The sequence below is a fragment of the Pezoporus wallicus genome, unplaced genomic scaffold (genome assembly GCF_028554395.1).
Source record: "Pezoporus wallicus isolate ANWC-B61680 ecotype Strahan unplaced genomic scaffold, APGP_CSIRO_Pwel_v1 contig_8333, whole genome shotgun sequence".
NCBI lineage: Eukaryota > Metazoa > Chordata > Aves > Psittaciformes > Psittacidae > Pezoporus > Pezoporus wallicus.
In genome coordinates, this window is record NW_026637037.1 from 1,273,510 (window position 1) to 1,561,867 (window position 288,358).

A 288,358-nucleotide genomic window follows, 5' to 3' on the forward strand; every position below is an offset into this window, starting at 1 on the left:
CCCCTTTTGGCTGGCTGTGAAGGGCGTGGGGGGCTAGCACCATCCCGGCTTGGAAATGAGTACTCTGGAGGACAGCTGGTCCTGTGGAGGTGATGTTGGGCCTCAGTTAACTGAGGTCCTGAATGTTCTGAAAGGCTAAATATGTCAGTCCTTGCCTCACCGTGCAACCTGTTTGACACAAGCGTGCAGTTGTGTCCTCTGTTCTCTAACTCCATGCAGACGCATACATGAATCCTGTCAAACCTCACCTGTCATAAATCATAGAATCAGCTACTTTGGAAAAGACCTTTTTAAAGTCATGAGGTTCAACCTTTACAAGGTCCACCACTAAACCATGTCACCGAGGGCCTCAGCTCTGGGCCTCTCACTACAAGAGAGACATTGAGGTGCTGGAGCTGGGCCAGAGAAGAGCAACGGAGCTGGTGCAGGGCCTGGAGCACAAGTGTGATGGGGAACGGCTGAGGGACCTGGGGGGGGTCAGTCTGGAGAAGTTCAGAGAAGGCTCAGGGGGGACCTGATCGCTCCCTACAACTGCCTGCCAGGAGGTTGTAGTGAGGTGGGGTCGGTCTCTGCTCCCAAGACAACAAATAAGGTTCAAAGTTTCAGGGGCTTATACCTCACCTCTCCCATAAACCCGGAACATGTTAACCCTTTTCCTACGAGCTTACGTTGGAAAGGTGTGTCTTTTTCACAGGTAACAGGGAATCCATGTCTGACACAAGGTGTTTTTGAATCTCAGCCTGCAGCCTTTGCCACAGGCTCCCTGGCCTCTATGGTGTATGCATTACTCTTTCTCACAGTGCTGCCTTTCTAAGCACTTTAAGCTTGTGGAGCGGGGGTTTGCATGGTGTGTTCTCCCCTAATACTCAAGCTCTAGAGGGAGCTCTGTTCACACTCAGCTAATAGTGATTCATTCTGTGGGGAAGGTGGGAAGCAGCCTGTATGGTACAACCTATAATATAATTAAGGGGAACAGATGCATTTACAGTGTTAAGCTTACTCTTTTTTTTTTTTTTTTTTTTTTTTTGAGGCTGATTTGTACAATGTTTTGTACCTGGAAAATATAGGTAGGAGGCAAAGACTAACAGGGAAGTTTTGTATTTAATTGCCTTTAATATTCACGATTGACACATACTTACATGCAAGCAAGCAGTTCTGTCTCATAATGCAGAATAAATACATATAGACCGAATGACAATATCCATTTCAATCAGAAACTGCTTTAGAATTCCTATGGAGTGTTCCAGGGTGTAACTAAACCCTGCATTTTTTAATTATCAGCATACCTTTACTAAAATCCAGCCTTCTAATTTTCTTGCCTTGCTTTTGATTAAACTTCACTGTCTCTGTGCAGCTGTCTGTCAGCATTACATCAGTCAAAAAGCTTGCATGCTTTTAACTCTGTGTAGAGTACAAATCTTGTGTGACTAGATTTTCAAGATGGTGATCTTATAAGATCACAGTCGATTTCCAGAGGACTTTCCAAAGGGAAACATTATTCACTGTTTAAAGAAAATAGGTGCTTATAAAGAACTTTAAACTGTCTTTTGGCTCTAATTCCAGTTAATTTTCTTGGAGTTCTGTCACAAAAGATGGAAAGCAGATCAGTGGTGATTTACAGTTTTTATGGAGATGATCTCAATATCCCCTTCTCCTGCCTATCCTTCTCACTCTCACCTCTTCTGCTATGACCTCTCATACTTGATATAGGTGGGGAACCCTCCATACCCTGTCCAGACTAACCAGCTTGACCAGTATTTCCTTACTCCAATTTCCAGCAAGCTATTCCATTGTTCACTATCACTAGGCTTTTAGATGTGGCATGAGTGAAGGCGGTCACCAGTTTGAGTGGTGAGAAGCAGAGCCTGAGCAAAAGGATGTGCATGGATCGAGCAATCAAGCAGACCTTGGGGAGCATTGCATGGTTAGAGGAAATAGGGTAACTTTATCAAGCTAGCCATTCTAAGGGAAGGAAGTCGAGGGAAAATCTGAACACCAGGGGAAAGACAGCATACCCAGGGGACAGTGTAGCTAGATCAGATTGGCAGCAGAAGGGTGTGCTGGAGAAGGGAGAAGCACACAGGTGAGGAACTGCCGCTGTTGCTGCTGCCTCTGCTCTTCTTCTTTTTCACCAAGTCTCCGTTCAGATTGGATCAAAGAACAGGCTCAGCACTGCCTGACTCGCACCAACCAGTGCAGGAGAGGAGAGGAACCCCATGCTGCCTAACATGGGCTGATGCCTCTGAGCTGGATGTCTGCTTGGCAGCTAATGACTTAAGTGTGACATGCTGGTCGCATTTGCTGCCCACTTCACTGATATTTCAAAAGCTCATTTAAGATAGAAATTTTTCCCCTTATTTCAAATATATGTTGATGCATGCAGGCAGACATTGTGCTGACTTAGAGCTCTGGCAATTTCTCTAGAAATTTAGAATTTAGCTTCCATAGTGGAATGTCAAAATGTGGGCATCGACTCTGTACCTGACTCTGATTGAGTCATCTTCTGCTCATTTTACTGTCAGCAGAGAAAAACTTCATTCCTGAGGTGAAATCCATATTTTCCTATTATAGGCATTTAAAGTCAGATTAATCTATTTAAATATTGAAATAAATGTAACATTTCCATTTGATAGAGGCCAGGATCTTACTATGACTTTTTAGAATATGTGAGAGACATGCAAGAGCACAAGCCTGGCTGCATGCTTTAGGTTATAAGATGACCTCTCTCCTCTCTGTGACTTCTTCACTCTGGTGGACTCTGTGGAATCAAGCTTGTTCACCATCAGGAAGGTTTGTCAGATTACAAGCAGATTCTACACATTTTCTTTCTGTGAGAAGTATACCATGGAACCAACCCACACATTGATGATGGTAGAAGGGGAAAAGCCAAACTAACCCTGCAAAACTCCATTTCTTTGGAAAGAGATGCATGCATTTATTTTTATTGAGTGATCTGCCCGATTGCTAAACTGGTTACCTTCGTGCGAGCTACAAAATAGTTTCCTGCTTAGCAAATCAGTTTCAACATAGTGTTTTCTATACTATCATATATAATTGTTGACATAGAAGTGGAATGCCTCAGGCGACATCAGTGACAGATTGGTTCCCTTATGATGATAGTTTTGCAAGATTGTAAGTAAAATTTTGTAATGCTAGTGTTTTGAAAGTTTATAGGGCTATAAACCATCCATCTTTCCATGCTAATATAAAATCAATGATGTTATCATGCCCAGTAATGTGAATTTACTTGTGTGAGAAAGATCTGAAATCCCTGGGAGCTTTTTCCAAAGTGAAATTGTTCCTGTTCTTTCTCCTTTCATTTGGCTTTTTAGATCTTTGTTTAATTACTCTCAGTGAGCCATATGTTGTGTAATTAATTTACTTATATAATTAATTATAGTTAGTGAGATATAACAAGCTTAGGGAGCAATCTCTAACTTAGTACCCACTTCTATAAATATCTAAAAGTAGAATAATACAAAAATATCTGAAATAATATAAAAATATCTTAAAAATCAATATTTTATAAATTTATCTTGCAGCACTACTTTATCAAATATTGTATTATAAATGCATACACAGACTCACAAATACCCCTGTGTTCTAAACATTGTATTTTAGCCATACTATAATTAACATATTTGGTAAATGAAACCACTTTGTTTTGTAGAATATATTTGTATGTAGTGCTAGTAAATAGGCTGTGAAATTCAATAATATACACTGTGTCTACCTGGCATGGATCTTTGTTCTTTCAATCTTTTTCAGTTCCAACTAACTCTTAAAAAGGAAAAGGTTTTCAAAAGTCTTGAAATGAGAGCAAGTTTATGTCAACACTTTCTGCCTGTGCATGTAAATGCTTTAAAATCAATTAATTTAAATGATATACATCCCATGGGTTGCATTGCACTGATTTTTTACATAGGGTGGAAATGGTATTCACCCAGCTCTTCTATGGATATGCCAAAAGTCTGTGGTGAAGTCAGGACTGTACAGAGTCTTGATTTTATACTATTCTGCTCTTGTGTCATAATTACAGAATTATGATTCTCTTTTTGTAAGGAAAGAAAAAATCTGTATATGGAAAGTCTCTATGAAAGATAAAGGAAAACTATAGCAAATTAAGTTCAGTATGCAGATCCTTCATAACTCTGTAAAAGCTGAGTAATGTGTTTGTACTGATGTTCTGCACCAAGGTATGGAGGGTGGAATTGAGATCTAGTGCGAGAGTTCTCAAAAGTTAGTCCAGTCACTGAGCAGTTCTGCAGTGCACTCTGGTTATTGCTGAGCAATCTTTATAGCTGTTAAATAGCTGCATCTCACCTAATCATAGTGTGAATTGTAGGTGGTGATTGCACCAAAGGACATCAAGTCAGAGACTACAGAAAGAGCTTATATAAAAATTGCTGTATTGACAAATTTTGTATAACAGTATTTGTAATAAAGAGGATTTGTATAATGTAAAAGTGGTTAACATGTCCGCTTTTTGATGCACGGAAACTGAATCAGTGTAACTTTACTGACCCCTGTTGTAAGTGATGTAAGTAAACTAGTGTAATGGAGTGAAGAATCAACTTTTATACCTAAAAGTAGGTATGTTTATTCCTGTGAAGTCTCCACTCTAAAGAAAGTCCCTTGTGTAAGTTCCTTGTGCATCTCTGATTTTCTTATTACCTAAGCTACTATAAATAATTGTCTGATTCTAAAACTATCTTGTGATTTTATAAAGTGAAATCACATGTACAGTATGAATTTCTTGTTGACATTAGAACTCCTGAAGCAAATTATTGTATGGTTTTCTGATACCGTGCTATGAAAATTCATTTTGTTACCACATTAGTCATACACACATCCCCTCACTTGTCACACGGATACTTTAAAAGCAGACATTCACAAAAGAACAAATCTGGTGGGAGGTTTTGGGTCTGGATTGCCTGTGGAATCAGGTGTGGAGGCACCCGGGGGAGGGAGGCTTTGAGTAGCCACTTTCCTATTGCTTACCCTCGGAATGATGTGTGATGCATTTATTATGCTTTCCAAAATACTGTCTTGCAGCATTATCTCCTAAAAAGGAGTTAGACCTACAGGCTTGTGTATGTTTAATTTCTGTTATCTTCAGGGTGCCTTGGGGTAAATCAGGTTGTGTAAACGAAAATTTAAACTACTCTTTGCTTAGTTTGACACACAGAGGACTTCTCAGAAAGCGAGTGGCTATAGCAGTACTACATAGGTGTTAGGGGTGGTAACAGACTGGTGTGGTGCTGTACACAGCTGTGTTTATTTACTAGTGACACTCTCCTGCTCAAGGGTAATTCTTCATAGTAATAAATGGCACGGAAGCACAGCAGAAACTATGGAGATGGAGACACTAATTTGTATTGATCCCTTCTGTGCCTAGATGCTTTTGTCTAGGCAAACCAAACTGTTATGAGGTTGAATGGACTGTCTGACACTGTGGTGCTGTCTTTATTCCAGGTGTTCCACCACCCACTGTGAAGTAGCCTGTTAGAGTAATTCTTTACAACATAATTAGTAAGTAACAATAAAAGCTGTTTAAAAGGAAGCATGTACATGAGTGGTAGCATTTTTTTTCTTCATATTGAATCCAGTCTTGGTTCATGACTTTATAATTAAGTAACTGAAATGAATTTTACTAGACAGGTATTTATAACTTTTCAAAAAAATTATTTTCCTTCATCACCAATTGTTAACAAAGGCTGACTTCTTAACATGCAATGTGGCATGTATAGCTTCTCAGTGAAGGTCGTGATAACTCAAATTCAGCATTCTTTAAAACTACTTGGTGTAAGCATGCTTTGAAGGTTAGGCAATTAGATGTGTAAAATAAAGCAAGTTTGACTTTGAACAAATGTAGTCCCTAGGCTATCATTAAACCCATTCTGAGGAACTGTGAGGGAGAAAAAGATAAGCTGTACTCTGTTTAACTTGGCTGTTATAATGTTTAATCCTCTTATAATGCAGCTTTCTCTTTTGGAGTCGATACAACAAAAAACCATTCTGTACTAAAGCTAAAATGAAAGTTTCTTCAATATTCTGCATCTCTCTCTATTCTTTGACATTTGTTGATGCTGCCTTTATTGGTGGCTTGGGGGTGACTAGATTAAAGTTAGGTAGAAAAATGGATCAGCTTAGCTCCAGGAGAATAGTTCCGGATTTGGTAATTGGACAGAATTAGCCTGCTACACCGGTGTAACTCATCTCTTGTATAGCTCAGGAGACTGCATTCTGAAGTGATTTCTCCACTTCCCAAATCTGCTTATGTGTATCATACCCAAGGAGCTTATCAAACATAGGCTTGACTTTTAAAAGTGTGTCAGAAGTTCCCATTTAGCACTAGAGTATACAGAGAATTTTTTCCCTCCCATGTGCTTTGAATTACAGCATGTGCACCAATAGTCTTTGCTTCTCCACCTTCAGACGGCAGATTGCTATGTCCTTTCAGTCAGCTTTGTATTCCACCTCAGTACCACATTTTTCTCCTTCCTGAAGAGTACTAGTTAAGTAGTGTTGCACATGGCAGTTTGTATGTTACTATAGCTCACTGTAAGACATAGATTACCTCCTTGACTGGAGGCAGCCTTTAAAATGTGAGATTTCTGTACAGTAGGAAATGGCTGGTTTGTAATGATTGGCATGTGTCGATCACAGTACAGTCTTTATTTTGAATTTTCTATTAACTATTGCAGTTAATTTACTGAGCACATAGATAACTAATCACTGCAATTTAATATCGTGGAGTTTTTCTTTTGAATGAAGCATGCCAGTGGTACCTAGAATTGTATAAAATAGCAGTTAGTCTGTGTGATGAAAGAAAGGTGTTTGTATAGGGATTTTGAAAAGAAATAATGGTATATTGTTCCGAAAAATACAACTAAAGTAATACCTTATTCTTGAATAAAATCATAATGGAAAAAGCACTATCCAAACAGTACATGTGTCACCTATTAAACTTGGCATAATTGCTCACAATTAAATGAATAATTAAGTATCACCATAAAGTAACATTATTAGAAAAAAAGGGACACATTCATGTAAATCAGATGTAATATTTACTGAAATCAGTGTATTTGTGCCCCTAGTGTCAGATTTGACATTCGATTTAAACGAAACAAAGGAAATATTAAAAGACTGGAATGCCTCATGAAACACCACTGGTTACAGCTCAGAGTTCATTATCATGACAAGGAGGAGTGAATTTTACCTTCCAGACGCTGTAAGTGAGAGAGAGATTTTGAGTCTTGCTGTTCCCTGATGGCAGTATTCACAAAAGACTGGCAGAGATCTTATCACTTATTAGTTCTCTGCTATTTCAGGTTATTTGTCAACTAAAATCATAGAGGGATAAATATTTTGTCCCTGCCAAAAAAATTATGGAAAAGGAGGGACATGGCTATTGCTAATCAGCTTCTTAGATGTCCAGTATAGAGGCAAAGAAACATCCTAGGTTTGATCTAAGGAGAATGTCTGAAGTGGTTTCCTTGAATATCTATACACTGGTCTTTACACACATACTCATTTTGTCTTTGAATGTCATAAACAATTTAAACTCAGCCAGTTTAGGGACAAGATGATTACATCTTAAACTGGTATGAACTAAGGCACTACATTCCTGTGTGTGGAGCAATCCTGTAACAGTCAGCGCCCAAATGCATTCTTTCATCATATCAGGGGGCTAACAGAGTGCACTTCAACTGACTCGTGTGAATTGATGTGAGAGTTAGTAAAGAGTGAGGGGTGAGGAGAAACTTCCAGTAAGCAGTATTTAGCTAGAAAAGCTGTGTAGTTTGTAACAAAGTCCTGAATGTTGAACTCTGAATGTGTTAAGGATTTTAAAACAACAGTGTCTTTGTATTTTGTATTTTAATGCCTTAGGAGTCAAGTTAGGGTCTCTTGTAAAGCATAAATGGTGGCATTCTAAACTGTTAACTTTGATATGTAGCTGTTTGATTAGCTGTGTTTGCAGCTTTGTGAGTATATTTGAATGGAATGTAAAGTACAGAGAGGAAACATGTTCTTAAGTTGAATGTTTTCCTTAAAACAAAGAAAAACAACATGAATAACACTGGTCAGCCTGAGTTTCAAATGCTTTTGCTCATAAAGAATGTGTACTTTCAGATTATTCTGTTAATATGTAGAGATAGTCTATGTTTTCATGTTTGAAAAACTGATTTTATTAGAGTCCAATTATGATTTTCCTTTCCCATGATAACATGGGATAACATCAGATCAGTTTTTGTTTCCTGGTATCAGACCCCATCATCTAAACCACCCTGGAACGTACTGACTCCTGCTGAAAAACACAGGAACATCTTGGACTATGTATCTCTTCTACCTCCTAGTTTGGTTCCTTTTGATCTAAACGGTGTGGTTGGTATCTGATTGATACAACAATTTTAAATACACAGGGAAAAGCACCTTTCATATAAAGAGAAAATACTCCTTGTATGTGTAAGATATCTAAACAGTCAAACTCATCCCCAGTGAAGCTTCCAATTGCGAACTTAGTCTCCTCGGGACTTTGGTGAGCTAGTAGTATGTCTGCCGGCGGCAGGTCCCCAGGTTAGTGGAAAATGTGAAATACTACAACTTGGGTCTTCCAAATGATGCACATTTCATCATTTCAAAGGTTTTTATAAACTCTAAACTAACTTGAATTTGGACAAAAGTCAGAATTCTGCACTCTTTAAATAAGAGAATGTAGACTAAGATTGAAGAGAAATAAAAGGGCATGTTAAATTAAAGTTTTCTGCTCATTCTTGCCTGCAAAACACAGTCCTGTCCTCTCTTTGCACTTTTTCCCCCAGTCTTTCCTGGGTGGCAATAAACTTGGCAGAGTCCCTTTAGGTTTCTCAGAAGAAGCTTTGTTTTTAATCTCAGTTTGGAGAGTTTGCTCTTTTCTCTGCAGTCTCCCATTGCCTGCTTTTATTGCAGGCTCTTCCTTGCTGTGCCTCTCACTCATTCTTTTTCCCCCTTTTCAGCAGATATTGTGTTTATACAAGACACAATAAACTGCAAACAAACAAATGATACAGGAACTGTTGCGCCATTAGAACAGATTGCATTTCTGCAATAAAGATTCCTTTGTAAAAAGAATTCTAAAATTATCTCATATGCTACAGACCCTGAATTTTGTGCTTAATCGTTAATGTATATATACTTGCTTATCTTCCTGTGGGCCATGTGAACCAAAGACTTGTCAGTTCTTAAACAGGTACGTACCAAAATCAAATTACGTAAATTGTTGCCTAATAACTTCCAAAGACTTGGCGAAAGGCTTTCAGACTTTTCCAAGTTTATAAGGCAGGATCTTTGCACTCATGCTAATACTGGCACAAATACATCTAAAGTTCCCATTATAAAGTTAGGCACGACGTTGTGAAGAAAAAGGTTTTTTTCTACAGAATGTGATCACCTCAGGACAGTGTTATCTGTAGGATTATCTTGGGCACTGGTGAATGATGGAAGACACTAGTGAAATCAGCTGAGGTGTAGGTCATGCTCGTCTGAAGTCTAGCTTCCCACATGTCCACTCTGACTTGACATTCACTGTCCACCTGTGCCACTCAGCTTAACCTGCTTCAATAATGAATACTCTGACGTGGAATAAGAGCACACAGAAGGAGAAAAGCACAGATTTTCCAGATGCCTGCGCACAAACAGCCCTTACCATTTTCTACATCTGGGATTCATATCCTAGAGGAATTTGAGTTTGAATATTGCTTATAGGTACACAGTTGAACAAAGTGTTGATTGAGAATGAGTTTCTTCTGAACAGGCACAGAAGACATCCCTTCAAAAGAAAGGTCTAATCATCACCACAATTCAGAAGTTACAGTGAGCAGGACAAACTGACAAACTGGTGCATTCTCCTAAGGCTCCTAGTTACAGTTGGTGTTACTATGCAGTACTTCTGCATTTTCAAAATAGTTTCTAAATCACTATATAACAAATTATTTACTAGATCTAGCTAAAAACATAAGGATTTCAGAAACATGATGCTTATCAACTTCAGAAGTAAGCTTATGAATTTGTAAGTCCTCGAGTGGTGGATTTCATACTTACGTAATGAAGCCCAGTTCATTAAAGATATAGCAGCACTTGAGCGGATACAGGGCAAACTGTTTGAGAAGGTGGTTGAAAACAGGACTGCTTGACTTGTCTCTTCTAACTTCTCGGATACTCAATAAACCCAGTGTTCAAAGAGTATGCAAAATAAGTATAGTTTCCCCTGCTATTCAGTGCAACTGGTATTTGGTTTTCACTTCGGCTTTTGGCGAGAGGACATAAGAGGGAAGCAAACAGAAAAGATTATGTCTGATAATAAAGCATACTTACATTCACACACTATAGCTCATGCTGAATCACGTGATGTATGTCCAGCAGTTCATCTTGTTCAAGGTAGTTCCCATTTTCTAGTGCAAGTCCTATGTGCAGGGAAAAAACCTGACTGTTCAACTTGCATACTTTCTGCATAGGTGCCTTTGTGCTGATAAAGGTCAGGGTATACGTTGAGTATCAACAGAATAACAACTCCTTGCACTAGTAATACAATAGTTTTTGATAGACATGGAAAGATTTGAAAAGATGTAGCCAGATACATGTAGCTTGCCTTTTCTTGTGAATAATCTATAGCATTGATGCTGATCGTCTCTTACCAAATATTGCAAGACACTGAAAGCATATTAACAGTGCAGTGTGCTGATCAATTAGCTCTTTTTTTTTTTTCATAAACAGCCCTGATGGATTTTACTGAAATGATTTAGACAAAAAGAAGCATCTATTTCTAGATCATCTAATTCTGATCTGAAATATTCCTTTATTCTCTTGTTAACTTGGTTGGAGCTTTAAGAGCTTCAAAGTCTTCCAATTAAAACATAAGATCTGGTGAGGCAAACAGGCTCTTGAGCTGCATTTTTCAGATGTTTCACTCTCTCCTCTTATTGTTAGAAGCATTTTTGGTGGAGGCACCTCTTGACATTCAGCAGAGCTTTGAGCTGAGATTGTATAGCCTTGGAATTTTAAAATCTCAGGAGGAATTTGAACCCAAGGTGTTACTTTTTCAGCCACATAGTACTGCCAGGCAGAGAGTTATTCAATGGGGGAGGTGGAATTCCACTGAGAGAGGACAGAGCTGGCTGGATTTCACCTTCCAAACGCCATTGATACAGTCTTTGAACACTTACTGCTTATATCCAGACTCTGGATATCCACAAGTCTGGATATCCAGATTTGACTTGTGTCAAGCCCAAAACTACATTGCCAGAATCTGAAAGATTGTCTCTAATCCTTCTGTTCTTAAATATTTCAGAATACTCTAAGGAGCCCCAAACTCTTTAATAGTTTATTCTCTGTTACTTTGTCTAAAAAGACTGAATTAATTGGGAAGTCACATGTAGTAGTGTGCAAAATACACAACTGACAGTTTTGATTCTGTAAAGAGATTTTTGGGTTAAGTGTGTAGTGAGAATTTCCTCTTTCATTGCTTGTGCTAATTCCTAAACCTTCATATGATGGAGACTGTGACACTTCCATTTTCTAGGAAAGAAAGGAGGTAGCGCTAGAAACTGGAACATAGACACTTTCTGAATATTAATATGGGCTGCTTTGCCCATGAATTGACAAATGCATTGCTCAGTGATAAATTTCAAAAAAGAATCTAACAAAAAATACTACTCACAAAAGCTTTTTTGTACTACTTGGATGGAATCAAATACTCTGTTGGTCTTAGGCTTGATGGCGTAAAAGATGTTAGAGGTTGAAAGAAACTAGCAGAAGTACACAGGGAAACACATTTTCTTGCTGCCAGGAAAGAAACAGGACAGTCTGTTGTGCCTCTTTGGTTATTTTGCCAGGGCTCAGCATTGCCGACTCCCATTTGGGAAAGGCAGGCAGTGGACCAGCTTTTATTAGTCTCTTTCGCCATTGATGCTTTCTTTGCCACCCATAACTTATATTCATAATGTGTCCTAATTTAATTTGGAAAGAAAAGTCTGTTATGTAAAAAAGAACTCGGCAGGTAAAAATGCTGTTAAGTTAAACTGACTCTCTAGTGTCTATACTAGCTCTACATTTCACCTCAGTCAGTTGGCAAATAGGGCTTGTGTTCCACACATTTCCATAGTTGTTGCTCTGCAACCACTTTGCTTATTAGTTGTGTGTTTAATTGCTTTCACCCAGCTGGGATCTCCAGCTCCTTTCAGGTCTGTTCCACCAACCCTCCGAGTTCTCTCTGTCAGTACAGAAGTGGAAAATAACAGATACTCTTAATTAGCATGGAGATAGAATTAGCATTACATTATTTTTATATCCCTAACTCTATTTATCCTTCAGAACAATAGTTCCAGGTGGCAGGTTTTGCAATAATTTGCTTTCAGACATGGCGGTAATTAATACAGGAAAAACATGTCAAATATACATTAATTACATCTATTCTTCACTTGTTTTTTCCTGTGTAGCTTACTAGTGCCAGATAAGTGGACTGACCTATAACAGCAAGGCTGGAATATGCAGACAACTGCAGAGAAAGCCTTTGGCGAGGAAAGTTACAACAGGTCTACCAATAGTAGCAAAAGGTTCCAGCATAAATCCAGCTTCACAGTCAAAATATCTGTCCAGAGATTTAATTTTCTCTTCCTGACTTTTTTTTAATTGCAAAAACATACACTTGCGTTAGATATACCCAGAGACTCAGCTCCAGCTTTGGAAGTATTCCTGTCATTGCTTTGGAATTATGACACAAAATAAAGTGGCTTCTTTTGGTTTTGTCTTCTTGAAGATGAGTGACCCAATCCTTTACTAATTTCTCTTCAACAATGCTTTGAGAAGACAGACAGCAAACAAAAGCAAATTGCTTCTGTCCTACTTCAGGTTCAGAGATTTTCCTTCTACACTGCTAGCTAAATGCTGATGTGCGTACTACTGAGGCAGATCAAAAGGTATATTCCATTCATAAAGAAGCATAAATTTTCTCTAGATCTGAGAGAGCCTGTCAGAAGATCTTTCAGTTACAACCTACATTTATAATTTGAAGCTATGTGGTTTATAGCAAGTTTGAACCCAGGGAACTTGGAATTGAATTTTAAATCACCTAATTAATTTGCATTTCTTTGTAATCTTTATGTACTTATGCAACTCTATTAAAAGGACATATATGCTAATCTTGCTTACACTGGCTATATGACATCTTAAGCTTTATGGAATTAATTTGATGATGGAAAGGAGAAGAAAATCAGGTTCAAGTTATACAAGATTTAGACACACCTGTAGACCTGTATCTGTCAGCAACAGCATCTGCCTCATTAGCAGGCTTAAAACATACATAAATGGATTTTGTTTTCTTCTTAAGACCAGTACCTCTCTGCAAAGGAATCAGCAGTAATGATATTTTCTGACAGCCAGGTCCGTGGATACCACAACAATCAGGGTCTATACTCCCAACCTGTTAACCACTGTGAGGTGACAGGGTATGACCGTACAGCACAGACTGTGTTGCAGCCTTTCTAAGCCTCATGTCCTCTAGTGTGTGATGTGATAAAATGTACACATTCACCTATGCATTTTCACTTTTGCCACCACCAGTAAGGATGCACTGCTACCAGTAAAAGGGAAGGTCTCATTTATTATGGGCTTAACTATGAGTCTTCATTTACTTTGTGGTATAACCTGATCCAAAGACCAGCTCTTTTCCATTTCCCAAGTGGTTACTTATGTCAACATACATAGTAATGAGATATTGCTAGATGTCATTTTCAGTTTGACAGATGAGCTTTGTGCAGAATGTCCATTTCAAATGTTCTGATGTTGATAACTCTGAAATTCTGCAGCACATATTTTAATGTATTTAAAGAACCAAATGATCTTCCTTTATTGCTCTCAGACCAGCCAGTGCTACTAACCAGCATCAGAGCTGTGTGCTAGGGTTTTGTTTCAAAATTCTGCTGGTTTTGCTTTCCATTTGGTCTCTATTTGAGACCAGTTGAACTTCTTTTTGTGTGTTTTTTGGAGCAGAAATGTTGCCTGATGTGTTTCCTCATGTACAGCACTAGGTGGAAAGCGTATGAGAGAGCCAGATATAGGGATTTTGCAGAAGCAGAGGATATGACAGCAGAAAGAAGGAAGTTTGGAAGCACAGACTTTTCAGCACATTAAGACACCCTTTGTCATGTCCTAATGCAATGCTGGATCCTAATTTAAACTCATCTACACTAAAGGCCTATTACCATTACCTCTTGCAATCAACATGCTCTCAGGAACACAACTGCTTATGCAAACCATCTAAGTTTTGAATATGAAATTTGCAATTTTGATTCTGTACTGTCATACACCCACCTTTTAATGTGTAGATGGCCATACAAGATGTGAGGAATGGAAGAAACAGGCCTGGTTTTATTAGTGCTTTTATTATATTTGTGACAGTTGCTTATTTGCTGCATGATTTTTTCCTTCCTTCCTTTTACTTCTCTTTACAACTGCTCATCACATCCTTGTTCTCTTTTCTTCAAAAGGCAGTTTGAAAAAGACATAAAAGGAGCACTCCCCATGAATGACATTGTGATTTATAGTTATTTCAAGACACAAAAATTAACTGATATAATTGGAAGGCATGAATTCACAGGAGTATCTCCAACAGTGACATAATCCACATGTGGAATCAGTATTATTTAGCTGGGGACTTTCAGGAGTGAACTAGTCATTCGCCTGTGTTCAGCGCTGTGTATAAAACCAGGAGCTTTTGCCCCCATTGCTTGACTTCCGGTTTAATAAAGGTAAATTAAGAAATGCTTTTAGAGATGGAATTAAATAGATAGAAATAGAGATAAATCAGTGTATTTATCTCACTGCTTTTTGTCTTTCACTCTGCTCCAGACTGAAGCTCTGTTAACAGTGTAGTTAGCTCAGTGCCTTCAAAACCTGGGGAGCTGAGCTCATGAGTGAATAGTTCTGTACCTAAAATACATGGGATACAGGGAAAACAGCCATATTTCAGAAGTTCTTTTGCAAGGAATTCTTGGGTTTGAGACAAATTTTGGTTTTAAATCACTGGGCCAAGTCTATTAGTTTGTAAGGGCTTGAAAATCTATGTCTGATACAACTTGCAACACTCAACCCATTCATTCTGCAGTTATTACAAGAGAGAGTTTTGAAGAACAAACTGATTTAGTATACAAAGAACACAGCTAATACCATAATTGGGAATTTCCACTAACAAATTTGCCCTTATAAAAATAAAACATTAAACTGAGAAGCATGCAAGTAATTCATAAGTGTAAACAGCTCAAATAATTAATTCTTATATGTTTTTAATATTAACTACTTTTAATAAGATGAGATGACAACAGCAGACACTTTTGTGTCTTGGAAAATCCTCTTGGATTTTCCAGGAATCTTTTTTAAGGAATGGCATTCATACTGCACAAGCAGTTAAGAGAGCACCATGGTTGCAGACGGAACGGTGGATCTGACCAGTTGTTGCTGTCTTTACTCATTTTTCAGGAATGCGATTTCCTGATCTACAGTCTCACATTTATTTGGGATAAAAACTGGAAGCGAGCATTTCACACACAGGCAAGACAAGGACGCAAGTCAGAAAAGAGGTGAGGGCTTCGGTCAGCGAGCTCAGTGAGCTCTCCACCATCAACAGGGAGGCAGACACATGGGCTCCTTTAGACCAGCATGAGGTCTGTTGTTTCCTGCAGCCTGGTGAAAAAGATTGGCTCAGCATTAACTCCACAGAATCCCCCAGTTAGCAGCCTGCTTACCTGAACCTTGCTTAGGGATTATACCAAACTTTTCCACTGCATATGGGGTTGGACACTCACATTGAAAACATAATGAAGCTTATACAATACTCTTTTTTTTTCTTTTTCCTTTCTTATTCTGTTTTATACAACATTTCAGTCTGCTTTTGCTTCAGAGAGTATTTATTTTCCTCCAGATACACTTCTTGAATCCAAGCTTTTCTTTAAAGGATCAACTGGAGTAGGTTTTCAAAATTTCATCTAAATCTTTGCTTATAAAAGCCTATTTATATCTATAAAACTCTAATAGTGAGCCACTCACGAGCAAACACCTGATATGTATCACTCTGAGGCTCTAATTGTCAAAAGAGCTTTTCTGTAACACATCAAGACCACCTGGAAGAGTAGTAAGTCTCATTTGCTTTGCCAGTTAACACCTTTAAGAGTAAGAATGAGGATAATTTCCTTCCCTACTTCAGCAGTAATTCATAAAGGTGGGGAAAAAGGCAGGGACAGGAAGGCGTTTTTGTTTCTAAAAGACTTAACTCTCAGCTGGCAGTTTGCATTCTTTTCTTCTGCTACACATCTCCTCTGTCTTTGAAGTGACCAGACTAAAGGTTTGTAGCAATTTACTGTGCTTATGCTTCGATTTTATGGGATGTTACTAACTGGAATTTTGTAGCACTTGGGATCTGTATGTGGTTTCCAACACACTTTATGGCTGAATGTTTGCAGTCAGTATTTAGAACACATCCCTTTTCTTACTCTATTTTGATATTTTGAAGTTTCTAGTAGTAGGCAAGTAGTTACTGGAATTTTATGAACTTAGGTCATGTGTTGAGAAAGGTTTCTGTATGAAAAGGCTATAAAGAAGGCCTTCCTATTAGGAATTTAAATACCATTTCCACATTCCAGAGTTCTGATATACTCCTTACTCTTTCTTTCTGCTGTATTTGTTAACTCGTATCTTGAAATGTGGAATAATGTAACACTTAAATCTGGGGAAGAAGAATCTGGGATGATAGTTTCATGTCTCTTTGGGGCATGATTTTTATCAGAATCACTTTTCTGTAAGTGCTACCTCTTGTTTCCCTTCTCTCATTTGTTTCATGAGGAAGTTGATTGAAGTTTGTGTAGCTCCTTAGGCCTAGCTAGCTAAGGGAAGGGACAGCAGTGGGGGGCTTTTGCCTGGAGACTCCTTCTATGTAACCTGACTCTTCTTCACTATATTGCAAAAGAAAAGGTGTTGTTTTGTTTTTTTTTTGAGCAGAAAACTCATGCAGTGGCTGATGAATATCTTGACATTTTACAGCTTTTTAACCTTAAAGAAACCTTGCTGGCAGTCCTTGAAAAATGTTCCTTCTTCTGGGCTTGAGTTCAGGAGTAAGTGGTGAAACTGGTGAAACAATCTTTCTGGTAACTATAACTCATATTACAAAAGGCAAGTATTGCACTGTCACCTCAATAACACTGCCTGATACTCTTATATGAAGACTGCAATGCACAATGTATTTTGGCCTATTTAAGGGTGCACTGGCATCTCCATCAATTTCCTATAATTTCTGGACTGAAATTAGTAGCTTCCACAGTACATTTATGTGGATTTGGGGCTGTACATGGCATTTTCAGTTTCCTATGAGCTTTCACACAACAGATAAACCAAAATAATCTCTTCTAAGCATTTTCTCTCTGCCAGAGAGGCTTGAAACCTCTTTCTGTAAGAGAGCAAGTACCTGAAATGTTCAGAATGGGGAAGGTACAGGGGAGAGGAACTGTATAGAACAGGGGGATATTTAAATTGGTGAGATGTTATCTCTTCATAAAGAGAAATTCACCTGCAATTATAGAGCAAGACTCCCAATTCTTCTGTATTTGCAGATGGGTAATATTACACAGTGAGATGGACCTTGTGGTAGTTACTACATGATCAAGATTGTACAGCAATGCAACAAATAGGGTAAGATACTGAAAGTACAGTAAGTTAATAAAAGGAAAAATAATAAGCTAATTTGCCAATAGCTATTCCAATGGCTGAAGATTTGAACAGAGTACCCAATATACGCCTTCTGCTATGACTATTATTAGATCAAGAGGATACAAATCAATGAGGGTAGTAATGGCTTAATAAATACCTGTACAAGTGAATTAGACAAGAGGAGAATTCAGTCCAGCTCTGGATCTTACCTGCACTTTTCAATGACCAAACACTGTAATTTTAGACCGTCAGCTGAACTAAAAACCTCCTCAAATCAAACTTTTCCTTTTGTCTATTCCCCACAGTTTCATTTGTCTGCCTTTCACTTCAGCCAGAGGCTTAGGATTGCTCATCTTTCCTGTTGCAGACAAGGAGTGGGAAGCTGGACTTTGTTCTTGTATTGGCTGAATAAAAAGAGCTGTTGGGGCTTTAAATGAATGTTATCCTCATGTCCCTGTTTTAAACATTAATTTATAGATGCATTTCACAGGACAGTCTTCAGTTCCAATATATTTTAAAAAATGAAAACAATTCAACAAATGAACTAGGGCTGATAGCTACAGAAAATCAATTAATAATAAATCCAGTAATAACCCATAATTATTTACAGTCATTCTTTTTAAAGATTTGGATTAGAAGTCTGACTATTAATACCTGTGCAGTTGAATGCTCACCTCAGTTGTTTAAGTGCTTTTATGACTGGGTGGGATGGGAAGTAATAATAGAGAAAAGTATTGAGGCAAATTGAGGTTCTACTGCAGCTAAATCTGTGTGAATGTGTAGTAGAGTTATATACATCGATTTCATACATAAAATAACTCTCTAAGGGGACTTATTGTTTAGGTGAAGCATGATGAAATAAGGCTGTAAAAAGTTGTTCAGGTATTTGATTTGAATGTTTTCTTCTTTGTAGCAAATAACCTTTAAGACTGCACTGTGTATGTTTTATCACAAATCTACTTTTCTTTGAGCTCATTTACAATTCCTGTTTTACTGAAAATAAGGGTTTATTTCATCTGTAAACTACTTTTTCTTTCTTTTTTTCTTTTTATTTTTCTAGTCTAACTGACAACTAGAATGCTGGTTTGCATCTTTTGATGCATTTATCTCTGGTATCTTCATTATTATCAAATATCTTCATTTTTTTTGTGGTAGTCAGAGGATAAAACTTCTATTCTTGGTCCTTTAACTTTGCTCCCTGTTGATGTTTTATAAATCACTTTATCTGATTCATACCAGAATAACAAATGGTGTTTTCAATTAAGATGTTTAACAATGCAAACACCTTTCCGCAGAAAGGTTATTGCAAGCATGTGTGTGAGAAGCCACAGAAAGATGCTGAAGGCCTCTAGAAGTATGGTTTCCTTTGGGGAGGGAGAAGACGTGGAAAGCAAAGAACTAGGGAAATCAGAGGAGTTTGCACTGCAGCTACCTCTGATTTATAAGGAGCTTTAATATCTACACAACTTAAAAATGTACAGTTCCATCAATATTTATATTTTGAATAGCACACTGTAAGGACAGAGAAGTAGACTAATTGGCATGCCAAGCACAAGGATAAAAATGAGATCTGGAACTATTTCCATTGCTAGGATAAAGATAATGGATAAGGGCATTGATTACAATGTAAATGATTTTTTTTTTTTAATCAGATGTATTTTACTTATCACCATCACCCCTCAGGTATTTTTTTAATGCAGTCAAAGCTTGAGTTTTCTTCCCTCTGCAAAAGTATTTTCATTGCATTTATAATACTTTTCAAGCTTTATGTTCATCTATACCATACAAAACTGTGTATGGTCAAGATTACCTACAACATGAGAATAATGGCATGGCCCATGATTCCCATTTAGTTTTCTGTCATTGCAGAATGTACACGATTGCACAACATTCTTGGCTAAAAAATCCCAGAACATCTGGACCAAATACTCACCAGACTGTAAATATGTTCAGATCAGTGCCAGATAGACCAGGATGAATAGATCTTCTGCCAATAAAAGTATGCAGAGTTAGGAAAAGACTAAGAAGTGTTAAATTACCCTTTTCTAGGAACATTAAAAATCTGCTAAAGGAGATAACCAGTATGCCAACGGACGGTACAATCTATGTTTGACATTCTAGAACATAGGTTTATATCATAGATTTATCCTGCTTATTTCAGTTTTCTGTTGCAGATTGAAGTATATGCTTAATATGACCACTTAAATGAATTTTTATTTGCTAAAGCAGGACTTCTGACAGATGTGTAGTGGGAATTTAATTTAAATAGCTCAGAAGTTGTGCATCAATGTGAACTAAATTAGTCAGCCCCAGGATTTCTTATGGTAAGTAGTGAATTATTTGTTATATACTAGATATAGTAAATATTTGTCAAATTTAATACTCTTAAAGGAGTAGTCTGTCTGTAGGAGAGACTACGCTGTCACCAAAAGGTTCTGAAGAGTAACATTGCTAGCCTTTAGTACACAAAGGATTTCAATGGTAAAAGTTGGGCCTCTCTGAGGCCATGGATACCAGATTACATGTAAAAATCTTGCTGCTCAGATTGGCAAGGTTTTGTGCTAATCAGTTTACAGGTGCTGGCATGGATTAGGAAACCACTCCCTGGGCAAAGGAGGGAGAAGCTCTTTCAAGTTGGAGGCAAAAGAATAGCACTATAGGAAAAAAGCCTTCCAGGTCAGCTGTTTAGGTCATCTGCTGCCCCAAGAGTTGGCAAGACCAGCTGTTGCTGCTAATGCTCCTAATAAAGCTGCATAAATTCAGTGATTGCAATAGAAGATAAATGAGAGCACCAGTTGGTTTTGATTAGAGATGATACCCTTGATGTTTCAGCAGTTCAGTTGTGAAAACAGTTGTCCTGTGAGCCAGATGAAACAGGGTGAAGGGTGAGTAGGAAGCAGGACTTCTTCGGGGTTTTTTGTTTGCTTGGACTTTCTTGGTAGAAAGCCAGATGGAAGCTGTTCTTCTTCCCTGTCCCAAACAGGCTTCTAAGAGAAAAATCATTCCATGTTTGGTAATGGCTTGCCTGAGAATACTGCAGAAACTCAGAAGGAAGCTTGAATACACTTGATGGACTTGAAGTGTATACAAAAGGGACCTTAGCAGTTTAGACTTTCTAACTGATGGCAAGCCAGGTGAGTCAGTGGAATCCCATGGTCAGGTGTACTTTCCCCCTGTACTAATTTTTGCTTACTTTGAAAAGGGGCAGGAGTAATTCTTATTTCTTCAGTATCTGAAATGTGTTCTGCTTCATAATTAATAGAGTTATATCTAATAGTTATATCTAATGGCTAATTTGTAGAAGCACTGGATGTCCTGTAGCATAAGATACAGACAAAAGCTAGATGTCTAAACGATAAACTACATTAGTCTGCCCTAGAGATGTAATGTTACAGAAAAATATTAGCTTCAACACAGGCTAAAATCACTGCACTTGCACTAGGCAATATTCTGGTCTGTTAGGAGGCCAGCATATATTTTCCTATACTTGTCTTAACAATAACTGTGTGAAGTCATAGATTTTTCTCTAGCTTTCAGGTAGTACAGTCTATGTCTCAACAAAAACAGAATTGGTCCTGGCTGCAGGATTTCCTCAGGCTTCTACTTCAAATGCAAAGATCTTATTGTATTTACCCATTAATAATTTTCCTCAATTTCTCCTATTGTTGCTAGTACTTTCTTGAACATTTCCAAGTAATCCCACTACTATTGTAGGGATGTATTAGTTTTTAAGGGTCTTTTATGACTTTGTTTTTCTCTAGTCCTCACATAGTACTAAATTTTAACTCTGTCAGTTGTACCTTCTTGAGGATACCTGTTGTAGCTCCTGAAAGCTCTTTTTTTTTTACAAATGCAGTGTTCTGGGGGCCTTTGCGACTAAACTGTATCCTTAATAGGAAATAACGTCAATCAATATTGCATTTATGGTGTTCCTGATGACCTCTGATAAATCTGAATGTTATCTAGGCTAGCTTGCATCCTGAATGCCATTTGAAGTTCTAATCTTGGCATGTTGATTAGATTGAAGACAAAAAATTGTCATCACAATAAGAAAGACTATGTATTTGTAGTGAGTGAATCGCAGCCAGTTGATTCGAGTGGGATAACAGTAGGCTGAGGCCTAAGGAGCTGGCGATCATCTGAAACTAAATACTAAAGCAGGATGCCAAAAGAATGAGCTGGTACCTCACTGCTGTAACAAGACAAATAGACCAATAGGAAATGCTCTGCCTTAGTAAGGTAAGAGAAATTTTATTGACTTAATGTTAACGCCGGCTGGGATTCATAACCTCAGTGAGACACTTCTGGGTGTGTACTGTTATAATAAATACACATATTCCACTGAAGAGATTAAAAGCTCTTGGCACTGATAAAGAAAACCATCAAGATAGTATTTATTGCTTAATGACATTACTACCTTGCCCTCCAGTGAAAATTGCGACAGACTGTTATAACTATGGGTGGGTGCACAGAGAGTCTCGGTTCATGACTAGTGCAGCGACATGTCGCAAAGCATAGTGCAGGGACTCAAGAACACCTTTTTCTTCCAGTGAGCTCATACTAATGTATTCTAGACAGACAGACTAGGCCTTGCCAAATCCATGTGCCACAGCCCTCCTCAGCTTGGGGGCCAGGCTGAGAAATAAGGGCTAGTTTCACAGCAGCAAAAGGGCTATGCAGCTATCATAGATGGTGTAGTGGGAATTGCTTGATAAAATGCAGCTGAGTCACACCCTCAACACAGACCTCTGTAAATTGTACAGTCTGGCCCAGAATGTCTGGCTGCTGTTTGCCGACTTGAATTCATTCAACATTTTATTCCTTGGTGGCTGGTTTGCAATTGCTATAGCTGGTCATGTGTGTGCCCTTCCTCAGAATGGTGTTTCCATGGGGGAAAGATAAGGGTATATAATGACTTCAAAAGCCTATCTTCTGTGTGGTTTTCTTGTATGTCTTCTACTGGATTGTTAATTCAGATTAACCACAGTAGATAGAATTTAGCTACTTTCATAATGGTATGTAAATATAAGCAGTCCTACCTGCTTATATGCCAAATCATAGGGCTTTCATGGTCCCCAGCCTTTTATAGACATGGAGATTGACTAAGTGGGTTTTGTTGTTTGTTTGTAATACAACTTTCAGATTAGTCATGCAGCAAGTAAAAATGGAGTATCTAAGTGTCTCACCTATCATTAAGGTACTTGAGAGAGCCTCCTGGGGGGGTGGGGGTGTTATACTAATTACGAAGTTGACTGCTGAATCATTGGAATTACAGCAAGGGATGCTCAAAAGGGGTAATCTGAACTTATCCTGAAATACACTTCTGTGGCAACAGTCCAAACCTTATCCAGGCTAATCATAACAAAAAAAATGACTTAACATAATCATGCTGGTGATGTAGTTCTTAATTTGCACTGTTGCTTTTGTCTGAAGTACCTAGTGAATTACATCTTGTTTCAAGTATCTTCCTGTCAAAAGATTATTTGGTGTGGCCTAACTCTGATCATAGCTGCCAAAGTTCACTGTTAGTAATGCTTTAAAGACACGTACTGGAAGAAGTCTAATGAATAAGGTTTTATTTATACCACTTTTCTCTTGATTTTTGAATTTCATTTTAATCCTGCGTGTACTTTCCCTAAAAGGTTTGAAAAACGGGCAACAGTAACTATACTTGCTGTTACTGTAAGCTAGAGATGAATGTTCCTGTGATACTGGGATGTATGTCAAAAAAGCTGGAATATAGAGCTGAGGGAATTTTGACACCATCACATGTAATATTTTATAAAATAGTTAATTTCCTAGGAGCTTCTTCCTTTCTCCTACTATAGAAATGCTCTAAAGTATGATTACTCTAATAGCTACCCGATTCTTCCAAGAGTCAGCCTAAAAGTGCTGATAGTCACCTTGCAATCATTTGCTCTTGTGCTCAAATTTGATTTTAACCTGAATAGTTCTCATTTTTATTTTTCCTCTCTGCACTCATGTACAGAGATCATAGCTTGTGAGTCTCCCTGTATTACTTTAAATAAGGTAAGCTCTCTGATGTTGTTCTGCCAGATGGGATCTCTGTTCCCTTGGTCTACCTACTAGCTCCTTTTTGCACTAGTGGAACCTTCAGTTTTCCTTTTATTAATACAAGTAACCAGCATTTCTCCAGTAACCCAGATGAAGGCTTGCCCAAAGCCACTAATGGTTCTCTGCTGGAAATAACTCTTCTGATGGAACGTGGGTCACATATCTCTCACTGGGACTGGCAACAGCCTGATAGCCGCGGTGTCTGATCTGTAATTAGCGACTATCCCAGGGTTTTTTCATCCTCAAGTTTGTTTCCAATAAGCCCCTATGTTATAACAGAAGATTTTGGGGGGTTTGTGGTGCAGGAACCTCTGGGGTGGGTGGGTTGGTTGTTCGCTTTGTTGTGGTTTTGTTTTTTCCTTCCGTCTGCTCTAAAACCTTACAAAATGTTAAGGTATGTCTCCATTGCCAGTACTCGTCAACTTACCATTCTGTGTAGACACAGTGAGACTATTAACCAGGCTGACTTGCTAACTCTATTTAAAACTAAGTGAGAGATAGATTAGATTATTTTATGATATTTTTAAACTTGCTTGCCATTCAGTACAAACTTACATCAACAGTTTGGTGTCAAAAGCCAGTGTTTCTGATAAGGTAACTATAGCATAAAGAAAACAAAAGTGAGTGACCACTTACAATCTGATCTGGGTATCTTTAACAGCTGTTGAAATATGGTGGCTGCTTTGAGTGGAAATCATGAAGAATGAATATGTGTTGAGAATGAAGCGGAACAGGGAATATGAGTAACAGTACTGAATTTTCCTTTGTTAGGAGGATATTCACATGGCTTATCTTTACTCTTTTAACTTTAAATACTGAGGTTAGGGGTTCCAGTTTCACCTTGCTTATTTTCAGTCGGGAGACACAGGGCAGGTCTTGTTCTGAATGGCTTCAGAGTAGCCCAACTTAAATTTAATGGTTATATGGGGAGATGAAAGAGAGTAGCCTCACAGTTTAAGCTAAAGTTGTATGTTAATTAATCTAAATACGCACTTTGGTTCAACCCACTTGTTTGTACTGCAGTATTGACTTTATTTGTAATGTAAGGCAGGGCAGACCAGGGAGCGAGGTTATGGTTTCTCTTCAATGGGTGCAGTTCCACAAACTCAGCGAAACCTGAGGTGTATAGAAAAGTGTGCGACAAGGATTCATAGATTTGTTCTGAAGCTTTCGCTGTCAACATTCAAATACCTGTGTCCTTTATGAAATAGCTGAATTTTGTCTCATGCCAAGAACTTTATCAGGTAAGGGATAAAAAGATGCTATTGAGACATTCATTAGTTCCTGAAACTTTCTCAGCTACAGGAGAGAATATTCTATCCTTATCTTCTAGAATGTCCATAGCAGTTACCTGGAGAGCAGAGAGAAAGTAACTTGAAAAATTTGAAATTAAAATGGATTGATTCTTCCATCTTAGAAATTGTAGTTTGCAATCTGCACAGTAAGAACATTACAGCACTTCAGAAGGGAGAGAGCTGCAAGAGGTTTCAGGAAGCTGGCAGGATGCAGGGAAAACTGCTCTTGCCTTTTTTGTGCTGACACTTTGAGCTCGGGCCTTGTGCAGAGGAATTTGTTTAACTCTTTTGGGCACTGAGGAATACATACTAGAGGATGATTTCTTTAGTAATGCTGTCAACTGGCTTTAGTTACTATTATGAAAAGAACTGTGGTAGTACTTCCTAGAAGTATCTTTCAAGCTGTGTAAGTAGGCTCTTACTGCAAGATGCAGTCTGCTGTAAGGGCACTTGTTATGTGCTGGAGACTATACTGTAACTGGTATGCTTCATTGCTTAATGATGAGAAGACACAGAGAAGACATAAAATTTCCCTGACTCTTCACTTTTGGAATAGAGTAAGAAATGGGGCATAGTGGTGAAAAGTGAAGTACAAATGGGGCTTTGGATGTGACTATGCATGTTAAATGGTATTTCTAAGACTGAATGGGGTTAAGTGTGGCAAGTCACATGCAGCCACTCTCTAATGAGTACAGTGGGCACAGGGTAGAGGAGACAAAGCTGGAGGACTTGGCCACTGCCCAGAACACTACTCAGCTACCAAACCTGTGACCCTGAAGCTCACATTGGACAATGTTATTCTAGTGACCAGATGTGGCAAAGAGAGAGTTGTTCAAATACTTATATCACAAATATCAAGATTGTTTTGTTTAAATTCTCTACTGATCCTGGCAGGGGAAGGTTCACTCAGGTTAGTGTGTCTGTAATGCTCAGCAAGCTTTCTTCTGAAGCCTTACAAGTTCTTTTCCAAGTTGTTTTAAGGAATACGGAGGTGAATACATACAGTGACCTCATGACTTTCCAAGTGAAAACAGCAGCATTGCTGAGGCAGTACACTAATACTCAGATTTCTTTATTTAGAATTAGAAAATGCATTTACACTAGGTGTAAGAATTTATCTAGAAATACTAAGGCCATGATGATACTGCCTGTGAGCGCTGAGAATGCTTTGTCTGTGGTCAGCTTCCCAAGCCCAAACTGAAGAGATGAATTTACTTTCTTGGAATGGATAGACCAGCAAATGGTTTTACAGGGGTCACCAGGGCCATGGAGTTACATCTGTGAGCACGAGGGCTGTCTGGGTGACGCACAGCTTTCTAAATGGGGAAATTTGCACAATTTCCTGAGAAATGTACACACATGTTTTCATTGAAGGACCATTCTTCTATCAGTATTCTCTTCTATAAAAGCAATATGTATGAAAATGTTTTGAAATTGGGGGAATCTCACTGTTTGGTGACATCACACGATTCAAAAACCAACATAAAATCTCAAGCCATGGATGGTTATTTTTCAATATAGTTATCACCTTGATCCTCAGATGCACTAAATTCATGTTAATTCCATTATCTTGAGGAGTTCTGCAATTTCACAGGAGCTGAAAACTTAATCCAATATGTTAAAATGACCATTCGTTCTCTTTAGCCCTTTCCAGGCTCAACTGTTTCACATATTTGAAATTAATGAGGCTAATACGTAAAGTAAGAATATAAGGAAAAATACTAAAAGATGCTTAAATCCAAAAGCACTAAGCATTATAGTAAATAAGTCTATTTACCTGTGAGTAAATAGGTGGATATTAAACGGAGCAGTTCAGCTTAATTGTCTTAAGAACTTTTATCCTTCCACTGCATAAAAGATCTGTCCTATAAATATTTTAGAGTAAGGCATATATGATGTACAAATGCTGTGCAGAAAATATTTTGTTTAGTGGATAGTTTGGATTGAAGCCCAGGCTGACATGATACATAAATGGTGTGCAGAAACTTGCTGTGGCATTTTCCGTAGTCAATAGTTTAGTCAGAAAACCAAGCTGGGTCGGTAAAAAGGCAATGCCAGCCAAGCTCGGTTTTGTTTTCTCCCTGTTTCTCTGTGGGTCATGGTGAGGGTATTATCTTTATGTGAAGTTTGGAAAGTCTCTTTCAGGCTACAGGAATTCCCCTGGCTCACAAACACCCAGAATGCTGTGAACACCAGAGCACCAAAGCCAATTATCAGTTCTGTTTTCTGTCCTCTGGTCTTTCACAGAGCTGATCAGTTGTTGACATGTGGCACAGGCCCTTATAAGCATGCAGGATAGCCTCGTGAGTGGTGTCATGGTTTAAGGCCAGCCAGTAACTTGGAACCACACAGCTGCCTGCTCACTCTCCTTCTCCCCCTGCTCTTTGTGGGACGGGATGGAAAATGGAAAGAATGTAAATCCCACAGGTTGAGATAAGAACAGTCTGGTAACTAAACCAGACTACCACTACTACCACTAATAATGATAAGGGAGATAGCAAGGGGAAAGAATATAAAACTAAAAAGGGAAGGGGGAAAAAAACAAACAGTAAACACAAATGGTGCACAATACAACTGCTCACTGCCAGCTGATTGATACCCAGCCTGACCTGAGCAGTGATCTGCCCTTCTCTGACTCCCCCCAGTTTCTGCACTGGGCATGATGTGCTGTGTTATGGAACACCCCTTTGACTGGTTTGGGTCAGGTGTCCTATCTCTGCTTTCTCCTGGCTTCTTGTGCCCCTCCTCACTGGCAGAGCACGAGACTGAAAAGTCTTTGATCGAAGTAAACATTACTTAGCAACAACTAAAACACCAGTGTGTTATCAGCGTTGTTCTCAGACTGAAGCCAAAACTCATCACTGCACCACCTACGAACGAGGAAAAATAACTCTAACAGCTGAACCCAGGACAAGGGGTTTTGAGGAAGCATGCTCAAATGGGACCCCAGAGGACCATGCTATATCTCCTGCAGCTGAATGCTGCCTTTCATCCTTGAGTTTGTAACAATAATTTTGGCCTAGTTTTCTTCTGGGATCCTGAATCCTTCTAATACGCTAGGGGTTTCTTAGTTTCTATCACATCACTGTGACAGAACATGCATATATGTTCTGTGATGGAACAGATAGGAGTACACCAAGAAGCTAGGTTAGAGTTAGCTTGCACATCTCCAGCTGTTTGCTGGCTTTCTGTTTTGCTGCAAGAACCTAGAAGCTTGAGCATAAAGCAGTCAGCTGCAGGGACATTCTTGTTGCACAGAATAAATAGATTCATAAGAGATGCTTTTATTTGCAGATGTTAGAACTAGCTCAGTGCTGATCCTACAGTGAAGGTGCAGCTCTAGAACATCTTAAGCCAATGTAATTTAGTTCTGCTGCAGCCACATTTTGATACATATTTTGGCATGGGCATTTGTCTGATCTTTTAGGGGAACACTTTTGATGCTAAACTGCCAGAAAACTGATCACACAATATAATAGTTTTCTATTAGCTCAGCTCCTAGAGCATAGGTGAGATCATGGTAGCACCAACTTATAAAGTGGTGTGGTCCTGCACTAGAGGCACAATTAATGCTAGTGATTACAAGAGAAGTAATTGTAGTCCTTCCTTTCAATTAAAAAGCAAAAGGAAAAAGATTAAAGCAGTGTCTCCAGTCTCCTTTCTGGCTAGGCACATTAACTGGTTTGACTCATAGAATCAGAAAAATGATGACCTTTTCCAATTGTTTCACTTTATCTAATTACTCAACTCTCCCATTTGTTTTAAGTCACCCTCCAGTGTCACCTTTAGAAACAATATGCAGTAAAAATGGAGAGTTTAACTGTTTCTTTTTAGTGTAATAATAGAAATAGTGTAAGAACAGAATAATTTTAGACTAGAAAAATGTGCTTTCCTTAGTTCAGTAATAAACTCATTCAACCTGTTTACTTGTTGATGTGATGACCAAGAAAAAAAATCCTGCTAGCCTGAAAGAAACTTCCTACAGGAGAGGAGGTTCTCTCAGTTCTCCAGAGGCACTCTCGATGCCAACTAGTGTTTGGAAACTGAAGCTAGGCAACCTTAAGATCAGTAATAAGATGCAAATTTTCAATAGTCACTGCAAAGCAGAGCATTAGATATAAATACCATGATAGGTTTCATAATGCTGGAGGTTATTCACAAAGACAAAATGTCTTTATAAGGCAGACACTATTGCTCAGATATTCCTTTAAGTTGCAAGTTTGGAATCTCTAGGACTGGACTGGGATGTTTCCTCTGCAGAACAATGAGGAAATTTCTGCCTTACTCCTTAACTGACTTTAGTGTCACCTCTTAAATTAATCTCAGATGAAAGCAAAACTTTATGGCCATGCGTCTTTGCATCCTGTCTATGCATCTAATGAAACCTGTGTCATTTGGGCAAAGGTGCCACATGCCAATAAAAAAGCTTCACAGTTTACGGGTAAACCAGTCAAAATGCTGTAGAGGAGCAGATTGTGAAAACAACTTGTGCTGTTGAAAGCTTCAAGATAAATACTGAAATCTTGGAAATGTCATTTAGTAGTATCTATTTTACTCAGCAAGACTAAGCATGAAAGTCTTAGCTGTGAGCTAATAAGGCTCAACAAGTTAGTGAATGAGAGCTGTAATGCCCTACAGCATCCTAGCAGCAGAAAACATGGTCTAGGCTTTAATACCTCTCTTTCCTCATAGTTTACTGTCATTCTTCTCTAAATGGCAGTAATTTGTTCAGCCTTGGGCAGCCTCCATCCCACTAACCAAAGAGGAAAGACAAGACTAGGAATAATTTCTTTCCCCCAGCCTACAGGGGGAAGTTAAGGCCTGGTTATGGTTTGCCACCTTACCTCAGCTTACTTTTTCCCTGCGCTCTGGAACACGTCCCAGTCTGTGTTTCTGTGCCTGCTCACAGATGGGTACAGTTTGTTCCTTTTGCATAGCTGCTTCTCCTGAAAAGTCCTTGACCTCAAGTGGGTTTAGTTTACCCATTCAAATGACTTCATACCAGTTCATTTTTCAAGGGATTATACAGTCCAGTTACATTAGAAGTTGTTTGCTGTATCAGCTTTCCATACCGATGACTGATACAGGTATTGACATAGTAAATGCTAATCTTTTTGGCATGGTCAAGCTTCATGTCCTTAGTCAAATTCATTCTTTGTGTAACTGATTGTGAAAATCTCTACAGTGAATTTATCATAACATTCCTTCCCTGTTCACAATGAGCTCTTTCAATGGCTGAGTTCTTGCTGAAATTACTTCTCCTGGCTTTAACTGTTATGTGTGCTAGTATACCTCTGTTAAGATGAAGTGTGCTTCATCAGAGTGAGGGCAAACAGACCTAATTCGTTTATTCTTGTAGCCACAGTGCAATGAAAAACCAGAGAGAAAACCAATCCAAACCCCCAACCTATCAATGTATTATCAGCAAGCTTTTTCCATTATCTGCTGAGGATACAGAGCAGCACCAAGTCTCACAGCTCTCTCAGAGGCTCATCATACTGTTGGGGCTTTTCCTATGTGTAGTATTTTGTTTGGTTTTTGTTTTCTTCACTAACATCTAAATGCAGGGGCTGGATGCTCCTGTCTTGTGCTTCACTAGAAACATGCTTTACTAATTCCAGTTACTGGCATCTCTGGCAGTGTAACCTGAATAAAAGAATTAACAGAAGTAGCTGCTCATCTGATTTGGTCTGTAGATTGACTCCTTGCTAAAGAACAAGTAAATGAAGCAAATATATTGTAGAAAACTAGAGCAGGGGATCTCGCATGCATTCCTATAGGGACCCTTAAAAATATTTTCAGGTCAAAGTTATATGTGCGATATGGAAAACCCATATTCATTACTTTAATTGGAGGTAGGTGACTGTATGCTTTGGGAAAATGGAATAATTTTATGTATTTATTTAGGTATCCTCTCAATATTTTTGTGTTATTTTGCTGAATTTCGTATTCCTGAATCTTGCATGCCATGCAGTTGTTAATATACCATTCTAGTTCTAGACACCTTAAATTCATGCCATAATCTGCAGTTTACTGTGCAGTTAAACCACAAGGGACTGTATCATTGGAAATTCATTTTTTGATAGTTAGCTAGGATGCTAACCTAGTGTAAGACCAGCCCATCAACACAGCCTTTGCCAAAAAGAGATTGCTGAAGAGGCAAAAATATCTGACTGTTTTATTACCTAAACGATTTAACTCCTAAGAAATCTAATTTTGCCTAAATGCCTTGCCATGGGTGAATGTACATCCATGTATTGTAGCCTTAAGAAATGGCAGGTGACATCCAGTAGCATACAGGTACCAGACAAATTGATGCTTTGCAAAGTTTAGGAGAAGAATTAGCTTCAAATTCTCCTAATGTCTCTCGGTATACTCCCATGCCACTTTGTCTACATTAATGACAATCTACTGTCCAGCAGCAGAGACCTTGTAAGAAGGGTTTTGAGCTCTGCTATGAATAACTTTCAAGAAGATAAAACTTGTCATGATTATGTATCTAGAATATGCAGGTGAACTGTAGCACTACTTGGGCAAGCTGTAGAGTCTGGAGTTTGGGTCATTCCCAAAACCTGGCAGAACAGGAGGAGTTACCTAAATGGGATATTGAAGACTGGTTTATTTTGTATTCCTGTGATAAAATTTGCTGTACAAGGACAAGTCTCAAATGCTGGCAGTGTTAGCAGGGGACTAAATTTGGGTGTTAGCACTCCAGTTGTAAGCAAAAAAGTATTTTGTATATGGAGATTTAGAGAGTATTAGAATTTGGTTTAGAATTGGAGAGTGAACAAATCAATATATAGCAGGATTGAGTTTGGAGAACTGAACTCTCAGATCTTGAACAGAATTAATAATGGGGTGTTAGACATGTATGGTGTTTACATGTTCTAGGTGTACTTATTTCTGAGGCCGAAAGCTTTTAAACTGCTTCACTTCAGAAGTAAGATCTCAAAGAAAGTCAGTCCAAGTTGCTTCAGTGTAAAAATGGAATAAGATAAATTCTGACTTCAGAGTTCTAATAAAATGTGGTTGCATCCTTCTAACTAAAAGGAACATAAGCTAAAAACTCTCTGAAACTCAGATATGAATTCACATAAAAGATTTTTGACGCTCCTTTCCTGTAATACACTTCTTTAATGATCAGGAAATAAAGATACTTCCCTCTCTTTCTGCTCTGAGCTTACTTTTCAGTGCCAGAATTTCCATTCCTCATTTCCTCTTAGGCATCATCGCATCACGGAAGGAATGGTGAAAGACTAACTGCACAAAATGGCAGGAATTTATTATTAATACTGAAAACAATTTATTCATGTTCAAGTTTAAATGCAGTGGAATGGATCTTGAATATAGTTAAATCTGCCGCAGCTCAGAATTACTGGGCTACTGGTTCGTTAAGGGAAAGACAAGATGACTGTTCTCCAGGTGACTGAGACACACTTGGACTGTTACAGACTGTAGTGTTCTCTTTTTTTCAGTAAAGCATGCCACATCCTCATGGTTACAGAAACAGCAAGCTGCAATACTGAACTGTGCCAGCCGGAAGCGTGAGGAGGAACTGAGTCCTTCCCTCTACATTTGCTTTTTCCTTATACAACCTTAAAGGTGGGTTGTATATCATTAGGAGTGTATACTGTCAGAATATACAGATAATAAACCAGAGAAATGTGATTCTGTAATAATAGAAACCACTGCTCTGCTGGGCATAGGAGGCTAAAAAGAAGACTTGTAAACCAAGCTGTTGCTTCCTGTATCCTTGCAGGAGTGATGGCTAACTTCTCCTGATGACTCTCTCTTTTCATATTTTCTCCTACTGTTCCCTCTGGATTCTCAGGAAAACCCTTTTCACAGGAGTCTCCCAGTCTCTCACTTGCTGTTCCTCGCTTGCTGTCTCCCTCCTGGCTGCCCCAGGATGTATCCTAGGAGCTTTTTCAGTTGCTCTTAGGATGAAGTGCTTTCTTTTCCCAGGCAGAAAGGCAGCCATTCTTTATCTAGCCACAGGACTTGTTTAACAAAATGTACAATATGCCTCTCTGGGAGAATCCATTGAAACTTCTAATACATGCTGATGTTCTTCAGGGTTATTGGGCATCACAATTGGGAACTAAACTGGAAAAATGAGATGTCTGTGGACCAAGTGGTTCCTGAGAAACACAAAAAATTGGACAGAAAATAGTTCTGATGAATGCAGACCTGATTTCCTGTCAGGTGAAAGGTGAACTCGCAGCGTTAAGATGCCCTGGAAGCACTGGTAGCTTTCTGACAGTGGATGAAGGTTATGAATGAGCATGGTCAGTAGATGTTTCTGTGTTGGGGAGAAGGAAAGGGTGGGTGGAGGGTGAGGGAGAGGAACTGATTTTGCAGGTACTTGTTTTCAGGCATGGCTAGAATGCGAATAATGGAGCTTTCTTTGCAAAAGCATCCTGGAATAGAGAGGGTTTGGGGGGCTATAAAGTGGTCTTCCAAAATCTGGCATTACTATAAACTAGCAAGGCAAAACCCCTGAGCAGAGCAGTGAGAAGCAATGACTAACACCTCTGCCACTAAAGTTAAGGACTGGAATTTGGTCAGCCTGAAAGGTTAGAAGCCACTGGCTTTTCTTATACAAACTTCCATAAAATAACAATATCAGAGGAACCTATGGGGCAACTTGGGTATTTCACTGCATTTGAGGAAACGAGACGGCAGCTGAGGAAAAAAGCACATCTGAGACAACAGAGCAATGTGCAGTTGGATCCTCTAACACGAGGAGTCAAACTATTAAGATATATACCTCTTCTGTAAATTTCAGCCCTGATGCTGATGAGAACACACTGTTCAAAAATGAAGCTGGTATAGGGGCTTTACATTTTTCTGGACCTCTAAATTAAGACAGAAGGTGTTAAGACTGACTCCACTGGGTTTTTTTGGCTCACTTGAACCCTTGTCCTCAATGACTCTCAGTCTCAGATGCTGTAATAACAATCTCATGATCTTGTTTCCTCAAAGAAATTGAATAATTGATGAAGATACAGTTTTTATTTCTAATTTAGTATTTAAAGTTTTGGGCTTGAAATGCTTTAAAGGCAATGGTAGAGGACAGGAAGTGATGTGACACTAGAAAGGCCATGCTGATGATGGCAAAGCGCTGAACTGTTCAAACAGTCACAGAGTTGTTTTTTTTTTTCCCCATTGAAACACTGTCACATGAAAACTAATTTCCTGCTTTTCAGATTCCCAGTCAGGGATTGTCTCACTTACCAGTGGGTGCGTCTGCTGGCATGTAGAGACTGAACAGCTTTTTCCTCTGGAAATGAGGGTTGAGTGACTACACTCAATAGCATACAGTAGTAGTACGCAGCCATTTCATTTCTCCCATTGGCTGCCAGTGCTCCTCAAGAATGGCAGGAGACGTTATAGGATCTGTAGCTCTTCTGACAACAGAACTAGGGTAAAAAAGTTTACTTGGGTTTTTCTTCAACACATAATATCAAATAAGCTACGTGCTTCCCATGGGATTTGTACATAACCAGATAACTTTGCTAGAAATAAGCTAGGCATGTTCTTAACCAGTAGTGTTGCGGGGAACTGCAAAATATGTGCAAGGTATTTGAACTGCAAGATTAAATTTAAAAACATTTTAAGTACAAGCTCTTTCAGTAGTTAGATTTAGTCCCCCTATAACCCTGACATTCTAGAGGCTGCTTTGGGAACAAATCATTCCTATTAAGAGAGAAACTGAACAAGCTGAAAAATCAGGTAAGGATTTGTGTGTATGTATTTGTGCAGTAACTAGTATAGGGCTCTTACTGTTCTATAGCTACAAACTATATAAGTGAAAATAGTATAAATATGTACCTACAATATAAATACATACAAATAAAAATAAAGAAGTATGTGGCTAGAAGAACTTGCTGTCTGACCAGTTTGGCCAGGGGTGGGGTGGCCTATAAGGCATATAGGAGAGGAAACAGTAAAGCAGCACATGAATGCTTAGGAGAAGGATGAAATCCTACTAGGAGGTGAATCTACCCAAAAGGGGAGACAGTAAGGGAGAAAAAGAAACACTAAATCGAATGGAAGAGACTGAAAGGCAGAGGGAATGATCCCAGAACACAGAGACTAGAGGGGAGTAGAGAAATTGGAGTGAACAGCCCTAATCAGCAAAAGGGCTGATTCAGAATATGAGCTGTGAAAAGTGATTAAACATTGAGGGGGATTTGTGGACTCTGGCATATTTCTGTGCTCCATGTAAGCTCTACCCAAGTCTGGAAAACAAAGGGCACCACCTTCTTGCATCTCTTTTCTATAAATTGTGGTAGGAATAGTGCTTCCTTGCTCCACACTGTCTTACCCCTTCAGCTCTTTGCAATTGAGGCACCTTCTTACTTCTAGTCTGAAGGCACCCTGCTGAGGTCCTAGGGTTCACTGGGATACCTAGGTATTATGGTAATGCAAATAATAATAATAATAATAATGTAGAAATTATATATGGAGGGATAGCGTATGAACAGGTGAACCTATGTATGTAGATGGTATAGGCGAAGACATTTTTAGCTATCCGCCAGTTATTTCCAGTGAAAAGTTACCATGATCTTTCAGTAGATTTTGCCCCTTAAATGTAGGTGAAGCAACACTTTGGAGGAACTGAAAAATATACTTACATAGGAGCATGACAAAAGTATCCTAAAGCAATATGATTGGTGTAAAGTACATTTGTAGGTACAGGCTCTGTGACAGTAGTTATTTTCCCTTCTCTATTGTATCCATAGTTACTAATGCACACAGATAAGATCTATAAGCTATGTAGATGCTGGTTTAAATTTGGGGTTGCTCCCCTGGTTTGAAGGCCATCTTTACTCACATCATGCGGTTTGACTCTGACTAGAATACGAAGGCAGAAGTGCAGTAAACTTCTTTCTTAGGAACCTGTGACTGATTTATCACTCTAAAGTCTTTATTCTTTTCATTAATTGAAAAGCTAAAGACTCAAATCTCCCCTAACGAGCCAGAATAAGCTGTGTCACTGGAGACTACTGCTAGCTATTACTGTGTAGCATGTCTGTTTAAAACTCCACGTAACTTAATCCTTGCAAGACTTTTCCTTGTCATACATCTGCAGGTTTTGGATTACTGAACTTTTTATTTCTTCTAAATCATGCAAGAAAATCTCAGAATACTATACTGAAGGCCAATCCAGGGCAATCCCTTATAAGGCATTTCATACGAGTTCCAACATGTGTCACTGAAAAACATCTGTGAGTACACAGAGTGCTTTCCGCTGTTCATCAAGTGTGTGAGTCAAATCTGCAATGCCTGGGGAGAGGAGTTACCTCTGAAGTGCTATGAAATGAAACTGGATTTCAGGGAAACTAGTTTTCCTCTGAAAATGGAATGATTTCTCTGTCACTGCGAAGATCATTGAAATGGTATCTCACTGGTTTATTTGTAGCAAAAAATAGCACAACACGCAATTCAAACCAACGTTTCAACGTTGGCAAAATGTATTTGGATATTTTGTTATGTTACCTTTCTTATTTAGAAAAGGAAAGAAGAAATGTCTGAATTTGCCTAAAACTGAGGGTTTCGTTTAAACAAATTGAAACCAAAAAATGTTTAATACTATAATGGAAAATTCAGGTTTAGGCAACCAAAACTGCAACATGACTGACTTGGATTTTCTGCTTTTAATTGCAGACAAACCATTGTAAACTTTATAGTTTACAGGTGAACTTCTCTCCTTCCCTTCCCTGCCCCCACAGTGCATGGATTTGGGGAAAGGCAATTCCATGCCTGGGAATCAAATAGGTTCATTGCTTAAAATGGTACAAACTACCTCCCTCTTAAGGTGCTTGTAATTGAGAGCTTGATTCATCCATTAGTGTGGGGTCAGCTGCACAGTTGAGCTCACTGAGTACTTCCTCAAAAAATGTGGGGAATTTGAGACTGGAATTTAGGTTTGGGTCCCTTTCAAATTCATGATTCTTCTGAAAAGAGAGGAAGCAGTCAGGGTAAAAAGACTCTTTTGGAACTGAAATTCCCTGAAGCTAACGTTAGCCTTTTTTCAATTAGATCTTCAATGAATTTTAGACCAGGCCACTTCATGGCCTTTTGCATTTCTTTATGGCTTTCTGGTAAACCCACAATATAACAAAAGCATGATATCATCGGTGGCATGCTGAGAAGAATGAAATAAACACAGGATGAAAAGAGGCTCCTCTGCTGTTTCAGGAGCCATTGCCTTGGGAAGCTGACACCAAGAGCAGGGTGCTTTCTGCAGAGCTGAGTAATCATTGCTAACAGATTTTTGCAATAAAGAATACATGTGGCAAGTCTCAGAAAAAGGTTCCATGCACAAACAGCTGAAACTTTGACGGGGTAATTGTTACCAGCTCCTTCTACCATCTCTTCCCACACCAACTACTAAAAGCTCAACTTCTTTGTGGGAAATCAGGGCAGGAATTCCAAGATTTATTTCTTTATCTATCTATTTATATATTTTTTGGTACCTTGTATACTTATGTGTTTGTGAGTTTAACAGATGCAGTTTCAACCAGCTGTGTGCTCAAGCTATTGTTCCCTTGAGAAAGACTTTCCTGTGAAAAATGATGAATGCTGTTGGTTTAAAAAAAACCCCATACAAATTCAACTGAGTAGGAATTAGACTATTAATAGCTCTAGTGACTAAGCATATAGACTGCAATAGTCATACATGAAAGCAATCTTACCATGTGAGACCATCCAGCAAAGGAGAGCTAAGGCAGTTTTCAGTGCACATCTGTCAGCCATCAGATCATGCATATCCTCCCCAGAGCAGCTGCTTTTACAATAATCTCAGGCTGCTGCTGCTCAGAAATGAATATTATGGTATTAGAATGCTATCCACAGAGGACATTTTGTCTGTCTAGCAGCACAGAGCTTAAAGATGGGACTTTGAAAAACATTCACAACTGAGAGGATTTGCCTGTGTTCTTAAAGTTGATCACAAACCAGTGTTACAGGTTTATTCCTTGCATAATTCAATTGAAGTCAAGAGCTGTTGCAGCTTGTAATAGGTGTCTGTTAAGGATGGCCTATTAAAGATCAATAGAGCCTAAAAAATTGATTTTGGTTTTATAACATTGGAGGAGGACACAGAATGTGAGGTTCTCATTCCTTTCCCTTCATCTGACTAGGTTTTATTGGTTTAGCTTTTCAGTTTTAGTTGGATCTGTTAGATCTTGTTTTGAATAACTTGGTGGAATAAATCTTGTAAGAAAGAGATTGTTCCTTCTGTTTGTAAATGGGGCCTTATAAAAAGGTGACTAAGAATGGTCACTAATTCTCTATTAAACAGGTTTTCGCTAGAAAATAATTGGCAAAAACATATATCTTTTTAAGGGCTTTTCATATCATGCAGTAACTTGTTGCAAAGACTTGTCAGCTTCTTTTCTAACTCACTTGGCTTACAGAGCCCTGGCTCCATACCTGTAACATCATCTGTTTAGGGGTTGAAAGATTGCTGAGCTTTAGCAAGAAAGGTCTTAATGGTTTTAATTCCCAAGCATGAACTTCCTCCTTCAGGTGTTCTTCTAAGGATATCCTCATCCCTGGGACTCCAGACTTCTCTGTTTGTCTCTGCTTCAGAGGAATGAAAGATGGCAACTAACCCTGCACAGTAGTCTGCTCTGTTGTAAGGGCAGCTTGCACTCCCCAGGATTTCTTCTGGGTATTCTGTTTTAATTTGGTTCTTTGAGTGTCGTACTAGAAACGGCAGCAATGTCTGTCAAGTAGCAGTACTTAGCTCTTCAAAGTTAGGAGGGAAAGATAGCTCTTTCTACCTCATTTCTTTTCCTAATGTAGAAATGAAGCTGTAGATGAAGTTAAAATCCTACTCAGAGTCAGACAAAACCATATCATACAATAAACACTCGTGAGGAAAAGAAAAAGTGCTTTTATTCTGCTCCTTTCAAATAGTTCCATTTAAACAGTCTGTGGTACGTGTATGTGTGTATTTCTGTGTCTGCATGGATCATATGTGGGCAGTTTTTACTTTATCTTGGCTGAAAATTACTGGGAGATAATAACAGAATTTGTTATTCTAAAAGATTAACGTCATCATAGAGGGCAAAACATCAAAGTTGCTTCATAAAGATGTAACATTCCATGCGTTTTTGTTCTTTGCTTTTGGTGTGAGGAAAATCACACACACAAACCACTATCAGTAATCAAAATGTCACTATAAAGTGAAAAATTGCATTTAAGTGAAGTTATTCTGTGCTTCCATTTGATTTAAACAAATTGGATTATATGGTTTATCTGTGGTGACTTAAAATGAATCCAAGTCAGTCTGAGTAGAAATTACATTTTTCTAACTTTAAAAAACAAATTCTTGCTCTATTCCATTTATTGTAGGGTTGCTTGCTTTGTTTCCAAATATTTAAGTTTTAACCCAACAGTTGTCTTGGTTACTTGCATTTAGGTTTGTTTTTACTAGAACTGTGTTCTGTGCTGCACTTTATTTACTCCAGTTGACATGTCATGCCAGATGTGACTGTGCTTTTCCAAGCAGCTGCAAATGAATTTGGGGTGTGCCATCTCTAGTTTGTAGAACTATGCTGAGAAAAATCCACATAGCTCTAGGTCATACTAAAACACATACAAGGTGTGTTATCTTCAAATCCTCATCTCAGCCTACACTAGACACAGCCTAGATGTTAGACCCCAATAGCAGGATGATTATTGCACTAACCAAGTTGAATTACAAGGAATAGACCTTCAGTCTTTTGACCACATCTTATCCCTGTGCTAATTTCACATTGAATTTTTCTTTCATTTAAGACAATATGAAATCGTTGCCTAAATCTGACAGAACACATTCTTTAGTTGTCAGTTTTGCTCAGCTTCAGTGAGCTGTGGTAAGGGTTATGAATACATTTGAAGAGCAGAGCTATAACAATATCCAGACATGCAGTGTCAGCTGGGATGCTATGTCTATTGGTATTCAAGTACTATTAGAATCCTGTGTTCAAGAAAAGCTCAATGGTTTTCATTTGTCCAGGATTCATGTCACTGGGTTTACTTTCATTAATATTTTACACTTAATAAACTTTGTCAAGATGACTGCATCTTCATTTGAAATAGCAAGCTGATTGCTGGCAGGGTTTTGTATTGTATCATGTGTTCCCCTTGTATAATTCAGGTGCATTTAGCAGTTAATATCAGTCCAATTCTAGTTAAGTCTTTACTTGCTTTTTTGCCTTATCCTGGTTCTCTTTGTTCCATGTGTATGATTCTTTTCCTTGTGCAAGGCTATTAAAAACTAGTAAACCATTGAGAAAAGAATTGAATAGAGCATGGAGGGGTTTAAAAGAGCTACTGGAATAGAGAAAGAGTAGTGTTAAAAATCCAGGTGTAACAAAGCAGAATTGGCGATTGCTTCTGTAAAATGTGTGTCTTGTGCAAACTCAGCCCGTTTCAGGAAAAACCTCTCCTTGTCAGCACAGTTGGATTTGGTATGGAGTTGTGCTAGTAGTGCTTTCTAACAAGTTTTTGGGATACCCTTTTCCTGCAGTGCAATGGTGTAATGAGTGTTCAACTTGAGATTTAGTAGTGAGTTTGGTTTCAGTTTTTAACTCTTCATTCCAAATATGAGAGAAGAGCTAATGAAGGATTCTCGTGATATAGCTGCTGTTGGTATGAATTCATAGCCACAAATGTGCTGACCATACTCCGTTTCAACATCCTTTTCCAAGCTCTGCATTTTTCCCGTACCATCATACATTGCATAACAAGTGCTCTGAGCACATATGGAAATGCCAGAAATTGCCACACGTTAGGCAGATGAGGCACACTGGTAGTGCGTGCAAAGTTCCTTCCATACAGGAAAGAAGTAACAGATGCAGAAGAGCTTCAGCTGCCTGGGAAATAGCTGAGCAGCCTGGAGTTACCTACAGACCACCAGCATATAGCTAATAGCTCTTGAACACCTTCAGTTTATTAGCTGCAAAAGTCAATTCTCAGTTCAGGACTGAATCATGGCTTAGGTCTGGCCATGCTGCTAGGCAAAGACTTGATTAAAAAGTTAACATCTTTTCCCCTCCTTCCTCAAGGATCCTGTAGGTCTTTCTCTGTATTAGTAACCGAAGTTCAGTTACGTGGTACATTACTAAAAGAGCCCTGATCGGATGTTACAGAATGAGATGCAGGCAGGTATTATAGTAAAGTTCCTGTTTGCTATTTCTGTATAGTGAAACAGATCAGAACAGTAGGATGGAGTTTGTGTTTTAGCATGGGTGGAATTCTGTGTCTTGAAGCAGGAGGCAAAAAAGGGCAGGTACGAGAGTTTGCTTTTTGTTTCTTCCTTTGAAGGGTTGAAAAGGGCATCCACTTTGGTATCCATTTTGCAATGGAAAGGCCACAGTCTTTTGACCGAAGCCCTCTGGAATCTTTAAGCAGCTCTTTTAGACAGACATCAATCTTAAATGAAGTTAAAATCACCCGTATGTGGATTTCTATAGCACAGATCTTTTATACAAACACGTGTTTCTTTCCTTCTTATCGCATGAAATGGTGAAGAAGCTTTTATGACTAACCATCATATAGCAGTTTGTAATTATCATGTAGCAGTTTGCAAACAATATATTGAACAAAAGTGCACAACCCTTAGCAAAACTATGCCAAGGTTTCATACTAATGCTCTTTCTGGCCTGGGAGCAGTATTCCAAACAAAATACAGGCAACTCAGTTTTAGTAGGTATTCATTGGAAAAAGTTCCCAGTGTAGCACTGAACTCCACAGCCTATTCTATTGAAAAGTAATAGAATGCAAATAAAAACAGAAGAAATCCAGTAACTTTTACCTACAGTAATCACTTGTACATAGATCTTTCAAGAGATGCAAGTTTTACATTAGTGAGTTTATACTGCCCACACTACACACACATATGAAAGTGATAATTAGTTATGTCAGCCACTGAGAGGCAACCAAAATCCTACAAGAGTAGTAACACCATTCAGAAGCACCCATCTACAGAGTAAAAGCTAGAGTGCTAGGTATTTGGTTTGGTATCTTACCAAGTGTTTCTAGACAGGTTTTCTCTACACTGTAGCATACTCTGTACTTTCTTGTTCCTTGTACATTAGCAGATCAGCTAATGGTTTTGTGATCATTGAAACCATTCCAAAAATTTCCTCTCTTGCTTAAGAGGAGATTCCAGTGAAAAGCCTTTTACCTAAAATGGCTGTATCTTAATTCTTGATGAAAGGCAGTTCAATTCTTCAGGTGTTTTGTCTCTTCATGCCTGACTTGATACTTAGTGAAGTTGATGTGCAACTGCCCCGAAGTCTGCACATTCTGCAAGAGCTTTGCCCAAGAAGTGGTTGGTAGCGATCACCAAGATGTATCGCCTACCTGGAAATCAGAGTGGTTTCTAAAATACTGGTGGGACTCTTTGTAGCGCAAACAGGACACTCAACCTGTTGGGGGCCAGAACATGCAGTGAGGCACTCGCTGTTTACCAGTGGTCACAAAAAAATCATTCTTTCCTTCTAATATTTAATTAATTCAAGACATTGAATTAACACTGGTTTGGATTCTGCATCTACAAACAGAACAAACAGCTCCTCTGATCATATTCCCAGAGGAGCTCCAGTGTTTTGTTGGGCTGTCTTCCATAGAGCCATTCAAATGGTGAAAAGCTTTTCAGGCGCTTTCAATCCCTCTCCTGCCGTTGTGTTGGGGATTATCATCCCCAGGAAACCTCAGAATAAAGGAAGCTGATCAACCATCTGCAGAACAGCATGTACAAAACACAAGGCTCTCTGAACTTGGACAAAAGCTGTCTTGATACTGGAGAATGTCAGCCAGTTGCAGGGGGTTTGTGGGAGCACTCTGCTTCCCAAGATGTTTTTTCCAGAGCTTCCATACTACACTGCAGACTGAGGCTGCTTTTTTGTTGTTGTTGTTTTCCCCTCAAGTTCCTCTGGGCTTCAGCCACCTCCCTGCTGGCTCAGCACTGTTTTCCAGCAGGATATTGGCTAATGATCAACAAGTGAGGGTCAGGAGGAGGACAATATTTTTCCATGAGATGCTCCAAGACTGTTTTCAGGAGTCAGGCCCATACATCCCAGTCTTAGACCTATATTACTTGGTATCACAACTGCTTAGTAGCAACTATCTTCTCTTAATGAACATAGGCTAGAAATGTATGTTGTCACATAGACAGCCACATACCTGCACAGACATGATCTGGTGGATCTTCCATAGTGTCTGAAATACCTAATGAAATTACACAAAAAGGGCTCTTGTCACCTCCTGATCACAAGACACAACAGAAAAAAAACCTTTTTCTTCATTTATGTGCCTCTTGTGGCTGCTAGGTCTTCATGTTTCTTGACAGAACATAGAATGACCTAAGCCCAGCAGCCAAAAAAGGCTCAGCATTTACATTTGTCTCTCACAAGATGCATCCGTCTCCCAACTGGTACGCCAGTTCCATTTTCAAGTGATTTTTCATCAGTTATATTACCTGTTGTAGCTGAAACACAATTGTTAGTGGGACCAAGGTATGTCTCAAAGATACAGCAAAGTTCTTTTAGTTTACCTTGCTCTGTATCACTTTTGCCTCGGGATTCAGTCTCTACATACATGCAAATCCCTGAACTACCAGGTGACTGCTCAAGGCTGGATTTCTGGGATGTTTTCTGCCTACTTCACCACCACCAAGTTTTCTTACTCATGCCAGTGTTACCTAGATGGTCTTCACAGAGATCTGAAGTGCCTCACTGCCCTGCATCTCATATTCACTGTGTCATTTCCCAGAGTCATCTATTGGGGTGGCTCTTTCATCCCTTTTCAGTTATTGATCTCAGAAGTTTTTGCAGTGGCTTCCAAGTTACCTATATTCAATTTTTAAGAACATTCCTCTATTTCCCATAGCATCTCCTAGTGCCACAGCAGGGATTATTCACAGGATAAATTATTAATGGTTGCAGTTGTTGCTTTACCAGAGTGTGCTACAGAGATGGGTTCACTGCTCCTTCCCCTTCACCATATCTTCTGGAACCTCATCTTTCCATGGCTGAATTGTTCATGTTTACCATTACGTACAGGTAATTCACCCTAAGCAATGTTATTCTTGGCTCCAACAGAAAACCTTTCTTTAATTATTGCTTCTCAAATAAAGATGTGATTTGGCCCTCTGCATGAAAAAAGCAAACCAAAACAAGTTGTCTTAAGCCCTTTAACCAATCTGGGGTCGAGTAAGGAGAGAACAGGCCTCAGTGCCTGCCCCTCTAACCAGATTCTCTTGAACTGCTCCTACTAGGGGTGAAGGTGGCCATCCTCAAGGGCTAGCCAGTAGTCAGGAGTGTTTGTGTGCTACTCCTGTCAGAACAGGCCTCTCCATTTACTTAACTGCGTTTGGAGAGGTCCCACATGCCCTTATAGTTACAGTGCCCCAGATACTACTTCATCTGCAAAAGAAATCTCAGTTATTGATATACTTAATAGAGGCCATCACTGTATAAGCTTCTGTTTGCTAAAAACAGAGCTCCCATGTGTACAATAAAGGCAAATATGCAATAAAACCCAGCTATCTAGAAATAAGAAAAAGATGATGGCTGACTTGATCACATGGATACCAGCAGTCTACTATAACAGTCCCAGAAATCAAAAAGGGGCTTCTTTTTCAAGATAGAGTTCTCTTTGAGTGCAAAACTGTTTAATTAAACACTTTCTTGCATCACTTTAGAGCATAAAAATGAATAGAGTCAAAAATCTTTCCTTCCTTCCCAAATGATCAGTCTTAATGTTTATAGCTGTACACATCATTTTAATGGATAAATACCTAAACTATTCTTTCAAACCCAGAGAGGCCCTGATAATTTTACATTTCTTTTCATCAGTTTCAGTAAACCAGTTGTTACTTGTGTCAGTGTCTGTCAGATGAATTTCCAGTTGTGGAGCTGAGGGTGTGTTTGTAGCAGTACACGAAATGCACAGATTCACAGAGCTATTGAACACAGCTGGCATTCCTGGATTCCAACAGCTAGTTTTCAGTTTTCCCAGGACTTTCTACCTCCTCCTTGCAGAGTGGTTTGGCCACAATTTCTAATTGCATGAGTCAGATGTTCTTCTTTTTCCACAGCCTCCCACTTTGAGATCAATCTTTTCCAGATTTGTGGAGCAGAGAAATATAAAGCATTTAAAAACTGAGCTGAAAGATACTCAGTTTAAAAGCTAATAATATCTTAATCTCTGAAACCAGCCTGGCTTGTCTGGGAATTGAAAATGTACAACTACCACAAAGCAAGCACCAGGTATTTTTTTATTCTTTTTTTTTTTTTTTTATATCAAGGGATTTCCTTTCTCTAGAATGACTTTTAGTTTAAGAAACTTTCCAGTCATCCTCTTGGCATAGATTTTTAAGCCACAGATGAGCAACTTTTTCTATTCCCTAGCAAACAAAATTCACATTTAAACTCCAAACCTAACTCCAATAATTCCCTTGTGTTGAATGGACAGACCCGAGGAGCCAGCTGAGTAGGTTTCTTTTCCCACCCTAGCAAAAGGAAATACTTAATGACAGACAAATTATTATGGTAAAATGTGTTTCCGCTAACATGCGTAGTAAGTGTTTGGTTCAAATAAAGCTGAAAAAAAAGGTTTGATTCCTCCTTCTATTGGTAAAAGGTCCAAGGCTTGCTCTTTTCTTACAAACTCAGCTTCACTGAGTTTCCCTAACTTCTGTTAGTCCAATCACAACTGTGAGTAAGTAGACCCACTTAGTACCAGGAATGTGCTGCTTTATTGCAGCTTTATGGCAAACAGAAAACAGGTAAGTAACAAGGAGACAGTGCACAAGTAGAAATTATTCTGAGAACTAAGGGGCTTGGCATCCAGTGATGTATTTTTCAACTTCTTAAAATATGCTATCCAAATGCATAGGTAGGTGGACTGAAACTCAACTGCATGAAAAGAAGTGGGCTGGATTCTGTCCTATAATGCTTTTGTCTGTTCTGATGAGCTTTCATTGACCTTTACCAATCAGTTTTGCCATCAGTGTAGTCTATAAGGTTTTTTTTCTTAGCATCTGAGTTTTGCATGAGCACAATTCCTTTCTTTCTCTTGCATATCTACTTCTGACCACACTGGTTACTGCTGGGAAAAAAACCCAGAACAACCCAAAGTTGTTTTATGGGTTGTGTTGGAAATACTGTGCCATAATAAGAACACAGGAAGACAGGCAGTCTTGTATACTGGGTGAAAGAGTTTGCACAGCTTCTGCTGTCTTCTAAGCTATTGAGTCTTGATATTGATTTTTACTTGTTTCTTTGAAATAAAAGATTTCTCCACTTTGAAAAATATCAAAGAACTTACACATGGAAATGAAATGACTGAAAACTAATCAAACCTGCAGTTTCATGGCTGCAGACGAGTGGGGTCCTATGATGATGTGCAGAACTAGAGTAAGAAATGGCATTTGTAAGGTAGTGAAGGGACACCTAAAGCTCTACATTCAAACGCTGAAAAAGCAAGAGCTAGCAGTGGAGAGTGCAACATTGCCTCAGGAATCCAAGCCCCACCAACAGGCTAATGACATTCATCTATTAATTTCCAGCGTATTTATTTATTTTGAGACAAAGAGAGATGATTTTTTTAAAGTCAAAAGTAGGGCTGAAATCTTTCTAAGCTCAAAGGAACTTTGCTCTTAATGTTGGATTCATGTGTTGCCAGAATTCTGCCAGAGGCCTCCCACTCCCACAGACCCTACAGGAAGACCTTAAATTCTCTTCTTCCAGAGAATTCAGAAACAAATCTGGGAACAAAATCTATTGAAAATGTTGCAAAGTCTTTATACAGGAAAGTTTCTTACTTCTATTTATTTATTTGGCAATATGTATGAAGCAACCCTCTAACTCCCTTGATAAAGTAGCCTACCTTTATGTAACTAAATGAAATAAGAGGCCAAGACCAAGCAAGCTAAGACTCTGGTGTGTTCAGATATCTTAAGATATATGTTTTTAAGATAGGCTTGTATGTGAAACTTTAAGTCATAGGACAGTATAGCAACCTGGCTGTCATCTGATGTTGTTGCAGTGTGTAATGGGATGTACCATGGCAGACTTGGACTGAGCAGGTATAGCTGTGTCAATATTCAGCTTAGCCACACTACTAATAGGCTTGTGTGACAGGGCAGAAGGCACACAACCGGCCTCTTCCCAATGCTAGCAAACTCACCCAGAACCCATGTGTGAGGACAGACTCTGGTTCAGAGAGCCTGGATACACACTTTAATCATAAACACATGCTTACGTTTAAAATGCTACATAAGCAGAGCTATCAAAGTGTAAGCTGAACATGTGGATAAATATTTATACCTAATAGATACCGCTTGAGGAGAAGTCGATATCATTCCCACCAACAACCCTTTTGCAAAAAGCCCATGAAAAGAGTGATGCATTCAAAGTCAACCAGACTAAGCTTTCTCAGAGCAAATCTCTGATTCTGTAATATTTGCATTAGCAGAAACCTGCTGGGTGATTCCAAGTATTGCAGTACTGCATGAAGATAGACATCCTATAAGCAGTCAGGCTTTAGAATGTCTAGCAAATGGATAGCCTCAACCACTACCTGAAATAATACTCAGAAATGAACAAAAAGAAGAAATGCCAGGCATTCTTTAAGGCTTGCATCATCAGGCATGCAGACATCTTATGCTGTCATTACTAAGCCACATAGCTTAAAAATTACTTAGTAGCTTAGAAGAAGAGTACATGACAAATGACAGTCTTGATATTAAGATGCCATGTCTGTACAAAAGGTCAGTCTGTATTTGTAGTGCTGTTGGCCAAACTGAGTGTGTGGTAGCTGCTCTCTCATTTAGTAGTCTGTACCTTATTCTTTGTATAGACTCACAGGCTGGTTTGGGTTGGAAAGGACCTTAAGGTCACCCAGTTCCAACCCCTTGCCATGGGCAGGGACACTTCACACTAGACCATGTCCCCCAAGGCTCTGTCCAGCCTGGCCTTGAACACTGCTAGGGATGGGGCATCTACCGCTTCTCTGGGCACCCTGTGCCAGCACCTCAGTCCCCTCACAGTAAAGAACTTCTTCCTTAGATCTAACCTGAACTTCCCCTGGTTCAGTTTGAACCCATCACCCCTTGTCTTATCGCTGCAGTCCCTGATGAAGAGTCCTTCTCCAGCACCCTTGTAGCCCCTTCAGACACTGGAAGCTGCTCTGAGTTCTCCCCACAGCTTCTCTTCTCCAGGCTCAACAGACCCAACTTTCTTCAGTGCGTATTCTAGGCACTGAAGAGTTATGCACTATAATATTTGCTAATCACAAATATTCTTACTATGCTAACCTTTAACTTGCTTGTGCATGTGACCCAAGCCCGATTTTAATCAAGTTCGCAAAGATAACGCTTGTTCATCACAGTATTATTTTAGTTGTACTGTCTTATACCAGATTTGCATATGCTACAAAAAGGGATTAAACAGCCTCCTAAACCAGAGCCTTATGACTTCTGACCAACACCAGAACGGAAAGCACTGAAATTCCTTGAGAAACACTGTGCTTACATCATTTCTAGTGCAAATATGACAATCAGAAATTCTTTGTGGAGGATAATCCTTTTCATGAAGTCAGTATCACAGTGTTGAAATCTTGGTAGGTTCACAGAGTTCAAAAATACACCTAAATGCCTATTATGAATTTTAAACCAACCCTCAATTTTAACCTTTTGCGCTCTTGCTGCCTCTGAGCCCAAGCTAGTTACATTCAAGTAGTTGAGCACTGTAATGATTACTGATTGTATCCCATAAAGTACTGTTTTGTTGTGGTAGTGTGTATTATGAAACTATGAGACACATGGGTGTTTAGCATTCTTTTCCTACTACCAGACTCACTATCGTGGAATATGTGTTGATGTTTGTTCTTATATTTCAAGGTGTTTTGGAGAAAGCAAACCAAAGTAATGATACTAACAACATCTTTTCATCTGAGCAGCACCAGAAAGAGAAGGTGCAGATCTAGGTGATCTCGTCTTTCACTCTCAGATTAGAAAACTGCATCACAGAGAGTTAAGGGCCTTGCCCAAAGCCACCTACAAACTTTATCTGTCAGTTGTGCTGACAGCTCTGGTGCATTTGTTTGTATCTCTAAACACATATATCTTTATATTTGCTGTCAGGATAAGGAATATTTGCTGTGCTCAAATGTAGCTGTGAGAGCCATGATCTTTTCTCACAGTTTTGTAAGATTAATGTCCCATGAATTAATAATGCTATTTGACTGTAGTGACACCTCAAGGGAAATGGCGTAAAGGAATGTGCAAAACCTCTGGGTCAGTGGAGAAGAGATTGAAGTCAACAAATACAGGTTGATGTAGAGATTAGACAGTTTCAGATATATTCTATTTGTAGAAGATACAGTGGCTAAAGGTTAGATTACTTCAAAAGGCACTCTATTAAACTAGAAAAGCAATATTCTCTTATTGTCACAGCTGAACATATCCCAGCTTTATCTGCTTTTTAATATTCCAGTAGTGCAGATTTCACTGCAGTTCCTGATACATGTTAGAGAATTAATTGCATATTTTTATGTACTCCTCTCCAGGGTGTTTAGAGTTTATGGACTCAATAGCATACTGTCACAGCTTCCATATCTCAGTGCATATTTCTAGCTATGTTTAATTATGGAAATGTTTGACCAGCAAAAGAAATAAGACGTGGAAGATCACCTGCCTGTACAAATCCCTGTTGTTCACAGTAAGGGCCATTTCTGAGCTAAGTAAACTCTCTCCATTCTAGAGTCCTAACTATAACTGTTGAAGTCATGTCGATATTCATTTACAAACCTATGTGAACAGCATTATAACCCCTGACTTTCCTTTTGTTGTGTTTCAGCAACTTTGATAGGTATTTTGGATTCATGAGAAACGTAGAATTAAGACATGATAAACTTTTAGTAAAGCAGACAGAAAGCAGCTCCTTCCTTTTGATTTCACTGGTTTTCAGGTGTATTGTGTTTTCTTTATTTCTGAGTTGTTGCCAGTAGGCATTAAACTCTAAATTGCGTATGTAATGTAGGTTGGTTGTCCAATCTTTTATGTTTAGTATATTATCTTTAGATTCTATGACATGGGGACAGTAGCATTCAGCAATACAGTATTTTGTCATGTATATAGCAGTATGTATATCTATTTCTATAGGTGTACATGTACACGTCGCATACATCTACGTATGTGTAAATATATATGTACCTGCATAGTTAGCACCATGCAGGAAAAAAAGAGCTCAATTTCACATTATACATCTCCTTTCCAAGGGAAGAGTACTGCTCAGTGCTGAGGAATGCAGCAGTATCCTATTCATAGCCATTTCTGACACAGCATTTAGTATAACCGTACAGAGACATAACAAGCAAAAGAACTGGAAAATATTTGTATAATTCTGAAGTGCCAATAAAGCTGATGAAAAGCACAGCTGCCACAGACATTATGCAACATGTTAGTAGTAAGATCTTCTGTTTCTAGAGGATGTGGTCTGAAAGAATAACATATACTTTGGAAGAGAGAAGGATTTTTTCCAAGGGGTAGCATTACTCAGCAAGTTTCATGCATAGGAGTTAACTCGATTCTCTGGGGATTTTTGCTGTTCACTTTTACCTGGCTACAGGGAGTAAGTATATTCATATTTCCTTTTTTTTTTTAAACTGGAGAAAGGACGCAGTTTGGAGAAAGCAATATCACACCAACAGTAATGATACCACTTCACTTCTGAAGTTGAAAATAGTTCAGAAATATTATTTATCCTATGGCAGAGCAGATAATAAACACAACCTGGAGAAGGGGACAGGAGAGAATGGCACACTGTTCAATCACCTCTTTTTGCCACAAAATAATAGAGCATAACTATCTTACTATTGCAAGACACTTTTTGGCCTCTCAGAATTGTTGTTGCTACTTGACACAAATCACTGAAGACAACAACCCATCTTCTGCCAAGCAATTACAGGCAGGATCATGGGACAGAGCACGTTGCCACTTGCTCTGTGTGATTTCTTTCTCTTTCCTCTTTATCATCGCAGGGGCATAGAGCCAAGCTCTGGGCATTTTGACATTTCAGAGCCTCTCAGCTCTGCTGTTCCTTATTACCACCGCACCCCGATGGCCGCACCTATGCCTCTGCTGACCCAGGGCATCAGCATCTACTGGGGCAGGCAGCTGTCCCCTGAGACCCCCAGCCTCAGCGTGTGCCCATTCTTCAGAAGCACTGCCAAGGGCAGTCTTCTCCGTAGCCATACTAGGGTCTCGTTACATTTCTGGTCCATCCTGGTGGCCCTCATCAGCCTCAAGCCCCTCATCTCTGTACCTGTCCAACATGTGAAGTAGTGCCATGAGCAGCACCTCCTCATTATGCTCCAGGTTCATTCTCATGGTCCTCCCTTGCTCCAGATTTATTCTCATGGTCCTCCCTTGCCCCAGGTCTCACTCCTTCATGCTTGCCTTGCTCCTGGAAACCTGCCATGCTATCTGCCTTCTCACCACACCTTGTTCCCGTCGTCCTCCTAGCCCCTGAGCTTTATTCCACCATGTCTGCTCTGCCTCCAAAACAGCACTGGGGCCACAGCTCCTCAGTGCTGCCCTGCCTGTCTTGCTACCTCTCTCAGCCCAGGGCCCTGAAGCTCTGTGCTGCACCTCCACTGGCACCACACCTCATCCCAGTACTCCAGACTGTCTCCCATCTTCCCTCTCTCCACAAACTTCAGGCTCAGTCCCACTGTCCTATGTCATGACTGCTTGATGGCATGTCTAAAACTGAACACAGACACTGCCCAAACCTCACTAATTTGTGGGTTTGTTTTTTTTCTCTTCAGATAAATACTAGCTTCATGCTTTACTCAGTGAAGTAATCTAAATGTTAAGCCGGATAGGCATGGAATGAACTACAGGACAAAGTTTCAGGTATAATGACTTTCAGATGGTTCCCAGCATGGCAGGTTTTTGCACTGACTTGTTGTGGCTCACTTTGTAGCTGACTTCACATGATTAAGTGTTTTCTATATTGTACTTTTTATGGCCTGATCTTCTTAGCCTTAGACCAAGTCAACTGATAACTGTGATTATCATTATTCCTGAACTACAACTACTCTTAGTAGTAAAAAGTAAAGTACAAGAGATTTGTCTCTCTGAATTTCTTCTTGTCATTATGGCATTAAGTAAATTTGACATACGTCTGCATTGTTTCTTTGGTCTGCTTTAACAAATGAAAGTGTGAAGTCCCTTCTAGTTTCAGATTTGACATCATAACCAAAGGAGCTCTCAAATACTACCTAAGCACATACATTTGGGATCATCAAAAGAAAACAGAAACATCTTTGCTTCTGGCAATAGGGTCCCTGACTTTGACACAGATCAGAAGAAAGAAAAGCTCTGACTTCTCATCTTGCTGTGACACATCCCTGTGTTACTTTAAATCACTGTTGAAGATTGACAACGCAGTTATTAGGGTCTGAAATGCACTTCCAGTGGGGTCTGGATCCTTCCTAATAAATAGCTATAGTCCAAGTCTTACATCTCAAATGCAAATCCAGAGTTCCTTCAAAACTCTAAGACTCATCTGGCAGAGAGGATTTTCAGTGAAGTATCAGACTACACAGACTTAGAAATATGAATAGAGTTTTATTTTACAGAAACTAGGATTGAAACCTGGACTAGATTTCAATTTTACTTGTATTAGTTTGTTAGTGCACTGAGAACGGTTTCTCATTAACAGAAGTACTTTGAGCATTTAACTCTTGAGATACTTTGGCTGCAGAGGCTTATTAAAACAAAGTAGATCCATGTCAACCCACCCAGTAATGCAAAAATCAGGATGGGGAATGTATTGTATTTTCATCACAAGTGAAATACTGACCTTTTATGAGCAACATTACTTGCATATGGTTCCTCAAGCCTCGCTTCTCACAGTGTGTTCAGGTGACAGTGTCCTGCTAATGGCAAAGCCGACTGTGATCATTGTTAGTGTATGTCTGAAAAGAGGCTGCATCTGATGTTTGTTATTCCATCATGTCATACCAGCTCCTCCATCTGAAACATCTTCTATGCCTGATTAAGTTAGTTCAGGCAATGACTCGATTTTGTTATGACTTTTAAAGGGCTACATACATAATGTAGTATAAACATTTTGTATTTACTGCTAAGGGTTATTCCTCAAGTTGTTATTTTTGGCAGTCAGAATTTTTACAGAGGAATAAACACTTGCATTAAACTGAACAAGGCTTGACTCTGTACAGTATAAATGAAGGACAGTAAATGACATTTCTTGTTTCTAGTTTAATGGGTTTACTTTGTTTGCTTTTAATTTGAAGCCATGAATAGGAAAGACTGGAGTAGTTGTTTCCTAAAGAATATACATTGGAGATGGTTGTTAAGTAAATATTTTGTGGTGTTTAAAAGCCTTGAAGACACTGCATAGCTCCTTACTGCATTATTTAGTCTTACAGCCCAACTCACTTCAGACATTTTTTACAGTTTCCTAAACGATTTAACAACTAACTGACAGAGGGAGTAAGATGGTTACTGACAACACCAGGAATGGAATAGCATTGGAACAGGGAACAGTAGAATGGGAAAGAAAAAGATGACTAGGGTAATACTAGGGACCAGGACTATTGTGCCAGGATAATGACAGAACAGCGTTTTGGCTATCAAACATTTACCATGGGAAAACGTGGAAACTCTGATCAGATCACTTCAGTCAGAACTGGTCCAGGCTCAGATTTAGAGGAAATCCGGGATTTCTGGTGAAGAAGGAAGGGGGCATTTCACCGATTAAAGTCTTTGCTTCTCTGATTTCTGTGGCATCATTGGTACAAGACAATGGACCATATTATCTGTCTATCTTGAAGATACAGAATCCTCTTAAAGCCTTAGAACAGAACAAATAGCATGGCTACTTCAGGCAGTTCATGAAATGTATGTTCAGTTGGAATATCCAAAGCTACCAGACCTTGGACCAGACCCTGTGTTTTCAAAGCGCTATGGCTTAGAGGAGGTGGAGCATGAGGAATGGTTATCTGCTCCCTTCCAGAAAGGCAAAGTGAAGCGTGGAATATAATTTGAGGTCCCTTTTATGTCTCGGAGAGACCCTTGCAGCAGAGAAAACGTTTGTCTTTGTACTGTGCCCCATCAGTGCGTGGATGAGCATTGAATTTAGTCTAGATTGGTGTTCACAGCCTTTTCTGGTAAAGTGGCTGCTTGATGGCATTGAGGAGTACATATCCCACTACTATTTGGTATTTCAGAGGAAGATAAATAAGCTTATTGATTAAGAACAGTGTTACTGCTTTACAGTATCACATCTTAGCTGTTCTACACATATTAATGAAAAATGCAGAGGATATAGACATAACATGACTTTTGGGCCTGTGAGAGCTGTGGACAGCCTGTGTTTGCTAGGAAGCACTGACACAGCTCTGCCAACTCTGTGCACTGCTGTGAATATGGGAGGTGGACAGAGCAATAATCGTTTTGCTGTCATTTTGCGTATCGCTTTCTGATGTCTTGCTGACCTGCGGTGTCCCTGAGTAACAGGCTGGTTCCTGCTAGCCTACAGTTTAACCTGAAGAATAGGCATATACACAAGATTTGGTTCTGTTAGACTTAGTAAAGTGAGTATGTTTGTCCACTTCATCTCTCATGACAGCTGGTTTCAGTCAATTGTAACTCTTGTATACATTCCAGCCTGGCATTTCCAGAGTCATTTTCTGTCTGTCCAGTGGGCTGTAACAATAGGGCTATCCCAATTTAGACTACATGAGTCATGCAGGCTGCATCTGAACAGGCTATGTATGAGGGTGAGTCTGTCCCTCTACACCCATTTTTTCCTTTATCCACTTTTTGTTTGTTTTCTCTTTCCCAATTTTTGTGTAACAGGCTAAAAAAGATGAAGTAAACCACAAAAGGAGTATATTAGAAACAAAAAAAACCCAGATGTTGAATATTCTATTTTCTGTCCTCCTTACATTTCTTCTTTTCAGAAGAATGGAACCAAGTAATGAATCAAAGCTTTGATTGACAGTTTTGCATTGTCTGCTCCTCTGTCTGGTGTCTGTTCATATATCCATCCCCAGTTACTGCTGTTTCAGCTCTTTGTATTCATATTGAAGATTCACAATACTGTGACCTAACAATTTTCTATTTAGAAAATGATGCAAGGTAATATGCCTGTGTAGTGTGTGCTTGTGGTTACCAGCTGGTTTGCTACGCTGGGTTTCAGGAATGCCCTGTAATAATAAGTATCTGGCTACCTGTACCCTCACACTACCATTACTTTCAAGTTAAATGTATAGTCACAGCATACTTGAAAACAGGCATAAATCATAGAATCATAGAACAATTAGGGTTGGAAAGGACCTTAAGATCATCTAGTTCTAACCCTCCTGCTGTGGAACAGGATACATATCCCTGGAGAAAATAGTGGCAAGTCACAATAGGTTAGACATCAATGATTAGTTTTAATAGAGATTTAACTATCAGTTCTTTACCTATAGTTTTTAACTATGAATATAGTTTTATTTAACAGGCTCTGATATTATTTTGCTAGCACTGTTTATACAGAGACAAGGCAATTCTCAGTGTTACTAACTACATGCAGTGTACTGAAAATTACATGTTAATTTGTGCTGCTACCCATATACTATTCAGATTTTTATAAGCACAGGGCAAATAACGCATGTGTTTCCTCATGTTTGCATCTATTTTAAATGCAAGAACACTTGAGCATTTCAATTTACTAGCACAGAATGTGTATTATGAAACTGCCTGCTCAGTATTTGTTCCATATAAGTCAAAGAAAACATTGGTCAATCAGCTTCATTCTAGGAAGAAAAATTACACACAAAGTAACTACTATTCAGATGGTATCTCGGAAGCTATTATTTAATGATCTGTACTCTGAGACCACCAAAGACTGGATGACACTGGTAAATAGAAGTGTGACTAACTCAGAGTCTTTGAATCAACATACACAAACCCCAGAAAACTGGGACAACGACAAAGGTGTTTCTATCCTTGGAGAGGTTCAGGCATGAGGTGTAACAGCTCTCAGGAGACAATAATGAGATGTCAGGAAAGACAGCAAATAACCAGGGTTATCTTCTTTGTGTTTAGCACAATGCGCGATGACATATGAGAATCACATTGGATGCCTGCTTTTGGTTTTGTCCCCAAACCTTACTGTTCTTTTGTTTAATATTTTACAGTCTTGCTGAATGTTTCTGAATAGACAGACAGGATTTGGTCTGTTTCTATATTTTGCCATTGAAATAATGACTGGAAGTGAGAGTCATGAGATTTCTGAATTCATTTTATCTGCATCATAAGCAGAAAGACAGAATAGCAAGAGACTGTCTGTGAAGGCTTGCTGTCTACACACAGAATGCCTGTTTCCTCCCTGATGACCCAAATGCTTAATAGCATTGTCTGAGGCACATCTCTCCCTTTCCCTCTCCTTAACTTTTCTGTTGCAGAAGCTTTTGCTTCTGTCCTTGGAGCTGTTGAGACATTAGTTGTTTTGTTTTCTATGTGCCACCAAATGTTCTGTATTGCACTTATGTTTGCCACATAACATGTATTAATTGAATCTAAAGAAGAATGGACAACTACAGGGAAAGCAAAACTCCTTCAGCCAGTGTTAAAAAGCTACTTCACTCATCACAAGAGGGAAGGAAGTGATATTTGCACATGGTGATTTCTAAACGATAAAAACTTGCAACAAACAAGTATGAGCAATAAAGAACTTCCTCACAGTGACCAAATTACTGGTACTTCCAGAACTCTTTAGAGTTCTAGAGTACTGAGGTACCACTATTGTGTTCTCATGGAAAAGCCTGAAAAGCAAGCTGCAACATGAAAGACATGACTGGTGGCTTGATTGCCAATCATATTAACAGAAGAGCTTTAGAAATAAGGTACCAAGAAACATGCTCCCTTGTCCACACTGGCAGTTTACCATGTTTGGAAACTAAGTATCTTCATGCTTTTTTGCTTTTAAACTAAAGGCTTTAGGGCACTCCACAATAACAAGAACTGAAACATGGAGTACAGCTTGTTAATAAGCTGCAGTTTACGTAAGCTTGCAGCTACTCCCCACATATCTGATCAGGTTCCATTCAATAGGCTGCATCCAGCGCATGCATTGTTAAACCACTGCTGAAATGCTATTTATGTTGGACCCCAGCATTTTGTTTCATAACCCTCTTAGAAGAAGATAAGTAGTATAGACCACAGACCCTAAAACTGTTAGGGTAATAGCTGTTCTCTTCAAAGCATCGGATACATATGCATGTATATATACTGCTCTGGAACTGTGCCTTAGTGAAAAGGGCAATTGCAGAGTTCTGTGGAGAGATGTCATTTAAAACTATCAGGTTTAGGAATGATTTTCAAGGAAATTTGGCTCCAGCTGTGACTCCCAATGAGGTGAATGTTGAAGCTCTGCAAATAGCTGACTCCTGGGGGAGACCTATCACAGTTGAATGTTTTTATTCAGATTATATTGTCTAAAATAAGTATATTTGGGGTTGATGCCTATTTTCTTAGTACAATATTGAATTTTTTTTTAATATGTGAGCTGGAAGTAGGAAAACCGATGTACACTGGATGCTATTTTTAGAAGTTCAACAATCTAGTTACATGGGTAGTATCAAAGGTGTAACTTATAAGCAGTGTACACATTTCTCCTTACACCGAGTATGGGCCGTAGCAGACTGTAACCAGGCTAATATAATGAACAAAGCTCTTTATGGCAAAGATACCTTGCTTCTATACATAGATCCTAGAGTGCTTTATTAGAGGAGATGAATGCAACTGCTCCCAGGTTACCGAGCAAGAGGCAGCACGGAGGCATGGAGAGGTGAAGATGTTTGCATGACAGCAGTGGGTGAGGCACTGAAGAAGGGAGAAACTACTTAAAGGCCAGATCCCTACATATAACCCCCACATTTTTCCTGCAAGAATGAGCAAACAAATTACTATAAACCAAACTATCACTGTGAGTGCAAGATGCTGGTATGTCCTGATATGCTCCCAAATACTGTGTTCAACAACAGCAGCAAAACCACTACCTGACCTATGGATTTTTTGGGTTTAAAGACAAGCCAGAAACAGTGCAGAATCTCCTTTGCCTCTGAATTTCCTAGAATAGTAACATACACGAATTGAAAACCATTTTTGTTATGGCATGTTGTCTATTTTAAAGCAAAGTGCTGACAGAAAGCTGGCTACATCATTGACTGTTTTAGTCCATAACTTTGAGTTTACAGGTCAAAGGGTGAGGAGTTGTAAAGTGTATGAATAAGAGTTTGCATTATTAGCCCATAGCTGTTAGTTTTGTCTGACTCCTACAAATACCCTTACTGGTAGACAGGAAGGACCATGGGAATTCCCAGCCACATGCACATCCTTTGGGTGTTATACACTTTACTAGTTGGTGCTATCAGTAACATGTTGTGCAAACATGTTACGTGAACAGGAAACTGTTATACTGCCGTTGCTCAGATTAGTTCAAATTTTAGTCACTGGAAAGAGGGTCAACATTCTGTTTTCAAACTGCGTTTCCAGTATTAAACATGCAGTGATTGCTGCAAAATGTTGTTTCCTCAAATAGCTACTCAACGAAGATATTTTTACCTTCTGTCAAGTAGGGATTTTTATCTTATGTTACGTAATAGTTTACTCCACTATACTGATACAGAGTTAGTGGGGGAAATGTTGCTCTTGTAGGAACAGCTGGTAGAATACTCTTTTTTTATTGCTTGAATATTATCAATATTCAAGCAATTCAAACTGCAGTAGCTATACCACCACTTTACTGGTAATGTGATGGCCTAGGAATACTGTTGTTCTGCTGTTTAATCACAACAGATGAGTAGCACACTTTGATTTATGTTCAAAGATAAAACTAAATCAGTCCCGCAGCAATATCTAAATATTTATGTACATTTCTCTTTGTATGGGTCTCAACATCCACTACAAAAGTAATACTGTATCTCACTTTACCTAACACCACAAAATAACATTGCTTATAAACTGCATTGCGATTCTGTAATAAGCATTATGACCAGAGTAATGAGATGTTGTTACAGAAGCAGTGTTATTACTTGAAAAGAAGACTCAGAAGAATGCAGTTCTTGAATCTAGACTTCCAAACGGAACAAGAACAACCTTGGTGACAATCCTGCAAAATTAGTGAATATTGATCTTACTACTATTATAGGAAAACTGTTTATTATTTAACTTTAAATGATCAAGGGAAACACTGACACAAAGTGATTAAAAATTCTATGAAGCTATATTTTGATACCCGAAGTAGCAGAAGGCAAATGGATGGAGCCCTGAAACACAAAAGGGCTGGTATATGACAGGGAGCTGGGAGGCTTCTGTTTCTAGAATGCAGCTGCTCTGGCCAGCTGAACTTCATGCATTTGTGCAGGAGAACACCTTATGAGAAAGCTGATACATAACATGTAATAATAGTCTATGTCTTTTTGGATAATGGGGAAAATTAAAATGTAATGGAAGACTTAAGATTTGAGGGTTCCTCTCTCTGAAACTGTAGCATATAATGTTGTATTCCAGGAATTCTTAATAGTGTTTGAATTATTTCCCTAGCTATTCAACATTTAATGATGATTTGCAGAACTGGGCAGCTGTTCTTAGTAAATATTTCATCTGTAGGTTCTTATCCTGTAAATAGCTGTGCCTGTAAAGATGACTACACAAGTCCTGTGAGTTAGAACTACTCATCTGAGAGTTTCTCTCATGTGGCCTTGATGCTGATTCAGTATAACTTTAATGAAGATGAATAAACTGTTTACGTAAGTCATGTCATCGTATATTCTGTAACCCTGATTGCTGTTTCCACGGCTGCATTCCACTCACTGATCTTCTGCTCATGAGTAAGTGAGATGAAACTTGAATTGAGCAGGTAATTTGCCAGAAGTCTGGAAAAACATGAAGATAAACCAAAGGTAGTCTAAAGATAAATAATAGGCATTTCATTGGCCATTATCTGACTCAACATGACTTGATTTATGAAATGTGCTGTTTCAAACATCAGTGTTTATAGAGCAGATTGTTGATTCTTTGGCAGGGGAGCCTATTGGCACTAAGCAGAGTCATCTTTCCTCCTGCTATGAGCAGGATGACCAAAGTAAGATGTTCAGTATTCCCTTTTCAAGCAACAAAGGCACCATGCGTGGTTTTGAGTCTTTTTAGCATGCACTGCTGTGGAACTTTGGATGCTGTCCAGTTGTGTGAAATTATGCTGAAACATATTGTTGCACATAAAAGGCCTTATCCTGGAACTCCTAACTAAAGTAATGATTATTCTTATGTAATAGTCCACAGTGTGCAGTGAATACATCAAGTCTGCAAATAGCATAATAACTTGAGTAGATTCTCTTCTGGCTGTCTCTAGTGTGGTTGGGAGCATTAGGTTTGATGGTCTGATGTCTTCTCTATGTAAAAACTGTTATTTGTAAGAAGAAAAAACAGGAAAATATATGCTGCTATCCAAGCCTCACTCTGTACGATAAACATATAGACACATGAATCCATGAAATTAGTCTTCAGTAGCCACTAGAGGACCCAACTAGAGGAACCAGTGAAAAGCCGTGCTCAGAAAGTCCAAAACTAAAAGCATCACCAACACTGCACGTAAGGCACTTGGAAGGCCCTGTGAAGAATGTGATGCCCTCTAGAAGGGCTTGCCATGGGGAGTTCGTAACCCTTCATCCGTAGGCAAGAATCAGGGCTGACAAAGCTGCCTGAGAGTGACATCCTGTGGACGAATCTGCGCAGCAGCAGCTCCGGGAGCCCGTGCTGCACCTCTAACGGGGCCCGATGTCCAGTCTACAGCCCAAGCAGTCTGTCTGGTTGTTTTTCATTAGCAAACGTTCGGTAGCTGAAGCCACTAATGGAAATTGTCCTTACAAGAACTATACTGTCAATGAAGACTCTTGTGCTGGCACAAAAGACTTCCTTCTAGACCTTGTAATGAATAATGAATCTGTTGCTTACCTCAGTGTTAATAAAAACTACGCTGCCCTAGTCTCCAGACAATTAATGAAAACCTTTTAGTTTAATTAATGAAAACCTTTTAGTTTAATTAATGAAAACCTTTTAGTTTAATTAATTTAGACCTGAAACTAAATTTCCTTTAGTTCCTTTTCATCCAGAACTAGACCTGACTGAGTAGGTCGCAGATAACTTGTACAGGCTCCATGTGGTCCAGTTTGGATGCCTTTTGCTAGATGCCTCTTTGATTTGCGTTTATCCTGGGTTATTCTGCTTTCTTTGCTTCTCAAAAATGCCTTCCATCCTTCCTTCCATTTACATAATTTACCAAACAAGCCCTCCTTCTCCAGCCCTATAAATTCATATCTTTCACTTTTCATTTTCTCTGGAATTCAATCAGTTCCCTTCCCTGGCCGTTTTTGAGGGCTGTTGTGAAGAACAATACAATTACTTCTCTGTTCTCTATATCAACACATTGGCATGTCTTCTCTTTGGATTGAAGAGGGACATTAACAGTCCTGACCAACAGAAGTAGTTCCAGTTCAAGCTCTTTCATCTTATGCCACCCATGCCATGTATCAGTCAGAACACTGAGTAAGTGCCTTATAATTCTGACATTCCACGCTCTAGTGCTCTGTTTTGTCTGCATTGGTATATAAAGTACCATGCAATCCTGAATACTGATTCTCTTGCTCAATTCTGAACTTTGAAATGAGGCAGCTCTGAAGTTTATTATCAGAGTCAGCTCAGCAAACACACTCCAAACGCTTCCTTAGGGTCAGACTGTACTCCAGCTTGTGCATTGACAGGGATGAAATGGCTCTTTGGGCAGATCACTGCTTGCTCATGTAGGAAGTGGAACAAATTCACTTTGTGGCATTATACTCCTTCCTTGTATGATTCATACAGTTGGCAAATTGTGGGAAGGGTCGTCATTAGCAATAGTAAGCTGAAACTATAAAGCTGGGCTATAAGATGTGCATACTCTATTTTCCTAGGTCCCTTGGTAATCTACTAAATAATCAATATTCTGAAAAGAAAATAGAGCTTCTTAATACATTGGAGAGATCCAGAAGAAGGTAGGATCAGTGTTCAGTGGAAGCTAGAAATAAGTGGGTTATTAATTTGTTAGTAACTTGTTCAATTCAAGTGACTTCTAAGACTGCAAAGTGGAGCACCTCCAAAATAATCAAATGAATGAAATCAAAAAAATAATCAAAAAGAATGAAATACTGTTTCTTCTATCTTCTGTGCATTTTCATGATTATAGGGATATCAGAGTAGTAAATATTCCAGCTGCAAACTTATTATCACTGGGATTTTCTAGAAGAGCGAACAGAAAAGCTAATGTGGACACTAACTCAAGTCATGAAAAGGACTGGATTCCCTAGGTACATAGGACAGATATCTGCCAGCTGATTCAGTGGGATAACTGACAGCACTAGCGTATTGATCGTAAACCTGGCAGGGTGATTTGAGTTGTTAGTCAGGCCAGAATGTGATAGGGCACTTTCAAGTCAGCACTGTGGATGTTTGCTCACAGCAGAGGAAAGGTGATACTCCAGGTGTGAAAGGGAGTGGTAGCATACCTGGATTCCTTTGCTCATTCCCCACAGTCTTACTCTTTTATGTGCCTTCAGGATTTGTGCTATTGCTTGTTTAATCCCCACACCCCTTTTATGCTTCTCTGATCTACCCTCTTCTTCCCTGGCCAGTTGTACACCCCCCTGTACCAATCCTAACCTTTCTTAGCTCTCAGGTTTCTTCTTTGTTCAATCTTCACCTCCCTTTTCTAGCCACTTCCTCCTGGCTCTCAGTCTCATTCATACCGAGTTGTACCCTCCAGTCCTGCATGCTGTCCCTTGCCCAGTCCTCTGCCATACTCTGGCTTCTATTCCCTACTGTTGGAGTGTTCTGTTTCCTTTAGGACTTTTTTAAGCCAGTCTTGGCTTTCAGTCACTCACAGTTACTGTGGCTCACCAGAGCATAGTGGCCCACTGTGTCCAGCATCAAGTGAAGTGCTTTAATGATACTTCCTGATACTGACCTTTATGAATCCCCTAATCCTCCTCAGTGAGCTCCTGGGCCTTGCTTTCCTTATTAACCAAGGTATTCATTCTCAACTCTATGAAGCTGTTTAACAGCAACAGCCATTTCTCCTTTTGGCTTTCTTTATATTCATTTCAGGATCTCTGATCCAAATCATGCATAAGGATAGTATTACTGCTACCCTAATGGGGGATAGCACAATGTCTGCTTCTCTGATTTCATTCTCAGAAATGACTGAATAATTGATGTTGAAATTGCCCCAAGATCTTCAACACCTGCCAGGAGAAATTTGAGACTGAATGGTTCGAGTGAGGCAAAGACATAAACACCAGGTCTTGGAATGCAAATTGTTAGCAAACCTGACGAGCAGCTTGAACATAATAGGTGGCATTGTGTTCAGTCCCTGGGTGTTTCAGTTCAGGGTATTCCAAGTAACGCAGCTTCTATGGAGAACACTGCCTACTAGCTAAGTTATTCTACGTAAGCAAGATCATTTCAGATTCATTAATGGCAATTATGTTTAGCTGCACCTTCCCTAACTAGGCAGAAAACGTTTGCTTTTAGGTTGACTTTCTCAGTTGCTGTGTCCTGCTATTAAAGTAATTGGTCTCTGTTTCTTGTCTGACCCAGAAGGGGAGACAGATAAGGGTAGTCATCTCAATTAACCAGTCCAGCAAAGAACTGTCATGTTCTCATTTAAAACCTCCCTTTCCCAACCCACATTCCCACCCCAGTTTTAACCAGGGAAGTTTCTTGGTAAGAAAGTGGAGCTGTAAGTGCAGGCAACAAGAGGATTCATTCTCTGTGAACAAACCACAAACAAACAACTCATAAGAAATAATAAGAACCTTCATTAAAGCAGAATCTTGGAGTCGGGAAGCTTTTGTTTAGGACTGACTTTCTTCTATAGAATCTGAGTGACTTTGTGATAAACAATAAATCAAAACCAGAGGAAAATGCTCCTGAGTTTTCACTGCTGAAGTATTTCTGTTGCTGATGCTGATAAACATGTCTCAAAAAATCTCCTAAAACCTACAGGGAGTCTTGACAACGTACATGTCGATCTCCCTTCCTACGGTTGCCCCACTATAACAGCCCAAGCAGGTTGTATCGTTACTGTCTTAATTCACAATTAAATCGCCGTGAGTTCCTGAGTACTCCAGGATTGCAAAGTTTTCTTTCTTTTTGTCTTGAAAAGAAACATTACATACTTGAAAGAGCAGTGAAGGCTCATAAGTGAATGTGGACCCTTCTCATGCTAATCTTGCAGGAGTGGCTGTAGTTGGATACAGGACTTGGATGAAGCATAATATAAAATCAGCATCTTGTGCATGTAGACCAGGAGACTAAAGTCTCCAAGCTGGGCTTCTTACCAGGGAGAGTGAGCACAAGCCAGCACACACCTCTCTGACCAAGTCATTAGTGCTCTCATAAAAGAAAGAATTAATTAATGCAGTACCCTTTTCTCTAAAACTAATTTTTATCTCATTTCTATTTCAGGTTAAACTGAGTCAACCCTCCAAAATATCAGTTCTAAAACTCCCTACTCCCCACTTAGCGCTTCAACTACTGAGCTGTAGAACTAAGCTTCTTCCTGTCAAAGGGGTAAGACAAAGTTTAAAATTCATCTTGGCAATTTGGGCACTTGCAGAATTGGACGAGTAACAAGCAAGAAGTTTAGGTATTGCATTTTGGAGGTGGATGTTTAAATCCCTTATCTGAGCTGACCTTTGCTTCCTGGAGTTCTCTTCAACTGTAACATAAAAATTCCCATTTGAGAATCCTACCGTAAACCTCTCCTCCCCAATCTGAAACCCTGTGCTGGAACTAAGCAAGGAGCAGAACACCATCTAGTGATACATGAGAAAATTACTCATCTGTTACTAAACAACATAAATGTTTTATCTGATCATGTTTGAAAATCAGAAGACTACTATAATTAAAGTATTTCCTTTACAATTTAAGAAAACCCTATTCTAGTCCTGATTTAAGTGCTGCCAAGGATGCTGAGAGGTATCAAAGGGACTGTAGTTATAGGACAAGGGGTGATGGGTTCATACTTAAAGGGGAAGTTCAGGTTAGACCCAAGGGAGAAGTTCTTCCCTGTGAGGGTGCTGAGGCGCTGGCACAGGGTGCCCAGAGAAGCTGTGGCTGCCCCATCCCTGGCAGTGTTCATGGTCAGGTTGGACACAGGAGCTTGGAGCAACCTGCTCTAGTGGAAGGTGTCCCTGCTGTGGCAGGGGTTGGAGCTGGATGAGCTTTAAGGTCCCTTCCAACCCAAACCAGTCTGGGATTCTAAGTATCCGATAGCTTTTCCTAGGCTAATTGAAGGAATACAAGAATTCTGCTTGATAAAAGTAGGCCTTACTGCTGATTCTAGTGGTTTTCCATGAACTTCAGCTGCTTGGAATCTGGATTTTATTAAAAGTACTTGTTCCATTTCTTGTTTTCCTGTATTCACAATAAGAATGTAACATAAGGAGAATAAATGAAGAGAATAGTTCAAAAAGGGCCAGATCAACAGTGAAAACTCATTAGCACGATGACAGCAAGCCACCAAATCCTAATATCAGCCTTCATGGTTGGCATTGTTCTTTTAGAATTACTTTTCTTAATCAGTTATTAAAAGTTATTAATAACTGTGGGGTTTTTTTCAATATAATCAAAATACTGAACTGTTAGGGAAGAAAAGTTAAATTTCACATGGAGTTCTGCATTTGTATGTGAAAGTTCCTTTTTTCACATATTTTGAATGTGCACAAAGGGAAGGAAAAGTTATTTTCTGTTTAGGTTTTATAGACAGAAAATTACTTTTGTAACATCTGTTGAATTTTATTCCAATTTTCACACCCATTATGAAAACTCTCCACATATTGATGAAAAATGAGCACCTTTATTTCCAGTTAGCTTAGAAGGACCCTTGAATGCTCTAGAGAAAGGATTAATTCTCTTTTTTAAATCCCAGTTTCTGATACAATCCCTTTACTTCCATCTATGCTAGTTTGTCAGCACAGATTCATTCTGCGTTTTCACTTGAGAACTGGAATACATTTTATTTTCTAAGCAAAACCAACCTAATGCTCCGATTCCTGTACAAGACGGACCAGTTCTTAAACGGCTTTGCAAAACAGCTTCAATCTAAATCAGTTTATTGCAGTTGCAGATGTTGCATTGCTTCTCTAAGAGGACATTTTTCCCGTTGACTGTCACGCAGTAGTGCCCAGGGAGCGGAGGGGCCCCATCCCGCCTCTGTCCTTGAGCGCTGCCCGCTCCAGCCGCAGCCCTCCAGGCGGCTAACGAGGGAAATAAGCGTAGGGCAGGATGGCTCCGCCCGCGCTGCCGCCGAGTCCCGGCCGGTCGCTGGCGCTTGAGCTCCGGGGAGGGCAATGCCGAGGGACGGCTGCGGGCGGAGCGGAGAGGGGCTGGCGGCGGCAGGAGGAGCTGCCGGCGGTGCCACCGCCAGGCGCTGTGTTCTGCGCTAACGAGCGTGGCCCCGCTGCGCTCCAGGCTCGCCCGCAGCCCGGCGGCTAGGCCCCGGGGGCCGGAGCATGGAGCGGCGCTGGGGCCCGCAGCAGGTGAGCGCCGCGCTGCAGCGGCTGCCCGGGGCGGCAGCGGTGCCGTGCCTGGCCGGGCCGTGCGGGGCTGCTGCGCTGAACGCTACGGGCGAGCTGCGCCACTGTGGCGGCAGAGGGCTGGCCGGTGTTCAGCCTCTTTTAAGTGCTCGATCACAAACCTCAGCCTTTTGAAACCTGACCTTAACTTCACAGGAAGTTTGGGGGTTTTTCCTTTCTTTCTTTCTTTTTTTCCTTTCATTTTAGGATGCAGGAGATGGCGTTTCTGAACTGAGGGAATGGAGACCAGTGGTTTACAGAAAGTGTACGGACGCTCTGTGGTTGCTCCTCTTCTTTCTTTACTGGGCTGGTTTGGTAAGCACGCTCTTTTTCTGGAAGACAAATCAGCTCTAAAGTTAATGGGGTTCTGCACAGTGGTGTACTAAAGCTACACTGAAATTCTCTGGGCACAGGTGTTAGGGTCCCGGGATTGCGCTGAGATACAACTGACTACTGTGGTGGTGCAGTGCTTTATTGCAGTGTCTGCTACACACATTTTTAAGTTCTGCCCATGTGTTTTGGGTGCCAGTGTCTACACAGGGCTGAGTTACTTAGAATTCACTCTTCTGTAAATTGGTCCAGGATCTGACAGGGCTCTTATTTCTACTTACTCATTATAGCCTTGTTATCTTGCAGCACACGTCTGATATTACATCAAGTCACTATCTGTCCCGTGCTTGGAACAGCGTGCAACTTTTGGGAAGAGCCTTTGACTTCCTTAAGTGTGGGTGCTTTGTCTGAGGCTACTCAGGATTCTCGTGAATGTGCTAGTAATCAGTTTTCAATTCAAATCATAATAACTCTTTTTTAATAGAAGCTAATGCAGAAGAACACATACATATTTGGAATGCTGCATATGCAGAAGATGAACTTTGTTGGGCTTTTTTAACATGCTGTCTTATGCTTAGTGCTTTGATTGGTGGAGAGAATGGCAAAACTTAAACCTGTCAAATGGTGAGGATTTAGGATTTTGTTTCCTTTCGCTATTCTTGTTGTTCAGTTTCTTTGCAATGGCTTATTGCATACCCATATTTGTTTTCTTTTGTTTGATCTGTTTTGTAAAGGTGAATACATTTTTAGTGACACTGATTTGTTCACCTAGTGGAAAATTTGAAGCCGCATTAAATAACTCTGGGAATGCAAAGCACTGGCACATAGACACACCCCTCCAGCAGTCATACAGCTGCAGCTGCCTATTGCTTAATCCTTATGGCTTGTATCCAGCATTCTACCATTTAAAAATCATAATTCACATGTGTACAGTATTTGCCATCCTGATGGCAATTGACCTGTAAGAGCCATCTTTAGAATGACAGAATTGTCCTGAAAGCCTATTTCAGGTTGAGTTCCAATGCCAGCTCATTTCTCCTTTTTCCTCTGAGAACAAGTTAATTATTAACAAATATTTTGCTTGGCAAGTAAATTGGATCTGAAAATATTTTGTTATTGTAACAAAGATCACACCCACAGGTAGTGTTCAGCTTCAGTTGTAGAGTTTCTGCAAAGCTCTCCATATTGAGACAGCATTAATGTGCACCCATCATTTAAAAACAAGTAGTATTTGACTAGTTAGACTGCAAATATATAAGTGAAAATCAGACTACAGTGGGGACTAAGGAAGCAGGTACTTACACATTTGTGTATGAGACTCAGTTTTTGCCCAGGTCCCGTCTTTAGTCATGAGTGTTAAAAGCAGAATAACAAATAAAGGCTCTTAACCTTAACTAAGAAAGCAGTTGTGCTGATCTGGTGTGTGCACTCTGTCTCCAGCACAGCTGTTATTCAGCAATACCCATGGAAAGTAGTAGTGGTCAATGTGAGACTGAGAAGACATTCTGCTGCCAGCACTTGGCCGGTAGTCATAGTGTATTGTCGTTGGTGTGTGTGAAATGTGGTTTGCACCCCATGGGACAGAGGAGACAATTGAATCACTGTGTTCTTTAAGAGCTGGAGTGCTGTAAATAACCCCTTGGATACAGTTGTGCTGAGGCCTTCACCAACTTCCCAGAAGAATTACTGCTTCTTGGCACTTGGAAGGGTTCTTTAAAACAGAGATTTTCACCTTCAAGGGACATGTGAACAGGGTCTAAGCTGCATTCCTAGGCAAGGTGTCTTATATTGACTAACGGTCACTGCTGCTTGGCTAGGATCATTGCTTAGCTGCCCCTGGGGTATAAAGGGAGCTGATTAATTAGGGCTTTGACCTGAGAGCACAGCATCTAAAAGATCAGTGGAGTATCACCTGAGTGCACAGCATGGCTCTCTCCAGGTTTTTCACATGTGTTAAAGAAGGAACATTCCTGGAATTTCAGGTAACCTGCATTTTAATTATACTTAATGTGTTTAAAATATACTTCTGATTAAATACACCAGCAGCTGCAAGGGCTCATTTCAGTGGATATATTGCCCAGGTGTGTCTTGAAGGGCACCTGAACAACGAGCAGCAGTGAGCACATGTGAAAAATTACCAGTTGAATGACCTGGCCTAGGTGGGTAGAGGCAGTGTTTAGCATTTTACTACTGCTTCCCTATCACTTTTAATCAGGACCTCCTATTTTTCTTCTCCTGTGATATTTTCTGTAACTTATATACCTTCAAAAATAGATGAAGGAGAACTCTAAAGCAGTAATAAGGCTAAACTTGTCCATCTGACTTGTTCCAGCCTTGTGCAGAGGGGTGAATTGTAGATTTGACTGCTTGCATTTACAAGACCCAAATGCATAGGTTAAAAGGAGCATTTATTGAGGAGCTGTTGGAGCACGATTCCACCTAATTAAAACATATTTTAACAGATGTTTATAACTGGCTATGCTGTGATGGCTGGTGCTGCAGAAAGACTTGTGCTTGGATATGACAGTTTTGGGAACGTATGTGGTAGGAAGAACACTCCTGTAAAAGGGGCACCCCTTTCTGGACGGGACATGACTAATAAAAAGTAAGTAGACCAGATAATGTCAAAGGAAATCAAATGTTTGAGAACTTCATACAACATCCATCTAGTTGTCAATCATATACATATATGTGTATATGTATATATACACATGCTCATATATAAAGGAAAAAAAATGTTTGAAAATGCTACAAAATGGTGAGTGAAACTGAAAGGTTAAAATGTGCTACATTGTTATCCTTTACACTGCCTTCTTTTTATACTGAAACTTAAATAGGACTTAAGCCAAACCAGCAGTCATTCTATATGGCAAATCTTTGTACTTAGGGAAGTTGCATGTTGAAGTTCCCACTCATTCTGTCAACTCCCATGAACTAGTCCTTGTAGAATGGTACCCACCTTGGCAGTTTCTGATCCCATTCAAGAAAGTAAAATGAAGTATAAAAATGTAGCATGTTCTCAAATTGCTTCTTAACTTCTGACTTCCATTATATGTGGAAAAGGAGTTTCATTTCCTCTGTAGCGCTTTAAAAAGATGGAAAGAAAGCTCAGAATTTAAACCTATAAAAACCAGAGAGGTGTTTTGGGGTTTTTTTGTTTGTTTTTTCTTTTGAAAAGAGGATCTTTTTTTCTTTCTAGGTATGTGTTCTTTCTGAATTCATGCAACCTGGAAATGCAAAACCTCAAAATCAGTTCACTTTCCTTGTGCGTGTCTAGTTGTCCACAAGAGCAACTCAACTCTTTGGAAGATCTCCAGAGTTTTGCAAGGAATAATGGTGTGCAACAGGGTTTATGAATATCTTAGTGTACCTGTAGAATAGTTGAGCAGCTTTCACTTCGTTATTCTTATGTTTGCTACGCTAGGGAGTAATTTCTTGCTGTTAATTTCCTGAGCAGACCATGGCAACAATCTTGTTTCTGCTTTATTTCAAAGCCATCATTTCTAGAAATGACACAGCTCTCTCATGCAAATACAGTTGTTGATTAATTCCTGCACAATGCTGAGATTATGCAGCAGATAACTGGCTGCCAAGGATGAGCTGGTCTGGTCTGATGAGGGCACTGGGAGGTGAACAGAGCTATTTGAGAAACTTTGCCAATTGGTTCTTTTAAATGTAGCTCAAACTGCAGTGGAAATATTAATTCCAGAGATACATAAGTGGTTTTATCCCTTTAGACATCATATCCCAAAGTCTGCGAGATGGATAGGATGTCAGAAATAGCTATTGTGCAGAAGAGGCAGCTCGAGCTCATTCATGTCCAATGTGTAAATGAAATAACATTCATTTAGCTACAATGAATAACTGTAGCTATTGGGTTTAAATTGGGCGCCTAACCCTTATTCCATAGGGTATGCATAACCTACAGACATGAATGTGAGTGGCTATTTTTATTGATGGTCAGAATTCCACTCTTCTTTTGCTTTGTTATTATGTTTGGCAAGGATTGCTATTACAAGTGACAACATTTGTTTTCATTTCATTTTGGGGTAGTTTGCTATCATTTGTTACATACAGAAAACTTATACAACTGTGATATTCTATGACTATTTTCAGTGTAACTGAATATAATTGCATGAAATTCCATCTCCACACTTAAACTGCCTGCATGTTTATTTGGAGGGAGAGAGAAGTATTGCATTGTGAATGGCTTGAATGTATCCAGCCTTTTTTTCCCAGAAGCATTATATAATGGAGCAGAATATTATTAGCAGATTACCTGCTAATATTTAGCCTAGAGCCCAGAAAATGTTAAGTTTCTGGATAGACATATATTCTGTTCTAAACTGTGAGGGGCCTGGCTCTATTGTAGTTTCCTTCATTTTAGGTTTTTCTGTTATCTTAATGACTAAGAGCTTAGAGCTGAAGTATCACACTGTGGAATAAACAGTGTGCCTGTTTATGTATGGAAGATCCCTAAATGGTAACTAAAGTGAAGTCTAGAAGGGGAAAGGTTCCTCAGAGTTTGCTTTAGATTTACCTAATTCACTAGTTTGTTCTTTATACACCCACTGGAGTATCAGGGATGAATATGTCCTGCTAAGGGATCAAAGCAGAAATTGATAATGCTTAATGGATAATGTGTTTTTCTCTAAAGCTTTAACATACTAAGTTACCTTTCTGCCTTTCTCCCCTTCCTAGGTTCTTGTCTTTGCATTTACAACCTGAACATTTCCAGTTACACACTAAATCCAAAGGCAGTTGAGCTGTGTCCTACGCTGCCAGTTCCACCGAGGTGAGAATTACTGGGTACTTTCCAACACCCTGGATTTCAAACAGCTTCTTAAGGATTGTTATTTCCTCACATTTTGTGTCTGACTTAATATTGTACAGTCAGAATGGGTTTGCTTTATTTACTTTTGTACGTGTCCTTATGACTTCTCATGTGTGCCTGTGAACATGCCAGTGTCCCATCCCACAGAATGAACAAAGACTGCATTCCCCCATTCCTCTACCCTTTAGCTTTCCTCTCCAAATCAGGAGAAAAGCACTCCATACGAGGAGTGACTTGCACAGACTTTTGCTCTCCCCCTCAATGCCAAGGAAGAAGAGCTGTGGTCTTTGGCCTTGTTTATTACCCTGAACCCAGAAATTTCCATCAGGATCACATCATAGCCAGCTGGCTTGAAGCACGGGTCTGTCGATGGCACCGTCTTTAACATTTGGCATTTGTGAGTCAAAATCCTTAAAATCCATGATTTTAAATTCCACTGTGTCATGAAAGTGCAGCAAGGAACTGGAATCTTCATGTTTGCAGAGCTAAGTCATCTGCTCTGAACAAAAGAAAACAGAAAAAAATAGATGAAGAGAGCAGGAGTACTATTAGTGCTATTGCTTACATATAATAAGTAATATATAAACTGATATACTATGTATGTATTAGTATAGTACTATTTCTTAGTACAGGCAAAGCTGGTCAGAGAAGTTCTTAAGTGTTGATAGATAAACCGCTCCTTTTTAGGGATGAATATGTCTCTGTTGTAGTGCAGCATTGCCGAAGTGGGATAAAAAAAGTATATTTAAGAGGCTTGGCTGGCAATGCCAAAGACTTTTGTATGTAACTATTTGGTGGTGATAATTGTACCTTACAAATATTGGTTTGATGTTGCTTTTAGGATGCTTACATGTCAGAAAAACAATGCAGAGCGTTTGTGGTTTAGAATTATCTACAACATAGCTTACAGCTACGTTAGCGTGAGTTTTACATAAACACATGGGAGCAAAGCAGGTGAAGCCAACTAGAAAGGGCATAGGAGCTACATGCTGATGGGCATTGAGATAGTAATTTAGTTTTCCCCCAGGCTGTTCTTGAATGGATGTTCTGGTACACTGATACAGGCATGCTGCTGCTAGGAGTTATTTTGTAGATGAAACTACCCTGTGTAACAGACCAATGCCCAGTGCCTGCTTGTGTCAGACTGTGCAAGGTCTGCCAGGTTACAGATAACACTGACCAACTGCTGTACAACTGTACAACTGCTAAACTGTGTGGAGGATGCTGGTAGGGTACTGCAGAGGGCTTGAAAGAGAATGGTGGAGTGTATCCCTGTGCTTTGAAACTGTTTGTCCAGTGGTTAATATTTTTTTATCATCTTTGTTTTTAACATTCTAGTAAATCTTTTCCATTATTTAATCGCTGTGTTCCACAAAATCCAGAATGCTATTCCAAATATGCATCTGTCTTAATAAGCATGGTTAATGAAATGGATGTTTTTCACCGAATTCTGAGTGGAATCTTGGCAGGAAGAGATACTGTGATAGGACTGAGTGTCCTTGCACTAGGTAAGCTTATAAATAAGAAAAGACTAATGATATTCCATTGAAGTGTGAGGTTTCAAATGTTTCTATTAACTCTACGTGTTTAATTTCAAGGTGGTCTTCTTCATATTTTCTGGGCAGAGTTGTTTTTCTTAAAGTGTGGTTGTGTTTTATCAGGGAGCATTTGATAGACTGATGAAATCCAGCTCTATGAAATATCATTGTGTTTCTTGATATGCTCATTTCATTTCAGGGGACTGTAAGAAATTGTTGATAAAAAAATGGCATTAGTATGAAAATTTTAACTTCAGCCTTATCCAAATATTATAGAAGAGCTAATAATTCCCAAGGTGAAATGTATCAGTTCTAAGTTCACTATTAATAAGCTACAGGTAACTGTGTGTTTTAAACGTTAAAATAAAAAGGTTGCCAGCTTTATTAAATGCTGTTGCTTCTGAGACCCTTGTTTAAAAAGAAAAGATTCTGCAAGAACCTTAAGTGTATGTTTAAAGTAAAAGAGTTAGGTTGAATGTGTTGGAACACTTGTAATAAGCTCTCTTTGTATATTTTTCAGCCTTCTCTTTAATCCTAGTTTTAGCCTTCAGATTCATTCGGACAGTTCTGGTTCATACTTTGATTGCACTGGTTGTATTTGGGATGTTCTGTAAGTATCTTTATCTTTTAGCATATGCTTAGTTAAATGGATCATCTCACTAAACTGAAGGAGAAGCAGCTAAGCAAACAGCTATTCTCTGTCTCCATGGCATCCTCAGTAAACTTAAGCTTAGCACAGCCATTTCCAAGCAGAGCCCTGCTCACCTTTGGTGCCAAGGTCTGGCTGTGCCGTTCCAGCTGCTGAGTGTTGGGATGATAATGATGTCTGGATACATTTCTTTTGGGAGATGAATGCAGTTACTGTTTCACAGAAGTTCAGTGAAGTTTTACATTGCCTGGTTTAGAAACGGAGAGCTATAGGAATGTCATTCCATGAAAGTTAGTTTTGTATCTCCTCAGTGAAATGACATGCCTGAACTTCAGAATAACTGCAAGAAAACCAAACGTTCTGCTGTGGTTTTACCTGGGGCTAACAGACCGTTACATGTATTTTCTCTGTGGTGAGGAGGACAGGAGACTCTTGAAGGGAGGCCAGGCAGATACCAGCCTGCCAGCAGCAGTGTACTGCAGCCTGGGGTGTGCTGCCCGCCTTTACGCTGCTCTTGTTTGCTCAGTTGTCTCAGGTGTTCTCTGGTGGCTCTATTATGACTACAGGAATGATCCCAGCACTGAATTGGAAACAGAAAAGGAAAATGTAAAGTTTCTACTTGGATATGCTATCTTCTCAACAATAGTTACCGTAAGTAGCATTTTACCTTGATCAGTGCAGAGGCTGTAACTTGAAAACCTCAACTACAGTGCTTCTGCCACAGTAAAAATAATTCCTTGTTCCTTCAAATTTGGAAATGAAAATCAGTTATAAGATCTGCTTACGCTCATTTAAATACTTTTATACCTTCATTGTGAAATTTGTGTGTCAGAACCAGGCTCTGCCACACTTCAGACCTGTACAAACACTTCTAACAGTGGTGTAGGAATACAAGAATCCCAACAATTTGTCTTTTTGTTTCCTATAACAGGTTGTTTTGCTTTCTCTTACACTTGTATTAAGAAAGAGGCTTCAGTTCACCACACAGCTCTTTCGAATTGTTGGTAAAATCATTGGCAGAATTCCCTTCCTGCTGTTCCAGCCATTCTGGACCTTTGTGATTCTTGTTGTGTTCTGGGTATTTTGGGTTGCTGTACTACTCAGCCTAGGAACAGCAGGTAAGTATGTGCTTTCCGTGGTTTTGGATGAATGCTCTTTCTTAATTTACTTCTTAAATATGGGGCCTCCTGGTGTTCGTGTGCAAAATGAGGGTTGGCATTGTTACACAGCTCTGTTACTCTTCTTCTGTTTTGTTCTGTCATGAAGACAGAACTCTGTTTCTGCTCTGTAGTTCAGTGACAACTGCTATTACCATTTAGACTGGTACAGCAGTATTTGGATTAATCCAGAGCTTCTTGCAGTTGTAGGGAAGGTGCTCTGTATAAATAGTCCATCGATATGAAAGATCTGCCAGAACAGATTTTGAGTATAGAAGTGATGTTACTGAGGGACATACCAGTATAAGATCTGTCACTGATGGAGCCAGGGTAAGTTGGATGCTGTCTCTTGGCCCAGCATCACACCATCAGAGAGAAGTGGAGGTTCTTCCATGCAACATCACGCAAAGAAGCTCTGTGCAGCTCTGGGGATAACACCTCTTGCAGATATCAGCCTTTGTACCTAGGAAGCATTTTATGATTTGGTGGTTTGTTTTGTTTTTTTACTTCATTTTAAATTTCAGCCTTTCTGTAACTAAGCCCATTTGGCAAAACTGGCAGCATTCCTCACCTCCATGGATCAGGTACCTCACTCCTCTTCCATCACAACTGCTTCCGTCTCAGTCTCATCCTGTTAATTCTGGCTCTGTAGAAGACTCACTTCACTTGTAACATGGTAGTCTGTCTGCCTGAGGCCATGCTGGCGTTGCAAATCATTCAGCTGTTGCTTAGGCTAGGCTCGGATCTATTTCTGTCCAGATTTCATTGGAGAGTTATGCAGGTTTTCACGGGTCTCTGTTTCTGCTGCCTTTCCCCCAGCAGCTCATACCTGTCAGAAATGGCCGCTTGAAGCACTTGTCTGGCCAATAACCTGCTTCTCATGCAAAAGGGTCAGACCTAGCAAGGGCAAGTGTCCAACCTGTAGTCCTGTGACTTGTTCCTGGCTAATTAAATGGTCAATCAGATTCTCTTTACTTTAGGTGTCCTGGATATCCCTTCCCCACACTCCTCTGAGTTGGATTTTCCCTTTGCAGAGGCAGCATTATGTGCTAGCCACGGCTTTGTGTGGTTGTTAGCTTTCCTGCAAAACCTTCATCCCATTGATGCGCACACCAGCCAGGCTCCAGTAAGTTTTGCACTGGCCTCGTGGGGTACCATATCACAGGTTCACACCAGTCCTTTAGAGAAAGGAGCATCTCCTGAGCTATCAACCAACTGTTCATTTCAGGCATCTGCTTGAATCAGATGCAATTTAAGATAAACATTAACTCTAGTAAATCTGGGAGCAGGTAAATAAAATTAATTATAACACCCAGATTTGCTAAATATATCATTAAAAATAACTATTAGAGGAAGTATTCTGTTCTCGATGTTCAGCCCAGGTGGCCCATTACCCACAGGAAGATTCACTGGTACTTTTAATATGCACAGATAAGGATGGGAAGCTTGCCCTTGTTAAGTCTAAATTTGGAAAATGCCAGCTGTGTCTGTTGAATTTAACGTCTTTTGAAAATGCAGCAGTCATTAGAAGAGTAGAAATATTTTAGCTCATGTGACACAAACAGCTTGATGGTAAATGCAGGATGGGAAACTAGTCAGGTTATTTCCTGGATGCTTTTACAGACTTTGCAGGAAAGTAGTGACTTGCCCATTATATCTGAAAGCAAATTCCCCATGTATTCACAGGGAAATAAAACCCGATGAAAACTGCTCTTGAGAAGCTCTTTATGCTTTTTCCATGTTGTGCCATTTTTCTTTCCCTGGATATAGTCTTTGTTTCCTGCTAGATGTTTCCGTTCAACTTCTCTTTTTCCTTTCTTTCTCTGTCTGCTTGGAGAGTATTCAAACAGTTTATGACCTGCTGTGACATTCCTAGTGCAAGCACACGTCTCCTGACTCAAAGGTATTTGATTTTTGGTCTTTTCCCTAGTCTAATAGGAATGCTGATGTTTCCAGCAAGTTAGACAAACAGTACAGAAGAAGCATAATCATGCTGCACGGTAAATAATCTAAACCACTTCTAGGTTACCAATTTTAACCTAAGCATGATGCAGGTAGAAAAACACCACTCCACATACCCGATTATTGTTCTAGTTGAAATGCGATTCTATTGATTGTACCATTTGCATTTGTATCTATTCTTTTTGTTAAGCAGACAATGGTAAATCGTGGCTGTTGTTGCTCACCGGATGTACAATGAGTTCTTAGCAAAGTGCAGGGTCTGAGGTGTTTATGTAAATAACATGTAAATGACCTGCAGCAGCCTCCGTGCCCGCTAGATGCCGATACTGCAGTGTGGGCAAGCCTCTTCTCAGTCGGCTCAGTTGTTTACAGCAGTTCTGATTCCAGAGTAACAACAAAGGCAATTTTAGCCTTGTAATGATCTGCGGAGGTAGCAGGGGGAGTAGGATTGTTTTATCCAACCCTCAGCTTGAGAAGTTTTGTCGGGGTGACCCAGGAGGTGGGTGTAGGCAAAAGTTTGGAATTCCAGTCTCATACTCTACCTTGGATTTGTTTTGTAGTTCAAACCTGGGCAAGTGAATGGTAGATGAAATTTGGGATTGGGAATATTCCTTTAGATTGTATTTCAACTTTTAGACCCAAATATGAGTCCTCTAAAACACTGCATACTAAAGCAGCTCACAGTAAGGTAGCTCTTAGGGGGTTGTTTGGCTGTTCTAGGATGACTTGTGCTTAACACATCCTGTAAAAATAAATACATGTAGTACTGTATGGTTAATAGAAAAGAACAGCTTTGTATTTTTAGCTTGCTGCTGTGCTGCACCTGTTCTTAATGCTTGCCTTGAATCTTCCCTGTTTAGATAACATTTATAGCATCTCCACATCTTACAGCTCTGGAGCACATGATGCTTGCTTCAGCTGTGGTGCCCCTGATCTTTATGTGACCACACAGGCACCTTATTTACATCCCCTCCAAAAGTTAGTGTCACTGAGAGAAGACTTAATGGGAGCTATAGAAAACTATAGCTAACACTTGGAAGGGTACTTACACACATGACTGGCTTGAAACACATGGATAATCCTATTAGAATCAGTGGGACTACTTATGTATTTTAAGGTAAGCACCTGCTTAAGTACCTTGATAATTCAGAATCTGTAAGAGCAGCAGAGACTGAATGAGTTCCAGACCTAGAAAACTAGGAGAAATGCCAAGACTCCACAAGACTTGAGACAGCACAAACCGTGGTACCAGTTAGAACCATCATCTGGCTAGGAATGGAATTCAGCTGTACTTTGGAAAAGCTGATATGTCTTGGGGTTATTGAGTCTTTCTGTTTGCTAATCTGTGTGGCATTTCACTGCAGAACAAGTGGCCATGTGGCACAGCAAATGTCTTTCAACTTTCCAGCCTGCAGGAGCTGTGAAGTTCAATGGCATAAACACTATGCATGTCATGTAGGATGAGAAGGCGGTGTGAGATTTTTACGTAGTGAATGTGCATCCTACAGGCAAGCGAGCAATAGAACTGCCACATAAAGCTGTGCAGTAGCAAAACCAGGAATAAAAATGTATTTCTTGCAGGGTCCTTGACATTCCAGCTACAGTCAGCTAGCTTAGCTGTAAATACCACTACATGGAAAAAGGCTAAATAAAATAACACAATCAGTTCTGTTGAAGGAAGCATGAAGATTCAGTGTGTGATGCCAGAACCTTTCCTCACTTAGCAGTGGGAAGGGCATATCATATTCTCTTGTTAACAGGAACTGATAAACAGGCTCTCAGTATGTTCTGGTCAGTAGCTCTTTGTTTCTGGTAAGGAAATTGCTGGACTAGACTTCCTAGGAATTTTTGTCTCTTATAACAGCCTTATAACTGCAGGCATCAGCAAAACCTTGCAGCAGCAGTTGCCAAGAGAGAGCATAAGTGTGAAAGCATCAAAATGTAGTTAATGATACTGCATGTCCACACTACCTTTTGCATTGCTATGCCGCCCGACATCATGGCACAGCACTGGGCTGCAGAGTCAGGTGGAGAAACTCTTCTGAAGCCTGCTGCAAACACTTGTACCTGTTTGCAGTGTTAACAACACTTCTTGTGAAGCGTTTGCAGCAGGTCAGTGCTTGTACTGATCAGAAGTTTTCAGATTTGATGATTCAGCTGTAGTGACTAAAGTTCTTTACTGACTTCCTAATGTTATCACTGAAAGCATATAGTACATCAGAAAGAGTCATGACTCTTGACAAACCATATTTCAGCTCTTGGTTGAGAAAACATAGCTTGTGTGAACAGATAGATCACAGTGGAGTGATGAGGAAAATGGCATATACTTTTCTCAACAGGGTATCTAGGATAGCTTTAAAGTTTAGCTGTGCTACTAAGACTGACATATGAAAAGTAGCATTGCATGTAACTCTGTTGACACAGTCACGCATGCACGGTAGGTCCAGAAGACAGGGATTCAGTCACACAGATGTTTACACTGGTAAACAGGTTTCTGTGAAGTACCAAACCCAGTTTGCATACCTAGACAGCGAAGTGGTCAATGATAAACTCACAGCAGGGTATGCCTGATGTCTGTGCAGCAGAGCACATACATGCACGTGTGTAAGGCTGGTCAGGAAAGGCAAAGCTCAAGTTGTTACTGCAGGTGGTTATTTCAGTAGCTGGTACAAAGCAAACAGAATTCTGCAAGTCTTCATGACAAAACTATAGAAGCAAAGCCTGAAATGTGCCCTTTTTGGGAAAGGAATCTTCAGGTAGATTGTATGGTAGAAAATATGTTTAATTCTGCTACCAAATGGCATAATGACTTTGCATAAAAATGAGGATGTAGGAGACCTTTTGGCCTATCATTTGTGTAAGCTTCCTCATTAAGGGCTGTAGTCCGTGGTGAATGCGCATATTTGACACGTGCTGCAGGCAAACAGCTATCTAGAGCCTCAGGAAGAAGTCAGGGAGTTGGAAAATCCCTTGAATTCAGAATGGTATAGTGCATAGCTTATTTTAATGTAACAAAGTACATGAATCGGACCAGTGGCTTTTTCACACCATCATGTATCTTGGATTTCACAGGGTTAAAATACATTTGAATATAATGGAAGCAGCAATATTTCTGCGAATGACCAACTGTACAGCACTGTAAAGAGCTTGCTAGTTTAGCTAAAACTGATAACCTTTCAGGAAAGAAAGTAACTAGAACAGATGTCAGTGTTTGTGCACCTGTGTAGCATTTTTTGAACCTTTCAAAGCACTTTCAAATATTTTTGCAGTGGTACAATGAGCTAGATGAATATTTTTCATCATTTATAGACAAACAGACCTTGGTTCTGAAGACTTATAAAGCTTGGCTAAGCCTGAGTGTATTGCTGAACACAAATCTTTATTGTTTTCACTTTTAGCTCTTCTTGAGTATTATTATTGAGTATTATCAAAATAAAGGACAGAAATAAGTGAACCATATCATAGATAGCTTTACATCTGTGGTATTTTTGAACTTGAAAGTGATACGCTGTCCTGTGGGAGCATATAGAATCATAGATTCATCATTTACGTTGGAAAAGACCTTTAAGATCACTGAGTCCAACCATGAACCTAACCCTGCTAAGGCCACCAAATGAACACATGAATTATTAAATCTGAAGCTATAATGCTGTTCTAGCAGTAATAGACAACTTGATGTCTCACTTTATTTCTTTCATAGAGTTAGTTAAGAAACCACTCTCTTCCAGAGATGGTTTTCTTCTGTGGACAAGTTTATCTTTAAGGGTGATAGACTTAAGGCTTGGTAAACTAGAAAAAACAGCAGGTTGTGGACCTAGAAACCTTTCACTAGCAGTGACTGTCCTAATGCCCCTATCCCTCGCTAGACTTGAGGGTCAAGTGTTTTAAATAGGATTGCATAGAGCAAGGTCGGGTTGCCAAGTTATCTGAGTTATCCCCACCTTGGGTGAAAAGCCATCTATTGGATACGTAATAAATTCTGTGTTATTGACAGAAGTGGAGGCAATTTTTTTAGCTTTAATAAATGAATTTGTCAATATTCTTGAATATAGTAGTGCCACTGAAGCATATCCTACCTTTTTTTGGTTTGAGGGGTTTATGTGAGAGCCCACCTTTTTGTGCCTCTATTTTGCACCAAGATTGCAAGTCTAGAGAACAGAAAACTAGTTACCATGATTCTATTTGAATTACATTTTGCCTCTCTAACTTTCTTAGAATGGATAGAATTAAATAGCACCCGAATTTATGTTTTTATAATTCTGTTGAAGAAAAGTTAAGACAAAGGGTGTAGAAGCATGTCTATGCACTTCTTTTTTCCCTCCTTGTTTGGTGTGTTATAATAATACAGTGGTATGATCCCAACTCCAGGTACTGCACAGACTACTTCAGGAGGACAAGTGGAATACAGAGCTCTGTCTGGAATTTACTACATGGCATGGTATCTTTTCATTGGCCTGATCTGGACTAGTGAATTCATTCTTGCCTGTCAACAAATGACAATTGCTGGGGCAGTGGTTACTTATTACTTCAACAGGTAAGTGTAGAATCATCCCAGTATAGTTTGGGGGATTTTCCAGCATTACTTTCAATCTTGTTCTAGACAAAATAGTCTCAAACTGCAGCTTATGTCAATATCTCAGAATCCAGTTTAATAGAAAATAATGTTGCTCGTTACAAGATCTTGAGAAAGATTTTACAATGCATGAGGTATCATACAATCACAGAACGGTTGGGTTTGAAAAGACCTTAAAGTCATTCAATTCCAAGGCCCTGCCACAGGCAGGGACACCTTCCACTAGAGCAGGTTGCTCCAAGCCCCTGTGTCCAACCTGGCCTCCGACTTGGCCAGGGATGGGGCAGCCACAGCTTCTCTGGGCACCCTGTGCCAGCGCCTCAGCACCCTCACAGGGAAGAGCTTCTGCCTTAGATCTAACCTGAACTTCCCCTGTTTTAATTTAAAGTCCTTCTCTGGCATCCTTGTAGGCTTCCCTATCAATGAGATTTACCCCTACCACTGGAATTACTGGGCCAAACTGTGCCTTGATGCACACCAACAGAACTTGTTTGACTCTGCTGAAATTACTATTCAGAAGTCACAGGCTGCATTTGACCCTTTTCCAGGAGCATTGTCTCCAAATGGAGATGCAATAGATAGCTCCTCTGTAATTTCATGTATTTGCGGTCAGTTTGACCCCTTCCTAAGTGTTCATCCCTGCCCTGGGTTTCCATGTGGTCTGACTGACTGAATGTCTAGCCTGCTACTCTTTTTGCAGGCATTTTCAGTTAACTGTAAATGCTTTTAATACCATGGTTAAAAATAAAAAATTGTGTAAACTTCCTTGAATTTTATATTGCCCTGAAATGTAAATGTGGAGTGAATTAGGGGAAAAAAAAAAATCTGAGATACACTGTTGGTTTAGACTTGCAGTATGGTAAAATGAAATTGGTTTGGTTTCATGCACTGGATTGGTGCTATCCTGTCATTGGGAGGAAGATTTAAATCTCATGGCACTTTGATTTTTTTTTGACAATGAAGAGTAGTGTCCAGAAAACATTGCTTCTCGTAAGTACTTGATGAGCTCTCTCACCCTTATTGCTCTGTTCTTTGCCCAGTGAAGAGATTTTCTGATCAGTGAAAAACTCTGGCATTTTAAGGCGTTTCTCCATTTTGTATTAGAGGAATGCGGTGATAATCTCAATTTGCTGGATAATTAGCCCTTGAGGAAGGCGATGTGAGAGTTGGTTGGGAAGCCTGGCAGGAGAGGGTCTGGGGACCCTGGCACACTGGCTGCAGCTGCCTGGGACCGCAGGGCTTGGGCAGCTGGGAAAGGGAGGCTTTGGGCTCCCCAAAACCAAGGTAGCAGGTTTCTGTGATGGTCTCTAGAATGAATCCTCGGGTGCTTCAGTTGCTGATGGAAAGGCCTCCTGCTGAAAGGATTCCAAATGGTCTGTTCCGTTCCACCCAGCAGAGACAGCAGCACAGGCCTCACTTGCAGGAGTGACTCCGACAGTGAATCAGCTCCAGCCAAAGCAGCAGAGCTACAAGGGTCACTGCCCACTATTCATTTAAATGATGTTTTGTCATCCCATCCAGAAAACCAAGGCAGGGAAGTGTTTAAAGTGTATGAGGATCCTGTCTCTGCTAGGATTCTCTATGCAGCCAACAGCCATGCCGTGCAACTGGTACTGGTAGAAGAGTAGACAAACCCTAAAATGCTGCTTTTTCAAAGGTTGAAATCTGCAGAGTGGCACAGTCACAGAACTTGCATTTCTCATGTTATCTTTTTCTTACTGAAACTCTAAACTCAAATAGCTAGCATGGCTGTGGTTCTGTGGGTAATGGGCTGCTCTTTTCTAAACAAATGTATGTATCTCAATCTTCAGCAAATGATTCAGCTTTAGCAGCTGAACGCTGAGACACCAAGGGTTCATTTCAATTGGCTTGCTTGAGAAAGCACCGGGAAGAAAAGCAGCTTCACTGACTTACTGGGTTGTATGGTGCATGTTGGTATGATATGCCACCCAAATCCCCAACACAAAGATACTGTCCCAGTCTTCTTCCAGGGAAGCACCTATAGAAACCCCTGTGATGACATTTACTGCTCTGCTGGGCTCTTCCGCTTTCCAGCTATTTTTGACTGCTGCAGGGACTGGCCACAGAAGGTTCCTGCACCCAATTGTGTTGAAATAATCTTGCATATCTACTGTCAAGCCCTCCTCTTTCTTGCCAGGTGGCATGTACTGTGTTGAGAGAGTTGTGCTTGGAAGGTGAAATACAGTTTCTCTGTGCTGGTAATCCCTTTTCCTAGCCTTAAGGCTGTGAGCACAGATCTGCAGAGCAGTAAGGGAATGGGCAGAGGCTGCTTAGCAGCGAGAGCAGTCGTACCATCAAGGGCAAGGGTTATCTCAAGCTGTTCCAGCAATTCTGAGCTTGTCTTGCTGTGTGTTTTTAATGTATCCCCTGGGGCAGCATCATAAAGGCATGTCACAAGAGTTTGTTTATGATACCTCACAGGGAGGCTTTCTTCTTTGCTTGTAAGTCCTCCGAGGAAATGGCACTGCCTTTCCCTGCGGAAATCTCAGTCCGCAGCATGCACAGCAATGTGCTGCATGGCCAAGAGTTGCAAATGGGGAGGGCAGCGGTCGTTTTAGCTGGATTAGCTTTACAGGTAGCGTATGTTTGTGAGAAAACCACCACTGAAAATGGAGTTTGCCTTTTCCTTCAGATGAAACATGAATATATGAAAGATTTTATTCATTTAATAAAATGAAGAAATTTTTTTTGCATAATGATTGCTTTTGGTGACTTGTGAAAAGGGGTCAGTCTTTTAAAAAACCTTCGCTGTTAGTATTATGCCTTACATGAGGGTTTATTTTCATCTTAGGTATTATGTGTGCATATGTACCTTTTCAGTCAGATGAGGCTTTTCCCCTCTGGGTACTTGATCAATGTCACAGACATCACTGTCCTGTCCGTATCTAAAGCTTATTCAGTAACTCCAGTGCATGTCTGTCACTGCACAGGGTTGAAATTAAGGAAGTATGTAACACTTCTAAAGTATTTTACACTAAATCTCTCTTTAAGCAGTCTTTGAAACAGATGCAGCGCAATTGAAGAGAGCTGTAAGCCCAGCTCTGAAAGGGACAGGCTTTTAAAGAAATGCTTCTTGTTCTTTTTCATATATCTACATCTTTTGGATGTGTCAAGATGGCATTTTTTCTCCACACACAAAGAAGTGTTTTTAAGATGAAAGCTGAGATGCATGTGTGATGATTAGATTGAAGGGAATTGGATGTTAGAAAGATACTGAGAGTCACAGAGCTTACAAGAGAATCAAGACAATTGGCAGCACCAGAGAAAGAAAATTATTAAAAGCTGATGTGGTATTGGATCCAGGTTCACAGGATTTTGGAACAGTAGTGTGCTATGTAAATCAGACGATCCTGTGGTCACATAAAGTTGGAATGCCAAAGAGGAGAAGCAGTCTGTGGCCCTACTTAGTCTTGTAACCAGTTTTATCAGGCAGACCCCTGTTTTTTGTCCCTGATACCTTGTGTGCATGCAGTGGAGTCTATATGCACAGGATTCACAAGGAAAATCTTTGTCCTGGAAGCGCAACAAGAAACCTTGTCAGAAACCTGGTGAGAATACCTTTACTTGGAAAAGAAGGTGTGGAAGAGCATCCAAACATCTAGAAATGCATTTATACTTCAAATTTTGACATTCCTGCTCATTAGTGAGTCCTGTTAAAAATATCAGGTCCCTTCTTCATTTTTTTTCTTCAGTAGGAAGTAATTAGTAACATGAGAGTCCTCTCTCTATTTCTTACCATTGGTTAACATTCAACTGGCAGAAACCTAATCTTTTATATTCTGAGATCTGGCTGAGACTGTAATTTCTAAGATAGTATATGAGGGAAAAGGAAAGAATGGTATGATATGGATAGAATAACTTATCTATATTGCTATGTATGTGCTTCTAACACAGCAACCCCAACAAACCGGCTTATACAGTATAAAATTCCACTATCCCCCAAGCTGTTCCCCTAACCATAAGACCAAAAATAATAAATGCAGCAACTGCTTTCCTGGAATTTCCTATTTAAAATAATGTGGCATATTCAGATATTTAAATACAACTTTTTTGCTTGCAAAGTATTTAGTGTTTTGAATGAACTGCAGTGATACCTCCAGGATTCTTGTAGAACTGTGATACCTCTCTAGATACAGTGCGTATGATTGATATCCTTGTGGAGCTTTTTAGCCCCAACCAGTCACTTTCTTATCACTGCCTTTTTATTTCTTAGTTTATTGTGCAAACTATTAACCGTTCAAGATAACAGACGTTTTGAAGGAGTCACTGATGAAAATAAGGCATCTTCTTTGTGATACAAGGTTTGATCTTAACTGCTGAGCCAAGTTGCTGCTGGTCTGTTATCTATGTAAATTTCACAGGGTTCCGCCAGTTGCTGAAGAGTTGCTTTATAGAAGGGCTATTTATGACTGTTGATGGGGGGGAGGGGTTAATCTCCTCAAACAGCTTTTTATAGGTATTTATAGCATTAATCTAATTGATTCTTTTCTTACAGCATTTGAAAAAGGGTGGGGGAGTGGCTTGAAGTTCTTTTCCTGGTTTTTATGTACATTCTTAAGAGCTGTGTCATACTACTGTCTGTAAATGATTGACATTAAACTGACCTTTAGAACGGGACCAAGAATTCCCTCGGAAAACAAATCATGTTCAGTGAATAAGATATAATTATCTGAACAGTATTTAAAGCAAAAGTTGACCAAATTGCATCAATAAAAGCAGATATTAGATCTCAACTGTAGATATGAAAGCTTGTGCTATTTTTTCTAGTTGGTCTTTTATCTAAAGCAGAAAGAGCAGATTCATTCCTTCAGCCTAAGATCTTGCAGAAACAACAGTAAAATGAAAGACTGTGGAGAATAGAAGTGACAGAAAGCAGAGAGGGTTTCAAGGAAGTATTCTCAGATGGTGTTCACTTACTTCTGGTATTTTCCATTGTAGGCTTTTTCTAGATCTTTTTCCATTACTGAATATACCAAAAGAGTCATTGCTTAAGAATTAAACTAATCCAATAAAAGTTACACACTTGGCTGCTTTCCTTTGGACTAAGGTGAACATTTAGATGAAGTCAGTAAGAAAACTGGAGTTGTTGAAGTGCGAAAAGAGATACTGGCTTAGTTATTGAAATCTCCCAATCCTGAAAAGATACCATGTATATATCCTTCAGTTAAGCTTTTAAATCAAGTTAAAATTCTTTGGTTTTCTTTCTAGGAACAAGACTAACCCACCACCTCACCCAGTCCTGTCTTCCATATCAGTTCTTTTTTGCTATCACCTAGGAACTGCTGTAAAAGGCTCATTTCTCATCACAATACTGAGAATACCAAGGATTCTTCTCTTGTACTTTTATAATATCCTAAAACAGAAGGTAGGTGTGTATAAACCAGCTTTATTTAGTGTTTATATGTAAAGTTTTCTATGAATGATAAAGGAAAAAATTGGCAGAATGCTCTATTCAAAATTGTTTGCATTGTAAATTTTACAAAAACAAAGGTAAGGAAGAACTTTGTTGTTACATCTAAGATATCTACTAGAAAATATTTAATCTGCCTTGTAATAGGAGTTTGTAGAAAGAATGTATGAAATAAGAACTATTCCAGAGATTTGTGTAGGATCCAAACCACATCTTTTAAGGTATATAAAAAATAGAGCTGTGTTGGTTTGGTTGTGCTTGACTTCTTTGTCTTTCATGCATCTCCACATCTCTTACCTTCTGCTGGAAACATACCACTGCAGTTAGTTCTGACACTTTGGCAAGGAGAAAGAGCTGTCATGACTGCACAACTGTGATTTTAAAGGAAGATTTAGGCAACTCCCTGTGGCAGTGGATCAGAATTGGATGAGCTTTAAGGTCCCTTCCAGCACAAACCAATCTGGGATTCTATTGCATACAAGCTTTATGCCCATTCTTTTCTTTCTGTCCATTAAGGTACCAGTCATTTCAGAACTGTGAAGGTTTTTAGGTAAACAAAAAAGTTGAAGACTGTCAGTGTACTCCCTGATCGCTGTAAAGTGCTGTAAGGGTTACTGAATTGCCTGCCTGCTTTGCTCTCCAAACAGCTGTTAGCTCACAAAGCTGCTTGTGGCACTTACTTTCTTTTCTCAGAGATGAATCTCCTGTGCACAGGAAGAAAGAAGATATGCTCAGTTCATCAGTCATTAATACTACAGGGTGTGAATTAAAAACAGTTCCTGTAACTCAGAAGGAAATAGCTTGTGCCCAAATGAGTGCTTTATTGGAAGAGTCAGTCACCTGTAAGGCAAGTTTTCCTAAAATGGCAATTTTGAGTCTAATTCTGTGTCCGGTAACCAAACATTTCATTTTACTGCAGGAGAGTGCATGTGCCAAGTGCCTGTTCAAGTGCTGTTTCTGCTGCTTTTGGTGTCAGGAAAGTTGCTTAAGATACTTTAACCAGGTATGTTCTCACGTGTCTGTCACTCAACCATCTGTATACCTACAAGCTGTGTGTATATGCTAGCTATAGTTAGCATGACTAAAGCAACATCCAGTGTGTGCAAGCCAAAGTTTTCTGCTGGCCAACTAAACTAAACCTAAACTAAACTAGTCTTCAAGTGTAGATGGTACTTGTTGCAAAGAAACAGGGAATTCACAAACATGCAAGGTACAAGATTTTAGGAAACTGGTTATCACAGCCTGGGATAATCCTTTTAGAGGGCCACTTGCTACTTCTGTAGGGAAGAAGACAGTATTTTGTTGAGCTTTGCCTGACAGACTACTGAAATACAGAGATTTCCAGGTGGAAGGAATCAGTGAAGAAGTAAGAACCCTATCTGCAGATGTGTCATTAAACTAGACTCAGTATTTTCCACCTGAAAGTGGAAACTCCTGGCTGATTTCCATTATCAGTTTATCTGGGAATATGATCCATGATGAAAAAGAACATGTTCTCTTTTTTTGAGTGACATCTTTGTTTTGTTAGCAGTTTTGTTCCAAAAGAGGGTTTATTTGAAATGGATGATTTCTGAGTTTTTTAGATACTTAACTCGTACTTTTTCCTGATCCTTTTTATCCACATGTTTTCCAGCTCTGTGTACATCACTATACATAGTTAATTTTTCTCTTTGTCAGTCTCTCCCTTCATTATCTCTGGTGACTGTGGTATTCTTAATGTGAAAGGGAATCAGATATTCATGCTGATTCCTGACTCTGATTGTCATGTTTTTTGTTCTCATTGCTCAGGGTAGTAATGAAGTAAACAAGACAATGCTGATAAAGGATCTGACTTCTCCTCCGAAGGAGGTGCATAAATTAAGTTTAATCTTGGACCACTCTGAAGAGCAAGTTTTTCACTTAGTTCAGCCTAGATTAAATATTTGTGCAGTGAAATTTCAGGTTCTAGATGATGAATTTTCCAGGCTTAGCTTTTTTTAGGTAGATCTTATGGTCACTGACTGAGTGAGGAATCTTTGAGTTCCTTTTGATTCCAGGCTTTCCATTTGTAGTCACCCTTTCCCCTTAGCTTCCTGCCTTTCAAAGAGATCCAGCATCCTAGTATTTACTTTCTTCAGCTGTTGTATGCTATGTGTTTGTTAAAAGAAGAATTAATTACTGTAATGTTCTTCCTTTTGTTTCAGAAGGCTGTATGGTAGCTCTCATTCCCTTTAAAGATTTCCTGTTTCCTAGTCTATTGTAGGCAAGTTTCTGCTTTTATATGAGTCCTGGCTTTTAACCTAATGATCATAGTACTGTTTGCTGTTAGATACCTGTTTGTTGGAACATCTTTTTGGCAAGGATGATGGTGTTCCATGTACTCCAAATCCAGGGCAGTCTGGGTGAGGGTTAGAGGAGAAGAAAAATAAGAACACACTGCAAGATTTTAATAGGAGTTTTACCTGTCTGAAGGGGTAACATTGGTCTCAGATTATTGCATTTCATAGAGAAATTAATGTATCTGATGTACTGAAGTACTGAACTCATAACAGCTCTTATTGAGATCAGTGAGGGAGGCTACAGTCTTGAAATGTCACATGGCTTTTGAACATGGCCTTGAGGGTAGGACCTGGAAGGGGTTCAGAAATTGCTGGTACCGATGTTTCTACTATTTTGAAAGTATTTTTTAGTTCAGATTTTGCTTCTTGTGTGAGTTGAAATGACTCAAATGTGGAACAGCTGTTAGAAAAGTAGGTCCAAAACTTATTGTATGTGTTAACATTCCTTACTGTATTTTTACCTTTTATTCTATTACTTTCACTATAATAATAAGCATAAAATTACCTAAAACTCTTAACACCCCCCCCCAAAAAAAAAACAAAAGTTTTCCCCATCACTAATGCACTCTTTTCTTCAACCTGTTGTTATATTGCTTAGATGACATAAATTCTTTCTGCTCCTTCATTCACAAGTTTAATCAGGATTAAACAGAGCCCCTTGTTTTCCCTCTGGGAAGCTTGCAGATGAGAAACAGGTGCTGGAGGAAGTAACACTGCTGATGTAGCGCAAGCTTCTTTCTTCCCAAGTTCTCTGTTATGTTATCAAAGAGTACTTCTCAGGCTTTATGGATGGAAAGGTGCCATCTTTCAGGTGGGATTTAACAGCGACTTTGGTAGTTGCATGCATCCTTGAAGTGACTTGTTCTCTGCAGGCTCAGCTCAGTTTTGCTCAGCTCTCTGGAATTTAATGGGAACAGGGCCAAAAAGGTGCCTTGTCCTCTTTCCATCGTGACAAAGTGCTGTGTTAGATGCTGACCGTTGCCGTATTTCCAGTGGTGGTTGTTGGAAGTGAGGGGTAATGTAAACCCAGTGTCCTGTGCACATTGCAGTGTGGATAATTACAGTCTGTCTTCCTAAATTTCTCTTGGATTTGCAACTGGATCCTGTGCTAAACTGTGGTGTAGTGTTGCTATGTGCTATTAAACAGTTCACTCCTAAAGCTCTTCCATTTCAGTCATGGGCAAAGTGATTCATGTGTGTGTATAATCCATTAGTAACAATTGTAAAGCACTCTGGGCTCTATCTGGATGAGAAGTGCTTTGTGACTATAAAGTCATTATCCTTACTTGACAGTTCTGTTCGCCAACACTTGTCAGAATTACCACAGATTTTTCATCTGCTGGCTCTGATGGGTTCAGTATGTTCCAGATAAACAGAGCCTATCATCTCCAGAAAAATCTGGGAGATAGAAATTTTTCTTCCATAAAAAGAATATACTGTGTTTTTCATGTGGTTTGGGAGCTACAAGGTCTGTCTCCTGCTTTCTTAAATCGTACTGGTAGTCTTCTTATACATCAAAGTGCTCGCTGCTTTTTCCCCATTACAACCTTGTTGCAGTGACTTTTCCATCTATCTATTTCAGGATAGTTTTGCTTTCCTGTGTCTGCTCTGGGTTCATGTGCAGCCAGTTGGCAGTGAGCCTCTCTGAAGTGCAGCACATGGGTTTCTGAAGGAGCTGCTGAGCAGTTTGTGGTTCCTCTGTTTTCAACAGCGCGGTTACTTGCAGTGTAGCCTTCCATGCCCTGTGGTGGGCATTACTGCAGTCAGCAGTGTGTTACAGCCTGCATTTGCCAGTGCTGAGACACTGTCACTGAAAGCAAGCGACTGTCTAGTGTAAAAAACCAGAAGCAAGTCTATCTAATGGTCATATATCCCTGGCAATTGGCTTGGTCTTAAACTTTGGATGGAAGCCTATCAGGAGGTTGCAGTTAAATGCCTTGCAGAGAAGTGACCTAGATAAAACCACAATCCATGCATGCTAATGAAAGTACACTTCTCTGCACTGCCAAACACATTTATGCTTCACCCCGTCAAGTACTCCTTTTTCCTCCCAAAACCAATATTGCATTTTAATGTTACTGGCAAAATTGCTTCTAGATGTTAAGCTAAATTTTCAATCATCTTGAAAATCCAGTTGGCAAAAATGTTTAATCTTCAGTGAAATAATATTTGAAATACATTTGGTTTTCTTTTAGTGGCTTTATGCATTCAATAACAGGAAATAAATTTCCTTAGGTCTTTACTTGCTCTGTGGGCTAAACCCTGTAGCGGATAGAGATGAACACGGCTGACTAATTCTTGCTTTGGTACCTTTCTCTTCTCCCCTATCCCATTTTAAAAGAGAGAAAGAAAATAACATGCAGTGAAGCAAATGACCGACAATTCAGTGCGTTTGAGCAGAGCAATTTGTGAACAACTCTCTGGAAATTTTCAGTGCGATTTTATTTCGGAGCTCTCAGATGAGAACACTGTCACACTAACTGCAGAAGCCAATGTAAGCAGCTCCAGTAGTGATGTAATCATGATGCAATGGGCACTTCAAGTAGTATCCTTATGGTCCAAGCCCTGTGGTTGAAATGGAGCCCAGGTGTAGCAGTGCAGGAAAGGAACACCCAAGTGCCCTCTGCAGAGAAGGTTGTGTTGGTCCTTCCCACTGGGTAATAGCCATGGGAGGGAGTAGATGACACAGAGATTAGGAAGCAAAGTAAATTAAAGGACCACAGTGCAAATATAAGCTAGAATGGAAATAAAGGAAATTTGTGCTTCTTTGGTTGCTTGAAAAAAATTGGGAGGCTGTTGAAGGGTTTCTTACAGATGGTAATTAACCTAAGAATCAAAACTAACTGTGTCTGTATTAGCTGTGTGCTTGCTGGTTGAAGTGGGAGAGGAGAGTATTCTCCGTGTGTGTGTCAACCACAGGACAATAGCCATTAGTTAACAAGGCTGCAGAAAGGGCAGGTTCAGTCTTGGAAGGTATGAGATGAAATACTTGCACCAGAAAGAGGGGGATAAATGCCATTGTGCAAGCTGCTGGTTAGGTGATCAGGCTCATCTCACAGGGGAACTGGAATATCCTGGTGTGTCTACTTTAACAGATGAAGGGTAAGAGCGAGTTACCATCTATGAGTATATCAAGAAGAGAAACAGAAGGGAGGGGGAAGAGCCAAGACAAGGTCAGCGTTAGCAGGAGCAAACTGTTCATGAGTAAATGTTGTCTGGAAGTTGGAAGAAGGATCCTAGGGATCAGAGGTACAACTGTCTGGAGTAACTCCAAACATAAAGGTTGGGAGAGGGAAAAACCCTAAGCAGTTTAAAGAGGGAGCTTTGCACTTAAGACATTGTATAATGTGCTAACCTGAAATAGCCAGGGGCTGGAGTGGCTGAGAGTCCCTTCCAGTCTTGCATGTCCTGATCTCTTCAGTGAGGCCTCACAGGCCCATGTTGCTCTGATTCCCACCACTGTCTGAGGAACAAGCTGCAGCTTTCTCACTGGGTCGCTAACTGCTGTACAGCAGCCACAGAAACATCACTGCCTTTTGCTGCCACTGGATTTTGTTTCCTGAGGGGATTCCACTGGCAGCTGGGACACTTGCAAGCCAAGACACTGCTGGCTGGAGCTGACCAGGGCAGCCCCCAGGAGAGTGGGCAGCAACAAGATCAGGTCAGTCAGAAAATACCAACAGAGTAGGAAAAGCTGAAGTGGGGTACGACACCCTTCTTCCCCAAAGCCATTTTATTAAAACAAGTCCTAGAGCGGAGGGCTGAATTCAGTCATTACACAAAGTAGCAATTATTCTCAACAATTGGGGAACTCATGGCCTGGATCTAAGCCACAGTGCCTTTCTCATGAAACCAGCAGGTCAGTTTTTCCAAGACCCTGGACATTCTGTGTTGTGAGGCACAGAAGGATGTATTCTTTAAATAGAGGGGTTTTTGCATACTGTGGTATTTGGAAATATGTAAACATTCACATTCCTTATTTATTCATCCTGACACTGAGAAACTTGTGTCTAGTTCCCAGGCTCCCAGCTAGAGGAGGCTTGTGTTCTTCACAAAGGTGGTGATGCAGTACCAGCCTGCTGATGCGAGGGTAAAAACTGATCCTGGCCCACTGTCTCCCATGCTTTCTGATCAGTGGTGTGCTATCAGTGCCATTATTACTTGTTTGTCACTGCAGCAGAGACTACCATTGTAAAACATCAGTTCATTGAGCATAACAGGCAGGCTGAATCTCCATCCAGCTCAGTATCCCATCTCCCACAGTGGCTGTGAGTGAACTCTCAGGTAGAACAAGAGTATATTTCCCTATATATCTGTTTCCAGCCTAGGGACCACTTGATCTGAGTATGTTTTCTGTGTGTTTACTAACTCAGTGGATTCCTTTTCCCTGAACTCTCCCAGCCCCACTTGAGCTCATGTGTACTTACAGCAGCTAAAGCATCCTTTGTCCAACAGTTCACAGCTTACAGACTTACAGTGAGGAGAAATACCATCTGTTTTCAAATTTGGCTCTTACTGCTTCCTGCCCCTGCCTAGTCTTTGTGCTGGAAGAAGCAGTGAGCCATCTAACCCTTCCTACCCTCTCTGCATTTCTCATGATTTTGTAGCCTTCTTCCTGCATGCTCCTTCAGTCACCTCTTTTCCAGACAGAAGAGCCTGGTGTTCTCAGTTGTTCCCCAGACAGAAGACATTCCATACCTGTTGGATCATTCCTGCTGCCTTTCTCTCAAACATTTTCAAGTTCACTAAATCTTTTGCGCATGAGAAAAGGGAAGATGTTCTGTAGAAAACCACATCTAAATGACCTGTTTCTAAATAATAGCAGATTCTTAACTGACCATGGCCCACTGTCTTAGCCTTTGGAACTGTCTTTATTTTGAAAGGGATTAAGTTCTTGTGCATACCCTGCCACTGCAAAATTAATGGGATATCTAAGCTTCCTGGTCCAAAACCCAGAATGATTTGCAAATACTCATAACAGCTGTGTGTGTTAGATGTGCTCCGGTGGATGAGAAGTCATTTGAGCTCATTTCTGTGCAAGTTTCATGGAAACACACGTTTGCTTCGATGTCAGAGATGTATTTTGTTAGTGAGAATGTGTAGATTTCAGTGTGGCGGGATGGGACCAGGGTATGGGGTCTGCATGGGAACTGGCAGAAAAGTGGATGGAGAGACAGTCTAGGCCAAACAAGAAACCCTTCAACCTCAGGAAGGTATATTTTGCTCAGAGGTAGAGATCACTTGGTTTTAAGTCTTCACCCTGTACTAGTAACATTCTTGCTTCACCTGTGTCAGTGACTTGTAGTGTTCAGCAGTTCATTCCTTTCTGTCTGTTATTCCTTCTATAACGCTGGATTATTACCTGCCTGCTTTCTTGTGTAGATGTCATGACTAGCTGTTACTTCCATGATTTGTTGAAGTTGTAATTGTTATAAATGCCATTTTTTTTTTACCAATACACCAAACCCCTGTGCAGGTAGTACTCAGTCTCCAGTATTATTTTCAGTCTTCCCAAGATAACTATTCTAGTTAATAAATATCAGCAATTCTTTTCATTGCACATTCTTCGGATACCAAAGTGACTAATTCAAGAGTGCAAACAAATGGGTATTTATCTTACGTTTGGAAACAATGTTTGAACAAGTGCACGTGCATTTTCAGCATTCTTTTTCATTTTAAAAACAGGACTATTTATAGTGAATATAGAATCTCTGTTTCATTTATTGGCCAGACTTATAGTGACAGCACCAGATCGGGATCTGTTCTGTGAATTGAATTCATAAGGGACAGAAACAAACTTAGATAACCCTTTGCACCTTGTGTCTCAGCTCTGGGTCTATTAATGGAATGATGACACAGACTTAACTCCCCGCATGTTATAAAGGTGGGTCTATTCATGTGTCCCAGGGAAAAGGAGCAGTGTCAGGATAAATGGGAGTTAGCACAGAAAGCATTTTTTCCTATTTAGGAATGAAGTGAGCTTGCTTGTTTAAACAGATTTTTATGCAGATACTCAATGTGTTTCTGTAGAGTTCAGTGTAGTCTTCGATTTTTCTTAGAGTAGGCAATAAATCATGTTTTTAACTGACACTTCTTCCATCTATGGATGTAGTTACTACTGTGTAAGTACAATATATACAGGATATCACCCTTTAGTTCTACTCTTTTTTTGCTTACTATGAGAGAAAGAGAAAACCCCTTTGTCATATATAAAATAATATTCACAATAAAGAGACAAAGGATCTTAGACCGCATTTAATGTCTTTCTTTCTCTGTCTTAAGTTAATACTGCTTTGCTACACTACAGTATGTTCCAGAAATTGCTGTGGGGTAAAACTGACCTCTGCAGAAATAGATTTTCTCTGCCTTCAGATAGCTTATTTTAACTTCTAAGTAAGAAAACCAGGAAGTGTTTTGCAGTGGGCCATATAATTGACTTTCAGCAGACCAGTTATAGGTATTTTTTCACTTTCAGGTGAAGCAAAAGTAATCTAAGGAGCAAATACACGTTTGGGTATATAAATTCCTTCCAAACAGTAATCCATTGCACACTGTGGTTCTTACTGACTGTACTAATCTGGTTTTGAGGCATAATGCACCTTCTTATATTTTGAGTAAAGATAAACTGCTTGTGAGACTTGCCGGTGAGGATCAGCACATATTTCAGGTGTCTTGAATGGTGTTTTTCTCGGCTGATATTTTTGACACGGTTTCAGTCTTGTTGAGGAGTCCCATAAATGGGACGTATCTGTCAGGTTATGCACAACAACTGCTAAAATAATCCAGTCCATTGAGGTAAATATTCTGACCTCCCCACCCGTATTGGCAAGTTTCCACAAAGAGAAATCGTGTAAAATTCTCTAGTACATCAATAAACTGATGTCTGTTGAAATCTGTGTGTAGAACATAGCACTCCCTGGTCTGGTCCAGGATCCTTTAGCTGTTCTTTTCCAGTCATTTTCCAAATGAGTTTGTTTTATGGCTGCAGGCATAAGCTTGAATTTAAGTAGCATATGAATAGTTTGAAAGGGGCACATAGAAAAGCTTTTAAATCATCAATTTTTCAGTGACTTTACAGCTACATAACCTGATTGTTCCACCTCCATAGTTTGCCAGCAGTCTTGGTGATAGATTCATAGAAAACAAGCAAGTTTGGGTAGTGTGACTCCAGCTAAGTAAGTGTTTTGTGGTACTTGTATTCATTAACAAAAAATTAGGGTAGAGAACTTTGTATTATGCAAAATACTTTTACATTCATAAAGTCTCTATTTCCAAATAGAGTTTAAGGCTTTGCATGTTGCTTAAGTAATATCTAGTGCCTAAGAGTCTTCCCTTTCTCGCTGCGTCTTCTCTCATTTCAGCATGCATATACAACGACAGCTATAAATGGGACCAATTTTTGTACATCAGCAAAGGATGCTGTCTTTGTTTTGGCAAAGAATTCTGCTAAGCTTGCATCCATTAGCTGTTTTGGAGATTTTATCCTATTTCTAGGAAAGGTAAGAGTAACAGAAGTACTGTTCTGCAAGAATGAAGTGAAAAATCAGTAAATAAGGCTTATCTTTGTTAAAGTCAGTGTTGTTTATGCTGTAAAATGAGTTCAGGAGAGAAGATAACATTTAAGGAATTTAATCCTTTTCATAGTTTTTACAGAGTGATTTAGTTGGATCAGTATCCTTGGTGCCACTCCTACAGTTCTCATTAAAATGAGTCTTTGGTAATTACATAGTAGAAGATTGCCTCTGCCCTGTGGAATTGACATGAGGAATTGAACACAAAGTGTGACAAGTGCAGGATGCCAGAAACTGCAGAGCTATTTCCCAGATGAGATGTGCTGTCAAAATACTGGATTGGGGAGTTTGGGGGATTGGGGGTTTTATTAAGAAGCATTTCTCCATGATTAATGAGGCTGCATTTCTCTCTCACTGCCCTTTACAGGTGTTTGTTGTATGTTTTACTGTTTTTGGAGGATTGATGGCATTTAACTACCATCGGGAGTTGCAAGCATGGGTAGTTCCTCTGTTACTGGTTGGATTCTTTGCCTGCCTGATCTCCCACAGCTTTCTGTCTGTGTTTGAAGTGACAGCAGATGCCATCTTCCTTTGCTTTGCTATTGATATGGAAACAAATGATGGATCTGCAGAGAGGCCGTACTTTGTGGATCAGGAACTGCTGGTAAACCCAAGTGGTAACAGGAAAGACATTTGAGCCATTCTAAGCTTTGGGGGACTTTTTCTTTCCCCAGGACCTAGTAGTTTGAACCCACAACCCATGCTATTTCCTTTCCAACACCTTAGAACAGGATGGGCACAGGGATGCAAATCACAAGTGAATTTATAAAGTGAATTAAATGGCTCCCTCTGACTCCCGTGTGCTAGCTCTGATCTGCTGCCTTCTCTCAGATCATACCCTGTAAGTAATGGCTGAGTTTTCAGGCCTTAGTAGATATATGTTCAGTATATAATTGGTCATTAAAAACCATAAATAACTAGATGAGCTGGCTGCAGAGATCAGCCCATGGGGTGTTTTAAGATTAGATGTTTATGTTTGTTGTGACTTACTATAGCTGCTTGTTACCAGCAGCAGGTCAGGGGTCCATCCACATCCTATGAATGCTGTAGTTCTGAGCCGACTTCACACAAACTCGAGTTGCTCTGCTTCATAGCTATAGTTTCCTTTGCCAAAACAGCCTTCTGTCTCTTGATTAAATTCTTCTGCCTCTGGATTTGATTGTTCTGTGACTTTACCCTCATAATTCCTGTATTGTATCACAAGCATTTTCATGGGTAATCATTACATAGCTAAAAGCAATGGAGAGCTTTAGCTAGTATCTGAAACATTTGAATGTGTATGTGCCATCCCTTTCATATTAAGAGCATATCTGAAGATGCAGATGTTTTTTCCTTTCATGCTATGTTTGCCAATTCTGTCTTTTCCTTCATAAAGAAAGATCTTGGTGATTCATGACAAACAAACTCAGCAGCCAGAATAGCTTATACAATATGAATGTTCTGGAGGGATTTCTTCAGGACAGTGTTGGAAGAAGTGTTTTGTGGTTTTTTGGATGCTGCTGTTTAACTCCGTGTAATGTTCATAGAATTTTGTTGGAAACAAAACAAACCAACAAAAAGGCAGCCTAAAGATAGGCTTTAACCCTTTATACAGAAGCAAGCAGATGTGCTTTGGCTTTGATTCAGAACAGTGCTTAAGCACATATCCCGAATAGGAATATGTTACTGAATGGAAAACTCTGAAGCCTTGACCTCTATTCTTCTCCCTCTGTTTTGCCAAATGCTAAAATACTTCTTAAGCCAGTTCTCCTTCATGAAGCAAACAGAGGCTTTCCTCTCTCCACTTCCAAACTTTGTGGCAGTTTCTCTTTAACTCTGGTCTTAATTCCTTATAATTAGGCATGCCCTAGGGCCTCTGGTGAAGAGGGGATTTCCCCCAGGGGTAAGGATTCTTCCAGGCAGGATAGGCTGTGTAACCTTGTATGGGAAAAAACTGGGGGCAGCACATCCAAACTCCTTCTCATTATATGATCAAGAGTAAGTTTGCTCATATAGCGAAGAACTTTGAGTTTCCCAATGCATGAAGGCATTTCACTTGGGTCGTCCGTGTTACAGCTGGGTTACAAACATCTGGGGATGGGAGGCCCTCAGGGCAATATGTGGCAGTGGCAGAGAGCCAGGTGAGGGATTTCAGGCAGCCAGAGTCCTTGTTCCTGTAATAGATGTAACAGATTCTCTTGCTTAATCCTTCTCAGCTGCATTCATCACCCCTGATGCTCCTGCAGGGTCCCTCCTGGTATCACTCAGTGTCATCCAGCTAGGAACCAGCTATAGTTTCTTAGCCTGGGGCTAATTCTCTCCCTCAATCAGGTATTTTTATTTACATAATGGTTTGCATTCCCAAATGATCTCACCCTGTTTTTTGCTCGTAGACCTTTGTGAGTCAGAGTAACAAGTTAACAGACGAGCAAAAACACAGAAGACCTTTCCAGGATAATGAAGATGGGACAGAACTGCAACCTATGGTGAGAGAGGTGTGGGATATGTATTTACCTGCCAGCTAATCTGTTTGCCTTTATGTCCCAACAGGAACGGATGTAGGCTGTCATTTATCTCCCAATGTCTTACCATACCAACATGTTGTACCCAGTATCCTGTTTTTCCTCCTGTTGCTTTCCTTCCTCAGGAAACCTTCTGCTGGTGCAAAATGGATGGGTCAAGTATTTGTTCTCATCCTTCTGCCCATTCCTCAGTGTGCTCAGCAGAGGAAGAGAAAGATCTGATAATGGCAAAGGGGTGAGAGATAAGTGCTGGTCTGATAGTCCTCCACATGTCTGCTGTAGCAGTCAGAAGAGCAGTAGGCTGCTTGATTTCAGGCTAGAACTGCTCAAGTTCCAGAGATGTAAGATTAGAGCTTAGAGGCCTTTCCTTTCCACTTCCCCCCCCCCCCTTCCCCCCTTTTCTTTCTTTCCTCCTTGACTTTTTTTCTCCTTTCCTTTCCTGGCATGCCAGAAGGGAGTGTTCCCCTATACCCAGTCTTGGGGAAGTCCTGCAAATAAAGGCTCGCTGACATCTGAAAAACTATTGCAAATTGCCCAACCTGAGAAGCTGCCCCAGCAGGTTCACAATCTGGGCTGGTACTCCCCCAGCATCAGGGGGGCCAAGACAGGGCTGTTGGAGAAAGGCTCTGCAGCAACAGCTTCTCTGGCACCTGCACTTTCTGGACACTACCACCAGCATCTTCTGCCCCCTCCCTGCTTCTTACAGGAGTGTCACACATGCTGATGTTTCTTGAGCTGCCTTCAGCAAGTACCAGGCTATAACAAGCTCTCACACAATCTTGTGGGCATTTTGCTATAGGCAGATGGTTTATTCCTGCAGCGAGATATAGTTGTGCCTTATTTTTTCATTGTTTGGGTCTATTACTGCATTCTTCAGTAAATTTTTGCCAAGCAAAGAAGTTAGGGGGGTGGGGAACCATTCCCCAGGAGATGATTGTGGATTTGAGACACAAAAGAACCTTAATTGCTTTCCCAGTCTACTCTTATGACATTTAAATGCAGTAACAGGACTAGTGCTACACATGATTTGACTCCTTGTTCTCTCTTTGTAGACTTGAATGTGAAGTGCACCAAGAAGTACAGTGGCAGAGCAGCAACAGCAAAAACAATCAGAGCAAAAAAGATTCCCAATACCCCAGGACAACGTATTAGTTCTCTAAATCTCTGTTGTACCTTCTTCATTGGTAAAGTAAGTGACACGCAATCTGTATGAATAAAGCATTTTGTGTGTCAGCACAACTGTTTTTTATCAATACTTTTCTGATGGTCTGAAAGTTGTGGTGTGCCAGCTCACATGGAGCTTTTTCATGCTCTTCTGGGCACACTGGGCCAGTTGTTCCTGGATCAGTAAGCGTAGACATGTTTGTAGAGGCACTCTGAGCTGGCTGCTTCCTGATTTATTCTGTATGTCTGAACAGCTGGTGCAACTAAGTAAGGAACAATGCTGAGCTCATCAATGAAATGATCACTGATAGGAGTCCTCTGTAGACAAGATAATTAATGGCTGTGAGGTAGGTGTCTTTCTTTGAATTATACTCTTTTGGGAGTGTTTTTTACAAGTTAGTATCATAAACTACCCACTGGCTCCTCTCCATAAAGCAGGTGAGGAATAGTCCTTGTTTTTTGTAGATCAACAGCTCTTCCCTTTGCAACTGAAATGACGAAGCCAAAAACATTTGTATCTGGATTTAAAGCTTGACAAAGAAGTAGCAGATGAGCAGCGGCTGGAAAGAGATGAGAAGCTGTAGCAAATAATCATTTACAGAACTGACAGTTACAACATGGATGTGAAATACAGCATGGAGGCATGTAGTGAAGAGACTGTCAGGGCTCTAGTCAGAAGTGGGATGTGGAAAGTTACAACTTTGAGCTTTGTTTAAACTTTGTACCTGGACTGTGGTTCTAATACACTTCTGTGGGCTCCACATCATGCTGAGTGGGGGGTAGTTTTAGGTTTTATCCAGTGGCACCTGATTTCACTCTTCATTCAAAAGCTCCTTTGACTTTCTGAGGTGGGAAGATGACTCCAGGCAGGGAGTTCAGTCAAGTACACATCAATACAGGCAGTGAGACATCACTGCAGATAAATGATTCAAGCTGCCAAGGTGAACAGATTGATAAACTCTTGATTAGTCACAGCTTGGAAGTGATATATGGAAGAGCTCACTGATGGCCTGAATGGCAAAACTGTTTCAGCTAAATACTGTATCTGATCTGCTGCTGAAAGATTAGTTACACACTAGGGAATGCTAACAGATACTTACTTTTTATTCTTCACTTTACTTTTGTCTACTTTAATGAGCCACTTACTTAAAGATGAGGAATATGGGATAGATGATGAAAAGGGAAGGAAATAGGTTAATTACTTTCTGTCTGGCAGGTAAAGCCGATCATCTACTGGCTGTGACTCACTAACTCATTACTTAAAGCTCTACCCTTGGGTACTTCTGGCACTTGGCTTGTGGGTGCTGTGAAAACTGACAATCATGCTGAACAAGCAACAGCTCTCTAACTGCAAGGAAGCGTGAACATATGGTACTCCCAGCAGAGCAATATTGCTCTGCCGTAAGCCCCAGTAAGACTGGTTCCAAGTAGTAGTGTCTCTACAATGTATAAATCCTGTCTACCAGTTTACAGAGCATACTAGGTTTGCTTGGAATTTAAATCAGTTCTTATTCCACATTGTTGTTTTTTTTTTTTTCCTGTTTGTATTTGATCCTCACACTGTGTGTTTTGGCCCTTGACTCAGGAACTCTGGCAACGGGGATACAAGTATGTTGCTTTTTAAAGAAGAAAGGTACTGGAAAACTCCAATTAAGCTGTATTTGAGTGTGTTTCATTTAAGCAATGCTGTACAACCCGTAGTCCAGAAATTACAGCTGTGACAGTATGTTCTGAGTATACCTTATAATCAGATTTTGTACACAAGTACATACATAACATGGGTGCACATGGTTTAAAGCTAAGTTTTGGATTCAGAAAGAGAGGAGGGCATGATTCAAGCCTTCAGGAGAGACTCTACTTCACCCTTTTTGGAAGGGTGGAAATGGTATAGTTCAGGAAGAGCAGGTGTGAACAGGCATCCTGGCACTAGTTCTCTTGCCTCAAATGCAGGGCTTGGACCAGTGACCTCTAGATGTCCTTTCCCATTTAAATTCTGTGAAACAAATAAGCTTAAGTCTTATTAAACAAAGAGGTCAGTTGAAAGTCAGGTCACCACATCACACCCACAGATAACAGAAACTGATGGAACAAAGCAGAAACAACTTCTAGTCTTGAGGGAAGAATCCTTCACGAGTCCAGAACTTGAAAGTACGAAACATTTTATATGTGAATGTAAATTTAACCTGTACCTACTTTTAAAACACCTTCAACTTTCTTACAGAAGTTAGGATCAGCAACAGTGGCCCCCACTCCTGTTAAACCCAGCTCAGGTTAGTACAGCCCGTCTGCACTACGCAATGAGGAAGAAATCATTTTCCATATAAGAACAAAGCTCTGCTACTGGTAACTAAGGAACTGTGACTGCAGAGCAGCAGGCACAAAGACTGGGACATCTCTTTCCATACTCTAAAGCAAGAATGTTTTGAGTTCTCCAGGTCATAGTGTGAAGACTATAGGCTGAAGCAGAGGCAGCATTAACTATGTGCAGTTCCTCATCTGCCTTGAGAAAAAGGCAAGGGTTTAGTGAACAGTGAAGGATCTCTGGGTCGGTACAGGGGAAGTGAACCCAGCTGTAAAGGCGCTACATTCCTTTCCTGCGGAGTCACTGTCACTCGCTCCCAGGGGATTTTTACGAGGCTGTTGCATTAAATCCTGTGGAAAAGAAAGAACCCAACCTGTGACAGACAGCAGTTCTGCATTACCCTTCACATAGGCAAAGGTGATGCTGATTTGAGAATAATGTTGTGGCATCTAATCTTTAAGAGCAGCAGCATTAACAAATGAGACAGGATCTTCTACATACCTTTAAGAAAAAAATATTTATTTATAAAAATACACTGGAATCAGTTTGAGAAGTGTGGCAATAAATACAGTTCAAGGAAGAAAAAGCATTTCTACATGGATATATTATGGCACAATAAAAGGTAAGTGCACCATCAATCATGGGACTTTTGTTGGCTCAAGACTTTGTACAAGCTCCCTTTTTAGTAAGACAACTATTTCTAAGTTTGGTCAGTGTTGATAATGGAATGAATACACAATCACAAATGCACGCTTATGTCTAATGCAGGACTTACCATTAGCAAACAATACCTAAGAAACATAGTAATGATATTAAAATCACTAATGTGATGTCTTAGATTTAATTGGCAAAGACCACATTTAACTCTAAGCATGGAATTCTTTTCTCTCATCTGGAAAATAGAAAAGCTGTAAATATGTCAAATGAAGGCTTATTGTGGTAGGTAAATACCTGTTTGAGTAGAGATTGTAAAAATGCATAGCTCCTTATTAGACAACCTGGCTGTACAAGAGCACTCCCCCTTTCACAGTATTCCTTTTACTTCATATGCAGTTACTGTTTATGCTGTAGCCTATAACTGTTACAGCACTAAAGGCAACTAGACAGGGAAAGGGCAGAGAAAGGAAACAGGAATGTATGTAAGGCAGTATTTCTTCAGGTACATTAAAGTATAGTGTGTAGGAAAAGACAGGTAACAATTCCACAAGGCTAGTTTCGTTCTTACTGAATAAAATAAAGGACTAATACTGAACTTCTGATGCCAAGCTAATAATCAATGCCCTGGTCGCTGTACTGACCATGGTAATCTCTTTGATAGTCATCCTGGTACTCTCCGTGATAGTCATCTGGGTATTCTGCCTGATAATCGCTATCGCTGATTTCTGACCCGTTCGTTCCTGTTCCTTGGCTGCCGTTATGAATGACAGGCTCTGTTGGTGCAGCACAGTACTTGGGGTCATACACTTGCCGTCCAAGCCCATACACACTCATTCCCTTCTGTGAAGCCACTTTGTTGGTACCCATTTGTAATGAAATGGTTGCATTATCCACAGGTTGCAATATGTGCTTCTGATCGTAGATGTCTCTCCTGGTACCTGGCGCCAGCATACCAGCCTAATAAAACACGGTCAGAGAGGTTCAGTCAGAAGGTCAAGAGCTGCAATTACTACATTTATGATTACAACTAATACGCCTTACTGGAAGCACGAGAGTTCACTCATACGTAGGGCACAGAGTAAAGTCTTTGCAGAAAACTTCAGTTTGTTTTCCATTTTGGAAAGAGCATACTAAGTGTTTGGATTGGGGTAGCACCCAGGAAGCAGTGTCTTTTTTTGCCTGTGTCTAGTTAGTACTTGAAATGAAATTACTGTTTTCTTCTGGTATAGCAGCCAGGTGGGAATCCTAGAAGCATGAGGGTCGGTTTTACACTTCAAGACACTTAGCACAGAACACACTTGTTACTGATAAGAAATTCAAGTTCTTCAGTTACTGCATAAAAGCACAGCTGAAGTGTCCCCTCTCGCTGCTGCCAGTTAGACTCTGCTACTGCACACAACACAAACCCTCCCATCCCACCGAGGCCTCCCAGGTCGAGTGCTGTATCTGCTCTACAAGTGTTGCACACAGTCCTGCTTACCTGACTGGCTCCTTTGTTAGTGCCCATCTGTAGGCTAATTGTTGTCTGGTCAAAGGGCTTATCAGTTTGCATTTTTGGATCATAGAGGTGTCTTCTAGTTCCATAAGCAGTCATGCCTGCCTGGCTGGCACACTTGTTCGTGCCCATCTTTAGTGGGGGAAGGAAGAGGTGGATTTTTATTTGTACAGCAAGCCCAGTCAAAGGAAACAAAGCTGGTTGGTAACTGATGGCTGAGGAAGAAGCAATTACAGCGTATGCTTTCCTCGTGTAGCTTGACCACTACTTGTAATAAATTACCCTGTCCCCATACTGAGCTTCAAAAGCATACCAAAGGCAATTCAGTCACTGGCATTTGCCCAACTGCACTGCAATTAGGATGGACATATGCATCAAAATGCAACCGTTACCCTTGCCCTTGGCCAGTGATGATTCAACTGGACTGCCACAACTTCTCTACCACAAGCATTTTAAGATTTTATGCTAGTTATTTTGGGTTTTATAACTACTAAGGAAAGGGGAGAGGAAAAGTTTCTACCATATAAGGAGCTTTAGCTAGCCAAAGAATCCTTTAATACCACTTTAGAGGACAGAGAAGAAACTGCTAACATTAGCTGTCCCCTTCCTCCTTATCACTCTTACTGCAGATCTAAAATAGAAAACCTTCCAGGAAGTCACCTGAGCTTCTAAAGCCAATTAATGGCTTACAAAAGCTAGAAGCTCATACTTCCTTCCATGATAAGAATATGTTGTGATTCTGCAGCTGGTCTGGCATGAACAATAGGTCAGTTAATCAAAGCAAGAAAGCTGTTCTCAACTGTAACATATTAACTTGCAAGCTTGAATTTCAAACTTACCTGCAGGCCAATTACACTCTGCCCAGCCTTTAGTTTTCCTGCATCAAAACTTCGTGCTTGTTTCTCTGCATATTTGACACCAATATCAATTGTAGTATGAAAACCTTTAGTTTTTGCCTGTTTAAGGAGAGGGAAAATAAGAGTATTCAGTGTTTGGAGTGTATTTTCTGTCAGGATCTTACTGCCCTGACCCTGGGCTCTCAACTGATGCCACAAGCAGACTTATCTCAAATGAGACTCTGTTGTCAGGGGTGAGACAGCAGTCCCGGTGCCATCTGACAGTGGCACTCCAAAGCTACCCAAGCATCTTGTCAGAAGGATATTCTGCAGGGATTAGTGTTCTCCTGTGAGCCTTCCCATTTCTGTGTATGCACACACAGCTCCAGAGCAAGACCATGTGCAGTCAAGTCATCTGCGTAGGTGGCTCAGAGAAGGTGTGGCTGCTCCATCCCTGGCAGTGTTCAAGGCCAGGTTGGACACAGGGGCTTGGAGCAACCTGCTCTAGTGGAAGGTGTCCCCATCCATGGCAGGGGGTTGAAGCTGAATGAGTCTCTCCCAACCCATTCTATGATCTAGCCCCTCGTGACGGGCTGCATGCTGCTTTTCCTATTTACATGTCTGGTAAGGGTGCATCTGGACTGGCATGTGAATGTGTGGCAATTCCATGGGTACAAATACTTACCAAACCTGCTAGTGCCACCAAAGTAGTCTGTACTTGAGTCATATTTCCATTTTCAAAAAGATCATTTGCTTCAAAAATATCATGTGGCTTCATGCCGTAGACTTGGATGGCTTTGATAAAATTCCCAATGTTCTCCAGCTAAACAGAAACATAAAGCCAGTTTTCTACTCAGTGTTCAATTCAGAAACTAAGGAATTCTAAAGCTTTCTGGTGTTAGTTTAAGATTGACTAGTGGGAAGTCTTGTTTTAACATTGACTTCAGAAATCAATCTGAGCCTTTATCTAGCCTACTCTAATGAGTATCACATACTTGGTTAGACAAAAACAGCCTCAACTGTGTCCCTTCCAAGAGAAATCCTAATGGAAACTCTGCTTCAAACCGGAAAATCTGACATGCTGTCTGACTTCAGCAATTGATAATTCTGAGTAAAACAAAAACACAACTATGTGGATAGTAAGAATGTTTCACTTGGTTTGAAGGTATTATCTCGCTCACCTCCTGGAACACATTCAACTAAGCACTTTTAGCACTGTGCACCACAGAAACTGGAGGAACATATGGAGTACAAGGAGTAAGGACTGAATCCCACCTTTCCTTCTGAGGTCTTAAGAGGTATTAAAACTTGTTAAAAATATAGAAATCCTCCACCATATCTAATAGGATTCAATGCCAATAAAACCAAGAGGCTGACACAGCAGTATCAAGCTAATCCCAGCAGCCGTAAAGGCAGTCAGCTCTAACCAGCAACCTTCCAGTGCTTGTTCTAAATGCATGTTGCCTTTGATAATCCCTCAGCTAGGGGGATGTGCTGGGTAGAGCACTCAGAAGAAATCAAATCTGGATACACTGAAATAGTGTAGTCTGCACCATATTGTTTTCTGTTACACAACCATTTCTTCCGAGACTTCCCCTCCCAGTTGTGGTTTAATTCAGTATTTAACAGTTGGTTTGCGTTTGGTGGGGTTTTTTTTTGGTTTTTTTTTTTGGGGGTGTGTGTTTGTTTTAAACTTGGAAAAAGTCCTTGCTATACAGCTCTACGTTCTTCTTCCATCTGGAATTTCACCTAACGGCTACTACACACCTAACAGTAGCTACACTACTATTAAATATGCACTCAACTGCCATTTAGGAGCTATCTCAGCTGTATTTGTTTTCTGTTAAATGCTGTTAACGTATGCAGTGTCCTCAGCTGTTGCGTATGTATCATACAAAACTCAGTGCTATTAAGATTGAAGGTGTACCATATTCACAGCAGATTTGTTAATACAGAGCAAAAGAACTGAAGAACTGTTTGGGGGTTGGAGGTGTTAGAGGTGTAGTTTTGGGGGTTTTTTTTGGTTTACCTGGTGCCAATTTAGTTTTGATTGATTAATTTTCTTCACTGATCCTGGCTGCAGCTTATTTATAAGCCTGGGGAGGTGAAAAAAAGGGAAATGCTTAAACAATAAATATCATCCTTATACCATCTGTTGCAGGCATCATGTAGTATTTTCACTCATGCTTTATTAGTTGCATTAGTTTCATCAAAATGGTTAATTTCTTGGTTTATACCGAGTGTCTAGCTCAGATCTCAGCTCTCACAGACAGTGAGAATTTTTGTATGCCATTTGGTTATTACAGAAAGAGCTTCACTGTTAAATTTAGGAATATTTAAGAAATCTTTGCTGAAATATAAAGGAGATTTAAGTTTTCATTTATCCACAGCTGTCTCCCACCCTACCGTCAGCTATCTTTGACTATTGTTGTTGATGTGTTTGAAGGGGAGTCTTCAGAAAGTCCCTTCTTAGTTTCTCGAAAGTAGAAAACTGCTAAAGATATGGTTACTTTGATGCTTACTCGCATAAGATGATGCCATCTTTTAATCCCAGTTGAAAGTTTGCACCAATGCTCAGCCCAGTCACCTCTTCTATCCAGTTCCGCAGATCTTCTTCTATCTGAGGGTCATACTTCAGGGCAATCTGTAACACAAGCAGCCATAAAGTTACTTCACAAGGGAAAACTGCAACCACAAGAACTCTGAACTGCCATGCCAGCAGTACTGCTGCTCAGATTTAGATTTCTACAGGGGAACTTTCAGGTGATAGATTTGAAGTTCTTCATCTGAAGATTATCATGGGATGGGTATTTTCAGCTAGATTATACTTAATGGAGATGACCGAGTAAGTTTTCCCCTTGTTGCTACAACATTCAGAGTTCTCTTGCTGAGGATTCTGGGAGGTTTGTGTGTGGCTTTTTGAAACTCCAGCTTTGGTATGCCTGCTATTTCTCTTTTCTTTGGCCTTGCTGGAAGACTCTGATGGAATAAACTGTGATCTCATGTCTTTTAATTGAAAAGAGAGAAAACCTGCAATGGTCTTTGAAGTTAAGGCATTAAACAGAGGCCCAGAACTGTTAGCAAGATAATTTAAAAACTCCTTTTCCAGATGTTCAGACTGCACTACTCAATGTGTCAATCACTAGAAATCAATCCATGTGAATGGAACGCTTAAAACCAGTGAAGTTGAATGCTAGCAGCTAAGGTGGTCTGTGCTCTACTCTCTGCCCTTGTTTCTCTCCTCTGCAGACACTGCAAAGGAGCTCAAGCTTCCTTCAGCCTAAACCTGTTATTTTTGCAATGCTTTTCACTATTGGCAAGTAAGAATTCTATCCCTGAAAGCACTGCTACTTTGTCTGCAAACAAAACAAGTGATCTGAACCCAAGATTTTATGGCATAAAGAGCCTCCTCTAGTGCGGAGGTTGGCAATGCTTTTCCACCTTCGTAAGACGGGCAAAACCTGATAGGCAAGCACAGAACATGTAACTAATGGAAAACCAGCTCGGGTCCCATCAGCTGCTTACAAATTCCTACCAGAAACTCATGTAAAGCTGTTCACATTCAGATAAAAACATGTACATTTCAGAGTTTTTACATATAGTCGTAGACTTAAACCCAGAAAGGGCAGATTATTAGCAGCTATTTATACTGCAGGAGATTAGAATTCCAACCATTCTGAAGGACTTGGGTAGAGACAATTGCTACATCTTGGCTCGTGTTAGTAATCCCCAACTCCAAACTGACCAAACAGAAAATTACAGTATTCTGTTCTCTATTTTTCTGCTAAAGGGAACGGAAAATTCCAGTAACCCTGGCTTTACTTCAAAAACTTGCCTAAGTAATACTTATTTTCCTTAGACTATTTGTAATAGTGGTGCTGTAGTGCCTTACTTACAGATCAGGATAATGGGCTAACCCATTCCCTTACTCAGATCTTAATAAAGGTAAAAATGTTGTGCAATGTTCTGCACAAGATGACAAGTACCATATTCTTTATTTATAGTGATGGTGATGCCAGTAAAGGGTGGGCAGTCCCTTCACTGAGGGGCTACCAGAAAGGTTAACAACTTAAAACTGGTGTATGAGGAAGTTGGTTATCTTTCTCCTTGCTAACCTGGTGATTAGCTTACAAACTACTTTTCATGGCTATCTGTATTTCCTTATGTGATCCCAGCCTTAGTCTGTCTCCCCAGGAATATCTGCAGAACTTGATGAGCTAGTTCAGGGTTACAGCAGAGCAGCAGTCTTGGCCATAACTGAGTCAGTTGTTATTTTGCAAAAGAGAAAGGTGCCAAAGCATCCCTTTTAGACTGAACCATAGCATCACACTCTTCTTATGCATTAGAGAACCTACAGAGAGAGACCTTACAGAGCTTACCCACAACATCTTAAGTTGGGTGTACAGACAGGACATACAGTAAATAATGTTTTTCTGTACTCTAGTTCAAAAGAAGAGGATTTGTAGAAAGGCCAGAACCTGGTATGCTCTTACATTCCAGTTAGAAGACAGAAGACAATTTGGGCTGGTCATTTGTATGTTGGCAGTTCATATTACATTAAAATTGCTATTCTAACATGCATGTGGGTACAGTGACAGGGTTAAACCGATCTCTTCCACAATTCTTAGTTACAAATGTAATGTATGTTATGCTTTCTGGAAATTCAGGCAGTTTCTGGTTTGGTGCAGCTTAAAGAGCAGGCTCAGTCACAGCTGAGCCATCCTGCAGCTGGAATTGTTTTTCTGCAACTTTTTTACAGCTTCATTTATTTTTAAGTACTGGTAATCAGGTTTTTTGATTAAAAGAAAAGGAAATCAGATCTGTGATCACGCCACCAAAAGACACATTTAAAGATCAATCACCTCCCTCCCCATATTAAAAGAAGAGTAACTGTGGAAGCTAGTAGGAGTGAGAACCCTAAAGGCTTGTGCAAGTGTGCCTGGTTTAATCTTTCTTGGCAAGCATATAAAGGAAAAAAATGTCAAAGATTTCCCTCATTTGCTACTAAGTGCATTCCATAGGTGAGATTACAACTGAGCTGCATACTAACTTGCTGCCCCCATTGCTTGGGGAACGTACAAGTAATCAGATGGAATTTTATCCCTTCTGAAACATATTTACTTGATGTTGGAACACTTCACCATGTGTTCAAATCTTGAGCTTTTTAAGAAGGTTTTAATTGTCTCAGAGTATCACTACAGTGCTTATATAGAGACAGGAAACAGAAAATGCTTATAGATGTGCGGAAACTTGTCTTACTGTCACTAAAAGCATTGCTATTCAATGTGCTGGTTTTCAGAACTTCCTTCATTTCTGTACTGACTTAAATATGGTACACATTTTGTCCTGGCTTTTGAACTGGTGGGAAGTTAGGTTACAAATAGTGAGGAGTTGTGGTAGTTTCTTTGAGAGCTACACTTTGAAAAGCTACAGACATGGAAACTTCAGGGTTTGGATTTAAACATGTGACAAGAAGGGGTTAAACAGGGAGAGGGACAGGTCACGTACTACCAGAAGCCAGGCATTCTGCTTACTCTGGATTCTTGGCTCTTTTACTCCCTATGGCACAAGCAGAAGTTCTGTAAAACTGCTAGTGAATACTCCAGGTTTTCCACGTCTATCAGAGTTGCTCCAGTTTTCCTTTGATTAATTCAAAGGAAAGGGGCACTAGCTATGAGAGAGGGCTGGAAGTTTTGTCATAAATGAAAACGACTTAGGCTTTTTCCACTACTCCTAATCAATATGCTGATTAGTACTATTGATCTGATTAGTAGTATTAGATCTGATCCCTTTTTAAGCACTGAACCTTCATAGAAGACACTTAAATCTTCCAACTCCACTGCAAAAGAAAACACCGTCTACTAGAGATGAAAGCAGTAGCTGAGCAGCTTCATTCAAAGTATACATCATCCCTGCCATGACAAAAGCTGTTTTGGGACACTGCAGAAAAGATTCAATGGTAGCCATGGATATAAAGATGTTACAGAAGTTTAAAACAAGACAGCAGGAAGTCAACTGTTAATTCCTTTACTTTGTTCTGACAGATCTTGAGAGATACACAAAGTTGTAAATGCTACTCTTCTTGCTTCAGAGATGTAGATTTAAGTGTTAAAAACACATTTGAAAGGAAACTATAGTTTATACAAGTGGTCAAAAGTATTGGTGATCTCAGGTTGTGGGAGGAAACAAGTAGGTGTTACTTGCTATTAGAAGCTGATACGCATCCATTTATGACAATGTATGCCTCAGGCTAGAGTCCTTGTGATTAAACTTGATTCCTCTGGCAACCTCACACCCGGTTCTCCCAACTTATTCTGTTCAGGCAGAACTTTGCTGTTTGGGACCTCTTAACAGTGTAAAAACCCTCCCTCCATTTGTAGTACAAGAACAGCAGTCACCATTGTTTTTATCAAGTATATAGATTCCTGGACAGAAATGAAGTTTTGTTGGCCAACTTCAATTATCTGTGTCCCTTGAAGTTACTCAGTGTGCCTGTAGAATGTTAAGTTTGAGTGATGATGTTAACCAGCATTTCACACCATAAGTGATATCATATGGACTTTCAATTGTCCTTTCATACTAATCTTTTCCAAATTACACAGAACACACTATCCACCAAGGGCTATGCATATGCCAAATCTCCAGTTTAAGAGTTCAGCTGTCTGTATTGCTGCTACTCTGGAAAAATCCTGTAACAGTATCTCAAGGAAGCACTTAAGCACGCTGCACAGCTCTCTACAAGTCACTGGGACCAACAAGTCAAAAGGTTCAACAATAAAAGCATGTGCTTGTCAACGGGACCAAACAACTCTATCACAGAAACAGCATTTGTCAACAAAACCTGTTCTCCACAGGGAGAGATTTGGTGTGGACCACGTCCTCGCTTACAGTGACACAAAATACCTAACTCTGCAGTCAAAAAAGACCGAGAAAGCTTAAGAGCTGGAAACTCCAGCTCTTTAGGCCTGAAGTTGCAGAGTTTATGTTTTAAGCTGGAATTTGTTCCTTTGTCATCTTTTCAGTTTTTATGAATCCAGAATTATCTGAGTGAAACTGAATTTTTATGGTTTCAGTGGTAACTACGAAACGTTCTTTGCAATGAAGTAAGTACCACCCTCAGGAGTGATTGGTCTTGCAGAGGCCAAAGATACTAACACTAATATTTCTTTACTGCTTGCTTGGCACTAGTTTGCAATGAGACCTTTCTCCTTCCTTTTTTTAAGGCTTTATAGCGGCGTGAGTGAAGATGAAGGATCTTCTGCTTTCAAGGCAGGAGCTTGTGGAAGCGCTTATTCCTCAGAAGTGGGAATGACAGCAGACTATACAGCCAGTCCCAAATTATCCAGAATTCCAGCTCTTGGCACCTGAGTTCCCCATTCCATTCCTCACCTGCTGTTCTAGAACACAAAATCCAATCCAGTGACCCTTCATCAGAAGGACAAATTGAAATTCCCTCTTCACTTCATGTATGTTCAGCAAGCAGATGTCAGAGGAGGCATTATTTGTGCATGAGAAACCCAAAGGTAATGGGAATATAAAAACCCACATGAAAACCAAATGGGCAAAGTACTTCAAAAACTGAAAGCCACCATTAAGTATGTCCAGATACATGTGGTATCTGAACACATATTGTTTCGTGTCATTATGGGCTGTTGTATAGAAACTAGATGGAGCTAAATGATCCTACGGTCCTTTCCAACCCTAACCATTCTATAAAGGTAGAGAACACTCTGTGTTAACACTAATACTGAAAGGTCTCACTACATCCTACTGTGATACTGAGCACAGATTTTCCAGCTGTATCCATTTTGCTCAATATTCAAGACTATTTTCTGTTATGTGAAGCAGAATTGATAACTTGCCCACATCTCAGTGTTTTCTCTGTAAATCAAAACTTAGGCTACAACCTTTAAAGGAAGGATGGATATGCATCAGTCAAAAATCCCTGGCACCCTTCCCATGGGTACCAGTTTAAACTCTGTGAAGTAAGAACAGCTATGCCTCAAAGTTTCCAAGTCATTGTACAAGTGAGATACCTGTAGTCATGCATGCTGTTTGCTGCCAGATCAGCATGCTGGAAGAACTAAGTGTTCTACTCCCTGGCCGTCAGATCCGATTGTGTGACAGCTTCCAAACTAGTCCAGAAGCAAACACTACCATCTCTCCCTCGGAGTGAACCAACAACTTGCACACCTGCGCTTTGACTGAGTGCTGGTTCCCTCTCTCTCTGCAGCTCAACTACTGCAACACTCTTGCCCCTTCAAATCTGTTCTCACCGTTTTCCTCATGTTACTTGTTCTTATCATTTCTTGTCACAGTCACAGTTTTCTGGCTTCAAACTCCAGTTCTCCTTAGTCATCAGCTTTCACCTTCAACTGTAGCACCTTCTGGTCCTGCCACCATAAACTGTACTTCTTGATACTGAGTCCCTTCGCACCGTATCTTTAGTCTGCATATTGCTGAACAGTTTAAGTTTCTTTGCAGAACATGGTTTCGGTAATATTCACTCCCTATTATTTGAAAGCGTTTATGTTTGCATTTGAAAAAGCACTGGAATGTGAAGTTTCTCCTCAGCTAAGACACTGTTGATCCAACCCAATCTGTTGCATGAACAGCAAATCTGAAAACAATCTGGTTTTCCTAAGAGTAATCCAAGAAGCATCTCCTGAGATGACTTCTAATGTAACTCTGGTAGTTATCAAAGGCTAGATGGAGACTGCAAACAAACAGTAACATCAATGAGCACTGTACCTTGCTGTGTTTTTCTAATTTACTGCTACTACAGCAAGCCAGGAAATTACAGATTACTTCACATTTACTTATTTTTCTCCCCAGTAGAAAAGCTCTTAAAATACGTCATGTTACAAGGAAACTGCATCGTGACCCTCTGGTCCTCCCCCAAGGCCCAGTGGTGTTGATGAGTCTTCCAACTTTATCAAAAGAATGGGCAACATGAATTCAGCACAGAGAATGAACTGTAACAACCAGCTTCTGCTGTGCCCTGCTCTCCACTCTACACCCTCCCTTCCCAGGGGTATTTCTGACCAGTTCAAGTTCAGCAGGTGAGGCACAATGTTGATTATATTCCAGGAAACATCCCAAAATATTTTGGATACGGCCACCCAGGCAGGTTGTGCTTTAATCACATAGAGAGTTATAAAAAGAATATGATCTATAATTAAGGTGATATTAAAGAAAAAAAACAAATACTATAAACACACTAGAAAACATTTACTTAATTTTTACTATCCATCTTTTTAATGAAAATGCAGCTTATGTAAAATCAAGCCCTAAACCTGCTATGCTGAAGTTTATGATCAGTACAAAAGGAAAGACTACAGTTCAAGTAGAAAAGCCAGCCTAACTCTAAGGAAGAGGCTCTGATTAAACATGCTGTAAGAACTTCTAACCCAGTGTTTTTCAGCAATAAAGCATGAGCAGGAACCACAGTTTGCTGTTCTTTTACCTCGGGGGTGAGTCAGGGATGCAGATACATGCTCAGGCTACCACAAGGTAAGTTTTAGTCTCACTACTGTGCATACCTGAATTCAGTGCAGGTTTGAAATACACGAGCAGCAGTACGTGTGGGCAATGCTGTGTGGCAAGTGACACATGAGAGGTCCCAATCCTTGGTTATTTAAGGTTCCATTATTATTCTGTAGAACAAAATGCTCAGGTGCCAGGACTGCACTTTAACTTTGTTAATATGTTTTGTTCCAATTCTTTTCCATCCATTCAAAGACCAGTTCTTTACCTCTGATGGTTCATCTCACAGTTTTTGTTCTTTATTACAACCTGTTAGATTCTTTCAAAGACAATGTACCTTTCCGTATCACAAACATTCTCATACCATCATTCCATCGATGATAACGGATGCTATCAAGACAGACCATGGCAAAAAGGCAACAGTCTTTATCTTCTTAGAAACTTACTTGTGCTTTTTACTTCTTTGGAACATGATTAGTACAATGATGTCAAGAAAAATAAGTGAAGAACATTAGTCTTAGAACACTAGATATGTGTCTGAACTACATATGCTTTGTTGACTTAACACTGAATTGACTTTCAGGTGACTTCAACTGATCTCGCACACTGTTACGCAGTTAACCAAATCAGAGACAGCTCAGGTTGGTCAGGTGGTGGGAATCTCATCAGGAGCTGCGTTGCAGCTCCTGTTCCAGTGTTCTTCCACTTGGTGTGTACTGACCTGAGCTCTAACTTGTGCTTTGTCCATGCTCAACATGGGAAATGTTCTTGGGAGACCAAAGTCAGCAGCAAGGTAAGAGCTGGCTTGCACCATGGACATCTGAAGATAACCAATCCCTTCTCAAATGCATGTGCCTGTTATGCTTTATCTTTTGCTGGGAGGGCTTCTAGCATTTAGACAATTGATTATGGACAACAGAAAAATACTGTTCCATGAAGTTACTCTTATTCAAGCAAAGCCTAAGTAAACCTAACAAATACGCTAAGATGATGCCCTCTATCTATAAATAAGAGGCAGTATCAGTGGAAATACTGACAGGAAAGCAATGTAACAGGAGAGCTTTGTCAGCAGGAAAGCAAAATAAGGTTTTATGGTAGTATTTTAGAGTTTTACTCTTCCTACCTGTGCAAAGCAGGATAGAAAGACTTGTTTAGAATCCATCTATAATTCAGCCAGCTAGGGCTTGTAGCAGATCATATCCCACCTTCATGAAAGCATTTCAGAACAGCAAGGAGCTGCAGAAATAGTTTTTGTCCAAATTCAGGAAATGACTTGGCATTCAAATCCTGCACAAGCCACATACAACTTCAGTTCATCACACCCCTTAAGGATTACTCTGCAACCCAAAAGGATGTCTGCCTGAAGTCCCCAAGAAAAATCCTGTTTAGACCCCAGAAGCCCAGGTCAAGACTTGGAGAGGAAGCAGCAAAGGCACTGAAGGGTTAAAGTCCAGTGTCCAGGATCAGTGACTGGAGCAAGTTCAGACTCCCAAGGCTTAAAGCACGCTTGGGACTGGGTAAGGCAGCTTGGCCAGAGTCCCAGCAGGGCACTGGAGCATAGCTGTGACAGCAGCACTTCATGCCTCACTGCAGTGGTCTTCTCTTACTGCCAGCTCCTCCAGTGTGACCAATACCTTCATCCTCTGTAATTTATATGTCCAGAATCGTATCTGCTTCAGGTAAAAGATGGCTTTATATAAGCAACAGGAAGTTTAATTATGTCTCCCCTCCTAGTATCTACTAAATGAGGTTAAGTAGCTACTCCTTATGCACTGGGTTAAAGGAGGGGGGGGAGAGGGGAAGCAGAAAAAGGGGTTGTTGAGGGGTTTATTTTTGTTTTAAAGACACAACACAACAAAACCAAGCATCCAACCACCCACCTGAAGCAAGACAAAACTGTTTGTGAGAACACACTCTAATTCAATCCCACTAAATAGAAACAACACTGGTTACTCTGAGGCATGACTGCACAACCAAAAGTATTTACCCAAGAGAAAGCATTTGCTGCTGAACACAGCTCTAGCAGTTAATAGCTGCTCTCTGTAAGCATCTGATTCTAAACATTTTTAAGCCAAAGAGTCCCTCTTAAAGGGAAAAGAAGGATTTTCACATGATCTCACTTAGAAAAAATCTGTTTCAAATTGCCCTACGTGTCCTGGCCTCCAGCCCATTTTCACTGAAGGCCTTTCCTGTACAGTTCCATAGGGGATGGGAATCTACAAAGTTTGCCTTAAAAGGATGTGTCAGATGCACACTGCATATGGTGTTACGTCGTTACAGAAGCTACAACCTGGAGTACAAAGAAGTTTTTATCTTTTATTCTCCAAAGCAAATTTTGTTCAGCAAGAAAAAGCCTCCAAATATGTGTTCTTGCAGAAAAAGCTGATGTGAGGAGAAAAAAAAACAACTATCAGTGACTTGCCATTATCCCCCAATTCTGCCTGTACGCATCCAGCTCTCTCTTGAGGATACTGACTCAGCAATCAGGATATAATAGGTATTTTTCTCTACATTTTAAACTGTCTAACTCTGAAACCATACAAAAAGCACCTTCATTTGTACATTTCAAACAAGCATTACCGTAATGCAAATTAAACCTACTCTTTTCTGAGACTACTAATGTCATTTAATAGTCATGACTCTGACAGGCTCCGTTTGCTTTCTTCAGAGGTGTTCTGGCCATAGCAGGTATACTGTGACCTTGCACGTGAAGGATGCAAGACTTGATACTTATCCCCCAGCCTTAAATGTGAACCTCAGCGAGTTTTCTATCACCAGTTAAAGTTTTACTACATGTTTATTAATCCACCAAAACAATCCACCAACTGTGATACAGGAACGCAGATTCACTGCAAGTGCTTCCAGTGTGTACTGGAGAGGGACTCCTCATCAGGGACTGTAGTGATAGGACAAGGGGTGATGGGTTCAAACTGAAACAGGGGAAGTTCAGGTTAGATAAGGCAGAAGTTATTCCCTGTGAGGGTGCTGAGGTGCTGGCCCAGGGTGCCCAGAGAAGCTGTGGCTGCCCCATCCCTGGCAGTGTTCAAAGCCAGGCTGGACACAGAGGCTTGGGGCAACCTGCTCTAGTGTGAGGTGTCCCTGCCTGTGGCAGGGGTTGGAACTGGATGAGCTTTAAGGTCCTTCCAACCCAAACAAGTCCGGGATTTTGTGAAATCTGGGAGTGCAGACACAGTGTGCTCCCTAAGGTTAAACATCACACACAAGCCTACAGCAAACATCCTGGCTCTCAATTCACTTTTGGTGGCAGCAGCACCGGCAGTCTCTATCTGTGCTGTCCTCGTGCATGCACAGGAGCAGACTTGTCTGGTGCTCCACCTCTGCTTTGATGTTATGAGGCAGTGACAGCTGATCCCTGCCATGCCATGACATTCATCACCTTCCTCCTAGAGGAACAACGTGAGCCAAGAGACAGAACTGGGAATGACGCCCCTTATGCATATCGCACGGGGCTGCGATATGTGGCTCACAGTCTGAGAGCAGCTGTGCACTACTGCAAGGGACAGTTCTAGGACATGTGAAGACTCCAAAGACAACTGTTAACTTGGCAATGGCATGTCAACCATTGCTGGGGATTTAAACCAGTGCAAAGAAGACATCATTATCTCCTGTGGAAGTGCTTCACAGCTACAAGTGCCAGATGCCACGAGGGCAGCCACTATCACAGGTTTATTTCACCTCACCTACTTGGGGCTACCAACCAGTGACACTGATAGAGGGTATGTCTACCCAGTGGGCTCCCGAAGGCAAATCTTTGTCCACGGGCAATATGCAAGTGTGCAGAATGGGCAGTGCTTGGCTGACAGACAGGAGGAGGCTTTAAGCAGATGGCAGGGGTGTTAATAACCAAGTTGCTGGCAAGGGAAATGTTTCCATGTCACATTACTTGCTCCTGCTTATCATAAAAAGAGATTTATCATCTGTGTGGACCATCAACTCAATGCTGCAGATTTCATCACCATCAGTTTGTACCTATGTCAGTAGGGCTACTTATTACTGCCTTAGTATTAACACTTCTATTGAAGTAGCTGCAGAGTTGGAAATGAATTCAGGTGGCAACATGTTCTGAGGAGCACTGCCTGGCTTGGAAGTGGAGAGAAGAGTGTGGCAGGACCCAAGTTACTGAAGTTTAGCATTGTCTGTCACCACAGGGATGCTGTAAGTGAGCTGGAGAATTCCAGTCACTTGGTTGCTGATACATGTGAAATAAAACACATCGTAAGACTGACAAAACCCCTCAAGTTTTCACTGTTCTTATCACTAACGTGGTTCAAATGGTGCATGTTGTTATCGTGCCAAACATTCACTGACTGCAAGTGCAGCTGTGGAATTATTCAGCTGTCATTTATGGGTTTTGGACATAACTCAGTTATCAAAACTTTACCATTAAGAACTTTAATGCTGAATGCATTCTGTGCATCCAGTTGCTAGATTTCCTGACTAAACCTACAGCAGAAGTTTTCACTCAGTACTTAACTCATCCCTGTGTATTTCAGATAAAACACTGAAACTGACACTTGGCTAGTGAATATTAACTTCATGGTGTGTGCTAGTTGATCACAGCTCTTGAACTGAAGCAAACTGAAGTTGAATGCTTGGTGTGTAAAATCCTTCTGCCATTCCCTCTGTGAAGTTTCAGTGTATGTGTTTCTATTACAATACTTCTGACAACACCCCTGTGTTAGGTTGTTCATTTATTCTCCTTGCAACACACTGAACATCTGTATCATGCAAAAGGTGTCACACAGGCTAAGTTTATTTTAAACTTAACTTTTGGATTTAAGGCAGAACTTGGCTGCATAGCTTTTAAGGAAGGAATATCTTTGATTGACATCTATGAACAACACAATGGGAATGCAGAGATTCATGCTGTCAGTTATTGTCACAGAAGATATCCACTGGTTCTCTCAAAGCCTAAGTTTTCATTGCCTTCCTCCAATACAGGCTCCACTTTTATCACATCATTCAAACAACATTAACAGCAATTCACTTGATCAGAAGCAAACATTCTTACCTCAGGTTCATAAAACCTAGTAAGCAAACCTAAAGGTTTGGTAAAGGAAAACAATCTATGGGACGTATGGAAGCGTTAAATGAATCTGTATTGGGAACAGTTACATTTTAAGAAGGAAAAGGGGTATTACTACTGTTCTGAAAGGAGGCGTGAGGAAGAGGAAGGAGAGGGCCCAACTGCCAACTACAAGCAGCCAAACCTCGCTATTAAATCACTCATTTACAAACCTGACAGTGAATGATTCAAATCTGGTTCCCAGCTAAAATATTCACACCAGGAATTTCTGGATGAAGCCATTAGATCTGTTTGTTTGGCCTGTGGTGAGTGGGACCCAGAGCCAGAAGTGGCTCCTCGGCAGTGCCAGGAGGAACACAATGATCACACCTGGCCAGCATTATCCACCATAGGTTTCAGTTCTTTCTCATTCTGGGTATTTGCCCTTGAGAAGGAGAGCAGGAAATGTTGCAAAACAGGAGGGGTTTTGTTTACAGGCTTCATCTATCAACAGCCTCCAGTTTAAAACCTGGTTCCCTTCCTTTTCCTTATTGCCAGGACTTGGCCTTTCAGGGCAGCAGCTTCAGGACAGACCTCATTCACCTCAGGCCTTTAAAACGTTAGGGAAATGGCAGTGACCAGTGACAGCCTCCTGACAGAGACACAGCTCAGCAGGAAGGTCAGAGACTTAAGCCAGGACATAGCCAAATGCTGTGCGAAGTCCTTCTGCCCATCCTTCCTTTCACATGGAGACGGAACTGGCAACGCATCAAATGTGAGAGGCAGAAGATAAACGCCTGTCCCACACAAGCACCATTTCTACGGGAAGGGTGGAGTCACCAGGAAGCAGCTGAATGAACTGGAACCTCTCCTTCTCCTGCCGGCATTTTGCTTTGCTCCACACCTCATGCAGCAAGACAATGAAAGCAAAAGCTTCTGCTCATTTCTCACCGACCTCAGTTGTACCTCAGGGACAAAGAGAACACCAGCACGCAGCTTTAGCTACCTGAATCGCCATCTCAAACCACACAGACCTCATGCGCTGCAGAAACTCTCCCATTCTTTAGGGAGAAAAGGATTTACTGCTTGCAGAAGCAGCTACCCATTTCCACCATCTTCAAGGGCTCCACACAGAATATTTGTTTTGGATCAAGTATCATCTGTGATCTTGAGTAAACAGGGAATCGGCTTCAAAGGGATTACACCACTCTGACTACCTACACGTTTCTCATGCAGGCGAGTTCCCTTACAGCTGGGAACCGGCACACGGATGTCATCCCTCCTTTGCAGGACAAGGACAAGAAATCCAGCCCAGATCTTATCGGTGTGAACTGAGGTAGGAAGCAAACCAAGGAGGAGGAGCCTCAAAAGAACTAAACCAAGATTTTGATCTTAGCAATGTAATCTTGAGCATCAATTAAACCAAGTTCTGCTAAAGCACCATGACATGTTACATTCATCTGCTCCAATACCACAGCAAACAAAAGGTCTCTTGGAACAGCAATACAATGCCAAATGAGGAAACAACCAAACCAAAGGGGCTTTTCTTTCCAGCACAGCTAGGCTGTCGGGCAGCACAGCCATTAACACGTCTGTCTGCTGCAGCAGAAACACCACCTGGGGATTAGCGCTGCATGTTAGGTACAAGGGATCTAACACTGCCCAGCATTCCAGCAGGGAAGTGCCACCACTACTTACAAACATTGCACCAACACCACGTTCAAACCAAACCCAAGTCTAACAGAATAGTTTGCACAAAGGGCTTTAGAAAGTGTGATTAAAATCAGTACCAAAAACGAGCTGGAAACCAGATGATGGTCTTCAAGTATTTACAAGATGGAAGGAGCTGGAGAGAGGAAACCATGATCTCTACAGACATTATTCTCTGACCCTCAGCTATACAGAGAAACAGAAACGTAACTACACAAGAGTTAGCTGCAAGACATGAGACAAGAGGTATGCAGTGTACCATTTATAAAATAATTGCTTTGAAGTTTGAGCTCTTACAGCAGGAGCAGCATTCTCAAAGTTCAAAGCTTGTTTCATTGTTGGTTGCTTTTGTTTCTTTGCCTGGTTTGGTTCTGAGCCTTTTCCTAAAGTAGATGAGTTCGTCTCTGGTGCCTTTGAATTGTGCTGTTACGGCTCCGCTGCACTGACACTTCCAAGGACTGTATAAAGCTGCACAAGTAAACCTGTTCTGCCACACTACATCCACCCCTCTGCAACATTTGCTTTGAAGCAAGCAGGGAAGGTCAGTGAACAGCAGACACTCAGCATCATCAAGTAGAAGGCCCTTTGTATAAAGACGTGTAACACACCGGTCTGAAACCCTCTACTAATGCAAGGGCCGGAAACAGGTCCTCTCAGGAGGCTCTAAGGAAGGTGAGAACAATAAGGACTTTTCCCATCTTGTCCCCGTAGGCGGGATCACTGTTAAGCCTACAGGATTCTGTCGATGGTTTTTCAGGTAGAAGAGTCTGTATGTTCTTCCCAATTCACATGCAACAACACACATCATCTGTTTTACTGTCTGTCTCTTAGACTGTGACGGCGCAGATAGATCATCAAGTTTAGATGCTGGAAGGAATCGCTCTGGAAGACATTTGTTCCATAATGTCACCAAATTCTGGAGCAGAACCCCACAGGGAGCCAATAACGGGGAAAGAGGAATCTATTCTGGGAAGTTTCCAGGACACCAACTTCAGGCTTTCTGCATACATGACACTGTTTGAAGTGAACTACTCTCCTCCTTCCTCCCCTCCTACTCAGCCACAAGTAAAACGGGATTTGGGGATTTGCTGAAGCCTGAAGCCAGACAGGTGTGAAATAAGCAGTTATTAAATGCTACATTTAGAGTTTAAACCTGAGAATAAAGGCATAGAGAAACTTATTCCTACCTGTCTATCAGTGCCATTTTTACTGCAAAGGTTTCTCTTCTTACTGGGTATTTGTTCACTGCAGGGTTAACAGGCAGGACACTAGCACTAGCAGGGTCTGTTCCACACAGCGTGAGGAAAATCAGTGCAGCTCAGCAGAACAATGCACCAAAGATAAGGGACTGGAGCAGCTCCCGTATGGAGACGGGCTGAGAGCATTGGGGCTTGTTCAGCCTGGAGAAGAGAAGCTGTGTGGAGACCTCAGAGCAGCTTCCAGTGTCTGAAGGGGGCTACAAGAACGCTGGAGAGGGACTCTTCATCAGGGACTGCAGCGACAGGCCAAGGGGAATGGCTTTAACCTGCCAAAGTGAGACTGAGATGAGCTTTTAGGCAGAAGCTCTTCCCTGTGAGGGTGCTGAGGCGCTGGCACAGGGTGCCCAGAGAAGCTGTGGCTGCCCCATCCCTGGCAGTGTTCAAGGCCAGGTTGGACACAGGGGCTTGGAGCAACCTGCTCTAGTGTGAGGTGTCCCTGCCTGTGGCAGGGGTTGGAACTGGATGAGCTTTAAGGTCCCTACCGACCCGAACCAGTCTGTGCCGCTATGAGGCGCGCACCGCTCCGGCAGCAGGGGCTCGGTTCCTGCCCGGTTCGGTCCGCTCCGCTCTAACCCGCGGCGCGGTGACCGTGACAAACCCCCGCCGAGCGCCAAGGGCCGGGCCAAGCAGGGGCCCCGCAGCCGCCTTTGTGTGCCCGCGCGGGGCGGGCGGGGCGGGCAGACAATGCGTGGCCTGTGCGCGCCGCCGTGCCCATGATGTCATGCGGCTGGAATGCGCCGCGCGGGGGGCCGGGACGCGCCGCTCCGCTCCGCTCATCCTCTCCTCCCCGCTCACGCTCGGCTCGGCCCGGCCCGGCCCCAGCGGGAGGGGAGCGCTCGGACCCCCCGGGGCCCATTGGGACGTCGCGGAGCGAGGCTGCCCCCGCGGGCAGGTGCGGGACGAGGCGCGAGTGGCGGCGGCGCTGACACCTCTCTCGTCCCCGCCACCGCGGTGCCAGATCGCGCTCCCCGTGCCCCCCCGCCTCTTCCGCGGACAGGCAGAGACCCGGCTCGGAGCCGGAGGCAGAGAAGCCCCCGGTGCGTGCAGACAAAGCCCCGGTGCACTCGCGCGGGGCGGCCGGCCCGTACCTTGTTCTTGACCTCGGCAGAGAGCCCGTAGGAAGGCCCCTTGTTGAAGTGGGTCATGGCCGCGGTGTCACCGCTGCTCGCGGGGCGCTGCCGGCTCCGGGGGCTGAGGCACAGTCCGCCCGCGGCCGCCGAAAGTTCTCGTCCCTCCCTCGCGGCCCGGCCCCGCGCGCCAATCGGGCCGCGCGCCCCGCCCCGCCTCGCCTCGCCTCGCTCCGCCCCGGCCCGGCCCGGCCCGGCCCGGCCCGAAGCGCTTCGGGGGCGCGTCAGCGGTGAGGAATCCGCTGCGGCGGGGCCTGAGGGGCGGCCGGCGGCGGGGCAGGGCCGGAGGCGCCGCTGCGCTGTGTGCTGGGCTGAGCGGGGCGGGAGGTGCCGTTAAGAGCTTAGATCCGTAGGGAACTGGGTGGGAGATGGCGCGGAAGGGGAGGAAACGCGGTCTCTGGGCAGCGTGCGGCCTGTATGGAGTGTTGCTGCTGGGCAGCGTGCTGCAGACGGCTCTTCGTGACGGCTGGAGCGGTGGGACAAGGGGTGATGGGCTCACACTGACACAGGGGAGGTTCAGGTTGGAGGCAGCGGCGGGATCACAGCGGGTCCAGCCCGTTCCTGGCTGCGAGCACTGGGCCATGGGTGGCGGCCGCACGGGAAGCCAGAACAGATCCAACACTCGGCTCATTGAGGAGTGCTGGCCGAAACCACGGCACTGTGTGTCCGTGCGTGTTAGCATCGCCCTGGGCACACAGAGCAACCTTTCACATGCAGTTAAATCTTGACGGGTTTGAAGTTAATAACCAGAACCTGATCCCCTGCTCGGAGGTAAGGAGCAGCCTGTGGTACCCCCAGGAACAAGGGGCCCGTGCTCCCATCTGATAGCAGACATTGGATGGATGGAGTGGCTGCTCCTGACTCCAGCTGGAACCACCCCAGCTCTCTCCCAAGGCCTGTGGTGGCTGTAGTAGCCCCAGGGATCACAGGAGGTGGTTGTGTGGAGCCGAGCTGATGCACAGCACCACGGCAACCACTGCACAGCCGCTAACGAAACCAGCCGGGGCTGTTCCTAATTAAAGGAAACAGAACTGCCTGGATGGCCCGTTGGGAAAAGGAAACTGTGCAAGAGCAGCAGGAAGCTGAAGGATGGGGTGAGGGAAATGGCGGTTCATGTACACATCATGAAAGCTCGTTAGTTTTCAGGCATCCACGTTGGATAAACTCCTCTTTCCTGACCTCGGAGAATGGATGATTTCAGGCTAGATCCAACATCCTCCGAAGCCTTTGGAAATGTTTCCACTGACTTAAGGAAAGTTGGATCAGGACCTTACTTCTTAACGCTCTTGATCATACACAGTGGCTGGGGAAGTTGGAGCTGTTCACCATTGGTGTGCTTTTCTGAGCTCCACAAATCACGCTTCATCCACTTTTGCAGTGAAATGGCCCTGATTAGCAGCAGACAAAAGCAGGGCATTGCATTTTCTTGCTGGACAATCGGGTTTGAATTATCCTCAGATAAGTCATGGAGGGGTTATTTCTAGGGAGCACAAACACCGTTTGCTGGTTCTATGCTGATACTGAACATGCAGTAAAGAAGCTCCCAGTCTTTGGGGCTGATTGTTGGCATTTATTCTGTGATCGGTAACATGCTGACACCCTGTAGGGAAAGGCTGGATGAGGAATATTGGACTGCAGTTAAAAACACGTTCTGTTCTGCAACACAAAGCAAATGTGACCCAATCAGTGCAGTACAAAGCAGCTGGAGCACACCGGGCAATCTGGCTCATTGTGTGTAAATCCCTTCTCTTTGCCCTATTTTTCTGCATTGGTTATTACTAAAGCTGTTTGTATGGAAAGAGGATTTGTAGGAGAATTATTCCCCACCTGAAATGATAATCCTCTTTGTGCCATTGTAATAACTGCTTCAGCAACCACATGTAATATCATAAACATGTGCTGATGACTTCAGCTGGAAACGAAGGGGAAAAGAGCTCGGAAAAGACAACGTCTGTTTTCTTGGAAACACAGACCATAATCTCACACACGTTCTTGCACATGAGTTATTGTAAGCATATGTGTAGTCCCATTAAACTCCCCGAGCCTAAATTATCCCTTGTGTAATTCCACTGTAATCTGTAGAATTAATGTGGTTTGATGGAAAACTATCAAACAGGCATTGAGATTTCTGTGTTCTGCTCTGTGTCGGAGCCATCCTGGGCATTGATGATTGAAGACATGGTGAGTCCTACAAATGGAATTGGGACTAGCCATGTCTGAGATGGATCATCATCTCCTCCCTACCCATCTGATCCTGATAAAGGGCCTTGGTTTAATCAGCTGGCTCAGCTGAGGAGGAGCAGAATGATTTCCCTGAGGAATAGAGCAAATTTCTTTGGGAGAGCTAAACTCCATAGAGGAAGGTAATCTGCCAGGTAGAGCTCCAAAGTGTGATACATAAGGGAGGGAGGAAGGCTTTGCTGAGTGGGGTGGCTGGTCTGAGGGAGGGGAATGGGGTTCTGAACTGGGGAGGGTGGTGGTACCAGCCATAGGGTGAAGAAAAACACCCATGGGTGTGTTTTTGTGGGTGATTTTGCCTTGATGAATAGCTTTCTGGGTGGGAGCTACAGTGCTCAACAGAACTGGACTGCAGGAGGGAAGTGAAGTGAGGAGTTGTGCCAGCTTGGTACTAGTGAGGAGCAGGTCCTGCGCTGCCATCGATGGAGCTCACTGGCCTGCAGGTACCTGATGGGGAAGCTGCTGAAGAAAGCGCTTTCCAATAACCTGGTGCTTTGAGAAGGGGAAGGACACTCTGAGCTTTCTGATTATGTCCTCTTCTAAGGATCAAGGAGGGGAAGGACTAGTGAGCACTGACCTGGTGAGGCAAGGAGGAGGCTGTGCTGCTCGCTTCCGTGAGAGGCAAGGAACTAAGCCCTTCTGCAATCCTCCTGAACCTCGGGAGTCTTTTGCAGGCCATTCTGCCTCTCATCAGTGTGTTTTTTAGTGCTGGGGGTGTAACATGGCCTGTCCCAGGGTGCTGGTGACACTTGGTAATGCTTCAGCCTAATTAACTTATGTGTCTAAAGTTATTAGAACAGCTATAGGATGAATACAACTTGTGTCTCCAGTAAGACTTGCCTCTTCCCACTGGTTGCTGCCTGTTCAGACCAAATGTTAGAGCAGCGTGCAGCAGCCCTGTAGAAACTGCAAAGTAAGAACTCCAGAGAAGAGCCTTAGCAGTACCCAGAATTGTCCTTGGTCTTTCACTTGTTAGGATTCCTTTTAAATACTCAGTGTCCTAGGCAAGCTCGTGTAACATCTGTTGATACGTTACCTCCACGATCTGCTTAAACACTGCTGTGCTCATAGTGCTCATGAAATTGGAAGGTTTTGGGGTATGCAGCACTGCCCTTAGTATTTTAATTAAGCACGCCATGCTGTACGTGTGCTGTGTTGGTTCAGCTGCTTTAGCAGAGAATCATCCCATGAAAGATGCTTTTGCCTTGTAGAGCAATTATGGGTGCTTTGAGGTGTTTGTAGCCCACTCCTCTCTCCTCTGCACCAGACTACAGAAAGCAACGTTTCCTTGGCAGTCCTTAATTCTATCTTAAAGGCTGGGCTTAAAAATCAACATCTGGAAAACCAAGTGCATGGGCTTCTTACAGATACCACAGACTGAATCCTGGGGCCAAAGGCAGCCTCGGTGGAATTATCATCTGATATCTGTGCTCTGTGTTTTCCCTATAATGCTTGAGTCAGTTCCCTTTTATGGAGATGTCTTCAGAGATGCACACGATGCCAAAATGCTCACAGAATTGCACAGGACTGACCAAACCTAAAATGCTGCAGCAGAGAAAGGAAGAAACAGAGCCCCAGACCTCCTCTGAAAGGGGATGTGGTGGTGGAAGTCCCTGATTTGAGCAGCTTAAGCATCAGTGTTGGCAGTTTGAAGACTGGCAACATGATTTATTCTGGAGAAAGCCTCCCCTTTGTGTCTCATTTTGATGAACAGAAATGTTACTGACATTCATGATAAAATAACTTGCTGAAGTGGCTTATCTACATGTTTGGATCAAGAGAGATTAGGCTTTATGCAAAACAATATATTCAGATTGCTAAAATACCTCAGTGCTTGTTTCTTCATCAGTTCCAACACTGGTGTCTTCTTCTCCATCCTCTCACTGCAATCAAGGTTGTTCTGTTAGCTGGTGGTGGTAGCTGTTGATAAAAGTCAGACTTTGGTGCTTTTGTATTCTTATTTGAGATTCATGACCTTCCCTTAAGATGTGATTGTTGCAATTCTTAGCAGTGGGATATAGCTAGAGAATAGATGAATGCCAGTGGAAAAGTCTAAAAGCATAACTTGGGTGCAAGCTGATCAGTGTCGAGGGTCCTGCGTTGTCCTGTGTCCCTCCTGGCCCCCCTGACTCAGGGCAAGGCTTGCTGCTGGTATTGGTTTTTAACTTGCTAAAACCAGTCCACAAGCAGAAGGCAACAAAGGACTTCAGATTGCTTGCTGTGCAATCAAAATGCCTGACATACTTCACAGTTTTTTTTCCTCGTGCTTCCTAAGAGCAAGTGCTTGTAGCAGGTAGGTCACAGTCGTTTCTGCCTCCTCTTTGGCAGGCTTCACTTCTCTATCAGACCCAAGGCATTTGCAGTCTGAGTCACCAGCGTGCTCGTGCTGAAGTGCTTGATTCCATTTGTCACCAAGCTCAATATTAGCAGCCATCACTTTTATTCCACAGTGATGTTTACCTACAAGATAGCACAATACAGGAAGGAAATGCCTGTAGGGTCAGTGTGTGTTACTCAGACTGCTCCTCCTGAGGGAGATAAGACGTGGGCCTTCCTTCTTCTATGCTTGTGAAGGAAAAAACGCAACTCCGCCTTCAGAGCTCCACTTAAGGCAGAGCTTCGTATGCAAGTAACATGGCACTTTGTGCTCCTGTAAAAGAGAACACCAGAGCCCTTACAAATGGTGTCATTTTTCTTGTGCTTCTGATGGCCCATCTAATGCAAAAGGCCCTTGAAGCCTGAAACCTTCCTCATTTTTCTATTAAGCTTCATGAGTCAGTTCTCTGCTGTGATTCAGGGGGATCACCCTACCAGGGAATTAGAGGAAGGGAGAAATCAAGAACTTTGTGATACTTTATGCTTCCATAATTCCTGGTTTTTAGCCAGCACTTTAACTTTCCATATATATACATATAAAATATAATTTTCCACATACATATATTTTGAAGAGGCAATTTCTGGCTCTCCAGGATGTGGACAGAAGCTATTACAGTTACGATTTGGTTGATGCCTGCTCAGCATGATCTGAGATGGATTTTAACACTTTATCTCCCTCCCCAAATCCCAGATCTTGATTTGTGTGCCAGTTGAGCATGTTTTCCTTGCTTCACTTTGAGTGCAGCTCTTAACAGTGTCTGGACAAATTCATGTCTTTCAAGGAGTGCTGTGCTTAAGCAATTTTCTCTTCATCCTCCATCGTGTTCCCCAGTAATAACTTCAGAACACAATGGATTTAAATTAGTATGTGGTAACTTTTTTATGCAACTTCATGTTGCCTTATTCAAAAGTATTTATTTGAATACCAAATGCAAAATAAAACATACTGACACGTATGAATAAGGCGATGGGGTTTGCATTTTTGTTAACTTTGGCTCATTCTTCTTTGAACTTCCATGGTAAAGGTTTAGTTAGAAGTTCAGGTAATTTCAAGAGCAAAATAACACACAGCAAGTGATGTTCAGAGTGCTTTGTCGGGTTATTTGGGACTGAAATGGTGCAGAGGAGAGAAGGCTGCTGAGTGTTGCACATGATGAGTGACTAGCTGAGATACAGTGGCATTTAGCCAGAGGCTGGCTACCGCACTATGGAGACTCTGCTATTACAACAGTTAGGATCCCCAGTCTGTCTGAGTAAGAGAGGCTTCAAATCGTCTGTGTCACTGCTAATGTACTTCAGTAGATGTCACAGGATGTGATTCAGACTCGGGGGGGGGGGAGAAGGGAATTACAATAGCTGATGCTCAGATAAATGAGACTGTACCAGAATGCAGAATCCTGAGGTTTTGAGCCACTTTATCCCAGATCATTAATCTTGTCCATTTTATGCTCATATTGCATCCCACAAAACTTCAGGCATTCCAAAAGATGTTGAGTGTGGGGTTTTTTTCTTGGGGTGGTTTTGGGTTGGGTTTTGTTGGGGGGTTTTTGTGCTGTGGAGAAGTCTCCTTTCCTTTTTTCCCTTCCCTCCCAAACTGCATGATTTACTGTGTAAAGTAGTTATTTAAGGTTTAATGCAAGCAATACCCATTGTTTAAAACTCAGTGATACTAATATGATGTACTTGTGTGTGCTGGCTGTGCTTACCCAGTAGTACATGTTGTACTGGGGATGGTACTATCCTGTACCTGCAGTTCTCCCATGTGTCTTCTCTGTTGACACAGGTCCACAGTGGGGCCAAGCAAGAGCTGCATGCAAGTAGAAAGTACTGGTATTGTTAACACAAAGGAAGATTCTAGTTATGGAGGTTAGAAACTGTAACTAAACAGAGCCAACTTTATTTTCTATATGCCCTGTATAATAAACTTCAGAGGAAAAGCTTGGCAAATGGGTATGGTATCCTAGGAATATTCATTCTATCACAGTTCAGCATTACAGACCAGTAAATTGCTTCGTGGTTTATATTCTGAATCTTCAATAAACATGAAAAAGGGGGGCAAGAAGCAGTAATAATTTCCTTCCCTTCAGAATTATCTGTTCAGTCTTTTCAAAGCAGTACTCTACATGGAAGCACCTCTCTCTGTACTTCCTCAGCCTTCCTATTCCAACCCCATTCATGTTATTTAAGGAAGAGATAAGATGAAGATTTTCAGGCATTACCTCTAGTCTGGGATTAAATCAAGAACACACTCAGAATAGTGGCTGTGCTCTGGGATAACTACCTTTGCTTGTCAGTGGCCAACTTCTGTCTGCAAGTGAGAGAGGAGATCCTTACACCAATAATCCTATAATTACCTATTTGTATCTAACTACACTGCAAACCTGACTTGTGTACCCTTTGGCAGCCAGATCACTTCTTAAAGGAATCCTTACAAACATTAATGTAGATCTGTTAACGATACCACTGAAGTGCCTCTTTACAAATACTGCAGCATTACTGCAGCGTGCATATAAAAATCCCATTAACTGTGATTCCAGCTTGCTTCCTTTCACAAAGGGTTGCCTGCAAAAACCAGGCCCTGTTTACTGCTGCTGAATAGTGATTTCTGGACTTCATCTTGGCAGTGCATGTTGGGGAGATATCCTTTAAGCCACTGTGTTGGAGGTTAGGACATTCATTTCGGTGTCAGCTGCCATCCCAAGCTGGATCATAAATGAAAAGCAGTGGAGTTCAGTTGCGCTGTATAACAATAAAGCAGGAAACACTAATTGCCAAACTACTGGCAGCTGAAAGTAGACTTTACAGTAATGCTAACTGAGCAGATCTGGCAGTTGATATAACATTGCAAATAGCCACGCTGTCTTAAACCAAGTAGAGGGGGTTTTGATGTTAAGAACACACTGCACTAGTGCACAGAAGGGTCAGGATTATGCACAACCCTTCACTGCATGGTTTAAAATACTTCTTAAATGTTGACAGAAAAAGACAGACATACTGTAACTTTGTGTTATGGACTCCTTCAAAACATAGCTGCTGCATAGTGCAAGGACAGCTTCATCTCTTTGTGAGTATTCTCTTCCTCTCTTTCTGAAGTTTATACCAAATCTCTGAGTGTAAATCCAGTACCTTCCAAAAGTTCCTCCAATTGCATAGTCAGGAATACTTGATTCCTGTATGAAAACAAAACAACCCACAAAATCTCCCCCAAAATGCCCCCCCCCCCCCCCCCCAATCCCAAATAAGCCATGCAACCCCCAAATGAAACATTCTGAATGAAACAGCAGCAAAGATCTGGGAATAGAATCATAGATTCTACTATGAATCGTATTAGAATCATGGATTCTAACACTGGACTAGTGTCTGTGCTACTAATCATGAAGCATCCGTTTACAATAACTTGTTTAATATGCATAATGTCTGAATTGATAAAGTGCTGTAAGTTGTTTGAAACATGAAATGATCCTTGCAAAGCTCCTCCCCCCATTTTGGGCTGCTAAATATTATTACCGTCCCCATCTCTCTCTGGTTAGAGAATAACAAACATGTCAAACATCTTGTTTAGCTTTGTTCCTCAGCTATGAGCAGAGATAACACAAGGTATGTGTAAAACTGATGTTATGAATCAACAGATACATCTTTTTATAGATACACGCATGGTTAAAGCTTACCATTGGCACAGTTAAATGTGAAACTGCTCATTGCTGCCGAGTGCACAACCTAGCCACGGTCTATGTCAGGCTTTCACTAAGCACAGCTCACCCCTGCAAACTAGCAGGAGCAAAGTGGGATGGCCACGGCTACAGTGCTTGTATGCTTGTGTGTATTCCCAGTGTTTCCAGTTGTGAGGGCAGATGTTCTTTTAAAGAGGAAATAAAAGCAGTGTAAGAACAGCAGCTTGTATCTGCTGCAGTACTGTAACTCCAGAGCCTACCTTGCTGACTTTGTTTCAGGTCTGATCAGTACAGGGCAAGCCAGCACAAACATGATTTGAAGGGGAAATCAAGTACAGTGTGTGCAATGTGTTTGAGCAACCGTGAAGACATCGAGCAAAGGTCTGTAAAAAGCTTTCATTTCCATCATGAAGATGTAGGAGGCATGTCTCAGTGTCCTTAGAGAGAAATGGTGGCAGCAAGCCTTTAGTGCTCTTTGCCAAGGATTGAAGCGTGAGGCAAAAACATGTTCAACTGGATTGTGCCATGTGTAAACCAAGCAAATGTTTTGTGTAAATACTGCTGCTTAACTGTCTCTGAGACACTCTTCCATGTATCCTACTGTCTCTCCTGCCCCAGGAAAGCAGGCAGCTGCTTGGATGCGGTTTGTGATAGCACATTGGCTAAAGCACATGATAAGCTCATTTGGGAGTGAAAAAAGGATGGAAAAGATGGTCTTACCAGGTTGGTTTCTGCTCTGTGGCCCCTTACATACATGTAGGAGGAACCTTTTGCTTTACAGCATGATTTGCATTTCTATCTCTAAAATGGTCGTTGTTACAGAACAGCATCACTGTACTGGAATGGTCATGTGGTGGTGTAAGACATTATAATCAGTGGCTGAGAGTAGGCCAGTGTATTTAGCTTTCACATCACTCTGTTTAGCTTTCTTCTGGCATAACTTGAGAATAATCTTCTCAGCTGTTCTTATAAAGAGGCAACCTTCTCATATCATTGCTTTATGACAGTCCAACTGGCACTCCCTTTTATCTTTCCTTCCTCCTTTGCTCACATAAACCTGGTTTTTACTGTACATGCAATATTCTCCACTAGACAACAACCAGGTCAAAAGAGAAGTAACTCTGAATACTCACGTTCTGTCAACTAATGCGTAACTGGAGAAAATAACCTGATAACTAAAACTCACTTAGAATTTGGCTTCCAGGCTAGGACGTGAGGAAGGAATTTCTGGATGCCTTCTGTTCCCTTCTGAATCTTTGTCAGTGTTGATGATGGTATTTCCATGAAGTCGTATTTGTTTCCTTTAAGAATATGTTTCTTCCCTTTTTTTTCTTTCAATCTGTAACATACAACGTTTTCCTCTTTTGGAAATAGGGAAAAAAGAGGCAATATATTTCACTCCAAACATCCCTCATGTACATAGCCCAAATGTGTTTGCCTCAATGTCAATATTTAAGGAAAAAAACAAGACGCAGCAGAACCCAAGAATCTAAATCTAAGGAATCCAGCCAGCAATCCCAGAGTCTCTGGATAGACCCTGGGAGCACCAGGTTTTCAGTTCCATGCTGGGAGCAGGAAGAATGCAGTTTTCCCCTAGAACAATGACAGTTTGGTTGTACCCACCTACTAAAAACAAAAGATAAGAGCTACTCAATAACAAAATGCTGCTTTACTTCAGCTCCACCATGCTTTTGGAGAGAACCAGCAGTTATCTGAGATAATCTTTTAAAGGAAAAGTCAATCTTGTTAATAACAAGGCTTCCTTTAAGAGAATTCAAGCCAGGAACTCTTTCTTTTGGTGTTCTGTTCCCTGTGGTTGGGATGCAACGTTTTGTTGAAGGCTTTGGTCAGAGTTAGGCTGTTCCTGAGCTCTCCTGTTGATGCTGCTTCAACTTCACACACTTCTGGGTCATTTCTAACCCAAGTTTTCCCTTGCAAAGAGTAATCATAAACTGCTGGAAAGTAAGTGTCCGTAACTCAAGTTGGCACTTGAGCCAGTAACCAGTAGGGAAAACAGCAACAAATACAAGGAAATGGGTATAGTCCCACTCTCTCACTGATTATCCAGCTGAAAAATTACTTTGTATGTGCTATTTTAACTTGTGACCAAACAGAGTAAAGAATATGCTGTTGGGGGAACACAGGCAGAGATTCTCTTGGATTTGCTTCCCCAAAAGGCTGGCAGTGAAGTAGAGGGGGAAAAGTCTTCCCAAGTCCTTGAAAATTAGATTCCTCCACATCAGATGGCCTGGAGCAGATCAGCTTTTCAGAGCAGCCTCTTGTGAAGAAATCTACTGTTACCTTCAGAGCATTTCCAAGGGAGGTTACAAGTCTGAACAGGCAAGTGCTTTTCTGGAGTCATTGCCATGCAGGTGATGGGTGGAAGAAAGTCCCTGGGACTCTTCCCTGTTTAAAGGCAGACACAAAGTTTATGAACCCACAGTTTGAAAGCGCACCAAACCCCAAAATCCTGCCCTAGGCAGGGCTTTAAGGGAGGAACCGAGCAGCCAGCAATGTTTCCATCAAAGTATAAAATGAGAGCAGGACGGGCTACGTTCTTCTTTGCTCTGAACAGCAGCAGCGTGTGAACTAGGCACCGTTTGAGCCTTGGCTGTGTTTATGAGCAGTCCAGGAGCCTGCCTGGCTGCCAGGCCAGCGGGCTATTCAGGCACGAGATGTGGTGCATGAATGGATCCATTCATTGCCTTTCTCTTCATACGCTTCTCCAAGCCTTGGGGCATTGATCCTTTGCTGCTGTCCCTTCCCCGGAGCAGAGGAAGAGGCTGCCTCTGCCCTCATTCCCCTCTACTCTAGTTCCCTTGCAAAACAAGATTCAAAGCAAGATTCAGTGCAGAGAGCACTTATCTAAAATAAACTACTATTAGCCATAATAAAGTCCAGTGTATCTCAAATATACCAAACTATCTGCAACTGTGCAGAAAGTTCTGATAAGTAAGTCCTCACTTGAGATAGCCCTCACATCAGATTTACTTCAGCCAGGTCATTTTCAAGGACCCGAGCATGAACATGCACAGAGAGCCTTCCTCACACGGTCTTAACCTTTTAACTGCTCTTTAATCTCAGGCATAATCTAGGTTAAAAGCCACAGAAACTCCCTGAACTCACACGTGACCACATCAAGGCACTCCACTTCTGCTGAAGATTATTAAGCCTGTTGGGCAGGTTATGATGGCTGGCTTCCCCACAGGGCCTTGCAATGTCACGACAGTAATTTTCTCCCTCGTGTTTTCTGATGATTTCTGATGACTTCCTGCATAAAGCAGACTATTCCTCTCCTGACAGCAGGAACCACCATTCCTGTTCAGCTAAATTCCCTACCAGAATAGCTGCTGCAACGTTCCGACACCCGGCTGAGGAAAGGCTTCAGAGCGTGAGTCTGGTCCTGCGACAGTGAGGAGCTGCCATCAGCTTCACCACAGTCAGGCTGTAGAGCGATTCTACTCCTCTTCGAGCTTTTGGCTTTGTAGATGTGTCTGACACATATACATACACATACATTTGCTTTGTATATGTAGCCAGACACAGAGCCCTGTGTGTGTGTACAGATGACAGATGTGTTTATATTGCTTTATAGGTGGAACAGTGTGGAGCGTTACATTTTGCCAGATGAATGTGAAATGCTGAAGTAGACTTTCGCACACTTTGCTCCAACAAAGTTTGCACCTTTTAGAAGTGGTTCCAATGTACAGAATACCATTTTTCATGACGAAATCTGAAGTGCATATTTTACTGCTGAAGGGAAGGTGCTTAAAATGAGAAAACAGGATATAAAGTCAAATTCACTGTATCAGGAAAAGAGGAAAACGCTCTTCCTTCCCCTATTACTGACAGTAGTATGTTAGAGCCTGAACCAGTTCAGTTTTCTCAAGTGATGATTTGCTCCCTATGATGTAAACCTGCTAAGGATTTTTGCATGTTTGGTTTGAAGAAAGTACTTCTTAAATCACCTTTAAAGTACTGTGCCTGTAGCATGACACTTGTCACTTTTTTATCTACCTTAAGAAGTGAGCAATGGCTTCCAAAAGATGCACTACAGATTATAAGGGCTTTGACAAGCCCAGAGGAAAAATGACACTGGTTTAATGCTTTGGGGGTTTTGGAAGACTGTGGAGTACAAACTGTCATGAAGCCAACTTAATATAACTGTTTCCTTTATACTCTAAGGATTCACTAGGGACTTCACTGCTAGCATACAGGAAATAAAGGCTGTTGTGCCTGAACAAGACTTTGTTTCTTACAATTTAGAAGACTACATGACGTTTCCTTACAGGAAATGTTACATTCATGCGAATTCCCATATTTATTTGTAGACAAAAATTGCCATTCACATAGCAGGAAAACTAGATGAAAACAGACATGGCACAGACTTAAGGGCATTATGGGGTATTGGTGAACAGACCTACACGATGGCAAGGAAAACAACTACACAAAAACGTACTTAAATGTACTTAAATCTTTATTGTTGTCTCCTTCTCCAGCACCAGACTCATTTCTTAACAGGAATCCTTGAGAATAAATTACTACAGGAATTCATTACTTCAGTGAGGAGCTTGCAGAGTTTGTGTTAGGGAAAGCTTGTCTTCCATGGTTACACTATTCGACCAAGATATATTGACTTGGGATACTTTTCCTTTAGATCAGGCCACTGAACAATGAAATAATCTGAAAAGTAGTACAGAATCTTCCCAGAGAGGGATAAAGTTTCCACGCGGCAGATGCTCTCCACATACACAATGATTGCTCTCTTTATTCCTAGAAGCCCAAGGAGAAGAGCAGATATACAGACAGGAACACATGTTCCTGGTCCATTGCACAATACCTAAAAGAGATGAAACATGTTACACAAGTAAAACGTGAGTTTTTTCATAGGGTGAAGAATGAAGTGTGTGCTTTCATGTCACATTCCACTTACAAATCAAAATATTTCCAAGGATATCTGAAAGCACAAAAGGGGCATGTGAATATGAAGAAAAATGGGGGGAATGGGGCAAACAAAAGACATTATTTCAAAGTAGCTGCTGAAAAAGATCATCTTTCTTTACACGTTGAGGAGGAGAAGAGCTCTGAGAGGATGCAGTTAATCAGTTCATGTCTATGAAAGAAGCAGAAGACTCAGGCGTATACAGTTTAAACAGCTTCTAATCTCACTCAGAGCTTTGTGTTGTATCACTAATGAGATTTGTGCACCGCTTAGGGCCAAAGAAGTTTAATTAGTATTACTAAAGCTGGGATCTGGTTATAAACCTCTTGAACTTTGTCTTAAGTCAGTAAAACACACAGGAGTTCAGCAAAAATGTGCTGATGACTTAGGACCTTCATCAGAATCTACTGATGTGCATGACTGCATTTGTTTTGCTTTTAATAAACGCTGGGTTTAAACCACGACAACATAGGAACAAGCATACAGAGGGAAGGTGTTTCGGCAAATACATGTCACATCCTTGTAGCAGATGAGCTCAAATTCACTTAAAAATGTTAACAGTAACAGAAAGTGGTCTTCCAGTTCTAGACACTGGGAAACGGACACGCAGATTGCTTAAAAGCAGAAGGTTTGAAGCAGGGTATGTTAAGGCACTCTTCTTGGGTATCCAAACTGTTTTCAGGCAAGGAATTTCGTACTAAATTTAACTGCTACCATGTAATCAGTGCTTTGCTGCACAGCTGGGGGTTATGTAGAAAGAAAGCCTTCTTTTAGAAAATCATGACCCTATTGCTTGCCAAATTTGATTAATGTGCACTGATGTTGATTGTGCTACTGGTACTTGACTACTGATACCAAAATGAAGGCACGTTTAGGTATCTCTGTAATTGCATTTGTTACTCTAGTGTAAACATAGGCATAGGAATCACGTTGGAATGTTCTGTGTTTGCAGGCAAACCCCATCAGGGTCCCTGCTGCAGCATCTCTTTAGGCAAGTGCATAAGAAGCACCAAAACAGTCCAAAAAAGTGATTTACTACTGTTTTTTATTGGTGAGTTAAATATTCAATCTGACTCCTGATTTCAGATTAAATATTCAGCTTGAAGTGAACAGACAGAAATGTGCATTGCTGCTAAACAGAAACTCTTCTTTCCCTTTCCTGGAGCTACCTGGAGTACAAATACTGTTTCATCTTCATTGCTCCCCAAGCCCTTTTTCTGTTGCATTAGTCCTCTCCCCTGTCCTTTCCTAAGTATCTTTAATTTCAGTGTTCCTCTGTAGTCTGAGATGTATCCCACCCATCCTCTCTCCCCTGGTTTTCTTTGTGATCTCTGGTATTTGTTTTCCTCTCCATCCCTGTTCCCAGCCACTCTTCCACTGTCTGGACTCAGACAGCTCTGCACTCTTTCAGCTTCCATCTAGTCTGAAAGCTCAACCCACTGGTTTAAAGCAAGGAGAGAGTTTGACATCAGTCCCTTACTCTCCATAGTCTGACACAAAAACATACCAGTCACAGATATGAATTAGGTCAGGCAGACATCCTACATCCTCCTGAGCCCAGAAGCTGAAGTATTACATTCATGGTCTTTATCAAGCCACTGTGCCGTACACTTCATCCTACTTCCCCCTCTCTTTATTAAGCTTGGCTAGGGGCTCCAGCCTGTCTGGTATTTGGTATTCCTGTGTCTAAATGCACACACAGAGGTAAATGCTAGCAGGAATTCCAAACTAAGTAAAGTTTATGTAAATAAAGAATAGTAATTGGGTCTAGTTGTGACTCTATGTAGCTCTAAAGGCCACACGGAGTTGCTGTTACTACTTTGCTGACGTGCAGAACAGAAAAGCAATAATCAAAATTGAAATTATAATAAAACACCTTTACTAAATCAAGGTTCTGATATGATGCACTCAATTTATACCTTCTACTGACTGTTTATAACTTGTAAGTTGTTTCTCAGATCCCTTGGATTCATGGAAAAGTAACTGTACGCAAGAAAAAGAACCAGGAAAATTATGGACTAGGCACTCTAAAAAAACATGATCTGATCGTAACTCACATCCTCTGCTCTTTCCCCTTCCACACATACCAGTTGAAACAAGACAAACCGCACGGGACTCTATAGGACCTCTATATCCAAAATGCCCATTAAATACTCTGACTATAGGTGTTCCTATTTTAAAAAGTTTGGGTTTAGGAACTGTCCCCTGAAAAAGACTGGTACAAACTTGCTGAAGCCACCAGACAAATAGAACCCTATCTGAATTTGGGGTTGTGATCATTAAAAATTAACCTTCAGTTAACCTTCTGTGTGTGTCCAGAGACATGTCGTACCTAGAAAATGGTGCAGTTTGCTCACGTGCTGGAGTGGCAATTCCCCTCCAAAAATCTGGTCCGGCCAGTCCTACTTACTCCCTCTCACATTGTCAGCAGGAAGGGAGATCAGCATTCCTGCTGCTTGGAATACAGTATCATACAGTCATCAAGGGATACAGGGGAAAATCCTGAGACAAGAAGTGTGTACAACGTAAGATGAGGAACCTTTGTGGAATCTATAAGCTAGAAATGCTGCTGTTCAGTTCCTTCCAGTATACAAACTTGTCAATGATGGAAAGGAACTGAATCATCTACATTCACCCTTAAACACATAAAAGGAGATGAGCTGTCCTACTAGTGAATCTCAAAACACTGCTCAAAAGTACCTTTTGGAGGACTGGTGTTTTCCGCCTTGAAAAGACCAAAGCTTTTGTTTCTTCCCCTGCAGCAGAACACAAGTATCTCTCAGGGAATCATCAGTATACTGTGCAGAAAAAGCAAGCACCTATTGGGCAAGAAAGGACCAGGGCCTCTACAAGGTCAACCAGCTATTGAGGGTAAGCGTTTCCCAGTATCTATTTACTTTAGCTACAAGGCTGCCTGTAGAATATTTGCGTTGCATGAGATATGTCTCCACAGATCTCTAGTTTATTTGGTTCAGACTTCTGCAGTGAGGCAGCAGAAAGGGAAAGAAGGAGCCTCTGTGACCTTCTGAGCTGCCCAAGGATTTTCTTGGTCAACGGGCAACCTGACTTTGTTGCCAGCAAGCTGTAAGGAATCATTCCAGAAGGTAGTGTTGCAGATCTCTGCACCATTTGCATTCGCCTCCACTGCTAGGTCTAGGAACTAAATCCTGCATATTAAAATCCTCTACCAAGTCAGTGTAACCGCTTTTGAACAGTACAATAAAATGAAACAATCTGTATATTAATGGAGGTTTAAAAGTAAAGGATCAGAATACAACATTTATACTCGGTGACTCTCTAATTCCATATTAATCACTTTCCTATTAAAATGGAGTAATTGTTGCTTTTCTGTTTCAGATATTTTCTACCACTGTTGAAAGAAAACAAGCTAAGCCAGCAGTCTGGCGTACTGGGAACACTGGCACATGGCACAGCTGCTGATAAAAGCTGCTTTAGAGTTGGTGAATGCAGCTCTGTAGTAGAATGACATTTACCAGCTCAAACACTGAAAGCATAGCTCACAGCTTCACCGGGATTAAATGCCAGGCCACCAGTTGAAACAAAAATGAGTAAAGCAGAAAACATGCAGTTTTCCTCAGCAATATGTAAACATACATTTGCTGTGTATCTTTAATGAACAGATACTCGAGTCCTGCTTATGTTCCCAGATTACAACAACTGGAGGACAGCATCAGTTCCTCAAAACTTAGGAGAAAGTGGAAAACTCATGGGAGATTTGTTTTGCATAATAAACTGTCGGCACCTGCTCTTCTCCTTAATAAATTCCACAGGGATTGGCCTTTGCCACCTGGAGAAAAGCTACTCAGCTTTCTAGGGCTGGGGATGTTGATTAGTGTTGCTGTAGGGTGATGCATGCTTGAGAACTGAAGACTGCATTGCTTGCTGCCTATGGAGCTGTCTCTTGGAGTACGTTCAGAGGACACTCCTCAAGCTTCCTTAGTGCTGGTAATGCTTCCTTCCTCACAATGCTAAATAAGTGGAGGTAAGAATAAGGGACTAGATGGTAGTGATGGAGAACCACTAAAAGAGGCAAAGGCAAGCAGAATGGTACCAACAAGCTGGGTTAACTGCATCATCTTTGTATATCTAGACAAGAAAACAGAGCTACTTTTGACCACTGTTGCGAAAAAGCCCAATTAGGTATTTTCTGCTTCTCAGGAACAAAAGTGTGCCTGTAATTTATTAATAATTTTGTATTTTTGATGGCCTGCTCAAACTTGGCTTTTGTTGATGATAAATACTTCATTTCAATGGCTATTTAATATTTGGGAACAAAAAGGAACTGTTCAGCCTGTAGAGATACAAAAGCCAAGAAGACACCTCTGAGATTTGTCAGAAAAGTCAGATTTGAATAGCTCTTCCTGATATTTTAAGGAAGGCAAAGGGATAAAAAAAGAAGGCTGTATGGAAGAGAGGAAGTGGGAAACCAATCTGAACTCCAATTGAAAGGCCTCATTTAGAAACAAAAACCTGGACTCCTGTATTCATCAGGTAGGAGCTGGGGGTTTTGACACTGCAGGAGTTTCTTGTCTTTGATGATTTCAGAGTGCAATACCAAATGGGTTTGTTGATGTGTTTCTTGTTTTGCTGGGGGGATCTTGACTGTTTCTGTGGCATGAAAAGAGAGAATCTGCAAGGAATTAATTTGTATTCTGCTATGTAAATCACAGCATGTCATGAGCTCATCACGCTTTGCTTGGATTTCAGTATTATCTTACAACACACCGAGGTGAAGTATCCAGCTGAACATACATTCCCTTCCCCTACAGAAGCACTGAATGCTACCTACAAAGGCAGCTGTAATCTGGCTTCTTGGACTCAGCTGTTCCCATTTCCTACCTGTGATTCCCAAGGACCTGGTTCCACTGAGTGCTCAATGTAGCCTGAACAGCTCCCAGGCATTGCAGCCCTGCAGCTGTGGGACCCGCTTTCTTAATACTGGAGATGCTGTAACTGTCAAATCAAACTAACAAAAGCACCAGTGAACAAATACCAATTTTAGTTGTAAGTAGATTTACCTCATGAGCTCATGACCAAGATGCAAGTCTGGAGAGGTAAGAAACTGGGGTTGTACTCCCATTTCTGCTGTGGACTCACCATGGGATTTGGGGCATAGCACTTAACTTTCTCTAACATCAATGTTTTCTACTTTAGCACTGGGAAAACAATTTACTTATCACAGAGTGTGCATCAAAATTCCTGCATCTCCTTCTCAGTGAAGATCTCCAGGTATGGAGAGTACTGCTTTTATATTTGCATGCTGTTTGTTTCAGTATCATGTTCTGTGAGTAAGAGAAAATGTGCATGTTCTTTTCTTTTGAATAGATTTGGGGTTTTAAATATGCTCAGACATAGCAGGGCGTATCCATGAAGGAACAATTTCTGCTGCTAACTTCGATGACAGCTAAAGCCTGCATGGCAAATAGAGAGAAATGGTTATTTTTGCCATAAATGAGTAATTCTAAAAGGTTTCAAGAGATACATTTTTCATCCCCCAGGGAGGTACTGCAGTTAGGACAGAAGTAAGGTCTCTTCCAGGGAATATAAATTTATTTGCTACTCAGAAAAACAAGAGAATTCTGAGGATTTGGGAGAGGGATTTCTCCTTAGCTCCAATACTTGAGTATGTGGGAGGGAGTGTTCTTGTTAAAGCTTTTGCTAGTCTAGCTCTTTAGCATGTCTGAGAATTCAAGTTTTGAACCTCAAGGAATGCTAGCTTAGAATTGTTAATGGGTTTGATTTTTTTTCAAGGCTTAAAACCAAAAAGGGCAGGAACCTTTTCCAACAGTTCCTTATTACTGCAACTGGTGAGGAGAAAGAAGAATTTCAGGTTCTGTTCGAACAATATAAAGGTCATTAAATTACCTACTGCACCTTCTTCTTTTTGAAGAGTGAAAATCTTACCCAGTTCACTTCCCTCCACAAGCTGTATATAAAACCACGTAGAACTTCACACCCTCTTTGCTGTTTGAACTTCCCTGCAGAATACAGGCTGGGACAAAAAATACCTAGATGTGTAGTCTGATGTAAATGGGTAATTAAGGTAGAATTGATTTTATATCTGGGCACACTTTTATCCTCTACTGTCTAAATTACTTGACTCATCAGGAATGCAAGAAGATAGTGTTCTATAGCAACAGTTTGTGTTCAGGCTGGTCAGCAACTATCATCTGTAGCTTGTAGCATTGCCATGAAAACCTTTCTAGTACTCTTCTGTGTATCTTGTTGGCACAGTTCCCGTTGTTGCCATCATACAGTACACACAGCAAGTAAGGTGCTCTTCAAAACAAGCACAGACATGTGTGGTCCTACAGGCAGATTTCTTAACTAGGATAAATAAGATCAGTGAATGCCAGAACAGGAAAGAGAGAAGTGGAAGTGCAGGGACTTAAATCAGCACACTGCGCGGTTGGGTTTCTAATGTGCATTGCTTTACTTTGGAGTATTATTTTCATCATAGAATTAAATATGCTGGGAAGCATCACCAACTCTCTTGTTCCTGCAACTCTTATAAGCGTTCTCCTGAAGGAGAGGAAGACAAAAATCCTACCTCATGGATCTTCCTATGGGAGGAAAGGAGAGCTTCCACAAAGCTGCCCGGAAGTAGACTTAACAACAGGATTTAATTGCAACAGCACTAGGCATTGTCTCATCTGCCTTCTAGGTATTTAGTGGTCTGACCCAGTCTTACCATCCAAATGTCCTCAGGGGCAAGAGACAAGAGAAGAGGCCCAGCTGATGCGATTTGGATCAGCATCCATATACCAAGCAGTGAGGGGAAACTCCTAGTTTCTGTACTTCAGCATTGCTCAGGCTGTGCATCCGGCTGTTTGACACTTAAACAGCTCAGGTCTGGTTCTGAGTATGCCTGGGGGCTTTACTGATGAAAAGGAAGATAACCGGGTTCATTAAGAGCCTCAGAAGTTAGGCAACAATTTAGTGAAGAGAGAGAATCTAGATTTGGAAGCATAAAGAAACATGTAGGCTTGACTTATTTATATATTTGTTTTTGATGAAGCTAACCTTAGGCACCCTACTTAACTGCCCTGCATCTCAGATGAAAGGTGGCAGGTCTGTCATTGGGATTAAAAGGTTTTTGGAGTGGTAGTTTCCATCAGCACACTCCCCACCCTAGTTGCCAAATGTAAACTGAGAAACACAGAACCAATGTATTGAAAATAATGATAGGTATGAAAGTGATGCTAATGGTCAAGTCTTTAGGAATGTTAAGTGTTGGTTATTAAAACATTAAATTAACACCCACACTGTCAGTGGGACCAAGCAAACATCATGAGCTCTGCCAGAAGTTTGTGTCAAGAAATAGTGGCACCAGTGAGTCTTGTGATTAACTGTGGGTGGTGGATAGAAGCTTGGTTAAAAAAGGACAAGATTACCAAGGCAGATGCAGGCTAGAGAATAAACTAACTCCCTACCTGCATTACCATGGAGTGGGTTTCTGGTTTATTGCTGCTGATAAATTATTAGGAATTAAAGGAAATTTGTGTGGATGAAAAGGGTGGTCATAAACAAATTCAGTGAAATGCTTTTGCTATTGAATGAAATTGTAGATACAAGTACATCTGTAGCTACAGTCACTAGGTACTAAATAGTACTTTCAGCAAGCAGTTGTTCTAAGTGTCACCTTGGCTGAGTCTGAACCTGACTAAAGTGTCTTGGTCAGAGCACCATGAGAAGTGCCATAGAAACTTTTAGAGCCTATTTAAAAGTAATGGCTTATCTCCTGATACTAAAAAGTACTGCTTAGTATAGTAGCCTGCCTCTATTTGAAAGGAAAAATCAAGTCAAAAGACTGTTAAATATAATCATACATATTACTACTCATGGCCTAAAATGAGCCTTTAACTGCAAATCTCAATGTGTCTTTCATTAGTTAAGCATTCACTTAACTAGAGCTTGACTGCAGTATTTTAGGTTAGCTAAAATTGGTATTTTATATGTATGTAAACATCTTTGCGTCTACTGCTTAATCACTGCAGTTGATATAGTGAGAATCCACATCAAATACCTGAAATGTCTTCACAATGCAAAATCTAGAGGTATTAGCCATCTGTAGCTGACTGACAGCAGTGGCCTGGTTCAGTGGTCAGATATAGCAAGACTGTTTACTTCAAACCATGCTTTAAAAATGGAAATGTGACCAAGGTATTCATTAGGTTCACAACGAATCTGAGAGCTGATGAATTAAGTCTGAATAGTCTTTAGTTTAACCTCTGCTTAAATCTAAGCTCTCAGTTCTTCTTTACTGCTACTTCTGTCCTCCCTCTGAAATGCAGTGTCTACAGGCATGTCTAACTGGCAGTCACAGAAAGAGCAGAGCAGTAACCTAGCTTTAAACTAACCAATGTGGATAGCTTTAGATGTTTATCATATGTGTTCAGCAAAAGGTAATTTCGCATTGTGGCTGCAGGGTAGCTGTACACAGCATACAAGGTAGTAGAGAGGGGTGAGTAAGCCTCATATTTTCATTAACACTGAGAAGTTAAATTTCAATGACTTTTGTTTCCTTTTTAGACTACATGATTTGAATCACTGAAGGTTTTAAGCCAATGTTCTTACTCTTGCTTCTTTTGACCGTTTTGATCCTAGAAGAACAAGAGTAGATCAGACATATTGTCAATCTGGTCCAAAAGAATTATAAATAGTGGGGAAAGATTCAGCATACAAAAGAATGCACCAGATAGTCTTAATACTGCATTATAAAAGGTTCACTTGTTATGGAGTGAATAGAGGAAAAAATGCCACCACCCAGCTTTTGTAGCTTTCCACAAAGTTCTAATAAGAACTGTGATATAAGGGACAATAACTTACTATTTGTCCTAGTCATTTGTTAAAGTGCTATGAAATAAAGACATCTGTGGGCAGGGCATAAAGAATGGAAAAACTTAGCTAAAGGAAATAATGATCCTCTTTCATATAGCTTACTATGTGAACACTTCTGCACCAACTCTAGAAGCTTGTTGCAGTGAATTGAACCAGTCAGGGGACCAAGTGTGTGTGATGGGATGGGCAGGCATAGAAGAACTGGTAGGCTGCTGGAAGCATAATCAGCTGAGCAGGTTTCAGGCTTCTAGAAAGAAGTTTAAGGAGAGACTCACTCAGCTGACAGCTGGTGGGGAAGGAGACAGCAGAGCTTGTTGTACTTGCTGTGCAAATGTAAACTACTTACTATGGCCTTCCCACGGGAAGGAGGCCCTGTTCTGGAAGGACTGCCTTCTTTGCCTGATTTAACCCAGGTTTTCCCAAATAGCAGTGATCTGAAAAGGTCTGCTTATTTCAAGCTCTGCAGAGCACTAAGGCAGTAGGAACTGCTGAGAACTTTTCCCAAAAAAGCAAACTAAGTCTGGTCCTAGGGGTCCAGGATGTGCAGTCCACTAATGAGGGGAGCCTTCTACAGCATTTTGGCACAGTTCTAGGTGAAATTTCCTTATATTAAAGGAGAGCAAATCACGGATCAAATTATGGACATGCTGGTAAGGTGGGCTGATGCCAACCTTATGAAGTTTAACCATGACAAGTACAAGGTCCTACACCTGGGTCGGAGCAATCCCAGGCACAGCTGCAGGTTGAGCAGAGAAGAGATCCAGAGCAGCCCAAGGAGAAGGACTTGGGGGTGTTGGTCGATGAGAAAATGAACATGAGCCGGCTTCAGTGTGCGCTCACAGCCCAGAAAGCCAACCGTATCCTGGGCTGCATCAGAAGGAGCGTGACCAGCAGGTCAAAGGAGGTGATCCTGCCCCTCTACTCTGCTCTTGTGAGACCTCACCTGGAGTATTGTGTGCAGTTCTGGTGTCCTCAACATAAAAAGGACATGGAACTGTTGGAACAAGTCCAGAGGAGGACATGAGGATGATCAGGGAACTGGAGCACCTCCTGTATGAAGACAGGCTGAGGAAGTTGGGGCTGTTCAGCTTGGAGAAGAGAAGGCTGCGTGGAGACCTCATAGCAGCCTTCCGGTATCTGAAGGGGGCCTATAGGGATGCTGGGGAGGGACTCTTCATCAGGGATTGTAGTGACAGGACAAGGGCTGATGGGTTCACACTGAAACAGGGGAAGTTTAGATTGGATATAAGGAGGAAGTTCTTTACTATAAGGGTGGTGAGGCACTGGAATGGGTTGCCCAGGGAAGTTGTAAATGCTCCATCCCTGGTGTTCAAGGCCAGGTCGGACAGAGCCTTGGGTGACGCATTTTAGTGTGAGGTGTCTCTGCCCATGGCAGGGGGGTTGGAACTTGATGATCTTAAGGTCCTTTCCAACCCTAACTATTCTATGATTCTATTGTAGCTATCCATTTATAGCCCACTGTAGCCCATCTACTGCTAAAAACAAGGACTGGATACAATCTCTGTACGGCTTTCTGCTGCATGGTACCCACATGTTCTTTGTTTTCAGTTTGAATTTCAGGTGTGCAAGAATGACTGGAATAATCACGTTTTGTTAAATACAACCTAAGGACTAAGTCACCTGAAGATCTGGTTTCAGGGTTTGCAAGTCAGCCTAGAGACAATGATAACAGTTCTGTAAGCAGCAGAAGAACTGGAGATTGGTTTCCTCTACTTACTGACTTAATCCATATTATAGGAAGGCTGTAACATTAGTTTATTCCTTGGACATCAAACAGTCTGTGCAACATTCAGTAACTGTCTTTGTGAGAAATCTCTGTGTCTCGTCCTATTTTCTGTAACTAAATTGGTGTAATTTGTGTCTTTCCTTAGAAAGTAGGTCTTCTAACATCTTATTCTGGTTTTATGTTTCTTCTCAGCCTTTCAGTGAAAGCAGTAAAAGTCTTCTCTGACCAACTGTTTTCATGGTAGGAATTTGCAGTCTTTGAGGCTATGACTACCTATTAAATCTGTCTGCAATTGATGGGTTTAAAAGCTTTTCTGGGGAAAGGAAGGTGTAGGCAAAGTGTGCTGGCACAAGTCTTTCTTTCCTGGAATTTTAGGCCTTTGCATAGGAAGCCTATCTAAGGCTGCCCAGCATACACATGCCTGCAAACCACTGTAAACGCCTATATTTCTATAGTCCTTAGCTATACGAAAACAAGCTGATCATGACTTCTGACACCTTGTTATTTGGTTTAATATCTCTAAAGGGACTTAACTTGCAGAAAGCAGATGTCTGTAACTCGGAAATGGGCCTCTTGAAAATGATCTCAAACTGAACAACTACGCTTTTACATTTCTTTAAACTCCCTGTGGGCCCATTTCAAGTATGGTTCAAGTCCTGCAAGACAGCAGAGGTCTCCTGGAAGTTGCTCAGCTCTTTCTGAACTCACTATCTTGAAGAAGGTTTAGACGGAACTGATTTCTCATGCAAACTAAACTTAAGAAACTTTGCCAGAAGATCAGAGGGAGATACAAAGGGGGCACAGTGCTCATGTAAATAAGCACATATACAGTAACTCCTGTGCAGCTAGGTTTGCTGTTTCCCCTTTACAGCTCTTCTGGCTCCACAGATATGCTAGTTATGCCAGCCTAAGCCTATCTGTTCCACATCTTGCCTTTGTGCACGTAATGGTTTAGGGCTTTCTTTGCAGTACTTCTCTTGTCCTGCACTCCTTGAAAACTGCAACATTTTTGCTTTTCTCTAGCTTTTGGGTGTCTGGAGAAGGCTTCAAACCTGCACACATTTTTGACAAGCCTAAAAGCAAGTGTAAAGCTTTGGGAATCACTCACACATATAAATGACTTACAAGTCCCTCCTCCAGTTAAACAACAGTTGCTAAGACTGTAAATGTACAGTACCCATAAGCTTTACTGTTTAAAAATAGGAAGTTCTCAGCGTGATGTAATACTCTGCTTATTCTAAACTTGGCTGTTGACTTCTGTGCCAGAAATCATAGATGAGTCCTGTAAACACCAGCATTTGTCCCACCCTTTCTGTTTGTGTGTTTTTAACTATGAAGCATTGCATGTTGCCAAGAGTAGGGGGAGCTGCAATTCACCACAGACCTTTTCTTCTAAAGCCAATTCAATATTACCAGTTGCTTCAGATACCACACCGAATCTTTTCACCGATGATATGTGTCATTTTAATCCCTGAGTCCTGTTGCCACTTTTGGTAATAGATTAAGCTACACAGTGAGATTGAGATTTTGCCAGATTTTTTGCAATATTAAGTTAAAAAATATTGACAGTAACCAAAACCCAGTGATGTGAAAAAGTGATTTCTAAATATGATACTTGCATTTGCTCTAATGATGTCTGCTTCGTGTAAACACCCCTCTAGTATTCCCTCCCCTTACCCCCAGTTAAAATCACTGTGAAATGCATGGTATGCCACCTCCTCCCTCCCTCCCAACTTTATCTCCAGTCTTCAGAATAGGCTTGAAAAACAAGAACTGCAGAAAGCTGCTTCTGTTGTTCTGCATGCTAAACTGCTCTGAAGACTCCAGCAAGCAAATAGCTTTTGATCTGATAGGAACTGAAGCAGTACTACTGAAGCCAGTGACATCAAATTATACACAGCAGTTTCTCTCAACAGTCAAAGTATCACAAATACAAAGAGCCTCTTTAGGATTAGCCATACAGTTCACAGAAAGTTAAAACAAGTCTGCTTACAAATATCCTCTGTGGGTGTAACTATGCATACAGGTTGAGAAGTCCATGTAAGCACAAGAACCGAATCTGTATAGATTTCTGCCTGGATTTCATTACCATTTCAGGAGCAAGACAGCCAACAGGATTACCAGGCTTTCAGGCACAGTTTGTGCTGTTGCAATCCTGAAGAGATATTATCAAGAACCTGCAACCTGGTTTGTGTTAGCTCTTCCAGTATTAACAAGGGAGTGACAGTCTCTGACATTGCCTGCAGTCTTTGAGAGGGGAACTGGTATTTGCTACTCTAATTCACTGGCAGTGCAATGTGTTCTCTCTTGATATATTGCTGCTATAGCTCTCTCAGCTTTAATTTTACATTAAAAACATACTTTTCCTGTGAACTGTAAATCTAAGTATACATATGAGATACAGTCTTGATATTCCAAATGCTTCTATGATGCAGAATACCAAGTTCCCATTAAGTTTACTTTACCTACCAAATCTGGTTTCCGTCTGTACGTTAAAGGAAGGGAGTAAAGCATGGAATATAGCGTTGTTACCACAGAGGAGGTCCAAGACTGCCTAACCTCACGGCTTCTGGGAATGCGATCGAGGGTGAACTGAAAGAGAAGCATGATAAACTGAGCTGTTATTTTTCTAAGGCTGTTGTTGCTCCTTCTCTAGAGTTATTACATCTCTCTGTGACAACTTTTTGTTTTAAATCCAGTTTGGAAATGTTTGGCTATGAAACCTTTTCTCCGATGCCTTATTCAGTGTCGTGCTTAGCAATCGTGGCAGAAAGTAAAATGAAATACTAGATCTATCTATCTGGTTTTCAATCTCTTCTCGCATTCCTTTAAAACATTCCTAACTTGACAAACACAGCTAGAGCAGCTTCTCCCACAGTATGTTAACGTAGTGCCCCACCTCGTGGTCACTGAGACACAAATCTAGGTCTGATCCGAACACGGTGACTTGACTCTCTTTTGTCTATTTAAATTCCTTGTGGATTTACACAGCAGAAAACGTAACAACTTTTTTTAGCTAACGTCCAGTGCATACTATTAAAAATGTAACAGCAAATATCACTATCCATTAAATGAGGACTCAATGAGCAGTGAAAAGATAGGTAAGATCCATATTCAAATATTTGCATAAAGAAACAGGGAAGGATATCTTATCATGAAATAAAAAATAAGTTTAAGAAATAGCTTTCTTTGTTCTTTCCCTAGGAAAAAAGTAGAGATTATTCATTGTGTGTAAAACACATGTGTTTGTTTTTTTTTTTTTGTCTCAGAATGCTGTAGGCAGTTCACAGTAGTTGGGCCTCCTGCACTCTTTGCATATGGCTTTAATGTGGATGCAGAGGAACTGCACCTAAAAACTACTGCTATATCAGAAGGTAGTCCTGATACCAATGGAATGTGTGACTGTTTAAATGAAAGACAAATATAATGGCTGCAGTGCACTTGTTCGTTGATGTTGTCATAGTGTTTCTATGTGGACAATGGTCACCATCTCACTTCATGCAGAATATTACGTTAATTTGAAATGATCCTGTTTCATTGTGATCAGGTTCTTTAATTGCTGTGATACTGGAAGGCATTACCAGATGTTATGAACTGGTTGGTTTATGTTTTCTTTGCAGGTGCTGAAACTCTGATTGCATTAGTCTGACAACAGAATATGGAAAACCAAACATGCCCCCTGCTCCCCATTCCACAGTATTCTGGTTATCACTGCCTCTGCTTTTTAAAGCTTTGGAAGAGTTCAAGTGATAAAAGCAATGCCGTAAGTGGAGTTCAGACCCTTGCATAGTATTCAGTCCTGCAAGAAATAGGCATATGATAAGGTACTTTTAAGCAGATCAAGCTTTGGTGGCACTATTCAGATGCTCCTTTCACTATAAGAATGGTGTTAAACAGTATTTGCCAAGAAAACCTGATGTGATTTTCTTCATCATAGTTAAATACTGTTGTTTTGCAAGCATGCAAGGAAAAGTTGGTGGAAAACTGCCTCTGCCGTGAATTATCATAACATAACATGCTCAACTGAATATACTGAAATGCTTGCAAATAAACTGGGTTTATTTGTATCTTATGTAGTTTGTTTTCATGCTGAGGAACAAGATTTCATAGCACGATATAAAACTGAAAACACATGGTCAAACAAGCATATGTAAAGGTTAGTTACTCCTGTTGCCCATCTCAGATATAAGAAATGGGGGTATATGATCCAGTGAAGAATTCCATGTTGTCAGTCAGCAAGTAAGTTGTCTTTCTGCTGTTAGAGTAGGCCAGCAGGAGCTGAAGCAGGTTCTCTGTGCTGAGCATAGCAGGTTTCCTGACTAACAGCTCTGGGAGCATCCATGTAGAATAGTTGTGGTTACAGGCTAAGAGGGCAGCAAAGAACAAAGAGGCAAGTGACAGCAGGAGCAGAGCCTTTTCATAGGAGCCATTCTGGATTTTATGTTTTTTCCCAAGAGACTTAGTGGGTAGAGGTGCAACATTTTGTTTCTTGCAAGCAAGATGCTCATTCTGGCTTCCCTTCCTTCTCCCTAAATACTGTAGGTTTTACAACAGACCACAGATCAAAGAGAAGTATTTGATTTTCTCTTAGGTCATTACTATGTTTTTTTTCCAGTCCTTAGTTCTGTAAGGATTTAATTCCTTGACAAGATGAGGAAGGGAACGGGTTGAAGCTCTCAGACTTTTCCCTTTTGTTTATTCAAAGCTGCAGGAAGCTACTAACACATGATTTTGAAATGCTTGATGGTCTCCAGCATTCCCAGCGCTAAACCTCAAAAGCACATTCTGAAAGTTAGCAAATGTATGCTATAGCCATGTGGCCTTTACTTCCCAAAATTTGCCTTCCATTTCCACTCTAGATACTTTTGCTCAGTGGAAAAAAAAAAAATGGTCAAAGGAAAACGAGCATCTGTTATCCAGACAGCAGAATCAGATGCAGCCAAAAATGTTCCTCTGGCTTTTAATGCTGAAGGAAAATATAACGTGATCTGTTAGCAGTTGGAAGGGGTATGAAGGAAATTGCTTAGCACAACTAAGTGAACTAGTGGAAAACTGCATAATCTTTTAATAGTCAAAATATGTATTTTTAATATATTTAATAAGTAGGGTTGGACATTTTTCACATGAGTGTGAATGGCTGATCACCAAAACCAGATTCCTCTGAACAGGAAATACCTGTGGTCACTTTACTAAACTTTCATCCTTGTTGCACGATGAGAGAAGGAACTGCCATGTTCCATTTGAAACAAAGTCATACCACTGGATTCAGCTGCTTGTACTTCATCTTCCAAGGTAGGAAGTGGGGTAAACAAAGTTAAAAACGTTCTTCCTATGTGAGCCTTATTGCTCACCTAAGGCTTACATTAAAAGTTTTTTTTCTGCAAATCATTGGTACTACGTTTTGTCCCACAAGCACTGCTGAAGACAACATGCACCATATGAATTCAGTACCACATAAATAATTTACTGTGTGTTGTACTACTTGTTCGAAAGAACTAAGATTTCTGTAGTTCATTTCCATTGTACTTATTCCCATTTCTAAGCAAAAATATTAACTTTCTATTAGTTTCACTGGACATCAGATCACATTCCAAGTCACCACAGTTATACTGCTGTCTGTTAATCATACAGCAAACTAGCTCAAAGCAAGAACACATCTGATAAAAGAGATAAAGAGGATATTTTCATGATGTTTTCATCCTTTTTAGGAGTTCAGCGTTTGCTCAGGTCATCAACCAGAAAACTATCTGACATGAAGAGGTATTGTATACTTCTAAAGCATATGTAACTAAAGCTTGATTTTAAAACACACAAAAGTAATACAATTTCAATGGAGGTTTACTTAGAGAAAACATCTGTAGATACAATTTCTTTAAAAAGTACATTATGTCACTGAGGGAAATGCCAAACTAAACTTAAACAAAGTTAAAAAAAACCCACCGTATTCCTGCCCCAGTATTTTTATAGCTCCAAACAGCACTTAGCTAGCTGGTTTACAAGATTATAAGGTAGTTATTTCCAGCATGCTTTTCTTGTACAGCCACTTTCACTACAGTTATGTTTCCCCGTTGCTTTAAATGGGATTAACATGTTAACAGAAGGTAAAGACCATCTAAGAGAAAGTGAAAACTGGTAGCAAGAATGGCATTTGCTATTTTTAGGTGTATTTACTTCCATTTTCAGTATCTCTTTAGTACAGTATTAATCATGTTTGTTTAGTTCACTTTTAGAATGATACAAAGCAATATGTACAGAATGGCACCTTTAGCTGAACTTTAGTGCAAGTGATTCTCAATACCTAGAAAATCCAAAGCACTTGTTGGTATTAAAAATATCATTTTAAAGAATAATCTTGGAATTATCTTGAATTAGAATTACATGTTAAGATCATTTTACTGTACAAAAGCATCTTTAACAAGTTACCTGGGAAGTGGAGAACGTTTCAGCCCTTTTTTGTTCAAAGGAACGTATTTTAGATTCACTCATCGTGTCTGAGTCTGCAAAAACATAATGTCTGGGAGAGTATGACTCTGACAAACAGCTCAGTAGCCTCAGGATTTCTGTTGTGTGCCCGCCTGTAAAACAAAGTAAACTGCAGTTAGTATATGAGAAATGTTGTAACTTTCTTCAGCCGAGTGAGACACTTTTCCATTTAAAACTCATTAGTGCTACTATTATCAGTGACACTCCTCTGAGAGTAGAGGATTCAATTACAGGATGTTTGAGAGTGTTTAACATGAAGGCAGTTCAGCTCCCACTGAATCACAGAATCAGCCAGGTTGGAAAGACCTTTAAGATCATCATATCCAACCTTTACCCCAAGACTGTATTGATGGAAGTTTTTTAGTTAAATGGGATTGAAGCAGGATTCACAGAAGTATGGCATTTGTGTTCAATGTCCCGTCCTGCAAAAACACCTGGGCAGTTATACTGTAGTAGTCCATACTCAAAAGCCATACTATGGTGCAATGGTCAGAAATGAAGGTGGGCAGGATCCAGCTCAGAGCTGTGCCATGGAAGCATAACTCCCACTGACCCTACCCAGTGCTCAGTCCTATGACCTGCAAGAGCAGGGGCTGCACTACCCCAACTCATAACACTGAAATTAAGGAAGCAGCAAATTCACTCTGCAGCTAAGCCAGTATAAGAGCTGGCAGAAGAAACAGCCCAGCTCCAGCCAAATGCTTTAACCTTGAATGGGTGCCGACAACCTTCGCACTGCAAGGTCACTTTGTTTGGGTAGATAAAGTGTCATTGACCTGGGGAGAAGGGGAGGGTGTATTTATTGTGTTTGTAGGTTTTTGGAGCAGGGTGGTTTTTTGAGTTGGTTTTGGTCAGTTTTGTTTCCTGAACTGGAGCTCCAGGAGTGCCTGTAACAGTGGCAAAGGGAAAAATGTCTGTGTAGGTAAAGTGGAGCCATCCCATCTTTTGCCTGTTGGGCTGGATCAGCTTACCATCAAACTGCACCCCAAAGTATGTGCATAAGCTCTACTGGATGTGTTGGTTTTCACTCTGCTGGAAGTTGCAGACCAAAATAGTAAACTAAATGCATTCCTACTGCCTCCTGCTGCCCAGTGTCATTAACCTCCTACGAGATCTTTGCTATATAAGCCAAGCACTCTTGGCTGACAAACAGCTTACAAGCAGCTAGAGCTATGCTGCTGCATTAGACATGAGAGTTTGCCACCTTCCCACAGAAATTCATGCAGTATCTGCTAGGATTCTCTTGTGAGTGATGGTTTATTGAAGTTTCACAAGTTTTAATGCAATCATCTGAGCATTCACAGAACAGCAATGGGAAATTTTCATGGTAGTCTTATTTTGGGGGGGGCAAATTAATTGCCCTGTGGCTTTTGGGAGGTAACAAGGAGTAGACGTATGTGACTTCTTAGTGTGGGGTGACACACTTGGAAAACATTGGCAGACTCTCCCAAGTAAACCAGAGGAATGTGGCTTGGGTAAAATCATTGCAGAATGACAGGTATGTAGGGGATGTACTGATACTTGGAAAGCCTCCCCCTGAGTTGCCATCAATCACTTTCTGTCAGAAGACCAAGCAGCTGCACAGCTCTGTCTCACATCTGGTTTAGTCAGTACATTTGTCAGTGACTTGGGTGATACGCATGGGCCTTCTGAAGGGAAGGCTCAGAGACCCAACCAGCAGACATAAATACAGGCGAAAATGCTCCAAATAAAGGTGAAGCTTAACAGTTACTCAAATCAGGAGCTAAAGAACTGGAGAAGGCTGCATGGAGACCTCAGAGCAGCTTCCAGTGTCTGAAGGGGGCTACAAGGGTGCTGGGGAGGGACTCTTCATCAGGCTCTGTAGCGATAGGACAAGGGGTGATGGGTTCACACTGAAACAGGGGAAGTTCAGGTTAGATCTAAGGCAGAAGCTCTTCCCTGTGAGGGTGCTGAGGCGCTGGCACAGGGTGCCCAGAGAAGCTGTGGCTGCCCCATCCCTGGCAGTGTTCAAGGCCAGGTTCGACACAGGGGCTTGGAACACCCTGCTCTAGTGGAAGGTGTCCCTGCTGTGGCAGATGAGTTTTAACCTTTCCAACCCAAACCATTCTGCTCTTCTATAACATTCTATGACTCTGACAACCCCAAAGGCAGGCGGCGGCTCTGAGGGCACCCGACCGCCTGGGACAGCCGCCGTGAGGGAGTGAAGGACCTCCCATCAGCCCGGTAGCGGAACCCGCGACTACAGCTCCCGGCATGCACCAGGACACACTGCTGACCGCCTCCCTGGCTCCCGCTGCATCTCGGGAGTTGTAGTTCCTGGAGCCAGTTGCGGGCGCTCTGCCCCGGGACCCGCTTCCGCTACCGGTATCTCCTACTCACCGGAGCCGGCCACCACCAGGAGGCTGAAGGGAGGTGTTCGCCGGCTGCGGCGCCTCCTCGCCAGGAGCACCAAGGAGACCAGCAGTAAGGGGAGGAGGAGAAGGAAGGCGACAGACAGCGGGGGCTCCATGGCGCCGAGGCAGCCGTGCAGTCGCCCCGCCCAGTACCACCTCCCTCGTACGGCAGCCGGCGTGGCTCAGACCTCCTCAGAAACCGGCCTTCGCGGCTACAGCTGCTCGTCAGCCGCGTCCCGGGAGCTCTGAAAGGACACCAGCATCCTGGCCTGTATCAGCACCAATGCAGCAGCAGGGCCAGGGCAGTGATTGTCCCCCTGTACTGGGCACTGGTGGGGCCACACCTCGAATCCTGTATTCAGCTCTGGGCCCCTCACGACAAGAGAGACATTGAGGTGCTGGAGCGGGGCCAGAGAAGAGCAACGGAGCTGGTGCAGGGCCTGGAGCACAAGTGTGATGGGGAACGGCTGGGGGACCTGGGGGGGTCAGTCTGGAGAAGAGAAGGCTCAGGGGGGACCTGATCGCTCCCTACAACTGCCTGAGAGGAGGATGGAGCCAGGAGGGGCTGGGCTCTGCTCCCAAGGAACAAGGGATGGGACAAGAGGAAACGGCCTCAAGCTGCACCAGGGCAGGTTTAGATGGAGCTGAGGAACAATTCCTTCCCCAGAGGGTGCTCAGGCATTGGAACAGGCTGCCCAGGGCAGTGCTGGAGTCACCGTCCCTGCACCGTGGAGAGGAGGCCTCAGTGCCATGGGTTAGTGGTGGCCTTGGCAGTGTTAGGGTAAGAGTTGGACTGGATCAGCTGAAAGGTCTTTCCCATGTAGTGCATTCTGTGATGCTATAAATACTCCTGTGTTGGAGCTTGACCTGAAGGGTAAATAAGTACCACAGTGTTGCATGCTGAGCCACGCCTCTGGGCCCTGGTCTGCCCTTTCTACATGGGTTGCAGTCTGCTGAAAGAGATCTGATGCTTTAATTAATTTGTAAGTGCAGAAATAGAGGCTGAAGAAGCAGTCATGTGGCTACAACTGGCACGTACAGATTCCTGCAGGAATTGGCAAGCATGAGCAGCATAAACTTTACCCTGGTATGTATGCTTACATGCAACTATACATTGCTTACAGTAACACATAAAATGAAGACTGCTAATATTTCACTGTGTCTCGCTATTCTTGTTTCCATTCACTTCTAATGTTTTAGCTTTTTAGTTGAGTAAGAAGTATGGAATGATAGATCAGCACTCTTTTCCATCTCTGTCAGCAGCTGCTCTTTGTTGGGGGCATGGTGATGATTCAGCCATCAGACTAATCCCATACTTGTTTGCTAGAAAGAGTAAGATACTGCATTTTAGGACTAGGAAACAGTAGAGTTTGTTCATCATTGCCCTTAAATTGTCTGCTACAGACCAAGGCCCTCCTCTTCTGAACCAGGATCAGTGAACTCTATACCTTTTTGGAGTGGTTTGACGCTATTACTTTATGGGGTGACTTGTCAAGCATATGAAGCATGAGAGCTGTGCACTTGTACCTCAAGTGCACAAACACAATAGATCAGATGCAGTGCAATACTGCATCTGTCTGCTATGGTTTCTCTGGCTGTTTATTTTCATTCTGAACTAGTTGGGCTTTCTGTATCCCCACCAGCCTTGGAAGCTGAATGTTTCTTTCTCATTTTTAGCAGAAACTTCTGTCAGTGGTAGATTCCAATAGTTAGTGCATAATTTACAAGTTATCAATACACTTTTTAGCTACCCTTTGCCATCTTGGGGTTTGAAGTGAATCTTTCTACTTTATGTCTCGCAGTTCTACGGGTTAGGTTTTGTTTTTCTTCACACCAGTGCAACATATAATTTAGAGGTTATTTTAAGCAGAGACTATTAAAACCAGCGTTACTATGGTAAGGTCTGCCACCCAAATGAGTAACCTCACAAAAAGTACCTCACTGCTTAATCATCGTTGACACTTGGAAGCAACAAGGTTTTAATTAATAGTTTTGTTGATCATGCATAAATTCATTTTGCTTTCCACTTAATTAGCTACATAAAACTAAGAATTAGGGACAATAGAGATGCAAGTCTCTAAACTACAGAAGAAAGAGGAAGAAAGTACCACAGTCCTTTTTGAGAAAATAAACTATGTTAAAACAAGACAATAAGTTCTGTAGGAGTTTAAATACTATGTTTTCTGTGGTGATCTTACCCCTCTTGCAGCTTTTTCAGTGACAATAACATCACTGATGTAGAATGTATCCCAGGTAGCCACAGGGGGTGTAGCTAGCAATTGTATTATTAAAGGATTTTTTCCCCAAGGCTTTTTTGTATCTTACTTTGCACTTATTTTTCCTGCTGTAAGGAGTGTGAAAGAACTGCTTTGTATTAGGCATTTTATTCAGAGAAACAGCCCTGGAATGTCAGCAGCACAGAGTCATATACCCCTTCAACTGACTTCCTCCTTTTCATGTTAATTCTTCTGCATGCACATACTTCCCTTCTTATACAGAGTTCTTCTGCAAGGCTATTTGGTGGAAGTAATGAGAAACAGACCTAAAGCCAGTAAAGTTGGAAAGGTGTTTTTTTTTTGTTTCCCTAGGCTGGTCATTTAAAAACAAGAGGAACAATAAGAGTGATGCATACCTGCTTTTGGAGTAGAAATCTGAGGATTTGACAGTTCTTTGGGCACAAAGCAAAAGTCCTGACTTTCAAGGAGTCTAAAAACCTAACCAGCAAGTTTGCCTCATAAACTCATAGAACAAGTGCTGGAAGTGTTCTTACTCGTTGGGGATTTTGGTTGAATACGGAATATAGCTTTCAAGTAGTATCCAGAGCAGATTGCAAGGCTTGAGGGAGGAGTTTGGTGACACTGGTTAAAGTAACCATTTAAGAGTGAAGCAACAGCCTGCAACCTAGTCACCATAAAGTTCTGCAGGTATTTCTTTTCCCTTCCTGGAGATTAAGTAGAACCCATGAAGATCCCATTTACAGTATGACATTGCTAATCATGTCTTTTCTCAGTAGGACATAGATGTATTTGTGTTTTCTCCTCATGGCAAATCCACTCTCTTGTTCTGGACCAGGGAGGCTTCAGTCCAAGAACTGGAAGAGCCCTGAAGCAAGCAGGTTCTTTTCTACTCATTCAGCTGGGCTGCAAGCTTGGTGATTGATTCCTATCTGTCTATTCTTATCTATTCCTTGAGAATACCTTGCCTCAGCATCAGACATGCATGTGAAAGTTAGCATGAAAAAGAAGTTACTCTCCCAAAGTTTAGCGGATCATGGTCACATTAGCTAACTAACGTGAAGCAGGTGAAGTATAGGACTTCTGTGAGGAAGGCAGCGGCTAGTGCTGGATACCATTCTCCAGTCTGTGAAACTGGAATCATCAAATCAACCAGGCTGGGAAAGACCTTTCATCTCACCCAGTCCAACCGTTCCCAGCGCTGCCAAGGCCACCACTAACCCATGGCACTGAGGCCTTGTCTACATGGTGTGTGACCGCTGCCAGGAACAGTGACTCCAGCTCTGCCCTGGGCAGCCTGTTCCAATGCCTGAGCACCCTCTGGGGAAGGAATTGTTCCTCAGCTCCATCTAAAGCTGTCCTGGCACAGCTAGAGGCCGTTTCCTTTTGTCCTGCCCTTTTATTCCTTGGAAGCTGAGCCTAGCCCCCTCCTGTCTCCATCCTCCTTTCAGGTAGCTGTAGAAAGAAGTAATACTGCAAGTGAACATGTAACCTGTTTGGGAGGAAGCACTTGCCCTGAAAAGTCATTTGACAGAAAGTGATACAAGGGCAGTAATTATAAGGGCTGTCTTTGGTAACTGCTGCTAATGCAGGAAGTTAGCTTTGAACTTCTTTACTTGGAGGAGCAATAAACCATGCTTATTCTAAGTAATGGCTCACTGTTGTCCAAAAGAAAACCTTGAAACTCTTGAATAGGAAAAAAATAGGCTTTTATAAAATGGTGTAATTTTTTTTCATTTACTGCTTGTCAGACAGTGTTCCAAAGAAAAACGTGCTGCTATCCTTTTTATGTGAATATTCTCTGCAGAAGCTTGCTAGTACATCTGGTGCATGTCTCCTTTTGAAAGTTACACTGGTGAGTACTAAATTGAGCTGAGGAAAGCTTGCTTTCTTTGTGTTTCAGGTTCTGTTGGCTCCGACAGGAAAGGCTGCAATTGGAATATTAGCAAAAGTATTTTTTCCCTGAAATGAAATATAGCCAGCTTTGGCTATCCGATGACCATTCCCATTCTGAGATTCCACTCATAAGTAATCTAACTTTAACTGTTAAACAAGAGAGTCTTTCCATGCAACTGAAATACATTTTAGATTAATGATTTCTTAACTGGCATTGTGAATAATGGCTTTTTCTTTTCCTTCTAATTATGAATTCTCAAAGTAGATCGATGAACAAGAATGATTGTACTGTTGTTTTCTTAAATGAGGTCATTTTGCCTTGTTTTGGCTTAGAGTACAGCTTTACAAGCAGTTGCATTAGCACAACTGAAGGTAAACTACCGAAATGGTAGAAGGAGTTTAGTGAGGAAAAGGGCAGGAACCTCTTACTGAGGCTTTGCTACTGGAAAAATGGTAACGTGGAGCCGTTTGTCATGTTAAACCTCAGCCATGCATTAAATCTATCTAAATACTGTTCTTAGCAAATAGATTCATAGCAGAAGTGATTTGAAAAACAAGGTATGTTATAGAAGTAAACTTTTTTTCTGCAGAAAACACTTATTTTTATATGCTTCTGAGGTGTTCAGAAACATAAAGAGCAGTGATATGGTGCTCTTTGATTAGAGAAAACCGGAAGACTTCTGGGTTTCTAATGATTCCTCTTTAAAATGAGAAATTCAAGCTGCAAAAAGTCCTGCTGTTGGGCAGGAAAGGGATTTTTAATTAAATCAGTGGATTAGACCATTGGGAATCAACTGGGGACAGGGTGAAGCAGGCATCTGATACATGAGCTAATATATAAGATGCTGGCTGTTCTCACTTGATGGCAGAAATTAGGATGTTATCAGAGCCAGGCTGTGATGAAACGTGTCCCTTTTTTGCAGCAGTTACTTTCAAATACATTGGGCTAAGTGCAATTTTGCCTTCTTGTGACTCATTACAATTATAGGAATGGAATCTGATATAGTCCTGGTTTGTATTTGTAATCAATGACACCTGCAATATTTATGTCAGCATTATAGTTAGTGTTGTGCTTGCTGGTACAATGGCACATCTCATATATATTTAAAATGGCTGTCATTTGTTTAGATACAAAGACGCAGCATTTGCACGCAGTTAAACACTGCTTGTCCCAAACAGCCAAAAGGGTGGGATGAAATTCCCCAAATAATGAGATTTATTCTCTATTAAAAATGAATGCTTTCTCCCATTCACATTTGCCATTGCTTACACTTGAATTTCCACTGCTGAGCTGTGGTGTCTGACTGCCGCCAGACAGCAAAGCAGTTGTGAGTTTACACCAACTCAATAAATAAGGTAACCTTCCCTCCCACTATTGAAATAATTCCTTCTTTCTGGCAATGACAGGTTCTCTGTATGCAGTCTTTGGAAGTGGGAACGGAGGGAGGAGGCTGGGTCTAATGAATTAGAATCAAAGCAGCAATTTGTGAGGAAAATGTTCTTCTCTAACAGGCATGAGCCCCACTGCAAGCAGATGCTTCTTTAACCTGCCACATCTGACAGTGTGGCTAGGAAGCCCATTTCTGTAGCTTTGATGACATAAGACTTGGCAGTAGTTTGGGTGCCTTCTGAGTGACACAAGGTTTGGTAATTGTTTGGGTGCATTCTGAGTGTGATTTTATGAAGCAAGGGCACCAAAATTACATATTGTAACTTGCTGTAATTACTGGTTAGCATGCGCAGGGAGCAGTCCCTGTGACATACTGTAAGGTGATGTTCTTTGATCTCTTAAAAAAGCCAGGAGAAAGAGAGCACTGTCACATCTTCAAAGTCCTGAGTGACCTTGAGGTGCGTGGGTGCCTCTGGCCACTCACCCTGTAAAAATAAGGCCTTTCAATAAAAGTACTTCAAGAAATAGATTTGGATTCTGAGATTATCTTCCTGGAAATAGGTCTTTATGTCTGTTTATAATGTTTAGACAAAATTGGCAAGGAACTTGCGGGTTAGGATGTAGGTTCTCTGCATATTCACAGTTGCTTTTCAGGTGGGGTTTTCCTGAGCTTTCCAGGGGTCTGTGAGGAGGATGAGGAGAATTGCTGTCAGAAAACCAGCCCTTGCCTGGGCAGGGGGATAGCTTGGTCTCATTCATCAGCTTGTATCAGAGTGTACCTCTTCTCTCAGACTGAAAAACAGGTATTTGGGGGCTGCTGCTGTCAGTCACAGTTCTTCTTCCAGATTTCAGTATTCATCCCTCAGCATTCTTAGGCTTGAGAGAAAGGCCTCTCACCCTTCTACACTCTCTCCATCCTCTCCTCACGAGTGTACAAAATTCATCAGGACTGATACCTTCCAATACAAAGATAGGTTACTGACTTGAAAGTGAGGATGGTTTTCTGAGCTCTTGAAGTTTCTAAAGGTCTAGCATTGAATTATTTACATGCTGGCACTGGAAAGAACTGGTCATATTCAAAGAGAATACAACCAAAGAATCACAGAATGATTCGGGTTGGAAAGGACCTTAAGATCATCCAATTTCACCCCCCTGCCATGGGCAGAGATACCTTCCACTAGAGCAGGATGCTCCAAGCCCCTGTGTCCAACCTGGCCTTGAACGCTGCCAGGGATGGGGCAGCCACAGCTTCTCTGGGCACCCTGTGCCAGCACCTCAGCACCCTCACAGGGAAGAGCTTCTGCCTTAGATCTAACCTGAACTTCCCCTGTTTCAGTTTGAACCTGTCACCCCTTGTCCTGTTGCTACAGGTCCCTCTCTAGCATCCTTCAGACACTGGAAGCTGCTCTGAGGTCTCCACGCAGCTTCTCTTCTCCAGGCTCAACAGCCCCAGTGTTCTCAGCCTGTCTTCTGGTTTTGCTCTTCACTGTCTTTCATTTTCTTTTCCTCCTGCATTCCTCGTGTCTTCTCTTTATGAAGTTCCATTTAAAAATATGTCATTTGTTGACTAAGAGTTTTGGGCATGCTGCCAGGAACGGCTGTAGGTCTGGGGATCTGTAAAAGTAATGTTAAAGTCAATTGAATGTAATAACTCCACTAGCTCTGAATGGAGATAAATGGAATTCTTTGTAGAGTTTGTAAGGCTGGCTGAGTTGTCTCAGTATTTTAATTTCTGTATGTTTGTGTATCATTCTTGCAAGAAAAAATAGGAAAATTCTGAAATCTGAATGTAGTGCTTTTGTTTAGTTGGCAATAGGTACGATGTGAGTCCAGCTATAGCCAATGTAACTCGCCTTCTGCACTACATTTTACCAGTCTTTGATTATGTAAGAACATAAGGTTTAAAACCAGATACCCCTCCCATTTTTTGTCATCAACTGCAGGTGATGTGTAACAGGGTTCTCTCTATGCTTGACAGTATGGGCATGTTCTTGTATTACAGCTTAAACAAATGTTGGGAAATGAGACATCGTTTGCATTAGTTATTGTGAATGTAATGCATTGTTAAGGTGTCAAGAGAGTTGGTGGATTCCTTGTTGAGAATTAAATGGTGATAATGAGACGATTGCTTGGAGTTAATTTATGGTATTAATTATTTTGCTGGCTGATGATAAACATTACTGAAAATACAGTATTGTATTATATTACAGCTTCTGATTGCCTACTGCTGATCAAAGACAAATAAATACTACAAATAATTTCCAAACAGGGCTCTTACAAGTGCTTTGATAGTCTTTTTTGAATACTTCAAAGACAAACTATGTTGTCTTTTTGATTGTAGCTTTGTGTTTGAGGACTGGTACAATTTTAAACACAAGTAACTCTTACGTAGATAACAGTCAAGCCAAGAGCTTGTATAAGCCTCAATTATTATGGTATTTTAACAAATTAATTGAGAAACTGTTTGTAAGGTGAAGCGCAATCACCTTTAAAGAGCACTGTTCACACAAAGGCAAAAAGAAAAGGTTGTTCAAAGTGAAACTGAAGAGTTACTGCCCCAGACTTCTCCCTTTGCAGTGTACTTTTGTAGTTAAGAATCGGATCACGAGAAGCCTTCCACAGTGGTGATGGGGGGGATGAAGCGCTGTATTCTCATCCAGATTCACTTTCTTATTGCTGCAGCATGCAGGAATTCTTTGGGAAAGACACTGTGCAAAAGTCAGATGAAAAGACTGTCCCTGTTTTAAGGATATATATGTAGATTTTAAGGAAAGATAAATTATATGAGGTGCAGAACATTACCTGCTCCAGCACCTGGCTTCATATATTTATCTGTGGGATAACTTGCACACACGAGTTTGTTCAGATGCCCTGTATAAATAAGCATGTAATTGTCTTAATTCTGAACATGATGGACTAGCTGCGTGGTATGTCTGGCACATCCAGTGAGTCTGAGATGTCTAACACTCTGTGCATATGCCTGGAGTACAGAACACATCTGACTTACGCACTGCAGAACACAGCACTAGGCTAGAACATCTTGCTCTGCAGAGGTGCAGGTACTGTTGCCCAAGATATCTTGAATCTGGAAGTTCTCACTTTCAGTGGTGAGATTCCTGTTTCCACTGGGGCATAATATCCATATAGAAAAAGAAGACCTCACCAGAGGAACTCCAGATGTGTAAAAGCCATTATTCAGCAAATCAAACGCACAGCTGTTGAAACACTGGCTCTTTAAGCAGTCCCATTAGAATTATTACAGCAAATGTGTACAACATGTATAAATGTGCAATACTGGGGGGAAGAAAAGCAAACCAAAACACCACAACCAAGACATTGCAATTAGTGTCTGTTACAATGCAGTTTATTCACTTGGACAATATGTTTGGTACAATTCACAAAGAGACTTTTCAAACCCTTTGTTAATGTTTGCATGATACATTTTTATGGTGAAACGTTGTATATATCACATATACTATTAGGATTATTTTTGTATTTTCCTTATTTTTAATTATCCTTGGGTCTTATATTCAATATTTTTCTAATATTTGTAGACACTTGCGTAAGTCAATCAGAGCAAGCTTTGTTCATCAGCAAAAATGTGTATGGTGTTGAATAGTGTCACTGGAAGTGGAAACCTAAATAAATCCCCCACTTGGTCTGAAAGGCAAACTTTATTTCCGTGGTTTAGCACTGATGTATTTAAATGTACTGTTTATTCTGGTTTTGTATCTTTCTTAGCAGGACTGCTGTCTTGAATCACAGGTTTGGAAGTTACAGTACAGAGCACAGTTTCCTTCATCTGGCTGGACTTGCACAGAGGGGCGAAGTCTGTATCAAATAACAAGCAGATCAAGGCTTTAGAGAGAGGGGGAATCACTACACATGCTGTTGTCAATGGAGACTAAAACTCTACGTAAGATTCTATAATAGTGGCAACTCGAAATGTGCAAAAAATGACAGTATTAACAAGTATCACTGCTAAGAGCAGGGTCCTTGCTGTAAGACATTATTAGCAATAAAAGAAAATGAATAGTACATTCTGGGGCTACTAAAATGACAAAATTAGGACTTTGTAAGTTCCTAAGACTTACTTCATAATAGTATTCCTTTTAAAATAATGTATTACACCACATTACTATTTACTGCAAAATATGAAATAAAGAAGCTTTAAGGGACATGAATTTTAAAATCCTCTTGTTCTCTGAAGAAATATATAATTATGACAAGTATTATTGAGCACTGTATTTGAGAACTATGTGAAAAACAGTTCCTTGTTTTCTTAGTCAGGGTTTCTTGATGGATTTCAACAGTATTTGGAGATACATGATGTGAGTGTGCACCAGGTTTCACTGTTTCCTTGTGCCGCTAAGTCATTTTCCTGCTTTGTTTAATCAAGGCTTTCACAGATCAACAGAAGATGGAAAAAGCACTAAAACTGATAGAGAAATTCTTGCAAAACCTGAAAAAAATGACAGAGGAAACTATATTTTCAAGAAACTCCTTCACCTTTTCAGGCCTGTATGGCTGTCATTAAAACATCTTCATAAACCATTCTTTCCACCCTGTGGTGCATGCTGAAAGAGGCAAAGTTAAATGCTGTGCAGCTGCTATGGCCTGTGCCAAGGTTTAGACAGATCTAAGCAAGGCTTAGAAGCTATCTTTAGCATACAGATGAGTTATACTACCCCAAGCATGTGCACTGTCTTTTTACCTGGTGTGCTGCTCCTTAAAATAAGATGCTATCACATAAAATGAAATAGCACAAAATAGCAAATATCAAGGAGCACTGTTTTGGTCTCTACTTGAATTATGGTGATTTTAATTAACAGTATGAACATGTAAAAAAAAACCATTGCTTTCTGACCCTTTGCTTGTTGAATTGTTGGGAAATACTTTGTTGTTAGCACTGCTTGGCACCAATTTCATGCTTTTCAATTGTATGCCATTACAAAGTACATCTTCTTCCATTTTCTGCTGTTCTGACATCATCAAATTCTAGTCACTGCCCTGCTCCACACTGATCTTGTTGCTAAGAGCCTTGACTCTGACAAAGCAAAAGGAAATGTGCATGTGAAGAAAAGAATCTGGTATTATTTCATCAAGCTTCTTCCTGCTGTTTCTGGTATGCTCCATCTTGGAGATTAGGGAACTGAGAAGTCATGTTAACCTCAGAGCTCTCTGGTTTAAGCCTTTGGCAATGGAATGCTTTCTAGACCCTCAATTTGCTGGTCCCAAAGATACACCCAGGTGGAGCTTTGTTTACTAAAGAGCCAAGGACACATTTAACAAAGCTGCAGTCCTGCCTCTGTTATAGTCCTTTGTGCAAGCACTTTGACAGGAAAGAAAATGCATGGAGGAATGTCAGGTGGACAATGAAGGAAGTCACGGGAGGAAGAAAAGTGACAGGAAATGAAGAGGTGGTAAGAAAATAGACAATAAATGGGAAAGGGGTAAAACGGGAGACAGAATGACCTGGGAAAGAAAAACAGAGATGGAGTTCCTGCAAGTTCCATGGATCATATTCAGCACATCTGTCTTAATGCGGTTTGATGTCTTGTCATAACACTGACATAGTGCATCAGCATAGAAGTTTGTAATGCAGCAAAATAAACTCACAGTGTGCTGTTTTACAGGTCCTCAATAGCTGCTGGACAATTATAATCAGGCCTATAAAACCAATAGAGGGTGATGATGCAGGTGAGGTGTAACTAGATGAAAGAGACAGCGTGTGATAAGAGATAACTAGAGAAGACAGCAAAACTGGAAGGAAACTGAAGAAGGGAGACGGAGGTACAGGAAGGGTTAGTGACTAGATAGCTTCCCAGAAGCAAGCCTTTTTTCCATCAGTGAGAGTAGGTGCTGCTGGCAGAAATGCTATTTCAAATGGGGAGGTGACAGGAGCTAGGAAAACTAAACTCACTGACCTAAGATGAAAAAAAGGAGGGTGTGTTTAGAGGAAGTAAGCTACAGCAGGGCAAAGTGAAGGAATTGCTTAGTACACTGCTACCTAAAGATGGGACAGAATACGTTACAGTGACCTATGCTGGAAAGGTAATGCTCACATTCTGCAGCTCTCAATCTGAGCCGGTTTTACACAATATGCATCAACACACAAAATGGGTCTGCTGTTTGGCAAATGAAGCTAGCACTTTTCATTCAGAGAAGCATACAGCTCAGCAGCTGTTGAACACCCTGCATGTACCCAGTTAAACAAAAAAGCAAGCAGAGTCACTCTGTTTTTTCTATAGATATTTTTGGGTGAGGGAGGATGTTATAGAAATTGTTTCTTTTTTCCCCTTTTCCATTCACCATTTTCCTGCTATTTTTCAGCTTCCTTTTTTTGGCTAAGCCCAAATTTGGATCCTTTCTTTTCAGTCTCCTCTCTTCAGTCTTTGGCTTTCTGAATTAAAAGCATGATATTAGCTGCCCACAGTTACTGTGATTGGACTCCTTGTGTGGCCTGAGTAATTTCAGTCAATGGAGCTGGTTCTTTTCTCACTCACACCAGTGTAACTCCTTGGCTTCAGTGGAGTTACTCTCGATTCTCAGTGCTGTGAAAGGACAATTGTGCTTGCTTTTTCATATGTTCTTTCTTCCTGTGATATTTTTGCTTACATGTATAATTGATTTTTCTGGGAAGATCTCCTGATGCTGACAGGCAGAGCTTGGAACTTCTTGAGACAGAAATAAATCCAAGCATTTTTTAGGTCACTGAGTTCAATCGACTGCTGCTACACCACCACGTTATGTAATTTCTTTCATAAACTCATCAGGCTTTCACCATTCATTAAAACTCTACTCTTACTGCCGTTGGTAAATTCAGACAGACAGGTTAGTTGCATCCTGTGTAAGCTCAAAACCACAGCTGAAATAACTTTCAAATGCTCTAAAAGTATTTTAGTGTCTCACTTTTGAGTACAGCAGTCATGAGAAAGGCTTCATTCTTGGCAGAAGTAGGCTCAGCTCTGAGAAAGCATGGTTCTGAAATTACAGCTGTACTTAGGAAAGGGTGCTGTGTAGTTTTCTATTCATGGTCACATCCCTCTCACAGATTTTAGGGGGAGTTACAAGCAGTCATCTGACAACAAATTTCTACCATACCTAAAGTGCCACCCTGCAAGTAATTACAGAAGGAGAAGGGTATGGAGCAGGAGTGTACAGCTTGGCTGAGGGTGGATTACTACGGACTTCAAGTAATTTATGTTGAGCTACCTTCTCTTTTACACCCATCTTAGCAGACCCCATCCATTTCAGCAGAGTTTGTCCTTCCTTTATGGAATTCCTGGGCCTAATTAGCAGGCAGCTGAAAATCATCAACAGAACCAAGATGTTTAATTGTAATTAAAGCATATATGAAGAGCAGAGCCCAGTTTTTCTTTTACATAATGTAAATAAGATGATTCAGCTGAAGTCAACAGAATTATGCTCTTACCTGTGAATGCTACTGTGACACTTCCATGTCTTCTCTACCTTCCCTATGGTCTTTCAGCACATAATGAGAGGGCTGGATCACCTCTCCCATGGAGACAGGCTGAGAAAGCCGGGCTTGTTCAGCCAGAAGACTTCAGGTAGACCTTAAAGCAGCTTCCAGCAAGAAACCTGGACAGGGGCTTTTGACAAGGACATGTAGTGATAGGACAACGGGGGTGGCTTTAAACTGCAAGAGGGGAGACTGAGATGAGCTCTCAGGCAGAAGTTCTTCCCTGGCACAGGGTGCCCAGAGAAGCTGTGGCTGCCCATCCCTGGCAGTGTTCAAGGCCAGGTTGGACACAGGGGCTTGGAGCAACCTGCTCTAGTGGAAGGTGTCCCTGCCCGTGGCGGGGGTTGGAACTGGATGAGCTTTAAGGTCCCCAAACATTCTGTGGTTCTGTGATTCTATGATATGTGCCATCTATCAACATGGAATATAATTTTATGTTTTGCCCTGTGTTCCTAAATCTCTGTTCCACACCTCACCTCAGCAAGCCTGTACTTCCCTGCCCTGATGAAGCTTGGCTTCAGAAATGGTGTTTGTTGCTGAGGAAGTTCTTGACAGTTATCCTTTAGTGGTGGCAACTTTGTTTTGCAGCTGCTGGAAAAAAAAGATGGCTGCAAATCAGAAGGGAGAGAGGAAAAGGTGTATTAGTTATGAAAGCCAAACTGTGGTCACTGTACAGCAACCAGCTGGCTGTGATAAACTGCTCTGGTGACTGTTTATCCTCCCCTCTAGCTACTGTATTTCTGGTGCAGAAATGCGTGCACAGCTTGCATCATGTAAGCACAGTAAGTCTTACACTTTTATGACTTACTGGAAATGCTCAAAGTAATGGTGTGGTAAAGTTCAAGCAACACTTTGTAGGAGTTGTTTATTGGAATTGCTTTGCACATGCAATACAGGCATGTATTTGCTCTGAATGTTTGCTCTCAGGATCTCATTGGGATTGCTGGACATGGGACATCCAAGGTGAGGTTGTTGCATATAAGCAGTAACAGCCAATCTAAGAAGATTATTAGATATCTGTGTATAGCAGATATACAAGCCATTCTCAAAATCTTTCTGGAGAGCATTTCTGATTGCAAAAGAGGACAGATAACCAGTCTAAAGCAACCTGGACTTATGGTAGCCATATCTAACCATGTCTACAGGCTTCCCTTCTACTGCAAGGCCTTCATACCCCCACAGGCAGCAAATTCCCCAAAATCTTGAGAAATATCCTGACATATGCTCACATGGAGAGCAGCTGCCAGGCAGGAGTCCTCAGTGCATCACCATTCTCAGCTCTACAGTCAACAGCGCTCAACCCATTGTGTGTGGTGGGGGCTGTTGAGAGATGGCATTGCCTCTGGTCAAGATCTGCTGCGTGCTCAACAACATGCTGGGCATGGGCCAAGGAGAGAGCAGTGAGGCAGGTCAGACTGGTTTGTTTCACCCACGCAGCACACCGGGATGAAGGAATTCTTTGGTAGGATTGTGTGCTACACAGGCCTGTTAGGGAGGTTTGAAGGAAGTCTGTTTTGTCTTCTAGATGCTTCCTAACCAGAAAGTGCATAATGGTGATGGGTTATTTTGAGGCTTACGGCTCTGATAGGTGGTCTCTAGCAAAGTTATATGCTCAGTTTAAGACATTACTACTCTTAAGTGTCTGCTTTACCCTGCTGCTAGGTATTACCACACTCTTATGGTGGAGACTCCAAGTGACAGGCTGGCATATTAAAAATTACCTGCTTTCACTGTTGTGCTCTACTAGAGTGATCGTGACCTCAGGCAGTTGGAAGAAACAACATCTTAAAACACAGCAGCTAAATCTGCCAGAGCTTGTTGTTCAGAGCTTTTTGTTCTTAACCATGAGTGGAAAGAGTTCTTGCCTGTACCGGTGGGACTGAGAACAACCATTCCTGCCCTCATGGCCACTGCAGGTCCTCTGGCACCCCACAGGTCCACTGCTGGTCCATATGGAAGACCACTGTCATAGCTGTTACAACTGAAGAGGGCAAGGAATATGCATAAAGAAACTGCAAAGTCAGTGATATTGGATTAAGCAAAAAGTGAGGACTGTTCTTTGGAAGGTGAATTACTAAAGAAAAAATTCTCATGGAATATTTAGTTTGTGTCATCCTGAAAGTGGTCTGTGATCCCCCCATGCAGTTCTCGGGTTTTAGTGGCTGTTTTGTTTCACTAAATCTGTAGACATAGAAAATAAGTTGAAATCTTCTTTTATATGAGGAATAAACTGATAGGACAAAGATGAGGCTTTTATCCCAATTTCAGTAGCAAATTGTGTTGATATTTTTCCCTTTATATGACCATCTGTTTCTGGAATGGAAGAAGACTGGAAGAAGAATGGGACCTCTTCCTTCACTCAGCTGAGAATGTCCTGTGGAATTCTGCTGATCAGTTTACAACCTGATCAGCCATAAGACACAAGCCTGTAGGAAATCAAACTTGAGTAGCTCAAATGTTCACGTGAATGCCTACCCAGGAGTCAATTTGTGTTCAGTAATAGACTGAGCCAAGATGAAGCCAAGACTCAGTTACAGGTGCTGGCGGTGTGCCCTGCCACCTCCCACAGGATCCTCTTCCTGCAGCAGGAATGGCTCAATGCTGCAGTAATCAGCACCGGAGTTTCTGCATTTCACAGGCGGGCACTTCGACACAAGCCAACATCAGTTTCTGTTCAGCCTTAAGCCACGGTGTTCCTGTCATGGGAGGCATCCTGCAAGAGGGATTGGTGTACATAGCTGGGGTAGGTGAGCTCTCTGTTGGCTGCAGCTTAATCCAGTGTGGGATATACATGAACACCTTCAACGTTACGTTGAGAGAGAATTCCTAAATTATCAGAAAGATCAGGACACCTTAATGGAAAATTGAGGTGGTTTAGGACACGTATGGTAGTAGAAGCATGCCAAGAGGAATGGTGATCCAGAGCAGCCCTAAGGAGGACTTGGGGGTCTTGGTGGATGAGAAACTGAACATGAGCTGCTTCAGTGTGCGCTTGAGCCCAGAAACCCCCCATGTGCTGGGCTGCATCAACAGGAGCGTGAGCTGCAGGTTGGGAGAGGTGATCCTGCCCCTCTGCTCTGCTCTCATTAGACACCACTTGCAGCACTGTGTGCAGTTCTGGTGTCCTCAACATCAGACTGACATGGAAATGTTGGAACAAGTCCAGAGGAGGCCACGAGGATGATTAGGGGACTGGAGCACCTCCTGTATGGAGACAGGCTGAGAACATTGGGGCTGTTCAGCCTGGAGAAGAGAAGCTGCGTGGAGACCTCAGAGCAGCTTCCAGTGTCTTGAAGGGGGGCTACAAGGATGCTGGAGAAGGACTCTTCATTAGGGACTATAGTGATAGGACAAGGGGTGATGGGTTCACACTGAAACAGGGGAAGTTCAGGTTAGATCTAAGGCAGAAGCTCTTCCCTGTGAGGGTGCTGAGGTGCTGGCACAGGGTGCTCAGAGAAGCTGTGGCTGCCCCATCCCTGGCAGTGTTCAAGGCCAGGTTGGACACAGGGGCTTGGAGGAACCTGCTCTAGTGGAAGGTGTCCTTGCCAATGGCAGGGGGTTGAAACTGGATGATCTTAAAGTCCTTTCCAACCCAAACCGTTATATGATTCTGTGATCATGCTTTCTAGTTAGAAAACTGTTTACCATGACCACATTTAATTTTGCCAACAGCTCAAAACCATAAATTGAGAAACAATCGGACAAAACTCACAGCACTTCATTTAGCACCAGCGAACATCCGCATTACCTGTTCTCCGCATGACGGGTGCTACCCTCTGCTCCGCAGCGCTGCCGAGGAGCGCACGAACGGCTCCCCGGGGCACGGCCGGCCGCCTCAGCGCACTTCTCGTCACACACTGCAGACAATGGGCCCCCTGTACAGGAGAACGCTGCCGGATGGTGCCGTTCCGCGCCGCAAGCGCTTAGCCCCGGCCGTGGTGGACCCGCCGCGCTGAGGGGCGGCGGGAACTGCTGTGGAGAGCGAGCGGGCGGGGCAGCGGCAGCGAGCGGAGCCCGGCGGCAGGTGGCGGCGGCGGCTCGGCCCCTTTAAGGCGACGCCCGCCGTAACCCGATCGCCGCAGTCGGAGCATCCTGCGCCCGGGGAAGGGCTGTACCGTGCCCGCCGCCGCGGGGAGGCATGGCGGAGGCGGCGCTGCGGAGCCGGTAGCCCCGCTCCCAGGTGAGGCTGGCGGCCAGGGGGCCGCTGAGGGGCCGGGGCGGTGCAGCCCCTTCTCTGTCTCCTTCACTCAGCGAGGGGCCGCCCCCGGCGCGGCGCCGCCCCCCGCGGTCCGTTGGCCACAGCCCGGTCTGACCGCACGAAGCGCAGCGGCCGCGGTGGGTCCGAGCGCTGTGTGCTGCCGCTTGGCAGCCGCCGGGGCTGACGGGGGAAGCTCGGTAATGTCCGCTGCGGGGGAGCGCTGCGCTTCTCGGGAGCCGGCCTGGGGAGGGTACCCCCGCGGCTCGCTGCCCCCTCAGGGGTTGAGGGGGTGATTTCTCCTTCTCCCTGTTGCGTTCCGACTGCAAACTTCTTGCGGGGTTGAGGAGATGGATGTAGGTAAATGCCAGCGCAGCGCACAGCTCTGCCTGTTTACCCGGTCCGTGTTAAAAGCGTGCCTAACCCGCTGGTTGCTTTGGCGTTTTAAGAGCAGGAGAAGTGGAGTTTGGCGTGTGGGGAGCCTTGGCTAGAAACGGGAACGGGTTAAGCTGTGAATAGCTTGGGTTTTGCTGCGTTTCTCCTTAACGCTGCTTACTGAGCTAAGACATTGAATGCAGTATGTCTGATCTGTTCGGAGCAATAGAAGCACAGCAAAACTCAGGCACTGCAGATGTTTTATTACTAGGCTTATTATAAACTGTGCAAACAGTCAGTGGTCCCACGCATTTCCCTGCAGATTAGTGTGGCGAGTTTCACAGGGTTTGGATTTGGCTCTCAGTTTTAAACCTATCAGGAGAGCATAGGGCTGGATGGGATGCCTTGGTATCACTGGCAGCTTTACAGTGTAATCTTGTTTGGACGTTGATCCAACTCATCTTGAAATCCAGCCTTGAAAGGAGAAAAGGCTGCAGGCCTCATGCCATCTTCTGCACCTCCCTACTATGTTGTGTGGCTGTGCAGCTGCAGTTCTTGTTTTTATGATGTGAAAATTGATGTGGAAGCAGTGGAATGAGGACATAACTGCTAAATGCCACTGATGGTACAATGCTAGGTAACTCTTCTGCTCCTTTGTCCTCTTTCAGTAAGTTCTAACTTGTTTCTATTGGAATTTCATGATGGTTTCATATTGGGGGTGAATGAATGTTGGGACTTGATATTGTTGGGCTTTTTCTTCTAAATTTCAAGTAGAAATGGAATTGTAGGAAGACCACAGCATGTTGATAGCTGAATGTATTTCCAGCGCTTACTCTGATTGAAAGCTGTGTTAGTAGCTTGTTCAGAATTACTGGGGTCAATAGAATAACGTGGTACTGCACTAGACGCGTGTAAGCAATACCTTGCTGAAAATTGTTAAAGTATTCACTGATACTTATTTACCTAAAGGCTACATTGAAAAGCTGCAGGAGTGAAGTTCCCATCACTTGTAATCACAGTTCAGCTGCATGGTTGAGACAGTGATTTAGGGTAAGCCAGGAAAAGGCCACTGCTAACAAACTAATGGTGAAGAACCAACCTGGGCATAGTACTTTCTTCCCTGATTACAATGTACTTATGCTACACCTCCCTCCCCACCCAGCCTTCCACTAGCTCAAAAACCGTATCAGCAGACTGAATGGTAATCAATGATCATACAGTTTGGGCAATAGAGTATCCGCTCATATCTAATCCATGAAGTTCTGTATCTTGATCAGACTTTGCAGGACAGCCGTAAGAAGATGGAGGGGTAGAAAAACAGCGTAGTTGAAGCTGCTTTTGGCATGCTAACTTTGGCCGCAAAGAAATCATGTAATCAGAAATTTATTATGTTTCTTTTAAGTGATAAGCTTTTGTTCACCAACAGGAATGATTTTTCTTTGAAATAAAATCTGGTAAACAACAGTTAATTTTCATGTTAAACATGATATAGTTGAGATAATGAGAAAGCATTCACAGCTGAGCTGTTCTTCCATCTCACTTGAAGTAGTGTGTTTACACCTGATCCTTGTATTGAATGAAAACACAGCACTCTAAATTTGCCTAGGTAAAGCATGACATCCTTGGACTTGGTATGTAATGTATTTAAGCGTCATCCTGATAAACATGTATGAAATCACCTTCTGAAATCAGTCTTGCAAAAGTGCTTATGAGTATCTGTGAGACCAGCAACAGAGGCCACGTGACTAGTTTCTTCTCTGCTACCATCATACCTTTCTCCTCTGTGGGCATCACAGTTCTGTACTTGCTGCTGAGACTTCTGAGAGGTACAGGAGTATGATACTTCTGGAAGACAGATCAAGCAATGTCCACACAAGTGCTTTTCCTTAAAATGAATTCCCTGTACAGGCTCCCGAGTAAAAAGATGAGGTTTTCTAATGCATTTCTTGCAAGGGTGGTTGGGTGGTTTTCTGTTTAATTCCATAATCTGCTGTACTAAAATGAAAACCTGTCACACCCTGACACATTACTTATCTAATAAAATCTTCAGGTACTAAGGAGACAAAACAAAACATAGGGCTCTTTTGTCCAAGAGATTAAGTCAGTGGCTTTGAAGCTCAGAGGTACCAGTATAGTCACTGCAGGTGAATAGAATGGGTAGCATCATGAGAATTGCTGTGTTCTAGTCAAAAGGATGAAGCAGGTGTGGTTGATGTTTTGCTGTGTTTCTGAAGAGAACTGTCTTCCACATTTGTTTTGGTTTCCTCCTTTAGGAATGAAACCAGCTGGGTTTTTTTTTCCTTTCACAGTCCAAGAGAGGACTTGCTTACTACACATGAGATGATGTAACAATGAAGTGTTGTCCCTAGGAGCAGATTCTGGAATGGACACTCCACAGTGTTTTATCAGTAGGTTTAAACTGGGAGATTAAGAGTTTTAATTAATTGTTTTATTCCTTCAGGTAGAAAAGTTGTAGAAAATCAACTTTAACACCCATTGTCTCCAGTACTTTAGACTGTGTCAAAAAGGGCATCACATTTGAGTTGTATTTTGTATCTTCTTGATCAGTGGAGGCAAATGGAAAAGTATGCAGAGCAAAGTAAAAAGTACTTGAGAGAACAGTGAACGTATAGTATACATTCAGTATGGTGTTTGAAATTGTCTTGGTTTTGGCTGGGATAGAGTTGGCTGGGCTTAAACCATGACAGACTGGAAGTTTTAATAGGCTAGCATTAAAGAGTATGCTATAGGATGTATGCTGCTGAACTAGAACAGGCCATCAGATAAACAACTGGAATGAGCGCAAGTTTGTTGCAATGCATTGCAGCATGTATACATTAAACTTTGTGTTTGGAGTAAGTAAAATGCACTTGGGAACTGAATCTTGTGATCCCACCCTGCTTACGGCCCTTCAGTCTATGATGCATAGCTGTCCCAGATCATGCCAGCTGGGTGCCTTTTGGGTTATACTGAGCAGGAATAGCACATTAAATACAGTCTAACCACTGCAGAGTCCTTAGAACAGGATTAAAGCTGGTCTGAAGCAAACACTTGAAATCCCTGATCTGGATGCAGGTTTCACTCAGCAAATCTGCTCTTATTTGCCCTGCATTCTGCTTATGTAGCTGTAGCTTTTACTGTGGGTACCAGTCAGAGTCGGGTAATTCACTTTCTGGTTTTACTCTTCAGTTTTGGGGGGAGAAAAGAAAGAGGAGGAGGGGAAGAAAAGTTTGAGATCAATGAACCTTCTGCTTCTAGATCTTTGAAGACAAAACTACGTTGTTCCCTGGCCTGTGTGTAGTACACATTTCATTAAAGTTCTAAGTTTAAATGGAACCTGTGTTTCAATATACTCACCATTTACACCAACAAGTGAGAATACTGTAATTAATGCTTTGAAAAGTTATTATTCCAAGTGGTGGGCTTCTCTTTCTGCTCTGCCCTCCCCAGCCTAAAGTTTCTTTCTATCTGCAATGCAGATATAACTTCAAAACTCTAAGGCATGTTCCCTCAGTCTCTAATGCATGGGAACTGTAAGTGCATTGTGTAATTGTATCAGTTTTTGCTGACCATTAGGTTGTTGTAGTACCATCAAATCATGCCAGCATAAGTCTTCATGTTATTTTTAGGTATTTTCTTTGGTATAACTACTACAAGTGACAGCATAAGAGCTATTAAAATAATTATTTAAGTATTTTAAATGAAGCCATTTGCCTTTTTCCCCCTTTTCTGTTCAGCTTCATACAAATTGACTTTTTATGAGCTTGTAATCTTTGTCAGTCTGGGAATATAAAACACTCCACGACACCATCCAACTACATATATATGTCAGGGCTAGGCTGGGCAGAGTCTTGGGTGATGTGGTCAAGGGTGAGGCATCCCTGCCCATGGCAGGGGGGTGGAACTGGATGATCTTAAGGTCCTTTCCAGCCCAAACCAGCCTGGGATTTTATGATTTTATGGCAGAAATTTGTGGCTTGTGTGTTGCAAAATGTTGGTGACTTGGGAGGAATGACTGAAGTATTTAGAGGCTTGACATTTACTTTTGGAGTTGATTGGCTATTGTTTTAGACCTCATGGAAGGTCTAAACACCCACCACCTGAGAAGTGTGTTACCTCTGATCATGGGAAACTTCTTGGTGTGCTCTAAAATAGTGTGAAGTTCAGACTTTCACATGAAGAAAAAAGAAGTTCAAATGCAATAGCCTATGTGCTGATCTGTGAACAGAGTGCAAATTGAGAACTGCTGTCTCCCTAAAGTGTACCAACATAAAGCTGCAGTAAGGCTGTTGCTTCCTGAGGCTGACCTGAGAATCTCTCTACTACAGCAGTTACCCAAATTCATTGTTGCCTTTAACACCCTATTGGCAGCAGTCAGTCTGGTTAAGAACAAGATTAGTTTTAACTCTGGAGCATCTTGGGACAGGAGTGGAAGCTTTTGAGCTAGTGGTTGCACTGGTCAGTGGTTCTCCTGCCCTTTCTGTGTAGATAAAATGCACACAACTATAAGCAATGAAAATGTGTAGTATGTGTAAGTTTGGGGATACCTTAAACTACTAAGGCTTAAGGGGAAATGTTGAGCAAGATGAAACTTTTAGTGAGCAGTATTTCTGTTGAGAAGTTAGCTGTCAAAACCACTTTCTGTGGCTGCTTAAAATAGTTCAGTGCAGAATGGACTTAAATGGCTAGGTTGGACACGGCTTTGGGCAACATGGCCTAGGGTGAGGTGTCCCTGCCTGTGGTAGGGGGGTTGGAACTGGATGATCTTAAGGTCCTTTCCAACCCAAACCAGTCTGTCATTCTAAATTGCCACCTTCTTCTCTTCACAGGCTGAAGAAAAATGGCTTCCTTCAGCAACCTGATTATTGGCATTATTGTTGCCAGTTTTACTGTATTTCAGTTCCTGTTCCATGTTTTAAGTTCTTGGGTGTCAACACGAATAACACCTGGTTTTAACAATCTCAGCCAGAAAAGGAAGATCGAATGGAATTCAAGGTAAGAGTGTTCAAAACAAAATCCAGCTAATGACCTGCCTGGAATTGTCAACATCTGAATCCCTATGTGTGTTTAACCCTGTGATTCGGGGTGCTTTCCTGCCTTTTTGAGCCATAAAGGAAATATAGTAAAATGAGTTTTATTTGTAATATATTTGAAAGGGTATGTAGTGGTGGTTGGAAAGAACCTTATGATCATCTAGTTCCAACCCTAACCATTCTGTGATTCTGTATAGTATACAAGCTTCATTGGATGAAATGAATTGATAGAGTATAACTTTATGCTTGAGTAGCCTATTGTAACTCTAAAATATTTTGCAGGTTTTTCTCCAGTTTGAAGCTCAAAACTGTGCTATGTGATTGTTGCTGCACTCAAAATGCATTTGTTGCAGTGCTGTTCCTCCTCAGTGCTATTTAAAGGCAGCATCAGGTGGATGCTTCTAAAGTTGTTTCCATTGTGCTAGGCAGCATTAGCAACTCAAATAGTCTTGCCTTTCCATTTGGCAAATGTCCACCTGCAGTGTTCTTAAAGGCACCACCTTAATTTCAGTTTGATCTATGACTACCTATCTGCCAGAACAACGCTGTAGGATGCCAGTTCATATCAGTGCAGGTTAGGTTTATCTCTATGTTACAACTGACAATGGAGGCAGACAGGGAAGCTAAACTAAACTGTTATCATGCTGGAGCTGAACTTTTGTCTCTAAGCCACATCAAGTGACCATAGAATTACATAATAGGCTTTCTGAGAACTTATTCCATGCCTCATAGCTGTTGTAACAGCTTTGCATAATAACATGTGAATTGTCTTACATATAGCAGGTTTGCTGGAAATAATCTGCTCTGTAATCTCTGGGCTATTTTGTAGTGAGCTGTTCAAGTTGATACAGCACCTTTTTTTACTTCTTTCCAAGTTTTTTCTTAGGGTTGATAGCAGGATGTAGATGTTAGCACATAAATGAGTTGCGGTCCAGTGCTGCATCCAGTTCTGGAGTTAGAAGGCATGACACACAACGTATCATTCATCAGCAGCTTGTGGATGTTAAACCTGAGGAAAGTGAAAGAAAGGCTAACTGTGCTTGCCTTTCTACGTAAGACTGACCCTTAACTCTGCTAACCAATGTTCTGTCAAACTGCCTCAACACTGCAGTGTTTCACCAAAACAAAGAGGCATCCCAAGGGGTATCTTACAAATTCAGCGGATGTAGATGGCCGTATATGCATTCTGCAGACAGCTGTGCAGGTAGAGAAAGTTACTATCTCCCAGTAAAGTGAGTTGGGTTAGCTTAAATGATTTAAAAGCAGATGGTTGTTATTTTGTCCTATATTGAACTGGTGTAGGGAGCACTCACACAAATGGTTCTGTTGGCAGGCCTGAAGGAAACTGCCAACAGAACTGACACAGAGGATGGTTATGCATTTTTATCAGCTCAGCTGCCTGAAATGAGCCGCAGCATTGAAATGCATTGTTACAGTTTGGAGGGTTTTGTAATCAAACATTGGAACTGCAGCTCTGGACCGTGTTTTCTATGCTGCCAATTTGTTCATACTGACCTTCCAAGAATTAAGAACCAATAATGTAATTGCTTCTGGAATATTAAGTATGCAGATGCTCAAATTGAGTAAAAAATGTACTTTGACACAAATGTAATAGAACTCTTTATTTTACTGTGCATAAATTCCTGTCACTTATTCTACTAATACATGATTGTACTGCTATTAAGCAGTTGGTAAGTATGTGTAGCTTCAGTAACAAAGGAATAAGTATGCAACTTACCAGTGCAATTTGTTTCTTTGCAGTTTAATGAGGAGTTAAAGGATACAAGCTTTGTCAGATTCTCAAAGAACTGTGTGGAGCTTGACAGACTGACCTAGATTCCATATTAAAATGAAGTGTTGCACTATTTCCCTCCTTCTGCCCCTTCTTCTATAGCAACTTCGAAGTCCAGAGTTGGAGGCAATCTGCTTCTTTCTTCCTTTTGATTTTTTTTTTTTTTATCCTCTCCCCCTCCGTGTGCTGTGCTTGTGTATAGCTTGTATTCCAAACACTAAGGTTTGGACAAAGAGCCGCTCCTGAGACAAATTGCAACTGATCTATATATTCTAAGATAAATTTTACTTCTTTCACCATTATCTTCTCATGTTCAAAACCACCAGGCATTTCTCAAATGCTAATACTATGTGCCATGCTTTGTTTTAAAGACAAAGCAAAGTTCCTAGCTCTCTGCTAACTCTGTGTTGCAAGAGCAGATGTCTTAATCCTGATAACTTAAATTTTCTCTGTTTATTAAATAGATAAAAAGATTTAACCCAAAAGCAGCCTGTGGCTAGTGGTTAGTAAATGTTCTCCTCCAGCTTGTTACATTTGACTATTCAGCTTGCATAAATCTGCATTAATTTTTTTGGAACACTGTTGAAAAAGTGCTGAAAATAACATGATGATACTCTTTAAACAAATCATAAATAGAGACTTCTCTTATGAACGCACAGCATTCACAACTAAGTAAACTTCATGTTAAGCACATTAAGGAGAACATCACCCTTATTTGCAACCTACTCTGTCTTTGCAAAGTCTTCCAGAGGGAGTAAGATGGTTTTCTCAAATCTTGCATGGTGGAGTTGAGACTCCTGAGAGGGATCTATGCACGTTTAAAATATGAATGACTTCCAAATACATGTATTTAATATGTACAAAGACAAAACTAATAACTAACAGCATCTCTATATTTGTGTGCCTATTTTTTGTGCTGTGAATACAGTGCAAAGATGTTTCTGATGACACAGCATCAAACTTGGAGTTCTCATCTTTAAAGGCTATCCATGATTCAGTAGAGCTATTTTAGCACATTTTTTTTCCTTCCTAGCCACACTTGAGAACTGGGAGAGCAAACAGCAGCTACACAGGATTAAATGCAGTTTCTAGCAGTGTTAAACCCATGGCTAGAGGAACAAGGTGACATGTTTTGGACCCATGCCCATTGCGTTGTTCTGCTTTCCAAGAATACATGTGGACTCCAAAGGGCAGGAATGACCGTGTCCTGTGTGCTGGCAGAAACCCTGTCAGGGCCTCTGTAAATAGGTAGTTCTTTTTAAGTGCTTGTTAACATTCAGAGTTTATCTACAGTGTGCATGCACCCTGTATACTTGAGACTGGTGTCATTTGGATGTGGAGGGGGAAGTGTGTAGTACCCAAGGCAACTCTGATTATTGTGACTTTATATAGGGCAAGAGGAGTGTAAATAAAGCAAAGCTTTAAGAGGAGTGTAAATAAAGCAAAGTGAGCTGCTGGTTCATATGAACTTGTAGCTGTTACACCTCAGATACTCAGCTACAACCTTTTGTTATGCAAGTTTTCTCTTTGACAGCCAGAATCTACTCAAAATGCACTTGAAATTCCGATGCTTACCTTGATAAGTTTTTCATTGAATGCCCCTCTTTTCAAAACCTTCACTTGGCAGATTTGTTGTGGGTCATCTTATTAATTTGGTGCCTGAAAGGAGAAATTTGCTGCAGGACTCGTGGGCCAGTCTCAGTGTGGATTGCATACAGATTTGCCAGCAAAATGGGACAACACAGCAAGTATTTGTTAGAGAACTGGATGTCTTTAAGGATTCATTCGTATAGGGGAAAATGAAGATCTGTTACTTTAAGACCTTGTGTTTTGTTTAAGAGGCCCCTTGCTCCAATCTAATAGGTTCCTTCTTTTTGACTGTTTTTCCCACCTCTCATTGTATTGCAGTTGGATGTACCGTAAAGAAGAGGTGATTGACTTTCACAGAGGTATCTGGATGCAGCTGAGAGCTTAAGCACAGTATAGACAGTTGTGAGTGGCAGTACCTTCTTGTGACTGTAATCTCTTTTTTAGGACAGTGTCCACATTCCATGCCTTGGTGGTTGGTGGCTTTTGCCTCTATATTTTGGTATACGATGATGCCGTTAATGCTGACCGTCTCTGGTAAGGAGTGTTACATATATCTTGTGTTTATACAATGAAGTAACATAACTGAGTATGTTCATTACTGAAATAATTAAGATCCCATTAAAATATGCAGTAATTGTAACATTGGCCTTTTCTGTATGTAGTAATAGATGATAAAATGGTTGCCTGTTTTGGATTTTTTGTCACTGCATTCTGGTGTCTTTAGTGAGACAAAGTACAGTCTGGATATCTTATGAGATCTGTTAATCATGTTGGAAAGCAGCATGTTATTATGACATCTCTCGTGTGTCTCATGTGGTAAGGTTTATTAGATGGAAGCTTTTATTCTGCTTTCTTTGAGTAGAACTTGTTCTAAATAGTGCAAAGGAAGTCATGAAAGCCGAAATAAAAGCCTCTTAGTGATGATAAATAAGTTGAATCTTTGCATTTACTAAATCATCCTGGTGTATTTCCAGGAAAAAATCAAATTAATCAGAAATCAATCCCCTTTATTTCAATATTGCTTCTAAATAGTTTCTTCTGTTTGGATCTGTTTACAGTGATTGCTGTCAATGGTGTTATTTACATTTGGTAGAGTAAGGAAAACTTTATATATTAAAATCCAGTGGAAGTGTATCAAATCTGTGTGTTTTAAATGAGAGCTTTGGGTTCATTTCATGGCAGTATTTCTGTACACTGTTGCCTGGTCAAAATTATCTTAGTGGTGTCAGGGTCTTGTCAACTGAAAGTGCACAGAACATACTCCAGATGTGGGAATCAGTGGTCTCAGTTATTAAGCTAGTAATTCTAAACTGTGTGAAGTATCAGTGTACTTAAAACAGTTGCAATGATTTGAATTCATGTTCGTGCAAGTGATTAAGTGTAAAGGAAGACCAAAGAGAATACTGCCCATGGCTTGACAAATACTTACATGCAGTCTGTGAGTGAAATACACCTTTGCATTAGGCTTTCTCCTACCAGTGAAGTCAGAATTTGCAGATGTGCATCTTCTTCTAAGGCTGACTTTTTATATTACTCTTAGTCTTGATTTTAATTGAATAAGACTGAAGAGGAAAACCACCAAGTTATATGGGAAGTGCCAGATGGCCTCTTGCAGGGCTGCTCAGTCTGGAAAACTAATGTCCTTTTGAAGTGCAAGCATAAGCTATAGGACTTAGTCATTTACAGATATGAAGGATGCATAAGGCTTTCTGTAGGAGTCTCTTATTAACAATACAAGACATTTTTGCATCTGGTTTTAGCAGTTTCTAAGTAAATGTCCAGGAATCCTTCATGCAGCTTTCTTGCACTGTTCTGGCTCAGGAAGCCTGAAAATATTACTCAGATGCTCTGATTTTAGACTACTGGGAAGGTTTTGATACAGACACTCTTTCTCTCTCACAGTTGCCACCATCCTTGTGTAGTCATTGACTGAACAGTATCCAGTCAGCTCATTTCTGTGGGATTTAAAGATACCTCTGTCTATAATGGCAAATCACAAGTTCTGAGCCTCTATGTATGTCAACCTAAATTCTGGCTTCGTGTGAAGCTTAAACGCATGATGCCTATGATACCTGTATGTCCTGAAAGGGATCAGGACTCCTGCTGAGCGTTTGGGCTCAGCGGAGACATGCGGTGTTACTGTCAGGTAATGCCTGAATCTAGGTCTGATAGATGCTAACAAAGGATAATAGAGACTGGAGCACTGATAAGTTGGAGGGAAGCATCAGCATAGTGTATGTGTATCTTTTTTGATGCTCTAGGACTTTGTAGAACACTTTGCTTTTTCTCTCTATGTAATACAGACTACCTAACAAAGATGACATAGAAATTCTTTTTGAGGTGGTGAGAATAACAGAGTAGAAAGTGAGTGATCTCTGTTAGAGATCAGATAGGGAAAAGGAGAATTTGTAAATAAGTAAGAGCTAATTGGAGCTTCACAGAACAGGTTTCTTCATACAGCTGTCCACTTGATAGTCATTACTCTGATTAGTGTTTTATACGACTCTATCTGCAAAGAAGTTTGAAGATAGTCATGTGGGCTTCTGTTTGTTCTATCTGCCTGTGCATGTTCATGTGTAGTTCATTTGCCACACATACCTCCTTAGCAATGACAAAAGAGAGAGCTCTTCCCTTTCACTTATTCAGATAACTCCCTGTTTGCCACTCCTGATTCTTGCTTGCTTCAAAACTAGGCTGCAAACACCAGGGCTTGTAAGCTCCATTGCACTTCCCATTCAAGGAAACAGGTTAGGAAATCTAGAAGATTGTAGGCTAAATTCTGAGTTTCCCATTAATTAACCTTAATCTGGAATTCTAACATGAACTCTTCTTGAAGGGATATGACAGACGGGCAGTGCAGCCTTGTATGTTGCTGAAGTGCTGGTTTAGAAAGTCCATAGAAGGTTTGTTGCAAGGTGACCATTCTCAAGGAAAGAACGGAGGGAAGTGAATGTCTCATCCAGTTAAGTCACATTTACCAATACCATGGAACAAGCATACATTCAATCCTTTGCATCTGTTCCAGAGAAGAATATGAAGGTTCTTCAGAGCAGGCTCAATCTTGGTGATGATTTACTGAAGTATGTTGGGAGCACTTACAAGTTTGGGTGTGATGATAGAGCTCTAATGGGAGGGCTGTAACTTTCTCAAGAGCCTCAGCATGTGAGAAAACATCTGTTTATGCTCTGTGTCTAGCTGTGACTTTCAGAAGATGTACACCAAAAGAAGCACTTGGCCTTCAACCTACATAGTCCACAAAACCAGGTTTTGAAGCCGTGGAAAAATGTCCCCATTTCAAGTTGTAGTTAAGAGAGCTTCTATGGCTCCATTCTTAAGGGCTTGAGTGAGCTCCAGGCTCTCCTAGTCATGTTTTTTTTTCTCATCTAATAGCAGAAATGAGGTTTTGCAAATCCTGTTTTCCTGTAAGCTTCCCTCTCCCTCAGGGAAGCAGTTAGTGTTAGATGCTGAGAAGGCCTTAAAATTTAGTGAACAGATTGTAGTAATACAGGAAATCTCTTCCACTGCTTCATTCCAATAGGATTAAAAAATAAAGGCTAAGTAATAGCGTTTTACTGCTTTCTAGCTGAGGGAGACTTTGTGTTGGAGGTGCTATAAGCAGAGTTGTGTTCCTTTTATCTCAAAAGGTTTCCAGCAGAACTTTCTTTCACAGCTTGTCTTGTGCAGTCAACGTTGGGTAAATCTCTAGAGCTGTCACTTGAAGCTCAATTCATACTTACACAAACAAGCTTACTTAGTTAAAAACATGTTATGATCTTTATGCTAAGGAGAAGAGATTTGCTTACCAAACTCAAAATGTGGCCATACAAAGGATGGTGGAGGAAAGGATAAGTGCTGTAATGTGGATGATTCCCTTTCTTGAGGTGTATTCACAAGTTTGGGTTTGTTGAACATCCTTGAGGACCTGAAGTTGTCTGTATGCTACTGAATGCCTGCTGAATGTTTGGCATCAGAAGGGAAGGGACAGAAGGTGTGAAACTGCTCTGGAAAGCATTTCTTCTCAAAGGTTCCTTGGTTTCAGAGAACTGGCAAATAATTCCTTTCATGTCTCCTCCTACTCTGTTTATCCCTGTAAGTATCCATCCTCTTATGAATACGAAAAGTACCAGCTGAGCAAGATATTTTTGTCATCCTTAACAAAGTTTTAACACTGGCAGAAGAACAAAAATGGAGATGCAGGGTTCTCTTTTATCCTCTTTTCAGAGAAGCCAGCTAAGGGTATGTGCTCTGTTCCAGTTCTAGACTCTAGCAAGGCTCTTGGGGCATTCTCTGCCCCAAGGCAGGGGGTATTCCTGGTGAAGGTAGTTAGTAGATGACTTATAGGTGGGTGAAAAAGGAATCCATGTACATAACTAGGACCTTTCTTAATCAAATCTTGAAACATCTTGCTGATGGGCTAAGAATAAGGTGACCTAATAGACATTATGTGTTTGGTATGTGTATATCCTTTGCAAATTGCCTTGTTACAAAGGGTGTAACTATGTATTTTTGGTATGTTTGCAGGGGTGACCCTTCAATTGTGAAACTGAATATTGCTATTACCACAGGCTACCTCATTTCTGGTAATTATGCAATGTGTATATAACACACAGACCCTGCGTATTTACATTGAGTCACTATGCCTATATATTTATACTGAGTCACTGTGCCAGGGATGTGACATGTGTATACAATGCAGTTTCTCCTGTGCCTTTTAGAATTCCTAATGGAGTTGTGGGTTGTGGTGGAATGACAGGATCTTGCCAGTGGATGTGGAAGATGAAATATCATCTCCCCAAGTACGGAGGAAGTGCCACTGTGTGGCTTCATGATGGTTTGCTACACAACCACCAACTCCAGCTCAGATTTGTCCTTCAGCCAGTTGAGAAGGTGTTAAAGCAGTGCCCTTCACTCCCTTGGGGCGGCTACAGCTTGTGGCTCTATTGTCATATGTTTCTTCCTATGAGCTCAGAATGCTGGCAGAAGGATTTTAATAGCCTTCAGTACAAGCTGAGGCGAATGATGCCATAGGATCCTGCCTGCCCACCTCTTAGTCTCCCTTTAAGCCAAAATTTAGTCATATACAATGGGGCAATTTTCATTATTTTCTTGAAATGGCATTTTATCCCATATATGTGTCCTTAATTATTTACTGTCAACTAAAACTGCTGTGGGAATTTTGCTGCAAATTGCTTGGGAGCTTTCTTTTATGGTGTGTGGAGATAATACTGACTTATCATAGCAAGAATTTGGTGTGGCTTGGGCTATTTTCAGGGAAAGGTACTCATGTTAGGACAGAGTCTGGTCAGAGACTGGACTTCACTATCTCCCAGACTAGTTTTCTCACCCCACTGGAGATAGTCTGGTGATTGGCACCCTCTGTTAATCTGTGGGTTAGTTTAAGTCTCTGTTTTTTTCCATAAGAACTTCAGCTTTCATGTTTAAATTCATTGGTATCTATTTCTGAATAATTATGCATTAGAATTTCATGATGAATTAATGAATGCCTTTGAACAGAGACCTGAGCCTGGCCACTCATTCTCTCTCACTTCCTTGTATAGTTAATGTTTAATTATTAATAGGAAGTGGAGCAGCCATGTTAGGTGATATATATAGTCCTGCCTGAAGGTAGCTAATACAAAAGAGATCAAGACTCTCATTGGACATACAAAAGGCACAAGAGTAAAGTCTTTGATTGGAAACATTGGTCACTAATATTCCAGTTTAAAGTACTCATTTGGAGCGGGGCGGGGGGGGGGAGGGGCAGAAATTGCTTATTCCAGTACAAAAATCTTCTGAAATCTTAGACCATCATGGGAGAAGAAAGAATGCTTCTGTCAAAGCATTAACTCGGGCCCACTGCATCACTGCTGCAATAAATGGAAAGTTCTGATTAAAGAAAGCAAACATGCTTCTCATTCCAAGTGTCCCTGGCAAAATATTTTTAGTAAATGGTTCACTGTTAGCTAATATAACTCCTTTTTGATTCACAAGTGCCCTGTAATAGATCCCTGCATGTATTTGTATATGGCTATGCCTGCTGTAGCCCCCATCCCCTCTGGTTTTGGTTGTTTTTTCACTTCTTCCAAATCTTTGGGTTCAGAAGTGTGAAGTCTTGCTCCAAGAGTCTGAATGCACTTTTTTCTTCCAAGATATTTCAGCCTCTGCACTTCTATTGAAGTGGAAAGTTGTAATTTATAGCAACTGTTGGAAGAAAACTGTTGCTTAATGCTTTGACTAAAGTTGAGCCTCAGAATAAAAGTTTTTCTCTTCTGAGATAGAGAGTTTCTACTGATAACCTCTGTTGGCCTTTACACCTCTAAAGCTATTGCGAGGTAAAAGGTAATATAATAAATTGTTCTTTATCATTATTTCTTTTCTCTTGTAGATTTGTTGCTTATTCTTTACTACTGGAAGGCAATTGGTGACAAGTATTTTGTAATACATCACTTGGCAGCTCTGTATGCTTACTATTTTGTACTGGTGAGTGCTGTATTTTTCCAGTCACATAACAAGCAGGTGGCATTGAAGACAATTTAGAGATCTCATCTGCTTAATGTTTATGAAGTTCTTCATTGGTTGGTGCTTTAGCTTTGTGAAAGATGTATTTCTATTTACAGTCACTGTTACTTTCTAAATGGTTTTATCAGTCATTTGTGGTACATGTGTAATATTTCACTATTACAGTCCTTCAATGCAAATGTGTAACTTATTTGACAGCTGAGCTTAAAACTCCACTCGGTTTTTGCTGTAGAGGGACTTTTGACAGAGGGCCTTTTCAAATGGTTGTAGAAAAGGCTTTCAGACAAACCCCCAAGTATGAAGTTAGTTGAAGAATTGGAAGGAAATGATTCCGAGGGGTTATGTTCTGCTTGTGATTGTATTGCAAGGCCATTGGTCAGTGATCCATAATCCTGGTGCAGGATGTGCTACGATCAGCTGCATGGGCTTTTTTCTTTACGGTTAATTTGGTGGGGAAACAGTGGATGATTAACTGTGTCTATCTATAAATATCTGTCACATACGTACACTGAAGGGAAAAGGGGAAGAGAAGGATACTGTCCTAGGATAAAACCTCACTTCGTTATTCCCTGCTGCTGCTGGAAGTTCTCAAAGCTGCCCATGTGACTTCATAGAAGTCCCATTGACCTCTAGAATAATGCTCCTGAATTCCTTCTGTAAAGCTTATGCAGTAAAAAAGAAATCTTATAAAATGCATTTTACTTCATTTACTACATTTCTTTGCCTGCCTACTGTGTGAATCCCAGCCTTACAGTGCTGAAAGTGTTGAGGTACCAGATTACTGTCAGATTGCCCACATAATGGGGATGAAGTATACTGAGAAGTACATGCTCTGTTTCGGGCTGAAGATAATTGGATCTTCTAATGTTATCATGGATGAAAGTGAATTAGAACTGAAGATTAGAGAAATGAAAATACCAGTAGCAAGGCTAATCCCTGATGCAGGAAAATCATTAGTTGTTTCTGGACTAAACAAAGTCTACTTTGTGGGAGCTTCATTTAAATCAGTTCTTATTTGGCTGTAGCTCTGCCCTTGGATGTCTGTGTATTACTCTCATTCTCTTATCTTCAGAGAAAGTTACTCCTAAGTATCTTATTTAAAATACAGCTCTTAAAGATAGGAAAGAATTTGATGAAGAACAGAGATCCTCTGTTTGGTGTAGTGTGAACTGACGTGAAATCACTGAAGTAGTGGGTACAAACGTGTTTGATGGGGAAAAGGGGAATCCTGACACGCACTACATAGATTGTTCATGAAGCCTATGAAAATGTTTTAAAAGTCTTTTTATCTCTACATCTGCTGCTGGCCTAGCCATTGTGTAATGGAACACAACCAAACGATAAGGCAGAGAATATGCTGTACTTTGTCACTTGGAGGAAAGTGCTCAGTTGCAACATGTATCAATGTGAATGTGCCACGCAGTCGTATGGATGCTGCCACGGAGGAGATGTGATCATCTTCCAACTCACAGGGCATGGCTGGGGCTGTGACACAACTGCTGGAAAGGGTTTCCCCTGCAGTATGTCAGAGGCAAGAAAAGGCTTTATGTGCCCTTTCTGCTGCCAAATAAGAGCTGGGAATTCATCTTCACTGGGTGAATTATGTTCCTAAACCAATGCAGGGACACCTTTCTTTAGCTTACGGTGTTTATTTTTGAACTTGTTTCAACATTGAGAAACCCCAAATCTTCATAATTATCTTAGTAATAGCATTATTATAATTCTAACCTAACTTGTGCCAGTCTTGTGTTGCTACTTTCCATGGCCACTTAACTGTAAGCTTCTTAATTTAAACAGTACTGATTTGAGCTACCTGAAGGGACGATTGCAGCTTTGGAGGTAAACCGTACTTTGAAGCTGGGAGGAAGTAGCCTAGAGCTGGTGAACTTGTTTGCTATTGTTTTAATAAAGAAGTTGAGACGCTGTGTCAGTCTGTGTGTACTTGAAGGCTGTAATCAAGGTTTCACATCTCCGCTGTTGATGTTTCAATGTCTGCTTTGTTTTGCTAACCAGAGCAAAGGTCTGCTGGCTTACTTTGGAAACTTCCGTCTGCTCGCAGAGTTCTCCACTCCTTTCGTCAATCAGCGGTAAGTGCTCAGGGAATGTTTGCATCATTACTTTACAACTTAATTTGTATCATGATTTCTGTCACTTGGGAAGTCTTTTCTGTTGTCAAATGGGAATTTATATATATTGTATTTGTAAATATATACATTCATATATATGAACTAAGGATTACTATGTGGAAAACTTTTTTGCTGCTATAGCTGCAGCAATGCAACTAATGCATTCATCCGATGTCCTTTTTAGAGTAGACCAATCTTCATATCTAATGCCATTTTAAAATGAAGCTACTGAACAGAAAACCTGACAAACATAATATTGTTCATTATCCCTTTTATGTTCATTTAATTATTCTAATAAAGCCATCATTTTCAATAGGGATTTTTTTAGTATTGTGGATTAGGAAAAGATAACACCATCAGAATCCTAGAATGGAATTGCATTGTCCTGCATAACTGGAAGTTTATTTTGCAGTGCTGCACGTGTATAGATCAGTATTAATATATGAATACATAGAATAATATAAGTGCATATTCTTTATTTGCTTTCAAAAATAGATCTGGATATTAATTTGAGGACTTAAACTAGAAAAATAATAAAGCACCTAAATATACCTGGTTAATCTTCATACTTGTGTTCAAAGAAGGAAGTGGCAGAAGGCATTTTGCAGAGCTCAATGAGTTGAAGCCTGCCATGGCTTCTGATCATAGTGTTGCTACTAGAATTGTTGCTGTGGGTATCAGAAAGGGAGCACAATAATGCCCTGTACCACAGGCAAAGGAAGCAGGGGAGTTTTGCAGTGCTCCGGGGAAGGTGACCTCTCTCCTGTGCCACAGCTGCTGTGATCCAGCTTGGTACAGGGATTTGCCCCAGGAAAACCTCACCTCAGGAGAGGGGCTTTGGTATAGGGCAGTGCTGTCCTCCTCTCCCATAACTTCTGTACGTGTGTGCCATCTGTTTTCTTTTCCAGGCATCTGGTAGAGAAAGGATAATGTAAGGCAAAGAGGGACTGTAGTCCTCCTGCAGACAGGGTATCTTGAGTATTACCCATCACTGCATTATGACTGTAAGCCCCAAAATATTTGATGAGGCTGCATCATTCCTTGGATTTCTAAGAATAAAAAAGATTATGCTGAGACCCCTTTCAAACATAAGCTTGGCAATTGAAGTTGCAGGAGGGAAAGGTGGGATAACGGAGGTCTCTAGAAGTTGCTTCCGTTTGCCCAAGCAGAGTGGAGTCAGAGATTAGAGTCTAATGTAGTCTGTGCTCCGTGTGCACAGAAGAATTGAGGAATAAGTAAACTTCTTTAAACTTGTTTTTAGTAATACAAGGAAGAGGAGAGTAAGAAGATGAAAAAGGGTGTGTTATATTCTAGGTTTCTATATTGACATTCATATCTGAGTGAATGGCTGTTGTCCCAGCTGACTTCCCCTGAGACAGAAGTACATCCTGGGTTGAAGTGGTACCTGTACTAATGCCTATCTTTCAGGCTGTGTTAGGAAGCACTGTGATATGTCTGGCTATTAAAAGTAATAGGCATTATACTTTTTTAATGCCTGGGAGGAGATCATGTGTCTTTGAATATGGGCTCTTACTGCTTTCTCAGAACACCAGAAATCACTGCGGGTGATAATAGTTTCTTGTGCTAAGGGACATAATCTCCTTAGTGCAGGAATGTTTTTTGGGGTTATTTTGGGTGGGGTTTTGTGTGAATATTTCAGGGTTTTTTTAATTAAATTTGAAGAGAACCAGACCCTCAAGGCAGAAAGTAGTGGATAATGATAATGGCTTCCATTATGTTTCATGTTTGCATTCTTAGGATTACCAGAAGAGCTATTATTAAAGTATAAAAAGATACTCTAATCTCAGAACTGTCTGTGTATTTCCTGTCTGTGTTGTTGGGGAGTTCTAATTGGAGGTTGTCTCCATGCCAAGCATTTAAATCTTGTAATGTTAGTATCAGCATCTATGTAATTAAGTATTAGCTGTTGTGGGTAAACTTGTAGTGATACACGTGATTTATTGACTTGTATTAGCTGAATTTGCTGGGAGAGGGAAGTTGCTAAGCAGATGTCCAGTCTTCTACACTGTCCCATTGCAGTGTATTTTAAACCCTGGTTTTATATTGCTTTTGGAATCTGCATTGTAGATATCAATGAAAGTACAAGCTCTAATTGTCAGTCTGACCAAAGATATCAGCTCTCTCTGCTTGTCATCCCAGTGAGTGTTTCTGTGGTGAGGTATCCTGCTTCTAGGCTGGGCTGCCACCTCGAGTACCTGGATTCTAACTGTTTCAGATTACTTCTGTTAGAGCTGGATGTCTGGCAATTCTCTTTAGTATATCTCTAATTACCTAACATATATTACCTAGTATATCTCTAATTAATGCTAAGCATTAATCTGTAGATAATTAAATTGAAAATTACTTTCAAAATCCATTTTAGAACTGGTATCGTGTTAAATAGTTTTACCCTCATATCTCCTTGGAAATAAACAGATTATTCCACTTTTCCTCCCCATCTCCCATCACGAGTACAGTGATTTAAGGAATTTTCTTCTGTTTCGATCTTTAACCTGCCACTGCTGCGCAGATTTTCCTTGTGTTTATTTTGGTGTAAGTGTTTCTCTTCCTAATAGAGTTCAACGCAGGGGTTCTGTGTGTGAAGCAGTACATAAATCATGCCTGTCTACTAATGAATTTATATGCAGTAATTACTTTTTTAAGACCATTTACAGTAGTAGTAGCAGGAGAGGGGCTTTTTAGTTTTATCTTTTCATAACATACCCGGCTGTGACATGGTTTAGTGCCATTTACACTGGTGGGGAGGAACAGAAGCAATCCCAACTCTGAGAAACTGGAAACTAGAGCACTGTCTAAATGACTGTATCCAAATACAATGCTAGAATTGCTTTCGGGGGAGGAAATTAGACTTCTAGTTGCCCGTTGGTGCAAAATGTAGTATCAAGTAATAAATCGGTATCATTTATCCTAAACTTCTCATACGAAATTTATCATTTTGAATTAAAATTATAAAGCGTATTACACAACGGCACTGAAAGGATGCTGGTTGTCAACTGGTTTCCGGTTCCAGTTGGGATTTTATGTTATTCTGCAGTATACCGGTTATCACTTACCGCTTAAGTGGGCTTCAGCCAAGCGGAAGAATTTACAATTAAGCCAAGACAGTGTAAGAATTTAGAAATTATAAGGGTGGAAGCATTTAATAACTTATTGCTTAAAAAAAGTGAATAAAATCCTTCTTTAATGAGATGGCTTCAAGTCTGCCTCATCTCTGTGAATGCTGCTTTTGCAGGTGGTTCTTTGAAATACTGGGATATCCCAAATCTTCCAAGGCCAACATCATCAATGGCTTGCTGATGACAGTTGTGTTCTTCGTGGTGAGGATTGCCGTCATGCCTGTGTATTACAGCCATGTCATTTCCTCCTTTGGAACAGAGGCTTTCCACAGATTAGGATTTGCAGCCCAGAGCGCCTGGATTATCTCAAGTGTTGTCTTGGATATTATGAACGTGATGTGGATGGTCAAAATTGCAAAAGGATGCTACAGAGTCATCTGTCTTATCGGACGGGAGGAAGTCAAAACTCACAGAAATGGCAAATCTGACTAGAAGTCACACACATAAAATGCAATTCCTGCTGTGAAAGTAATCTGGGTTCACTGAAACAGTGCACATTTCTGCCATGGAATGATCCTCTTAAGAAAACAAGGTATTACCTCTGTACTGACCTTACTCTTTCCCTAACCACACTGCCTGCACACCCAGGGCCACGCTTTATGGATCCTGTCCGGTGAGGAATAAAAGCAAAAGCTCCCACAAATGAGTTCCATGTGTGTGTTCTAAGCAGTTACAGGCTGCTGAAGTTAGAAAGGAGCAGACTGGTGACTTGCTTGTTGTCCACCAGTGTGTTTGAAGTGTTTCACTCAGGTTTCTCAGATTAATGTGTTTTATAAACCCAATGAATATCAAGATCTCTCTCTCTTTTTTTAGGAAACAGAAACTTCCAAAACTCCTGATATGGTGCAATTTTCCTGGCACATTTCTATGTTTTCTTCTGGGAATAACAATCAAGATTTCAGTCTTGACAACTTTTTAAGTTTTGCAGAAAAACCTAAAACTGTAGCTTTGGTTCTGTGAAGTCTTTTACTGCTTTTTGTTCTGCCTTATATGAATGCAACCCATTTGGGGCAATGTATGAGATACAGTGATCTAAAATGCTGTATTATAAGACTAGAGAATAGCTGAAGAAGTGTTAATGCTCTGATTCTGATGGGAAGGGTTCGCTTTTGCTCTGTTACATTACATGCAATCCTAACTCTTCTAAATTGCCCATGGAATTGGTTTTGGCAGTCAATATGGTAAATGAGGTGTGGAAATAGCATCATTCTGACACATTTCTTCTTTGCTGCTGCTACTACCTTGGAGAAGTGTTGCAATTCTCCATAGAGTATTTGTAACCACTGGCTATTTGGAAGCAAAGTTTAATTATAAAGAGGTAAAATTCTTCTGTTGATGTGATGTGTAATTTGCAGCAGTCCTTGGATTCTGATCCACGATGACCCATTTGATCTGAAGTACTGAGGTTTTTGTCACATTTTCCTTGTTAATCATAGCCTGAGGTGTTGACTAAACGCGTTCTTGAGTTAACTGTGCCAGACTTGTGTAAAGCAGATCTGTCAGTAGGTACTCTGTTCCTTCTTCTGCAAGCTGAAAGGTTTGGAGGCTATGAAAGAGGAATCTTACCATCTGGGACTAGTCTTGAATCTATTTTCTAATACACTTTGAGGAAATTCTGGGGTTTGTTTGAGTTTTAAAGGGTTTTGAGAGCTGCACTGCTGTGTAGTTCGGTTTTGGTTTGCTTGCTTTTATATCATAGCTGAATTGGGACTGATTTAACTCCTGGTTTTTAACTTGCTGTGGTGCTTGGTTTGGTACTGTGTTTGTTGGGGTTTTTTACATGTTGCTTGTTACACCTTCTGGTAAGGTGTGCTGAAAGCCTGCATTTTCACTCGGTGCACAACCCAGTTACTTTAGCAGACTGCTTCAGCAATTCCTTTTCAAACAGAAAGGTAAAGCATTTACCCTGTGTAGGATCATTGGTTTTCCTCTTGTCCTGTTCCCTGTAACAAAGCTGGGTGATGTGAACTCTCCCCTCTGTAGTCAGAGGTGTGATTGCCCCAGTCCTGTGCTCTTAGTGTTTCCATCCTTCAGGAACTGGATGGCTGTAAGGCCCCAAGAGGACTATGTAGGCTGAAATGCCTTCTAACCGAGGCAGCTGTGGTAAGTGTGGTTCCCCAGTTAAATGATGCTAGAGAGTACTGTTTGGGCTAAATAATACACACTTTTGTAAGCCTAGTTCCACTCTTTAACTGGGCAGGCTTTCTTCCAAAACCATTTCCAGTGTTAAGGGAGATATCAAGGGTTGTTACTACCCTTGGTTGTTTGGATTCTGGGCTTATGAATACTTCACAACCTGCAGACAATAGAGCTGTTTATGCCTTGGAAAAGTTAGCAATTAATCTGTTCAGCCGGATGATCTGAGTGAGCGCTGAACGGGTTTGGGTACCAGTAAATCCATAGTCTGAGATTCTGTGACCTGCTGTGCTGAAAGAAAGACTCCATTCTACACTGATTTGCAGAACCTGGTATCTTTTAAACTAGTGATTTCAGTGTATGAGATGCACAATCTGGGCTGCATATAAAGGCTCTGTGCTCCTGTCACCTTTAGGATTTAAAGGTGTACGTGAAATACTTCATTTTCTCGTGCTTTTTAAGTCACTAGATGAGGGAATTGTTTTGTATTAGCTTGTTCCTTCTGCTTCCATTATTCAGGAAGCAGGATGAAAAACATGGGTAAGGTGATTTGGGGCAACTCTTAAGGTGGTAACTCATGAAAAAAATTAATTCATCCCTTCTTAGCATAATCTTTAATATTTCAGTATCTTTGTTTTCAGTGGAGAACATTAATTGAAATGCTCAATTTCCGTCACTTTTAGATACTTCTTTTCCCTTATAAGACACTAATGTAAATTAAGCTGTAATAAGATTATGTTAAAACCAGATTGAAAAAACCCAACCAACCCGAACCCCAATATAATACACTTTGGGCAACAATCCAGAATGGAAGGGCAAGGGATAACATGTTATAGAACATGTAGTATTTTGGATTGCTGGACAAAATTAGTGTAGTGAAAGCAGTATTTTGCAACTTGTTAGGTCTAAAGCTCCTACATTTGATTAAATTTCCTTTAAAATGTATTGCAGTTCTGTCCTGATGCATCTACTGTGTGTCAGGAGACAACTTCCTATTGAAGGAAGTTCTTAACACTTGTGTATTGGCAAGGAATGTAGTAAACAGGCTACAAAGTTGTGTACTGAATACATGAGTACAGAGCACTTTTTACCTGCTGTTCAAAGCTTATAATACAGCAAATTAGAGAGGTGCAGCACCCATTTTTTAATTGCACTTTATCAGTTTAAAAGCTGTGGTGAAATACTGCTGAAACTTAATGTTGCAAGTGTGTGTCTTTGCTTTTTTTAATGCAAGAAAGTAAATGCATGATAAGTAGCATCACAATAAATGCTACCTTTAGAATGTAATGTTATTAATGGCTTAAAACTTCTCTGTTTTAATAGCTGCATTGTCTACAAGCAGCTTGTGGTGTGTCACCAGGTGTCTTTGCGATGGACATATCAAAAGGAAGGAGTTCCTCCTGTAAAAGATGCTTGGATACCTTGGTTTTCTTTTCTTTTACACTCTTGGGTACCAGGTGACGTAAAATCAGCACGACGATCATGAGAGAGTCTGTACTGGTAAGGCTGCATGCAGGACTGCAAGTTCCCCTTTTTTATGGCTTTATTTTATCATCAAAAGCTGAGTAAATGCCACTTCCAGAATTACTACCGTGGAGTTGTAGGTCAAGTTTTGCTTTCATAATTGATTCGTGGATACTTGTAGAGAGGAAATGTACATCAAATACTAATTTCCTTGGCGAGTGTTCTAGTTGATGCCCATGAAGTTAAGGGCCTTACACTACAGGGGTTATCTGTGTGCATTCTTCAGTGGAAGAGTTCCATCTCTGGAGCCTATTCTACCTCTATAAATAAATGCTGTCTTGAGTGAGCTCAATAATTTAACAGCTTAATTGCCTAACAAATAGACTCTGACTAATGAAAGATATCCTATGCACAGGAAAATGAGGGGAGCTGATTTTATATAGGAATTCTTAACAGTTCCAAATTTTGTATTAAAGTTTATTACAAATGAAGTGAATTCCACTGCCTGGAAGATAATGGCTTCCAGCTTTACTTTGCATATCCTGGGAGAAGATTACTCAGGCTGCAGAACTAATGTTAAGTGAAGAATAGAAGCTCACACCAGGGAGCAAATGGGTTCAGGCAGGTTTACAGAGGAGAAATGGAGGAGACTTTGTGAGCACAAATACAGAGATCCAGGTGTCTTCCTACTGCTGTGGTTGGCACAACAGCAGACCGATGCGCAGCAGAAAGGTTTGGGTATTTCCATCTCTCTGCTCACAGTGGAAAATGAACCGTTGTCCTTTAATGTTTTCTGACTGTGTAAAATAGACCATGAGTTGCTGTACGAAGAGGGCTTTTCTTGTGGGTTTGTGTTGTTTTATGTACATAAGAGTTCCCTAAAAGATCATTTAATAGAGAAGTTTGTTAAAATGATGTTTTGTGTTGCTTCTGCTGAGCCATTCAGATGAAAATCAAGGGCTGCTTGACCATTACTCCAGCTTAGGACCTGGTGCTGTGTTGGCTGCTGGTGAAAGCCATCGATAAAGCAAATAGAAAGGGGCTAGAGTTGTCAGATGGAAAAGTGCAAGTGTAGAAGACCTTGAAAAGCACAAGCAGCCCTTTCAGTTTGTTAATAGCCTATTGTACAACATCATATCTGGCTACAAGGAACTTGATGAGGGAGGATTTGCTCCTGGTGGAGTTACTTTGTCTGTGGAATATATCTGACGGCTGGAAAAAGAACACTACTTCATTGCTGAGATCCTGACAGCAGGCAAATGGAATTAGCCATCAATATTTCTGAAAATCCAAACTTGCATAAAATCTCATTTTTTTTGGACAGGTGAAGGTCTTAGGATTTTTTGCAAGCAACCTGAAAGTTCTCTTTATGGTAGAGAAGATGGAAGATGTGCTGCTTGGGATGTTTATTGCTCTGGGATTAAGCATCAAATCATGCTTTGAGTTGATAACACTTCGTAAGGTTTGTTACCCATTACAAATCTCTACTAGCTACCTCCTTTGATGTTCTTGCTCTGTTTGTAGTAACCAAGCACTTTATAGCTCAGTAAAGAATGGAAGGTAGCTCTGAAGAATCAGTTGTGTCATTTGGTGTCAGAAGTATTTTGGCAAAATCTCTTCTGTGATCAGTTTCATTTGGTGATGTCCTGCAGTGAACGGGCATCTGATGATACCCAAGTATTTCCATTTTTAATCTAGTTGTAAGGGAAATGTCTCTAAGAGCGCGAACTATGAAGAGTTCAGCATGGCTTGGTATCAAACACATCATGATTCAGTGTGCTATTTGTGACTTCCTTCTTATTGAAACTGAAAATAGAAAAGCAAATAAGATATTCCAGAGTGTATCTTACTTTTTGATCTGTGTGTGGGATGTCAAACATTGTACTTGTCTTGTGGACAGGATGTGCTTGTATGAGCCTATAAATATGTAAGTATTTGAGAACCTGCACCCAAGTGGCACATGTTGCATGTGACTTGTCTTCTAAGTTTTAAAATGTTGGTGTTTTAATGACTTTGCTAGGTTTGATAGCACCATTTAAATATCAGCACTAATGTAATGCAGAACACAGCATTTTGAACGCAGTGCAGAATCGATGGGGTTGGTTTTTTGTAACCCTATTCACTGTCACAAGAGAAATCCAGCATATGTTGGGGGGAGAGGAGCAAAAGGGCTAACTGTGAGCTCGGCTGTATAATTTGCACACTTAATATGCACACATCCAAATATCCTGGATTTGTTTTGAGCATGCATATACCAAACAGTGTTTTCTTTAATACTGGCTATATATTTAGTATAATTTAACAGGTAAGCACAGCTAACATGATACAAACCCAACGTACAAAGAGCAAATGAGTTACAAGTTAGGCATGAGTAATTGAGCCTGCAAGTCAAAAGCATTTATTTAATCTTCTAAGAAGCAATTTGAGAGATACATCTAACTCGTATGCAGAGCAAGGATGAAAACTGTATGAATTCTGGTTAAGTCTGGACAATCTGGTTTGCAGTAAATACTAACACCGTCACAAAATCAGGGTCACATTATTATTGTCAGATAGGAATGTGGCCTGATTGTAGTAGCAGTCCTTACCACAGCACAAGAAGTTCAAAATGCAGTATAACACTTGTGCAGATTGGTGATACATCAGTCATAGTAAGGCAAATGGTTAAGTGTTATGGGTTTCAATTTCCTTTTAGTAACCCCCCGGAATTGTTTGCATTTCAGTGATACTGTAAAGCATTTCTCTCTTTTGTTTGAACACTTTAGGAGCTTGCCTCAAATGATACTGGCTTATGGTTTTTTTCCCTTTTGATATATGCAATAATGTCAATGAGCAATAAATTGCATGTTGTATGCAAGATATTGGTACTTCATAATAAAGGAAAGGAATACATCTTATTCTGTGAATTTGTCTGTCTTAATACATTGATGGCTTATGTACCTGTAATGAATGCATTGTGAGAGAACATCTTCCTTTGGGTTGAGTTCAGGAACAACTGGTTTATATGGTAACCTGAAATCTCATGCTCCATTCTTTCTGATTTAAAAGAAGATGGAGAGGGAACATGAGGCCTGAAGTCTTTTAAAGGCTGAAATGGACCAGCAATGTACCTTAAACTACAAGTTTTGTTGTGTTTTGAGGAAAACCTCTTATATTGGATAGTATAATTACATTGCACTGTATTGCAAAGCCACATGTTTCAGGACATAAACTGGACACTTGTCTGAAGGCTTTGGGGATAAAGAGCTACTGTTGCGGCACATTATAACGTGATGCACTACACAATCCCTTACTGAATTCTAAGATGGGTAATTCAGTTCCTTAATATGGCCGTTCCCAGATTCTGGATGTGCCATGGACGTACGCTTGGGAAGTGTGAATTGCGTGGTGAAACTCCTCTGAGCATCCTCAGATGAAACTGGTGCTGGTTTGTAACTTTAATTGGCTTCCAAGCACAGGAATTGCTCAAGTTTCTTGGAGTTTTCTTTTGTATTATGCAGTAGTTCAATCCCTAGAAGAAAACACAAAACGTTGCAGTGCTTTTTACTGTTTTCCTCTCATCTTTTAGGGACATTTAGTTCCATTTACAGGGTAATAATTTTACACTTTTAGCGTAGAAAACTACTCACTAACCACCCCCTCTATTTGGAAGTGACTGGGAATGTCTGGAAATGGTATCTGGGGGCAGATTTCTGACTGGTTGAGGAAGGACAGTGGATGCTCATGGGAGGCTTTTGTATTGGCACTGGGCAGCCTTCAACACTCAATAGTGGGAAGGAAGCCCTGAGCATGGCTGGGAACAAGGGATGCCTTTCACTGAGCCGTTCTTAACCCGGCAGCTCTTGCTTCAGGTGTGAGAGACGCCTCTCCCTCGATTGTAGGATACAGAAAGCATGTTGTATATCCAGTTCTGTGTAATGTTTGGTGCAAAGGTGCTCTTCATTTTCTCCCAAATTCAGCTTTTTTTTTTTTTTGGTGTTCTTGCTGAAAACTTGTGGCTTCTGTACTTGTATTGCTGTGATGACTCTGCAGTTTTTCATTGTTTTTAATCTTCACTGTGCAGATCTCCTTTCTTTGGAGGTGGTGGACTGCTGGTCTGAGCATCTTATTTTGCTCTGCTTTATGCTCAGGAAAAGGTATTTGTTACTTGGCTTGGCCTACACAGGGCAAAAACTCTGATCTAGCCAGGGATTAATCAAGTCAATGGTTGGAACAAGCAGTGGTCACTTCTGATGGAGTGTGGTGGTGGAAAGCAGGGAGACAGCACCCGTACAGCTTTATACTTGTGCTCTTATCTCCTGTTCACCCTGAATGGCAATGTCCTTGTTGATGAGAAAGATCTGATTGTGAAAGGTGGGATGTGAATATGGGCTTCAAAGCACTCGAGGAATGTCCGAAAGCAGCTTTTTAATGGAGGTGGTTGTGTAACTTGAAATAGTGCTGGGTAGAGCTGCCTCAGTGGGGTTTAGAGTTCATCGCCATTAATCTTCATGGCCTTTCTCAGGGGAAATGGGAGAGAATCACTCTGGTTTTCCTTTACACCAGACTGGATACAGAGGCTGCAAGAGATGCCTCTCCCAGATTTAAACATGGGTTTTCTGCATCCCAAGTTCAGGTACTCACTGAAGCCTCAGCTCCTTCCTACTGTAATGTCATTTGTAATCCCTCCAGTGACACAGGATGGATCAGTTCTAATTGTTACATACCTATAACGAATGTCTGTGTTGTGCCTTCTGCACTTGACAGCTCCAGAGGCCGCGGCATGGGCTGACCCCTGCAGGGTCTGCACGCACTGTTACTGCAGAGCTGGCTCTTTACCCCATTAGTCGAGGTGGATGGATGGAGCATGCACTCCTCGCTCTGATGCAGATTGAGCTCCATCCTCTGCCTCGCCAAGCATTACACAGCATTTCACATGGTTAAACTGCACCTTCTGGCACTGAGGTGAGGCACTATTAGTGAATCCTGCAGCTGAGACGCTCCTCTTGCCTAGCCGATGTTTAAAGAACATTTTAAGCTTATAGGCATTAACTCCCCGTTACGAATTACTCGCATGTGGATAACGATTTCGCAGTCACACCCCAGCATGCCTGCCCTGCCGCCGTAAGGACTGAAGGTGACCCTCGCTCCGGAACATTAGTTCTGACCCGGCGGCTCTGCTCCTGAGGGTGCCGGAACCAGACCCGCGCTGCGCTCCCTCCGCCGCCCGCACCGCACAGCGAGGTACCGACCGCTCCTACAGGCCTCCGGCGCCCCCGGCCTTACCGCAGCGGGGCCGCCCCGCTCCCGGCTCGGCTCGGCTCAGCCCCTCCCCGCAGGCGCAGGCGCGGAGCGGGCGCCCGGCTGTCGCGAGGGTGTCGTGCAGCGAGCGGGGCCGGCCAGGGGGGACCGGACCGCACCGGACCGGACCGGGGTGACCTGAGGTGAGGTGGAGCGGAGCGGCCTCCTGGGGAGGCGGGCGCTGAAGGAGGGCGCTGGGCAGGGCGCGCTGAGACAGGGGGCGGGCCTGACCTTGCCGGCGGCCGCCGGGTGGATCGGTGCGGCGGCCTCGGCCGCGGCCTTACCTGAGGCGCTTCCCGCGGGCGGGTGCGGTGCGTGCTAGCCCCTTGGGCCTGGCGGGGTTGGGGTTCAGGTGTGGGCAGGGCCGTGAGGGGAGGCCGCAGCCGTGGGTGTCCCCTGCAGGGGCCCGGTGCCGTTCGCTGTCAGCCCTGGTAGGCGGTGTGGGGCTTTATTAACGCTGGGTGTTCGTTACTGAAAGCGCTGTGTAATTGGTGATGCAGAGCCGCACCGGTGCAGTTTGTAACGTGGATGTGTTTTCTGTCCTTGAGAGAACCGGTCTGAGAAGACCCAGTGTGCAGAAGCCATGGGTTTGTCTGCATCCTCCCCGGCTGCGGTGGCTCAGGCACCAAGTGCATCCAAGCAACATCACACGGCATCGCTGCCTTCAGAATGTCCGATGCATCAGGAAAAGATGACTGGTAATTACTGTTGAGACTTAAGTAAACTCTTAGCGGGGAGCACTGTGCCCAGTGCTGCGCTCCTCCTTACGAGAGACAAGGAGCTACTGGAGAGGGTCCAGCAGAGCCAACAAGGATGCTCAGGGGTCTGGAGCATCTCTCTTGTGAGCAGGGATTGCAGGAGCTGGGACTGGTTAGCCTGGAGAAGAGCAGCCTGAGAGGGGATCTCATCAATGCAGATCAGTAGCTCAAAGGCGGGTGCCAGGAGGATGGTGCCAGACTCTTTCCAGTGGCGCCCAGCGACAGGGTGAGGAGCAAATGGCCAAAAACTAACACAGGGCAAGTTTCATCTCAACATGAGGAAGAGCTGCTTTACGTGAGGATGTCAGAGCCCTGGCACAGGCTGCCCAGGGGGTTGTGGAGTCTCCCTCTCTGGAGACATCCCAAACCCACTATGGACACATTCCTGTGTGCCCTGCACACAGTGTCCTGTGGCAGGGGTTGGACTGGGTGATCTCCAGAGGTGCTTGCTGTATAACCTCTGGGTTTCACAGCAACTGTCTCGTTTCACAGGGGTCCTGCAGTCTGTTCCCATCTAGCCACACACCCAGAAAGGGCCAGGGTTGTGCAGAGATGGTAACTGGCAGCAGGCAGTTGTCACTACCTGGGAAGGGGCAGCAGAAGGGTGCAGTGAGGTGGATGGAGAAGGAGCACATCAGCTCTTTCACTGGCACATTCAGCACTGCCGTGGAAATGTTAGCTACAAACAGTTCAGTATAGGGGCCACCATGGGGTGGGGATCGAGTATTCAAGGACTGCAGAAGAAGCCTAGATCTTACCATGGTGATAGGTCCTAAAACACAGGAAAGAACAGTTTAAACTGTGGCAAAGCTCATAAGAAAAGTGAAATACCGATTTGCATTAACATGAGCGTTCAATGAACTGTTTTCCACTTCCTTGTCATGTCTTAGTTTCCTTTGTAGCAAAATACATCCTGTTTTTTCCTGTATTTCAGGGTGTCCAATGCACATGAAGACTCCTGATCATAGAACTGAGAACGCAGATGTTCCTGCACATCAAGAAAGAGCATATGAATATGTAGCATGTCCAGTGACTGGTGCATCTCAGATGAACAATGACATAGATCCTAGCAATATGGTAACTTCTGATTGCTTCAACTCTTTTCTTTGTCTTGTTTGTTCTGAAATACCCTCCCCAAAATGTTAATGGTGATACTGTCCAAGGTAAATAATGTTACTTTTTAAACACTGCTTTTTTCTCATTTTGTATGCAAATACTTCAATCAGACCACGTTAGACCTTCTTTAACATCCTCTTCTTCAAATTAACATCTTTTTCCAGTTTGTGAATACCTTTTGCTGTCTGTTTTCTATCTGCTAGTTATATGCATGGTTGTTGTGCTGCATCAGTGAGTTCTGTGTGCTAGCAGTATGGGTAAGCTCTCGTTCAGGTCTCTCCAAGATTTTCTGTGATTTATAGAAAGCACTACTCTTTTGGAACTTGAAGGGTTCCTTTAGGTTTTCAGGTGATGAACTCATCCAAAGAGTTCTCCTGCAGAAGAGAAAGGTAATTCTGGTAGACTTAAATAAAGGCTGAACTTAATCTTTTTAGCAGCTGATGAATTGTGCTTTTAATTCTGTTTTTTCTTTTCAAACACCGTAACATAAGAACATGTTCATACTGAAGGTTGTTGTTGATTCTCTTTGTTTTCTAGATGCCTCCTCCTAATCAGCAGCCATCCCCAGGTCAACCCTTTCCATTGTCAACTGTTAGAGAAGAATCTTCCATTCCTAGAGCACATTCTGACAAGAAATGGGTCTACCCTTCAGAGCAAATGTTCTGGAATGCTATGCTAAGAAAAGGGTAAATACACTCTGAGTTACCAGATGGAATGTGAGAGTCTGAAATTCATGAAGGAATATCATTAGTTATTATTAATCAGTATTATTGAAGAGTTTGTGAACTCTTAAATGATTGTTTTTATACACAGCTTTATTTTAAAGGGTGAGCTGGTCTCAAAGGCCACGTCTCCTCCAGTGAGCAGCAAGATGATGGAGCATTCCAGGCAACTGCCACAACTCAGTGCACAGGTGTAGAGAATCTGTGTGATTGCCAGCTTTCAGACTCAGTTGGCTTCATGCTAATCCTTTGAACCCATAGTAAAGATTGTGAGAACATCTAATCTGACTTTGCAGAGATGCTAAAAGTGTGGAAATGGTTTGACAAGTAGAGGTTTTCAGTCAGTAAACAAACCTCAGTGTAGGCAAGATCTGAATGATAAATGTCTCCTGTGGTTTGGAAAGCCTTCTGTGCTGCTGTTTTCTTACTCTTTTGTAATTGTTTGTCATTCTCAAACAGATCAACTTTAAAGATGGTTATGGTTAAAACAGTAGTAATTTGTTCTGCGTATCGGTGGTGTTCTTAAGACAATATAGCAGTCTGTATGGAACACCCAAGTTTCAATTCTGTAAACACTTAAATGTCTTTAGTGTTACGCCTGTTGAAAAGCAAATGCGCCTGTAGTTAATAGTGCAGGGTTGGAGAGATGAAAGGCATTTCTAAGTGTATGCAAAATGTATTGATACAGGATTTGTGTGCATTAGGAATGCAAGTGGGATTTTTCCAACTCATTTTTACAAATACCATGGATGTGCTGATGTTTGCACACTCTGATAAGTTTCTGATCCCGTTAAGATGTTAATTTATCTCCCTAGAATCTGTGGATCTTGATGGGGGTAACTTTGATAGTGATTCTCAAGATGCTTAAGCAGATGAGCCAGAAGTTCCCCTACTTGCTTTGTGTCTTTGCATAAAACCTTAAACCTCTTGATTCAAAAGCCCTCTAGATAAAGGGAGGAAGGTGGAGTAGTTACACTGTAATGTTTGTAAGCTGTTCTCAAATGCTTCTCTCTCAGATGGAGGTGGAAAGATGATGACATAACAGGTGAAGACATGACCAACATTATTAAGATTCACAACCAAAATAATGAGCAAGCCTGGAAGGAGATTCTGAAATGGGAAGCTCTCCATGCTATGTATGTACATAGGGGATGAAAAGCAAATCCTTTGGTTTAGCTCTTGGTCTTGTAAGTTTTGGAGAATAGACTTTATGTTATCAAAAAGGTATGAGATGTAAATTTTGATTAAAAGTTTGTAAACCAGTCACTTTTTAGGTCAGGACAGGCCTTCTTCCTAGAAGAGACAGACTAGTTAAGCATTCCGTATGTAGAAATTGTTCTCTGGAATTCCATGATCTGTGTTACACTGGTTTAGATTGTGGTTTTCTGTTCTTTCATCTACTGAATCTGTGGATTAGATTTGTTGAGAAGTGCTCTGTAGGTAAATCAGAATGATGGTGTGGAGCATGTTAAAGGTTCTGTATCATACCAGCAGTAAGTGCTGTCAGAAAGTGGGGAGCTTTTCCAATGTTAAGATGGTGGTTTAGATCACTTGTAATTAATTTTTTACTGTTGCTTTTTCTCCTATATGGTTTTTCTGTTACTAAACCAAACTGCCGTAGTGGTTTAAACACTTTCTTTATGAACTGTCTACACAGGGAATGTCCATGTGGACCATCACTGGTGCGGTTTGGAGGCAAAGCAAAGGAGTATTCACCAAGAGCCAGAATACGTTCATGGATGGGGTACGTGGGCAGGAGGCAGGTCTTCTGTTGAGGTGGGAGTGCTGGGAGATGTGTCTGAAAACATGGTGTAGAATTAAGCTGTTTCAGAACTGGAATTGCAAGTTCTAATTACCAGAAGTACTAGTGGGGATCTTATGCCAGTATCTGGATAAGTAAAACTCAAACAGGATTTCCACTCCATCTCCCTGCTTCATAATATCCATTAATATATCTGCATGGTCCATTCTCTGTCTTTCCAGATACGAACTTCCCTTCGACAGGCATGATTGGATTGTTGACCGATGTGGAAAGGAAGTGCGATACGTTATTGATTACTATGATGGTGGAGCAGTAGACAAGAACTACCAGTTCACTATCCTGGATGTTCGCCCTGCCTTTGACTCCCTCTCAGCTGTATGGGACAGAATGAAGGTAGCTTGGTGGCGGTGGACTTCCTAACTACTCCTGTGGTGTGTAATCAAAATGTGAACCACTCTCCTAGAGTAAGGATGAGTGAATATTAGGACTTGATATAGGAGTTCAATGCAACTGTTGATGTTTTTGTCATCACCACTGTTCTTTGGGTGGTGGGAAGGGAGGGTGGGGAAATGCGTTGTTTTGAAAGAATAAAGTGATAGTAGCAAAAACTTGTATCTTAATTTTCTTAAGAGCTGGGGAAGGTATTCTTACTTTGTCACAGGTGCTCAGAAAGCTTGCCTTCATTTCCTGACTCCAGTGCTGCACCACATCCATTAACTACCTGAGCCTGACTGGAGTTCTGAGTATTACATAGTGAAAACTGGAAATGTCAAAACCAATTTAACATAGTTCAGTACTTGGATACTGACATGATGAATAAAGGGACTGTTCCAAACTGCATGTTTTATTACCTGTATAAAACCATTTATTTGTTTCACATGGGCACTTTACCTATTCAAATATGTGCTTCCTCAGAAAACTTTAGTCCAGTTTATTGTGTTAAAAGAAGTATAGTAGGAGTATTTTTGAAGGTATGCTAAATTGATAAGGAGGGTATACTCATGCCTTAATCTGCAATCTGTCTTTGAACAAGAGAACATTTGTTAGAAGCAGAAAGTGTCAGTTATTCTAAAAGGAGATAAAATTAATATTTAATGGCTATTTATTCTGAGTATTTAAAAGATTTGGTTTCTGATGTAAGAAAAGAGTATTCTTAATATTTTCATGTCTTTAATGTGTGTCTCATGTAATAAGTTCAGGGCAGAATTAAGCCTTATTTAAATAACCTGTTGTGTGATGCATCTTTATTTTGCATCTTGCCTTCATCAACTGAACCATAGTGTGGGGTTTTTCTATACTACAGAATTGCACAAAGGTGTATGACTACACAGTCCTATATATTTCTGCATAGTGGTTGCAGTGAGGGATTTTACAGATGTGTGCATAACTTGGCTAAAAGGGTATTGAGAAAGCCAAGGAATAAGGTTGATTTGAGGGTTTCCTAAGAGTGATCCGTGTTAATGCTGTGTGGCTTAAAGATTTGATTAATGTTCATGCTTAATAAGGGAAACTTAACTTTTTATAAGACTTCCACTGTAATAGCTTTAAATTTGCATGGCTTGCTAAATTTCAGGTGCCACATGCCGCTAAATTTAAATGATTCCTTCCTTTCAGCATAGATTGCTCCTGAGAATGAGTCTTCCACACAAAACACTTGGGAATGGAAGATGGAAGAGAGTTTCACATTGTAGCTTCTCAAATGGGAGAAGCTACGTGAAACTTCCCAACCTTAACAGGGAACCAGCTGTACTTTCATATTTGGAAAGTGGCTATTTTTAACTGAGGGGAAAGCTCCTCAATGTTCCAGTCAAGTAACTTGCCGTTTAGGAAAAAATTGTGCAGGAAAGCTTCTATAGTTTAAGGGTACTGGTTGAGATGAATGGTTCCCACTTCAGAACCAGCTGTCCTGCATGGTAGGAATAAATACTACCCAGAAGTCCAAATCTTAAGAGAAAAACACACTTTTACCCTTATCCACTCCTTAATTGTTTTTCAGTGATTCATACATACATACATATATATATGTATATATAAAAATGAGAAATAGTTTTGGGGAAATAAAAATCATCTGAGTAAGCAATGCATGCATGAGATTTGAGAAGTGTGTGAGCTTGGATGAAGTGTATCTGATAGTGAAAGAGCTGCTTCTCTCTCTTGTAACAGTGAAGACTGAGGCTCGTTCTTTTTGAGGTGCGTTGTTTTTGTTGTAGGATTATGCATCAGTAACTTGGCACACACAGAACTGTGTATTTCTCACAACTAAAGAGGGAAAAAGCACACCAGTGGAGGGAGTGCTTCAGGAGCTTCCAGAGAATGAGTTTGGATGATCTGGGAAGTGTGATGCTGAAATTGTGATAGCTGCTAACTCTGGTGAAAGGTGTCTCATGCCACATGCCTGGATTGAAAACGGCTCTTTTCTGTGCTGCTCTTAATGAAATGTACCACTTGGAGTCTCCTTTTTGTTTGATGACAAATAAATATACTTTTCTTAACTTTGGTATTTGGTGACTGTATTTTTATCTGTAAGAATCATTGAGATGAGCTCTTGCATGTGTCATACGAGACTGTATTCTGTTAGAACTAATCATATCCTTATATATACTACTCATCTATTTAGGTCAATACAGAAGAGCCAAGGACTAAATTCATGTGCAGCAGCACTCAACAGAAGAGCATATGACAGCAAATATATTCATCCTGATTCTGGGTAGCTTCTGAAGAGAGGAATGCAAGGAATTACAAGGTTTTTTAACAGTCCTTGAAGTAGAAATTAATGTAATATCTACAAGCAGTAAGACTGAAGGAAGCAAACATGGAGTTTTCCCTTTTTGTTTTGAGTTACTTTATGCCTGATGTTGGCAGTTCACTGTTTCTTAGAAGATGGGTGTTGGAGTGATCAGAATTCTAATGTCAACTTGAAAAACTAATATAAGTTGATGTGGTTTTACCCTTTGGGGGATGTTTGAGCAGTAAAACTATTGTCTAGGCTACATTCAAGTTAATGTAACTTATATCCTTTCTTTGTAAGTATGGACAGGTGTGGGGAGTTCATGAAGCTCAAACAAGTGAAGATATATCCTTATCAGGCCCTTTCAGGGAATTTTGCAGCAGCAGCAGGTTCCCAGTCAGGCTGAAACAGAAATTTAGAACCCAGGATCTCAAACCAGGTTAACCTTGTGCATGTTCAAAAGGGAAAATATGGTCACTGTCACTAAATCAGTTGTGCATTTACACAGTTCACCTAAGCTCTGCTATAATGTGCCAAAGCCCCACTTGACCTATTGTGTTTGACTCTTGCAGTTGAAACAAGTTATTGCTCTCCAGGCCTGCAGCTGAAGATGTGTCCTTCAAGGATATTTTGGTGCTCAGGAACTGCAAATCTGTTGCTGATTGATGGAGAAGGACTCCTGCATTAACACTCCAACCATAATCAGGTCTTGGGTCATACATACATAGACAAGAGTAGTACTGATCTTTACTCCCTGGAGCAGGAGGCACCTCTGCATTCAAATACCTGGGTTTGACCTCTTGCTGTTGCATTGCTGCACGCAGATAGTGACTACCCTGCAGTTAGGGTGATGCCAGTCTAGAGAGGCACCCAACACAGCATGGCTGTGCTCACAACACCCTCCCTACTCAGTAACATTGACCCAACTCTGCTCTTCCACAGTATGCCTCTGGCCAACACAAGTGCCTTGTAACTACAGAGTAGTTCACAGGTTTGTCATGCTGGAATGCCTGGAGTTCCTGCTTATGTTTAGTCATCCTATGATATTTTCCCCTTGCATTGCACTAGCAGGCAGTTTGAAAAGGGGGGCTCTTCTGTCTCTATCTATCTATCTATCTATCTATCTATCTATCTATCTATCTATCTATCTACCTATCTATCTATCTAATCTCCCTCTCCCCTAGAAACAGCTTTACTCCTTCCTTTCATACTATGCCAGTAGTGCTAGCTTCAATCTTGGCTAACTTTTCAGTTAAGCTCTACAGTTTCTGCCTTGCTTTGCTACAGAAGAAACTGTCTTGCTGAGAAGAAGGTATTTGTGCCCCTTGTTGATTATTACTGTTTTTTACTGCCAAAGCAAAGTGTTCTAGACTAACGTTTTTGGATTCTGGTGTGAAAGAGGGATGCTAGTTTAGTGTGAAATGGGGTAATAATGCAGTCTGGTGCTTACATAATGTATTCATTATAAGGACTTTAATGTGTTCTGTAAATAATTAGTTAAAGTCTAAAATATGATGATGAATATTGTTCTGCTTCCAAAAGGTGTGAGAGTGGTAAAGGATCTCTGGGTGCTCTGAAAACCACCATGAATAGTCTGTCATCTTACGCACTCCCATTTTGTTTGTTCACTCTAGTGTCAAAAGTGTGGGGAATAATACCTAATGTGCCCAGGTTCAAAAGATGGAGGTGCAGATCCTAAGGTTACTGACGCTCAGCAGCTAAACTTGCAGGAACTGGAAAACTAAGGAGCACTGCTCTTCCTAGTGCTGTGTTTCTTCCTAGAGGGCAGAAATGCCCCTGTCAGAAACACCATTCCTTTACTTTTTTAAAGAGTCCCCAACATTTACTAAGTTAAATTACACTTTAATTCTTTGTCTCTCTTTGCTTACACCTGGAGGCAAATCCATGTAGTGATGTTCCACAAGCAGATGTACTTGATGTGGAAGCTGAACTTACTGTGAGGGTAGAATATACTGTTCGTAAGCTGTGCTTATGTGTTCAGTATCATACCTTTCCCTACCCACAAGTATCTTTACCTATGCCCTCTTTAAAAATCGATAGCATTGTTAGTTTTCTACAAAGTTTTAGTAGGCAACTTCATGTATTTTTACTCTTGCTGAAAAAAGAAGTGTGTTCTGTTTGTTATTCTGTCTTACTTTGTACAAGGTAAATTGTAGGCAAAGCTCTACATGCAGTGAATCAAGTAAGTATTGACTCTTTTGGCAGTGTTAGTAATAACAGGTACATATGGGCATACCAGCTATGTCCATTTTGTAAGAAGGATCATTTTTCGTTTGCATTAGATGGTTAATGACTTCTATCTGCATCTCCTTCAAGAAAAACAAATGGCTTGCCAAACTCTTAGAGAAAGAATCTTAAATTCTTTTATGAATGTGACAGATGCATCGATTTGGACTTACTACTTGTACATTGAATTCTATAGAAGCTTGTGGGCAGAGTACTAGCCTTGACTCCAAACCTAAACGTGTGGCCTTGAGCGTGTGTGAAAAGATGCATTATTTACATGGAATCATAGAATGGTTTGGGTTGGAAAGGATCTTAAGATCATCCAGTTCCAACCCTGGCCATGGGCAGGGACACCTCATGCTAGAGCAGGTTGCTCCAAGCCCCTGTGTCCAACGTGGCCTTGAACACTGCCAGGGATGGGGCAGCCACAGCTTCTCTGGGCACCCTGTGCCAGCATCTCAGCACCCTCACAGGGAAGAACTTCTGCCTTAGATCTAACCTGAACTTCCCATTTCAGTGTGAACCCATCACCCCTTGTCACTGCAGTCCCTGATGGAGAGTCCCTCTCCAGCATCCTTGTAGCCCCCTTCCGACACTGGAAGCTGCTCTGAGGTCTCCATGCAGCTTCTCTTCCCCAGGCTGAACAGCCCCAATGTTCTCAGCCTGTCTCCATATGGGAGGTGCTTACGAGTGAACCACTCATCCCAAACGACTCACAAGACGTGGCTGCATATTTGCAGCTTGGGTACATGTTTTTATGACTGGAGTCTGAGCGAACCCAATTTTCAAAGGATAATGGAAATTCATTGGAAGTATTGGGATTATTAGGCCTCATTAAAAAAGAAAAATAATTAAAAGAACAGTTGCCTTTGCTGATGCTTAGTTTGAACCATGGCCTCTCTTATGAAATAGAAAACATCACATTTGTTTTCAACATATGATGACCAAAAAAAACAAGTGATGTTTTTTGTTTTCTGATGTTTTGCCAGTTTTGAGGTAACTGTAGAAAGTTTTAGCTGTTTTTATACCATGCTGCTGCTCTTGCCTCCAGCTTCTGAAGCCTGTGACCCCATAAACCTCCTGTCTATAGAGACAGCTAATGCTTTAATTGATCATTAGCAGACTTTCAAAATGAGTTTCCATCTGCCAAAAGATTAAATGTCTTGGGGAACTGACTTAGAGCAGTTTTATGCTTGGAGGATAAATGCAAGTGCCTTTAAAAAGCATTGCTACAGCACAAATCCTTGAAAAGCTTGCTTCTAAAATACTTAAAAGGAAAAGCAATAGAAAAGATTTTTCCTCCAATTTGTATTTTTTCCCTCAAATTAGAGAAGGGTTTTTTACGTAAAAAACATATATTTTTATGTATATATTCTATCAATAGAGATTTTTTTTTTGTGAATTCGTTAGCTTGCTTTCAAGAACCAAAGAGCAGAACTTCATGCAAATGGTGAATTTAACCTCAGAACAAGCCATACAAACATTGGCAGCTTTTAATTTGCAGCATCATTTCTTTGCTAAATGTATTTATTCCAACTTTAAAAAAAACATGCTTTGGGGCAAAAGAAAAAGATGCTGCAAACTTTTTTACTACCTGTGCTTGAGAATACTGAGGAGAATCATCTCTGTTTTACCGCAATCTCTCACAATTACAGGGGTTGCTTCTCCTCCTGTTGCCTTTAAACTTTTGCCCTTTAGCTTATTTGGAGTGATTTTTAGAGGTTTTCTCTTTGCCATTTTAGGTACAAGCCACTTTTGGGAAAACTTCTGCTATTGCGGCAACACTCGAGAGCTGTTATTGCAGAAATAATAGCTTCTTTCTTTGGTATCTGAAAAAAATCAGTGCTGTTTAGCTCTGTTTAAAACAGGTTTAGGTGGCAAGAATACCCTTCTGGTTGCATTAGAGCTGTCAGCGTTGTTGGAGCAGAAAACACAGGACCTGCAATAGTGCCAAAAGGAGGATGTGACTTGTGTTGCAGAGGTGAGGTTATGGGTTCCTTATTAGTCTTTGTCTTGTGACCCCAAAATGGGCAACTGCAGTGGTTTTTAGACTCTTCCTAGTTCTTTAACACCTTCTAGAGTAATGGTTGCTGAGATGGGAGAGTGGCTGGCATGGAAATGATGGTTAAAAAATGTAGATAGACGTTCCAAATTTACATTTTGTCCCCAAAATGTCTGCCTCCTCTTATTTACCACTCAGAAAAACAGGTACAAACAGATAGTTTTCTATAAAATCATCAGTGGTTGTCGGCACAGCACCTAATTGATTTGGGCCATAGCTATAGTGAGTGGAAAGCAAAGGATACTACTTTTGCAAATAACACTGGGAAGATGAAGCTTATCTGTGATGAAAGGTTGCTTTCTGTTTGTCTTATCAGGCAAAGTGGAAAATGGTGGTATCAGTGGTGTATTGATTTATGACGGGACGCTGGAGCTGCTTTAATACAGGCTGACTCTAAAAAGCATGATGTTCTTCTTAACTTGTATTTGCCACGTTAATAGGAAAGCATCCTTTTAGAGCACTGAATACGGCTGATGTTATTCTATCAAACACTGCAATGTTTGAAGAAGCCATAGGAAAAAGAAAGAGGGGGAGAATAAGATCTTGAACTCCAATTTAATAATGGTGGAATATGAAGGCCAGGCTGTAACTGTAGAAGTTCATTTCCAATTTAAATATTTAGCATTTTCAGCAGTCTGCGAATACAAGGAAATTTATTACATTAAGATGGAATTTAGATCTTTGACATGAAGCTGATATTTTCCTAGCATGAAAAATATCAGGCTGACATTATACTGTCTCCTTTGATGACTTCCAAATGTCAGAGTGCAGTAACTTATTCATGGGGACCTCAATGTCTTGTGATAGTGTCAATTTAAAAGACATTTACATCGACTTCTTTTATTTAAACGTGTAAAATGGAATATGCAAAGTGGGTGGGGTGGGGGTGGAAGACCAAGGCCAAGGAAGTTCTTAATAATAGAATGAGGCACTTTTAAAGCTAATTTCCAGCAGAGCCTCCTCTGACAGTCGGCAGCATGGACTCCTACCTGGCAGCACTGCTGGTAGCTCCCGTCTTCTTCCCCTCTGTTACGTCCTTCATTCCCCAGCTCAGCACTTCGATGTTTCTTGTTATTTGAACAGAATTTAGGGGACTAAAACTAGCACGATGTACTGTCTAATAAAGGTAAACCACCCTCCCTACCTTTTAAAAGCTATCTGTAATACGGAGATGTCGACTATTGCTTTGGAGGTGATTGTACCTGAGTTGAGGACACCTGTCAGCCAACAGAACTATGGAGCCACAACAGTTGACTATAACCAACGTAAACCTATGTTTTGGTAAAGCTGTATGTACGCGCGTTGACTTCCACACGCCGAGGACGGGCGGGTTATTCCCCTCGGTGTGTTAGAGCAGCCATGAGGAGCCGTACACCCGGAGCGGGGAGCGCGGCGCCGCCTTACACGGCCGCCATGTTTCTGTTCGGCGCTGAGGGAAAGAGCCTCTCCCCGCCGCCGCCTCTGCTGCTGCCCGTTGCCGCTCGGTGCCCCGGAGGCTGCCGGAGCCGAGCGGCAAAGTGCGACGAGGCCGCCGCAGGTCTGGAAGGGCCCGGCTGCCAGCTGCAGCGTCCCCGAGGCCCGGCCCGGCAGGAGGCTCCGCCCCGCCGCCATGTCGGAGCTGGCGCTGGAGGAGCTCTCGGCTCTCGCCGCCATCTACTGCGAGCCGGACGCCTGCGAGGTGCTGGCGGTCTCAGGTGAAGGCGGCCGCGGGTCGTCCTGCTTGGCCGGGTCTCAGCCGGGGGTGATCCGCCCGCTGCCCCACACCGGCCCCGAGGGGAAGCGGCTCACGGGGAGCTGCCCAGCGGGGCAGCGCCGGCATAGGCGCCTGCTGTTAATGGCAGCGCCAAGGATGGGTCCCTTCCCTCCCGTCCCTGCGTCCTCACTCTTTGTAGGGGACAAATCCCATTGGATCCTGCTCGTTTGTAATTAGCGAGCTTCTTAATCGCAGCTGTTTGCGGTGCACGCTGGAACTTGGAGTAGGTGAAGGGCAGCGGTGGGAATGGGCTGGAGCCTATTGAGGTGAATCATAGAATGGTTTAAATTGGAAAGGACCTTAAAAATCATCCGGTTCCAACCCCCCTGCCATGGTCAGAGAACAAGCATCTCCTGCATGTAACAAGAGTGGGTATTTATCCTGTAGTGTATCGTAGGGGTGCAGCTGCTGCAGTGTGTGAGAAGCTTTGGGTGATCTCTACCTTTCTGGGGGTAAGGTGGTAATCTGTCTCTTACCATGTACCAGATTCTTCAGCTTCAGCGGTGTGGTATGGCTATGGGTTTACAGGGTACTGAGGCTCATCCGTCATGTTTGCTGAGGTTGGGAGCCTGAGGTGTGCAGTGTTTGCTCCCATCCGCTGCTGCCTGCTGGTTACATAGGGTGAAGGAGATGACTTTCAACAGTGCTGCAAAGATGGTCCTCCATCGAGGGACAGTAAATCTCAATAGTTCCAACAGCAGTTACTGTCAGCCTTAAGGAAGCATCAGGTGGGATATGTGAGTGTTGTGGGTCTGTTCAGATAAAGAGCATAAGTAGATGGGAACTCTCATCTATATTTGTTGTAGATACACACAGATAATGTGCATGTGCTATTGCAGAGAACATGCTATGACCATATATTTTCTGTGATAGATGTGATTCTCTGTGATACTGCATTAACATTTAGCTTATGGTCATATACCATATAGCCGTAAACTAACACAGGACAAGTTTCACCTCAACATGAGGAAGAGCTGCTTTACGTGAGGGTGTCAGGGCCCTGGCACAGGCTGCCCAGGGGGTTGTGGAGTCTGCCGCTCTGGAGCCATCCCAAAACCACCTGGACCTGTTTCTGTGTGCCCTGCTCTGGGTGGCCCTGCTTGAGCAGGGGGGTTGGACTAGATGATCTCCAGACATCCCTGCCAACCTCAACCATTCTGTGATGCTGTAAAAGTCACTGTGGTATAAAATAACGTGGCTGCTTTTGACTCACTTGAACAAAAAAATCACTAGGACATTAACTGAATAAACCTCAAACTTGTGTTTAAAAACAGTTGAACTAGATTTGCACAGAACAAAGTGGTGATTTGAAAAGAGGACTTTGTGCACAGACAGCCTGAGAGGGATGAAGGCGTGAGTGTCTGCATGGAGCACAAGTAACTGGCATAATCTAAAAGCAGGATTGTTTTGTGTCTAGCTTTCCATGACACACCTCTTGCTCCAGTGTCGGCTTGTAATTCTGCCATTTTAGTTGGAGATTGGGGTTATTTTAGAGTTGTATTTTTAAAACCCAACTGATGAAATGTTTCAAGGGAGTTTTATTTTCTTAAAAGTCAAGAAGTTCAGGGCTGTTATTTCAGGCGTCATTTGAAAATACAACATCCAGGCCTAACAGACGTTTTACTTTAAAACGTGAACATATCTGAGCATTGCATATGCACGTCTGTTCCTCCAAAGCTGTTACAGAAGTATGTGTGCATCCTTCTCTCTGCTTCATATGCAGGAAAATGGGCTTGTGCTTAAGTTACTGGGATGTAGAAGGCTTAGAAACCTTCCTGGAACGTAAAGGGAAGTGCCACAAGGGCACAGCAGGAACAGGCTGTTGTATTTATATTGATAGTATGTGACCTTGCAAGGCCTTTAGCCAGGCTGTGCTCATGATATGTTAGGATCATGTATATTTGGTTGTTTTCCATTGTTTTCTGCTGGAATAGCAAAGATTATTTACAAGAATGATTATGGGTAGTTTTCTTACTTCGGGAATTTACTTCTTGTTTGCATTGGAGCTGCATGATCCTTTAGTTTGTATACTGCTAACTCACCTTTGCTTTATGTCTTCAAACCATACAAATTGTCATTGACAAACAGTACACAGAAGCAACTTCCAGTAAGACTGTTACATTATGCTGTCTCTAATACATTAAGAGTAATTTGTGTGTAGACCCACAGCATCAAAAAGGAGGCTGTTGGGGACTTACAGGTTTGAGGAATGTAGGAAAATGCTTTTGTGTGTCTCTTGGTAAGCTAAAAACTTTGGTTTTCTGAAATTGAATAATTAAAGTATTCAGAATGTGAAATGTGTTTTTATCAAAAACAGTGTGTTGCTGCATTTAAATAAACTAATTACAGCATATCTTCTTTACCTTCCATATCTATTTACAAAGATCAGTGTTACAGATGGAAATCCATAATGTACTTGTTAATCTGTTCTCTTCTGCTTTGCTCACCAAGCTTCCTATAAAAATATATATTCGAAGCGTGTACGTTAGAAGGTGCCATTTTCTGAATGTAAAAATAGACTGCATGTGTTGCATAAAATGCCTTTGGGCAGGAGAGGAGGGGGATATCTGTCTGCTTGACATGGAACATAAGAAAAAATCTCAAGGATGCTAGAGCTAAATATACTGATAAGCATGCAGCCATGGGGAAAATGAGTTAAAATTCATGGAGTTCAGTCTTACTAGCACATTAAATGCCAGCAGAATGGTCATACCCAAGCTTTTACTTCAGAAATCATCACCCTTTCGCTGGGAAGACAACTCAAACCTGGTAGCTTGTGCAAACAAAGGAGGTACTGCTCCAGAGCCTCATTATGCGGGGTGCTCTGCTCTTTGTTCTGCCAGGCGCCTGCAGTGCTGGTGCAGAAAATGGGATGGACGCTGGGGTGGTGACATAAACTTTAGATACTGTGGTGACATAAGCTTTAGGTGCTGTAGCCCCACAGACGTTTCAAACCAATTCTCCTTGTCAGAAGTAAGTCCGAAGCAGATGTAAATGAGCATGGCTCAGGGTGATACACACGCCTTGGGATTCAAGGCCGCGCTGCTTCCTTCGGGTTAGTTCATCATCACAGGGAGAGAAAGGTGTGAGATTGTTGCAGGCTTAAAGATAAGATCGCTGCAACAGGAGGCCCTTGCCAAAGGGGCAAGGCTGGCCTGTCTGTTTATCCCTTAGTTACTTCAGAGTTGGTGTGATCTGGTACGACAAACTAGTGAAAAAACCCGAGGAGGATTATCAGATTATCAGGTGTTTTTCTGTCACTGTAATTAAGCTGGCAGTAGTGTTCTTCAGCTCATTTATAGGCTGTGCAGTTTTACAATTCTTGGCAACATGGTTTAAAATGAAGTGATTCACAGGCAGGGATATAATCATATTGTTCAGCCAAAGGCAGCTTGGCTGTGTACGTGGTGTGGCTGCCCTATGCAAGGGGCAGCTCAAGGGGGTGGGTAACAGGCACTCTGTGTGTTTAGAGACCCTCCATGGTGGTCAGGAGGGTGCTGGGGGTCCCAGAAGGTGCAGTGCAGGCTTTTCTTCTTGCGTGTGAGGTTATGTGTACCGAGCCTACCCTAGTGACAGAGGAACTGCACTATTACAGAGCATTGCTGCTGCCCACTAAGAAACGTTTGTCAGGGCAGCAGAAGACACAGACTGGAACAGGAAGGCTTAAGGTCCTCGTGCATAGTTACTCCCAGGGGAGCAAGGGCTGCTTGCTGCCAGATGCTGTGGAAACTGGAGTCTCTTCTAAGGCAGGTGCATTTTTGGGGAATAAACATGCCTTAAAAATAATCTGGAACCTTTCATAGCATCTTAGAAGGCTGGAAACCACCTCCTGATGGCAGCGAATGAGGCTTTGATGTGTAGTGCCTGTAGGTATGGGTATGGTTGGGTGTAATTTAATTTAGTTCACTGGGTTTGACTCTGTTTAGGTAGCAATGGTTTGCAGGTGTTTGCTTCATGGTAACATTAGAGTTTGGTTATTGGGTTTTGAGGGTTTGCTTATTTCATTTGGTGACTGCGCTGACCTAGAAAAAGTTCTTCCTAGGACCCTGGAAGGCGGTTTGGAAACAGGCCCTTGGTTAAGCTCTCTAAAGTGCTTCTGTCTGTTCAAGTCACTTTTAGCTTCTTTCACTTATTTAGTGGGGTTCAAATAGAAAATCAGAGAGAGCACCGAGGTTGGTTAGCAGCATCAGCAATACTAAAACATAATTCAAATGACTGTCATGTAAAGGAAGGTAAGATAAGGTAGAGGGAGAAGAAGGCAACTCACTTCAAAAGAGCTCCTCTGAAACTCAGCTCTACTCTAATCTGCCTTTCAGATCTGGCTTCTCCTGCCCTCATAGAATGAATCAACCAGACATTTTAGCTGTTTCTTTAAAGGAAAGGGGTGAAGCAGAGAACATCTGAAGAAGATCCTCTTTTATCTGATACCCTGTTTCTTCATGTCAGAGGACCAAAAGTAGGTTAGATCTTTGTGCCCACTTTTCACTTGATGAGGTTTTGTATTGTTTTTCTATGAATCGTGTTTTAGTCAAGAAGGTTTTATGGCAGGAATTACCATACATAACTTTCATATTCAGCATCTTTGATATATGATTTATCAGGAGGATGCCTTCTGCCCTTCCTGCTATATACTGTATGTATCTCTTTCACTCTGAAAATAATTCTAGTCTAAAGTAGACCAACAACAGGTTTTGAGTAGATACATGGGTGTATACACATATGTGTATGTAAGTATGTGCATATATATGCATGTATGTAGCATCTCAGATCAGATGTACAACAGAGATGTTATTATGTCAGTTCAACTGTTGCACATGTAGAGAAGTTGGCAGAACAGAATTAAGTGGATTTTATCCACATTTTATTATATATTAGGCAACAAAGAATCTTCATTTTTTTATATTCCAAGTCTCTCTTTAGTGTGGAACTGCTTCTGAGCAGTTGTCTTAAAAAATACCCAGTACAAGTCTATATGCTTTGCACTCATACTGGTGTTAGAAGTTTTACAGATTTTTCTAGGAGCAAAGTTAGGGCAGTGCTGAGTCCATCCAGAAGAGTCTCTATTTTCAGTTGTCCTCACTGCTGCTGTTGAGCTGTAGAAGCTGACTTACGTGTTTCTGAGAGAAGCAGTTCTTTATTACTGGTTTGTCTAGACTTTGAAAGAGCCAAAAGGTGTGAATGCTTTTCAGAATGTGTTAATAACTTTCCTTCTAGTATGATATGGAAGTGTTTCATTTCAGGATTTCCTGCAAGTCTAGCTTGAGCCATTGGCAGCAACCTCCCACCCTGCAAAATAACCCCCACACCCCTTATTTTATATAGACTGGCAGTCACTTGAGTTGAACTGTTAAAGAAAATGCCATGGATTAATAATACATATGTATTTCAACTAAAAGCAGTCTGTTCATGTTGATTTTTCTTATTCTTTCTAGAGACGCATGGAATCACATTTCAGATTCAAATCAGTGTGAAAGAACTACTGGATACAGATGTACTCTTAAAGCTGTTATTTCATTTACCAGTCAGTTATCCATCGACTCTACCAGATATTTCTGTTAGCTCAGCCCAGCTTACAAGGGCCCAATGTATGGATGTGAAAGAGAAATTACTTGAACAAGCAAAGAAGCATCTTTCTGAACCCATGGTACATGATCTGATTCTTTGGATACAGCAGCATCTTAAATATGTCATTAAGCAATCAGCAACAGTTTGCCATGAAAAAACTACTTTGTCAAAAGAGAAGAGTACAGAGGACGGTATCTGGATGCTCCTTTTGCATTTAGATCACATGAGAGCCAAGGCAAAATACGTCAGAACTGTGGAAAAATGGGCTTTGGATCTAAGGCTGACTGGAAGACTGATGTTCATGGGCAAGATAATATTGATTCTTCTTCAGGGTGACAGGAGCAACATTAAGGTGCAGGAACAATGAATGTTGACTAGTTCTATTGATTTACCACCGAAACCTATGCATCTGAATATTTTGTGTGTGTTTTTCTAAGATTAACAATTTGGAAGCAAATTGATCATTAGGAGAATAGGAGGGCACAGCAACTTCATTCTGTATTTAAGGAAAAAAAGGTATTCTGTGAGAAAGAAACCAGTGATACCTGTAGACCTGTGACCTGTATTGCTTTGCTTCCCACTGTAGTTAGGCCTCTATATTCCCTGCGTATCCTGATTGTAATATGCCTAGGTTCAGTCTCCTGAATTTCCCAAATGCCTCAGAAAACAAAAAATTTGTGATTAGAAACAAATAGCAGATATATTTCTAGCTCATTACTGTTTCTTTTCTTGCCCTAGACCACATGGTGCTCCTGGTGCACACCTGGGCTTTGAACTTCTGTCTGTATTTAAGAACTCCCACTGCATTAGGCTGCTTTTTGTGGTGGTATTAAAGGAGAATGTTTAGTCTTTTCAAACTCATGTTCTCTACATCACTGAAGACTGTATGTAACTTCAAGCTGATGACTAGGAATTGTCATGCACTTTATGGGATGGGCACTTTGAAAATTTGGTTGCTATGTGCTGAAAAAAACCCTGTATGTTTTGTGTAGATTTTTGCATTTTACTCAACCTCAGAGTTACTAAGGTGACATTTATATTTTACTCTTTTTTTTTTTTTTCACTTAGGAGTACTTGATTCTTCAGAAAACTTCTAAGGTAGATGTGGACTCAAGCGGAAAGAAGTGCAAAGAGAAAATGATTAGTGTACTGTGTGAGACAAAATTACAGGCACAACAGAAAAGGTATAATGTAGTAGTGTTGTGGATAGAAAAGTAACCGAGTTGAGAATTACATTCTGACAAATCTGGGCATCTTCATGAGTTACCGTTTTACAATTTCAGGTTTCAGACGTTTGAAGTCAAAGAATATTCAACACTGGATGAGCTGCGAAAGGAATTTGAGAACTCAGGACTTACAACTCTTTTCTTGGAGTTCGTGCCTCCTCTCTTGAAATAGAATTAAAAGAAAGCACTGGACCGTTGAGCAAACCAGTAGTAAACTGCAGGTGCTGATGGAAGATAAAATGTCTAATTTGGCAAACAACATTAAAGCTTTTCTGCAAAAGATGCCGGAAGTAGCCATCCTCTTGCAAGAAGGAGAATTCATACATTAAGAACAGATAATTTCTTGACCTTTATGTACTGATAACTTATTCCAAGGAATGTGAAATTAATTGTGATAACTGCATGGTTAAGTGTGAGAGAATGGGGAAGAAATCATGTTAAAATAATAGTCTTTTAGTTAGAATCAGTTTGCAAGCCCTGTTTTTCAGTGTTTTGAGTTTTGTCTCACGGTGGTGGTTTTTCATAATGGCCTGCTGGAAAGCATGATTAGTTTTGCTTTGAAAACTTACATGAGGATATTTCTATAAAAAGAGAATCAAACACAGATTTTAATATGAGGACAACATATTCTTAATATCGCTTAGGAGTTCATCTGCTAACTTTCCCTTCTCCATTTATTTGATTATAAATGCTAGACGGTTGATGTAAAGGAAAAACTCATGTCACTTGTGGCCTGAAAACACTTCAAGTGTCATTTTGAATGTTAGTTCTTGTTCTAAAATGCACAAAAACACCTAAGTGGAGAATTGAAATTGATTAAAAACCTAAGGTAAAGGCAATTGTAGTATTTTCTTTGATAGTTGACAGATTCCTTTTTGCGCTTGATCTGGTTTTACTGTCTGTGCATCTGTAGATAACTTGATGGAATTAAAATGTCAGAGCAGTCTATATACAGACTTCAGTCTTGTGCCTCTCAAGACTTCTGTCAAGTCTCTGTCATTTGAGAAGCTGGTAAGTTCTATAGCCTCTTACAATTTCCTCACCTTTAGCTTTTGTACAAATTAAGTCATGCAAGATCAAGTTTGCCATGGGAAAATTGGATACTTACTTCTAATTAATGTCCTTTGGTTTCTGTTTTACCTGATACCATTCTCTAGCAAGGCTAGATAAATTGTCCAGTAGTAGGCACTTTGTCAGTAACTAGCAATGCCATTTCAGTTTGTTTTAGCATGTAGCTGAACGTGTGCTTTACTGCTCTCTAAAACTCACTCCTAAAAACCAAATATCTCATGTATTCTTTGTTAACTGATCAATACAGTGTAAACCAGTTTCTCTCTGCTGTACAGGGGGAAGACTGGTACAATTTGGTTAGTTCCTCTAGTGTGGTCTGGCAAATCATTAGGTAAGACACTGTGATTTCCAGTTTCATACTCAGCCCATGCAGTCATATCTCTGTATGTACACTAGAAAAGCAGCTAAAGCGACCTATAAGAATTTGTAGGTTTTACTATTTGTGATACCAAATGCAAAACGAGTTGTAGGCTGTTTGAGGGTTTCTTAGTTTTTGAGGAGTTTGGTAATTTTCCTTATACAGAGTGTCTCAGATACTTACGTTGCACGTTATTTTTTGCACCGAGGTGTATTTAATGAGAGAGTAGCAAAAGGTCTTCTTAATGAGGCTTTTATGTGTAGCACATAGAGTACTTCAGGCACAGTAGAAACCAGACTGGGTTAAACAGGTTTTACAAATCTGTTCTATTTTGAGATGACTTCTGGAGACAAAGTGGAATTTCTATCACTTTAAATGAATGTGCAGATGAAATTTCACTTTTCTAAAGAAGAATAAAACTGAAGTATATTTCAAATATTAATATGTATTTTAAATTATAGTTTTCAGAATTGAGCTGTTCTCAGTTAAAATATCTGTGCTGAAAAACCGTGTGTCAGTGGAGTATAAGCCTTGAGAAGATGCAGAGGTGCTCTCCTTACTGTGTGTGATAGATCTGAAATGTACAGTGTAAGAAAGCGTCGTCGGTGTCTCTCTGCAAATCATAATCATAAGGTTTTGCCAGATGGATTTTTTTTTTCCTCAGCCAGATCTTTACTTTAAAATGCTCCACTCTTCTGGAAAGAGAATAGCTAGGTACTTCAGAACAAATCCTCTATCACAATCTTAGCCATTAAAGTCCAGCTGGGGCCTTATCCAGCATGCATATCAATCAATTGCATATGCTTGCTGCTGATATGGGGTGAATAGCATACCTAACCATGTGATCCCAAACTGCATGTGACTGCAGAAATAGCTGAGGCACACAGTTGTTACGGTTACCTTTCTAGCAAGATCAGATGGAGATTGTCCAAACTGTTCCTTCCTACTGTCCAAGCTATTGCAATACTGCATAAGAAAAGGTGTTTGTAGGGTCAGTGGTTGCCAGTTCCACTTTGATATAAGGTCATGTATTTTCTTGAATATTGTTGCCTGATGGCTTCTTGGTGAATTGTTTGGTCAGAGCCAGCGTTCTGCAACAGCCAAGTGAAAAAAGCAAATTACAATTAGGTAAGTTGTAGTTTCTTCTGTCTGCACTCATCTTCTTACCAGATGAAGTTGTTCTAAGAAGCTGGATAATTTCTGTGTTTCAGGAGTTGTAAAAAGCAGTTTATACAATGGACTTTTGTCATAGTTGAATGTGCTACTCACTAACATACATTGGACAAATCAAGTCCAGTGTAGGAAAGGACTGGAGGTTTTTTGCTTTGCTTTGATTTGCTGCAGGAGTATTACAACTCTGATCAGCTTGATACAGTTCAGACAGCAGAGAACGTGAAAACTGATGACAGTCTGATTCTGTCAGAGCAAATGCTTTTGCCTACCTATCAATCAGTCACTTAGTTTGAAGGGTAGGGGGAAATCTTGTGTTCAGACAAGTTAACAAATACATTTAGAGATTGTTCTTTTGGAATGATGTTGCAGCTGTCTGTTCATTGAGAGTTTGTTTGCATTTTTTGTAAGAAGAGATGGGCAAGCTTCTGAGCCCGTGGGGCACAAAAGTCATCAAGATGCATGCTGTGGTGCATGTTCCTGCCCTCCAAGGGAACTGAAGCAGACGCAGGGGAACAATACCTATGGAAACAAAGTCCTGAGAATCCTTTAAAGAATGCCTATCAGTGTCTAAAAAGTTAGTGAAGTGTATACAGCTGTTGGAATCAGACAACTCAATTGCAAGGAAAAAGCAACCCATGAAGACAAAGAAGTGGTTTAGCACATAAAAAGCTAGCTTTCTTGTGGATATTGTATTACAAATAGTTCCTCTAACAGCATAGTTAGTAAAGCCTTGCTTCCTGTGGACTTTCTTGCCGAAGACACACGCATGATGGTGCTCTCCCAGGTGAGTTCATATTGATTGTGTTCTCTGCAGAAATCATTACAGTCTCAGTAGCATTTTTCTTCACTGCTACCTGTTTTCATCAAAGCTGTAGGTACTTGTTTTTTTTTCAGGCTGTTAACCTCTCAGTTCAATTGAAAGGAGTTAAAAAGTTGAAGAATTGTGTAGTGTAAGTGTAGTTTCCTTTGAAAATCAGGCAGAAATGAAAGCAGTTGCAATAGGACTGACAACTTGAAGAACCAAGGTTTTAGGACAAAACTGAGGTTTGCTTGGTCTTTTTCAATCCCTTGGCTTATTAAGTGTGAAGAAAACCCTAAACCCAACATCATCCCTATTTGCCCAGGTTTTTTTTGCACAAATGCATCACAACCAAAGCATCCATTCTGACCCTGGAGAGACGTGCTGCTTTTGTGGGAGGTTGTGCTAAACAGCAGTTGAATGAATGCCTTGGGTGAGCATCTGAAAGTCTCTAGAAGAGGTAGCCCTGGCTGTGTCGGGCAGGTTTGTTGGAGAACTGTTCACTTTTTCTCCTCCTTTCTTATGATCATGAGTGGTTCAGGTATGTCTGTATTTTTTCCATAGTGTGAGAATAAGGATGCTCTGGTCATCTCTGGTCATCTGAGGAGCATGTCTGTCATTACCCTTTATGTGGCAAGTGTAAACTGGAGTGACTGAAAGGACAACATGAAGTTCAGGTAATTTTTACTATTACGTGTAACATCAGGTCTTGGAGCTACTACACCAGGAGAGTGATGTCTGTGGAAACAAGGACATTGGAGTGCTAACAGATTAAATTACTCGATTCTGCAAGAAATCAAAATTTCTACTTATTGCTTTTATTATCATCTCTTGGGAAGAAATTTTTATGAGCAGCCCATACAGTGAAGTAGCCTACCACTCAGGAGAATGGCATAACAGTTGGACTTGATCTTCAGGGTTTTTTCCAACCTAGCTGATTCTGTGATAACTTCAGTGGAAGTAATGCAAAGTTCCAGAGGAGGGGAACACTTTTAATGGGGGGTGTCATCACTGTTGGGAATTCACCAACTTCTTTTACTTACTCAGTCTCATTAAGATTATAATTCTTGCACCCTGCCCCTAACCCCCCTCAATATTTGTTAGTTGCTATTACAGGGAGGATGAGACACTGAAAGAACTCATAGATGAAAATCCTTGATACAATCAATTAAAAAAATGGAGAGTAGATTGGATTGTTTTGTGAATAAGGCTGATTTTGGGGGTTTGTAGTTCTATCTCACTTTCCTATAAGATGATTATTTGCTGCTTATTTATAGTTTAATAAGTTTAATGGATGATTTAAAACCAAGTGTCCCTGGATCTGTTCAGCTTTATCTATGAAAATACGAACCTAATCATGTTATAGTTCATTCGAAATCAGATGATGAAATGGTGCATTCACTGTATTTCTGCCAGAGTTTGAGACTAAAATTGCTTATATTATGAAATAGTGCCATTTCTGGAATCAACTTTCATATATTTTATAGTAATATTAAGCATTATCATGCTGTCTCTTTGTGTGGAACACATGCAACACTGGCAGCACTCTGTTCTGGTTTTCTATTTTAAATGTATGCTTAATTTTATGTTATGCAAGAGTTATTGTTTATCTGCTTAATTATAGACATAAATGGAACTTGAAAAGTAAATGTGCTAATAGCATTTTGCAGTTACTGTTCTGTGCTATTTTCATATATTGGCTTTTATATTAGTTTGTGTTTTCTAACCTCCAAGCATTAACCTGCAGTGAAGAGAACTCTTCAGTGACAGAAAAATTTACGTAAAAGACATTAATTTAAGGGATTCTTTAGACTCTAAAAATTAATCCATTAATATTTTTCAGTCAATTATGCATTCAGGTGCTTTAATTTTATGCTAATCAGGTAAGAATAATTGCTCTTTTGATTTTCTTTGTGCTTATTAATATAATACAAATAATCTGTTTGTATCCTGCATTAGAACATAGCTGATCATGGAAATGGGGTCACTATTTTATTAGTATTTCCCATTATAACTACCTATGACTCATGATATGTATGCATTGTTACCTACTGCAACGTGAATGCAAAGTGTCACTTTAGGATGAAGCTTGATACAAAAGATCTCTGCATGAGAACAACTCTAGTTTGGGCTGCTTCTCCTACTGGCACCTTTTACATTCCTGCAAATGAGATAAGGAGACTGATTTCTATAGGAAGTAGTCAACTGATCCCAGTTCTTTTGAGCTGAACTTAACAGGCCAACTCACTGTGTTACATACACTAGATCTTGATAGCTGCTGGTTGGTGGTGGAGTACTCTCCAGGCCTTTTGCTTTTGGCAACATCTAATTACTCTTAGCAATTAGTTGGCTAATTCTTGATGTAGAGAATTGAGGGAGCTAATCTCACCTACGCAGAAAGCATTTGACTGCTGCTTGATGGAGCTTTACATCAGGAGAGATGCCTGGGACTCATTTGGTGTTAGTGCCAGGGGCTGGTAGCCTAAAGTTTACCCTTGTTCTAGTCACAGAGCAAAATTAGGGTCATTTTTATGCCTGAAGGTGCTAAAATCAGTGTACCTTTACTGTTCTTGGGATGCACTCAGGAAAAAAATCAGTGCAACATGATTCTGTTGGTCTCTGATCTATCACTAATCTGTAGTAGCATAGAGAAGCAAGGTACATCTTTATGGGTGTTGATGCTATGAGTACCTCTCAGTTAAGATAATATAAAAAGCAGTTCTTTTTTAAAGTAAGATAACTGAGTTACTTGTGAGAACAGTGTCCACGTGAGATGCTGAACAGAAGCTGAGCTGTACAGATACAGCTATGCCAGAGGCTCATTTTTATTTGGTAGAAGTGGCAGTGTTAGAAAGGAACAGGCAGCAGTAAGGACACTGGTGATGTGGCTCTTGGAGAAAGCAAAATAGAAGTCTTTTAGGATTGAACTCTCTGGAAAGAGATTTGGTAATATGAGCAAAGAGATTGTTACGGGATCCAAGCTTCAAGTAGAAATGCCTGGAATAAACACACAGCTTCACTGTAATTTTCTCTTTTTAGCAGGAGCTGTGTGTAGGACTGAGAACAAGTAATGGAGGTTTTCCTGGGTGTAGAGGTGACTAACTGCACTCGAGAGCTGTAGGCTGTCTGCAAAGGAATTAGAGCAATTCCTAGAAACTTTCCTCAAATGACCCAGGGATGACAGAGGCCGTGTTGAGGCAACAACCTCCAGAAATCTTCTAAAACTGGGAAACCAGGCTATGGGAGCTCCATGTGGTTGGGAAGATGGATGGAAGAAGTGACCAGCAGCTCCCAGGATCACATTATCTTCAAATATGGGCATTCTGGAAAGTAAGGACTAAGAGGGTTGACAAATCACTTTCAGGGGAAAATGATGTCTGTTCATACATGGAACCAGAGAACACAGGTAAGTGTTTATGAGACTTCTTCTGCATTGGTATCATAGAGATACGGTGTGGTCCTTGCTCAAATAGTGCATAATGTCTTGGGATGTGGAGCTGAAATACAAGAATCAGTTTGGATTATAATAGTCAGTGGCATTACAAGCTTTAAGTGCTGCAGACCTGTTCTGGATCAAGGGTTTGCTATGGGATTAAGAACCACCATGTAAGTATAGGTTAGACAGGGCACATCTAGTAAGAGCAAAACTGGGAGGGAAAGAAAATACTCCACTGTAATGGCTACAAGAATTCCAGGAAATTGGGTTTCTGAGGTGCTGGTATAGCAAAGGAGAACTTCTTTTCTTACCTTTGCACTAACAAGGAGCTGAATGCTAGAAACTCAGCTGTTGTGAGGATGTCACTCTGAGTTTCTGAGCTGTGTGGTATCTGGAGCTTGGCACAGAGCGTGTGTCTTCCTTGCTGGCCATGCACCAGATTGATCTCGGCAGAGAGGGTTTCTGTTATTCCTACAATACTCATTATTAAAAGATGCTCCAGGTTTCATTCAGACTCTTTTTGAAGAATCAGGGGAATGCTTTTTAAAGCACATAAAGGAACAGTAGTAAAACCTCAGGGGAGGCTGCTCATTTACCCACAGGAGCTCTGGTACTGTCTCAGAAATACTTATTTAACTGATCAAATCTATTGGAAAAGGTTAATTGAAACCATATAATAAGTTCCAAAGGGAGATGGTGCCTGTAGGAGTTCAAGCTGTTCAGTACTGGGGGCACTGATTTTGAAAGCTGGACAGTTGGAATGTTCTTGGTAGCTAATCATTGGGATTTTTTGCATAGTTAATAGCTATGTAAAAGGGGAAGTAATTGATTCCCATGTACTTGATGGGTTTGGGGTTTTCATCTATTAATTCATTGCCAGGTTGAAACAAATGAATTGTGGGTACTTGTTTAGCAGCAACATAAAAAGTTCTCCTGCCTTTAGGTGGAAATTGTGAAGTTGCAAGTCCTAAGAGAAAGGTTATCTGTTAGGTTTCTTATGGATCTGAAGGAGGAATGGATTAATTTCTTATTAAATCATTAAAAGGAGAGCAACAAATGGTAGAAAATGTCAGCTGCTGTGGAATAAACTACCCCAGAGAAAAGTGTGAATATGTGTAACTGCTGTTACTCAGTATTCTGCAGGGACTTTTGGGAGTAGCAGAAAGGAGGTCTAAGATTTTTCTGGATAGAAATAGGCAAGAGTTTCTCTTTATGCCATTTTCCAATAGCAGAAAGAAAAGGGATGTACTTCTGGGAACATGTCATGAAGGGGTAACAGAACAGAAGTAAAAAGGGTGGACTTTCCACTGATGAACTGAAAACTTAGGTTCTGCAGAAATAGGAAGCTTTGGCAGTTCTAAAAAATCATTACACAGTGTGGTAAAGATCAGAACTATACAGTGAGTGGTTAGCAGGCTGCTCTTCCTTTGGTCCATGTTGTTTCACAGCCCCTTTTATACTGACCTTTTGTACTGGCAGCTGGAGATGGAGGAAATGGGAAGGTGAGGTGCTTTCTGTCCAAGCAAAGGGGGCTATTCCCAGCAGTGGCTGTCCGTGGCCAACCCTGTAACAGGCACAAAGAGTTAGGTGGGCATCAGAGCTGGTTTTAGGTTGCATGAGAACTGGTACTGAGAGTGCCTCTAGGGACACCCAACTGTCACCCACATACATTATATGCCACATTATCCCATTAACTGTGCAAATAGCTACATGGATTATTGTTACGTGTGGGCTGTTCTAGCCCAGTTCTAGCACTAGGTGCTCTTTTGCCATTGTGAGGATGGGAAGACCTTGATTCCAGAGCTCTGTGCTACAAAGCATGAACCTTTCATGATTTTACATTGAAATATCTTTCCATTTGCAAAGTGTAAGAAAATGACAAGTAGAGAAAGTCAACTGCGCAGCAAAATACAGATGGGATAGGATGCAGACTGTCAATCTGTGAGAATTCATCCACTGGCACTTACATAAATGGGACAATAATAGTTTGTTCCTCTTCAGAAACATAGTTTATGTAGTCTCTATAAAAGCAAATTATTTAGTGCAGTGCAAGGAAAATTCTTCTTTCTTTTTTTTTCCCCTATCTGGAACCAATTTAATATTAACTGATGAAACCATTAGAAGATACTGAGCCCAATATGAATCCCTTTGATGGAGTACATGATATGGAGGAGTGGTTTATCTCACAAAAAACCTGCCTCCAGTTTGGAGGTAATGGGGTTTGTATTTTACTTTTCTTTTGCTTTCTTAATAATAGAGGAAGAGGGAGGGCTAGATCTGCTAGAATGCTCTCCTTATCATCTCCCAAGCCTATGCTCTCATGGAGAGGAGTAGCTGAGAGTTGAAAGGGGAAAAATCCTGACTATTGTGCTTTCCCTGAGATAAGGAATGTTTGAGAGTCCCTTGTCTCGTGCATGAAACCTAGTAAAAGGGAGTTATATTAACATATGGAAGAGCGTTTTGGCAAAACAGATCTTGGGCTCAGGAGTCTGCTTGTGACTTTTGGTTTGTCTGGGTGTTTTATGTCTTTGAAAATGAATGCTAAAAGGGGGACTGTAAGCCACATGGGCTGAGATTGCTGCAGTGACCTGAAGAGGTGAAAGCACAATTGAAAAGGTCTTCTTTTAAATGTTTAAGGAGTTAATAATTGCTGAAAAGTGCAGATTAATAGAAGAACAAGCATCTTATATGTTATGTTACAGACAGATCTGGCAGTCATAGGAGGCATTTGTGACAACAGTCTTTTAGTGGGTGACATTTATGTACATGATGAAGAGACAAGACCTCTATGTAAAATTTACAGTGAGCTTTCTAATGTCATCTGGTGTTTTAGGCTTAAAAAATGCCTTCTCTCATAAAATTAACTCCTTGTGTTTGTTGATGAGCTTTTGGGGTTGTGCCAGTGGATGTACCAGGAGGCTGTGGGGATGGGGACCCGAGGTGGAATGGGGCAGGGTGCTGCTGCCACTGAAGTCTCCCAGTGTTTGTAAACCCCACTGCCTGCATGGATCCCTTCTTGGAGCAAGTAGCTTCTACGTGATGGAGATCCACAGAAAACAGTAGGTACTGACTGTAATTAAACTGGGAATTTGTGGTGAGAACCCTAGTAAGAGATTCATGCCAGTAGCCCCATGGGTGTTGTGTGACTGTTTTCCCTCTTGACCCCCCTTATCCTGTTTAATATGGCAGTAGTAGGTACTACTACTTCTACAGGAGAAGCTGTACGGTGAGGACATGTGCTCCCCCTACTCTCCCCAAACTCTTCCTTTTCACTGAGCCTGCCGTGTCCCTGATTTAATCCAGAATAAGCTGCATTTTGCTAGGAAGTGCACTAACCCATTCAGATACTGTCTTAGATCTGGCAGGCTGCAGCGCATCAGAGTATTTTGATAAGCATCATGTCTCCTTGGAAACTACTACTTAGCAGTAACTTGACGCTACATTTGGAGTGCTATGATTAATTTAAGCCTTGCTTCTGCAAAGACACATGGTATAGGCCTCCTCCTGCAGAAGTGAGGAGTCTTGTTGAGCTTATCAGAACAGCTCGCATGTTCCGAAGTGGCCCTGTGGGGTTTAGGAGTTCTCTGAATCTCTTCAGGCTCTGCTTTAAGCTCGTTGGTTATAAATCTCACTTGCTATCCTTAGGTATATTTATAGGAGTCTGTTGTCTGATTTGATATTTTAAAAATATCCCTAAAAGATCTACCTCTACAGTTATGAATAAATATAGAGCTCCTTCTGAGGCTGTTAAATAGGATTTTAATTAGGCTGGCAAAATTGCTTTTGCCTTGTCTTTAAAGTCTTTAGTATCTTATTTCTATTAACAAAATGGTAATCAACGTTAAATTCTGAAATGTAACCAAAGTAGGTCATATTTTTATTAACTGGAGATAGGTAATGAATGTGCCCTACATAAAGATTTGGATTAAATCTTCTGAGATGCTGAGGATAGTGTTTTAATTAAGGTAATCCTTATTGCAGCTAACAAACACTATTGCTGCTTGGAAATTTAAGACCTCAGTGATGCATATTAGTGCATTGCCTCAATGAATCTAATGGAGATTTAATACTTGTATTTGAAGTAGCAATCTGTCATAAATTAAGAATATTTGCATAATAAATTTAAGCCATGTTATTCTTTGCAGTGTTTTGTGTAATTAAGGAACACATTCAACATCAAAGTGTTGTCATTTTTATAGTGCTAGGAAGGTGTACTTTGTTGTTGCTATTAAACTACTCCTTGTTTTCACCTGCTTGTAATCCAGAGAAGCCCAAATATTGGAACTGTATGTACCATCCCACTGAAAGCTAAAGTGGGAGTTAAAAATAATGCTTTAAAAACCTGGTAGAAGAGTTACTGATTTGAATTGTAAGATGTTGCGAGTCCATTGTCTAAAGTAGAGATTTGGCCTGGGATGCTGGCAAAAGGACTGTACTTGATACAGTACATTATAGTTTAGTGTAGATAGTATATTAATGTATATAATTGGTTTAGTATAAATAATATGTTTAGTATTACAGTATAGATGTGTATGCAAAGGTGGTACTCAGCTGATTTCAGAGAGAATTAACTCAGAAGAAAGTCATTTTTGTATATGAAACAACATAACCAGAGGGTTTGCATTCAATACATTCTGAGCATCCCTTGTCCATGGAGACCTTATCACTACTTTGATTTCTGGGTTACGTCACCTCATTTTTGAGCTCTGCCTATGTACTGATCTGCAGGAGTAAGAGCTGTAAAACAAAGTAGATGCCTTCTTGCACGCTGCTTTGTTCTCCATGTGCACTGAGACACCTGGGGTAGTTGGAGTTTGAGTACGAGTCCTTGTGATACCTTTCACTGAGTTATGAGGAATGCTAATCTTTGAACTCGGCAAAAGCTTAGCCTGAGAAATACCATTTGGGGTATGTAGGGATCCTGTCTGCCTCAGCACTTGTTCTGCGAAAGTAGCTGATGGGATGCTTGTGGACTGAGAATAAGGAATGGATAATATCTGCAGAGGGGCTCTGCCCTTGTCCCCATCCTTTTGGCTCTTACTTGTGCTGGCTGCTCCTGAGGAGACCATATATCACTTAAAATAGGTGTTGTACAGGGATTTTCTGGCCATGCTTGCTGAACTTCATCAGCAGAGCCCCAGTCCCCACAGGGAGGGAAGGATGGGACATCAAATCTGCTGTATTCTTCCACAAGAAGCTCTATGCTGGTCTTACTCTCAGTGTATGCAGCACAACAGACCAGCCTTGCTCAGGCTCTTTGCTAGCTGTTAGTGTTCACTATTTGTTATAAATGCTATCCTTTAAATTGGTAACTGATGTATACGCTTTACACTCATTTACACTGTTTGCTTTTGGCATCATTGGTTGGCAAGTTACGGTCTTTCCTGTGTTTGTTATGCTTTGGATGCTGGTTGCAGTGATTCTGCCTCCTTTCTCTCTTTGTTTTAGCATTCCTTAGACTGATGCTGAAAATTACATGTTATTTTTCCTTCCTTCATAAACCCGTGTCACAGAAGTAGAAAGACCTCAGCTATTGGGATCAAAGGTTGCTAAACTTTGCTGGATAGCATGGCATGAAGCTCAGCCATGATGAATGGTGCTAGGACTTGAAATAAGAGTAGCACGTCTAAGAGCATGAGTCACTGTGCTGGGTCTTCATGTCTGCACAAAATCTGTGTGAACTGCTGGCTGAAAGCATTGACAATTTTCCATTAGTAATGAATTATAGTAGTAATTTCATTAATTTCCTCACCTCAGTCAGGATATGTTAGTGTAAGTTGCTTAACCAAGCATCAGAGAAGCCATTGCAGTTAACCTTTAGTCCTTTGCTGGGTAACCAGGACCAGTTAAGAAGTAAATTAGCGTAACATCCCCTTTAAAAAAAAATGACTTTAGATAAGCAGTGGACATAATTTTTGCCTGTTTTTAATTTAATAGCAGGTTGATGATTTTATGCAAAACCAGTCGCATTACATCTGACCCTCTGGGAGCTGGGTTTTTTCATCTGTGTCATTTGGTGTCTTCAATAATCTGCTGTCTGTTAAATCCAGCACAGGCTTGATTAATGAATCGTGATAAACCAATGCATTAATTTACAGGTTTAGTCTAATAACCCCAAAAGGCTATGTCAGTGCTTCCAGTGCTAAAAAATTTTGGGGAAAAGGCGACGTGTAGAGGGGCGAGGGAAGATAACATGGGACAACTCTTGTCTTTATTCAGGCATTTATATCTGGAAAAGCCCCCAACAACACCCAGCAGCAGATCAAGAACAGCTTAGTGATGTTTAAAAAGACTATATAATTCCTGAAGCTCTCTGTCTGTGTCCTATAGTCAGATCCTTTTTCTCTGCTGAAAGTCCTTATTCAACACGCTGTATTTTAAATACTGCATATCAGAGTTTTAAAGTCCTTTGCTGTTAAATCTGTGGCTGAAACACAATCTTGAAGATTCATTTCTCTGGTAAATCACTCCAGAACCCTGGCAGGTGATAAGCAGGTGACATATCAGGAGGCATCTACATGAGAATGATGTGTATTTGACATTGACAACATTTGTTGCAATCAGCAAGTCATTCCTAAGATGATATTGAGGCTTTTAAGATGATCCTGTTGAATCCTTTAAATAAGTCTACAATCCAAATTGCAAAACTTTCTTTCATTCCTTTTCTAAACCCTTTCACACACCTATTGCATGGAATGATTCAGGAGAGTAGAATGTGTTCCGTTAAGTCTCAAAAGAACTGGGACATTGAGGAAAAGGAAATATTGATTTATTTATTTTTCATTGAGGACGTGGGGTTTGGGAATGGGATAGTAACATGGTGTGAAGATTTTCTGTCAGTGTAGAAAAGTATGAGGTTTTGTCTTTGATGCTGAGCCTTTAGATCTTGAAAACATCTTAAAACAGCATAGAAGTTCAAAGAAGGGGCTGTGTGTCCTCTCTCCTTGGGTATTAGCTCACAATGCTGGAGCCCAGACTTGTTCAAATTACCATTCCAGCCTTGCCTTGTTCTGATAAATATAATCTAAGAATTATTGGTTTAGGCATTGATGTATCCATCTTTCTGTCTATTAAAATATAGCATGACGTTTAAAGCCCATTTTAGCAATCCTGCCTCAGGCATTTTCTTTCTAGTGGGGCACAGGAATTTTCACTTGTCCTTGAGATAAATGACACTGGTAGAGAATTGGCATCTCTAAGTCATGCTTCAGCATCCACGGCACCAAAGCATTGCTGGAAACATTGGAATTTGACAGAGAAATGAACACCCTTCAGGCTGAGTAAAATAATCCTCACCCCCTGTTTCTGCTGCTTCTTTCACTTCCTCACTGTTAGGGAGAAAATAATCTCTGCTACATCTTGGCTATTTTAATAGGATTCAGAACACATGATCACATTAGATACTGTACCTGAGGCAGTCTGTGTTTAGACTGGTGGTAATTACATGCAAAAGTCATTCAACAATGAGGCAATTAATGCTGATGAACTTTAATAAAGTCAGCTGTCAGCAGTAGATATTGCTGGCAAGTTTCCTAATCCTATATTTGTAATACATTGAAATTCCCTTATGTTCTATTCTAGAAGGCATTTCTGTTTAATGGGTTAACCCGCTCTCCCTTCCCCAAGTTTACCACCAGGAAATATTGCCAGCAACGTATTTATAAATGACACAAATATGAACAGGGAGGTCAGAAGTCAGCCTGCTCATCAGATTTACTCCAGTGATTGGTATTTACCAAAGGAGACGATAAACAGAATAAGGCAAATCCTCTAACAGAGGAGAGGGAACGCGTTAGATAACGAACACAGGGCTTACACTTCCCCTCATTGTTGATTAGCAAGCATTAAATTATGCTTAATGTCAGATATAGGCAGGCCATTGTAACGTGATGTCAGTGTCAATTAGGAGATCAAGGCAGTTGTTGTCTGGGATTTGCAGAATTCTGGAATCTGGGTACTTTGCTGCAGAGACACGCTTTCATGAATTTCTTAGTTCTCCTAATTGGTTATATGGCCAGATGAATTTCCTCATTGGAAAATTCCATTAAAGACACATTATTCTTCAGAGCAGAAAGCAGACAATGACTCCCAGAGTTTTCTTTGCCTTTCCACAGACAACTGTGAGGTTGGAAGAGGTGGGCTGATTGGAGGAATGAGGTGTCCTCCCCATTAAACTTCATTGGACATTCCAAAGGCAGTGCAGAGCTGTGCACCTTCTTCCGGTGGGCTATATACAGCCCAGGACCCACTGCTCTGGCTCAAGGTAGGTGGAAAATACGGAACTATCACAGGGTCCAGAAGTGATACCTACCAAAAGAGTATGCAGCCTTCTGTGGAATGATATATAAAGTCTACATGTGGGAATAGTTTTGTAGTGGCAGCAAGAACATTAATCTCTTTGCTAATCTTTGGTAATGCATGTAAACCATATGTCATTATAGATCTGGTATGTGTTAGGTTTAGGGCAAGAGCTTGCGGTGTATTTCCTGGAACTGCTATGCACTGAGCACTGGAAACCAGTTTGTAGGAGGATGCCTTTTGTCAGGAGCTTTCCCTCTTTTTTCTAGGAATGCCATGGGGAACACCTGTGAGGTGGTGTTCTTATCTTTCCATATTAAATAAAAGGCATTATCTTTAAGGCCAGAGGGAATATCCCTGTAGATGATAGTCCTTCTTTTCCCTGTTGGAAAGAGCCCTTGCCTGGGTGTGCTGGTAGTCTGAGCTGACATGACTCTTCTCACACTCTTCTTCTACCTGCCTGTAGCCAAACCAGCATTGGCAGCCCCACAAGGCAGCAAGCAGCTGTGAAATACAGGTTTCCATAGCTGAAACTACGTGGTATTTTCTATTTTACCTATTCTGCTATGTTAATCACTAAAAACCATGCACAGCTGAGGAAAATCTGTTTATGATAGTTGAAAGTGTGTTGTGGTGAGTGTTAAGGTTATAAATGATGGTTCATGTGCACGAGGCCTTGGTTTCAGTTGGAAAAACTCCTGTCTCTAGGCTGAGGTTAAGTTTCTAGGGTGAGGTTGGAGACAAATCACAGCTGGATTTTGGCTTTTGGCTTTAACATCTCCTAATCTTTTTCCAGCAGCTGACAGAAAGATCATATTGAACTAGATAAACTGTACAAAATTCCTGCTGTTTTAACCTTCAATCGTATGATGGAGAGGTTGAGAGATAGAAATGAGAAATGTAATGGAAAATGTTCCTCGTGAACTGTTGGAGGCAACCTGGAGCCGAGCCCCAGCGGGAGACAGGCAGGAGTCAGGAGAGGCTCACCTTGGTCTCTTTGACCGTATAAAACCCCTTGTTTCAGCCTGTGTGGCTTTGTCTGCTCGTGTCCTTAACGAGTGGAAGGAAAGGGAGAGGGAAAACTGAAACAGGGATCCTAGGGACAGTAGGGAGATGGGAGCCTTGGCACAGGGCAGCAGAAAGGTGAAGGCAATGGGGACTCAGGGGAGAGGCAGTGATAAAGAAAGAAATGAATGCTGTGAAAGAAAAACATGTTGGGGTCATCTCTTTCCCTGTCTGCACTGAAGCAAGCGACAGCAACATGGTGTGGCCATCATTTGCTAGTTATATCTATATTTAAACATCTGTTACACTGTGCAATAACCCCTTATATTGCTCACTTACGCTATAAGGCAACACTGCAAACTGCATAAACAGGCTTGTCTCTAAAGTCAAATGTAGGGCATTCCGGTGGTTTTCCTACTTCCCCACTCTTTGCTGGGAGAAATGGTCTTTTACAGGGATGGGGTTGTTTATTCTGCCTCTTGAGCACGTTTGTACAATGACGTTTCTTCCTGTGTTACATCAGTACAAGAGAAAAAGCTAACCGGTGTCCAGATGAGGGTGTTAAGGCCTGGATGAGTGGATGACCAGGCGGATACACTTGTGGTTGTGTGATGGGTCTCACTCTGCAAGTCACAAGAGGGGTACCAGCGGTCTGTCCTGGGACTGGCCTGTCTGAATCTGGCTGTGCAGTCCCCATCCTTGGAGGTTTTCAAGACTGAAGTGGTCCAAGCCCTGAGTCACTAGATCTGGTGTCATGGATGACTGTCCTGAGCAGAGGTTGGGCAGGAGGGAATGCCATGGCCCCTTCCAACCTGAGCTTTCTGGCAGGTCTATGGAATAGGGAGTGGGTAGAGAAGTTGATCAAAATACATTGTGCAGAAGTTCAGTGGTGGACACCCTGTTGCTGAGGCTTTTCAACATTTGGGTGTTGGATTTTCTGTGGACTCCTTAGAGCAGGATCTGTTTGCCCAGGGCAGTGTTTTTAGATGGTATTTAACCAGTTTGTACTTGTCCTGGTTGGCTAATTCCTGAAGCTAACACTGTGGGCTCATTTAGCTGCTTTTACTCAAGAGAGCCCAGTCCTGCTCAACTTCTAGTGCTGGAATTGTCACCTAAATCTGGGAATTTGTTAGTCTCAGCTGGCCTGCATCTTAAATACTGCGCAGCTACACTGAAACAGGAGACTTTGAAGAACACTCTGCAATATGCAGGGACACACTTCTGGTATTGAAAGAAGCAAACAAGGCTGGGAAGAGCTGGTTGTAAAATTGAGCTGCTAGTGCCACCTGAGCTCCATGAAGGAGCAAAAGCAATTGCTTTCCTAGGTGCAAGAATGAGTCATGTGCTGGAGTTGGTGATTTAGCCCCACAGTTGGAGTTGGCTCAACAGTTCCCACAGCATGGAGTGCTTAGCACTAAAAAGGTGTGGATGGGCTGGAGAGGGTCCAGAGGAGGGCCACAGCGATGATCAAGGGATGTGAATCCATGTGGAGAAGGCTGAGAGAGCTGGGTTTATTCAGCCTTGAGAAAAGAAGGCTCAGGGGAGACCTTATCACCACCTTTCACTATTTAAAGGGTGGCTACAAAGAAGATGGGGACTCCCTTTTTACAGGGAGTCACATGGAAAAGACAAGGGGTGATGGGCACAAGTTACTCCTGGGGAGATTCTGGTTGGATGCGAGGAAAGTTTTTCACAGTGAGAGCAATCAGCCATTGGAATGATCTCCCCAGGGAAGTGGTGGATTCCCCAGTGCTGGACACTGTTAAGATTGGGCTGGACAGGGTGCTGCGGCCTGCTTTGCCAAGAAAGGTTGGACCAGATGATCCGTAGGTCCCTTCCAACCTGGTGTTCCATGGTTCTATGATAACTGTGGGCTGGGCAGTGGAGCAGCCAGAGCTCTCCTGCTGGGGGTCCCATCCCAGGGCAGTGTCGGCCCCAGGGGTCCTAGCAGCAGCTCTGCCCATGGGTGGGCCACTTATAATGATAGAATCACAGACTGGTTTGTGTTGAAAGGGACCTTAAAGCTCCTCCAGCTCCAACCCCTGCCATGGGCAGGGACCCCTTACCACTGGAGCAGGTTGCTCCAAGCCCCTGTGTCCAACCTGGCCTTGAACACTGCCAGGGATGGGGCAGCCACAGCTTCTCTGGGCACCCTGTGCCAGCGCCTCAGCACCCTCACAGGGAAGAGCTTCTGCCTTAGATCTAACCTGAACTTCCCCTGTTTCAGTGTGAACCCAGCACCCCTTGTCCTATTGCTACAGTCCCTGATGAAGAGTCCCTCTCCAGCATCCTTGTAGCCTCCTTCAGACACTTGAAGCTGCTCTGAGGTCTTCATGCAGCTTCTCTTCTCCAGGCTGAACAGCCCCAATGTTCTCTGCCTATCTCCATATGGGAGGTGCTCCAGCCCCTTATCATCCTCGTGGCCCTTGTATGGTTGCCTCACCTCCCGTCATGAAGCATGGCACTTTGGTCTTCATTAAACAAGAAGTTTACTGGGGTCCATATTAGATACCAGATATCACAGATGTTGCAAGGGGCACGATGCGGGGATGTTCTTAGGAGGCAGTTTTTGATTTGGTGCGCAGTCCATTCAGTCTTCCTCCTCGAGGTAACAGCACGTTACTGAAATGAAGCGACATTTTTGAACGTTATCCTCTTACTTGTTGCTGTTTTCCCTCTCTTTGAACACCAGCAGTAGAAAACCGGGGCTACGCCCCCCCGAGCCGAGCCGCGGGAGCCAGGCGGGTGTCTCGGAGCTGCGGGGTGCGCACGGACGCACCTGAACCCGTCCCCCCCGGGATCCGAGTCAGGCGCCGTCTGCACCGGCCTCCGCCAGGGGCTGCTCGTGGACCGCGGCGGCGGCGGCCGGGACCCAGCTCGCGGTCCCTCTTCCTCCCTCAGCGCTCCCTGTCCCCGTCCTCAGTGCACCGGTTCCTCCCGGTTCCTCCCGGTTCCACTCCGCACCGGTCCCACCCCACCTCCTTGAGCGGGTCTTCCTCTGCCGACACCCCCATCTCTCCCCGCAAGTATAATGCGGTTGCAATGAACTCCTCTTAAGGGTAATCCTGATTTCTTTATTCGTTTCTTTACTCTAAGACGTTAATGCGGTGACTTAAACTTTGGGTGCTGGTAACGTGTTCCCAGGGGATAACCAACGTGTCTCCCTGTTTTTAATGAGGTTTTTGTATTGGCTCTATGCTAAAGGCAGCGTGGTGGTGCCTGACTATTCCCCTTCCCATGCTCTAGGATTGTTCGCTGCTTTCTGTTTATTTCCTGTAAAATAATTACTTCAAAATATGTTGCTTCAACAATGGAATTCTTTTACAACACCCTAAAAATGCCTTTATCGATACCACACTGTTCAAAATGTGGGTCTGTGGCTGAGGTCAGCATTGGCTTTCATAGAAGCATAGAATCCACCAGGTTGGAAAAGACCTTTAAGATCATGGAGTCCAACCATGCCCAGCACTGCCAAGGCCACCACTGACCCATGGCACTGAGGTCCTCGTCTCCACGGTGTGTGAACACTTGCAGGGACAGTGACTCCAGCACTGCCCTGGGCAGCCTGTTCCAATGCCTGAGCACCCTCTGGGGAAGGAATTGTTCCTCATCTTCAGTCTCGCTGCAGAAATGCATGAAATACAGCATGTAGTGATGTCATTTTTATTTTTACAGGGCTAATATCCCCCTTATAATAGTTGATGAGTTAACGCCAGAGATGCAGTAGATTGGAATGAGTGCAAGACAAGGCTATATAGATTTCAGTGGAATTTTATACAGGAAATCTGGTGTCAAGCAAAAACTCCATGTTTTGTGGTAGCTACCATTTTTTAATAGCAAATGTCACCTCCATTATTGGTGTCATTGCATGCTGATTCTGTTCTGTTGCTCCTCAAGGTTTCTTCTTTTGTCTATTACTTTTTATTGCCCCAACTTTCCTGGTGGGAAGTTCACACTCACATTGTTCTGGGGATGAAGGAGTTTGTTTATCCTGGTTTTACTGTAGTTCTGAGCAGGCTTCTGGAGGTTTGTCAGGAATGGTGCTGAAAGCATGTTGGTAACTGTGTAATAATTGTGTGCTCTGTTGTCAAAAACCTTTGAGTGAGTCTAATTAAAGCAGTCTTTGATAATGGCAATAATAAAGGATGACTTTAATTTACACTGTAATGAAAGGATTGTGCCATTAAACATGACAGGAAATAGTGGCACTACTTTTCCAGAGTAGATAGAAATTGCATGCTGTGCTTTTATGATCTCAGTGAGGTCCAAGTGATCTCTTTCTTGACATCAGAACTTCAGGAATGAGGTAGTTCCTCCGTCTTCTTGAGAGGTAGATGTCTGTAGTCCAGTTATCCCAGTTGGTGTTTCCAGTATGTGTTTCTTTCACAAACCTTGCACATATGCCCCAAACCCTGGTCATTTTAACACGGATTTGACCTGACAGGTTTTGTGCTATCTGAACACCAAGCTTTGGGCTGGAAACGTTATGGGGGATTTATTGTTTGGGTTTTTTTCCTCCTTGGGTTTTCTTTTGCTGCACTTTGTTTCTTGGCGTCTTGTCCATTAAGGCAGGATTGTTCCAGAGACATGAAATGAAAGCTTCTTCTTTGGAGCACAATTCTAGATGCCAGTAGGATTTTCCTTCTCAGGTAAACAGGTTGTCAGGCTGTGAAGGACATATGGCTTTATACTGCAGGTTAATCACCAGAGAGCCTTGTGTCACGTCTCCACTTTTCTGCTGCAGGTTCTGGTTTCCTGACTTGTGTGGTTATTTCCATGGGACCCTGGATGAAGGCTGAGTTTTATGTTCTTGAAAGGGGAACCCAACAGAAGAAAAGCAAACAGCATCGCCCATATTGTTTCCTAAGGTAAATGAGAGCCTTGAAGTTACATTTCATTTCCTAAACTTCCAGTTGATGAACATGTGGAGTGGTTGAAATATGAGTAACTCATACATTGTAATACTCTTTAAATGATAAGCTGTTAGAAGGACTAAAACCTCATGTTGTTTGAATAGTAAGAAACAAGAATCAGGTGAGAATCAGGAGCCTTAGAGCAGAATATTGAAGTGCTTCTGCAGCTGGGACTCCTGCTGTTTCTGTGCATTGTAAAGAAAACACCATCATAACAATAATAATGATCATAAAAAAAGATAAGCAACTAAACTGTGGATTCCAGGTTCCCTTTTCCATTCTACCCAACTCTTCATAACTTTACAATGAAAGATTCAGAAATTGGAGCCAATTACCATAATATGTGGTGGTTTGGTGGGAGCATGTTCTACATCAGACAGTTAAAAGGTTTTATTGCTATTAGGAGCTTGTTAATGCCCTTGATAATGTCTCTAGTTGCTTTGTAATGTCTCTTGTTGAAGTATAGAATTCTTTTATCTTCTTATTACATTATGCAGAAACTTGAATTGAAACGATATTTGCAGGAACATTTAAAGTAGTGCATCAATCAGTTTCAAAGGAGAGAAGATGTTCTCAGAATAGCTCGTAAAAGGATAACTGTCAGTTTTATTTTGGATGAACAAAGAAACTGATGTAAAAAGCACTTTATTGTAAAAGCACACTGTGCAATTCAATAAATATTCCATATAAATATAAAGGGAAAGAAAGTTCATAATTATCTGATGACTTGAATGTAATTTAAGTAATGCTTCCAGAATATAGCAAGCAGTGAAGCACCTTCTTTCCTGTGTTTTCCTACCCCAGATCAAGTCCTTGGTAGGAGATAGATTAAATCATCTTGTTAATGATTTGAATGGATAAAGTATGGTTATAATTTAATCTTCCAGAAATGTAAAGCTTCTTTCAAACCACCTCGCTGCATTAGAAAAACAGAAGCAGCACCTTCCTTCACTCTCTTCTTTTTCCTTCCCCAAACATGATTTCTTGTTATTTGTTTCCCCTCCAGCATTTCTTACCTGCTTTAGCACGAGGTTATTTGGCTGTTTATACATAGGGATTATAAACCTTCTGTACGCCTTGGTTATAAAACACTTGCACGTGGTGTTATTACCCAGGAAAACAGTTGCAAATAGTATGCTCCCTGAACCAGTAGTAGCTTGCTAGACCACACAAAATATGGCATGTTGCAAATCCTGTCTTGTAGCCTGTAAACCAGCAGCAGCTCTCCCCGCTCGGTTTCTATAAAAAGCAAAAAGCCAAAGCCAAAGCCTGCACACAGAGAGAGTTGTAAATGCTCTGCTTGCACAGGCAACGCTTCCCAGAGAAACAGGAGTGTGCTTTGCCCCTTGGATCTGTCATCTCTTCGGAAGCCAGCGTTCACCCCTCGGCTTCAACAGAGCAGATGATTTCTAGTGTAATAATTGTGTGTTTATTTCTGGAGAACTTACTAAAGCAAAGAAGTCATTGACTGTGAATGCGCTGATTTGCTTTATTTACTTGTTTTACTTCGGTAACTGAATTCTGTGCACAAAGGATTTCTTTTTGTGTTACGTTCTGAAAGGATGCACAGCTTACACCTGCATTAGTGAACTGTTCAGTTTTCACTTCTAACACTTTGAAAAGAGCATTTACTTTTACCTAATAACTGTAGCAAAAGAAACCCACCTTGTTCATGTGCCCTTCTCAATTCTCAGCTTCAACCTAGGTACGATTTGAAACTTGCAGGTCATTTTTAAAATGGCATGCTATTAAAAACCCCCTCTAGGTTTTAGTGCCTTGGGTTAGTGGTGGCCTTGGCAGTGCTGGGGTAATGGTTGGACTTGATGAACTTAAAGGTCTTTTCCAACCTGGTTGATTCTATAACTTACAGTAGTGGCTCCAGTGAAACCTACTGGCATTGATTGATCAGTTCATAACGTTCATGGTTCATTTAAGTTGAAATTGTATTTCTATGCTGTGTTTTCCTACATAGGACTTCCCTTCTTTAACTGCTTTCCTTTCTGTCTGTGGCCATGCAGGAGCTCCGATGGGGCATCTAATGCTTTGGCCCCCAGTGCACTTCATCTCCTGCCCCTTTCCTCCCCTTTTGTCTCCTCTTTCTCGGCACATGGGGAATTAGTCCCCCAGAAAGAGTTATTTATTAACAACACTTCAAACAACTTTTGGAGAGGAGCCTCTGTGAGTTACTGAGCCCTTGAGAAGGGATTCACTTACAAGGAACGAGTTGGTGGGTTGCACACATCCGTGGTACCCTGCCTGGGAAAAGGAAAGGTAGTTCCCATGGCAACTGCCACATGTGATGTAACACATGTTACTGGTGAGGATGCTGTGCAAAGTGAGCCCTCCTTGGTTCCTGTGGCCTGGGGTCCGAGCCTTCTGCCACTGCATGGGCAGGCTGGTGCGTGTGTCCATCCCTGCGCTGCTCTGCCTGACCAGCATGGCCTCTCCCTTCAAACATGCAAAACCCATGTGTTAGAAACCCAAAATGTCCAAGGGAAACAAACATCGTGTTTAGAAAACAACCACACCGAAGCTGCAGCCAAGCCCAGGGTAATCTTGGGATCTTCTTACCAGAAGGCACTGTTCTTCCAGACTACCGGCTCTTTCCTCATTTGGGAAAGTGTATTTATTGGCTTCAGGCTGATTTGTCTTTTAGCATCAATTATCGATGAAGCAGACTTTGCTGGCCTGAGGGGAGCACAAGGGGGAAGCAGGGCAAAAGAGGTGCTTTGTCTAGGACTACAGATCAGAAACCCAACCTGAGAAATGCATTGAAACCACATGGTAAAAGCATCTTATGCTTTATCTAGCGCTGTTCCAAGATGTAGGTTAGTATAACAAGGGTGATGGTGCCTGCTTTGTTTTGTAACAGGTACCTGATAATCAGACCCAATGCTGATTCGGAGCAGAACTCTGGTTTGGGATGTCACCGAGCTCTGCTTTCCCCCTGAAGGCACAAAAGAGGTAAAATAGGGGAGATAATGGTCAAGGGGTTTTAATCTAGTATGGTTCAAACAGAAGAGACGTGGCATCTAAGGAATTGTAAATACATATGTAAAATGGTTGCTGGTTGAGCTGAAGTGCCTCTTGTAAGGCTTTTAGTAACTAAAAGAAAAGAAGGAAGAAGGAATCTGGCTTTCCTAGGTAGGAGTATTTTCAGATATACACTGGGGGGAGCAGAAGAAGTTACAAATAGGTATGAAAAAGTCAATGAGTCGATAGACTTCTGCATGAAGCACAGGAAGTTGATCTATAGGAGGAAACGCTGAGGCTTGGGTGCCAATAGTGTGAGCCATAAAGAACCCTAAAACTGAGGGGTGTTTCTTGCTTTACTATGACACGACCAAAAAAGAGAAGTGTGTAGCAGTAGCACCCACAATGAGAATAAGAAACACAAGAGGCTCTTCCCCAGTGTACCCATTACTACATCAAAATGGAAGAAGGGGCTTGAGAAGGGAAACCAGTAGACTGAGAAGGCTGGGTGTTTGTGTTGGGTGTGAATAATGCTCCTCCAGGTTTAAGGTACAAAACCTCTGGTGCTGAGCATGGTGTTCCTGTGACCGAGTGGGGCTCACTCAGTTCAGGTTGCGGCAGAGGAGAGGTGTTAGCAGAATTGAGTGGGAAGTGACAGCTCTTGCTATAAAAAAAGGTGGAGAGTGTCTAAGAGTTAAAATAGCTTCTCCTCTGAAATGCCCATGTAGCTTCAATAGCTCCACAGGAGTTTTAGGATTACAAATGACAGCAAAATTTGTGCCATTCTGCATAATTGTGTTCTCGACAAAGCAAGTTTCCCACATTGCCTCGCAGAGATGGTGCTTTCATTAGAAGGAAAATCATTTCAAAATGACATCTCCGTGCCAAGGCTTAAAAAGGTCTAACAAGGAGCTCCAAAAAAAAAAAAAAAAAAAAAAAAGAAGCATTTACATTGAATCCTTCGTATTTACAGGTAGAATAATGCCACAAAAATCAAGGGAAGTTTTAATTGGGGAATGGAAAACATCTTAGTTCCTGACTTGTCACTATGTGCATTCTCTCCAGGAGCTCTCCCTGTTTTCACAGAGCTATACTTGTCTTTCCTGAGGTTCAGCTATGATAAACAATCCTCGCTGCTAATACAAGATTTCAGCCTTCCTTAACATGGGTCTCTGATAGAATCATGGAATGATTAGGGTTGGAAAGGGCCATAAGATGATCTAGTTCCACCCCCGAAACCCCTTGATAGACAAGGGTGAACCCAGACTCTCTTGGTTTGGCAATGGTTCAACCCCTTGTAATTGTAGTCATGTAGATTTGCTCCCAGGCAGCACACTTAGGAAATGCCATCTTTTTTTGCCCCACGGCAGCCTAGAAACTCTCTGAGATCACTCTGTGGTTGTAGCTGGAGAGCACGAACCCTCTGTGCTCTGCTTACAGTTCCTAAGTATGGCCATTTCTAATTTGGAGGTGCTCCATTTTGCAGTGCATGCATAATTAGGTAGTTATTTACATTCAAGTTTAGCATCCTTTCGAGCCAGAGCACTAATGAAATCCTGGTGTGACATTGGAACCTGCCTGGTGAAGTGGGTCTTTCCCTTCAGGGATCAGCCACCCTTTTAGATTAATGAGCCGCTTTACAGAAGTAGCTCCACAATTCCATGTGCAGTGGCTGCCAGGATATGTATAAACAGCCGGACCCTTTCCTTAGGGGCTGATCCCAAATCTGGTGCAATGCAAAGAAAACCTCCCACTCACATTGCATGCTTTGGGTCATCTCTTATGTGGGATTTTGATTTCACCGGTTTTCAATAACTTGGAATAGCTTCTTTCAGCCTTCGCATCCATAAGTACGGGTGGAAGGGAAAGGGTGGGTGTAAGAAACCTGATTGGCGCTGGACCCCTCAAAACTATAAGAGGGTCTGGAGGTGAGGATTAGTAACTTCATATTATTGGCAAGCTAGCTTTTGATTTGAAGACTATAGGGAATACAATCAGTCCGCCGCAGAAGTGAGCCGCTTTTGAGGCGTTGTTTTGGTAAAACCCGTGGAAGATTTGGAATCTTGGACATATCCTGGAGTTTTTAAGTGTAATTGAAAACAGGAGAAGGAAAGACACACAGAGAGAAAAGGTGTTGCTTAGCAACAGCCTCATTCAAATGATCAGAAATTGGTGTACTTGCTGGAATTTGGGAGGCATCTCAGGGAGCTTGCCAGGTACGGGGGCGACTGAGAGAAAGGAGCTGATGTCCAAAGTGGGACTTCTACTGCAATGAGATTAAATGCGTGCTCTTGATTCACCTTGGTTTGAAATACACTTCTGGTTGCCCGGGTTAGCACGTTTGGGCTTCCTTGTATGCCCTCAATCATTGTTTTAGTAACAGAGGTCTTGTTTTGTGGCAGGTAAACGTGGATAGTTTCTTTGTGATATTTGTAAATTTATTTATTTCCCTTCATTTTAGCCATGCCCGTCTCCTGTGTCCTCAGCCTGGTGAACTCAACAAGCAAGCTTGTCCTGAAGTCAGCACTTTCCCTTTGGTAGAGCAGGAGGACCCGCTGGGTGATGTGTTTACAGCCCAGCTTCTCCCTTACGTTTTCTTGCCTGAATTCCTCTTTGAGAGTCCAATGCAGATCACTTGCTTTATGAGGAAGCAGAGAGAAGTGACTCAGTAATTCCTCTCCATGTACTCTTGATTCATCAGCCTGGGTAGGGATCTCCAGCCTCCACATGTCCTTAGGTCAGGCAGGACAAAGAGAACATGTGGCATTGGCACTCCAGATAACTGGACTTGAGGAAAAGCACGCTTGAGGGTGTGCATTATCCTGATGTCCTGGGCTAATGAAGCTTCTTCTAGTTTTCCTGGAGGATTTCATTAATATTCCTGTAAATAGGATTTGTAAGGCTGTCTATCCTTCTGTCTGGAACCTGATGGGTGGGTTTGTGTGTGCTGCAAGAGTCTGAGCACTTTGCCTCTGTGGTAGGAAGGAACATTCTCTTGAGTGCTACAAGGAAGGAAGTGCAGGAGTCTGAAGGAAATACCACCTCTATTGTGAAATGGACCATTGCTTCATTCCTGTGTCGTGGTTTAAGCTGCCTTTCCCACACAGCTCCAAGTAAGAAGACAGGCAGAGGAAAGAATTAGCGCTTTTCCCCTTGCACATCATTAGTGAATTGCTCCGAGAGAGGAAGAGTGACCAAGGCTCATAGACACTAGGAAGGAAACTGGTTAAAATGGTACAGTTTGTCCCCTTTGTAGGGGGAGAATCCCATCCCTGTGTGACTCGACTTGCAGAAACAATTATAGACTGCAAATATTTATGAATCACTGTATATATTGTAATCTGATTTCCAAAGCAAACAGTGCTTTGTGCTGGGAGCTGAGAGCAGTATGCTGCAGGGAATGAATGCTCCTAGTCAGGCCAAGGGGTGATGCAGCGACTCCTGGAGCATGATGTGGTCCTGGCAAGTTGTTGTCTGTTATGAAGTTATACAATGACTGTCACTTTGCAGGATGAATTCTGGTGCCTCATCTTGATTATATTTGTGGCTATAAGAGGAAATACTGAGGCTTTTTTAAAGGTTGGCCTGGCTGCAAGGATCTGCTTTATATCTGTGGCTGTTAGTAATACGATTGTATACAAATACTGATGGTTTGTGTGAGGATTGTATTTCAGGAGCTGTGTTCAGTTACAAAGATTAAGACCAGGTCTGATGGACAGGTACAGTGTCCTTTATCAAAATACACCACAGCAGTGAGAGAGAGTAAATCAAAGTGTGTGAAGGAAGCATCTTCCTTCCTTGTGGAAAACATCTCGGGCATTAATCACTAACTTCCTTTTGCTGGAAGCATGACAAAGGAGGTAATTTCCTTCCAAATTACAGGGCACAGTGGTTTTTAAGTAGAAAATTCATTCCTGTGCAGAAGGCCACCACAGTAGGTGCTGGCCTCTGAGCTGAAGACTATTAACACTTCTCAATTTGTCTCTGCTTATAATTAAGCTCATCACATGGAGCTTGAATAAATCAGGGTATAAATACATTATTAGAATGAAGTTATATAACGTGCATGTGCCTCTAATACTAATAACATAATCTGTTATATGTCTGCTCTATACAGCTGCATGACATGGTGTATTTATCACAAATCTAGCATTTGTGTATTCCTGTAACGGCACATCTTTTTTCAATTGCTTGTGAGCCTGAGGGTATGCAATGTCCCTTTATCAATGCACTCTGATGAAACACGGATAAAGATGAAAATGCTGCAAAGAAATGTGGACCTGTAGTAACAGGGGAAGCTACAATTTCAGGGCCTAATACACTTCTGTATCTCATAAATTGACTTATGCCTTTGCTTATTTGCAGACGAGAGTAGCAAAGACCATGTAGTCTATGTATGCACAGTAAGACTGAGATAACACAAGAAAAGAAAAAGAAGTGAGAGCAATTGAATGTAATATTATGTATTTAAGGTGGAAGGAAGTAATTGGAAGGCAAAAAACCCACCCTTGGTTGAAGATTTTCCTACAGAGCTTGTACCCAGTGCTTTGCAACAGTCTTAAAAAGTGGTGTTCACTTAATTCTGGAATCATAGTAGTGAAAACCAGGAATGTCTGGTAATGTCTTTGGCAGAAGAGGGTTAGATCTCTTCCCTCTGTGATGCCAAGGGTACTCACTTTTTGTTTGGATTGAGTGCTTGGAGGCAGAGCAGCAGAGTGAAAACTCCTCCCTTTCTTGCCAAGTTGGGAATATGGTGTGGCACAGGCTGGGTGGAGCACAGCTTGGCCATTCCCATCGGAAATCCCTGTGTGGATCAAAGGCGACTCAAAGCATACTGTCTTTTTTTTACTCAAAGATCATGCAATGGATTGCAAAGACTTGATTGGATTATATTTCTAACATTCAGCTTTTGGGAAAAAGACTGAACAAAATAAAATTGTCACTGTTTTGAGCAATCTTGTAGCAAATAAGGAAGCAGAAGGTGACTACTGATGTCCCACATTACAATCATCAGCAGCGTTTCTCTTGGAGGATAGAAAATGCAATGAGGGGTTTTAATTGTAGGTTATTGGAGGGAATAATCCTCACGCAAAGCAGAACACGCATGTACTTTCTGAGACAGGATGGCAGTTACTGCTTGCTGAGAGTATGATTTCTTCTCAAATCCTGTAGTATCCCTTTGCTTTTATCAGCTGTGACAGCTTCACAGGTGTGGGGACAAAGGTGGGCCTAAAACCCATCCGTTTGGTAATACAGAAATAGAATGATTTCTGTGACATAGCGCAAAATCTCTCCCTTCAGCTGTCATGTGGTGCCTCTTTTCTTCTTTTCCCTTAAGCCAGACTGCTGAATGATGAGAGCGGGGTTTGTGCTTCATCGTTTTCTCTCCCAGGAGCAGGAGAGCACAATGCGTTTTATTTCACATTATTAGCTGGGCTATTGCTGGGCTGCTTCATGATTGCAGGTCTTTTCCTCTTGCCTCCTCGTTTTCTGTCATAATGGGGAAAGTGCAGTGGTGATGGAGGAAGCAGGCAGCCATCAGGATGGGATGGAAAGGCAGTAAATTACGGTCGTGCAGGAGGATCTGTAAAGATTTCTTGCGCCCCTTTGCAGATATCTCTATTATTCTACTGGTCCTTGGAGGCAATGAGAGGAGGGAGTGAGGTTTTAAATAGAAAGGACTGCTGGCAATTACAGCCCATTATTGCACATGCATGTGTGAGTGAGAATACTCTTCATAGCAACACTCAGGGCCATCTATCATCCTGTCTTGCGCGTTTTACATACCTATGTGCATGTACTGGAGTAGATTGAACCTGCTTCAAGGAACAAAGGTTTCCAAGAACTGCTGTGCAGGTCCATATGCTGCCATAAGGATACCTTGGAGTAAGGTTGGTTTGAAAAATGCATATTCCTAGCAAAAAAATCTAGAAAGTCTTAAAATCAAGGGTGTACTAATGAATGAAATGATTAAATGGGAGATTCAACTCCTTTGCATGTGTAGGATGTGAGTACTTTGTGCAGCTGGAACCAGAAGCAGGTAAAGCCCTTCTATGGGTATTTGCTGTCCTCACTCCACAGTTGGCAATGTTTTGTGATGTTTTGATTAAAACAGCCAACATGTGCTATTGTTACTATTTTAAACACTAGTTTTTTTTTTTTACAAGGCCTTGCAGAATGGGAATAATAGACTCAAAATTGCCGTGTTGTGTATCTGCAATGAAATAATAGTGCCTGGCCTGTGCTATTTTCTGTGCAGAGGTGGGCAGAATGGGTCGGGGTGGAAGAGAAATACCAGTATTCTGGTCCAGAGGAAGCTGTCCATAAGCAAATATTTCTAATGGAGTTCATGAAACAATTGGTTCTGAGCTGGTGAAGGGTAAAATTGAGCATTTACACTTAGTTTTCCTGGGAATAATTGTCACAGCAGCTAAGAACTGAAATGAAGTATTGGTAACTACACAATTTGTAAAACCCCTTGTGGGATAAAACACCTATTGCTTGCATGGGAGTGTAATTATGCTGTATGTACCTGGTCATGCTGGCCTGTAGCATCATCAGTAAGAGGTGATGCTCTGTTGACTTCCAGGAAGTTAGCAAGCTTCACTGGCAAAATACAGGGCTAGGAAAGGATTTAAAGAGAAAAGGCTCAGCATAAACTTCAGAGACAACCCATTGACGCAAGGCAAAATAGTGGTGGGTCATTCCCTCTGCTGAAAAGTAGTACTTAAGGACAATACCAAAAAGTAGTACTGCTGTGCTGTGTTTAACTTGTCGATTAAAAGAGAAGTTGACAGAACACAGCATACACTTTTCCAGCATTGTATAAGCCTTTAAAGAGCAATACAGTACTCTCGATCATAGGCTAAATGGATGTTTTATTGTGTCCACTGGTGCTAGCCTCTTTTGTGCTTGACTTCTGAAACTTCCTGCAAGTAGCTTCTCAAGTTAATCTTTTGTCCTCTGAGTTGCTGAAATGGACATCCCAGGCAACCCAAATATTGTTTAATTATTCCTAGGTTTCCCATTAATTCCCTAGTGAACGCCAGAAGAAACTTTCGGTTATCTCTGTATTTCTCTATGCTCAGAGGACTTTAATAAAGAACTGGCTATTGCAGGCAACATCCACACTAATCACTTCAGGGATGGATGGGCAGTCTTTAATTTTTGGCTTTTATACCTTCCTGCACTGGCTAAAGCATCTTCTGGGGGAGGTTATGGATTTTCTCCTCACTGAAGCAGCCCACAGCCTGCATATCTCTGTGTACCCTAATTGCCGTTAATATCTGAGCAGCCACCCTGTTCTAAAACGAATTCTCTTTTAAATAGCAGTGACTGTATTTGCACATAATGTGGAAACTTGGACTCAATTATTTGAGAGGTTGGGATTGGGCTGAAGAAGGAAGTAAGACACTCTGGTGCTTTAGGAGTGTTGGGAAGTCCAGTCATGATTTGGACATTATGGTGGAAGTACCTTCTTCCATGGCATTAGGCCATGACTCCCACAGAGGATGGAGTGGTAGACATCAGCTTTGCAACAACAGATTTATGGTTAGGCTGTCAAAAGGGGAAAGAAGAAATCTGCCTGAAAACATAGTGACTGAGCATAGCTTAAAGAAGAACCCATTTAAGTATGGTTTTCTTCTGAAAAGCAGGGTCATGTTTGTCCTCTTCCTACTGTCATTCAGGTTCCTTTTTGTGCTAGTTATTAAGCACTTCATAGAATGAGTTAAAGAATGGTTTGGGTTGGAAAGGAGCTTAAGATCATCCAGTTCCAACCCCTCCCACAGGCAGGGACACCTTCCACTAGGGCAGATTGCTCCAAGCCCCGTCCAAGTGTCTTACCGTGAGGTTATAGATTAAAGGATTTTGATGCTTGAGCTCTTTATCCATTCTTCTTTATGGTCAAAGGCAAATGCATTCCTAAATTAAAAAAGCAAGAAGAAAGGAAAGGAGAGGCTGGGCCAGTGAGGGGAGGGGGAAATAGGAAATACAGTGACCTGGTAACACTACAGCCTTCTTTACTTCCAAATGGAAATACGTTTCTTAATGCAAAGAGCATTGTGATTTCCTTGCAGGATGTGGTGGGTGCTGGGGGTGGCTCTCCCCTGGTGAGGAGCCTGAGGGCAGCCCTGCTCACCTTTGCTCCTAACAGCTTTATCTCAGTGCCAGGCTTTTTTCCCTGGTGTTTCTGCTTAAACATAGTCAGCAAGGCAATAAAACTGGCATGGTAAGTGGAGCATTGGTGATGGATGCTGAATGCATGAACTGTTTCTGTGTGGGATGGGAGCCTGTGTGCCTGCAGGAACAGCACTTTGAAGAAGCAAAGAAAACTCACGCTGGTATTTCTCTCTTTAATACATTAGAAGTTGTGTCATAAGTACAGCTCAAAAGAAGTTTCTAATGGCCTTAGAAAAGGCAGAATAAGAAGGAGGAGTAACAGAAATATAAACTACCTGCTCAGCTGTAAACCTTGTTTCTTTGTACTTTCTGATCAGTACTACCCATGTACTGTAATGTCTGGCAGACCCCATCTTTTCATTTTGCTGACCAATAGAAATATGTGTTGCCATGAGCCATTTAGAGTGAAGAAAAAGATTTACCAGCCTTTTGAGTTAAAATTGTTCTTCAAAGTACTATTTTAGGTATTATGTATAGCCTCAAGCAAGCCTCATTGCTTGATCAGCCTCAGCAGAGAGTGAGTGGCTGGCCCAGAAACGGAAGATAATGCTGTGAGTGTTCAGTGTCTGTCCTCAGCAAAAGGAGGACATCGTTCTGAAGGCACTGAGTTTTGCTGCCTCCATAAATACTTACACTTCTTTGGAGGGTGTGAATTAAGAAAGTAGGTGTTATCTTCCCCCCTCCCCTCAAAGGATGAGGAGGCTTTTTGAAGCAGCAGGGGCTTTAGGTGTGACAGTGCAGTCAGTTACGCACGGAGTGCTGAGGATTGATTTCATGAAACTTAATTCCTCTTCCTTTCAAGGGCTGAAGGTTGCATACAAGGGCATGAGGATATATTGACTGTTGGGAATGAGTGCAGGGTTTAAAGAGTCTGAGGTGCTTTGTGACACATGTCATTTCTGAAAAAATGAGCCATCCAGAAGAACAGTTTGTCTGCCCTGATGTGCCAAGGAACTTTATGTATTGGCAACAGTGATGGAGTGAGAGTGCAGCCAAAGCTGAGCACTGCAAAAGACTTGAATTTTCATGAGGGACATAAGCAAAAGGCAGTCAATGCTGAATGGTCTGAAACACAGACCATAGGAACTGTGCTGATACAGTGAGTCTAAGCTGCATGCTGGGGTAGGTAATGTAACACAGGTATACCAGGGACCAAGAGTTACAAACCACTTGGTTACATAGACAGACAAGAAGGAAGGTTGTTGGTTGTTCTCATTTTTTTTGTTTCTATTTAATTGGTAGCTCATAGTTTAGTATCAAAAGATGGTTCCTCAAGAAAGGTGAGAATTTTAGCTGCCTGAGGGCCTATCTCTTAGGAGGGGTCTTTGAAAACTTATAGTTTTAGTTCTGTTACCCATAGGTTTGGGAACTCTTTCCATCTGATGGTGATGGGTTGCCTCCTTCTTAAGGCTGTAAATTGCCCCTATCTGTCTCCTCAGCATTTTAAACACTGAAGAGAAAAGTAATTTCCACAAGCTTACCTGCCCTGCAAATAGTTATATTCAATATGCTTAGATTATCTTTGATCTCATGTCTTGGAAGTGTTTTTTCTTTCCTGTTCAGGAGTAGAAAAATATGTACTTAGGATCAGCCTCGGACTGCAAGATGGGCAATAGCTCTGTCTATTTGGACAGCTTTTCTTAACAGCTTTTAAACTATGCAGTTCTTGCCTTCCTTCTGGCAGGGTGGAGGGATGGAGGTCGTTGTGATAGCAATGGATGTAAAGTTTTGGAGTTACTCTGTTGAGGGAAAGGTATGCATTCATTGAAGCAAGAGAACACAGAGAATACTGCAGGGGTTAAAGTAAAGCACAGCAAAAACATAAATGCAAAAAGCCAACCCAAATCCCTAGCATCAGAGAATCTCCAGGTTGTGACTCTGGTTTTCAGCACAGTTTTGTAGGCTTTATTTCTTATGTGATGTTTCATTGTAAGCTCTCCAGTGTCTCTGAATTTCCATATGGACTGACTGAAGCTATAAAGATCAGTGGTTTTGAGGCTTTTAGCTGGACTCCCATCTTTTGTGAGCCTGCTAGCACAGTTTCTTAGCATCTGACTTAAACAATAGCGAATCTGAATCTGGGAGGGGGGGATTTCTTCCTCTTGTCCACCCAAAAGATGGGTGGTAGCATCTCCCCTGCTGTGATAGATATGAAATAGCACCGAACTGCAATAACACAGTGCTGGTAATGTGGTACTAGTGGGATGTGGGAAATCTGGGAGCCATGACCGATGAAAACCTGCTACTAGAGGTTAGATTGCTAAACGCTTCTTCTCTATCCCATACTACACTATGAAAGACTACCCCCAATCAGGAAGCAAAACATGCGTGAAAAGTTGGAAGCTCAGAGTTAATGTTCTGAGCATTATTTTCCTAATGCAGGAGCCAATAGTCCTTTTATTAAATATGCACAGTGGCTCTGCTTTTTTAGGTTTTGAAGGAAAACACATTACTTTTCTGAATACAGAGGTAATCAAAATTCAGTCAAGTGGGATGACTCCGTGAGTCCTGACATCAAAGGGCAATCCGTTTGATTGATATCAGTCAGATGGCAATATTGTTTGAAGAAACGTAGTCAGAAGACTGGCAATTTAAAGGCTGTAAAAAGTTAGGGGAGATGGGAGTGCAGTGTTCCATACTGATTTCCAGTGTGCAAGACTGTGGATTAGAGAATTGGCAGTAACATGGCAATCTTGTCTCTCAGACACACTGAAAGGACAGAGAGGAAGAAAATCAAGCTCCTACTTCTCAGGCAAGACAGTCAGTGGGGCATTAAAGATACAGTAGTAAATAATTCTTTCATCTTTTGCTTTCCTTGCTGCATGAAGCCAGGGATTACATTTTGCTTGAAATAGATAGAGCACGTAATATTACCAGGCATTAATAAGCAACGAATAACTTCTTCTTCGTCATAGGTTTATTTGTAGGATAGTATTGATTCCGCTGTCTGCATACAGAGAACAGCAGCTCTGTTACGTCTTCCTGACTAATACCAGACATTAGCTATACAGGTACAGTTGGTTTTACTCTATTTCCCTGTCTTGTTTTTTGTCTTTATTTCTTAATATAAGTAATGGAACAACGTCCTTTTACTGTAAATGGTTCCTTTGCTTAATATGTCACAGGGTCATTACACCCAGCGGGGTTAAAAACAGCGCAGAAAGCTACCTACAGGATTAGAACATTGCCAGCAAAGCAAAGTGAAAAGAAATCATTGCCATTACTAGAAAACGTTTTACACTGCTGGCAAAAGGTACCCAAATTGCATCCAAATGATTATAAAAACTAAGTTAGTTGCACAGTAAAGCATCACGATAAAAAGTTGTCAGAATAGCCATAGAATATCACAAGAATTCAATGTCAAGGTCAAAAGACTAAAGGCTATCAAAGAAAAGCTTGATACCATTTGGAGTATAAATGCCAAACTAGTCATAAACACTAACTTCAAATATACTGGTCTTGGAAGAAGAAGCAAAGATATTGAAGAATTTCACATATTAAGGTTGTTCTTAGAATAAAGCAATTATTGCTGCTAGGAGGGACATGCCTAGAAATGCTGGCTTTCAGTGTGGACCTGACTACACCAGGCATGGCTCCAATATGGGGTATAGAGGTGACCTAATTCCAGACCAAAATGTAAAGTACAAAAGATGGATGCAGTTGAGCTACATCCATCCATAGTTTCAACATGGGCTCAACACGGGTGGTTTCTTTCTGTTTTCGTTTTAAAGGAAGTAAATCAAAGCTGTTTTAAGGGAACGAGAGATATTTATGGGCTGCTGCCACTCGAGCGTGAGGAACAGTTAGAAGGAAGCAGTGTATCTTTGGAAATGTAACAAGTGGAAGACAGGGAGCCTTACAGAATATCCCAGTTTCATATTTTTACTTACCAGCTTTCTTGATCAATACATTTTCTTTGTATCATGAAAAGTGAGATTGGGCTCAGTCTCAAGTATCTTTGGGCTTGATCCCGTGAGAACTGAAGCATAAGGGCAACCTGGTCTAGTGGAAGGTGTCCCTGCCCATGGCAGGAGGTTGGAAGTGGATGATCTTAAGGTCCTTTCCAACCCAAACCATTCTGTGATTCTATGATCTTTATTCTCAGAGAATTTAGTTGAAAACTCTGAAACACTCAGAAGTGTTGCTCCTATTGTTATCTTCTTCCTTGTTGGGGAGGCTGCACACCTAGAGTGGTTTCTGTTCCTTTTTCTGTGTCACTTTATCCCCTTTCCTCACCTGAGGTCTGCAGAGGGCTGTCATTCTGAACATCAGCAATTGCCACTGAGGACAGTGGCACTTTCAGAAGCTCAGGCCTGACAGGGCTTGATCCTGGATGGAAGAGAAGCGTCTGGATTGCAGCCTGAACACTGCAACATTTATAGAGATGGCAGGTGACTGGTACTGGATTTCTTTGGGATGTTGCTGTCACTTGGGGTGAGATTTGGTGGTGCTGAGGGAGTAGGGCCCTTTACAGAAGGGGAACCAGCCAGGCTGATGTTTGCAGCACCCCATTGTTACTGGCTCACTCCAAGCATGAAAAGGTTAGGAATAACTCTCTGTAGCTCCCTGTTTCCCAGGCCGGGCACTAATCCCCTCCCACTGAGTAATTCAGGTCTTTACACTCTCAGTATGTGTCACTTTGTATAAAAGGCTCATTGCGCCATAGCTGTCAGTGGAACAAAAATGATGCTAATACAGAATGAGTAACTTCTGAGGCTGGCTAGAGGTCAGACAGTGTTTTTGTTGCTGTTCAAGAAGAGGTAATCTTTCTTGGAGGTAACTTTTGCCATTTCTGGCTCTTGAATATTAAGCTGTGCAATCTTGTCACTTGTATAATGTCGGAGTATTTTCTTTGTAAGTGAATAGAGACGTTAACTTGGGTTTTCAGTCAGGCAAAATGACTGGCATTGCTGGGAAAAGAGGTTTCGTAGGATGTAAAAGCCAGAAATGCATGAGGACAGTAACACTGTACACCTGATCAGTGTTCTGCTTCTCAGTTCCAATTAAGTGCCAGTAAACCCAAAGTTTTTGTTGTTTCTGTACTTTTTTGGGGGCTTTCTTTGTACAAAAAAGAGTAAAAAAAGAGAGTTTGGAAACTCCTTTGGATCTCTCAGCATAGTTTTGTTGCCAGCAAGCTGGGGGATGTAGGCTGACATGCATCCTGTTTCTAATAGCACACACACTGTTTCTTTATTTAGAGCCTCTTTACCAGTATCAATTAAACCCCAGTTAAATCTGACACATCTTAACCTTGCGTTGGATCCAATTCATCGCTACAGCAGAACCCATATGGCACTGAGACAGTTGCAGGCATCAATTCATTGCTTATGTAGAGTTACTGGCTAAATGCCAAGCAGTAATCACTGCTTTTTGTTAATAGACATGTTTGCTTTTGCAGTCGTTTCTATACACAGTGCTCTAGATTAATTAGAACAAAATCTGTCATCCATCTAAGAAACAACCAGAACTCTTGGGGCTTTTTTTTTGCCTCAGATTTAAAGAGAAATCAGTACAAGCAGCCAAAGGTGCTGGTGTAGGAGAGTTACTCTGTTTATTCTAGAATAACCTATTGTGTTTATTGAGCACACATGTATCTGCTATTTTACTTAAATCAAAGGGAATAGGGTGAATTTGCTGGTCATCTAAAATGCACATACAGTGTGAGGCAGTGATTGCAGAAAGACTAATTGTGGTTTGGGTCTTTTTAACCTGAATAGCAAGAAAACTAACATTAAAGAAGCCACGATTCTATCTGTTTCTGCACTTAAATGACACTTTTTACCTACAGAGACACTCAAATTCACATGGAGGTGGACTTGCAGAATCACAGATATCTCTGAGCTTTGGGTTATTGAGGCTGCCTTTTGCTGCAGCCTGAAACAACATCAGCTCTGGTAGGCAGGGACATTAAACCAAAAGGAGATAGTTTATACAGTTTTGTCCTCCCAGCCCCAGCTTGATGCCTGAATAATTAACACAGTTGTGGTAGCTGGTGGATATTGAAGTCTTTGGTTAAATCATTAGCATTTTAAGATCACGTCATGCTATATCCAGATCTGTTGTGGTGGTGGATACATACATAGTGACCTATACAAAGCCTGGAATGCACTCAGGAGTGTGTTTTATGCAATAGGGGAATACTTTCAAGCTGCTAAGCTACGCATTAGAAACAAGCCATTTCACTACAGATTCTTATAGTGGTGCTTACCATCATCAAAGTATTTTAAGAACCCATTTTGGAGCATGTTCTCTAATCAGTTGTGTAGTTTTTTTTATCTCCCTAAAAACCATTCTGGTGGTTTTATTTTTTTTCATGTTAGCTATTTTTGTTTGCACAGAAAATTACTTTGGTTAACCTGATTTGCAAGTAAAGCTTTCTGGTCCCCAGTTCTTTCATTCGTAACTGTGTCACATAGGACCCGATTAAAAATCTGCTGGGGCTTTCCATTTGAGTCATTAGGATTTGGGTGGTGTCCACCGTCACGATTAAAGACCTGACTACTGATTGTCAAACTACTACTTGCTCAGCTGTTACTTGCTAACACTTTGCAGTGACCCCATGTTAAGAGGAAGAGATGTAAACATAGTCAGCAGTCAACAATTAATGGTAATCTCCAGTTCTCACTTAAAAGTAGCAATGCTATTTGTAAGCTTTGAGGTATTTCTGTTTGCTTAAGTGATTTAATGTGATCTATACCTTAGCAGGGGATCCCATTAACAGACACCCTTACCTCTTCCTCAGTATTTCTGATGTATACTCCATATCTGTTACATACAAAAATGTGTGTATTATATATAGATATAAAATATAATTTCTCTTTGCATAAAAGGGCAGTAAAAATACCCTTATTTTCTGGAAGTTACAATCTCTTTCCAAACTTTTTCCTAATGTTGAGCTCATGTTTTAGTATTCCAGTGCTGTTGGTCCATTGTTCGGAAGTACAGCTTTATCAGCAGAATGTGTGGCAGATGGTTTACATTTGCATTAGCCTTCTGGAAAAGGAATCAGCTCCCACCAACATAAGCTTCAGCTTTTCTTTACAACCTTTACAGCAAATTCGTCAGAATAGCATTTTTAGAGGGGAAAAAAGCGCCCCAGTCTGACTGTCTTTGCCTTCCTTTTTTGAAGAGGAAAAATGAGTCCTGTTCTAATGCCCTCATCTGCACATATATCTTCCATCCCCTCCCCCCCGTGTTTGTTAAAATGATTTAAGTATTTCATTATGCAAAATGACTTTTATAAAAAGACCTTCCTTTTTGCCCCACAGTCATTCTTAATTTCGTTTGTCACTTGTTATAGAGTGGAGTTATGTGAGGCTAGGATATATTATTTGTTCTAGTCTGTATTGGATAATTTATTACATTAAGAAACCAATAATTTTCAAATATAATCAGATTTAAGTTTTTTAATAAGATTCATCCTCCCATTCACACTTGCTTAATTTAAGGATATTAAATCTGCTCAGGAATGAGCTGCCTCTCAAAGCCTTATGTGCCTATTAAAGGATTTTACTCCTGATGTGTTAATAGGATTTAATTATATTAGCCCTATAGTCCAGAGACACACCACCATTGTTAAACTTGATAAACCGGACAAATACATGCTTAAAGAGTGATGGCCAGCTCCTTAAAAGAAGTGAAAAGGAAGGTGTTACTGCTTTAAACTCTCTGCTATGTAACTATAGTGTTTGCATAATGCTGAAGTTTGAAATCTTGACTGTTTAACACTGTAACTGTTTTTTTTTCCTCGAAAAAAAAAAAAGGGAAATAAATCAAGGCTAATGCAGAAATTAGTAAGGCTTTTAATGAGGGTTTCTATTTGTTTTTCATTTCTGATTCCCATAGATTAATTTAGATAAAGTTCCAGTTTTATTCTTCTTGCGGCATCCTCTTGTTGTGTACAGACAAAAGCAGCAGCAGTCATTCTGGCAATGCAGCATATTAAACACTGTCTTGATTTCTTGTTTCCTGTGGCTAATTAGGTTAATGGCAGAGTGACAGAAAGAGAAAACAATGGCTTGGGAAATTCTGCTGAGATGTGGTTAGGGAGAAAGGGGAGAAAAGAGAGCCGCAAACGAGCCTGTGAGTCTCAAGATCTCTTTTGGCAAGACCTGGCATTGATCAGAAGTGCTGGCTCTTGTCAAGCTCGCCCTAAACGTGATGCTAAATGTAATGCTAAATGTACAGGAGTCAGCACTTCTGATGGCTGCAGACATGGAGAGATGGAGGCAATGACAGGGTTTGCAGAGAATCTCAGGGAAGGAGGAAAAATTAGCTGTGCGCCATCCGGTTGGACATTTTGCTTCCAAAATTAGATTGACGCGTGTTATGGCACGTTTCCACTGGTAATCACAGGCACTCAGCATGTATTTCAAGGAGATTTAGGCCCTCAGTTTTTCTCTCACTTGCACAGAGCTAGACTTTGGGCCTCTCAAAACCTGGTGTAGGCTGCATTTGTTTGGAGAAGATAAACATGTAAAGTACACTTCCGTCTTTAAAAAAGCCACTTTCTGGCATTTTTCCTTGCCATGATAGCCTTGGAAATGTAAACTGAGATAAACTGTTTTTTGGGTTAGGAAGGAAATGGGAGCACAGTTCTGCTTTGCCTAGTGAGGGGCTGGCAAAGGAAGCTATAAGGCATTATGCTGGCTTTCCAGCATGGGGATGGGGATAGGGATGGGTTGAGCACCAGCGGAGGACAGCTCTTGTTAATGCTCTGGGCTAGGCTGCCCTTGAGCTGCCTACTTCAGCCTTTGAATTGCCACCTAAATTGGTGCCAGCCAATTTAGGAACCCACTGTGAGGTCTGTGTCCAAACCTGCAGCGACAAACTGATACAAGCTGTAACCCAAAGCTGCCAGACACTGGCTTCCTGCAGGCAGCGCAGGCAAATGATAATCTATAAAAGACAGTCCGAGTAACAGACAAGTAATTGTGGTGGTCTTTTAATACCTAAGGTGCGTTCTGCTTTTTCATACACTTGTAAAACCTTGGTAGCCATGTCGTTCCTAATTCACACTGGCTATGAATAGCTTTTTAAGTCAACATTGTGGCTTTCACACTTATAGTTTGAAAAACGCCTAATAAAATTACTCATTCAGGCTTGCTACCTACTGTTGGAGCAGGATTATTGATCGCTTTCTATGTCTGCATCGACATATATAAAAAGCTGTGTATATTTATTAGAGACAAAAGGTATCCTGCTCCAAGACAAGCAGGATAAAGCTGTAAACATGCAACTTGTCACCGCTTATACATATATTCACTCTTTTCTCTGCCTGCAGTACTGTACGAGAAGGTCTTTCCTAATTTAGCTTGGGATTTATGGCTCTGTAGTGCTTTTTTTTTTCCAGTTAGGTGCCCATATTTCTTTTCCCATGAATCTCTCAGGCATTTAAAGTGGTGATGGCTGCCTTGTGTTGTCACTAGAACCAGAAGCCAAAACGATAGCTGCCAGTGGGGATTAGTTGAGTGTGCTTTCATTGTGTTGGACAGCAGGAGTGGGAACACCGCTGTCTGCTGAAAAACAGGAGAGGTGAGGGTAGAAGGATGTGTTTCACACAGGCTCCCAAAGGAGAAACTGATGTACAGTTAGAAAAGCAATAGCAGGGCTGAAAAGAATCTGTGTTCTTAGGCAGGTACAGTGATAAAAAGTAGGCGACACACTCAATAGAGACAAGGATTAGATTGTTATATGGGCAGAAATAGGTCACCACGCACACGGAAGTATTAAAGTGTGATGAGTTTCATAGCATGAAGTGCTATGAAAGTGCATGAAGGCCTGATAGGGAGACGAGAGAAGAAACCTTTGTCCAGGGACATTATAAGCCCCAGTGGAAGGATACCTGCAGTTTAGGGGGGTGGGGAAGGTACGACCCCCCCCTCCTTAAACAAACATCCCAATCCCTGTGAAACGTAGCATGGCTTGGAACTTGGTGTGCACTGCTGGTGGAGGCTGTTGGCAGACACTGCAATCTTTAATACCCTAAAGGATATTCTGCCTATCCTTTTTATATATGCATTGATGCTCCTCTCTAATCCTCATATGGGTGGTTTGGTGGGATGCTGTTGTCATGATCTCTATCACACACACTTTCCCTCTTGTATTATACTGCCAAGCTAATTTTACCCATCTCTCATCCTTTCAGTGCTTCCTTTTAACTTGCTTGTCAGGCTCCTGCATGTCTTTGGCTCTTTCTTAGTCCCTTCTGAGTAGGACGTTACTGGAGTACAGTAGGAAATTCACATTTCAAGTACTTTTCTCTACATTGTTCCTTGCCCTTCCCTGCACCCATTCAGCCTCTCTGGCATGTTTCCTAGGTGATACCTTCTTTCATGATGTATTAAGGTTTATTTTCCCCGAGTAACTTCAGCTGCTGTTTGGAATCTTTTTCACATTTTTCTTCAAAATGGAAATGATTTGGTGGTCTGTTACCATGTTTCCCACATGATTTGTGCAGGAGGAGGCGCAGGGATGGTGGCTGGGATATGGAACCGGTTGGGGCTGAGCAGCGCTTGCCATTTCCACCTCCTCCTCACACTGTGTTCGTCACTGGTGAGTCTCAGCATCTCTTTCTCCTGAATTCTCATCCTTACTTCTCCTTTTCTTGCAGACTTAGATTGGGGCAGAGGAAAAGGTCACATTAATAACAAAAGTATTAATTTCTGTGCGACCGAAATAGTTCTCTTCAGTGCTACCAGGCACTATTTCGTCTTGCTTGTGTGGTTCATGAACTACATGCTAATTTTCTTTATATTTAATTACCTTCTAATGTCTCCTGTGCTTCAGGGTACAAGCCTTCTTCTGACTCATTAGGGCTTTTTCTCTGAACAGGCTATTCCCTATAAGTCTATGAAGAGTTTCTTGCTGTTGCCCTTGAAGCATGTGGTAGCTGTCAGTAAATGGATTGCTGGGTGCTCTGCTCCCAAAGTTACTCTGTTATTAAATCCACAGATTTACACAAAGCAAAGTTAGTAAGTGTAGCTGATTGAGCAGACTCAGATCAAATCTTTGGCATGCAGATATAATGGAGTACATATCGGGTGAGCTGTTGTGCTTCAAAGAAAATACATATATTTCATCTTAAGACAATTACCAGTTCTTTTGTGATAAATCTGTGTGTTAACTCCTCCCAGTCCAGGCTTTGTCAGGCAAGTCTCCCTAGTGATATACAAGCTGTGCAGGCATCAGAATTTCAGCCTCAGTACTGCTTGGTCAGTGATTAAATCAGTGCATGCTGCATACAAAAATCACCACAACAATGCTAAATATTACTATTGATTATGTATGTAGGAGTCGATACAAGCATATTGTGTTCCAACAGCAAAAATTATCATCTTAATTAGCTAATGATTTTTAGCCTGATTCCTCAACCAAATGAGACGTTGTGTGATTGCTGTTTCTGTCTGACTGTTCTGCCTCTCCCCCATCCCTGTCACTTCTGGACCTGTTGGGTTCAGTCAGTGTCAGCTTGGTTTGACTGAGGGTGGAGATTTGAAAGCATCAAGTCCTTATGTGCTTAAACAACGCATCTGAAAATCCCCCTGATAGAGCAGTGAGGGCAGCGCTGGGTTAAAACCACATTAGACACCAGAGCTGGAGCACCCTGCAGGCACTCGCCTTGGGAAGAAATGTGTGCAGGAGCCAACTTTCACTGATGCTGTTCCTCAGTGAACACTGCTGAGGATTTGATAACCCCTTCAGCTTTGATTTAGGAAGAGATGGTGTCCTCTGCTCTCTGTTAAGTGTCTGAAATGCTGAGCTCATGTGAAGAGCTGAGTCATGGTTATCACTTGCTCAACAGCTAAACTTCCTGTTTCTTTCTTTCCTTTGTAGATCAGATTATACATTTCATAAACAAACCAAACACTTGGACTGGGCTGCTGAAGTCACTCCTTCAAAAAGAATAAGAGGCATTTAATGTACCAAATGGTTTACAATCCAAATGACAGAAAGCTAACTCCCCTTCAGGACAGATCATGCCGGCCTTCCTCAGCTGGCAGTCACTTTGCTACTACTAGGAGCTACATCTCCAAAGCCTTTGTACACAGATACAACCAACTAATATTCTGAAGAATATGTCCAAGCATATGAGATTCCTCAAGCATGAAATTCCACTTGACCCTATTAAGGCTTTCTTGGCATCAGATACGTACACCACAGAGTGGATAATGTTCATAACTCATTTCACATTACCCCTGGGTAGTGCCGGTGGAGAAATCCTGTCTGGTCTAATGCAATCAAAGCTGTGAATACAAGGAAATTGAAACATCTGGCCAGGTTTCTCTGCTGTGCCCCAGGATGTGTGACAGGAGAGATTCAGGTCAGGAAGAGGGGGGGCAAAGGCATCTCTCCAGGGATGTGTGTGCTGTAGAGGACAGATGTCCCAGCGACATTGCCAGCAGCAGCAGGGTGCATTGGCTGGGCAGGTCACCTCAGATCATTTCTTATACCTGCACTGAAGTTCAAAGGTGCAGCTGCAGTTCATGTAAACTGGCCTAAGCTGACCCAAAATAAGCAGGCTGGAGCACCTCCCATATGGAGACAGGCTGAGAACATCGGGGCTGTTGAGCCTGGAGAAGAGAAGCTGTGTGGCGACCTCAGAGCAGCTTCCAGTGTCTGAAGGGGGGGGCTACAAGGATGCTGGAGAGGGACTCTGCATCAGGGACCGTAGTGACAGGACAAGGGGTGATGGGTTCAAAGTGAAACGGGAAGTCCAGGTTAGATCTAAGGCAGAAGCTCTTCCCTGTGAGGGTGCTGAGGCGCTGGCGCAGGGTGCCCAGAGAAGCTGTGGCTGCCCCATCCCTGGCAGTGTTCAAGGCCAGGTTGGACACAGGGGCTTGGAGCAACCTGCTCCAGTGTGAGGTGTCCCTGCCCATGGCAGGGGTTGGAACTGGATGAGCTTTAAGGTCCCTTCCAACACAAAACGGTCTGGATTCTATGAAAAGTGGGCATCTGAGTACATGGACCTTGTCTAGGTTAGCTGCATGGATATTTGAATGCGCTCATATGGTATGGTGGTACAGAGGGGTACAGTGCACAGATTAGAGGTAGACCCAAGGTGAGAAGCTCACTCTGTGCCTGCTGCATTTGCTGGGGGTGTGGGCAGGATCACAACTGTGCAGATTCTGTGCAGCCAGAGATGCTACAGAACCCGTCTCCTCTTGCAGCTTAATGTATGGACATCCATCTTCAGGGTAAAGAAAGAAAGACATTGCCTTGGGCAGCTGTTTTACTTCTGTGGCACCTTTGCCTGTGCCAAGGGGTGGCTGAGGGTGGCAGCAGTGGGTAGGGATATCCTGGTGCCTGTCCCAGCCCTTTCATCATCACTCTGTGGTGGGAAAGCAGTGAGACCAGTCTCCAAGTCGGTGCCATCTCTCTCCATCTCCAGTCCTCTCCTTTCCTCTTCCCATGGCAGGCACAGCCAGGCCCCAGCTCTGCAGCCAAAGGGCATGAAATAGGATGCGTGCCAATTTTAATCAAATACAAGATGCAGAGTATATTCTTCCATTACTGTTTTTCTTCAAATGCAAGGCATTGCTCTCTGCAGCAAACACTAAAACCTAGAGTACCATTGTTTCCTCCTCTATAATAAGGTGGTGTGGCCAGTTTCAGCTCTTGTGATAGAAGCGGTTCCTTCTGAAAACATTGGCACTTACTGCGTGACTTGAAAAGGAGAGGAGGGAGAGGAGGCGATGGGGTTATGAGATTTTAGCTTTTTAAACCAATAACATTTTTATCAAGCATCTTCTAAAGCGGTGTTTTGGCAGGGATTGATGACTGGATATTCGGGTATTTCTAGTGCTACATTTTCCAGCTCAGTGAATTTCCATATGGAAGAGACCACAAACTTGGTCTCGCACAAGAGTCATTATGGACAGGCTAGAAAATGAATACTTTGTAAAACTACCCCTCCTCCAAGTCTTGGGGAATAATACTTCCACCATTATTGTTCAGCAGAAGCCACATTAGCTTAGCTGGATGCAATGGCTTAGCTGTGTTGCCTTAATTAAAGCAGTTAAAATGTTAATTCACAAAGTGCCAATGTGCCTGGGATATGTGTTTGGAAAGAAGAATAAAGGGCTTTCCATAGAGGATGCTTGTCTTGAAGGATGTTTATAGCCATCTCCCCAGGTATTCTTCCTTTCAGAACACATCCAATGTTTCCAGTTATCACTGGCTGTTGGCCATGCTGATTTATAACAACGCAAAACCAAATAGTTCTTTAACCATTTGAAATAAACCCTTCTCAACCAGGCCTTGCAGGATGGCTCACTCTGTATGAGAAGGGAGCAGGACTTTGTTGGGCTGTCTGCACCCAGATTAACCTGCTTCCTTCTGTGTCAGGGAGGGCGGAATGAATGGCATTCTTAAGCACAAAAATCAGAGGCAGGTAACATATACTTAGCTACACTTTAAGTGCAGGTGTATACTTTAAACATGTGCTGAGAAAGGCTATGTTCTGGGTCCAGACTGCGACCTGCCACTTCTTACTTGGAGCTCACATGTTGAAAACAGTGTGACAGCAAGTGGGAACATCCACAGCATCCATGACTTTTCCAGGCATCAGGAACAACGAGAAATCCAGGGTCGTCAGTGAGGCACTTTCTGGAACAAGTACCATTCCCTTTTATCCTCCCTGCGTGTCCTGGGGGGATTTCTTCTGCTTCCTCTCCCCTTTCTATAGTTGAAGCCTTGGAACCTCCACTGAATGTCTGGAAACTGATTTTTTTCTGTGTTTTTTCTTTAAAGTTTCCAAAATCTACGTTTTTTTTTTTCAATAATTTTTTTAACTTTGGCTTTCATTCTTTGTTTTTGGATCATCTGTGGGTTTTGACATGTCCATTTGGCTGTCCTGAAATGCACATGGCTTCTCAACTGCTCTGTATGAGGGATGTGGTGTTGTTGCTGACCATGTCCCTGATAGTTAAATCCTTAGGGTCCTCCCTACAAGTACTCCTGCTTTGGGATGATTTTTCAACTGCTTTTAGTTCAAATTACTAAGCTTAACCCCGATTGCTAGTTTTTAATGCATTGTTTACTATGCTGATCTTGTATCATTTGATCTCCTTTATTAGAACTACCATGGAAGAGCTACTATGGAAGTACCCATGTTGTTTCATCACTTTTTTAGCTGCATCCTACATCGGCTGCTTCATTATTTCCCCCTGTTTTCATGTTGGGATGAGAAGTCTGAGTAATTTCATTTATTCCTGTTAAATATTGGTACTAAATATTTAATATTAAATATTGATACTAATGAGTGACATGTAGAACTGGTGACTGTACCAGACTCCTGGCCGTAAAGCAGCCCTCACTGAGGCGCTCCTGGCAAAGAGCTGGGGACCTGAAGAAGACAGAGTCTTGGAAGAGGACCTGCCTTCAGTGTCTAAACCCCTTTGCATTCCAAACACATGCTTGCTTTTTGTTTTGACAGGGTCTGAAAACTATTTGGGAGTCATAACAGCGACTTCATTGCTCCCAGGTGAGTCTGTGGTTGTCTGTGGTGCTTCATGGTTTCAGGCACTACACTGAAACCTGGAGCGCGAGGCTGTCTCCCTTCTGATCAGCATCCCTGGGTGATAAATGCAGGGCTATTCATCAATGGTGTTGGGAGACATCTCACAAGTGAAGCAGCTGTAGTTGCATCTGTTTGGAAAGTGAAGTCGGGTCCCATAGGTACTATGTGTGGATGAAAAATAGACAAGGGGGTTGTTCTAAGGTTTACTCATTTTGTATTGCCAAGGGTGAGTGTGTGAAGTGTCCAGCATCACCAAACAGGCACTCTTTACCTCTTTGCCCTGTTTCTATTCATACATTTTTACTGTGACTGCTCTTTCAGGGGCTATCCTATTTGTTAGCCAAATTAAGACAGGCCTGAATTGGAAGGTCTGCTATCACCAGGTTGATAATTGATACCATCAGCAGGTTGTATTGCTTTTAATTTCTTCACATGACCTCTTCCTCTTGCATGACAGCCTTCTACTATGGGGATGCTTTGTAGTGGAAAGGTGCTGAGAGAGGAAGGAAAAGACTGCCACTCACCTAGAATGTGAATGAGGAGAAGCTTTCCCAGAGCTGTCCATTCTTAATTTCCTGTGGTCGGCCTGTTAGGAGCATTGCTGCTGAAAAGCCAATACGATCTGTGTTGCTGTTCTGAAACAAATGCATTTTTACCTGGTAAGGTTATGTGTTCTTTTCAGCTTTCGGGCAATTCTACCCAGAAAGAAAAGGAAGTCAAATGGAATTCTTCTCTCCTTTTGTTTGTTTGCTTTCATATTATTTTCCTCATTGTTGGAAGCAAAATAATAGTGGTAATAATGTTATAGAGAGATACCTCGACTGTAAACCAGTGGTGACAGCGAACCCGAAGTCCAAGCAAAACAATGTGAAAATGACTTCATTGAAAATCAATGTGCATTTGTAAGTGAGGATTGTTTCTTAAATCCTTGGTGTTCATTGCTGCTTTTACAGTGATGACACTTGCAGGGAGTGCTACAAGCTTTGTTTCTGAGGGTTAGTCTTAAAGTGCTAGAGGAGGTAACTGCATTTCCTCCCCAGTTTACTTTGCCACCTGCCCAAACTGGCATCACACTCGAGTAAAAGGAAGCTGTGTGGCAAATGCTACTGTATTGCATGATATTGCCTATGGTGCAGACAAGTTCCCAAATCCAAGTAGGGCATCATTCACTGGGCATGACTCGCAATCACCTCCCCATGTCTGGTGCAGTATTGCCCTTGAGGAGAACAGAACGAGGGTGAGAAGAAGCATGGTGCTTGGCTGTCCTGCTCAGGACACTCTCTGTGTTACACTTGTGATGCCATGGTAGTGGCAAGTTTTCCGACAGCAGTTGAAGACAGGAGTGTCTCTGGTGGTTTGCTCTCTGCACAGAAGGAAAACGTGCTTGTGCTTCAGTCAGTGCAGCTTACACTGATGCCAAAGGCAGATTTGTATTAAAACACTGAGTCTGAGGTGGGGTGTGAGCTTCCCTGACTCTGTTGCAGAGCTGGCAGCTTCCTGCAGAGGGGTGAAGGTGGCAATCCTGTTAAACCACTGCTGCTGTGTGCTTGGGGAGCACCAGACCCAGCTGAAGGCCCTGCTGGCTCCAGGCGATGTTAGAAGATCAGATTTAAGCATCCCTCAGGCAAGTGCCTCTGTAGAGATCCCAAGGTGCTCCTGGGGCTGTAGCACCTCAGGCTGCTGAGGAGCCAGTTCTCTAAGGAAAAGTCAGTCACTTATTTATCTTAATTCAGTTTTATAGTTGTGTGTCTCAGCTGTCTTTTGGGCAACTGTTTTCCAGCAGTTTCCACTTTTGTCTATGTTGGCTTCTAGTTACCCCTTACCAAAACATGGCCAAGCCCAAGGTCAGAACAGAATCAATCTCAGTTACTGTGCTGTGATCCAAACCTGATAGTCTGACTTCCAGGTTTTCATAATGTGCTGCTTCTGCTTTCCATCCCTCCCTGACCAAAGCTCGCTCTTTCCCTGCTTCTTCATGAGTCTCTCATTAGCTTTCATTTTTAGTTTATGCAGTCTAGTGGACTTCCAAGGTTGCTTTTCCGTAGTCAGGGTCTCTCCTGTATTGTTATTCCATCCATCTGTACACTGGAAACTTTAGGTGGCCTTTCCCTACACACACCTATCAGTTCCATGTGAATCTCTGGAAATGCTAAATCATAGCATTGCTGTAGTGAGCTCTGTGTGCTCTGCACAGTTGCCAGCAATTGAGCAAGGTGTGCTTTCAGAAACTAAGTAATAGAAGTCAAGTAAAAAATGTTTCGTCTGGGGAGTGTGGTAATAGTCTGTCAAGAAAAAGGACTGTTCCAGTGTTTCTAAAGTATGAGAAGACCGTTCATCTTATGACTGGAAACTAAAATGGGGACTGCTGCCCTTATTTGACTTCTGCCTGATCATCTCAGCAGCTTCACATATATGCCATACGCTTACATTATTTATACTTTCATATCTTGGTATGTATATATTACTCCATCTGTGGTTTTTCCCTTTTAGTCTTTACCATTCTGCATTAGGATTGTACTTGAGTACAAACCTGTAAAACAAGTTAAAACGCTCTTTTTTTTCACTACTTGAAGCACAGCACAGTGTATTTCTCAGAAAGGAGTCCTAGTTACTGCTTTTTTCAGGTTACTTACAAGGAACATTCGTAGTGTATGCATTGTGCTTCGAAATGCTGTTTTAAGCTATGACCTACTGACTTGTTCAGGCTGAATTGAAAAGAAAAGCAAACTGTTTGCTCTATTCAAATCAACTTGTGTTATCCTTGGTCACTTTGAGTAGTTTTATGTAAGAAGAGGTAGCACTCAGTGGGCAGAGTGAAGGGTTTCTGTAGAATTTCCAAGGAGAATGATAAAAACCATTACACTTCACCTAGCATGTCAAACATGAAGCATGTTCCCAAAGCAGGCTATTATTAATTATGTTCTGTGCTCAACATGTTAACTGAAAAGCCCCTATCACCTGTGCCGGTGTATGAAGAAAGGATTTTGTAAGATGCATCCTTCAGCAACTGTTCTATCAGCAAAGGCAATCTCTCTGAGAAGACAAGGAAATGAGAGAGAAAACAAAATGAGAGATACTACTTCAAATGATACGTTTGAATCCTATTCTAGCTGCTTACAAAATACCAGTTTTCCAAAGGAAAAAAGTTAGGAAAAGCTTTCATGCCCTGCTGCCAGAGATACCAAAACTCATTAGCACCTCTTCTCGAAGAAGAATGAATTAAGAACAGCTGATACCACTAGGATGAGCATGCCATGGAAAACCTGGGAAGAGGAAACCTACCAAAACATGGTGAATTTGATCTAAGAACTCCTCCAGGGCAAACACAAGACAGGAAGCTTCATGTAATATGAGCATTTTTAGTGCAGAAGTAGAAAAAAATAATGTTTCTCAGTCAGTTAATGTACTGGAATGAACCAGTGCTAAGGGTTCAGTTGCTGGTACTATAACTACTGTTCCAGCAAAACTATGAAAGTTTCAGAAGCTCCTTCATGGCTAAGATACTGAGTTTTATCTGATAATCAGGATTTTGGCTATATCTGTTCTACACGATGCAATTACTTGGATGAGCTGTAAATTGGGGAGATAAAATGCTAGAAATAGTCGAGCTGCAAAAACATGGCATATGTGGAGAGCTGCTTAATCCCACTGGGTGAACAAAATAGTGCTGCTTCTATGCAAGTTAGCTTCTGTCTAGACATACCTGTAGCCTCCTAAAACCACTTAGTACTGCTGAAAGTTTTACCACTACACTCATTAGTCATTTTATATGCTTTAGAAAGCCATGCAATGACTGTTTAATTATGCAAAGTGAAGGTATAATTAAATTTCACTTGAACTGTGGGGATTTGAATAGGATGAAATAGAACTGGTTTGTTTTACAGGCTCAGTGTGCCACAGAGGAATCACAAAGCCTTTTGATTTTTCTTCTTTCATATCTGTAACTCCCTCTGGGGTAATGGAGAGTTTGGGCCCAAGGTGGCTTTTCCATCTTTGTGACAGGCAGTGTGGATGTACACGTGTAAAAGTTTGGTGTTGCCAAGCACAACTCAAAGATGAGATTTGTTTTCCTCTAGGAAAGCTGCCAGTGCTCTTAATAGGAACATCTGGAAGTTCTTGAAACCTGGTAATAGGGATTGTGGTAAAAGCCAAATAAAGAGTCACAATAAGCAGCTCTATAATACAACTTTCCAAAATAGTAGCATGAAACTGGACACCCAGGCGTGTGGCCTGAGCGTATAATACTGCCTTTCACAATCCTATGGGCTGCAAGCTCAGCTGTTCTGGAAAATGAGGTTGCCTTCTTAAACATGGATACAAGAGATTGGCTTTTCCCTGGTATTTGAAGCTTTTTATCTTCCTCCTTTAGCCTAACAGTGGAGCTAGGTAAGTACCTTCTATATACTGCTGGGTTTCTACGCAGGGTAGTGATTTTCTTTTTGTTTTCCTCTTTCTGATCTAAGACCTGTTTTGGAGAGGACAAATGGAAAACACAAATTCAAATTAAATACTAATAGAGGTATTGTTGCTTTTCAACCGATGGAACAGAGACAGAAGAGGGGAAGAAAGGCTGAGAGGGAAGGGAAATGTGGTAGAAATGCAGCATTCCTCATCTAGGTCAGGCTTTCCTGGATAATGCCACCTGCATGCTATTGCAAGTGTATCATACAGTGATATAAAACGTGCAGCTTGCATTATAGAGGTGTGAAGGGCAAGCATAACGTACATAATGAGTTCTATTTCTTATGACTTACTGTCTGATTTTGTGAACTGTTGAGTTTGAAGTTTGCTCAAGGCAGACAGCACGTTGAAGAATCGTTTCATTGAGGGAAAAACACAGCATCTTCATCCCTTATAAAGGACCCTTAAAATCCAGCAGATAACTTCAGATTTGGAGGCTGTACCTCTAAAACAAGACCTGTGCCAGGCCTCAGATGGGGAAGCACCCACTGAGATGTTTCTTCCTCTGGGTAGGTGATAGCTGCTGAATTAAAAGAGTTAATTATATATTACTCTTATATATTAATAGTGTATATTACTGCTTTAAGCATGTAGTACCTGGGTCTGTGCTTTGTTACCTCCCAGTTATCCCAGTGAGTCTGTTTTCCTGGTGGGTCTTCCTCAGTGGTCATCGCCACAGTGTGTCTCCACTTTACAGATGTGTGTACAAAGGTGACTGTGATTTGCAGCTGTGTCATACATGCAAGAGATTAAAGCAAGGTGGCATTTCTTTCTAGTTGTAGTTTACCTATAGGGTGTAAATAATGTGCTTGTAGCATAGGATTTTGGAATTATTTTAATGCTGTCATGTCACGAGTTGGTCAGAAGTTGATGGAAATGCACTAATTTGCACAGATTTTGGTGACTAATGGATGTGTTAAATTGACTGTAAAATGCACATTAAAAGTGGAGGAGGAAATTACTCTAACTTGCATAGCAAAACAAAGGTACAGCAGGAAAAGCTATTGCTTTCTGTCTTGCAACTTCTAGCAAGAGACTGATTACCACTCAACCCCATGTGCTACCAGGGATGCAGATCTGTCCCTGGTTAATTACTGTATTCATTGACAGTGTTCAGGTCTGCTCTTGTGGTGCATGCTGGTGTCTCTTAACAAGACATCTCGTAGATAAACCATGGCCCCATAGCAGCCCAGCATCTGATCTGTGGGTTTTCTGATTGACAATGGGTGTTTAAGATTGAATTGTTGATATATTATTTAGAGTTTTAAGGAGAAAATCAGTTTTATTTTGGTGTAATCACACAGCCCCTGTAATCATGTGTAGTTGTACAGCCTCCATAATAATCATAAGCTCCCTCTACATACTCATTGGTTGGGAATAAGTGTATGTGATGGAAAAGACCTGCTAGTGTGAATGCCTCCTGTAGCACTGCAAGCTCCCGCAGTGACGTGCAGCAAAAAGTTTCCCCTCTTGATTATACAAGAAATCTGGAGAAGGGACTCTTCATCAGGGACTGTAGCGATAGGACAAGGGGTGATGGGTTCACACTGAAACAGGGGAAGTTCAGGTTAGATCTAAGGCAGAAGCTCTTCCCTGTGAGGGTGCTGAGGCGCTGGCACAGGGTGCCCAGAGAAGCTGTGGCTGCCCCATCCCTGGCAATGTCCAAGGCCAGGTTGGACACAAGGGCTTGGAGCAACCTGCTCTAGTGTGGGGTGTCCATGCCCGTGGCAGGGGTTGGAACTGGATGAGCTTTAATGTCCCTTCCCATTCTGTGATTGGCAGCTGAGGAGGAAAGTGCCATCCAGCAGTGATACCCTGCCTTTATTTATATTTATTTATAGAAGAACTAGACTCACCAGGGACAGGTGAAATTGCAGTACAATTGCAGAGAAAAAGGTCCGTTTTGAGGCAAATTAATTGCTTTTTATTCTAAAGCTTTTGAGGTAGCTGACTTTTTTTCTTTGTAGAGCACAAAGTAAGACAAACTGAGGAAAGGCAGAAGAGGAAACACTGAAACAGAAGTAATATGAGGCTGTAAGCAAATAAGGTGTTTTAAAAGATGCACTAGGTATGCTTGCCACACTCCAGCATAGAAGTGGAATGGTAAGCTGGAAGGAACAGAAACCAGAGATGTGAAACCCCAGCCCCTGAAACAAAAAAACAACCCAGTAAAATGAAACAATTCCTTTCAGAAAATGCAGGCATTTCTTTATTCTAGACTTTTTTTGTCAGCGGGGAAAGAAGGAAATCCTAATGGGTTCTTTCGAGTTTAGCAGGTGAGACATTAGTCCTACCTTTAATGCTTAAACCTCTGCACACTCACTCACTTTCCTTCACAACTGCCTTAGGTTTTCCTTCTGCTTTATGTGGATATCTTGGATAACTGCTGGATTGGACATTTTAAATGATTCCCATCACCTCACCAACGCTACCCGGTTCTTTCACCTCTTCAGAAACGTGACGGTGTCTTGCAACTTGAGCTAGCGTATACAATAAAACTGGTGCTATTTTCCTGCCATACGATTAAATTTTGAACAAAACCTCTTTGGGGCTTGCATATGCATGAGCTGTAATTCCTCCAGGGAGCTTATGGACAAGCTTGCAGATAACTGAATCAATATGTTTCAGAAGTGCTGAATGGGTAGATAGCAACACTTCCCACCTGACACACACTTCTCTGATATTTAACTCTTTTCCTTTTAAATATGATGTTTCTCTGGAATTCAGAGCAGATTCTTGTTAATGTTTTCATCTTTATCTGGGCAAGCTGTCTAAGGGTGACCTTAGAAAAGAATTGTCTTTCATTGCTATGGAAAGAGCTTGTCTACCAAGGAAATGGCCTGGCTTGAAGAGTTGTCTTAAGTTAGATTATATTTAACTGAGACTCTACAGGAGAATTAAACAAGCTATTCAGCTTGAAACTGATAAAAGCGGTTTGTCGTTAACTGCTTTTTTGTACTGCCAAAGATCTGTTTGTTACCCTGTTGTCCATCTGTGTAAGTCTGTTGCTCTTGGAATTTTCCAGCAAAATGAACAGGATGTTTTTTCCCCCTGAAATCAGTGTTCTGATGGAATCTGCAGGCTGGCATTGATGAGGGACTAGATCTTACCTTGTCCCTTTTCCCACAGGGCATTGTTCCAGCACCCATGTTTTGATTGCAGTGGATGGGTGGGGGTTGTGTTACATACAACATAGAATCATAGAATCCACTAGGCTGGAAAAGACCTCTAAGATCATCAAATCCAACCTTTACCGCAAGACTGCCAAGTCCACCACTAACCCATGTCACTAACATAGGAAAGGGGAAAGAGGGTTTGCAGTAACACTGGCTATGGGGAGAGACAAGAGGAACTCTTTAGCTCTGGGGAAGTGTGGCAGAGGTGGAGAGGACCTGAACACTGGTTTTCATTGTAAGTGTCTTATAGGGAGGAAGCCCAAATCAGCAGTGGGCAAGCAAGGTACCTGCTCTTTTCCATCCTCTCTGAAGGAGAAGGAAACATAAGCTCCGATACATACACTTTGTAGCCTATGGACTGAGAAGCTCAATGGAAGCACATTTTTATGAAGTCAGAGTGCATATCTGGTTTACTCTGTGGTTTCCACTAGAGGCTTCATACTAATGCTGTTATCGGGGGCAGCTGCATTATAGCACCACTTACTTCTTTATTCACTGTAGTGACAGTTACATTTCCTGCTGCAGCTGCTGAAGCCAGGACTATTCAGCAAGGACAAAATGTGGTAAAACTTCAATAAAGTTTTCTTCTGCAGTATTAAGTTTTAATTCTTTGTACAGGAAGAAATAGTTTTCTACTGCTATTTCCAACTTCTCTCTATAGTATTATCAAAGAAATTCCATATCTACTGGTTAGGAATGTCAGATTCGCTCCATTACATCTGACCTTCTCATACATGTATCTGTTCTGCATATATAACCAGCTTTGTAAAACCTAAACGCATGAAAGTCATTATTATGGCAGAAACAGCCTACCCCATGCTCTGAACGCTTTCAGCTTCTCTTGATTCCTTTTAGTGTAACGAGGGCTTAGCCTCTGGGCAGCAGGAGGTAAAAAAACCCTAGTGTAGTATACAAATGAGTTTGGGAACTCTTGACAGATGCAGAGAATGGTATCTGCTCTGGAAGCCTTATGGATTGCCTCTAAATGTGAACTAAGCCTTAGATGGAGAAGGGGAAAACCCTACCTTGGAGGATACCACCGAGATGCTGGGGTTGGTGCAAATGTGACCAGAATGTCTGTGGCTTTAGGGTCATTATTCTGCTGTTATCCACCCAAGGTTCTGTTTTTCTGGAAACCAGATCAGGCATCAGTGTTCTTTTTCCTGTGTGTATGTGTTTTTTTATGGTGGTTGTTAGTGGGAATTGATTTTGGTTTTGGTGGTAGTAACTTGTGCTGCTGTAACTGAAAGCCCTTGGTTCCTGCTGGCAGCCATGCTCTTGGGAGTGGATCCACTATGGTCACTAGTGTGGCAAAGCTAATGATGCTATGGGGCAGTCCAGATTAGAGCGTAGATGATTCATTATCTTGTCTCCATCTGCATAGAAACTGGAAGAGGATTTTCTGCCCTTCACGAGGGAGGTGGAGTTGATACTTGGGTTTTACATGTCAAAGGTCCATGAAAAGCAGCGACCTTTTGTCTTCAGTACATAGGACATCCATAAGACACCTGTAAAGTGACCAGAGACAATACTAATGTGCTGTCTCGAGATGTTGCCCTCTCGCATCTATCTTGCACGAGCTGTTACACAGCTTTAGTGATGGAAAACAAACTGCTATATTTAACTATATTTTTAATATACATTAGTAACAGACATATGTTTTATGTATTTAGCTGCAATTAACACTTTTCCAAATCTATATTATCTCACTTTCTGTAAATGTTTCTTTCTGTGGAAGAAAAAGACTTGTGCTCTGGGCTATGGGAGACTGAAGGCACTGATACAATATGTGCTGTGTTTGGCAGAGCAAGGAGTTGATCCTGGTGAATCTCATCTCTTTGGCTCAGCTACATCTCAATAGGGAATACAGAAATCTGAAGTCCCAGACAGATCCCGGCAAAGCTTTATGAAGCTCCTGTAAGTAGTAAAGCCCCTGTTTAAACTGGTGGTGGTTGTGTGTGATAGCTGGCACTGAGTACTGCACATAGAGCATTTGCAACCTGCCTCTGACTGCACACACAGGTCCTGGCTCCTCCACCTCAGCTGCACTTTGTAAACCAGCCCCAGCCTCTGTAGGGACCTGCTTTCTGTATGAGAGGGCTTCCTTCAGGCCCAGCTTGAAGGAAGCTTCAGGAGTCAGCAGTGGAATAAACAATGCTGTCTTTTGCCAGTCTCTTTGAAGATACCTGGGTGAAAAGCCCCTCCTTCCCCCAGAACCTCATGCTCATTTAATTCCTTTTGAACTATGGATATCAAACATAAAATGCTGGGCCTTGTTGTCCTCACTCACACTGGACTCAAAGAGCATAAATTCATAGGAGCTGGTGAGCACTTTGCCAAGCCCATTTCTCAACCTAAAGGGTGATAGCAGAAAGGGGTACTGAAACGTCTCTCTTTGCTCCCCAGCTCATGATCTGTAAAAGGCAGCTGTCTCTGCTGATTGCTGGCAGACCCTGAGAAAGGGTTGCATTCAGGGAGGGTGGGAGAGACTCACAAGGATGCTTTTGAGCCCAAATGTAAGTCTGTGTCAAGTAAAACAAGCTCATGCTTGCTGAGCTTTCCTCTGGGACTGGAGCTGGCAGTTCCACTTTTCTGATACCCCAGACACATAAAGTAACTTTCAGTTGTTTGGATCCTCACGTCTTATCTGTGCTTTGTGCAGCTGCTCTCCTACACGACAAAGGTAAAGAAAGCATCAGCATCTCGCTTCTGGCTCCCCTATTTGTTACAAAAGGTCCCATAAATCAGTGCTGTATTCTCTGTTTGCTTTGCATTTGAGTTTGGTTTTCTTTCTTTTTCTTTAACCTCTGAGCTCTGTATCTTTGAAAAGGGATGCCATAGTTTCCATTGTTACCCACTCTACATTGGGTCTGACTTTGAAACACACATTTTCACTATGGTGAAACCATCCGCTACGTGTGGGGAATTAGCAGCACCAGGCATAATATTTCTTTATAGCTATCTAGAAATGTGCCCAAATAGTGCAGTATAATCATGCATAATAAAATTTAAATGCCTGTTCAGCACGTGGACTTGCAGTAAGGCCATTTTCACATCATCTTGCATTGGCGTATGTTTTGTTGTATTGGATTTCCTGTCAGGTTTTGTTTGCTGGTGCCGTACAGGACCTGCTGTTGTTAACACCTTAGATTCATGTATTTTTAATGATATAGCTGAAGTTACATGACCTGGACAATGAATGTGATACAAGCTTTCTTGCATTTACTGGGCAGTAAAAGCATAGATGTGGGTAGATACTGGAGAGTGGTAAATGTGCTGTAAAACCACACTTAACTTCCCAGGTGGAACCTGGTTGTGGAGTCACATGTAAGGGTTGTCAGGACCTGGAATAATATTTGTTATATTATTCTATATTAGTTATATATAATATTATAGTTGTTCTTTCCATAAATTGACAGCATTTGTAGGGCTCTGAGCTCACTGTATATTTTCTTTCACAACTGCTATCTATCTTTAAAGGCTTCCGTTTCTTTCCCTTTTTTTTCTCCCAGCATGTCTCACATACAAACCAGGGTTAATTCTTTCCATACAGTATTGAATTATACATCCATGGACATCATACAGTTTGTTTTGGCTTGTTTTTTTGTTTTCCCAGTAGTTGATGGCAATTCTTCTGTTCACTTTCAAGTCTTAGGTCCCTTTAAAATATTAATTAATCCCTAGCCCATCATTTGTAACTATAATCTGTAATTTGCAGAAGTGAAAACTGAGACAGAGAGGTTAACTTCCTGCAGATGTTGGTGATAGAGCAGTAAAGCGTGAATTAATCATTGCAAACATCCTTGTAGAACCGCTGCTGTAGAATCCGGTTAGGTGCCTCAAGTGTGGGGCTTCCCAGCTCCCAATCTCCTAAATTTCGCCACTAATCTTCATATCTTTCCCTCTGTGTTTTTCCCGTGTCCCTGATGGTGACTGTACATCCTCCCTTGATGAATGCTAAGCTGTTAGTTATGTTCCTGTGCCGCCAGAATATAAAACCAACCAGTGATGAAAGATGTGGGGGTGCCTTTCACTCCTTCCTGTTTCTGTGATCCTAGCTGCAAATTATCAGTGTTGGAAGAAGTCATGAGGAAAGAAGGGAGAATGCATGACTGAAGAAGAAATTCAGATGTTAGAAGCCTGATAAGCTTCTAATGTCCTTTTGCTTCCTGGCAGGCTGTACAGGACCAGAAACCTGTTTTGAACACACTCTTTCTAATTTCATGAGATGCTGTTGGCTGAGAAAAAGACTGTTGAGGCCAAAATATTGCTTACAAAATATGGCTCATCTCTATTTTTGTTCAGGCTGGTAGTATCCAGGAAAATGTGACTGTCTCACGTGGATACTTGGTGTTCTGTGTAGGGTTATAGAGAAATGCAACTCCTTTCTCAGCACACCAGCACAGCAAGCAGGAGTTCTCCTACACACTTACCATCACAGTGCAGGCTCTCTCCATACCAGCAGATTGACGTGCTCCCTAATGCTGCTTTCCATGTCAGAGCTATTACATGGTAGGGAAGAACATGAAGGCACCACCACCACCAAGAAAAATAGATATTGTTGACCTTGGGTTCTGACCCATTTTCCTTCAGTGAAATTACGCCCGCAAGAAAAGCTTAGCACCATGCTGAGCAGTTGGAAAACATTTCTCTCCATCTCTACAGCGAGATGAAAGAAGTACAAAAAATCCTATTGGAATTAGTGTTGTTTTGAGGAGTGGAAGGATTTAAGGGTTATAGTTAATAACAGCAAGCTATGGTCATCTACCGTTTGTGCAAATCAAGTGCTCTAAAAATAAAGATGACTTTTGGAAGAGTTTCCACAGTAATGTATCAAAATACACATTGAAAAACACTTTTATGTCCAGAAGAATGGCATGAATCAACTTCGTGCTTTCTTTTATTTGAAATCAATACCAAAAACTGGTTTCACTTGGCAAGTTCCCACAAAAGAGGAGTAATGGCATACCTCGAAACTCCACAGTTATTTTCCTCATTTCTCTTTTTCTCCAGACCCTTTAAATGCATTGGGTATGCACTGGACCTCAGCAGTGTGAAGCACTATGTGTAGCATTTTCAAGGGGTCTCTGACTATGGGTAATGTTGGTTGGGCCACAGCATCATTCAATCCTGCTTCAGTTGTCTGTTGGCTGTGAGCTGGTGTTACAGCAGGTAAAGGGAAGCTTGGGTACTCCAGATGCGTGGCTTTCTAGGGTCTGTGTGGACTGGTTTTGGGGATGGGACGGCTGTGGTCTGGATTGTGGTTTCAAGCCCATTTTGTGCAAGCTGCTGAAGGTGCACTCAAGATGCTTGGATGCTCTTCTCTGGTGACAGATTCAAATGGGTACCCTAAGAGCCAGGAGGCTTTTATGCTGTTCTTCCCCTCCCACCAGCTTTCCCTGCCCCCTAAGGATCCTTCACTCTTCCAAACGTGAGCACCAAACTGACTGGGAAGTGCTGAATTGTGTTTCAGTTTTTCTGTGGTTTGCTTTAATGTTTCATGAGAAAGAATATGACTGAATTATCTCAAATGATTTTGTGGCTCTTGGCTGGTTTTGTCTTCCCTTTTCTTGCATTCTTAGTCAGTTCCTCAGTCTGGAATCAATATAAATACCAATCAATATAAATGGTAATGGTAGCCTGACTGAAGTGTAACCATGTAGAGACAAAAATTGCTGCCAAACATATGTGGCTTTCACAGCCTGTGCCAAGAGCTCCCTTACTTCTGTGGTGGTCTACAGCGAGGGGTAAGATGGAAAAGATGTGAGGGAACATGACATTATCCTTGTTGAACAAGGATAACACTTCTGTTTATTCCTAGAGATACGTAGGATTATATACCTAGGACTCCTATGAGACTTAATCCCACTTTTGCCTAGAAAATGAACAGAATATCTCTTGGTGATAAGGACCTTTTCTGACAGTCATCAAAGCGAGTGAAGCTTGCTATGTCACACGTTGTGGAAAATAAAACTGGGCTCATTCTATCACTATCCTCTAACCCTCTTTGGTTGTTTTCTGTTTGTTCCCAGAGGATGTGATTGTTCTTGGATATATTTGTTTGCCATGTCAGTCAAGTGAAAGCTTTACTCTGATGCCGTGGCTTGTTTCAAGCCCCTGGTAGTGCTGTGTTCAGCTGAGGCTTCCTCCTGCATGCACACAGGCAGAAGCTGCCTGTGGTTGCCAGGCACAGTGAAAGCTCGCTGGTTTTCTTGTCTCATCTCCATGATGGATTTATTTTCCTCTGCATGGTTATGGTTACTCTTACTCATGTTCTGTCCTTCTCAGTGGCATTAACATCCTCCTCCAAACCTGGTCGAATTCAGGCTCATCGGGATACAAAATGGGACAGGAAATAGTCTTTGATGCTGGTCAGAGGCTGCTTTTAGGTTCCTTGCCTTTTTTCCTGTACTGAATAGGAGCTTGGATTTGTTGAGCTCTTCCCTGAGGCCCCACTTTGCTGCTTCAGGACATGCCAGCATTGTTGTCTGGGATGCAGCATCTCCTGCAGCTATCGTGCACTGCCCAGTGTGTGGGAGCCTCATACCTTCCTCTGCTCCCTGCAGCTCCTTGGGGAGCCGTGTGGCTTGCAAGGCCTCCAGGAGCCTTGCGAGTTCAGCTTCCCATGTACCAGATGTATTTACTTATGAGGAGATAAGGAAACACGTCATGCAATCACAGAATCACAGAATCCTAAGGGTTGGAAGGGACCTCAAAAGATCATCTAGTCCAACCCTCCTGCAAGAGCAGGGTAACCTAGAGTACATCACACAGGAACTTGTCCAGGCGGGCCTTGAATATCTCCAACGTAGGAGACTCCACAACCCCCCCTGGGCAACCTGTTCCAGTGATCTGTCAGTGCAATGCTGCTGTGTTCACAAGCAGTCCTAGGGGCTTGTCTGATGCTTGCCTTTGTCCCCACCATTGTGTTCAAAAGGGTTCCAGTATCTCTCCAGAGTGGGTCCTGCCTGGCCCCATCCTGGACATGCATGGATCAAGTGAATGTGTTGCATTTCTTTTTCTCCAAGAACTGTACCTTTAATTCTGCTCTTTCCAGATCCTGGAGTTTCCAATCAGATCCCGGCAGTACTTGTTTAAAACAAGGTGCTTGGTATTTGCCAAGTAAGAAGTTCTTACCCAGAAGTGCTGCCTGCACATTCTGAAATAGCCAGGGCAGTGCCTGGTGCTGTGTGCAGTAAATGGGATTTATTCCTGCTCAGTGGAGTGAAGGAGTTAAAACTCCTCAGAAATGGACTGTAGATGCAACTGAACTGTGCCGGTGCCGAGCCTCTGAGATCTATTAGTTTTGACAACCTCAGTTATTCTGGTGCTTCTCATCATCTGTAAAGTTAACAAGGGCTGATAAGAGATGATGAGGCATCACATGGGTTTGTATTTCAGAACTCATAAATATCTCACAATACCATTTTCCCTACCATCAGCTACATTAATTTGTCGACTGTAGCTGTTGCTGAAGATCCACTTGGTTTCATAAAGGCGCTGCAAGGATAAACAGTTTTAAACCAGCAGCTAGAAGCCATGGGTTGTGCTGTGTGCTCAGCTCTCACAGGTTTTCAGATGCGTATTCTAATTTTACTGAAATTGATGATTTTTCCCCCAACCTGCTTTCTCCCTTGAAAATACATTCTGATTCAGAGGCAACCCCCTCCTCAGCTGTATTTTCATCCCTTTTTGGTGTCACTCTGTAATTCCAGACCAGCCAGCCACGTACCCGAGGGGGGATTTAATCTGAAACAAGCCTTACCCTTGGCAGAACAATTCTTAGGAGGGGATTGAACCATGGAACACACTGTTTTCTTGGGCTGCATGTCACCTGGAGATGCCGCAACTCAGACTAAGCAAAGGTGCTCTTTCGAGCACAAAAATGCCATGAAATACCGTGTGGACAAAGTCTCCAAAGTAGCAGTTATTCCTTCTCCTGCTATAATAAGATGGAGCACACAAATATCACTTGATTAACAGCTGCAGTATTAATTTCCCTTTTTGGTTGCTTGACTCACAGCAAGAATCATGTCAATGCAGCAGAGAAGCAATTAAATTGATTTTAATCTTTGTCAGAGAAGATAACATGCCTCTTTCTCTTCTCATTTAAATAATTAAAGTTTCAGCAGGTATTATTTCTGGCTTTAAAGAAATTGGTATCTTAATGTAATAGAATCCTTGTAATTATACACTTAATGGGTCTTAATAAGTTAATCATGGTTTTTCATTTAAAATGTTTTTTTACTTATTAAACTTTTATTTGCTTTGATGGTTATGCTTTTAAGAGAGTAGAAAATAATAAGAAGAAATATAAAGTTCTACAAAAAGCCTCCCTTCTCTTTTTATCGTATTCCTTCATGGCCCTTTCAAATCCATTTCCAGTGGAACAGTCAGATTTCAACACATGCTTTCAACTTCGAATACAGTGAAGCTTTCTGTTATGCTACAGTTAATTATTTTGTTGAAAAAGCTTCCCATAATGAGGAAAAACAAATATTCTTTTATCTTTGCCATAGTGCAAACCTCAGTTCAGCTGGAGCACAGCAAATATTCCTGTGGCCTCTTTGATCCAAGCTGTTAGGCAGTATTCGGGGTCCTCCAGGTTATTCCCATTAAGCAGGAAAGTGCCTGGTAGAGTCAGGTCCGTCTTTGATGCGATGCTCTGTGTTTACCCAGAGCACCCAGTAAGGAGATGCTATCTTGCCAGCAGTCCTGTGTTACTTGTTCTTGGTTTTCTGGCTGGGGGAGTCTTAACCCTTCTTGCCAAGAAGAAAACTGAGCTGACAGCAGATCCTGTTTCTCTGGAGCATGCATGGATGCTCTCCTCTTCCTGGTGATAGACTTCATGTAGGAAAAGCTCATTTGCCTTTTAAAGGGGACAGATGCCTCCATCTGTCCGGGGAGGACTATCCCTGTGGTTCTCTGGCTGGGTCCCAGGGGTCCCTTGCCTCTTCCAGGAATTAGAGCCAGCCC

At 41.5% G+C, this 288,358-nt stretch overlaps 6 protein-coding genes and 1 long non-coding RNA gene across 13 annotated transcripts; 5 read left to right on the plus strand and 2 right to left on the minus strand.

Annotated features, from left to right (window-relative positions):
• Positions 1 to 66,671: 66,671 nt before the first annotated feature.
• SLC44A3 (solute carrier family 44 member 3) lies at positions 66,672 to 100,912 on the plus strand. Of its 2 annotated transcripts, none has more exons than XM_057402757.1 (16): positions 66,672 to 66,773; positions 67,017 to 67,124; positions 69,602 to 69,744; positions 70,339 to 70,475; positions 71,841 to 71,934; positions 73,312 to 73,481; positions 74,032 to 74,121; positions 74,687 to 74,811; positions 75,092 to 75,278; positions 77,157 to 77,220; positions 87,082 to 87,238; positions 88,203 to 88,286; positions 96,963 to 97,100; positions 97,540 to 97,776; positions 99,545 to 99,637; positions 100,726 to 100,912. In XM_057402757.1, exons 1-16 carry the CDS (start codon positions 66,747 to 66,749, stop codon positions 100,729 to 100,731), a joined length of 1,860 nt encoding a protein of 619 aa, XP_057258740.1. In that variant the 5' UTR covers positions 66,672 to 66,746; the 3' UTR covers positions 100,732 to 100,912. The 2 variants fall into 2 exon arrangements, with proteins under 2 accessions (XP_057258740.1, XP_057258739.1); XM_057402756.1 differs by lacking the exon at positions 77,157 to 77,220 and adding an exon at positions 81,648 to 81,813.
• A 2,725-nt stretch (positions 100,913 to 103,637) lies between these two features.
• On the minus strand, positions 103,638 to 124,856 carry CNN3 (calponin 3). Its single transcript, XM_057402759.1, has 7 exons — positions 124,697 to 124,856; positions 108,650 to 108,771; positions 108,157 to 108,223; positions 106,813 to 106,950; positions 106,131 to 106,247; positions 105,277 to 105,423; positions 103,638 to 104,753 (listed from the first exon to the last, which is right to left on the minus strand). Exons 1-7 carry the CDS (start codon positions 124,751 to 124,753, stop codon positions 104,406 to 104,408), a joined length of 996 nt encoding a protein of 331 aa, XP_057258742.1. The 5' UTR covers positions 124,754 to 124,856; the 3' UTR covers positions 103,638 to 104,405.
• A 12,623-nt stretch (positions 124,857 to 137,479) lies between these two features.
• ALG14 (ALG14 UDP-N-acetylglucosaminyltransferase subunit) lies at positions 137,480 to 174,612 on the minus strand. Of its 2 annotated transcripts, none has more exons than XM_057402765.1 (4): positions 174,181 to 174,612; positions 154,995 to 155,146; positions 151,041 to 151,163; positions 137,480 to 137,860 (listed from the first exon to the last, which is right to left on the minus strand). In XM_057402765.1, exons 1-4 carry the CDS (start codon positions 174,191 to 174,193, stop codon positions 137,630 to 137,632), a joined length of 519 nt encoding a protein of 172 aa, XP_057258748.1. In that variant the 5' UTR covers positions 174,194 to 174,612; the 3' UTR covers positions 137,480 to 137,629. The 2 variants fall into 2 exon arrangements, with proteins under 2 accessions (XP_057258748.1, XP_057258747.1); XM_057402764.1 differs by lacking the exon at positions 174,181 to 174,612 and adding an exon at positions 157,416 to 157,555.
• LOC130595758 (uncharacterized) lies at positions 142,371 to 151,869 on the plus strand. The gene is made up of 3 exons (XR_008971385.1): positions 142,371 to 142,474; positions 143,138 to 143,212; positions 151,841 to 151,869. It is a non-coding gene; the product is annotated as an uncharacterized LOC130595758 (long non-coding RNA).
• Positions 174,474 to 196,005, plus strand: TLCD4 (TLC domain containing 4). Of its 4 annotated transcripts, none has more exons than XM_057402760.1 (7): positions 174,474 to 174,612; positions 179,832 to 179,997; positions 183,862 to 183,951; positions 187,939 to 187,997; positions 189,803 to 189,897; positions 191,950 to 192,023; positions 195,316 to 196,005. In XM_057402760.1, exons 2-7 carry the CDS (start codon positions 179,843 to 179,845, stop codon positions 195,629 to 195,631), a joined length of 789 nt encoding a protein of 262 aa, XP_057258743.1. In that variant the 5' UTR covers positions 174,474 to 174,612; positions 179,832 to 179,842; the 3' UTR covers positions 195,632 to 196,005. The 4 variants fall into 4 exon arrangements, with proteins under 4 accessions (XP_057258743.1, XP_057258744.1, XP_057258745.1 ...); XM_057402761.1 differs by lacking the exon at positions 174,474 to 174,612 and adding an exon at positions 174,756 to 174,827; XM_057402762.1 differs by lacking the exon at positions 174,474 to 174,612 and adding an exon at positions 175,544 to 175,639.
• An 8,633-nt stretch (positions 196,006 to 204,638) lies between these two features.
• Positions 204,639 to 210,929, plus strand: LOC130595757 (holocytochrome c-type synthase). Its single transcript, XM_057402766.1, has 6 exons — positions 204,639 to 204,777; positions 205,772 to 205,914; positions 206,491 to 206,639; positions 207,692 to 207,811; positions 208,333 to 208,419; positions 208,659 to 210,929. Exons 1-6 carry the CDS (start codon positions 204,663 to 204,665, stop codon positions 208,855 to 208,857), a joined length of 813 nt encoding a protein of 270 aa, XP_057258749.1. The 5' UTR covers positions 204,639 to 204,662; the 3' UTR covers positions 208,858 to 210,929.
• A 4,323-nt stretch (positions 210,930 to 215,252) lies between these two features.
• Positions 215,253 to 224,966, plus strand: RWDD3 (RWD domain containing 3). Of its 2 annotated transcripts, none has more exons than XM_057402768.1 (4): positions 215,253 to 215,620; positions 222,660 to 223,144; positions 223,861 to 223,976; positions 224,076 to 224,966. In XM_057402768.1, the coding sequence occupies exons 1-4, from the start codon at positions 215,584 to 215,586 to the stop codon at positions 224,188 to 224,190; spliced, it is 753 nt and encodes a 250-aa protein (XP_057258751.1). In that variant the 5' UTR covers positions 215,253 to 215,583; the 3' UTR covers positions 224,191 to 224,966. The 2 variants fall into 2 exon arrangements, with proteins under 2 accessions (XP_057258751.1, XP_057258750.1); XM_057402767.1 differs by lacking the exon at positions 215,253 to 215,620 and adding an exon at positions 217,065 to 217,168.
• The last annotated feature ends 63,392 nt before the right edge of the window (positions 224,967 to 288,358 follow it).

Coding starts and splice junctions, on each gene's coding strand:
- SLC44A3 (XM_057402756.1), top strand. CDS start 66,747: ATGGAGCGGCGCTGGGGCCCGCAGCAG. Junction 70,476..71,840: donor GAGTTTTGCAAGGAATAATG/GTGTGCAACAGG, acceptor TCCCCTTCCTAG/GTTCTTGTCTTTGCATTTAC. Junction 73,482..74,031: donor ACTGAGTGTCCTTGCACTAG/GTAAGCTTATAA, acceptor TATATTTTTCAG/CCTTCTCTTTAATCCTAGTT.
- LOC130595757 (XM_057402766.1), top strand. CDS start 204,663: ATGGGTTTGTCTGCATCCTCCCCGGCTGCGGTGGCTCAGGCACCAAGT. Junction 207,812..208,332: donor TGGGAAGCTCTCCATGCTAT/GTATGTACATAG, acceptor CTGTCTACACAG/GGAATGTCCATGTGGACCAT. Junction 208,420..208,658: donor AGAATACGTTCATGGATGGG/GTACGTGGGCAG, acceptor CTGTCTTTCCAG/ATACGAACTTCCCTTCGACA.
- CNN3 (XM_057402759.1), bottom strand. CDS start 124,753: ATGACCCACTTCAACAAGGGGCCTTCCTACGGGCTCTCTGCCGAGGTC. Junction 108,224..108,649: donor GATGGCATCATCTTATGCGA/GTAAGCATCAAA, acceptor TCACCTCCCCAG/GCTTATAAATAAGCTGCAGC. Junction 104,754..105,276: donor CTAACAAAGGAGCCAGTCAG/GTAAGCAGGACT, acceptor GTGTTTTATTAG/GCTGGTATGCTGGCGCCAGG.
- ALG14 (XM_057402764.1), bottom strand. CDS start 157,545: ATGGAGCCCCCGCTGTCTGTCGCCTTCCTTCTCCTCCTCCCCTTACTG. Junction 151,164..154,994: donor AAACGTTCTCCACTTCCCAG/GTAACTTGTTAA, acceptor CTTCTCTTTCAG/TTCACCCTCGATCGCATTCC. Junction 137,861..151,040: donor ACAGACGGAAACCAGATTTG/GTAGGTAAAGTA, acceptor CATCTCTTTTAG/GTATTGTGCAATGGACCAGG.
- RWDD3 (XM_057402767.1), top strand. CDS start 217,084: ATGTCGGAGCTGGCGCTGGAGGAGCTCTCGGCTCTCGCCGCCATCTAC. Junction 217,169..222,659: donor CGAGGTGCTGGCGGTCTCAG/GTGAAGGCGGCC, acceptor TATTCTTTCTAG/AGACGCATGGAATCACATTT. Junction 223,145..223,860: donor GTGACAGGAGCAACATTAAG/GTGCAGGAACAA, acceptor TTTTTCACTTAG/GAGTACTTGATTCTTCAGAA.
- TLCD4 (XM_057402760.1), top strand. CDS start 179,843: ATGGCTTCCTTCAGCAACCTGATTATTGGCATTATTGTTGCCAGTTTT. Junction 179,998..183,861: donor AAGATCGAATGGAATTCAAG/GTAAGAGTGTTC, acceptor TCTCTTTTTTAG/GACAGTGTCCACATTCCATG. Junction 192,024..195,315: donor ACTCCTTTCGTCAATCAGCG/GTAAGTGCTCAG, acceptor CTGCTTTTGCAG/GTGGTTCTTTGAAATACTGG.